The sequence below is a fragment of the Lissotriton vulgaris genome, chromosome 8 (assembly GCF_964263255.1).
Source record: "Lissotriton vulgaris chromosome 8, aLisVul1.2, whole genome shotgun sequence".
Taxonomy (NCBI): Eukaryota; Metazoa; Chordata; class Amphibia; order Caudata; family Salamandridae; genus Lissotriton; species Lissotriton vulgaris.
The window spans coordinates 1,534,615,645-1,534,904,002 of NC_141696.1; the positions used below are offsets into that span (position 1 = coordinate 1,534,615,645).

Below are 288,358 nucleotides of genomic sequence, written 5' to 3' on the forward strand. Positions count from 1 at the left end.
TGTGCTCTGTGTGTGCGCGTGTGGCTCTGTGCTGTGTGTGTCTGGCTCTGTGTCTGTGGCTCTGTGTGTGTGTGGCTCTGTGTGTGTGTGGGTGGCCGTGTGTGTGTGTGTGGCTCTGTGTGTATGCGTGTGTGTGTTGCTCTGTGTGTGCGTGTGGCTGTGTGTGGGGGTGGGTGGCTCTGTGTGTGGCTCTGTGTGTGTGTGGCTTTGTATGTGTGTGTGGCTCTGTGTTTGCGTGTGGCTCTGTGTGTGTGTGTGGCTCTGTGTGTGTGTGGCTCTGTGTGTGTGTGTGTGTGGCTCTGTGTGTGTGTGTGTGGCTCTGTGTGTGTGGCTCTGTGTGTTTGTGGCTCTGTGTGTCTGTGTGTGGGGGGGCTCTCTGTGTGTGTGTGGCTCTGTGTGTGTGGCTCTGTGTGTGTGTGGCTCTGTGTGTGTGTGGCTCTGTGTGTGTGTGGCTCTGTGCAAAAGCAATAAGTCTCGCACTTGCGAGAGATTAAGCTATTGGCATTGTAAATGACAATCCCATTTATCTGTTTTCAAAAAAGTTTGTCATTTACAATGCCAATAGCTCTAACTTTTGCAAAGGCGAGACTGTTGCATTGTAAATGCTTGTTCTCCTTCTTTTCTGTCGGAGTCAAACCATGCCCTCTGTATACAAGCATTTGCAATGCAATAGGTCTCGCAGTTGTGAGAGTTTGAGCTATTGGCATTATAAATGGCAATGCCTTTTATTTACGTGTTGGTTTTTAAAACATAAATGGAAGGCATTGTCATTTACAATGCCAATAGCTTAAACTCTCGCAAATGTGAGACCTATTGCATTGCAAATGCCTGTTTTTACTGATGAGGGACCTAACAATAAAGTTTAGCAAAACCATGACAAAGCAGAACAAGAATTGTCATAAGACTGGCAGACAACGCCAGACCTAATATGCAGTGCTTGTTTACAGCTGAGCTGACCTATTATGGGCTGAAGAGTGAATAGGCAGCAGTGGTTGACGAGCCAACATATTCATAGGGAAACCCAAGCTAAGGGTCTGCTTTGCTCTGAGAGTCCAAAAGACACACAGATGATGGACGGAGTGTGGAACAAATCAAATATTCACCCCCAGCCAAGATATCTGGGTTAAATCTATTGTTCTTTTGCTCACCATGACACCCCAGTTCAGACCCAGCCATATGCAAATCAGTCTGACCCTGTGCCTCATGGGAACAGTCCAGCCCGAACTGCCAAGCCAGGTCCGCACTGGACCAGAAACAAGCATCCTGGGGCTGGTTTCGAGATAACACACCTCATCAGCCAGAATAGCTTGAATCCAGTGGCACAGTGAACCCGGGACCCGCGTCTGGGCATGAAACCCCGGCTAGCTTTGGGTGCAAGAGCTCCTCGGGCTGAGTCAGAGGCAGGCATCTGGCTTGAGCTTTCAGTAGCTCCCCCACCTCTAATTTACAGGCATCTGTTGTTCCAGATTATATCTCCCTACCCCACTCAGTTCTGGGTAGCCAAGATGAACTGACCAGATAACTTCAGTCTGTATTGAAGGCAAGCAATCGCTACCAGAAGCACTGGAAGACTGACATTTTGAGTAGGACGCTTGTTGGAGGGCAGTTCTACCAGAGCTATAACTCTTTCAACTGATATAAAATAAGGAATCTAGGGAAACGATTTTAGGAAAATGCTGGTTTATGTTGTTTGTTTAGTGAGCTGCTGAGGTGGTCACACATATCCATTTCTATGGCATGCTTCTGTGATGACTTATTCCACTGTTCCTAGTAACACATTATATTGAAATAACCAAGGCCCTGCTGACATCTAGACATGAATATTGTAACATTGCCTTTTGTGGAGCCCCTAAGAAAGATACTGCAATTTGCAGACAGTGGAAAATCATGTGGCCAGACTATCTCACCATTAAACAAAAACTGGATTGAATCCAATAATTCTCTTCAAGATCTCATCAAGATCTACACAGGTTCCCCTTGGCAGAGACCTTAAAGCTCACGCTAATCGGTGCCCTTTCCAAGGTTTGTGAGGGTCCCACATAGGAGGGAAGACAGTATTGATCCAGACTGACAATACCACGACAATATTTTGCCTCAACAAGCAGGGAGGAACAAAATCATTTACCCTAAGCAAACTATCTCAGGAAATATGGAATTGGGCCAATTCCAGGAAAATCAGCCACCAGCCAATTCACCTGCCTGGAAAGGACAACGCTGAAGCGGATCAACGCAGCAGACAGAACAGCAGCGCTCATGAATGGGAGATAATGCAAAAGAGCCTGCAACAGGTCTTCAACCTCCGGGGGACTCCAGAAATTGACCTAATCGCTACAAAAGAGAACAAAAAATGCCCCAGATTGCAGTGAGCAGAGTCCAGGAATTGGTAAGGAGACAGACTAGTGCTGTATCTTCCCCAAAACAAAAGTTGTTGAAAAACGATTTTCCTTTTCTTTGCCTGTGGTTGTTACAGTTTAAAATAGTAGTTTTAACCTGCCTGTGATTGTATATTTTATCACCTGTTTTGTGTTTTAAACTTGTGGTTTTCCCTGCCCATGATTGCTTCCATTTAACGTGTTGAATTGTGGGATTTGCAGTCCAAAGTTTATCCCTCTCATTCCTGTTGACAATTCAGTTTTCCCTCCAAATCTCTCCTCTGCTCTGTGCTGAGACCTGTATGTTAAAACAGTGCACCCCCAGCCACCATTTTGTGTTCACAAGCCAGTGAAACCAGCCCCCCCCCCCCCAACAACAGGGATATTCTGCATCAGAGGGTGCTTCTGTGAGCTGTTTAAACTGTGTTTACTAGGGACTGTGCACTTCGTTTTTTGCCCAGGAGAGGGAGTAAAGTTTTATTCAAACAGTATTGTTAGATTTCAAGTAAGTGAGGCCTTTATCTGCTGAAGTCCAAAGTGTGGATTGAGCCGTCTGTCTCCTAGGAGATTCTGAACAGGAGAAGCAGCTTCCAACTCCCTGGCCAGCAAACCTTGTCTGAGGTCGCTAGGACCTTATATGGTCTGCTAGTGGTTGGTACATGTGTACACTGATCGGTGGTTGTATCTGGTGTTTCTATTGGATTAGGGTTAGTGTCCTCATTGGTTGGGTATTTGAGGGTTCTGATTGGTTTCTGGGTCTGTGATTCAATCAATGTAGGGTTGGGACTAGGGTTAGGATTTCTATTGGAAGTAGGGACTAGGGTTTCCTATATTATTGGTTGTTGGGAGTAGGCTGGGACTAGGGCTAGGGTTAGACCTTTAATTAGAAGTAGCGATTAGGGCTTCTGGTTTGATTGGTTGCTGGACTATTTGTGGGACTAAGAGTAGGGTTAAGCTTATTATTGGAAGTAGGGACTAGGGCTTCCTGTACCATTGGTTGCTTGGACTTGGGTTGGGACTACAGGTAGGGTAGGGCCTCTATTGGACATAGAGATCAGGGTTTTTTTAACTGATTGGGTGCTTGGACGAGGGCTAAGATTGGCTGTAAGTTCCTAGTCTCCTATTGGTTCTAGATTTTAGGGCTAGTGTTAGGGTTATGGGTTCCCATTGGCTGAAGGGGTCACCTAATTACTAGGGCTTTAAAAGGCCAGGGTTAGGGCGTCTAGGCTAATGGTGGAGAGGACAAGGGCTGCTGCATATTTGAGCCTTTTCGAGACTGACCAGGGCCAGGAATGCTGCTCATTTTCCCATTTAGCAATACCCAGCCCACACCATCCACAGCCAGAAACATAAGGTCCAAATTTACCATTTCCATGGCAGTGCCCTATTTCTCATCCGATACATCTATCAATATATCCTCTAGATCCACTCTCATTTATCCCAAACCCCATTGCCACTAGTATGACCCCCAAAATAACCCTTTGACTCTCTCCTACTCTACCCCTCCTTGTATCATCTGACACCTCTTTCTACCATACCTATCCCGCAAAACAAACCTTTCTAAACTCTTTCCTCTGACTCCTCCCCTCCAAAACTCCATTTTACTCATCGAAAAGCCTCCGCCTACTGCTAAAACCTAAAAACCTCAAAAAATCCTTCACTCTTTTATCCCTCCACTATCCTTTTCAATCAAAATTAGCTGACTAACATGTTCACTTCTAAAATTCCATATTCAAATATACTAATTCACCACTAATCCTTTAGGGGTTCTGGAGTGGCGTGCTTCAACACCCCATCAGGGGTAACAAGTGTTATATGAATGCAAACCTTTCTTCCCCTTTTATCCTCCGCTATCCTTCTCACACCAAATAACTGACTAATATCCACCACTGAGATTACTTTCATATTTCACCATACTAATTTACCACTAATCCTTTATGGGCTTCCGGAGTAGCGTGCTTCAACACCCCATCAGGGGTAACACGCGCTATATAAATACAAACCTTTTTTCCTCCTCGATCCTTCTGCTATCATTCCAAAGCCAAATAACTGACTAACCTATCCACCACTTAAAATGTACTTCCGTGTTTCACTATACTAATTCAACACTAATCCTCTATGGGTCCCGGAATAGCGTGCTACTCGCCGAAAAAGCGCTTCGACGCCTGGTCAGGGGTAGTATGCGCTATATAAATGCAATTACAATACAATAAAATACAATCCTGGTGCTGGGTGCACAAATGTGTAACTTGCTGCAAACCAGGCCTCACAAGACTTCCAAGTGTGGGAGAGTTCAGGAAGAACTAAAAACATGTCAGTTCATGTCAGCTTTCTCATCCTAGGTCAAAGCGAACAGGACAATCCCTTATCTGAAAGGAACAGGGCCTGCTTGAGCGTATAATTATATTGAATACGTCCAGACCTCAAAAACCACAAGGAGCTCTCTGACCCACCATAGATTTGTATCCTACCACCCTCTGGAAGAGGAATGGCTTAGATTTTGACATACGGCATCATCTGCAGAAGTGCTACCAAGTGGCACCCGTCGTAAACAAGCACTTTTAAAAGAAATAAAGATGTATGTGTAGGTGGTATTCGTATAGTGTCAACCATCAACAATGAATAAAGGTGAATACTTATGCATGCTGTAGTGTTCACTGAAGAGGCGAGTTTTCAGCTCTTTCCTGTATTGGAGCAGGGTTGAGGTGGGACTCATACAGCAATTTTATTGTTGATTCTGAGAGTAGAGATGGGAAAGGCAGATGCCGTATCTTTTAGGTCTGGCATTACCCAAGAACGTTTGGGTTTACTAACAATAAATATAGATTTCTCTTTTTATGCGAGGTCCTGGGAGGTCTGATTAACAATAACGAAGCCGTATCCATGCATACCTCGAGTACGTGCCTCTTCTTCGTTGGAGCAGGATTGTTTGTCTTTGATATATATATATATATATATATATATATATCACCACAAAGTTAAAAAATGATGGCACTCCACTCGGGAAACTATTCAACAGCATTTATTTTTTGGCTGCGATGACCTACGCGTTTCGAACGTTACGTTCTTGATCACGGTAACATTTTCAACAATAAGTCCCTTTTCACTTTTGCTTTAAATACACATTTCTCACCCAATGCATTGTGGGCATTGTAGTTAAATTAACGGAGGGTACTGGCAACCCTAATTGTATAATTGCAATCCAGCAGAACGAAACTGGATAGACCCACCCGACTCGGGAACAAAATAAAGGCTGCGCTTGTACGAGGATTCAAAAGGAAAATACTAATCCTCGGAATTTTGAACAATCGGTCCCGTTTCACTGCAACAAACAATAGCCACTTGGAGGAGCGCAGACAAAGGGGGAAACATTGTCATTCAAGAGAGAACTGACTATATTAACGAGGCAATGAGACAACTTGAGGATAATTCGAAATACACTGTGCTTGAAAGAAATCCAACAAAAGAACTAACAACTGATCTGAGAAACAAACTAGATGGATGGAAAAAGACTGGTTTACTTACGGAACAAGAAAAGAAATATCTAATGGTGGAAAATCCAATTGTACCAACCATATACTTTCTCCCGAAAGTACATAAAACACTTAACAAACCGCCAGCGAGACCAATAATTTACAGTTGTGGGAGTTTATATGAGAAAGTGTCAGTGTATGTGGACAGTTTCCTTGCCCCAATAGTACCCACTTTAACATCTTTCATTAAAGACACGGGAGACTTCTTGCGAATTTTGTCCAATACGGAATGGCAACCTAACTATTTTCTGGTAACGATTGACGTTGTATCGTTATACACCTCCATAGACCATGAAATTGGTCTGAAGACAATTCAGTATTTCCTACAACAGAGACCAGTTAACCTCTATGAACACTCAAAGATGCTTGTACAAATGATATCAATCTGTTTGTACAACAATGTCTTTGTCTTCAACAAGAAAACATATGAACAGCGCTGTGGAACTGCCATGGGAGTTTCCTTCTCCCCAAGCTACGCTAATCTCATGATGGGGTGGTGGGAGAGGTGTGTAGCTTGGGGAGAAGAAAACAACCTACATATGGCCAACGTGGCATTATGGCTCCGTTTCATAGACGACCTTTTCCTGCTCTGGAAAGGCACTGAACAGGAACAAATGCCACTGCGTCAAGCTTGGAGCACTCTCTGGGCATCACATGCGCGCCACCACCAAGACTTGACGGCACAGCGACCATCGCCTCTCTCTTATCCGAGAACCTCAGAAAAAGAATCCCGGTCCCTCTTCTGCAAGGCGCTTCAGCCCCCCCCCCTTATCCAGTATTATGGGTGTCTTTCACAGATTCAGATGCCTGAATCAGAGTAGCAAGCAATGCAGAGTGCACAGTTCTGATGGTACAGCATATGCAAGTCATTAGATAATACATATCATGCGACAATAAACCACCAATAAATGTCAACAGTAAGCATCAACATAGAAGTGTGCATATCAGAGAAGGATGGAGGGCCGGAGAAAGGCTCACCTTACTGAAATAGATGGCCTAACACTGCTTGTCCCACTGCCGCATCCCTCATCAGCTCTGTGTCCAGGCAGTAATGCCTAGTGAAGGTATGCGGCGACTTCCATGTTGCCGCCCTGCAAATGTCCACCACTGGCACTCCAGCAAAGAGTGCCATAGATGTAGACATAGCTCTTGTAGAATGAGCTCTGACCTTAGACCGTAATGGCTGTCCAGCTTGGTCAATACAGAAAGTAATCGCTGAAGAGATCCATCTAGAGATACCCTGTTTAGTAAGCGGTAGACCCTTCCTAGGTCTACTGAAAGCTATGAAGAGTTGATTAGACTTCCTGAATGTTTTGGTCTTATCAATGTAAAATGTCAGGCATCTTTTAAGGTCTAACAAATGCAGCGACCTCTCAGCTGCAATGCTGGCGTTTGGAAAGAATGACCTTAGGATTACAGATTCGTTCAAGTGGAAGTCCGACAGGACTATAGGAATAAATTTAGGATTGGTCCTTAAAATCACCCTGTCGTCTTTAAACTGTAGAAATGGATCCTGGATGGAAAATGCCTGCATTTCACTGACCCTCCATGCAGATGTAAGCTCTAGTAGGAAAGCTGTTTTCCACGAGATGTACTTTAAGTCAGCCTTGTGTATGGGTTCGAACGGATGTCTCATAAGTTGGTTAAGAACCACATTTAGACGCCATGTCGGTGGAGCCATCCGTACTGGTGGGAAAGATCTGTATAGTCCTTTCCGGAACTGTTTAACCATAGAGAGGGACCCTTTGAAGTCCTTGCAAAATGTGATATTGCTGCAAAGTGCACCTTAATGGAGGAGTGGGCAGACTGTGCCAGATGTAGTAAATAGGGCAAGATTTGCTCTGGAGAGGAAGAAAAAGGTCGAATTCCTCTGTCTGCACACCATACACAAAAGCGCTTCCACTTCAGGGAATACGTCTTGTTACTGCTATCCGCTCTTGCCTTGACTAGAATATCCAGACAGTCCTGTGGTATGTTTAGACTGCTGAATTCTTGGTACTCAGGAGCCAAGCGGCTAACCTGAGAGACTTCAGATCCGGATGTTGAACCTGCTTGTTGTTCATGGTGAGCAGGGATGGATACTGGTGCAGATGAATCGGTGTCTCTAGAGATAGACGATGGAGCTCCGTGAACCAGTGTTGTCTTGGCCAGAATGGGGCTACCAGAATTAGAGTGCAAGGCTCCGGTTTCATCTTTCTGAGGACCCTGGGAAGCATCGGGAATGGCGGAAATGCGTACGCAAAGACGTTGCGCCATGAGATGGAAAATGCATTCCCTAGAGACTCTGACTGGGGATGCAAGCTTGCGAAGTTTGGGCATTTTGCGTTCTTTCTGGTCGCAAATAGATCGATTTGGGGCAATCCTCACTTGGAAAAGATCTGGTCGATGATTGCCTGGTCCAGTTCCCATTTGTGCGACAATGTCCTCTGCCTGCTTAACGCGTCTGCAATTACATTGTCCTTGCCTGGGACATACTCTGCCCTTAGTGTTACATTGTGGAGAATGAGCCAATTCCAGATCTTTTGCGATTCGCGCGAGAGTGTCTGCAAACGCGTCCCTCCCGGTTTGTTTAGATAGTGCATCGTCGTAGGGTTGTCGGTCCTGACGAGCACTAGGGAGTTCTTGATCCTTGGCAAGAAAGACTGTAGAGCCAGGAACACTGCCCTCAGCTCGAGCAGGTTGATGTGGAGATGTTTTTCCAGCTCTGACCATTTGTCAGGCTCTGCTTTCTGGCCTCTTCGGTCCTGTGCTGAATTACCTATAACCTCCCGTTGTGAACGTCCTCAGAGTCTGAAGTATAGACACAGACTGCTAAGTTAGTCCAACCGGGGAGGGAAAGGAAGAGGACAGCAGGGAGGGAGATCTGCAATGACAAATGACAGGTATTTAGAAAACACCCCCGTGACTTTCAGTACTGACCAACCCACTTGTGTCCCTTAAATAAAACACTTCAAATGAGCTCCCTCGTCCCTCGTACCTGTAAAGGAAAATACAATGGACTAATTCCTAGGAGACAAGGAGCGAGGTGGTACCAGGGACTCTACCCAACTGCAGAGAAAAAAACAGAAAAACATGCAATTAAACATGAAACCTAGTGTGGGTTGTGCTGTTGCTAACGAGGATCTCCTCACATACCAGAGTTATGAATGAACACGCTTCAATGGGTTAGATATAATCCCTCTGATTGGGTACCCCTCATATGTCTCCTGATTAGGATGAAAAGATAAACAACGTTGTGGAAAGAAATCAGAAGAACATAATAGCAGATGGGGTTCAATGAATTCGCAACTCTGTCTGCTTACGCGGTTTGTGCAATTTCCATGGGTGTTACAGACACACCTCTAAACCATAACACAATCAGCCGGTGACCCAGGAAACCGGCCGTCGTTTGCATGGGGAATTTAAGCAAACGCGACAGCGCCAGTGTATAGCCAAAATCAAAGAACGTCCTTCAATAGCGGGGAAGAGCCTCGCTATAAAGAACCCAAAACGTCCGCTTTCAAATGCGGCAGAACTTGTCCTCTCTCAGCCGAGAGGAATCGAAATAGCCCAGAGTGCCACGAAGGAAGCGTGGACCTCAACTCTAGTACCAGGAAGTTCCAAAACGATACTAACACAGAGTATCGATGCTTCGTAGGGGTAAGAACCCGTTCTCTTACCGCTACTCCAGGATACCAACCGACAGCCAGAGCCAGGAACAAATTATCGGCACCGCCAATCCTTTCTGTGTCTCTTTATTTTCGGGGATGCGCGCGCACCGTGCGCCACATATGTGACGTGCCTCCCAGCATGCTGGGAGTTGTAGTTTGTTGCCATCAGGATGTTTGTTTAGGAGCGCACTAGCCGGGTCAACGCACCACACTCATGCAGGTTTTGACACCATTTGCCACTTATCTGCAGTTCTTGAAGGACAGCTCCCCAACCCTCCAAGGAAGCGTCCGTTGTGATTACATGAGGAGCTGCGGGAAGTGGGAATGTTAGTCCCTGCGAGAGGTTTTTTGGTGACATCCACCATTGCAATGCCTTGATGATTCGCATAGTAATAGTTGAACGACCCTGTGCGTTGTGTCCATTGTCTGGACAATACAATAGAAGGGGGTTGAACCCATGCAGTCGCGGGGACCTGGTCGTTATGTGGTAAGTGTAAAGAGGGGTCCCCGCAAGGAGAACGTGTTGGGTAAAACACACACACTAACACAATTGTGAAACAATTAATCAAAAGTAATCAAGGATGACTTGTAAACAAATGTTGTCATTTATTCAACAACACTAAGTATAAATCAGTGAAACATTATGGTCACGTTTGAAGAGTAAATAGCCCCAAAACGGGAGAAGGAGAGGGAAGAAATTGTGCTCAAAGCGGTGTAAAGTTAAGAAAAGTACTTAGACTCAAAGGAAATAGGTAATTACAAACTTCAAATCGTAATTGGTATTATTCCAAAAACAGAAGGCCTATACAACTTATGGCATACATTGTAACGTAATTAACCTGGGGACATTCTACGGTCACAAACACAGTTTAATGTAATCAGGGGAGTGTGCCGGAGGTCCCAAAGGGAAGGTCGTCGACGTTTCGACCCCTAAACGTAGGCTACATTAAGTCCTTTACCGGGGTCTTCATCAGGACGGGTACAGTGGGGGAGGGGAAGGACGAAGTGGGGCCGTCCTATCTGTAAAATTAAAAACCAATATCAAATCAATGAATTCATAAAGATGACAGTCATCGTCCTGTCTAACATAGTACTTCATTAATAGAATAAGACTAAACCATGGGGTCCGGGCCACAAGGGGCCTCAGGACATGGACAGAGAGGCCAAGCCAGCAATTAGTCATGCTCAGACTCAATGATCTAAATCATGCTTCCAGAGGGGAAATTAACCAACTAGGAATTTTAAAAACAACATAGTGAAACACTCTATAGAGTAGAGACTTACTTCAGATTAGAAAAATCAAAATGCTGAAGTAGGAAGTCCGAATATTCATTGTTCCAATTGAAACTAGCTGCTCCAAGAAAACACCAACTGTAAGTTAAGGTGTAACAGTGATGTTAATCTATTACTGAGAAAATAAAGCGCCCGCATGGTGATATAGAATTGGTAACTCACACTAAATGCACGGGAGTGATAACACTGGAAGTCTACACGATTCAAGAGTGTAGCCTGAAGTGGTTTATCCTCATGGGTTGGTGCTGTTGAGAACCATTGGAAACCAAATTAGTAAATTGCCTGTTTGGTCAACCGGCTAAAAAGCCGCTTTATATAACCTAAAGATCGTACCTTTAAAACAATGCCGATGTAACCCCTTGGTTGTATCTGGGCGAGACCGAAGTGAATTGAAGTTGTGGCACTGGAGCGTGTTTGATCGCTGTAATACAATATGCCCTGTTAGTGACATAATCGATTGAGTGGAAAGGAACGCTCCAAGTTAAGCGCCGTAACATACCTTGTAGGAAATTAGGTCAGAGATGAACTGAATGGGGCAGCCTGTTCAGGTACATGCGAAAGAAATCCCCATGTATTAACGGTTCTGTTAAAGAGAGGAGTACCGTGATGAATCCCAAGTAGGAAACAAATCACGGGTCAGTGAAAATAATCCGGTAAATGATCGCGTCTCAACAGAGGGCGCATTATTTGAAGGCAGCGCAAAGGAGGAATACTTACAGGGGTCAAAGCGAGGTGAAGTCGCGATGGTCAAACTCGTCCGGTTCATGCGGAGGAATTCCACATATTTCAATGGTTACGTTAAAGGGAGAAGTACCGTGATGAATGAATCCTGAGTGGGAAACAAACCACGGGTCAGGGAAACTAATCAGGCAATTAATCGCGTCTCAACAGGGAACGCATTATTTAGCGGTGGCGCAGAGGATGATTACTTACAGGGATCCAAGCGAGGAGAGGTCGCGATAGTCAGACTCTTCTCAGCAAACTCCGCCGGCAACTACGCGGAGTTGGGGGCGGAGCCAATATTAGAACATATTCAAAGACATGGAAGAGTTACTCGCTCAATGTAAATGGGCCGATGTTGCAAGACCGGGTCGGGATCTTAAACGCTATTCTATCTCGATATAAGAATATCCGTGTGTTACATTAGGAGGAAGATAAAATAGTATTTTTGAAAGAGTTGGTCGGTAGTATGGACGAACAGGGGAATTTTTGGATATACAAAAATTCAATATTCACCACTAATATGTATTAGGGATGTTATACAGACACTTTAAATGAGATGAGTACACAAATTACCATGCAAGGGAAATGAATATAATTGGTTCCTGCACTACAGCTCGTGCACTTCTCCAGCATGAGAGTGTAGACGAGCACACACATTCAGACATTGACAGGTGAAATTATTGACCTTTTTAGGATCATATGCACATGAAATGACTCGTGCACCTATCAGGCATGAGGGTGTAGACGAATACAAATTACCATGCGAGGGAAATGAATACAGTTGGTTCTTGCACTACAGCTCGTGCACTTCTCCAGCATGAGAGTGTAGACGAGCACACACATTCAGATATTGGCAGGAGCAAATTACGACCTTTTTAAGACCATATGCACATGAAATGACTCGTGCACCTATCATGCATGAGGGTGTAGACGAGTACAGTTTAAGAAAGGCATACTCGCAATATTGGAATACCTCATCCCAATGCTGCCAATTGTGCCAAGCTACTGTCTTGTTCATTCAGCCCATTTTTAATGGAGTCTAAGAGAGACATCCATTTACATTCACGTAGATTACGGACAGTAGCTAAGTTACCACCTCTCCTACCCAAGGACACCTTTTCGATGACCAACCATTTTAAATCGGACACCACGTGTCCGGTGTTTTGCCAATGGTCTACCAAAGGGGAACCCAACACCTTGCATCGTAATCTGCTACAATGGGAGGAGATGCGAGATTTGATTTTTTGTTGCGTTTGTCCGACGTATACTTGATTGCATGGGCATACTATAATGTAAATAACACTACTTGTGTTGCAATTAGTGTGATGTTTTAGGGTATACACCTTGTCGCCATGGGAAAAGGTCTTTGTCTGGATGGTGGTCTCACATGCTGTGCATGTACCACATCTATAATGTCCGATCACTGGTGGTAGATTCCATAAAGTTGTAAGCGTGGGGGGACACACCGGTTCCAAATACGAGTGCACCACCATGTCTCGTATATTTTTGGCCCTTTTGAAAGAATGAAGAGGAAGGTCTGGTTGTTTAATCTCTTCTGCTATCAAAGGCCAGTTCTTATTTATGATTTGTTTCACTTCATTACTTCTTGTTGTAAAAGTGGTAACACAGATCATTCGGTTTTGCTCAGTTGGATCACGAGTTTCTGGATTCAGCAGACTATCTCGTGGGTTGTACCACGCTAGTTTCCTGGCGCGTCTTACCATACGGGCAGGATAACCACGTGATATGAGGCGCTCGTTGAGGATCTCAGATTCTATAATGTAATTGGCTCGTGTTGAGCAATTTCTCCTAATTCTGAGAAATTGGCCAATGGGTAAATTGTCTTTAAGGCCTCTGGGATGATGACTCCCATATTGTAGCAGGGAGTTCCGCTCAGTCGGTTTTCTGAAAAGTGTGGTCTGCAGATGATCGTTGTCCACATAAATGGAAATGTCTAAGAAAGGTATAGCTGTGTTGCTAGATTCCAAAGTAAATTGAATGTGGGGATTCCGTTGGTTGAGCCACTCATGAAACTCTTTTAGTTGATCAATATTGCCTTTCCAAATACATAGAACATCGTCAATATATCTGACCCATAGGGTCAGCATTGATGAAAACGGATTGTTGGGTGAGAAGACATGTTCCTGTTCGAAATGGTCCATAAAAATGATGGCCAGATTTGGGGCAAAGGTAGCACCCATGGCGACGCCCTTGGTCTGCACATAGAATTTCTCCTGAAAAATGAAAAAATTCTGTTTCATTGCAATAGATAAAAGATCAATTATGAAATCCGTTGGAACTGGAACAGGTGCTGGTCTTTTATTTAAAGCGTCTCTCATCACGTCCAAAGCATCCTGTTGGGGGATGCTGGTGTAAAGTGATATAATATCACATGTCACCAGAAGTGTTGTTTCAGGGTCAAATGGTCTTTCGTCTATCAATTGGATGACTTGGGTGGTATCACGAAGGTAGGCTCTGGTATTGAGGGCAATGGGCTTTAGAAAAAAGTCGATATATTTGCATAAAGGTTCTAGCATGGATCCACAACCGGACACAATGGGACGTCCTGGGGGGCTTTCCAGATTTTTATGTACCTTTGGTAAGGTGTAAATTGTTGCCAATCTCGGGAATCTTTGGTTTAGAAATTTAAATTCTTGTTCACTTAAGAAACCATCTTCCAAACCCTTCTGTGTAGTTGCCAAAATCTTAAGGGCTAGCTCTCTCGATGGGTCACTGGGTAGTTCTTGGTAGCTGACACCATCTGCCAGTTGTCTGTGGATTTCTTCCTTATACTTAGACAGGTCTTGTACCACAATTGCCCCGCCCTTGTCGGCGGGTTTGATGACCACATCTTTGTTGGTACACAAATTCGTCAATGCTCGTTTTTCATTCTTACTAAGGTTTAATTTAGCAAACTTCCTTTTATCCAGAGCTTGGTCCACTGATTTTGTCACGATGTCCTCAAAAGCCAGAATTCTGTGGCTCATTGCATATGTGGGTGGAAAGAAGGTAGATGGTTCTCTCAGGCCTGTGATAGATCCTTGTTGTCTAGTGGTTTGGTTACGGAAGAAATACCTTAATCTGATCTTTCTGAAGAATCTGTATAGTTCCGTTTTGAGCAAGAATTTATTGGCCGGAGCAGTAGGCACATAGGAAAGACCTTTACTTAAAACCTTGATCTCATCATCCTGTAGTTGGTATTTTGGATTGGGTACATTAGAGTCACTCGTTTCTGTTGTTTGCCCCTGTTGCCGGTGGTGGTGTGGAGTGCAAAAAAACGATGGATTTGGGCCCAGATCTTTTGACTGGGGGAATGTGTGACATTGATCCACATTCGGTCCATCACTTGTTGTTTTTGCAATTGCCGCCCTAAGTGCGCGGGGGATGCCCAGACGTGGGTCCCAGGCACTCCACACCACTTGGAGTCAAGCTAGCCGGGCTGATGAGAGGTGTTACCTCGAAACCGGTCCGGTCCTCGGATGCTTGATTCCGTTCTGGGAAGGACATGGCTTTTGTAGTTCGGACTGGACTGTTCCCATGGGGCAACAGGGTCAGGGCTGATTTGCATATCGCCATTGTCTAACCCAGGGTGGTGTGGAGTGCAAAAAAACGATGGATTTGGGCCCAGATCTTTTGACTGGGGGAATGTGTGACATTGATCCACATTCGGTCCATCACTTGTTGTTTTTGCAATTGCCGCCCTAAGTGCGCTGGGGATGCCCAGACGTGGGTCCCAGGCACTCCACACCACTTGGAGTCAAGCTAGCCGGGCTGATGAGAGGTGTTACCTCGAAACCGGTCCGGTCCTCGGATGCTTGATTCCGTTCTGGGAAGGACATGGCTTTTGTAGTTCGGACTGGACTGTTCCCATGGGGCAACAGGGTCAGGGCTGATTTGCATATCGCCATTGTCTAACCCAGGGTGGTGTGGAGTGCAAAAAAACGATGGATTTGGGCCCAGATCTTTTGACTGGGGGAATGTGTGACATTGATCCACATTCGGTCCATCACTTGTTGTTTTTGCAATTGCCGCCCTAAGTGCGCTGGGGATGCCCAGACGTGGGTCCCAGGCACTCCACACCACTTGGAGTCAAGCTAGCCGGGCTGATGAGAGGTGTTACCTCGAAACCGGTCCGGTCCTCGGATGCTTGATTCCGTTCTGGGAAGGACATGGCTTTTGTAGTTCGGACTGGACTGTTCCCATGGGGCAACAGGGTCAGGGCTGATTTGCATATCGCCATTGTCTAACCCAGGGTGGTGTGGAGTGCAAAAAAACGATGGATTTGGGCCCAGATCTTTTGACTGGGGGAATGTGTGACATTGATCCACATTCGGTCCATCACTTGTTGTTTTTGCAATTGCCGCCCTAAGTGCGCTGGGGATGCCCAGACGTGGGTCCCAGGCACTCCACACCACTTGGAGTCAAGCTAGCCGGGCTGATGAGAGGTGTTACCTCGAAACCGGTCCGGTCCTCGGATGCTTGATTCCGTTCTGGGAAGGACATGGCTTTTGTAGTTCGGACTGGACTGTTCCCATGGGGCAACAGGGTCAGGGCTGATTTGCATATCGCCATTGTCTAACCCAGGGTGGTGTGGAGTGCAAAAAAACGATGGATTTGGGCCCAGATCTTTTGACTGGGGGAATGTGTGACATTGATCCACATTCGGTCCATCACTTGTTGTTTTTGCAATTGCCGCCCTAAGTGCGCTGGGGATGCCCAGACGTGGGTCCCAGGCACTCCACACCACTTGGAGTCAAGCTAGCCGGGCTGATGAGAGGTGTTACCTCGAAACCGGTCCGGTCCTCGGATGCTTGATTCCGTTCTGGGAAGGACATGGCTTTTGTAGTTCGGACTGGACTGTTCCCATGGGGCAACAGGGTCAGGGCTGATTTGCATATCGCCATTGTCTAACCCAGGGTGGTGTGGAGTGCAAAAAAACGATGGATTTGGGCCCAGATCTTTTGACTGGGGGAATGTGTGACATTGATCCACATTCGGTCCATCACTTGTTGTTTTTGCAATTGCCGCCCTAAGTGCGCTGGGGATGCCCAGACGTGGGTCCCAGGCACTCCACACCACTTGGAGTCAAGCTAGCCGGGCTGATGAGAGGTGTTACCTCGAAACCGGTCCGGTCCTCGGATGCTTGATTCCGTTCTGGGAAGGACATGGCTTTTGTAGTTCGGACTGGACTGTTCCCATGGGGCAACAGGGTCAGGGCTGATTTGCATATCGCCATTGTCTAACCGAGGGTGGTGTGGAGTGCAAAAAAACGATGGATTTGGGCCCAGATCTTTTGACTGGGGGAATGTGTGACATTGATCCACATTCGGTCCATCACTTGTTGTTTTTGCAATTGCCGCCCTAAGTGCGCTGGGGATGCCCAGACGTGGGTCCCAGGCACTCCACACCACTTGGAGTCAAGCTAGCCGGGCTGATGAGAGGTGTTACCTCGAAACCGGTCCGGTCCTCGGATGCTTGATTCCGTTCTGGGAAGGACATGGCTTTTGTAGTTCGGACTGGACTGTTCCCATGGGGCAACAGGGTCAGGGCTGATTTGCATATCGCCATTGTCTAACCCAGGGTGGTGTGGAGTGCAAAAAAACGATGGATTTGGGCCCAGATCTTTTGACTGGGGGAATGTGTGACATTGATCCACATTCGGTCCATCACTTGTTGTTTTTGCAATTGCCGCCCTAAGTGCGCTGGGGATGCCCAGACGTGGGTCCCAGGCACTCCACACCACTTGGAGTCAAGCTAGCCGGGCTGATGAGAGGTGTTACCTCGAAACCGGTCCGGTCCTCGGATGCTTGATTCCGTTCTGGGAAGGACATGGCTTTTGTAGTTCGGACTGGACTGTTCCCATGGGGCAACAGGGTCAGGGCTGATTTGCATATCGCCATTGTCTAACCCAGGGTGGTGTGGAGTGCAAAAAAACGATGGATTTGGGCCCAGATCTTTTGACTGGGGGAATGTGTGACATTGATCCACATTCGGTCCATCACTTGTTGTTTTTGCAATTGCCGCCCTAAGTGCGCTGGGGATGCCCAGACGTGGGTCCCAGGCACTCCACACCACTTGGAGTCAAGCTAGCCGGGCTGATGAGAGGTGTTACCTCGAAACCGGTCCGGTCCTCGGATGCTTGATTCCGTTCTGGGAAGGACATGGCTTTTGTAGTTCGGACTGGACTGTTCCCATGGGGCAACAGGGTCAGGGCTGATTTGCATATCGCCATTGTCTAACCCAGGGTGGTGTGGAGTGCAAAAAAACGATGGATTTGGGCCCAGATCTTTTGACTGGGGGAATGTGTGACATTGATCCACATTCGGTCCATCACTTGTTGTTTTTGCAATTGGCACAATTGGCAGCATTGGGATGAGGTATTCCAATATTGCGATTATGCCTTTCTTAAACTGTACTCGTCTACACCCTCATGCATGATAGGTGCAAGAGTCATTTCATGTGCATATGGTCTTAAAAAGGTCGTAATTTGCTCCTGCCAATATCTGAATGTGTGTGCTCGTCTACACTCTCATGCTGGAGAAGTGCACGAGCTGTAGTGCAAGAACCAACTGTATTCATTTCCCTCGCATGGTAATTTGTATTCGTCTACACCCTCATGCCTGATAGGTGCACGAGTCATTTCATGTGCATATGATCCTAAAAAGGTCAAAAATGTCACCTGTCAATGTCTGAATGTGTGTGCTCGTCTACACTCTCATGCTGGAGAAGTGCACGAGCTGTAGTGCAGGAACCAATTATATTCATTTCCCTTGCATGGTAATTTGTGTACTCATCTCATTTAAAGTGTCTGTATAACATCCCTAATACATATTAGTGGTGATTATTGAATTTTTGTATATCCAAAAATTCCCCTGTTCGTCCATACTACCGACCAACTCTTTCAAAAATACTATTTTATCTTCCTCCTAATTTAACACACGGATATTCTTATATCGAGATAGAATAGCGTTTAAGATCCCGACCCGGTCTTGCAACATCGGCCCATTTACATTGAGCGAGTAACACTTCCATGTCTTTGAATATGTTCTAATATTGGCTCCGCCCCCAACTCCGCGTAGTTGCCGGCGGAGTTCGCTGAGAAGAGTCTGACTATCGCGACCTCGCCTCGCTTGGATCCCTGTAAGTAATCATCCTCTGCGCCACCGCTAAATAATGTGTTCCCTGTTGAGACGCGATTAATTGCCTGATTAGTTTCCCTGACCCGTGGTTTGTTTCCCACTCAGGATTCATTCATCACGGTACTTCTCCCTTCAACGTAACCATTGAAATATGTGGAATTCCTCCGCATGAACCGGACGAGTTTGACCATCGCGACTTCGCCTCGCTTTGACCCCTGTAAGTAATCCTCCTTTGCGCTGCCTTCAAATAATGCGCCCTCTGTTGAGACGCGATCATTTACCGGATTATTTTCACTGACCCGTGATTTGTTTCCTACTTAGGATTCATCACGGTACTCCTCTCTTTAACAGAACCGTTAATACATGGGGATTTCTTTCGCATGTACCTGAACAGGCTGCCCCATTCAGTTCAGCTCTGACCTAATTTCCTACAAGGTATGTTACGGCGCTTAACTTGGAGCGTTCCTTTCCACTCAATCGATTATGTCACTAACAGGGCATATTGTATTACAGCGATCAAACACACTCCAGTGCCACAACTTCAATTCACTTCGGTCTCGCCCAGATACAACCAAGGGGTTACATCGGCATTGTTTTAAAGGTACGATCTTTAGGTTATATAAAGCAGCTTTTTAGCCGGTTGACCAAACAGGCAATTTACTAATTTGGTTTCCAATGGTTCTCAACAGCACCAACCCATGAGGATAAACCACTTCAGGCTACACTCTTGAATCGCGTAGACTTCCAGTGTTATCACTCCCGTGCATTTAGTGTGAGTTACCAATTCTATATCACCATGCGGGCGCTTTATTTTCTCAGTAATAGATTAACATCACTGTTACACCTTAACTTACAGTTGGTGTTTTCTTGGAGCAGCTAGTTTCAATTGGAACAATGAATATTCGGACTTCCTACTTCAGCATTTTGATTTTTCTAATCTGAAGTAAGTCTCTACTCTATAGAGTGTTTCACTATGTTGTTTTTAAAATTCCTAGTTGGTTAATTTCCCCTCTGGAAGCATGATTTAGATCATTGAGTCTGAGCATGACTAATTGCTGGCTTGGCCTCGCTGTCCATGTCCTGAGGCCCCTTGTGGCCCGGACCCCATGGTTTAGTCTTATTCTATTAATGAAGTACTATGTTAGACAGGACGATGACTGTCATCTTTATGAATTCATTGATTTGATATTGGTTTTTAATTTTACAGATAGGACGGCCCCACTTCGTCCTTCCCCTCCCCCACTGTACCCGTCCTGATGAAGACCCCGGTAAAGGACTTAATGTAGCCTACGTTTAGGGGTCGAAACGTCGACGACCTTCCCTTTGGGACACTCCCCTGATTACATTAAACTGTGTTTGTGACCGTAGAATGTCCCCAGGTTAATTACGTTACAATGTATGCCATAAGTTGTATAGGCCTTCTGTTTTTGGAATAATACCAATTACGATTTGAAGTTTGTAATTACCTATTTCCTTTGAGTCTATGTACTTTTCTTAACTTTACACCGCTTTGAGCACAATTTCTTCCCTCTCCTTCTCCCGTTTTGGGGCTATTTACTCTTCAAACGTGACCATAATGTTTCACTGATTTATACTTAGTGTTGTTGAATAAATGACAACATTTGTTTACAAGTCATCCTTGATTACTTTTGATTAATTGTTTCACAATTGTGTTAGTGTGTGTGTTTTACCCAACACGTTCTCCTTGCGGGGACCCCTCTTTACACTTACCACATTGTCTGGACAAAGCCTCTTGTAGGGGACGCATCTGTAGCCAGCAACGTGGTATGAGTAGGATGCACGATGACATCATCCCCAAAAGGGATTTGAAGATACGAACTGTCAATGTTTTCTTCGAGGCTACTGTTGAGGCTAGAGAAAGGAGCCTGCGTTGTCGTTCCTGGGATGGAAACGCCTTTGCAAAATCTGTGTTCAGAGTTGCTCAAAGAAAGGTGATGATGCAAGAAGGTTGAAAAGTGGACTTTTCCTGGTTGATTGTAAGACCCACGTGACTGAAGAGATTGAGACAGGCGTTGGAGGATTTGGAGGCGCCTGCAAAGGATGGTGCCTTCACCAGCCAGTCGTCCAAATATGGGTAGACGTGGTGACCATGCTGCCTGAGGAAAGCTGCCACCGGGAAGAGACACTTGGTGAAGATGCGGGCGCATATTTGAGGCCAAAAGGTAGGACATGGAATTGGTAGTGCCTGCCCGCAACAGCAAATCTCAGGTATTTTTTGTGGTTTGGGTGGACTGGAACATGAAAGTATGCGTCCTGCAAGTCCAGTGACGTCATGAAATCCCCTTCCTCTAGGAGGTTCAAGATCTCCTGTATGGTGACCATGTGGAACGACTGCTTCTTTAAGAACTTGTTCAACGCTCTGAGGTCTAGAATGGTCCTCCATTTCTTTTCCTTCTTCTGAATGAGAAAGAAGCAGGAGTAAAATCCCTTCCCCTTCTGAGACAATGGTACTCTCACTATCGCTCCTTTCCTGAGCATAATCGAGAGTTCTTGCAGAAGTAATTCGTAGATTTTTGTGTTGCATCGGGCGGGGAGGAGTTGTCGGAGGGATACTTTCGAATTCCATGGCCAAATTGAATCAATTGAAGGACCCACCGGTCCGTGGTTATTCTTTTCCAATTCCTGAGAAAATGTGTCAATTTTCCTCCAATCTTTAAAGAAGTAGATGGGGGTTGGACTGGCTGGATGAATAGGTTATTTGCGTCCGCCATTGTTCCTCCTTTGATTTTTGCCTCTAAAGTTTGACTTTCCGTATGAGGATTGTCGGCCCTGTTGTTGTTGGCGATTCTGATATTGGGTTCTACCCTGAGTGGAAGAATATGTTGATCTGCTCTGAAAACCACCTCTATATGAGGGTTGTCCTCTGTTCTCTCGAAAGGACTGGTTCTTATATTGGAGCGAACCCAGCGCTCTTGCCGTGTCCGTGTCTTTTTTAATAGTTTGTAGAGTTCGTTAGCTACAAACAGATGTTGGCCATCATAAGGCATATCTAGGACTTTAGACTGTACTTCCTGTCTAGATGAAATTGCCTTGAGCCATCCTTGTCTTCGTAAAACGGCTGCCCCGGCCAGCTGCCGGAACCCCGTCATCGCTACGTCCATAGCGCAGTCTTATTTCGGATGCTGACGTCTGACCTTCCAAAAGGATAGATTGCACTTCCTCTTTTGAGACGTCTGATAACTCAGATAAATACGGTGCAATATCCGCCCAAAGCTGTCTATTGTATCGTCCTAGAGGCGCCAGTGTATTTGCTGCCTTCACCGTCATTGCTGACATTGTAGAAAAACGTTTTCCTATATTGTCTAGCTTCCTCCCCTCCTTGTCCGGTGCCGCTGTCAAAGGAGATGAGGGGTTTCTAGAATTCTTTTGTGCGGCCTGAGTGACTACCGAATCAGGTTTAGGGTGGCCTGTGAGACAGGCTGCTGCCGACGGTGGTGCCTTGTATTTCTTATCCAGTCTTGGAACTACTGGCGAGACTGAGGCTGGAGTTTGCATCAACTGCAGACCCTGTTCCCAAACATAATCAATTATTGGAATTGATCTCGCTGCTTTTTTAAGCGGTTCTTTAAATCGTATAGGAAACAGTCATGTTCCTGAGATTCCATAGTCATGTGGAAGCGTTTTGCCGCTCTCTCAACCAGATTGTGGAAACCACTGATGTCCACCGGTGGCGAGTCTGAAGTAGCGGGCACAGGAGACGCTGGAGAATCGATGACATTCGTCATAGTCATCATGATTGGATTTGCCATCCCGTACTTCACCCTCCTCTGGTTGATTTTCCTCTTCGTCTTCATCAGATGATGGAGGACAAGACATGTGCACTCTCTCCTGCCGGAGAACCAAGGGAGGTGGTCGAGGTCGTGGCGATGGCACTGTTGCCGCTGGTTGAGGGGCTGGTGATTCCGGGAATCTTTGTTTATAGTCCTCAATCAGAAATCTTAAGTCAGTCACTAGTGATGCTGGCAGACACACCATAGATGTAATGTGCGCCTGTACTGTATGCTGCTGGACTACTTCCTCGTCCGAGCTTTGACATTTCACTACTAACTCCGAAGGGCTGTTTGCCTGGAGCATATCATCCTCATCAGATTCTTCATCTTGTAGGAGATGAGCTGGCGGTAGACTTTGCACCCGGCTTGGAGATGTTAAGTCCGGAGTGATTGCCCTCTTTGAGATTTTTACCTGCGAAGTGGAATGGAAACCAGAATCAGTCATCAACACCTGGTTCATCGACGGAGAGATCGTCGACGATGTATTGCCAACATTTTGTTCATTCTGGACCTTTGCCGTTGACGGGATTATCGTTGACTGCTCCAACAGGGTCGTCGACGATGTTTTCGCCGACGGTGTCACTGTCGACAGCGCCTTTGTAGTAGTCGACGCCTTAGTCAACGGCGTTGCTGTGGACAGTATCTTCACCGTCGACGATGTCTTCGTCGACGGCGCCGCTGTCGACGGCGACTTCATCGTCGTCGACGGTGTGCCCGTCGACCATGATGTTTTCATCGACGATGTCTTCGTCGGCGTGGCTTTAGTCAGCGGAGTTGACTTAGTCGTCGATACTGTCGTCGGCGCTGCAGTCCTCGACGGCGTTTTGGCCGTCGACGATGACCTTTTAATAACAATGGTCGACGACAAGGGCTTACCCGTCGTCGACGATGGAGTAATCGTCATTGAAGAAGATAATGTCGATGATGCCATTGTCGTCGAAACTCTCGTCGTCGACTTTGAGACGTAGACAGGAGACAGGAGAACGCCGATGATGATGTCGATAAAGTCGTCGTCGACGACGGCGCAGGTTTTCTGAAGGTGTGAACCTCCTTGTCAGACACTGATGCTGACTGGACCTCTGAAGCCTTTTTAGGTGTCTTCTTTGGAGGAGCGTCTTGAGGGCTAGGGGAAGTTACCCTTGGCCTTTTGAGAGACAGTTTAGAGGAGACTGAAGAGGTCTTACCTTCTTCAGAAGATTCCAGATTGTCTCTGTCCTTGAGCCTTTGGAGCCATATCAGAAGGCGTCCTTCTCGGTCCTTGAGAGTTTTTGTGGAAAATGTTCTACATATTTTGCAGTCCTTAGATGAATGATCCGGGTATAGGCAATATAAGCACTTCTTGTGTTGGCCATCGATGTGGAGTCTTTTTTTACCACAAGAACTACAGGCTCTAAAAAGACCCTTCTTATGAGTATCAGCCATATTAATTCGTTTTTACCTAGAAAGAACCCAAATTTGAACTAAATAAAGCTCTAGAAGCAAACCTGAGCAGAACTCAGGTGGAGACTCCCTTAGTACAACGTGCGGTAGGAAATCTCCTGCCAGGAAGGTTCTAGAGGGAGGTGACAGCTGATTGGCTCTTGTCTAGAGTTTGGTCCTTTTTACAAAAGGACATGGATATGTTACTAAGGTGAGGCCTTTAGGCCTACTATTCTCTATGTATGTCTATAGGACATTACTTTTCTATGTACCGGAGACTCCCATCTCGACGACGGGGAATGATTCAGGCATGTGAATCTATGAAAGACACCCATAATACTGGATAACTGTTGTTTCCTTTATTTAAAGACAGAAATAGTGGGGAGTTGCATACATTCTTGCCTGTATAGAAAGCTAACGACTGTTAACAGCATACTATAAGCAACCAGCTGCCACCCTGAACATATCAAATGGAATATAACGAATGGGGATTTGGTCCATATAAAGAGAAACTGCTGTATGGAAGAGGGCTATGACGGGGCCAAAACTGAGCTCATGAAAAGGATGTTCACCAGGGGCTAGCCATTAAAGAACCCAAAATAGCAGAAAACAAAGCTTGGCGTTTGAAGAGTGAACATCTTATTTTCAAATCTAACCTTGAAAGCAGTGGCAGCTGCTCCAACCTCAAAGCAGTGAGGAAACACAAACATTGGGAGGGTGTGTGCGGGGGAAATAATAAATTAAAACACTTGCCTGCCCCTGTGGTCTACACCTCGGTGCTACTCTCAACGCAGTGCACAGGCTCCCAGGGGTCAATCACAGCGCTGCTCTCTCCTGCAGGTTATACCAGCAGGAGAGCACTGTCGTGATTTGTCTAAACGGGCTGACCTAGTGCTCGCTTGGGCACTGGGAGTCTGTGCCTTTTCTCCACATGTCTGGGCAAAGGCAGCCAGGGGGAGAAATCGGTTTGGCCTTGCCCAAGATGGCAAGCCAAACCGACTTGCACACTTACAGCGCACAACTTTCCTCCACCTTTAGTGACACTCCGTCAGGATGGCGCATCCCGTCGGAGGAGCCACCCCTGCTTGAAAGACCTATTGGAAAAAACAATAAGGTTGATAACCAATTGTTTGTCAGTCTGGTGCAATAAGTAAGAAAAGGTTAATTCACTGGGACATTTTGTTCAATAATACTGCTGTACAACCTTTTCCGGGGCCATGTCCTCAGATAAAATATAAGAAGGCTAGGACCAAAAAGGATAATATAATACCTAGCCATTTTGATGACACAGTAGAGGAAAAACAAAAGATCTGTGTTTTTTCCCATGTGAAGGATGCAAAACATGTAGTTACCACTCTAAAGTTGCAGACTATTAGGATCCACATAAAAAGTATAGGATTAATCAATATCTGACATGAACATCTCATTTTGCCATCTATGTGACATCATGTCCGTGTCCCATAAGGTACATAGGTAGTACCCCCTTTTCTATGAAGAAATGTATTTTAGAACATTTAAGGGCCTTTACTAATAAACATCAGAAATATCCGGTTGCAAGACATTTTGAAATGTCATAATTCAGATTGGACAAAAGCAACCCTTTTTTTCGGTAATGGCAGAATACCAAGAAATATAAAGAAAGGCGATAGGGAAGCTTCCTTTTGCCGATTGGAGTCATTGTATTTGATTTGGAAACCTGTGAACTCAAAAGTCTGAATGTTGCTGACGATGTGCATCTAGAACCAGCTTAAAGACATCTTCCATGCCTTTGTTGCAGTTTTCTGATTGTATATAATGTTTTCATTTGACAATTATAGGGTTTTGGTCACTTGTAAGGTATTTTAAAAATGTTATCCCAGATGTTTGTGTGTGTCAGATCATTAATTTGGGATTTCCCCCCTTTGTTTTCAACTTATAGAGTCCTCGCTATAGGGCTGAATCTCAAAGACAAATCTGTGACTCAGAACAGGTCCTTTGATATCCTAAAGTGGAAAGTTGAGGAATAGCAATGCTGTGTCGACCACCTACTTCAGGTTGCATCACTAATACGTCCATTTTTATTAGTTCATAGCCTACTTGGGGGATTAAACGTTTTATCATTTGTTTCGGAATATTTTGTGACTGGGTCAAAGTCAGAGTTTAGTAGATGTGGATCCCACCCACTTGGGTTATATGATACTGTAGAAGGCGACATGTTAAATCATTGGATCCCTTTCAGTGAATTTAAGGCATGAAAGGTAATGAAAAATGATCTACGATATACTCTGTGATTAAAGGATAGAAAATGGACAACAACAACATTTGATACTGGATAACACGCTGTACAAATTGGGGCACACTTATGTTATATTCTAAGAGAGTACATCTGCCACTTGGTTTTTGAAAACATTACAGTAAGTGATACATTGTGGAGGTTTCAGTGTATAAATGAAATTAATTCCGCAGTAGGGGGTATAAACGGAAAGAAGTGTGCTCTTTTTGAAACCCAAAAAAGAAGAGCTGGAGACAGCATTTTCAATATCTGGAGTGGTACACAATGGTATTTACACCTGAATTATTCGGCATCGGGGAATCGTTATCTTTGTTTTAATTAGAAAATTTGGTTTTGTAGTCTTTTTACACAGTTCATGAAATGAGTCCCTTTTCACTTTTCATGTAATCTGTAAAAACATGTCACTGTTTACAATGGAACCTACTGTGAGAAAAATTTAAGAGTCTAGTCGAAACATGTTCTTCCCTCATGCAGCGATAAAATGACTGTACAGCAGCGTATCTCGCCTCTCATGAGTGTGCCCCACTGTGGAGTTTTGGTATGTTGCGGGACCAGGGCTTGGTTGCAGGACATCTGAAATCCTACTTTGTATTGAATGACATGCTGTCAACTAAGAAAGCATCAAAGCATAACAGAGTTTTCTGTTGTGCCTTTATTGTTATCGGCTGACGAACATAGATAACGCAGGCAAGGCCCAAACAGGTCTTAATAATAACAACATTGCCACCTTTTCGCTAAATACCCGTACAGAACTCAAATCATCATTGTCAAATATTAATGTTTGTAATGAAATCCATTGTAAAAAAAATGGTCATGTAGTAAAATAGAATAGTGAAATTTTACATTACATGATTAGAATAAAAATAATTATGAGAATTATCACATCACTTGTATTAATAAAAAAAAATCCTCCTTGTACATAATTATATTATATGTTAATTTAAAGAGTGTATTACAATTATGAAGACGGTTACTTCATACATTTCTACTTGCTCACAGATTTTGCTTCTCAACAGATTTAATCTTGGGTGACAAAGTTAAAGCCTATTGAGATACTTGCCTTAAAAAGTGCTTTAGACTTATAAAAAAATTCTTTTACACATATATCAACAGACCTGTTCTTTCATTTGAAATGACTTATTGCAAAGTTGGCCAGGTCACTATTGACAAATTATTGTCACCATGTGGCATTCTTAACAATATCTTATGTCATGAACAGGATCATACGGATTAACTGTTGGCAGCTCTTCGATTAAGCCCAAGGGCGTAGGTCAAGAACAAAAATTGATACTGCATAGAATGATCACAATGGCCACTGTGCACCAAATCATGCATAATTATGTGCCAGACCACTGTGAAATGTGACGTGCTTGAAATTAATAGTACACCAATTGGTAAGCAATTTCTGGGTCTAAATTAAATTGCAATAGCAGTCTCCTTGACATTAAATTGTTAATCTGTCATTATCAATTTTCAAATCTAATCTAATAGTGGGCATCAACCTTCTTCCAAGATAATAAGAAAGGGGATCCACTTTTTCACATAATACCACACCTTAAGTGAAAAAGAAACAAATTATTGAAAAATTGATTACAACCCAAGACATATTGTGACAAAGTAGCACTGAAAACATAAGGCTTGATTTCAAGCCTGAATAATTGCATCATTACAAATGTACAAATGTTCTTCATCCTTATTTAAACTTTTCAACCATGGATGATTCCATTTATATTTTGATTCCAAGCACTTTACTTGAAAAGTATGTTACCTCCTCAGGGATTTTTGTGAATAAAGTCAATACCAAAGTATCAGAGATTCTGATATTCACCATCATTTACTTCCATAAAATGTTAAACTGTATTGTGGCGGAAATCTTGATTAGTTATTGCCCTGATATAATCCAGTATATGTTTTTTATCACACAAAAATATTCTCTCTACAAATCTGTTGTTGCATGGGCACTCATCGCCAGACTGCAAATTCTGCTTTACTGAATGGTGAGAGTGGAGGAAATAGCTCCTCCATGAGGTTTGGGCACCATCTGCTCAAACACTTGCCACTATCTCATCTGGACTCTATCTAAAATCATGGAGGTGTCCCACTAGTGGAGCACAAGCTGTATTTTATCTAATTTGGCTGCAATGTAAGATGCAGGCCTTAACTTTTAAGTAGTCTGTCAAATATAGATACGAACACAAGGACACCATAGTGCACAGATCACACTGGAGGACTTTGAGCTGATACATTGTTTCAGTGGATGCTTTATGTCCTCATGCTCAAAAAAGTATTTCTATCCAAAAGGCACAGGGACTTAGAAGGACCAGAGATAGGTGGAAGAGCCCCATTGAGACAAAATAGTACGGAGTTAGGCAAGTGGTAAAAAGCTTTGTTTGGAGTGTCTGAAACATCCCTAGAAAGGTGCAAGTGTTTATTCAGAAGCTTCTTTAGTTGGTTACTCAGTTATCTTTTATTCTAATAATAAGGTCAATACAGGTAATCTCAGATGAATTTTGAGACATGATAAATTGGATGTCCCCTGAACTGGAGTTTAAGCAGATATAGAATAATTCAAGAGTGGCCAAATCACCAGTATAAATTAGGAAACTAATATATTGACTAAAATGTGTGATATTTGTCAAAAAGGGGCTTGTGTCACTATAGATATGATGCAGATATTCAGGAGCAGAGGTTTTCCAGACCCAGAGCAAACCCGTCTCTCACAGTTATCTGTGACAGAGGCAAAAAAATCTTTGTGGATCATTACCAACCTTGTCTTTTGTTCCCCCCCAAAAATTCTATCATATAAATCGTTTTTGTTTGATATATAAAATAGTGTATACAGAGATTGTATTTTTAGTGTGACCAAGATGTGTATCACATAGTCAAAAAGAAAATCCTCTGAGCTGGTAATCAAATCCATACTATACGTTACATAAGTCCTTGTGGATGATACAAAAGTTTGGATGAATCAGTCAATAAACTTATAGAAAGACTCCAAAAGTGAACGTCTTCCACATACTAATTCTTCTTGGAGGGTTTTGCAGTTGTTTGTGAATCTCTAGTAAGGTAAAGATTGAGGGAATTCTTTGATTTGTTTTTAAGAATTCATGCTCATTTGGACTAGGTACCCCCACTGATAATGCCTCATTAGTGACAGTTCTTATCAATTCACTCGCTGGCTTCAACTCTGAGCTTGGAATATCACTCTATAACAGATAACATCAGCAGAATTTCAGCAGGGTCATGTTTAATAATACCACTCTCCTTATAAGCAGATTTGATAATGGTATTACTGTCTGAAGAATACCATTCATTTTTGGGGATGATGGACTTCACTTACTCTCTCTTCTAGCTCAACAAATCAAAGTCCCTAAAAACAATCTGTTCAAGGGTCAAACTTTCTAGACATACTGGGTGAACAGGGAGAGTGAATGTTAGGAGAGGATGTAAACCTGTGGCATGCATGCATCCCTGTTGGAAGTTATTATCGAAATAATGTATAAGCCTAACCTTACAAACAAATTGTGTACAAAAGATATACCATCGCACAAATAAGAGATCTCTAAAGAGATATGGGCATACTTTGATAAACTGAATATGGACACCATATGTAGAGGACTCTTTGGGCATTCTTCAATACTATTGTTCAACACACATAATACCGGCATTGGGTTTGTCTTTTCTTATAGTCCCATAGGCCTCCTGTTAGTAAAATCCACTACAACAGCCTCTGTCCAGCCTTTTTACTCCCTTTATCTTGTTCTGTTCTGCCTCTTCCAACAAAAAAAAGAAAAGTTGGGGCTCAAACAGTCCAGACTCATGCCACTAAGACAATGCTGGACTAGTTACACTTAATAGCTTTTGGGGAATCGCAGGAATTTCGTTTTGGTGGGGTTCAACTTCAGGACAAACGCTAGAAGCCTGATCTGGATGAAGTGCCATCAGTGTTAAAGAAATGGAAATAAAGAAATGGCAGTTGAAAGTAATTTTTTAAATTTCCAACCTAATTAAGAGTTGTAGAATGAAAAGGGCCAACTACCAACAAATACTGGATGCAGAACTAAGGGCTTTTTATGAATGTTATTTTTGAGGACCTTTCTTCAGTGCAGTTGTAGCGAGACCTTCAACAAGGTGATAACAGTCTAGTAGTTTGAAATGGTTACTGTTGTTTTGAAACAAATAAGCAGCATTTCTACATTCTGTGCCAGGTTTTGAAGCTTAATGGGCAACCATTTATTTTCCATACTCATTACTATTACTCATTTGTATTACAATTTTGGATTTCAGCTTTCTCATGTGGTGCAAAGAGACTCCGATTGTAGACTTAACATTACATTTGTATGAACACTTGGTTCATTTGTCCCTGTACGAGTTTAACCTCCAGCAGAAGTTGTGACTTTTGAGTAAATCTCTTTGAACACTTAGAGCAGCAAAAGAGTTTGATTCCTGTATCAATTCTCAGGTGTTGTTGAAGATTATTATTGCAATTAAATCTCTTCGCACACTGACTTCAGGAGAGCGGCTTCGTTCTTGTGTGGGTTTTCATGTGGTATTGCAGAGTTGTCTTTAGAGTGAAGCTCTTCGCACACACTGTGCAGTGAAAAGACTTCACTCCTGTGTGAATTCGCCTATGACGTTTAAGGTCGCAATGCTGAGTAAAACTCTTCTCGCACTCAGGGCAAGGAAATGGTTTCACCCCTGTGTGAATTAGCATATGACTTTGAAGATGTGCCTTCTGAGTAAAGCTTTTCCCACACACTGTGCAATGGAAAGGTTTCACTCCCGTGTGGATTCTCATGTGACGTTGCAGATCACAATGCTGACTAAAGCTTTTCTCACATTCGGTGCAGGGAAAGGGCTTTAATCCTGTGTGGATTCTCATGTGACGACGAAGATCATTATGTTGAGTAAACCTCTTTTCACATGCAGTGCATTGAAAGGGCTTCTCCTCTCTGTGGATCCTCATGTGACGGTGAAGATTTGACTTCAGAGTAAAGTTTTTTTCACAATTGATGCAGGGAAAGAGCTTTACCCCTGTGTGAATCCCCATATGAACTTGAAGAGACTCCTTTTCAGTAAAGCTCTGTTCACACACTGTACAGGTAAAAAGCTGCTTGTCTGTTTGAATTGTTTGATACAGCTCAGTTGTGGATTTCAGCGGTGAGACTTTCTCATATTCAGCGGATGCATGTGGTCTTCTCTCACTTGTACTGTCTTCTTTTGACCGCTCTACGGAAAATGAATAGAAGACAAAATATAACATGTCTGTTTAAAAATAATAAACACAGCATGACATGTATGAAGTCCTATTACCAAAGTGCTAGGTAACCTATAAACAGAGGATGACATGCAAAATGCATACAGTAGAAAGTTCAAGGACAGATGGGAGGCAAATAAACTGCATAATTGAGAAATGCTGATCTTGTAACTAGGCGGAATGTGACAAAAGGATTTCATGTGCACTATTATAATGGAACTTCTATAGATCTGTATACCCATTGGAACCCAAGCACCAAATAGTAGGTCAGAGAGAAACAGAATTCATCTTCACTAACGTTGTTTGATGTCCCCCTGATCGAAGCACAGCCAGTTTGTAGTAAAAGATTATTCTATAAGGACCCAGGAGTGTGCATTTAAAAGAATTAGGGAGTTTGTTTCAGGAGTGTATTCAAGAGTAAATGTGATTTGAGGGATCGTACCTAAAGTCATAAGTGTGTATGGTGTGTGCATTATGGCCACTGTGAAGTGCATATACCTGTCATGTGTGCCGGGCATCTACATTAGTATAAGTGAATACAGTCTATTCATCATGTAGGTTGATCGTGCTGATCTTGGTCTGAAGATTTCATCTAGGTGGATAATTAGAGTTTTGCTTGTTGATAGGTGGGTCTTGACCCGTGAATCATCCAATATGCAATGCAAAGGGTATTAAAGGAAATTCTTTTATACATATATAACCAATACAGTGCTTGAGTGGGAGTAAATGGTCCTACCTATTTAGGTTTAATCTTTTCTGCCTGCTGCAATCAGGATTCCTCGCAACTTCTTAAGTTATGCAATGTAGCTGGATTTGTAAAGTGCGTCTTATCACCCGGTAGGGTATCCAGGCGTTAGAGCAGGTGTATAGATGTGAATCTGTCAGAGTTGTGAGTGAGTCGGCCATGAGTAGTTAGTCGAAGAGCCAGGTCTTCAGCTTCTTGAAATCCACAAGAAGCCAGGAGGAGCCCTTAATGTGTAGAGGGAGGCCATTCCATGCTTTCGGTCTGATGTGTGAAAAAGCTAGACCTCCCGTTCTGCTTTTGAGGATAAGGGGTGTGTGTGTTAGTGAGAGTGAGGCTGAGTGTAGGTTTCTGGTGGGTTGATAGAAATTAAGGTGGCTATTAAAGTATGCTGGTCCTATGTTGTGCCGTGCCCTATATGCATGCGTGAGTTTGAATTGGCAGACTTTTTGTGTAGGCAGATAGTGGAACTCTCTGAGGTGTGAAGTAATGTGGGTGCGATGGAGGAGTCTTGCTGTGGCATTCTAGATGGTCTGAAGTCGGTGCAGGAGGTGGTTAAAGATTACGGAGTGTAGTGCATTGCTGTTGTCTAGTCGGCTTGTGATGAGGGCATGATTGACTGTATATCTGGAGCTCCTGGGAATCTATCTGAAGGTTTTTCGAGGCATGCGTAGTTAGTGAAAGCAGGAGGAGCTGACTGTGTTGACCGGCTCTGCCATGCTAAGTTTTTTGTCTAAGATGATACCCAGGTTTCTTGTGTGGTTGGTTTTTGTGGGTGTATGAAACACTCTGAAGGTCACCAGGTGGAGTCCCAGGGGCTGGTCCAGTTTCTAAAAATCAACACTTCCGTCTTGAGTATAGTTTAAGTCAGTTGGTTTTCATCCACTCACCTACGTTGATCATGCATTTGGGGAAGTTGGTCCTGTACTTTTCGGACATTGGTACATTGGTAGGATGAGTTGGGTGGAGATGCTGTATGCTCCGATGATGTCGACAAGCATTGACATGTAAATATTGAACAGGGTTGGGGTGAATGATAAACCCCGGGGGACTCCGCAAATCAGAATCTTGGGATCAGATGTGTAGGGTGTTCTCTGTGTCTTCCTCTGAGGAAGGGGCATATCCAATTGGGGGCCATTCCATGGATGCCTTTGTTATGCAGTCTTCTGATGAGGCTGGAGTCTGATACGGTATTGAATGCAGCTGAAAGGTCAAGCAGTGGTTCCACATTCCATTATGGTGCGGATGTCATCTGTGGCATTGATGAGTGCTATCTCCACGCTATGGTTAATTCAAAAGCTAGACTGGGTACGGTTGTGTAGGTTTTGGAGTTGAAGGTAGTTGGTGGGTTGTTGGTTGGTAGCTTTCTCTATCACTTTGGCTGGCGTGGGAACAGGGAGACAGGATGATAGTAACTCACCTCTCTCGGGTTGGCCGATGTATTTTTTTTTAAGAAGGTTGTGATTGCTGCATGTTTCCAGTCTTCGGGAAAGGTGGCGGATATGATGGAGGAGTTGATGATGTGGGTGACAATTTTGCTGATCAGTGGTCCTCCCATGTTGTAGATGTGATGGGGCAAGGTTCTGTTGGGGATCCGGAGTAGACAGTTTTGATGATTTTGGTGGTGGCTCGGTGAGTGTTTTCCAGTTGGTTATGAGAGTGTCTTGGCTGGCGGTGGGTGGACAGGTTATCGATGATGTTCTTAGGGTTGGGTTGATGTTCAAAGTTACTGTAGATCTTTTGGATTTTGCTGTGAAAGAAGTTGGAAAGGTTGTTGCAGAGTTCCTGGGAAGGTCTGATGGAGTTGGTTGCAGCCTCTGGGGTGGTGAACTCCTTGATGAAAGAGAAGATCTCTTTGCAATTGTTGGAGCTAGCCTCAATCCATTCAGTAAGGGCTCTTCTCTTGGTATCTCTCAAGATATGGTGCTAATGACTGAGTGCAGTTTTGTAGGTAGATCTGGCATCAGCTTCATGGTTGGATCTTCATTTTCGTTTCAGCTGGTTGCAGTGTCATTTGGAGTCCGGAACTCATCTGTGCACCTGGTGGCCAGTCTGTTAGTTCTGCAATGTTTATGAATTTTGATGGGTGCGGGTGAGCCTCCACAGGTCTTGAGCCACTATTTAAAGTTGATGACATCCTTGTCAAGGTTGTCAGTGGTGTTGGGATGGTTCATTTCAAGGGTGTTGCAGCAGTCAGCTTGTTATTTTGTTCGCTCCAGTTTCGGCTGGGTAGGTTGATACTGGTGGGTGTTTTGGCTTGCGGTGTGGAGTTTTGGAAGTGTGTGAAGGAGTGGTCGGTCCAAGTGAGCGGCGTGGCGGAGTTGTATTTAATGTTGCTGGAGGGTGTGTCCGGTGGTGTGTGGGGAGTATGATGAGCTGGGAAAGTCCAATGTTGTTCACGCTTTTGAGGTCAGTGGCGGAGGGATCAGTGGAGTCTTCCTAGTGGGAGTCAAAGTCACAGAGTAGTATGAAGTCTATGGAGTTGATAATGAGGGGTATGATGAAGTCTGAGATGAGTTTGCTGAAGTTTGGTCCTGTGGTCTTTATGCTTGGGTACCTTTCAGGGTGAAGCTGCCATTTGGAGGCTGAAATGCATGTGTTCCATTAAGGGGGTGTCTGAATCCGTGGTTGTCTTTATATAGGACTGCAAATACACCTCTCAGTTTGTGAAGACTTTCTTGGGGTGAGATTTTTTATACTGCTGGGATGCCTATGGCCATATGGTTTCAGCCAGATTTCCATTAGGAATAGGTCTGTTGCCATTGAGGTCCCAGATTTGGATAGAGTGTTTGCTGAGAGCACAGGTATTGAGGGGCATGCACGTGAGTGTCTGCTGAGAGTAAAGTGTGGAGTGTTGTGAGTTGCTGGTGGGGTGGGCGGTGTAGTGTATGAGTTCAGGGGCTGTGAATAGGAGAGAAGCTGCAAGCGAAGCAGCACTGAAAGCAGGAAAAAGGTCCTACCATGATGTGTGGAGTGGAGCGGCAGTAGTGGGCTGTTGGGCATTCTGTGTTGAACGAGCGTAGAAGGTAGCAGCTGTGTAGCATCGGCCTGAATGGACCAGGGGGCGTTGCACTGGCCATGGTCCAGGTGTGCATGGCATAGACAAGCTTAACTTTGATGCACCGGCGGCGCACCCGCTGCACAGTCGGACAGCGCCCCATATTAAGTAGGTCTTAGGATGGGGTAAGAGCACAGGGAGCGTGTGCTGGTGGTAGAATGGGCAGGAAAACAACATGGGAAGAAGCAAAAAGATACGGGAGAGCAGGTAAGGAGCGCGGGGAAGTGGGGGGCTATAGAAAAAGGTGTAAGGGGTTTTGGGGGCCTGAAAGGGAAAGCAGGACAAGAGCATAGAAGAGAAGATAGGAGAGAAGCGGCACAAAAAAAGACAGGCTTGCCTTTGGTGCGCCTTTGGTGCACTAGTGGTGCGCCCACTGCACGGTCACACAGCATCCGCCATTAAGTTGATCCTGGGAGGGGAAGAAGCGGGCGGTGGGAGGGGGAAGGAGCACAGCGGATTGGTGGGAGGGGGCTAGAATGGGCAGGAAGGCAAAAGTTTGATAATGCAAGGATAGAACACCACTTCTATGGCTAATCACGTAATCGGTCAAATCCTTTCCTGTGCAGTGATAGATTTGACTGATTTTCCGATTATTGTTTCAAAGAGGTCCGTGATTATAGGCTTGCTTTAAGTGATCTCAGAATGAGAACCTTAGGCTGAAGGACATCATTGAGTCTGGAAAAGCCTTCAGGGTTAAAAATCAGGACTCATGGATTAGAAATCAACAAGAAGGGAGAGTACAGTGTGTTTCTTTGAACAGCTTGACCACAAGGCACCATGCAGAATGAAGAGCCAGGTTTGTCTCAGTGATGGTTGCCTTAATACCTGTGGGATATTTCAAACTCTTTGTTCATTTCTTCTGACTCCCACCTTCCCTTATTGCTTCCTTTCAAACTTCCTCTGTATCAACTGCTTGGTGTGTCTTCTTATGAGTCCATATATTTCGGAACCAATAAGAACATTTTTCTTCACTAGCCTTATCGTTTAGCATTTGGGGTCTTTTTAAGGTTAGTTATCCTCTAAGCCCAAGGTTTTTACAAAAGTGAACTTGGGCATAATATTTTAGTTCTGCCTGTGCAATTCTTTGTTTATCTATCAAGCTATGTGTCTGTTTAAGGAAACATTTCAATTTATCCTGCAATACTAACCAAATATTTTACTTATTGAAGTGTCAGGTACTGAGAAGACACTGTAATACCAAAATATGTTATTCTTTCTTTACATGTAAAGAAAGATCATTAAAACACAAAATTCTGAAATGTGAAAGCTCTGCACCCATCTGCCTCCCCCACTGGGACAACTTATATTTAGGCACAGTGAACAGAAGTTGAGAATTTGCACGGACATTAAAAATAGACTGAAGATACAAAAATGTCTAAGCCAAACACAAAGGTAGGATCTCGTACATTATCTAGGGCATAATGTGCCATTATTTGATTTTATTTATAAAGTTTTATGTAGCGCAAACTTGACCCAAGAGGGTATCAGAGCGCTTTACATTTAGTGTTGTTGTGTTACAGGTTACATCAGATACAGATACAATATTCCTTGTGACAGGACTAATATAAACTGAGGCCAAATGTAACTCATCTACTTGATTCTGGTGAATAATTCCACATTTCCCCAAAAAACAGAAAGGCCACATACCTGCAGGGTTGTGAATGTTTTTAATGTTCCCTGGGTTCAGTTCAGCAACGGGAAAGGGCTCTTCCTCCTCTTTGATGCTGTCCGAGATCATCACTATGGTGAGATCTTTTTCTGTATTCATGGAGACATCAAATAATGATTTCAGATTCAGTCACAGCATCACCAAACTATTTAACATCCAGTAGAGGTAGGTTACTATCCTCAAAGCTTCTGTCCTAGACTAGGTCTCTCTTTGGGTGAGTACACAGTGTGCTTTTGCAAAATAGGTTTATGCTGTAGTTGTACAGTGCACTATTTTCTCCTGTTAATCATCTGCTTACTTTCACCTCTGTTCATCTGCAATACTAAAATTAGAAACATCCAACCAGTCGAGCAAGTTTTTTACCTTCGGTAATGAATTATCTGGTAGAGACAATATCTAGCTACAGATGCTTTACCTTTGAATTTTCCTGGCGTCAGACTGGAACCAGAAGAGTTTTGGGTGAGCAGGAACCCTACATGCCAGTAGGTGGTGTTGATGGGCTCCACGCTGTGTGGTACGCACCGGAGGTTATGTTTGTGTCACATATATAGGTGCCACCTCAGCGTGCTGATATCAGTTACTTTTCACTACTTTCCATGCCAGAATCGCAGAGCCATGAAGTGTGTTCTAACTAGGGCCCTGGAAGGGAGTATCCCGAACCCTAAACATCTGTCTGCAAAGCGGGGAGGATCGCTGGGTTGGTAAGGAATCTGCAGCTAGATAGTGTCTTTACCAGATAATTTATTACCAAAGGTAAGTAACTTGTTCATCTGATAGAGACATCTATCTGCAGATGGCTTACCTTTGAATAGATACCCAAGCACTACCAGCTTTGGTGGTGGGCAGCGGACAAATTCTAAACTAGAAAGTCCTGCAGGACCGAATTGGCGAAATGCCCATCCCTGCAGACCTGACTGTCATGGCAGTAATGTTTGGTGAACGTGTGTGCAGGGACGCCCACATTGCTGCCTGGCAGATGTCGAGGATTGGGACTCCATATGCCAACGTAGTGGTCGTAGCTTTTTCTCTGGTAGAATGAGGCCTTAACCACTCAGGGGGCAGCTTCTTGACCAGTGCGTAGCAGATTTTATTACATAGACCAACCCAGCATGAAATGGTTAATTTCTGCACTTCCTGACCCTTCTTTCCTCCAACATACCCCACAAAGAGTTGGTCGTCCACCCGGAATGCTCGTTTGCTGTCAAGGTAGAACGACAACACTCTTTTTGGGTACAGACGGTGGAATCGCTCCTCTTCTTTTGAGGGATGTGGAGTAGCATACAAAGTGGGCAAGGTGATGGATTGGCCCACATGAAATAGTGTCACCGCTTTTGACAAGAAATAAGCCTAGTGTTAAGCACCAGTGTGAGAAGTTGGCCTGATATGCAGTGCTCACTATTCTAGTGATCACTATGCATCAGTCCAAACGACCCTTATGGTGATTGGTTGTAAGTCAACCGTAGACCAGCTATCCTAGTAGCGTGGATACGAGCAGTCTTCGGGCTAAACTCTAGAGGGCGTGTTAAGCCAGCTGTTTCACCATCACATACCCCTTGAACACCAAGTGAAAGGACACCACACAAGTGTTATGAAAAATAAACAGTGTATTTATTTTAAGTCACAACAGCCCTGTACTCTTTATGAGGACAGGGTACTAAGCACACAACAAAACTCTTAGGAAAATACTTCAAGTGCACAACCTACACAAATGCCCGAGGGCACGGAAAGTTTAGTGTTCTCGGGCGAACCCGATAAGGTAAGTCGGAAGCGACAGTGACTCTGGACCCTTAGATAATGAGGCTATGCGGGCACCGAAATGCCGAAGTTACCTAGCCCAGGGGCTGCGGCTGCATAAGTCTTTACAGACGTCGGGAATCCTCGCTGACGAACCAGGAGCCGGAAGAAAGGAGTTGCTGGCCGGCGACCAGTGGAGATAGTTCGTAGAGATCCAAGCCTGGATCAGAGATGGATGACACCTGAAAGCAGAGGGGACCAAGTTCGTAACTACTAGCCAGTAGTCAGAGGCTACCAGGAGGGCACCGGATGATCGTCACCTCGACTAGGTGAGTGGGCGACGCTTGGCTCTGCAGTCTCACAGACCAGGAGGCGTTATCGGCAACCAGGATGGAGGTGCGAGCTGTCCCACGAAGATTGATGCTGTCGGCGTCGCTGGGCCCAGGATTGGGGCAACAAGCCTTGGCAAATTCAGGGCCACGTGGTGGACCTAAAATGGCGTCTTGAGTGGACCAGGAGGGTCCGGGGTGCTCCTCTTTCAGAAGGGAGCAAAGGCCAGTCTGTAGCAACCAGACCAGCAGCGTTGTTGTCGGGCGTCGTCGAGAAGGCCACAAGCCAGCGGGCTAGTAACCAGACAACGTGATGAGCAGCAAAAAGCAGAAGGGCCCCACGCAGATCGTGGAGATGCTGGGAGGCTGAACTTCGGTGCTGGAGCTGCTCAGGGTCGGGGCTTCTCGGACCCCAAAGCACTCACCAGAGGATCCCTCGGCGGTCGTGCTGGTTTAGAAGTCGTGCAGGTTCTGATGATGGCCGGTCCCTCGAGGTCTCGTCGCACCCACGGATCTCAGCTGAGCTGACGATGTGGGTAGAGGTCAGAGGTGCCAGGGAAGCCGGTTCTCGTCGAGCTGGGCAGTCGGATTCCTGAGGAAGGACGTGCAGCAAACCGCAGAGTTCTTAGATGGTGGCTGCGGATGCAGGGTGACTACTCCTTAGCCACAAGGGAGAAATCTTGAGAAGAGTTGAGAGTTCCTTTCGTAGAAAGTAGTTTCTTGATTCAAAGATGATCTAATTTGGAAGGGTCCCCGCTCCTGCCTTTATCCTAAAGAAAGGGTTGGGTACGCGACTAGGTCCTGCCCTAGGGGTGGGACCAGGAAGGGCGGTGGTTACACCCCTCTCCCATGCCGGACTTTCCCCAGGTCAGGGGCTGGTGTGCCCCTGGAACTGGTTCTAGCCGGCAGATGCGTAGTGAGCACCGGGGTGCCACTCCGCAGTCACCTTCCTGTAAAGCCCTGCCTACCCAGGATACACAAAACCCTGTCTGGGATGGTGCGAGCACCGCCCCGGACAGGAAACCCTTTGTCCAAGCTCTCCTCGCTGGAAGGACTCCCAGCAGCAGGAGGTCAGACTCGTGTCTGTGGTGGGAGCATCCATTTTGTGGAGCTGAGGCTTCAGTTAACTTTAACCGGGGTTCACAGTTACGTACATGTCGTGTCCCTCTAGAAGGGTGGAATGCTAACCCCGTCGCCAGCATTGGTGAGGGGTCAGTATCCCAATTCGTATGACACCTTACTCGACATGTTTTGATAACGCGATACCGAAGTTAGCATTAAAGAGTATATGGTACGCGTTATCATGGAACCGCCATTGGGACTTTATTCCGCAAGCTGCAACCGGGCTCGGCTCGTGCCAGAGCGCCAATTCACACGATTCCACGCACTCTGCCTTCAGGATTGTCAAGGCCTGCCATAGGAGTGACTGATAGGAATCCGGGTGTCCATTTTAGGGTTAGATATAGGTATACTATATCTAAAGCAAAGGGGTGATTACACCACCTTGCCCCAGCTTTCGTGCAGCCAGTTGTGTCAGATTTAGATGGCCATCCAGGGGTGGCATAATACATGCTTCAGCCCCTGGTAGGCCCTGGGTACGCCGATGCCCTGAGTTACGGGGTCTGACAAGGTGGCCCAGTTCCAATTGGGTAATGCACCTAAGGTACACAGAATTTATTTTAGAGAGAGAGCAGTAGGCCTGGGGTCCTGATTGGCAGGGTCCCAAGCCAACTAAGTCGGAAAACCAGCAAAACACCAGGCAAAAAGTCGGGGGTAACCATAGTCAGGTATCTACCTTCCTACAACCAGTTTGTCTGGAAAAAAAGACAAGAATGGAGGCATGTATAATAAAGCCTGAGGTTCATTCAAACTCTAGGCAGGTCTTATTGCCACAAGAAAGGCTGTCTTGATGGAGAGCAGCCGGAGGGGACAATTATGAAAAGGCTCGAAAGGAGCACCATTAAGAAAGTGAGAACTAAATGAAGGGAGGCATAACGAAAGGAGAAGAAAGAAACATATTTGCAAGACCTTTAAGAAACCTATTTACAATAGGGGACTCAAATAAAGAGGTTCGGTCATGCATCTACAAAAAAGGCAGACAGAGCAGAAACGTAACCCTTCAGAGTGCCCAGAGAAGAGCCCTGCTGGGCAAGGGTAAGAATAACAAGCATTGGCAATGCTAATAGGTCTCACCGATGGGAGAACTATTGGCTTTGTCATTGGGGGGCAGCTATGTTAGATCAAATAATTCGAAAAGTAAATAAAATGTGCACAATGTAAATAAATGAAGTGATCAGTCCAGCAGAAAGAAAGATGTGTGGGGGGATTAAATATAAAAAAAAAAAGACAAAAAGGCTAGACGGGATAGGGAGTGGGAGGGGGAGGGGAAACAGCATAAGAGTTTAGTGGGGGCTAGCATGGAGAGTGTGGGGACAACAGGGACGTTACAGGAATTAGGTAGCAAGCATAAAAGGGAAACAAAGTGGCTCCCTGAGTGTCAGTAGAATGAAACAAATTTACAATTACAATTGTCACAATTGACCATCACTCTGCTCGCCCTGCAGAGAGGCCAAGAATTGGATGTGCTTGTGGTTTAACGCCCTTTATGTCTCACTGTTAGAAATATGAGAGCCTTCAACCTTCGCTCCATGGCTCTGAAACGCGCCCCTTCATAACACCCACCCACAACCTGAACTCACCCAGACAGCGGAGACTGAGTTCACAGTAAGCCCTACACAGATTGTGTGGGTAGAACACAAAATCTGGACAAAGCAATAATCGTAGGAAATGCAAATGTATTAAAAACATGAAATGTAAACAGGGATTGCATGGCGTGTCACGCGGCAGCCAGGAAAACGTTTTTTTAATACAACATTAATGCCTGTGGTAGAAATGTAACCAAAAACATCTCGTCTTTAGAGCACCCGCCCTTTAAATCATACAGAATCGGATTTTCCACTAATAATACAGCTGCCAGCTTCCACGCCGCTACTTGCAACTCGCCTAACATAAAAACAGCACCCCAGAAGTGGTGCGCGCCTGCTGTAAGGAAACAGAGGAATGCAGCTGCCACTGCTCACTCCCGCAAGCAAAACGCAGTGGGAGTGAACATTTGCAAAGGAGGCAGGACAAGTGCCCGCCTTTAGCCATTTGCAGGCTACGGTAACAAAATGACACAGGGAACAGCCAACCCAATGCTTGGGGGGAGTCAGACCCACACAGAGAAGTTTAGAGTGCTTACAAGAAGCCTCACATAGAATCGCATGCGCGCTGGCTCAGACTTGACCTAAAAAGGACATCAGAAAAAGAAGCAGAAAGAGGGTCAATAGACGTTTCTGTACAATATACACATTTCTTCCACCAGCAGGCGTAGTCCGTTTTGGTGGAGGGATGCCTGGCTGCCAGATTAACATTGCAGACTTTGGGAGGATGGTCGAACGCTGTCAACTGTCACCGCTCCATCCCCATGTAAGAAGGAGCAGAGTTGACACGTTCGAGTGGTGAACACTCCCCTGCTGCTGTGACAGAAGATCCTCCTGAAGCCGCAGCCTGATTGGAGGATCGATGCTCATGCTGAGAAGCTTGGGATACCACACTCCCTGTGCCCAGTCTGGACGCACAAGGATAACGGGCCCCGCCATTCCTGATCTTCCTGAGAACTCTGTCCAGAAGTGGTATGGGTGGAAAGGCGTACAGGAGGCCTGAGCTCCACTCGAGACCAAAAGCATCTTTGAGCAAAAGCCGCCTTAGAAAATACAGCACGCCAAACTGCTGACATTGCATGTTCTCGGCCAAGGTGAACAGATCTAAGCAAGGCTCTCCACACTGCTGAAGGAGTCCTTGCACCACCTACGAATGGAAACACCATTCGTGCTGCGTTAAGCATTGAGAGCCGAGTTTGACCGCTCTGGCGTTCAGGGGACCTGCTAGGTGTTGAACCACCAGGGATATGCCCTGCTGTTCAAGTCATTTCCAGAAACACAGGTCCTCTTGACAATGGGTCCACAACCCCACCCCGCCCTCTTTGTTGCAGTACGACATGGCGGTGGTGTTGTCTGTGAATACCTGCAACAGCCTTCTCTTGATGGAGGGTAGAAAGACTATCAATGTCAGCCGGATTGCACATCTGTCCCTACTGAGAGATCTGGTTGGGGAAGGGTTATGCCTCGGACCCAATTGTGGTTCGGTAGCCAAACTGCAGGTCTTTTGCAGTTCCCTCAGAGATCTGGACCATATTGGAAAGATTCCACTGGTGATGAACCCACTGAAACTTCAGGCCCCAATGCAGAGCCTGCATATGCCATATGGCATGTGTCACCAGCAGGTTGCAGGAAGCCATGAGGCTCAGCAGCCTCAGTGTCATTCTCACGGACGTTCAAGATAGAGGCTGAAACATCGGCATCATAGTCTGAATATTCCGCACTCTCTGCTCGAAGCCTGACACTGCTTTGAGTTCAGAACAGCTCCGATGAAAGGGAGCCTCTGAGAGGAAGTCAGGTGTGACTTCAGCAAGTTGATAGTGAACCCCTGCGAATGCAGGAGATTTGGCGTAGTCTGGAGGTGGGAGACGAGAACCTGGGACAAGCTTGTCTTCAACAGCAAGTCGTCGCGATAGGGAAAGACTGCCACCTCTGATTTTCGCAGATGAGCTGCAACTACCGCCATTACCTTGGTGAATACCCTAGGGAATCTGGTAAGGCCAAAAGGGAGCACGATGAATTGAAAGTACTCGTGGCCTACCGTAAACCGCCGGTAACACAGATGGGCAGGCAGGACGTGTAAAAAGGCATCCTGCAAGCCCAGTGCTACCATCCAGTCTCCTGGGTGCAGGGCAGAAAAAACCTGAGCCAATGTAAGCATCCCAAACTACTCCTTTTTGAGCAAGAGAATGAGGGAAATCAGATCGAAGATATGGCGAAGCTATTTGTTATTTTTGGGGATCAGAAAGTAGTGGGAATAGCAACCCCTGCCTACTTCTAACACCAGAACCCTTTCTATGGCTCCCTTGCCAAAGAAAACTGTGACTTCCGGCACAAGGAAAAATGATCCTCCGTCACAAGGTCATGAGATGGAGGCATCGGGGAGGGGAGGATTTGAAGGTAAGGGAGTAGCCCCTCCAAATAATCTGTAAAACCCAGCTATCCGATGTTATGGAATGCCAGTGGTGGATTTGATGGCTGATTCTGTCACCAACTGGATGGCCATAATCTTGTAGGGCAAGATTAGGAGGGCTTTGAGGCTGTGGCTGTAGGGGAATCTGTGGTTGTGTCAGAGCTCTGGCTAGCTGACCCACGGGGTTGGTCTCAACTGAGCCCTCGCTCCCGCACAGTCTGGGAAGGTTGCGCAAGGCGATGACTGGAATAGCGGTGGGGCATTTGCACACCATTCCATAGCCACGAAAGGGGCGAAAGGCAGCCTGGGGATGACATGGAGCAACTGCGAGGCCCAAAGACTTAGCTGTAGCCCCAGAGTCCTTAAAGCGCTCCAGTATGGGGGTCCATTGGAGCCACGGCCAAAGCCACCAGTGTGGAACTAGATGAGGCCACCTTTGACTTTGCAGGGCCCGACAGCACCCCGATGGACGAGGAGAATTCAAAGCATGCTTCGACTTCTTATGCTTCTTATGCCTCAGCCCGAATGTCCTAATGACTTGGAATGTGAAGAAGAGAACTTGGGGCTTCTGAAGCAGTCCCGGGTCCTCCCTCTGGAACGGGACTGAGATATCCCAGGCGTCGCCTGCTGGGCCTCTAGCAGCTTCAGGGAACGCTCCTGCAAAGCCTTCAGTCCGAGCACAACGTGAAGTTGTAATCATGCTCTATACACCACAAACACACAAGGTGTGGGTCTGTAATGGACAATGTGCGATGCCAGGTGCCACACGGTTTAAACCCGGTCTTCCTTGAAGACATCCTCGACACAACATGGAGGGATAATGCCTCAAAAAAAGTCCTTGACCAAACGTCAAAAACATTCTGTCAAAAACCAACTGAGAGGTAGCTCTTTCTCCAGATCAGCGCTAACCGGCACGGAAAGAAAAGAATGGATGCCAGCTTGTCGAGGTGGTTCCTATATAGGTAATGCGAACATCACTTTTGGCGTGGATGATGCAGAGACGAGCCGATCAACGCTCATGCAAAAATCTTCCATATCCTGCAGCTAGATGTCTCTATCAGATTATTATAATTTTCTTGTTTCTAATGAAGGATGGGTACAAAAGAGAGGTAAACTTGTAAATTTAATTTTAACCTCTGATGTTTTTAGATGGCGATCTCAAATATGGTAGAGGGATCACATGGCCTCTTGCTAAGAGTCTATATCGAGAATAGGCTCAATGTATTTATTCATTTTAAAAGTTTTAAATAACGCGGATATGACCCATGGAGGTATCAGAATTGTATTAGCCCAGGAGTGTTGGTCTGTATCGAAGGCTTGCATCATCTCAACCACCTCTGTCTCACAAATATACAAAAATATCAGATGATTTGCGTTGACGGAAGACGACTGTTTGCTAGATAATGAGAGGTGGCCCAAAGAGGTCTGTTACTGATTTCTTGCATGGAGAGCCTCATTACAAGTCCTACTGTAATCATGACGGAGCTGGATGTAGGTTTTCAAGGAGTTCTGGAATTGAGTAGAGACTACTTCTATAGCTGTCAGGGGACATCAGCGGACAGGGAGGATTACTTATTGCCTCTGGTGGTGGCCAGTTGTACCACAATACCTTTTGTCTTCTGTGATACCGGTTGACACTTAAAGCTTTAGTTATCATTAGGTCCAACAGAAAATGGCAGTGTCATACTAGAACTATTCTTAAGACGTTGGCTGTAGTAGAATGCAATATTTTATTAAAATAATGGAAATTATGTAGGAAATTTTCTGTACAGATGAAATTTATAATGAGCATTGTAATTCATATCAGTTTTGAAGAAATGTGTTCATTACATTTTACAACTTTAGATGGTGGTTAAATCAACACTTGTTAAGTTTCTAGTGAGTTTCCTACAGCGCATAATGTTGACAGAAAATATGAAACCAGGTTACTAGAAATGCCAGGGTACAGAAACAGAGCACTGTACTATCAGATGTAATATGGAAGGAAATTATAACCTCATTGCATTGCTGGCTTCGGCTGAATCTAAAAAAGGATTTTTTTGGTGGAAAGGAAAGCGAGCCACTGGGCTTACACTAATCCCAGATAGTATTTGTGGGGCATTTCTGGCATTGGTGCTTCTTCTGATCACACAGTCCTTCGGTTTGGCTACACCCCACACTGACACGTGGTAGATGGGGCGGGAGTGTCAACAGCGGTCAATGGGGCCGGAAGTAGGGAGATGATTAATGGGCAGGTGCTGCTTCAGAGAATCTCACACAAGCAGTCAGTCAGGAGGAACTACATGGTACCGTGGAAAAGGATCAACATATTTTAGCCTCCTAGGTGAGGTCGATTTTTGTGCCCCATTTGTAGCAACATGTCTGTTAAAGGTGCCACTCAAGGATTAATTTTGCAGGTGAGTGACTGAGCTCCCATTGCTGAACAAATTGACTTTAGACACCAATAATTACTGGCCCATCACTCACCTAATCTTTATCTTCAAGAATATTAAAAAAGAAGTCTACACAAGGCTCCCAAAACACATCAAAACCAATCCCCTTCATGGCTACCAATCAATCTTCCGATCACACTGCATTATGGAACCACCACCATGCAAGGGGTAGATTGACAGCAGACAATCTACAAAGATGGCTCCTGCCTCCCAACACTTACGGACCCATCAGCTCCCTTGGCATATTTTGCTGTTAACGTCCTCTGCTGGTTCAACTCTAACCTATCCAACTGACACCAGTTTGTCCACATAGGTACATCATGATCCCAAACATTTCTATAACTTACAGAATAACCCACACCCCTGGACTCTATCCTGTCTCCCACCATCTTCAAGCTCTATGTAGAGCCCTTTAAAAGAGTTCCAACAACAGAATGAAATTCCGCCAATACACTGCAGCTACCTGAAGCTCAACCCCACCAAGACTAAATGTTTCCTGGTGGCCACTAACAGCAAACAGTAACTATTTGAAACCGGGCTCAACAACATGAACCTGGAGGGATTCAACCCTCAACTACCATCCTCCACGTCACTCAGTTTCACAGACGACACTGTCCTCTCCCTAAAGGAACATATTGCTAAGGCCAAGACAGTATAGAAAAAGTCGACTTTATATGAGAAAGTGAAATTGTTTCACCCGGAAAGCAACTTCAAAACTGCTAACCAATCTATTGCACTCTCACATTGGGATGGAGGAAATAACGAGCTCAACGATCTGATGGATACCATACGGGGCCCCTGAAATCCATTCTAGAAACTATAGCAAGCCTCATCAAGGGCATGAAGAAATGTTATTTTGACCACAACTCCCATATCCTGGTGGACCTCCACTAGTTCTGCTTACATGCCCCAACATCTTCAATACCAGCTGTATCATCTACAAAGTTATCATGAACAGAGACACACACACACACACACACAAACACACACAACACACACGCCAGATCTTTGCCTTGAAATTACCCTGGCTGGTCAAGGGTGCACATGCAGTATTCTGGTTATTGTGACATTGCTGATAAGTTGCGTACAGGGCCGGTATGTGTTTAACAAGGCAGTGCGAGTCCACTAATAAGATGAGACCCATGATCACCACTCAGACATGAAAGGTATATGTAACAACAAGTAAGGCATATGTAAGGACCATTAATTTGAGTGATTACTGATGGGTCCAAAGGGAAAATGAATCTTCTCCTTGAACAGAGTTGACAAAGTGAATAAGGTATGTGTGCCATTTTCATCTACGCAGGTACCTGAAAGGCGCTGAAGAAAGCAAGAGGGGCATCGCAAGTCTCTTCCAGCACCCTAAAGGGTATGGGCAGGTTTTCACTGCACATGGTCCCACGCTGGCTACTGGCCTGCTGGATGGAACCCACCTCTTTTCAACTTAAGTATTCAACTAGGCCTGGTGAGAGCACTACACTGCAGAATAGTGGTGTCATTCCATGGGCATCCAGAAACCCAGATTACAAGGTCAATGAGAGAAGGAGGACCATTTCCGAAACGGACGATTGCGTGCTTAGAAGAGAGGGCAGAGCAGTATCTGGGTGAATATGAATTGGTGGGGGGTGGATAAAGCATCTGTGGTTTGATGCACCAAAGAGTATTTCTGTAACTGGCTCACACCAATGACTGCTGGGTTTACCAGGGTGGTGAAGGAAGAGAACCATAGCAACAGACGTAATAAAGCATCTTTGCACCACGAAAAGGCCATATCATCTCATGGACTATGTGCTGTCCATTCAAGACTATGGTAACACGCGGGTGCTGGGCTATAGGGAGCTCATTTTATATTTTTTGTTTAGCAGGGTTAGAAGGTGTCATAGAATAGATCGGGTTGAAAGATTTTACGGTTTAAGGTTGTAGGTTTGTGTGGCTGAATAAGTCAAAGAGGTTGTGTGTTCTCTTTTCTGTGTATGGCGTTTACTTAGGAAGTAATGTATGATCAGCTGTGAACAGGAATAAACTTCTATGGCCGTGTACGTTTATCTGTCAATGGCATAAAGCAAAATCCTAGGGGCCCCTGCACAATTGGTGTTCAGTCTCTAGGCTTTCACTTAGACTTGTAGCCTAACAGACATACTAGGATTTTAATTTAAACGGGGGCACCAAACTGGGTGGACTCCTGGAACCTAAGTGTTCTACATGGCACACATTATACCTGCCACTTCAAAAGATTTGTATCATAAAGTGTTGTGTTTAATTCTAATGCAAGAAGCAACAGATCTGTAGAACCTCCTGAGCCCAAAAAAACCAACACATCATTTTAAACACATAATTGATTTAGTGAAACACCAGCAAGGTAGTAATGTGGATTCTATGGGAACCAAAGACTCTCTTTCTCTTAAAGTGAAACGCCTAAAGCTGTGGGGATGAAGGAGCCTGTTATTCGCCAAGAGTGGCTGAGTGTGCTTAGTAACCAGTTTCTACACATGCCCTAAACCTGGACAGCCTTTGGAGGCAGTCTCTGAGTGGAAGTCTTATAATCAATCACTGGACTGCAAGCACTTTGTGAGTGTGCTCTCCTGAAGATCTGCACTGATTTAGCCTGCACCAATAGGAACCTGTCTTAGTGTAAGGCAAGGTACAAAGGTAGCTCAGGGCGATACATACCAGCTCGTGTACGGCTGGATTTTAGTGCCTCAATTATAGCCCAGAGGAGGCTGGAAAGGCCTCTAAATATAACATGAAGCTTCACGGCTCTTGCTCTTTATTTAGCTGCATTCAGATCTTTCAGCCTCAATTATAAAAAGCAAATATTAATTTTTTACTCTTAGCATCTTGGGAATCCTTTGTTAGCGAATATAAAAAACTTCACCTTCACACCAGTTAATTTGACTTGTGCTGAGCATATCGTGACTTTTCCTTCTGTCTGTTTCGAGCGGATAAGGACTCTCCTTTCGATCTGTACCAAGCGGATCATGCCTCTGTCTTCTGTCTGCGTCAAGATGATCAGGGCTCTCGATTCTGCCTCTGCTGAGCAGATCAGGATTCCCCCACCTCTCTGTGCAGAGCAATTTAGGATCCTCCATTCTTTCAGTCTTCAGAGGATCCTTCAGACGCGGGACAACTTCTCTGCTTGCGGTACACACGTCCAACTTGGAAATTGTAGCACCTATAAAAAGCAGAAGCGTCTTCATTTAAATATTGCATTATCCACTTTCACTGAGATTTTATTTGTATAGTGAGTGTACCTATCCCACCCGACCTATGGAATTGAAGGAAATTCTTTGTTTTATGCCAAACTGAATGTTCAACTTGCTTATAAATATACGTTTGAGCAAAATGAAGGTTTCCAGACAAAATGCAGAGGCGATTCATTGATTAGTATGTATAATGTTATTCTTCACTTCAGAGGATAATAAAGCACAGTGTATACACACATGCACACGAACAGACACACAAACGTAGTCTTCTATTCACTTGACAGACTTTCATTTGCACTGCAGAGGGTGCACATTTTTAGCACACAAGGTACCACAAAAATCCTTCTGTAATATGCAGTGCCGATCAGTGGATCCGCTAGAAATGATGGATGCTCTGCGATTCATTCACAAGCCAGCAAATCTTCATAGATGTCGTAAAGTAGTCAAACCTGATTAATTCCACACTAGTGACTTATGCAGCATCTGCCACTCACTCCTCAGTGCCAAGAAGCTTTGAAGAATCCAGTACAATTCAAAAACCTTAATCAGCACTACCCCTGGTTGGATGTCTTCACATCTCCACAATCCATCTCTTAATTACATCCAACTTAGTCTGGGGTCAAAAAATCAGAAAATATCAGATCATGAAGTAAACAGACGGTGATCATTCCAACTGCTTTTTGTGTAAGAATTAAGGATTGTCCAGGTGTGTCTTTGCGCGCGTGTGTTCTTGTGTCCTTGAACAAGCATCAATTCACAAGCTATTTCTGTCCCCTTCTCTGCTAACTAATACACATTTAAATGTTCTTACTCACTTTGGGAAAGGCGTTCATTGTTGCTTCTATCAGGGTCTACATCGTCTAGAGGGCGCAGGCCTTCATTTTCTTTGGATCTTAATGAAAAGACAGAGTTTGCAATCACAGGGCCTAGTTAAAAATAAAAGGGAATGTGTAAGTGATCAAACGCTACATGGGTCCTTAGCAAAGAGGAAAGGATTGTACATAGCGGGGTTTGCAAAGAGCATGATTAGTGAAATGAAGATCTATTGAACTTCTTGTGCAATGGCAGTCCTCACCACAGTTTATCTTATTTATTTATTTTAAACGTTTTATATATCGTGAACATGACCAATGAGGGTATCGGAGCGCATAACAAATGATCAGAAAGAAGAAACATGTAGAGCAACAACATAATTGAAACCGGTACAGGATGTAGTAGCTCCCCAGCTGAGGGAGGACAAGCTTAAGGTCTAATCCGACAAATCAAAAACATGATCGTAACAAGTGGGTAATACAAATGGGTGTAGCCAATGTGCTATTTCGGGCACGGAGGAAAACGAGTTACTTACCTGTAACTTAAGTTATCCAGTATTGGTATCTTTCATAGATTTACATGCCTGATTCACATGCCTGAATCATTCCCGCCGTCGAGGTGGGAGTTTCACGGTACAAATAAAATATATGCACAATAGTAGTAAAATATCATACAATAAGCTATAATGGACCATAAAGTCACTACACAAGCCTATCCATGTCCTTTTGTAAAAAGAACCAAATTTGGAAGCCAGCCAATCAGGCTCCAGCACCCACTAGAACATTCCACAGAGTGACAAGTACCTCAAGTGACAGTAAGTATAACACTGTAATAAGGGAAGCCTCTCAAGGGAGGAGGGTGGGTTGCTTGTGAATCCATGAAAGATAGCAATATTGGATAACTGAAGTTACAGGTAAGCAACTCGTTTTCTTATACAGCATTGGGGTATCTTTCATAGATTCACATGCCTAAATCAGAATAGCTAGCAGTAAAAATCCTAGTCCCTTAGCGGATGGTGCGTACTATATAGACCACGTTAGACACTTTGTGCAATATATTTGTAAACATTCTTATAACATATGCCACATCATATGAGAGAGACATTAGAAACATTAACAATTAAAAGAGACAGTATTTAAAAGCATGAAAGAAGATAGTCACCTCCCGAAAGAGGCTTACCTTATTTGAAAAGGTTGCGTAACACTTCTTGACCAATTGCTGACTCAGCTTCTGTAGCCAGATCTAGACAGTAATGCTGTGTGAATGTGTGCACGTTCTTCCAGGTTGCAGCACGGCAAATCTTTTTCAAAGGCACTCCGGCAAAGAGCGCTGCCGATGATTACACAGCCCTTGTGGAATGAGCTTTAGGCTTCATAGACAAAGGACTTCAACCTTTAAAGTGGGAAAATTGAATCGCCGATGCAATCCATCTTGCAATTGTAGACTTCGTCACAGCTGTACCTGGTTTTTGAACACCATAAGATACAAACAATTGATCCGACTTCTGAATGGATACAGTTTGTGATAGGTAGAATTTAAGGCACCTCTTAATGTCCAAAGTGTGCAGGGCCTTCTCAGCTGGGGTAGACGGACTGGGAAAGAAAGTACGTAAAATAATGGGCTCATTAAGATGGAAAGAATATTGAACCTTTGGAATGAATGTAGGATTCGTTCTTAAGAGTACATAGTCATTGGTGAACTTTAGGTATGGTTGTTTGATACTGAATTGTTGAATTTCGCGGACTCTCCTAGCAGAGGTAAGCGCTAACAAAAGAGCAGTTTTCCAGGCGAGATATTTAAGTTCAGCTTTGTGCACAGGTTCGAATGGATGCTCCATGAGCTGAGACAGAACCAGATAAAGGCTCCATTCAGGGGGAGGAGCTCTGATGGGCGAAAAAGCCCTGAAAAGACCTTTCAAAAACTGCTTGACCAAACGGTTGGAGCAGAGAGATGGGCCGCCAGTAGAACGTCTGTAGGATGAGATTGCGGCCAGATGCAGCTTAACAGATGCGAACATGAGTCTGGACTTGTAGTGTATTTCCTATTTTCCCTATAGGCCCTGCGCATTGGAATAACAAACAGCAGTGTAGACGTAGGACTGAGGTCTTCTAGGTCTCTACTGACTATGTTAGACTTAATTTAGTTTCGCGCCAGCTAGCTCAGAGGTCACTGGAAACTTTCTTGACTGAATAGGAAGTGATCAGCTTCCCTGGCTCAGACAAGAAGGGATTCAGTTTCCGACAACTGCATAAACATGATAACTTTGCTCCCCAGAATAAGAGTCAATCTCTAGAGTCGTGTGAAACAATAGACAGCTATTTCACTCAGTCAGTTGTGCAGATTAAATTTCACCAGGGTGCAGAGAATAGAGAGACGGGCGTTTTCAATAAAAGATATTATTTATTGAGCAGTCTTCCTTCTCATGCAAGAGAAATGAATTGCCACAATTGCAAGACTTGTTATAACGAAAAGTGCCTACAGTAAAAGGAGTATTACAAAATAATACTGTAAAAGCATTGATATGGTTTCATAGCCATAAGATAGTTAAAATGAATAAAATATATACATTCATATATACATTGGCTAACGACCTCAACTGGTGCTTCTAACTACGCCTACCCCGGTGTACCTGACCTAAGCCTAATACGTGGGAGGGAGTAAGTAGCAGTTTAAGTTAAGTTGGTTTTGCCAAGAGTTTGATTCAAGAATTCTCTCTAAGGGTTTAGTCAGCACCGTACCTCTGGAATAGAGTGTAGGAGGTCTGGTATCTCCCGCTCAGGACCCGATTCCCCAGTCACCCGCAAGGGTAGGCTGGAAACGCCGGAGCTGGATTTTCTCGGCAGGAGAAAAGACAGCGTCTTTCGCAGCGCGTCAAAGAGGAGGGGCAGCAACCGTGGGCTTCTCGCATCTGCTGGGCTCTCTGCAAGGGGACAGCTGTTCTGCTCCAGTATTCACCACCGTGTGTTTGCTTAAGGCAACGTTGGTATATTTATACCTGAAAGGTGCTGAGTTTGACATAGGTTTTTGGACATAAGACGTCAATAAAGATGTCACTAAAACTGGCCGTTCTTACAGTGCTCGCAGGAGTTCTATTACTAATCAAAACAAAGCAAGTGGGGCTTTCCCAGGTTGCTGGGGGTTTGGGGTGTCGAAAGAACTCAGTGTGCTCTCTAGGAATCTAAGGAAGTAGCTTCTGCTGTGTCATGGACTGCAGAGGCGAGTTACCGAAATATGGCTCTGATTATTATGCCATTATAGGGATATTTATTGATTATAGCCATATAGGGGCATAAGGTCACAATATTGATCGGGTTCTAACACATCACCCACTCCACAATTTTATGTCTTTCAATTACTAAAAACTTAAGCAATAAAGATGCATGTGTATTCCAACCCACCCCAAAACACATTTTGCATTTAAAATGGTGTATACGAAATACATGAAAATGATAATAGGTACTGTACGTTTTAAGCAGTATAGTCATTCAGAAAAATTGCTTATGTATATCAACTGAACGATTTGCGAAAAATTACACATGAAATGTCTCTCAATACAGAAAAGAAGGGTGAGACTATTTCATCACATACAAATACAATTGCTGTAAAATGTGCTAGAGGCCGAGGTAATATTTTGTCTCTAGATCTACTAAAAATAGAAGCTCTGTTCTTTATGAATAGTTCTACTTTAAGCAAAGTACGTGTGCCAGAAAAAGGTAAATATTTTGGAATTTTGAAAAAAATAATTTCATGATGAGCGGGGGAAAAAATAGTTCCAAACGTTTTTCAGTAGCTCTTGTTTATCAAAGCCGAAGGCCGAATTCAGAGTTCATGAGAACGCAGTGTGCCGGATTGTTTTCCAAAAAGTTATTGTTTCTGTTCAGGGGAGAACATCATTTCAGACAGACTCGCAAAAAATTGGTCTACATATTCAGGTGACAGTTCGACCAAGTTTGATAATGCTGTAACTTGGCAGTTGTGAGAATGATTGCTATCATCGATTTCAGGATCAGCAATGCTCATAGAGGGTCGTACCTGGGTGATGTTGCTTTCATTTCTTGCTTCACTGCCACCACCTAATCGTAGCGCAGGAGTCTCAACGAATGCCGTCATCAGGATTGGCAACCGCTGGGGACAACACGATGCATGAGCCGTTACTGGACTTAGCAAAGTATCGAAATCCATTGGTACTGCTGATTGTAGTGCAAGACAGGTGTCTAACACGCATTCCTCTCCGCATAGCATACATCGAAGCACAGGTAAGATGCAGGTCTGCCATATAGGTCTGAATGAAAGAAACCAGGGCATATTCAGATCTCTTAGCCGGGCTAGTCCAAGGAATTTAGTTATGCGGTCCCGGTAGCGTATTACTAAGATCGTTTCTTCCATCCTTGCCGGAGTCATGTCTGTGTTTTGGCTTGCCATATCGGAGCAGAAGGGTCAAAAAGAAAATCCCTGCTACGAGTACCAAAAGTAGTGGTAGGCCGCCAAAGACCGAATGGACAAAATTGGGAAAGATGCCCAGGACTGCTTCGAAGGGTGTTAACAGTCCCGAAAAAATTGTTTTAAATACATACGAGATACCACTGGCATTCGACATATTTAGGATTTGGCTTAACATTTCTACGAAATGCACGGGGCAATTTGTTGATAAAAGTGTATGTATCTCTGCAGTTGTCCTTGCAACTTGGAGATCATACGTCTCTTTTGATGACGTGATGGGCACTGTTGTCTGTAAAAGCACAGACTTCATTCTGCTTAAAGTATCAATTCGTATAGAAGAGATATTCAACGGAGGCCAAATCGGAGCCACTGAGTCTCCAGGGCCATTTGGATACAATGCTTGCATACAGCAAGTGTCCATGGAACTGACGCTTAAGAGATATGCTTTCTCTGGCACCAAGCCACAACAGCTGTGATCCGTTATTAGAACGTAACTCCTGTTAGAAAGTTGTCTAAAGAATGGCTCTATCTGTGTTGCAGGTGTGCCGTGCTGGTGGCATGAAAGGTTATTTGAAGTCCCCTCACAGGCCCCGTGCAAGTTAATACCTTGGCACAAAAGTATACCGCTTAGTGATTGTTTACACTCATTACCACTAAGAAATACATTTTTGTTATTGTCACTATAACATGTATGTGTATAAGGTAATTTCCATGATGACTTAATGTATCCTTTAGCCAACCTTTCATACTGGCCTGCTGGTATATACTTTAGGCAATTTTTAAATTGGAAAGTTGTTATCGGAATTGTGATTATTCCGTGTATTATCCATTCAATGACAGGTCTTTCTAACATTGTCAATGGTAATCTCTCAAGTTTTTCAATGCTCAGGATTGTATAGTCTGCTCCTTTCTGTGCCAAACTGATTTGTTTATCAGTAAGGTTAAAGATAAAAAACAATGACGTTGTGTTGATTATACGCCATGGCACATAGCCTGAACGCAGGTTTTGCAACGTCCAGCCTAGCTGTACAATAGAACGTAATTGGGACTGGCCATGTTGTAACATTAGCAAGTCCTGGTCTACTATATCGATAGCAGATGATACAATACTGTCCAGTGAATATATTCTGGAGGACAGAGTCATTAACCCATTGTCCACAACAGAAAGTAATTTTTCCAAATTAATACGATCAATTTCTCGTATTTTCTCTGCTGTCTCAATTGGAGTCACTTTCCATGCCTCGTTGTAAGCAGCGTATATACTGGCCGCTATGAAACGTTTTTGACGCTGTTTGGTGGTCCCATTATGAAATCGTGCAAGTCAGCACCATCTTTAAGTAAAGATAAGTGTTGCTTAATTTGTGCCAGTGTGGATGTTTGTAGCCATTCAAGGCATAGTTTCCCTACACTGTATGTTGTTACTATCCCTGGATGTTGTCTCTGGGAGTATCTAGGGTCTGGTCTGGTCATTTTTAACCCCTGTATTTTGATCAGGAAGCTGCTTTGACAGTTATTCGTGTCTGTAGGCCAGATTAACCACTTTTTCCAATCAGGATGTGTTCTGTTTTCATGTAAAATTTGGGATACGTCTCCCTCAATATCTGTGGTTGCATTATCAGGTATTGGCTTTGGAATAGACGGTTTGTTAAGGTCTTTAATCTTGGCTAGGCCAAGACAGGTCGTTTGTTGAATTGTGTCATTCAAGAACATTATTTGTTCTGGGATCATGCAGGCTCGAAATAATGCTTCTAGGCCTTGTACCTGCCAATCTTTTGTACCCCAGATCGTTTTTGTTTCAATGTTGTTTTTCCAGAAATCAAAACCAAATGTAATCATTTTTTCATAAAATGCTTTTGAATATATCAATTTAGTATTTGTCAGCATGGTTTTTGTCCGTGTTTTATCTAATACTTTATAATAAAATGTTTCCTCATCACTTGTGTTAAACCCTGAGAAGTATTGGAATTTCTCATAGAATGTTTTTGAACTGCTTTTAGGTGGAGTAGCACAATGTTCCCATTGGTTATATTTAAAAACATTTCTAGGTTGAGCAGATTTATGCAAATAGTGGTCTGCATAATGAGTAAAACAGTACATCTGTTCATAATTCGATGAACCTTGCAAATAATCATTTCTGTAAATTTTGCTGACAAAACTAAATCCGACATCATATTATTTATACTTTCAAAGTCCCAATCATCAGAGAATGTACTTGGTTTTACGAAGTCACTTAATGAAACCTTAAACTGATGAGGATATTTCAAGAGTTCGACCGGGCCATATATTTCGTAATCTGTTTTGTCCCAAACTACCCCGCCGGGTATTGGAATGGCTGTGACATTCACTGATGATAGTTCTCTTTTCTCGATGTGAGATGACTTGTGAGGCTTTAGAACTAAGTTGATGTTCTGACTTGCTGTGTCCATTGTACTGTAATAAATTTTCCTAAAATTAAAACTAAAATTAGGCATAGTAGGAGTATAAGTACCCCTGATACAATCGAATGTTCAATCAATGGTGCATTTAGATATACTTTGAGTTGATGAAAGAGTTCTGTTGCTTTTTCTTTAAAAGTCTTTGTTGCTGGCGTCACTTCAGGGTCGCTTTGATCTTCAGAAAAGTTATCGAAATTGATGAAGTAGCCACATGCAGTTCTGTCAATTGTTGGAATAGATTTTTCAATTTGCCTTTCATTAGCACATTCTGATGCTACATCATTGTAGACTGGTGTTTCATGACGAACTGTTTCAATTTGGGTTTCAAGAGGCACAAGTTCCATAGCATTTCTGCATAGTCCTTTTTTATTCACTGCAGGTTTATCAAATGTGATTAGTCTTTCAGTTTGAACCTCTTGGATATTAGCAAATTTGGGTATTCTGTTACTTCTTGGGAGTCCACTGGGCCTACTATTTATCATAGGCCACATGATTGTGGTTTTATCAGGTCGATGGATACAACTCGGTTCTCCTTTTTACCAGCAAGGGGCGGTAGTACTACTGATCTTGTTCCGTTGATTGCTAAGACAGGTACTGCTTTTCTGTAAGAAGGCCCAAATTCCTTCTTTACCGCTATTTTCTCTCTGACCGGATCCCCAATCTTTGGAATCCAGACAGGTCTTGCTGGGACAGGTGGTGTGTCTTCAGTGGTTGTTGGCTGTTGCTTTAACTTTATGTTGCTCAGGGCTTTTCTTGTTTCATTTACGTCCTGTAAAACAGCCAAACGATCTTTGATGTCAAAGCATTTTTTCTTATCTTCTACCACTGAAGCATGACTATCTAAGTCCTGAGCATTCATTCTAGTTCCGAACAATAGTTCGTACGGGCTGAAACCTTTTAGAGAATTTCTTGGCAAGTTGTTAAGACTACGTTGGACACTTGTTAAATGCTGGACCCATTCATCACCCGAACCTAATACCTTTGCCGTTATAGATTGCTTTATGTCTCGTTTTTTTCTTTCCACAACCCCGTTTCCCTCAGGATGGAAGGGACAAGAGAACCGCAACCCAATGCCCATGCTGGTCATGGCCTCCTTAAAAGCTCGAGAGCTAAAAGCAGGACCCTGGTCAGAATGAAGCATGGCAATTGCGTATGTGCCGATAAAGACTCGCAAATCTTTTATAACAGTTCAGGCGTCAGCCGAGCGCTGGGGCCACATTTTTAAGTGAATATAGTCTTAAAAAAGAAATTAATAGGGCGCTGGATTTCATGGCCATGGCATTACTCCGGTTGACTCGTTACTGCGGTCTCTGTTGCAGTCTGGACAGCTTTTTGCAAATTTATAATGTTGCAGGCTCATCCCCGGCCACCAGTATTCTGATTGTAATTCTGTCAGAGATTCCTTCATCTGTTTGTGCCTTGGACCTTCACCCATGTGTGCGTCTGCTATTAATAAGAATCTCCGGTTCGTGTTTGGAATTACCCTATACCTCACTCCAGGGATTCGAGCAAAAGGAACGGAGTTTGCATCAATTACGTATGTATAATTGAGTGGATAGTTCACAGATAGTGCTGCACAGTTGCCTTTTGAAGACGTTTTTACCGCCAGCATGGTTTCTGTATTTTTCTGAACGCTTTTTTGCGGCTACGGAAGCCGGTTTAGTTGCTTCCGCTGTGGCTGTATTAGCCAATGAATTCCCTGCAACGTGAACGCCATCACGTTGATGACTCAGAGTATGTATCACGTGAGTCTTTTGTAGTTCTTTCTGTAAAAGAACTACTTGTTTCCAAAGCATTTTATGCTTGATTGTGGCGTCTGTGTCATCTTTGTAATCATTTTGAACCCAGTTCTGCAAATCATTATTGTAAGAATTGACGCAAAAATGCGAATCGCACATGATTAGTGTCGGGAATTCACGTTTGGCATTTTCAAGCGCCATCTTTAAAGATCTGATTGCAGCTCGTTGAGCCGAACATTTTCTCAGTGATTCAGTTTTTGTTATTTTCGGTCTGAATTTACCGCAGAGCCAGCGACCTTTAACAATCGTGCAGGCTGCATCGTAGGATTTATCATCTACATTGTAATGCTGTACAAATCTGTCTGTATAGATTATACAAGAGTACTGTTCTAGAGGCATAATTTCGATTGGCAGAGGATATTCTTTGTCATATTTTAAATCATTCAGTTTTTTCATGTTCGGGACAAAATAGTATGTCACGTCTTCTGCAGCAAGAGAATTTTCCCACTGTATCCATTTCGGATCTAGTGCCACTGTTTTTAGATTTACTGGGCTGAATATCGCCTCGAAGGCTCATTCTGCTGTGAAAACAGTTATTCTTTTGCCTTGGGTTAGGGATCGTTCTCTTGCTACAGCAGTCTGAACTGCTTTTACAGTGTGCTCTGTAAGACTGAATGTTTTTTCTGTTTGTGTGTACAAATGTGATTTGTAAGATATTGGTACCGTTTCTCCCTCATTAGAGGTCAGGTACGTGAATCCGCATCTTCCTGGGATGACCCGGATTACAAGGTTGCGTGTATTGTCACGTGTTTCTAATTTTGTTTTAGCTAACATGTCTGTTTGCAGTGATCTCACAATTTCTGTGTGTTTTTGAGTCCAGTTGATTGGTTTAAAATCAGGTTTTATTAATTCGTAGAGAGGTTTAACCCTCTCTGCATAGTTTAGAATGTACGTTCTTCCGAAATTCAGAAAGCCTAGAATCGATTGTAAGTTCTTCAGCGTTTTCGGTGCTTGGAGTACAGCGCACTTCTCTAAGAAGTTGTCTGCTAGGATTTTGCCTTCACTTGATAATTCGTATCCTAAAAATAGGACAGTTAGATGGGCAATTCGTGACTTTTTAAAGTTGAACTTGTAACCCTCTGCTGCGAACCCAAGTATTATGGTGTTCACTCTTTTCGAATGAGTATCCAAGTCGTCGTCTGGGAGACAGATGTCATCGACATAAGATAATGCCTCCTCATCATACATTTGTAGTAACTCTGTTACTCTTGCTGAGAATAGTCCTGGGCTGTTCTTGAATCCCTGTGGGAGCCTACAGAAATTTTTCTGTGACCCCATTATTGAGAAAGCGGTCAAGTACCTGCTTTCTGGTGCAATATTTTGACAAAAGAACCCATTAGATATGTCTAATATTGTTTTGTATTTTTTGCGAACTATGTTATTCATTAGTGCCGCAGTGCGCGTATTTTGTACCGCAAATGTTTTGCAACATGAGTTAAGGTGTCTGTAGTCCAAGACTAGACGATACAAATCGTCTTGTTTGGAGACAGGAAACAAAGGATTGTTCATTTGAGAGGTGCATGTTTCAATCACCCCTTGGTATTCAAGTTGATATAAAATCTCCCTGACCTGTTTTTTAGCTTCTTGCTTAATTGGGTACTGCATTTGTGCAGTTGGTTGACATTTTAACTGGATTTTGTGAGGAGGAGAGTCCTCATCCCATCCTACATGATTCTTATATAGTGCAGGTGCTTGGGCTACTGCCCATTTCCTTGCATATATATATTTAGTGTGAATTGGAATATGATTTGAGAAGGCAGGCATAATTATTTCTTCGCCATGAGAGCACTCCCTGACAAACTCTGGGGGCCAATCTTTCTCGGCTAACAGGATGTCATAGCCTTTTGAGAGGTTATCCCAAAATAGACCCCTTATTTTCCTAGTCTTATCTCCCTCTATACGCAGTGTTATTTCATATATCTTATGAGGTTCGCAAACTCTGGTATCTGCAGTTTCTACTTGAATGTATTCATTCGTGTCCACTGTCTCCAGATGACTCATCAGGATCTTGCGAGCTATGCTGATTTCTGCTCCGCTGTCTAGCATTGTCTGTGCCCACTATCCGTTTTTCAGCTGTGTCCTCAGTATTCTCGGCATGTTCGATTACTCTAATACTGGCTACCTTTTTTCTTGGAAATTGTAATTTTTACTTTGAGCGGGTTCCTTGTCTTTGGACTTGGTGTGCTCTTCCCTTGGTTCTGAGCGTCCTCTTCTTTCCGATTTCTGCGAAAAAGATCGAGAGGGACGTGTATCATTACTTTGATATCTAACAGGCTTTTTCAAGTTATCCCTATTTCTAAGGTTATATCTTTTCTCAGAGGGCTCCCTCTGGGGAGACTGGTGTTCTCGGTTCGGAGTTCTTTCCCTCCGCCGAGGAGACCTTCCTCTGGACTGGAAAACGTTATCTTTGGGAATGGATTGTCTATTTCCATCCCAGCTCTTTTTAGGAGTGTTTAGATTATTTTTAATAAATAATTTTTCAGGATTTTCAAGTAGTTGGGGTTTTACTGGTTTCCCACCCAAACTATCTCTACCTAATTCTTCATAGCATTTTTCTATGATTCTGGCAAGCTCAATTGGTTGATCTGTTATATCTGTTTCTTTCAATTTCTGGCGGATCGCCACAGATGCTGCTTCTCCTTTTATGTTGGCTAATAATATAGCCGAGACCTGCTTGAAGCCTTTCAGTAATTTCATACCAAGAGTTAAAGCAGGTTCTGGACCGTATTCATTCTGAATTTGTTTTAGCACATCTGGTATTACTGCCATGGACGGAACACCATGTGTTATTGTGTAAATGGAAGCAAAGACTGTGCCCCAAGTTTCACAGTCCTCCACATGTGGTGCGACCTCCATTGGAAGGCAGATAGTCAGAATTCTGTGTTTCTCAATAGGGGTAGTATTCGGGAATACTGCCTCTATTTGAGTTATTTTCTGTGCTAGCCAGAAAGGAATTTGTTCCCGTTTTGCGGGTGTTTTTCCAAGACATGATTGTATGTTCTGTGGTGTGATTTTATTTGTGTTCCCCTGATGAGGGGTTAGCTGTGGAATATTAACAGCTGTTTGGACTGTTGCAGTCCGCATTACATATTGGACTAACTGTCTGTGTATTTTAATTAATAATTTTAGCTGTGCTAAAAGTTCTTCTCTTGACATTTTATCAATGTCTGGATGTGGTGTGTAGCTGGCTAAAACCGGCCACTTTGCTCCTGGTCTACCTAGTGGACCGAGCCTGGTAATGTGATCATTATGTTTTAGGGTGCCTTTAAACCAGAGCAGGTGCTCTTGGTATTTTAATGGATTTCTATCTCCTCGAAAGGAGCGTATTCTTCCGGTGGTTCCTCTATTTTGTAATAGTGGAACTCGTGTGTTGTAGCGTTTGCCGCTGAAAAGTTTATCCATGAATAGAATACCTCAGTCTGCCGATATTCGTGTGCCTCTATCACGAAAATGACTGTACCACCTCGTGCTGTCAGTCCGTTTTCTATAAGTTTTAAAGTTATAGTTTTTCTTATGTTGACCGGAATGAGGATAGCATTCTGGTCATTCTGTAGGAGACTCGTGTCATCCTCCGTTTGTTGAATTGCTAATATAGCAGCATCCGTTTCCTCATCACTGTCTGGCATTTTACTGTCAGAAACGTTTTCTATAAGTTGCAGATCAGGTTTCAAGGAAACAAATAATTAGGTGCACAATATTTTGGAACACTGTATCCTTCAACATTGACTAAACCAGAAACTCTACATAGGAATCTCTTCCTACTAGGTTCCGGCGGATTTTAACCTTTCACCCACTCCAGATGTCTATTGGAGTATTTACGGGAGAAAGGGTTTGTGAGAAAAAGCACGACTGAGTTACTCTAACGTCTTGCGTTAGTTTTATCGCCTTACCAAATGTTGGGCGCCATGTAGTGTAGTTCCTATTTTCCCTATAGGCCCTGCGCATTGGAATAACATAAACAGCAGTGTAGACGTAGGACTGAGGTCTTCTAGGTCTCTACTGACTATGTTAGACTTAATTTCGGTTTGCGCCAGCTAGCTCAGAGGTCACTGGAAACTTTCTTGACTGAATAGGAAGTGATCAGCTTCCCTGGCTCAGACAAGAAGGGATTCAGCTTCCGACAACCGCATAAACATGACAACTTTGCTTCCCAGAATAAGAGTCATTCTCTAGAGTCGTGTGAAAAAATAGACAGCTATTTCACTCAGTCAGTTGTGAAGATTTAATTTCACCAGGGTGCAGAGAATAGAGAGACGGTCGTTTTCAATAAAAGATATTATTTATTGAACAGTCTTCCTTATCATGCAAGAGAAATGAATTGCCACAATTGCAAGACTTGTTATAACGAAAAGTGCGTACAGTAAAAGGAGTATTACGAAATAATACTGTAAAAGCATTGATATGGTTTCTTAGCCATAAGATAGTTAAAATGAATAAAATATATACATTCATATATACATTGGCTAACGACCTCAACTGGTGCTTCTAACTACGCCTACCCCGGTGTACCTGACCTAAGCCTAATACGTGGGAGGGAGTAAGTAAGTAGCAATTTAAGTTAAGTTGGTTTTGCCAAGAGTTTGATTCAAGAATTCTCTCTAAGGGTTTAGTCAGCACCGTACCTCTGGAATAGAATGTAGGAGGTCTGGTATCTCCCTCTCTGGACCCGATATCCCAGTCACCCGCAAGGGTAGGCTGGAAACGCCGGAGCTGGATTTTCTGGGCAGGAGAAAAGACAGCGTCTTTCTCAGCACGTCAAAGAGGGGCAGCGTCCGTGGGCTTCTCGCATCTGCTGGGCTCTCTGCAAGGGGACAGCTGTTCTGCTCCAGTATTCACCACCGTGTGTTTGCTTAAGGCAACATTGGTATATTTATACCTGAAAGGTGCAGAGTTTGACGTAAGTTTTTGGACATAAGACGTCAATAAAGATGTCACTAAGAACTGGTCGTTCTTACAGTGCTCGCAGGAGTTCTATTACTAATCAAAACAAAGCAAGCGGGGCTTTCCCAGGTTGCTGGGGGTTTGGTGTGTCGAAAGAACTCGGTGTGCTCTCTAGGAATCTAAGGAAGTAGCTTCTGCTGTGTCATGGACTGCAGAGGCGAGTTACTGAAATATGGCTCCGATTATTATGCCATTATAGGGATATTTATTGATAATAGCCGTATAGGGGCATAAGGTCACAATATTGATCGGGTTCCTAGATAAAACACATCAGACTTAGCTAATGAGAGGAGACAGGGGAGAACCTTCTACAGAGAACTGTCCAGGGAATGTGTATCATTATCCTGAAACCAAGAACAGAAAAGTTTCCATTTCAGAGAATTGTTTTTTAGAGTAGAAGGAGCTCTTGCTTTTGCAAGTATATCCCTACAGTCTTGCGGTAAGTCTGGTTCCTTGAATTCAGTGAGCTCAGAAGCCAGGCATAAAGCTGCAGAGGGGCTGGCACGGGTGGAGAATCTGGCCCTTGCTCATTGTCAATAGAATTGGAGACACTGGGAGACGAAATGTAATGCATTCTGTGTGTAGGAGAAGCTCTGTGAACCAGTGCTGACGAGGCCACGGTGGGGCAATGAGAATCATTCGTCATGGTTCCAGTTTCAGTTTTCTTAGAAGCCTCAGGAGCAACAGAAAAGGAGGGAAAGCGTAAGCGAAAATCCCCATCCATCTCATCATGGAGGCGTTTCCCCAAGAGCCCTTCTCTGGATCCAACTGGCATAGAATGGGCATTTACGATTTGTCTTGGAGGCAAGGAGATCCAAGTTGGGTGTGCTCCACATCTGGAAATTGTGTTCCACTACTGACTGTTCCAGTTCCCATTTGTGGCAAGAATTTGATTTTCTGCTCATAGTGTAAGCCAGAGTGTTTACTCCTGGCAGATGCTCCACCTTTATGGTAATGTGATGAGAAAGGAGCCATTAAGCATAAGATCCAGCCCTTCCTCCGGCCATTACTTAGATGGGAGCCTGACTGCTTGCAATACCTAGGAGTACATATCTACCACGGAGAGGCAGACATGCTAGGAGGAAATGTCGGACGCTCTATCCGTGCTTTAAAAGGCAATATGGCCTTCTGGGCCACTCTACCGTTATCAGTAACGGGCCGCATATCTCTGCTCAAGATGATAGCCTTACCCCGATTGCTGTATTACTTTTGGATCTTGCCTGTTTGGGTCCCAGCTGCGATTTTTCGACAGCTGCGATCAATGATTATCTCCTTTTTGTGGAGCACAGGCAGGCGAAGAGTCGCACTGTCCATGCTGATCCGCCCGAAGGACGAGGGAGGTCTGGCTGCCCCAGATTTTGAACTCTACTACCTGGCGGCCCAGCTCCAGACCCTAACACCAGAAATTGCGAGAGTGTACCGCGGGCCAGAGCAAGACCCAGACAGCGGCATCCCCCCCGACATGTGCTAGCCTTTATAGCCCTGCGACAGAGATTGCCACTCAGAGACCTGACCTTGGAGGAGAGAACTCTCTGCCTGTGCTGGAACCGCTCGTCGAGGCGTGCGAGGATTAAACACCCATACGCGCCCGAGATCCCTCTGGGCATTGTGACGGCACTCCCGCACGGGGGAGATTGGTCGCACCTGCAGGGCTGAGAGGAGGCAGGATTGCAGGTGGTGGGAGACTGGTTCGAAGATGGAGCGTTGGTCCCATATCAGACGATGCAGGAGCGTTTTGACCTCCCACGAGGCGACTACTTACTGCATGCAGCAGTAATGCGAGCCATACAGAGGCACTGGGGTACGGGTCTCGAGGAGCCGCCGACAGCCCAGGCCTGCCAGTACACTATGATGTCGGCAGGCACCTTTAAGGCGGTCACGTGCCTATATTCGAGAATGCTGAGGGAAACACTGCACCCGCTGGCTACTCTGAAGGCCAAATGGGAATTAGACCTACAGTTGGATATCCCTGACACCACGTGGATGCAACTGGTAGGACGGGCTAGGAAGAGTACGAGGAATGCACGATTCCAGCTAATCCACTTTTATATTCTCCACAGGGCCTATCTTACTCCGAGTAAAATACAGAAATACTTTGGGGCGGAGGAGGCCGCTTGCCCACGCTGTAATACATTAGGAGCGGATCTGACACACATGCTCAGAGAGTGCCCCCACCTACAGGAATACTGGAGGGACATTGGCAACACCTTGAACGAAGCTGCAGACAGGGACCTTCAATATACTACGGCTGTCAGCATTTTACACTGGTTTCCGCACACACCCAAAAATAAGAGCAGGTTCATCGATATGGGCCTCCTCTTGGCCAAACGGGAATTGACGAAGGGGTGGAAATCGAAAACAGGTCAGACACATCGGAGATGGCTAGCTGAGTTCTTGAAATGGGCGGCGAGCGAGGGCACGATTAGGTACTAGTTAGCACGTACAAGAGAGACGAGCGGGCCTTGGAGGCGGCTATGGAATGGGAACTCTTGGTGCAAGCACTGCGAGATAGTACATTAGATGGGGAGGAGGATGAAAGAGACTCGACAACGGATGCTACCAGCGAACGCGGGGTGACAGCACCAGCACCAGTCACACTCACACAGTAGACAATTAAAACCTCCTGCTTGCAGTCAAGCAGTCCCATATTTCTGACCGGGAGCGATTGGTGACACTTGGGGGGGGGGAGGGGGGAGGATTTGAAGGGTGCGGGGGGAATCTTTTACCAGTAGTGTAGTTGCGATGTTCATTTATAGACACTACAGGGAGGGGACAGGGGTAAAAATTAAAAGCAGACAGTGGATCCCCCCACATGCACCGTACAGTGACTGCCGATTGTGAGGATGCACCGATTTGCGATTTTTGCCGCCCGACCTCCGGGTTGTGGGCTGAAAGGCTGTGTGCAATAGAAGGGGCCATGATAACGAGAAGGGGGATCACACACTAATGATTCTTCTCCTGATTGTCATATTATGTGATTGGATCTGCAATAAAAACGGTTTCATAAAAATAAAATGAGAAAGGAGCCATTTCCATATGTTCTGCGCTTCCTGAGATAGGATGTGAGAACGAGTACCCCCTTGCTTGTTTAGGTAATGCATGCAAGTGGTGTTGTCGTTTCTTATGAGAACTGAGGACCCTTGAAGTCTTGGGAGAAAAGACTGCAAAGCCAGAAATATAGCTCAAAGCTCCAGGAAGATGAAGTGCATTTTTGACAATGCTCTGGGCCATTTCCCTCTTATGCAGAGATCTTGGAGGTGTACACCACATCCTTCGAGAGAAGCAATTGTAGTAAAGATGAATTCCGGTGTGGGAGAAAGAAAGGTAAGTCCGGTCGAGACATTGCTGGAGCGCTGCCACCAAAGCAGATCTACCTGCAAAGCCGGGGTTATCCTCACCAGGTCGTCGTACGACCCTGGTATTTTAAGCCATTGACTGTCTAGTTCTTCTTGGATAGGTCTCATTCTGAGACGGGAGTGAGGAACCAAAAGGATTACAGAGGACAACATCCAGAAAAAAGATTTTATCTTACTCATAGAAGCAAACTTTCTTTTTCGTAGGTCTGACACTAGAGAAACCAGATGCGATTAGCTTTCTGTGGACAAGGATGCTTTGTCCTGGATAGTGTCCAAAACTGCCCCCAGAAACTGAATCCTTTGAGACAGAAGAAGAACTGATTTTTGGGAGTTAAGGGACAGCCCCAGAGATTGAAACATGCGAAGGCAGGTGTGCTTTGCTTCTAAAGCCTGCCGAAATAAGGAGCTTTTATTAGCCAATCATCCAGATATGGGAAAAGCTGTAGCCCCTGCAGCCTGAGATGAGCCACAACTGGAGCAAGGCATTTTGTAGAAACTCTTGGAGCTGAACACAGGCCAAAAGGTAGAACCCTGAACTGGAAATGCGCACCTGCCACAGTAAAACGGATGAACTTTCAATGTTTGAGATGGATCGGGATGTGGAAGTATGAATCCTGCAGATCTAGTGTTGTCATGAAGTCTGCAAGGCCTAGGAGCTGTAGAATCTCTTGAATAGTAACCATGCGAAAGGATTTCTTTTGCAGCTATTTGTTCAGCTTCCTCAGATCTAGGATTGGTCTCCATTCTCCTGACTTTTTCTTCACTAAAAAGTAACAGGAGTAAAAACCTCTTCCCACTTTGGAGCAAGGCACTATAGCTCCTTTTAGTAGCATACTCCTTGCCTCTTTCCTGAGAAGAGCTAGATGTGGTGGGTGCTTCTTTAAAGATGGATGGGGAGGAGGGAATTTTTCAAATTCTAAGGTGTGTCCGAATTTGATTATTTCCAAGACCCACTTGTTCAAGGTCAGCTTTTCCCATTGGTTGAAATGGCGAGAAATGTACGGCGTCCTGGTGTTGAAGTGTGGCCGAACTGTTGCAGGTGTTGGGGAAACGTCACTGTTTCCTACCATTATCTCTGCCCTGTTGGGTCGTTTTTCTCCTGTTCTGTTTGTAAGCAGGAGTAGGGGGCACTCTGTAAGATTGTTGTTGAAATCCATATCTGCCCTGATTATTCTGGGGTTGGTACTTTCAGTAACCACAAAAGGAAAAAGACGCTCTGCCACGGGCGCCTCGAAAAGGAATCCTCCTGTATTGCAGGGTACCCAGATCGTTGGCAGTGTCTGAGGCTTTATTAATGGCTTGGAGGGCATCATCAATATGCTTGCCAAAGAGCGCATCCCTATCAAAAGACATGTCGAGAATTTTGCCTTGTATCTCCGGGCAGATAGTGGTAGATTTTCGTCAACCCTGGCGACGTAGAACCGCCGCTCCAGCCAGTTGTCGGAAAACTATGGAGGCTATATCCATGGAAATTTCGATTGTTTCCGATGCTGCTCTTTCCCCCTCCAGGAGAATTTTTTTTGCCTCCTGTTTCTTATCCTCTGGTAAAAGCTCAATCTCAAAGAGCAATATCTGACCACATTTGGCAGTCATACCTCCCAAGGATTGCCAATGAGTTAGCGGCACGAACGGAAGCACCTGCCATGGTGGTAAACCTATTCCCTATATTGTTGAGCTTCCTACCATCCTTGTCAGGAGGCGCAGTGATCGGAGCCGATGGATTTCTCAACCTGCGCTGAGCGGCCTAAGAGATGGCAGAGTCAGGCCTAGGATGACCGGACAGGCAAGCAGGGGCATCATCCTGGGAAGAATTGCCGGTACAGATAGAGGATTCCTCACAATCTTGATGCCCTCTTCCCAGATATGGCAGATTATGGGATTGGCGCAGACCGATTTCCTGCTCTGATCCTTAAAATCATAGAGGAAGCAGTCGGATTGGTTAACAGGCATAGTTAGTTGAAATCCTGTCGCTGCTCTCTCCATGAATGCATGAAAACCTCCGATGTCCTCCGGAGGGGAATCAATTGCCTGAGGAACTGGTAAAGATGGTGTAGAGATTACGTAATCCTCCCTTTTATCCGCTTTGTTGGCGTTTTAGGGAGTTCGCCCTCTTCAGCGAGCGTTTCCTCATCATCATCTTGTACCACTTGTTCTTGTGGTATAGGTACAATATTTTGAGACCCAGCAGCCGGGGCAGATGAACTTGAAACATTCAAGACAGATGGAGTTGAAAACTTTGAACAGGGTCAGCCGCTGCGGAAAACTAGTATGGTAATCTTTCAGCATAGCTGCTAATTCCTCTACCAACGCTACGGAATAGTCTGCCTGGGTATGGAATAGTCTGCCTGGGTATCTTAGAAACACACCAGAGCTTCTCCCATGTGAAGTAGTGTGGCTCACTGGTTAGAGGCGGCAGACCCGAGAGCAGAGGGCAGCCCGGGACCAGGGTTCGATTCCCGGCGCGGCAGGTTTCTGGACCAGGGTCAGCGGACTCAATAATTCTCTCGCCTCAGTGCCCACTCTGATCAGCGATCACACTCGGCAACTCTGGGCATTAGCTTGCCTCATCTTCACTAACGGCCCCACCAGACCGCCGGGGATGCCTGGTCTCACCCTGGAGATACCCATTAAGGGACCATCTCTCAGGGAAGCCAGGAAGGGTTTCGCAGCGGTCGAAGCGCCTTGGGACCCTCCGGGTAAGTAGTGCGCTATATAAATGCCTATACATTTACATTTACATCCCATTCCGAAAGGGGCTCAAGACCTAGCTATTCATGGATTAACTCCCCGTTCAGCTCCGGAGTTAGTACGTAGCGCGCTTTATAAGCTCATAAATAAATACATACGGGCGTCTGCACCACAGGTTATTGATGAGGCAATAAAACTGGAGGCCTTTGCACTGTTTGATAAGGCTCATAATACTCTTCTTCCTCATCATCCTCCTTGTATTCAACATGAAGCTGAGAGGGGCTGCGTGCAGGGCTGAACAGCCCATCATCCTCTAACTCCTCCAGAAAACGGCTTGCAGGCAATGGAGAAATATATGAAGGGTCGTGGTAGTAGCCTCTCACAGACGGGAGCGTAGACGCTAATTTTGATCTCAAAATAGGAGTTACTTGCAGTGAAGTATGCCTTTTCTGCGTGATGCCGACGAGATGACCATGGAAGACGACACAGGGACAGCGGAAGCTGCCATTACTGATGTCAATGTCGACCGTGTCGTCGTCGATGGAAGACCCGTCGTCGACGATGATGTTGTCAACGAAGGGGAGGCCGAGCATAGAACCATCGACGAGAGTGGAACCGTCGTCAACGGTGGGAGCGTCGACGAGAATGGGGCCCCCGTTGATGGTGCTGTTGATGGAGGCGAGACTGTGATCGTCGGCAGGATCGTCAACGGAGAATTAGTCTTCGTAGGAATAGATCATACCTGCCCTTCCGTCGACGGAGACAGCGTAGTTGAACTCTTAGGTGGCTTCGCCGTCGATGGGGTCTTTTTTGACGATGATCTAAGAGACTCTGACGGAGTCTTGGACTGTTTCAAGGCTGTTTTCAATGGCATTTTTAATGTTTCCACAGTTTGTCCCTCAGAAGAGAGAGAAAGCTTCTCTGTTTTTAGAGGAAGAGTGCCCTGTCTCTTGATGAGACTTATTAGGTGATTTGCCAGCTCTTTGCGGTGGATCTTCAGATCTATCTCTCTTCTTCGACGTTGGAAGGCTCTCAATATCATCCTCTTCAGACACCACTTCAGATCTCACCTTCAATTTCTCCAGCCAGATCAATAACTTGCCCTCTCTATCCTTTAGGGTCTTTGAGGAAAAGGTTCTTAACATCCTGCAGTCCTTGACCTTAGGAGAATGATACAAACAGTATGCACATTCCTTGTGGGGATCCTCAAAATGCAGTCTCTTTTTTCCGCAGGAACCACAAGGCAAAAATAATCCTGTCTTTGAAGATTCCTGTACTCAGTATTCAGCAAACTTTGAGAAAAAACTGACCAGAGTTCAGGGAGACTCCCGTCACACGACGTGCGGTAGAAAATCTGAGGGACTTGCCTCTCTGAGGAGTGTTCTAGAGGGTTCTGGAGCCTGATTGGCTGGGTTCAAAATTTGGTGTTTTTTTACAAAAGGACAAGGATATTATTATTATTATTATTATTTAACGACTTGTAGAGCGCCTGGTGACCCAAAGGCATCCCCGCGCTATAATGATTTTGTTATCCAGATGAGAGGGAAGAAAAAGGGAGGGAACGTTATTTAGGGAATAGAAGTGTTTTCAATTTTTTTCTGAAGATCAGATAACTGGGTTCCAATCTGAGGGTACGGGGGAGGGAGTTCCATCCGGTGGAAGCCTTCACGGAGAAGCGTCGGCCTCCAGTACGTGTCTTTTTAAATTTGGGGATGTTGGCTAGATGTTCATTCTCAGACCGAAGGGATCTGGGGGCTTTATAAGGAGTTACCAGGTCACGGAGGATCGAAGGGCCAGCTCCATTGATCAGTTTGTATGCCGTGCACGTGGCTTTGAATTCCACCCTTTGGCGCACTGGAAGCCAGTGCAAGGCCTTGATGGCGGGTTTAGCTGACACTCTGGAGGGAAGGTTCATAAGTAGTCGGGCTGCTGCATTCTGTGTTCGTTGCAGTTTAGCCAAGGTGGCCTCTGGGGCTCCCAGGTAAACCATGTTACTGTAGTCCAACCGTGACAGTATTAGCCCTTGGACTAGGAGTTTTCTGGATGCGGGCGGGAGTAAGGGAAGAATCCTGCGGGTGGTGCGCATAAGCCCAAAACAGGTTCCTGCTGTTTTGGCCGCTTGCGTTTTCATTGAAAGCTCGGGTTCTAGCCAAACTCCTAGGGTCTTAATTTCTTGTTTCGGGGTGGGAATTTCCCCAAACACGTCTGGCCAGACCGATGGGGGGATGGTCACCCATTGCTTTCCCATGAGCATAACTTCGGTCTTTGACCCGTTTAATTTGAGTGATGATTCACACATCCAGCTGTGAATTTCCGTAAGGCAGTTTGCCAGATTGTCTGGGTGGTCGTCTAGTTGGGATAGGGAGACGACCAGCTGTGTGTCATCAGCATAGCTCACTATTTTGATCCCGAAGGGTGTCACCACATCTTCAAGGGGGGCCATATAAGCATTAAAAAGCGTAGGGCTTAGAGATGATCCCTGGGGAACCCAGCTCGTGAGGGGGAGGGTGGATGAGTGGTGATTGCCGTCCCATGCCTGGAACGTGCGTCCGGTAAGGAAGGACTATCCACCTGAGCGCCGTCCCGGTGAGCCCTGCTGCCGCCAACCGATGGAGAAGGACACGATGGTTGACTGTGTCGAAGGCTGCACTTAGATCCAGGAGGATCACTGCCACTGACCCTCCTGAATCCAAAATGCGCCTTGCCTCCTCGATGGCGGCAAGAAGGGCGGTATCTGTGCCATGGCCCGGGCGAAACCCAGTTTGGGATTGCCGTAAGATGTTATTTACCTCGAGAAACTGAGACAGTTGTCCGTTGACCAATTTCCCGGCTACCTTGCTGATGCCAGGGAGGAGTGAGATTGGCCGGTAGTTTGCCATATCTGCTGGGTCCAGCTGGGGTTTTTTAAGGAGTGCTTTTACCACTGCGCTCTTCCAGCTAGCGGGAACAGATCCTTGGGCAAGCGAGCTGTTGATAAGCTCTGTGATCGTAGGAACGATGACGGATGAAGGATAGGCTAGTGTAATGACTTTATGGTCCATTATAGCCTATTGTGTAATATTTTACTACTATTGTGGATATATTTTATTTGTAACGTGAGACTACCACCTCGACGGCGGGGTGATTCAGGCATGTGAATCTATGAAAGATACCCAATACTGGATAAAGTAGAGTTCCTTGTTGCTATTGCAGAAATGTGTTCATCAATAGTATTTTAACTTCCTTTTTGAATGATGCAGGTGAGAGATTCAGTCTGATTTCAGGGGCATAGAGATCCGAATTCTCAGGGTGATACCCGAGAAGGCTCAGTTGTAATTTTCTTCTTATAGAATTTCTGTGATTTAGACAGTTAAGTGCTGGCACTTCTAGGGGCTCTGCATCTACAGATAGCTCCAGTTTGTGTGCGAGGTATCTTGGAGTGTTGAAGTGTAGGGCTTTATGGGTCATGCCGGCAATTTTTAACTGTATTCTTGCATCATATGGAAGCCAGTTTAGAGATTTCAGATTGGGAGTGATGTGGTTGATTCTTTTAGTTCCTGTGATGAGCCTTGCAACAGAGTTAAGAGAGGCCCTAAGTGGAGACATCTTCGGTCAAGGTAGGCCACAATGGTTGCACTGTTGCAGGGATTCTGCTCAGACACAGAACTGTGCACAGAGACTCAGGACCTCAGTGAATTAGGGTGTGCCAAAAACTCACCTTAGTACCCAAAATCCCCTACCAGACTAGCAATCAGTGTCACATTAGCTCCTCGTCCTATAGCAAAGAAACCAATGATTAGACAACCTAGAACATGCAACTTAGGACCCTCTCAGGAATGGTGGGATGTGAGAACACTCTTTTGTTATACTCTCAGAACAGTCCACAACAGGAGTAAAAAAAAAGGGACACAATAAGGTTAAAATATTTATTTTAACGACGTGATCTCAAGCGTAGTATTTTAGCCAACATAAGCATACATATGATTAACAATAATGGTCAGCATGATTACAACTCCATAAAATACAAAAGGAGGAATCATATTACAATGATAGTGCAAACAGGTGATAAAAGAGCCTAGTTTAAACACCCCCCCAATTTAGGAACTATGTATTATAAAACTATAGATGGTCTCTTGAGCTTTGTTAGGGGGACCCCATTTACCTGTCCACTCAATAAGAGTAAATTACATCAGGACCGGTTAGTCTCTCTGCATGCCCGGAATCTTCCAAGTGTGTGAAATTATGATAAGTGTTCTATGGTAAAATGAGTGGATTTGGAAGGGCAACTGCACTCTTTTAACTAGGTGTAGTAGAACGTTAGTTCGGTATGTGTGCTGTGCTGGTATGTAGCCTGCAAACTATGGAGTATAAGGTAAATTTGGCCTGGTTAAGAACCAGGACACCAGTACGCACTACTTAATTGAATTTAGACGTTAGTACATTTATTTAATTTTCATCAGCAAATTATCTTAGATCAGCATAACATTCATATTCATGTTACATTTGTTAAAGCGCATGTTCATTTGCCAACATATACATTGCTATCTTCAAACATATATCATACATCGTGATATCAATACATTTAGTGTCCACCCAATGCATTTCGGGGCGCGAGCCCCTTCGTCAGGGGTCTGTGTGTAGAGAAAAGAAAGAAAAAAGAAAGAATAAGGAATCTTATTACTATTGATGCACTGTCGTAAATGAAGCAGAATCTCTATATAATGTATTCATCTTACCGCAAACTAGGTGAAGTGTATTGAAAAATTCTCCTGATTGGATAATGGTATAAATCTGCATGACAAAGAGAACTGAGTCTAAGCATGTGGGGTTTATTAAGCCGGTGTCATGTAAAAAGAAACTTGCATGAGACATAAGGTTACCTGTGCACTTGTATTGATAAAGTCTGTGGGGACAGAGAAGGGAAGAAAGAGCAAAGTGAGGGACGGAGAGGATTTAGCATATTAATATTGCATGATACTGAATTGAATACAAGGTTAGCGTATATATGTAAGCCCTCACCTTGTATATGCCGACTTAAAAACAAGGAGCCTGTGTGAAAATAAATGAAATAATGATCAATGCTGCGAAATAGCAGTGATCTCGGTAAATAAACGTGCCAAAAGTAGCAGAGTTTACCTGAGAGTCCTACTTAGTGAACATCGGACTCAGCAAGTACTCGAGGAGTAGGTGAAAAGGATCTGCCAAGGGAATAAAAACGATGTTTTAAAAGGGTGCTGGCTAGCGTGTAATTCATTCAAATCTCGAAGCTGCTGAAATGCTTGGTTGGTGGTTGAGGGAAAAATCTTACCGGAGCAAAGTGCTTGGTATTCCCGTATCGGCGTCTTTTCGAGTAATAGCGCGAGGGCAACTAGTCCTTCCTTTATTCAGAGGGTTGTTTTGCGCGTAGCCATCAATGACGGACTCAAGTGGTCCCGACTCAGCGTTTTAATGAGTATTGCAATGGAGGCGACTAGTCCTTCCTTTGCTAAAATGATAGACTTCCGTGTTGATGTCAAATGCTGACTCCCGATGGGTCTTAAGCTAAATATAACGTTAAAGATTTTAAGGATAAGGGAGAATACCAAAAACACGCTATGGAGTGAGCTGCTTGTGAAAGTCCTTGTCTAGCAAGTCTACTATTTGTGCAGGGGTGTAGATGGCGATAGTCGCCATCTTGGAGTGGTGTTTTAGCGCTGAAAGTACCATATGTGAAATGAATGGGATGATTTAAAGCTCAACAAGTGCGAGATTTATATAATATGATGAATGAAGATAAGGAAAACATAAAAAGTGGAAGATAGAAGAAAAGTTAGGTTGTAGAACGTATGGGGAGGTTCTAGTTATTCCAGAATATCAAATCTTTTCACCTCTAGCGTGTAGACATCATATATCTCGCTGTGAACAATGTTATTATTCCAAATATATGAAAGCATTCCTGCCTATTTACATTCTACGAATAGGATGCATTCCACATCCTTTATGGCTTAATTTTGTAACAAGGAATTGCTGTGTAGAGTGTGATAGAGAGGATATGAAGGATCAGATGTATTCAAGTGTATATTAATGCGGGACTAGGGATGGGGTAGTGAATCTTATTCGATGAGTAGTGTGATGTGTGCCATGGGTTCCCTTTCAGAATACCCACTCTTCAACCAAATATTGGAACCCATGGCACACATCACACTACTCATCGAATAAGATTCACTACCCCATCCCTAGTCCCGCATTAATATACACTTGAATACATCTGATCCTTCATATCCTCTCTATCACACTCTACACAGCAATTCCTTGTTACAAAATTAAGCCATAAAGGATGTGGAATGCATCCTATTCGTAGAATGTAAATAGGCAGGAATGCTTTCATATATTTGGAATAATAACATTGTTCACAGCAAGATATATGATGTCTACACGCTAGAGGTGAAAAGATTTGATATTCTGGAATAACTAGAACCTCCCCATACGTTCTACAACCTAACTTTTCTTCTATCTTCCACTTTTTATGTTTTCCTTATCTTCATTCATCATATTATATAAATCTCGCACTTGTTGAGCTTTAAATCATCCCATTCATTTCACATATGGTACTTTCAGCGCTAAAACACCACTCCAAGATGGCGACTATCGCCATCTACACCCCTGCACAAATAGTAGACTTGCTAGACAAGGACTTTCACAAGCAGCTCACTCCATAGCGTGTTTTTGGTATTCTCCCTTATCCTTAAAATCTTTAACGTTATATTTAGCTTAAGACCCATCGGGAGTCAGCATTTGACATCGACACGGAAGTCTATCATTTTAGCAAAGGAAGGACTAGTCGCCTCCATTGCAATACTCATTAAAACGCTGAGTCGGGACCACTTGAGTCCGTCATTGATGGCTACGCGCAAAACAACCCTCTGAATAAAGGAAGGACTAGTTGCCCTCGCGCTATTACTCGAAAAGACACCGATACGGGAATACCAAGCACTTTGCTCCGGTAAGATTTTTCCCTCAACCACCAACCAAGCATTTCAGCAGCTTCGAGATTTGAATGAATTACACGCTAGCCAGCACCCTTTTAAAACATCGTTTTTATTCCCTTGGCAGATCCTTTTCACCTACTCCTCGAGTACTTGCTGAGTCCGATGTTCACTAAGTAGGACTCTCAGGTAAACTCTGCTACTTTTGGCACGTTTATTTACCGAGATCACTGCTATTTCGCAGCATTGATCATTATTTCATTTATTTTCACACAGGCTCCTTGTTTTTAAGTCGGCATATACAAGGTGAGGGCTTACATATATACGCTAACCTTGTATTCAATTCAGTATCATGCAATATTAATATGCTAAATCCTCTCCGTCCCTCACTTTGCTCTTTCTTCCCTTCTCTGTCCCCACAGACTTTATCAATACAAGTGCACAGGTAACTTTATGCTTCATGCAAAGTTTCTTTTTACATGACACCGGCTTAATAAACCCCACATGCTTAGACTCAGTTCTCTTTGTCATGCAGATTTATACCATTATCCAATCAGGAGAATTTTTCAATACACTTCACCTAGTTTGCGGTAAGATGAATACATTATATAGAGATTCTGCTTCATTTACGACAGTGCATCAATAGTAATAAGATTCCTTATTCTTTCTTTTTTCTTTCTTTTTTCTACACACAGACCCCTGACGAAGGGGCTCGCGCCCCGAAATGCATTGGGTGGACACTAAATGTATTGATATCACGATGTATGACATATGTTTGAAGATAGCAATGTATATGTTGGCAAATGAACATGCGCTTTAACAAATGTAACATGAATATGAATGTTATGCTGATCTAAGATAATTTGCTGATGAAAATTAAATAAATGTACTAACGTCTAAATTCAATTAAGTAGTGCGTACTGGTGTCCTGGTTCTTAACCAGGCCAAATTTACCTTATACTCCATAGTTTGCAGGCTACATACCAGCACAGCACACATACCGAACTAACGTTCTACTACACCTAGTTAAAAGAGTGCAGTTGCCCTTCCAAATCCACTGTTAATTCTACTGCAACCACAGGGTACTAGCACCAAGCAGTGAAAAATGTCGTTTGAATCAATAGCGGCCATCACAGACAACAGAGCCAATACCAAAGTTTATACTGTTGAAGATGCCAATCAGATCTACAAATTGATTAAGGAATCCAAAACCTTTGATGCACAAGGAGGAACAATTACACAACAACTGAAGCAACTAGAATATTTAACTCGACGTGAGCTAAACCAGCGATTACACGCAACAACACTCATTCAGTACCATCGAGTTAAGCGTATACCTAGAGGGCTCAGACTAGCAATAAGACCTATGCTGTACAGATTGAACAACAACCAAAAGTTCATGGAAAAATGGTTCGAAATCCTAAACAAGTGTTCCCTGGATTTAATAATTTTACTAGTCGAGGAACTTGCCAAGACTATAGCTGACCTAGAAGAGGAAATACATAACCTTAAACGTGACTTATCAGAAAGAATCGAAGATGACGTATGGGGCAGGACCCTTGAAGATATAAACACACGATTAGATAAATATGGCAAAGAACTTGAAGAGACAAAGTTACGTAAATTCAAACGTGACACCATTGACTATAAATTAAATGAGGCCTACACTTGGGCGGAGGTGTACGCGAAACGACAATTCAACAGCAAGACAAGACAACAACCCACCTCTTCAGATGAAAGTGTAGTCTCAGACAGCGACATAAGCTCAAGAAGGCAACCGGTGATAACCACACAAACACAAAAACCCACAACACAATCCTCTGATTCAGCAAGTGCTGCTATTGGACCACCATCGACTCCTTTTTTAGCAATGGATCCTCCACCAAGCAAACCACCAGAAGCCTCCACAACAACAACTGGAGAAAAAAATCGCGAAGAGGACAGGGAAAGGGAAAAACAACGGGAGAAGGACAGAGATTTACTGAAGAAAACCGGACTGAGAAGCCAGACCAAGATCTCATAATTAACATCTCACGCTATACTCTTTCCGACTTTGAAAAAAAGATATTAAACAAAGGCACATCTTTTGTAACCACGTATCACACGAATGCTCTGGAAATGGAGGTAGCACTCTTCAAATTTATGAGAATCTTAAGGCTCAAATATTTTTTCTTAGTTCTGAATCCAGTAACAGACAGCACGGAAACAGACAAACGGTTCAGACCAAAGAGTAACTTCATGCCTCCAACATCCCACAAAACTCTCGACACATTCGAAACTCTAGTGAAAGCGGATATGAACAGGATTCAACTCAAAAGGAAAAGCAGAAACCTCACTAGAGCAGAATACAGTGCCCTCCAAAGACTGGCGAACAACAGGGACTTAATATTCCAAAGAGCTGATAAAGGAGGCGCGCTAGTTCTAATGGATACAACTTTTTACACACAAAAAGGAGATGAACATGTTAATGATATTGAAACATACACCAGACTGGAGCAAGACCCCACCACGAACATGTCTCAGAATCTAGATAACATTCTAGACAAAGCGGAGGAATATAACTGGATTGACAATTCAACGAAACGATACCTTCAGCAACCTTTTCCACGCAGACCAAAAATATACTTTCTACCGAAAGTTCACAAGAGCCTAGAAAACCCCCCCTTTAGGCCAATCGTATCAGGTTGCTCCTCGATCTTCGAAAATCTTGGCATCTTCATAGATGCACACATGCAACCGTTCATGCAAAAATGGACCACATACATAGAGGACACGTCAGACTTCTTGAGAAGCTTAACTGAAATCACAAAAGTGAACAACGAAAATTGGACATTATGCTCCATTGATGTAACCTCGCTTTATACATCAATTCCCCACAAGCAAGGGTTAGAAGCGATGGAATGGGCACTACTAAGATCAGAAATACCGGATGAATTGAAATATTTCATACTGCAACTACTTGAATTCTGCCTTTTAAACAGCTACTTTGTATGGAAAGAAAATTTCTATATTCAACAAACAGGCACGGCTATGGGATTCCCAGGAGCCTGCGTCTACGCAAATATCTTTATGGCGAAATTCGAGCTGGACTTCATACTAGAAGATCCCACATGGCAAGCTGGACTAGTCTACTATAAGCGCTATATTGATGATATTTTCATCGTATGGAGACACACATCTACAGAACTATTACGGAATATCAAGAGCCTAAATCTGGCCAACCCACGAATACAATTCACCCACAGTATCAGTGACACGGCACTCCCTTTCTTGGACGTTCTTGTTGAACTCCAAAATGGATCGATCCAAACCAAACTATTTAAGAAAGAAACGGACAGAAATACGGCACTGCTTTATGAGAGCTTTCATCCAACCAACCTCATAAATAATCTCCCAATTTCTCAATTTATGAGAATCAAAAGAATATCATCCAATGAGAAGGAATGCGAGAAAAGTCTTGAACAGCAAAGACAGAGATATTTGGACAGGGGTTACCCTGAAAAGCTGCTAGAAGGCCATTTGGAGAAAGTCAAAAGTATGCCCAGAAAGAATTTACTGCAAAAAAAGATTAAAACAGACAACCAAAGAACGGTATTCGTGTCTAAATACTCATCTGTGTCAAAAGACATACAAAGGATTATCTCCAAAAGATGGGAAATCATAACAGCCGAAAAAGATTTCGCAACACTTTTCCACGACAAACCACTGTTCGCATACAAAAGATCGCAGAACTTAAAAGAACTATTGAACAAGGCCACCAACGACGACATGACATCAAAAAGAATACATAAAGGAACCCAGAAATGTTACAATTGTAAAAATTGTAACAATGTAATTCCAGGAGATATTTTGCTGCATCCACGCACGGGCGAAAAGATAAAACTGAGACACACAACCAACTGTAACTCAGAGCATGTGGTTTATTCTATAAAATGTCCATGTGGACTGTTATATGTTGGTAAAACAGACAGAAAATTAAAGATCAGATTGACGGAACATAAAAGCCGTATCCGTAACAAGAATCTGACTGCTCCCCTGGCTAAACATTGGAACGAAGCTGGACACTCCATCGCCCAACTAAGATTCCAAATTATTGAAATGGTTCCCCAAAAGTTGGGTACTGACAACGCTAAAGCTCTAATTCAAAGAGAAACATTCTGGATCCGTAGGCTTCAAACCCTCATCCCAAACGGACTGAATGACAAGTTAGATCTTATATGTTTCCTATAGGTATTCTAAACCGCAAACTATCTCAATCCCTTTCAGAATACCCACTCTTCAACCAAATATTGGAACCCATGGCACACATCACACTACTCATCGAATAAGATTCACTACCCCATCCCTAGTCCCGCATTAATATACACTTGAATACATCTGATCCTTCATATCCTCTCTATCACACTCTACACAGCAATTCCTTGTTACAAAATTAAGCCATAAAGGATGTGGAATGCATCCTATTCGTAGAATGTAAATAGGCAGGAATGCTTTCATATATTTGGAATAATAACATTGTTCACAGCGAGATATATGATGTCTACACACTAGAGGTGAAAAGATTTGATATTCTGGAATAACTAGAACCTCCCCATACGTTCTACAACCTAACTTTTCTTCTATCTTCCACTTTTTATGTTTTCCTTATCTTCATTCATCATATTATATAAATCTCGCACTTATTGAGCTTTAAATCATCCCATTCATTTCACATATGGTACTTTCAGCGCTAAAACACCACTCCAAGATGGCGACTATCGCCATCTACACCCCTGCACAAATAGTAGACTTGCTAGACAAGGACTTTCACAAGCAGCTCACTCCATAGCGTGTTTTTGGTATTCTCCCTTATCCTTAAAATCTTTAACGTTATATTTAGCTTAAGACCCATCGGGAGTCAGCATTTGACATCGACACGGAAGTCTATCATTTTAGCAAAGGAAGGACTAGTCGCCTCCATTGCAATACTCATTAAAACGCTGAGTCGGGACCACTTGAGACCGTCATTGATGGCTACGCGCAAAACAACCCTCTGAATAAAGGAAGGACTAGTTGCCCTCGCGCTATTACTCGAAAAGACGCCGATACGGGAATACCAAGCACTTTGCTCCGGTAAGATTTTTCCCTCAACCACCAACCAAGCATTTCAGCAGCTTCGAGATTTGAATGAATTACACGCTAGCCAGCACCCTTTTAAAACATCGTTTTTATTCCCTTGGCAGATCCTTTTCACCTACTCCTCGAGTACTTGCTGAGTCCGATGTTCACTAAGTAGGACTCTCAGGTAAACTCTGCTACTTTTGGCACGTTTATTTACCGAGATCACTGCTATTTCGCAGCATTGATCATTATTTCATTTATTTTCACACAGGCTCCTTGTTTTTAAGTCGGCATATACAAGGTGAGGGCTTACATATATACGCTAACCTTGTATTCAATTCAGTATCATGCAATATTAATATGCTAAATCCTCTCCGTCCCTCACTTTGCTCTTTCTTCCCTTCTCTGTCCCCACAGACTTTATCAATACAAGTGCACAGGTAACTTTATGTCTCATGCAAGTTTCTTTTTACATGACACCGGCTTAATAAACCCCACATGCTTAGACTCAGTTCTCTTTGTCATGCAGATTTATACCATTATCCAATCAGGAGAATTTTTCAATACACTTCACCTAGTTTGCGGTAAGATGAATACATTATATAGAGATTCTGCTTCATTTACGACAGTGCATCAATAGTAATAAGATTCCTTATTCTTTCTTTTTTCTTTCTTTTCTCTACACACAGACCCCTGACGAAGGGGCTCGCGCCCCGAAATGCATTGGGTGGACACTAAATGTATTGATATCACGATGTATGATATATGTTTGAAGATAGCAATGTATATGTTGGCAAATGAACATGCGCTTTAACAAATGTAACATGAATATGAATGTTATGCTGATCTAAGATAATTTGCTGATGAAAATTAAATAAATGTACTAACGTCTAAATTCAATTAAGTAGTGCGTACTGGTGTCCTGGTTCTTAACCAGGCCAAATTTACCTATGGTAAAATGAGCCAGAATCTTACTCGGCTTGCAGATGCCAGAATGTTGTGTCTAGAATGTGATACACGGACACGCCGATAAACAGGCTCGCACGTTATGATAACCTTGGCGGCTCAGCACTCGCTGTACAGACTGGGGGCACAATGTATGTCTAGAGATGCCGAAAAACAAACCTTTACCCATGTATAGACCTTCGTGAAAGCTAACTCTGGAAAAACAGCTAAGCAGTGTCATGTGCAAAAGCAGCAAAAGGTAAAATGGTGTTTAAACTCCTAATAAGCCATGCTGACTTAACATGCACGCAAAAAGAGGCCCATAAACCACAATACACCCCCCCATGTTCGGGGAACACACAGCACTCTGGGCAAACTACACAGAACGCAGGGTTCAAGTACGAATGAGACAGAACCAAAGTTCTGAGATTTTGCCAAACTTGATAACAGGGAACGAGAATTGAAATAACCAAAGCAGTGAAAAACAAACACACGTGGCCATGGTGTGAAAACCGACCTCAAACATGTAAAGAAAAAAATTAGGACTTTAAAAAGAAAAATATTCACAAGTACAATACGAGTCTATGAAGCAGAAAAAAAATCTGTACTTCAGTCCAACAGCGTGTAAGCACCATATGTCGCAATCGCCTCCAATAGGAAGTCGTTATCATCCATGAACATTTCAGCCGCCTAATTAAGTAAAGGGAAAGAACATACATGTTCCTTGATTGCCGGAGCCTCTAGCACCATCAGAGGACAACTCGGGCTTAGTTCAAGATAACTGCGATCCAGAAAGTCATTGGCCGCAGTCAAATGTCCCAATTGCCTAGAACCCTATGTGCCGCTGCGCAGGCCATAATCCCGGTACTAGAACAATCTATTTCATGAGCAACTAAGGGACTCATTAGTAGATTAAAGTCCAGGTCAGGAGACACCATGTTGCAGAGACACAAATCCAGGGCCCATTCAAAACCACAATCCGGCAATGGAAAACAGGCTGCACGCAAGTGAAAAAAGAGAACCGGAAAGTCAACCTATTTGCCACACTTCGTGTCACCAAAGGCAGCGATCCATAGTATTCTAGCATCCGGTTATGAAGTTGAAGAAGCCGGGACAGAACGTCGTTGGGCACAAACTGTGCATACATTTTGTAATAAACAACACAGTAGGAGAATGCCAGCTCCTAAAGCCAGGAGCAAGGGGAACCCTTCAAAGACACTCAAAAGAAAATCGAATGAAAAAATGCAGGGAACACACCGAATATAGTCTGAAACGAGGTCACAAGGCCAGAGCATAGTACTTTAAAAAAGTGTGCCAGGCCAGTAGTCGACGAGGCATTCACGATAGTGTGAATCAAAGCACCAAAATGCAGGGGCAGGTATGTATTTAATAAGGCATTCACCTCAGTACGAGTATTTGCAACGTGAAGGACGAATGTCTCACGCGCAGCTGTAAGGGGGACTTCCTTCTGGGACAATAGAGCTCTTATTCAGCTCATCTTGTTGAACTCTGCTTTCAAGGTGGGAATCGAGGGCAAGATGGTAACATCAAGCCTGCCATGCGGAGGAGGAAACAACACATTCTTGAAGCAAGTTACATGCTGGGAAACGGTAAAGATATAAGCAATACCAGTGTGCATCCCACAACACTCTTCATTATTTAATAACAAATAACTACCATTGGCAAGCAATGTAAATGTAGGTGTAGTGGCCGGAACTGGAGTACCATTCAGGACACACGCAAAATTTGGTGCAAGCACATTACAAGAGCTGTGCAACTGAAGATTTCTGCATGTTAATGAATGATCTGGTGTCGTAGTGCAATCTTCGCCATTTAAAAAAACTTCTTTACCATCCCGCAAACATCTATAGGTGAATGGGAGATTCCATACTTCATGAAGATAAGCACCACCCAGGGGTTCAAATCTGCCTATGGCATAATGTTTCATGCAGGACTCGAATTTGAAAAGTGAAAACAGCAGAGTTATTAACCCATGGATGAACCAAACTGCCGAATTTGCTTCTGCTACAGAGAAAGGCAAAGGTTCCAACTTTTCAATATGTAAAAGTGAAAACGTGGCATCTTTCATCGACATGAATTGCTGCTTAACAGTCAAATTGAAAGGCAGAAATAATAAACTCGTGTTTATGTAATCCCATGGAACACAGCCATTTTTTAACGTTTGCAAAGTCCAGGCAAACTGCATAACAGAACGCAATTCATTTTGCCCATGATACAATACTGCAACATCTTCTTGCACTATATCAACCACAGATGACACAATATTATCCAGAGTGTAAATTCGGAAAAAAGGGTGTTAATGCTATTATCTACAATGGCCAGCACTTTTTCTAATTTGGCCTGATCTAAAGCTGTAAGACTAGAAGCAGCTTCAAATTGTGACAGTTTCCAAACCTCATTGTAAGCAGCATATATCCATCTTTTCGATCTACCACCCGCAGGACCTTTTACAAAATCATTTAGATCAACATTGACCGTGAGTTTGGACAGATGTAGCTTAACAGACGCCAAGGATGAATGTCTGAGCCAACTCAGGCACAATTTGCCTACAGAATAGGTGGTGACTGAATGTTGAGTCTGAAAGCAGGGATCAACTCTAACCTCCGTATAGCCAGGAGCCAGAATGCTAGAAACATTAAAAGAGGAATTTCTAAACAGAGCTTGTAAGTCACTCAGGGAAGTACTGGTATAGTTATTCCAATGGGGAAATTCACCCAAATCAGGAAATGAAGGAGCATTTAATTTTTTAGAAGTAGCCAATCCAAAGCAGGTGGTTTGTTAAATAGTGTCATTCAGAAACAACATATGGTTTGGGATGAGATATGCACAATGCAAAGCCTCAGTGCCTTGCACTTGCCAACTTTTAGAACCCCAAACAGATTTAAGATCAATAATATCTCTCTATAGTTCATAGCCCCCAACAGCCAACTGGTCAATGAAGGACTTTGAATACAGTAATTTTGTGTGGGCCAGTCAAACCTTGGAAAACGATTTCTCAGTCAACTTAAAATAAAATGCATTAGGGTTTGATTGATCAAAAGGAGTAGAATAGGAAAACTTTTTCAAAAACGTTTTTGAGCTGCCTTCCACAGGTGTAGGACAGTGCTCCCACTGGGTGTAATTAACCATATTTCTAAATGAAAAGGGGAGACAAAAAAGAGGGAAATGAACAGTGATAAATTAAGTCTGTGTGGAACTTATCATGCCGGGGTTCAAAGATAGACGTCAGGAGCTGGCTCAGGACCTTTTTGCTACAAATCAGAAATCAGGTACTAAGACTGTGCCGAATACAGAGGGCCTCAAAGTCAAATTTCAAAAATTAGAAAAACTCAAAAAACATGAAATGTCAAGGTAGTGGGATGGCACCACCTTGGAGAAATATATTGAAAACGAAAAAGTACCACGGGCCTCAAAATTTTTCTTTTTCCTACGTTTGAGGACATTGACCCGGAACAACTAGAGGATTGGGAGGGCAACCTCCGCAATGCCTCCTATACCATGATGAGAATTCTCATAAAAAATGCTGAGAAAAAGGGAGAAAAACTAAAACGGGAGATTGAAGAACTTGAAGAGGAAATTGAACTGTCTGTACTCAAGGAAACAGTTCAGAAAAACTATGGCATCCTAGATGGCATCCTTGAAAGTTATCAGTTATATTTAAGGGACAAAAAGATTTAAAAAATAAAGAGAGACGACAAAGACTACAAAGATGGGAGAATTTACACCTTCTCTGACAAATATGATAACATCAAAATTGCTGGGGAGGGGAAAAGATCAAGAGAGGACAAGTCTGAACTGACCTCCGCCAGCAGTTTAACGTAGCTCTCATCAGTAGCTGGTTCAATTTCAACAGAGGTTACAGTTGAAACAGTGGAAGGTGAGAACAGACCCAATACCAATAACTTTTTATTGGAGATGGAGAGACTAATGCTGGGCGCAAGACCAAAGGATCAAAAACAAGAAGGGGGGGGGTGATGGCAGGAACGCAAACAAAGGCAGGAATCCAAATGTGGAAACGGTTGCAAAACAGTAAATTAACCAATCGAAATGATAGTGACACAACAGGGAGAAAGAAATCAATCATAGTTAACCTTTCTGATAGACTGTTATCTACAGATGAAATTTGTGTGCTAGATAAAGGTTTGGGTTTTTGCCCCAATCAATCAGGGGGTGACGTCGACCTTTTTGTTGATCTGTCTAAATTTACTCGTTCATTAAAATTGAAAGATCATTTTGCAAGAAATCCATTTACCAATGTTAATCCCGCTAATGAAAATATTGTTCCTGCTTACACAATAAATGAAATAAATCTGATTTAACCAATGATGTCTGTGGAATTGGAAACATCTGTTGACACTGATTTGATCTGTGAGGAACTAGATATTGTGGAAAACGTGTCTATTGACAGTGGTCTCAAACCCCTAAATTCATTCCTGTGGGTACGCATCCAACATAGATATTTTTAGAAATAGAGTTGCACAAGGTTTTCACCAACTACTGGACCATCCTATTCGTCGGAACCAACGTAGCAATAACCTCACCTCAAAAAAAAAAATGGCACTAAAAAACTTGAAAGCAGACAACACTATTGTTGTCTGTGAGGCCGATAAGGGGGGGAATGTGGTCTTAATGAGAAAAGCAAACTACATGAGGGAAATTGATCGCCAGTTATCTGTTACATCTTGCAATACCAAGCTATCAGACAACCCCATCAAAACATTAGGTATCCACATAAACATGAGACTGACGGATTGGCGTAAGGTTGGATTGCTGAGTGAGGAAGAATGTAGATATTTGATGGTATTTGAGCCGACCTACCCCTGTATGTACATATTACCCAAAAAACATAAGGGCGGCCTTTTTCCACCTGGCCGCCCTATCATCTCTGGGGTAAATTCACCGACTGAAAGGCTATCGGAATACGTTGATCTGCATATACAAACTTTTGTACAAAATTTGCCAGCGTATATCAAAGATACGAAAGATATACTGGCCAAATTTGAGGGTTTTTTGTGGGCTGACAATTTGATCTTCGTCACTCAGGATGTTGCCAACCTCTACAAGTGTATAAAGAAAGAGTTCGGAATAAAGGCCCTGGAATTTTACTTGGGTCAGAGAACGGCTGACCATCTATCTCATAATGAGGTTCTGATGGAAATGACGGATATTATCCTATCGAATAATTTTTTCCTCCATGACTCTGTCTGGTTTCAAAAGATCCAGGGTACGGCAATAGGCTCCAGATTTGCTCCTGTTTATGCCGGGCTCTTTATGGGCTGGTTTGAGCGGGAGCATGCCTGGGGTCGCCATGCAGCGAGATGGTCGTAACATGTCATCTTCTGGGGTAGGTACATTGACGATGTCATTATACTTTGGAATGGACCTGTCCCAGAATTGATGTCTTATCATGACTACCTTAATGATAACCCCTATAATGTGCGATTTACCATGGAATATAACAAAAACGAGATTGACTTTCTAGATGTGACTTTTTTCATTGAAAACAATAAAATAAACAGCAGAACACATAGAAAAGCAACTGCTTGCAATAGCACTTTGCATTTCCAAAGTTGGCCTCCTCGCCATGTAATTAACAACATTCCCTATTGGGAAATGCTTCGAATGCAGCGTAATTGCGGCACGGAGGAAACCTTTCTAAGTAACATCAGGGAAACTGAGGAACGTTTCCGGTAGAGAGGTTATTCAGCGAAAAGCCTCCATAAAGCACAGGAAAGGGTTATGAAGGTGACAAGAGAAGCTACCCTCACTTCTGTGCCACTAAGAAAACAAAAGAAAGCTCCTATTGCCTTCACTACACAATATACGGATGAAAGTAGTAGGGTCTACAAACTCTTAAAAAACACTGGCATTTACTCACAGATATACCAAGTTTTAGGGAAAAATGAGTGTGTACTCCAAAGAAGATCTCAAGAGTTTTTCAGAATTAATATCCGTTCTTAGGAATTGTAGTACAAAGGACAGAGCTGTTTTTCATTGCGGCCGGGATTCAACCCGAGGACCGCCCTGACGCTGAAGGACTCGGAGCAGGACTGAAGAGGGCATTAGCCAAACTATAGAACCTTGTTCCTGAAAAACTGTATTTTTGATATTTTGGACATTGACACTATTTGGATATTTAAATACTCTACGTCAGAAAAGAAAAACTAGCCTTGAGAAAGCCCCGGCGCAAATCGCCATGAGGGGGCGAAACACGTGTCGGCTGTCCATGTTCTATGCAAAACAATAAAGTTACCTTTCTGCAATGAAAAACAGCTCTGTCCTTTGTACTACAATTCCTAAGAACGGATATTAATTCTGAAAAACTCTCGAGATCTTCTTTGGAGTACACACTCATTTTTCCCTAAAACTTGCTTTGCTACATGAAGCCCAAGAGGTCCAGAGCTTCGAGTGTGTCTCCATTCAACAAAAATCACAGCTTATTCAAGCGTTGTTAAAGCCTTGGAATTCTTGGACCTTTGTTACTCTATCCACAATCACAGATATACCAAGTCTGCAAAACATCTTACCACCCCATCCCAAGGTGACATGCAGACGTGGACAGAACCTCAGGAATATTTTGTGTCCAAGTTATGTCATAACAGAGAGAAAATCGTGTTGGTTGACATCCAAGACTGTAGGATTCCACACGTGCAGAGGATGTAACATGTGCAAACTGGGCAGGGATAAAACAAAAGACTTTAGTTTCAACACCACACACAGATATCAGATCAAACATCTGATTAACTGTAATACTAAATATGCAGTATACATTCTAGGATGTCCCTGTGAAAAAATCTACGTGGGCAGCACAAAAAGAGCTCTTAAATTGAGAATAGAAGAGCATGTACGAGCGAGTCGAAATGGTGACCTTAAGTACCCCCTTACATTTCATATGCAAGACAAGCACTCACCGGAAGATGACCTTTGGTTTATGAGCATTGACCATGTACCTTCACACCCGAGGGGTGGAAATAGGGTACTAGCATTAAGAAGGAAGGAAGCTGGGTGGATTTGTAGATTAAGAAGTGTGGAACTTGGCCACAATATTGGACTGGACTCACTCCTCGATGGTCGCTCCCTCTCGCTCCCTGCCTCACTTCTCCGACTACCTGGAAACACTCCTGCTAATCACTGCCAGACATCGCCTGCAGTTCTAGCGCCTCGACGCCGGACTAGCGCTCATTGCCTGTGTGGTATCGTTATTTAGGGCATATCACATTTTATTTTATTCTATTTTAAAAGCGCTGCATTGCCTGCCCTGTGTAATTTCGATTTACTTTACAGCATATTTTATTTATATAGCGCCGCATTTACTGGGTTTTAGCTGTCCCCTTCTGTGTGTCCGTGCCCCAGTTTCACTTTCCCTCCCTCCATTTGTTGTGCTCGTGGCCCGTGTCTCCTCCCAGCCTCCCAGCTGCCCCTCCCACGCTCCGCCCCCTCCACTATCCATTTAAGTCAGAGGGTCCTACGCGCAGCGGCCGCGCCGAAGGTGCGCCAAAGGTAAGCCCGTCTACGCCCGTCCGCGCCAAGACCGCGCGCCCAGCGCCAGACCCCCTGGTCCCCGCAAACCCCACCCCTCCCGCATCACATACAATGCAGCTACCCTCTCAGCCCTTAATCCCGGCCGATCACCAAACTGCTACCAAGCCAAATCTGGACGCACCCATGGACCATTCGCCTGCCACTCCTGCAAGTACAACTGCACTAAGAAATCCACCACACCCTCAGATTCCAAACCGCGATTCGACCCCAACCATCTGAAGTGCATCCTGCTCAACACTCGCTCGGTCCACAGTAACGCCATCGAACTATGGAACCTACTTGACACCACAGCGCCGGACATCGCCTTTCTCACAGAAACCTGGATGAACACATCTTCAGCACCCGACATCGCCATAGCCATTCCGGACGGCTACAAGATCATCTGAAAAGATCGCACCACCAAACAAACAGGAGGAGGCATCGCCATCGTCCATAAGAACACCATCCGCATCTCTACCAGCTCCGACGATAACCTCGCTACCGCCGAACACCTCCACTTCCAGATCCACACCGACCCGAAGTACACATTCAGAGGCACCCTCATCTATAGACCACCAGCAGCGGTGCGTCCATTAGGGCGTAGGGGCGTAGCCCCACTAAGCCATGGACGCACCGTGGTGGCATTGCTAAGCTTAATAAATATAGCTGCACTAATTCGCCGATGCCATCAAAACATAAACACTTGAGGCATACAGAACGGGCTGGTAAAACGCAGCGCGGGAGTGACACGGATCTCGGCCGGAGTGCGCAGGGGGTGGGCGGGGCTGCTGGCCTGCTGCAGCTGCTTGAGTGACAGTCTGCAGCAGGCCAGCACTGTGCGCACGAGTGTGCCGGGCTGTTACTTGCCCGCGCATGCGCCGATGCCAGATTCAAAACACTTCAGGCCTAGAGACGGGGCCGGGGGTGCGGATTCAGCCGTCCGGGTTTCAAAGGCTGCCCAGGGCGAGCAGCAAATGTGCCCCCCCTAGCGCCAGGATTGGCTGGTCCACCACGTAACATCCTTATTGGATGCCGGGCGTGGGTGGGGGCAGAGTGGCGCGAGGAGAAGCTGGCAAGCAGGCCGGAGACCCTGGCATAGAAACTTCCCTTGGCCAATGCCGGCCCATGCGTGAAACTAGTGGGGCACTTTCATTTCAAACTGTCTTCCTGTGACCGTCACGTGCAAGAAGTGTTCCAGACTGCAGTCAAAGAGCTGGGTGAAGGCCGGGCACGCTGTGAGCAACAGAGGCCCTCTCAGCACCTTCAGATGCGTAACACGATGGGAAACATGCTGCTCGTCGCCCGGTAGGGACCCAGCGCTTTCCCCATATTCTCTTTCAAGTTTTAATTCTTGTATGCATGATGCAGCAGCCAGAGGAAACTGTTGGCAAATAGGCCCCTGCTCCCGACCTGGTGGTTTTAATTACACTGAACTCTTAACTTAAGGTGACGGGTGATGATGGTGCGGAGCCCTGGGGCTAACGTGTCACCCAAGCTATGTAAATATCAAAAGGGCGGGCTAGGGGGCTTATGGGGCCCACATGGGGGCAAGGGGGGGGGGCAGAGAGAAGCTGGCGTAGGTGTGTGGGTGCTCCGCTATCCCGGGCAACATGGAAATGTACATTTAAAAAATCTGTATTTCATGTGTTATTTAGAAATCTGGCTTTATAAACTCTGATGTGTTTTTATTATTGGTGTTGTGTAAAGCGCCAGCATCTCCCTCGTAGCGCTGGGAAGTCTTGGGCCCTATGGTCCCCAGTGCAGGGTAGCCTGCTGCCATGGCAGCAGATGTGGGGAGAGAGTTGGCGGTTCTGCGGACGTTGTTAGGGGTCCGTTACATCCTTATAAGAATAGATGACTCGGGTATTGATTTAGTAGCGTGGATAGCTCCTTCTTGAAGAAGCGGGTCCTCGCGGAGCTAGCCGCATTAGATTCCACCCAATAAAATACATCCACAGAAACCCTCTAGAGCACGCCCCTTCAGGCCCTTCACCCTCTGTGGGATAGAAGAGGGCTGTAGCTCAGCTGGTGGTACGGGTGACACTGCACATAGAGGAACACAGGGGCAACCCTGTGACGATGGGGCCCTGTACCGTACCAAGGTAATTTGCAATGAAGTAGCCAATGGATGCATGAACACACCAAGTACGGGCCGACTCAGCCTTCCATCCTTCGGAGTCTGGTTCGCATAATCTTTGATGGGGGAGGTGCCGAGGGGCAGTTGGCCTCATCTAGAGAAGCTTTAGCTTGTCATTGAAACTCATTTATTGGGCAGTAACTGCGGTAGGGGGGGCATTGCGCAGCAACACACACAAATGTGCACTCGCACAACGAGAAGCGGCGCAAACCTAGGAAGGTTAGGATTATAAAAGTCTATACATGATAACAACGAGGGTCAGTGAATTGCAAGGTCGCTGCTACCAGGTCAATTGCTGTGCAAAGTATGGCAGAGCAGAGGTACATTTTCTCTCAACACTGCCCTGCTTTGTGGGCGGGCAACCACTTGCAGTGACGCCACACCCACAAATAATTATTTTTTTAGGCTGTCAGCCATTAACACATGCGGATCAAGGTGCCCGCTTTGAATTCTGCCCGTTTTACCTATTTTTTCATCCTTTTTCCCAGGTTTATTTTGGCAAGTATGACTTGCCGAAATCTGTTCGAGTTAAAAACAGCGGGGATGCGATGACTGATAGACAGTTCGAAATATCGAGGATCGAAATTCAATCCCAGCTTGTAGTCAGTGCCTGTGTCTCGGTGACAGTCGTGATATTTTGTGAATCAAATGTTGGTAATTGATCATAATCTCTCCTAAATACTGTACCACTAGGGTGACCAGACGTCCCCGTTTTCCCAGGACGGTCCTCGTTTTTGGAGAAGTGTCCCAGTGTCCCGACACTTGTCTCCAAGTGACTCAAATGTCCCTGTTTCCAAACAGTGTCCCCGTTAAACACAGAAATGTCCCTGTTTTTCATTGGCTGCCCTTTGGCAATGTAGCATTTTGCAGTTTACCTCCCATGCTTTTCTGTCATGAGCAACTAAGCAACATTAGTGAGCTGTACTTTACGTGGTGCTGACACGCAGCTATAGAAAAGAGCATTAATAAAGCTAATAAAACTGATGTTTGCTAGCCTGTGATGTTTTATTGATTTTTGGCAAATATATGCTATAGTCCTTAAAAGTGTAAAGTAATAAAAAGTACTAATGCTGCTGCGTAAAGGAGAGGGGTGCCAATAAAAGACCTAGGATTTGTTGTCTGTAATGCTTCATCTCGGTCTGTGGAGGGAGCTGTCATTGTAGTCCTTTTTCTGTCGATGACAGCTGTCAAATAATCCTACTTTTATGTTGATGGTTACTGCAAACCGTAGTCCTACTTCTATGTCAATGACCTGTCCCCGTTTGTTTTTTTGAGAATCTGGTCACCCTATGTACCACTCACAGTGCTCAACTAATGTCACCGAAAAGCTAAGTACTGCATCCCAGGAAGAACCGTTGTTTAAACTACAAAAAAACGACGGATTGCAATGGGCGCTTAATTTGAGAAAAGCTAACTTTTTGAGTAAGTTTGTCAACATTACTGTCGACTGCTGCATTACATTTCATGAAAAGCATCACAATTACTAATGTGCGAAAAGATGGATGGTTTGCAGGGGGGAGGGGAAGGGGTTCTGGATGCATGGAGTGTTCTTTAGATAAACTTTCTTAAAACATTACTGAGCAATGGAGAGAAAGGAGCTGCTGGCCTCTCCATCAGCATCAGTGTGAGAAGCTGCCGCGCACTTTGAGCAGGTGACTGCGAGAGTGTAATCACGGGCCTCTACCCTCTGGAGCCCATATGCCTGTGTATTATAATGAGTATGCGTAACGGCGTGATCACAATCTTTGGAATTACTGGCTTTCATAATAAATTCACTCCAGTGTCTGCAATCCCAGACACATTAGTCTTGATTTCCTGTATTGTTCTTTCAAGCATGCTCATTATATGTCGGTGGTCCGGATCTTTTTAAACAGGGACAGGCTGGGAAATTAGATGTTATCTTCTTTTATTGCGGCGTGTCCTAAACAAAAAAACAAATTACAGATGATGGGAAAGTCATCTATCATGTTTTATAATTGGACCAGAGAATAAATGCTTGAAACGTCGTGCCTCTGGTCATAGCTATATAACTCACTCGAGGTAAATATGTATCCAAGACAGTGGTCGAAGTGGAGAAAAAAAAGTAGGGGAACTGTGGGTGGAGAATCAGGGGGCGGGAATAACCGAAGATTGAATCAGTGGGCGGAGTCAGGGGCGTGGCTAGAAATAGCAAAACATACCAATTTTTAGCACGTTTAGCATTTCACGGACCAGTTACAGCTTATAACGTTATTTAATTAAAACAATGGATAAACATGTTTGAGGTTTAATTCAGGAAAAAGCAAACACTCATAGGGAATACAGGTTTATGTAAAGCGTGTGAAATATAAGCAGGAACAACATGTTACCTTAATGCTTTTACTCAATGTTCAGAAATCCATGATTATTTTTTGTCTCAAACATTGAGGTCATGAATACAGGGCTCCTCCTGTACACATGTGTTAAGCAGGGCTCAGAAGAGAAAGGGACTCTTCAGGAGAATCTAGACTCACGGAAACCCACAAAGGCTCCTTCATATTCATGTCGCCAGCTAGCTGCTCATTCATAATATAGCAAAAAGAACAACTGAATGTAGAACAATATCATACATTCACCCCAGTACAGAGATCTGGGCCTAAATCCATTATTTCTTTGCTCACCATGCCATTCCAGTTTGGAGCCAGCCATATGCAAATCAGTCTAGATTCTGCGCCCAATGGGAACAGTCCTGCCCCCTCCCTTCTCCTGCCCCTGTCACCGCTCCTGCCCCCGTCACCGCTCCTGCCCCCGTCACCGCTTATGCCCCGTCACTTCTCCTGCCCCCGTCACTTCTCCTGACCCGTCACTTCTCCTGTCCCCGTCACTTCTCCTGTCCCCGTCACTTCTCCTGTCCCCGTCACTTCTCCTGTCCCCGTCACTTCTCCTGTCCCCTTCACTTCTCCTGTCCCTTCACTTCTCCTGTCCCTTCACTTCTCCTGTCCCTTCACTTCTCCTGTCCCTTCACTTCTCCTGTCCCGTCACTTCTCCTGTCCCGTCACTTCTCCTTCTCCTGTCCCGTCACTTCTCCTGTCCCGTCACTTCTCCTGTCCCGTCACTTCTCCTGTCCCCGTCACTTCTCCTGTCCCCGTCACTTCTCCTGTCCCTTCACTTCTCCTGTCCCTTCACTTCTCCTGTCCCTTCACTTCTCCTGTCCCTTCACTTCTCCTGTCCCTTCACTTCTCCTGTCCCTTCACTTCTCCTGTCCCGTCACTTCTCCTTCTCCTGTCCCGTCACTTCTCCTGTCCCGTCACTTCTCCTGTCCCGTCACTTCTCCTGTCCCGTCACTTCTCCTGTCCTGTCACTTCTCCTGTCCCGTCACTTCTACTTCTCCTGTCCCGTCACTTCTCCTTCTCCTGTCCCGTCACTTCTCCTTCTCCTGTCCCGTCACTTCTCCTTCTCCTGTCCCGTCACTTCTCCTGTCCCTTCACTTCTCCTGTCCCGTCACTTCTCCTGTCCCCGTCACTTCTCCTGTCCCCGTCACTTCTCCTGTCCCCGTCACTTCTCCTGTCCCCGTCACTTCTCCTGTCCCCGTCACTTCTCCTGTCCCCGTCACTTCTCCTGTCCCCGTCACTTCTCCTGCCCCCGTCACTTCTCCTGCCCCCGTCACTTCTCCTGTCCCGTCACTTCTCCCGCCCCATCACTTCCCCTGTCCCGTCACTTCTCCTTCTCCTGACCCTTCACTTTTACTGTCCCTTCACTTCTCCTGTCCCTTCACTTCTGCCCCGTTCACTGCTCCTGTCCCCGTCACATCTCCTCCTGTCCCTGTCACTTCTCCTTCTCCTGTCCCTTCACTTCACTTCTCCTTCTCCTGTCCCTTCACTTCACTTCTCCTTCTCCTGTCCCTTCACTTCATTTCTCCTTCTCCAGTCCCGTCACTTCTCCTGTCCCCGTCACTTCTTCGAGTGGGGGATGGGCACATTTACTTATTTTGCTTGGTGTGCATCAGAGGTTTACTGCAAAATGGGGGGCATTCTAATTTTTTGACTACTCCCTTGGTTGGAAGGAGCAGTGAAGGCCGCTCTTTTAGGGAGTGCAAAGCACACTCTCGTCACGTGCTGCTTGCCATTATAAGTGTAGTTCAAAGTTCGGGGCATTTTGATTTTCTGGCTTCTCCCCTGAGCAGAGCCTCACACCTTAAAGGCCACAGGATCACAGAGGAGGGCTTAAGATCACGTTGTCCTCCAGTTAAAGGGATCTGGCAGTTTAAAGGAAAACCCCGTTCTCTTTATCAAGACCTGTATTTCGCAGAATCCCCAACAATTGGCATCCCACGATGTTCCCTTGTTCAATTACGTCTGCTGGGTGTGAGACTAATTTAATATTCGCCGGATTTCCCCTTTAATACATCACGTACCGAGCAGCAAAACACACTTATAAAAACCCCGCTTAGAGCACTCAGCAAAATATATATTCCATAAAATGCATTAGAAGAAGCAAGCACCCTCGGGCACGCCTTTGACAGCCACAAGTGTTTTTACAAGTATACTGTCTATAAACATAGTTTGATCGAATATAATGCTTTTCCTCGCCTCCTCCGCGTCGTCGACGTCAGGGTTGTGTTTTCCAAACAGCAGATTACACTGCCCACAGCGCACCTCTCACGCCCCAGCGGGATTGTTTTAAAGTTCTGACTACACATTTGCGGACCCATCTGGTATATTTGTTGCACAATGAGCCATGGCCTGCACCCAGATACCAGAGACACCTCATGCAGATCTCACTGGCATATGTTAAAGGCAGGCAGCAGGCGGGCGCATTGTCATTCCAAAGGGGATAATCAGCCTCAATTGGAATGACAATGGGCCTGCCCCCAGTCTGTGCGAGGTCAGGGAGGGGCTGCTGCAGCCTCTGGAGTTCAACAGAGAAGTGCGAGCAGCCCCTGGAAGCTGAAAAAAAAGTTATGGTTTTTAGTAGGACTATTCTCTCCGTCCCGGGATGCTTTTTTCAAAGAAAGAAGTAGGGGAACGGGCTGAAATTATTTTTAGAAGTAGGGGCACGCCGTGCCCTTCCGTCCCCGCCCACTTCTACCGCTGATCCAAGACAGCTTGGTGATATCATTTGAAGGAAGCTGGCGATCTCTTACGCTGATGATTATATGCACTTCTGTGAATCACTCGGCAGGACACTTGTTTACGTTTTCTCGTATGTAGGCCGAACTAATTGAAGCATCTTCAAGGAAGGAAGAACATTTCTTCTCGCATTCAAATGTGTTTGGTTGCTAATTGGGGCGAACCTAAGCGAGTAACAGGGTCCGTATAGTGAACTGTTCTAACAGATTCTGTACCAAAATTTCAAGGTAAAAAATATTGCGTTACAAAAATATTGCGGAAAAAATACTGAGGCCATAAATATAGAGTGTTGAAACTGGCCCATTCTGTAGGGTCATCCTCAAACTTTTTGCCTCCTATTTGTCTGTCCTTGTTTCGTTGGCTAAAGGATTCTGGGCACTTTACCACTGCTGATCAGTGCTAAATGACATATGCTGTCTGTATAATTTATGATATTGATTGGTTATCCATGACTGGTCTATTTGATTTGCTGGTAAGTCCCTTGCAAAGTGCACACTGTGTGTCTGGGTCTATAAGTCGGATCCTACTAATGGACTTGCAAAAAGAACAATTGATGGACAGAATGTTGAACAATGTCAAATATTCACCCCAGTACAAAGATCTGGGCCGAAATCCGTTGTTTTTTGTTCCCTATGCCATTCCAGTTTAAACCCAGCCATATGCAAATCAGTCTTGACTGTGCTCCCAATGGAAACAGTCCAGCCTGAACTGCCAGGCTAGGATCTTGCAACACTGGTTGTGCCACCCACATGAGTAGCCCTTTAAATGTGTCTCAGACCTACCACTGTAGTGTCTGCATGTGCAGTTGTAAACTGCCATGTTGTCCTGGCAAGTGCACCCACTTGCCAGGCCCAAACCTTCCCTTTCCTTACATGTAAGGCACCCCTAAGGTAGGCACCAGGTAACCACCATGGGCACGGTGCAGTGTATGTGAAAGGTAGGACATGTAATGGTCTGTGTAACATGTCCTGATAGTGAAATAATGGGTATTTTGTTTTTCACTATTGAAAATATATCTGTAGGGACAAAATAGGAAAATGGAGTTTAGGCTCTCTGAACTTAGAATTTATTAACACACCTTTTGGTGAATGTTGTTTTTAAATTCTGTGTTTGAAAATGCCCCTTTTATAAAGTGGGCATTTTCTTACCTTACTATTCTGTGTGCCTCCGACTGTTTGTGTATTTAGCAGCTGGTGTTTGAGTGACAGGGGCTGAGAAGTACATTCATTCTAGACAGTCACTGGGGGGGTTGATATGTTTCCTGCCTTGCCTGGGTGACTTATCGCAGGGCTGAATAGAACTGGTCCGCATTTAGAGTGGTGGGAGGAGTTTCGCTTGCATCTGAATAGGCTTTGCCTTCCTTTTCACAATGTTAACTCGCCCCCTGTGGTTATGCTGCAGTAGGCAGAACAGGACTGGTTTGGACTGGGTTCAGAGACCCTTACACAAAGAGAACAATGATGTTTTGGGGTATAACTACTACACCTAAAACCCAGGACTTTAGATTACATCAAGAAACAAGAAGACCCTGCCAAGAATAAGAGTTATGTTATGTTATGTTATGTTAACAAAAGCTTATAAAGCACACGGTCACCAACGGTTTCATGGCGCTAATCCTATGTAATAGCGTTGCGTACGGACTATTAGTAGGCTTGCTTAAACAATCATGTTTTCAAGGCCATTCTAAAGCCCAGAAGGTTGTCACAGCTCCTAATTGTCAGCTGGAGAGAGTTCCAAAGTTTGGGGGCAAGGTAGGAGAACCTACAGCCTCCCTGCTGCTTCAGTTTGATGGCTGGGATGGTCAGTAGATGTAGGTGGGCTGATCGTAAGTTGCGCCTAGGGACATGCTTTGTGACCATGTCGTTGATGAACTTAGGGCTCTTACAATGCAGCGCCTTGAAGGAAAGACAAGCCGTCATAAATGGCGCCTGTTGCGCCATTATTATTTTAGCAATCGTATGAATGGTCTCCTTGCCAGGTAGGTCACTCCCCCACCACACAGCTCCGCCTGTGCTGCCCTGCTGCTGCTGGTTAGTGCTCTTGCCTCTGTCCCCCACTGCCTCCAGTTTTTCCTGTTGTTGCCCTTTTGCCCTCTGCCTTCTGTTCCTTCTGTTCCCCTCTGTGCCTGATTCTGTGCCCATTTTGCCTTCTGTTTCCCCTTGTGTGCCCCCTTTCACTGCACCCCATTGTTTTGCCTTCTGTTTTCCCTTGTATGCCCCTGATTCTGTGCCTGGTTCTGTGTCCCTCGCCACTCCCGTTCTCCTCCACTGCGTCCCCTGCAGCCCCGCCCCCTGACTGACCATTCGCTGCCCCTGCGTCCCGCCTCCCAGCTGCTCCTCCCTCCCACCTCCCCATATAGGACGGCCTTTCCCGAGTTGAATATCCCAGAGTATGCTCCCAAAAAGTTTTAATTTAGTTGCCAAACTATTTCCATTGATGTGCTGAATTTCTTAGGCAGGACCCGCACAGCGCAGTGTTAATGTGTTCACAGTTTCTCCTTTGCTGTCTAGGCATTTCAAACAAATGTGAGTAGGCAGTGTGCACGTTAAGGAATTGAAACTGTTCTCCTTTACTGTTTGAATGAAGTAAGATCTTTCCCAAAATGAAGGTAGCCTACGTGGTTTCCCCCTTTCTCTGCTTTGTGTGATCAATTGCACCTTTTTCCATTAAAACAGCTACTTCTTAGTACCTCGTGCAAACAGGTTGTATTTTTGTAAAAATAATTATACAGGTTAAAATATCCTGGCTAGCTGGTGTGGGTGCTTGTGCAGGTGATCATGGGAAATTCCTTTTCTATTTTATGAACTTTAAAGTATTATTAGGGTTTGGTGTTCCATAAGGACGCACCAGATCGTGATGCAGAATCGTGGAAACTCCTCCAGTGTCATTGGAGTGTTTTTTCGACTTTTCCAAAGACAACTACGAGAGTCCTCCTCCTCATTGGAAGTTGATTGTTTACCGAAGGTTTAGCTTATCCAAATGCTCTGCCATCATGCTCTGCCATCATACATGGGTTTGAACAAGTTCTGGAAGGTTCTGAGCAGCATTCCTGTTCATTTCAGGTACATCATGGAGCTGGTTACCAGTGTCCAATGGAGGTTTTTGGAGTTATCTAGCATTTCTAACTATTAGCTACATTTATATACAATTACACATAAAATGTGTATACAGAAACCTAACAGATGCAGTTGAAATTGTTATCCTGGATTTCACCAGGGTTACAAATTGCCTTAACGTCTCTACTTTGGAGACCCGGAAATGGGTTTGTCTCTTAAGTGTAAGAATGGTGCTTGTTTCAGTGAACCAGGGCTTTCATTGCGATATGTACCAAATAATGTGCCATATGGACTGAATCATTGGTGGTATGAGGTGTGAAGCAGGAGGAATACTAATGCCCAAGCAGTCATTTCACACTTCTCAGAGGTGCTTTATTAACCTTCCTGCTTTCTCAAATTTGCTTGAAAATGCACGATTTTTCTTCTTTTTTTCAAAAATTTCTTGGGGGGGGTTATCCCCCCAAGCCCCCCTTTGGGGGTTCGGGCTCACTCACTTCGCTCGCTCGCTGGCGTGCTGTTTGCAAATCACTTTGCGCCCCACCACTTTCAAATGTCACCCACCGCCCCTGTAGACCACCAGGACCCCGCGCACAATTCTGCGAAGACATCACTGAATTCGTCACCCCTCACGCCCTCCCCTTCGAGGACTACATCCTGCTAGGAGACATCAACTTCCACCTAGAAAAGAACAATGACAGCAACACCACCATCCTTCTGGACAACCTCGCCAATCTCGGACTCAAACAACTTGTCAACACCCCCACTCACAACGCAGGGCACACGCTCGACCCAATCTTCACCTCCAGCAAGCATATCTCCTTCGACCACACCACAGCCCACAAATGGACAGACCACAGCTGCGTTCACTTCAGCTACAAAAAGACTACAACCCACAACCTCCCTCAACCAATCCCGCGCAGAAACTGGAACAAAATTACAACCGACCAACTCTTCACATCACTGCAACAAAACCTCCCTACAAAATCATCGGACCCAAACCTTGCAGCAACCAACCTCACACAATGGATCACCCACAGCGCTGATGAATTAGCACCCTTGAAAAAACAGCAATCCAAACAAATCAACAATAAAGCCCCTTGGTTTAATGAGGACCTCAAAAACTCCAAGAAGACCTGCCGCACCCTCGAGAAAGCCTGGAAAAAAGACCGAACCTCTGACAACCAGGCAGCCTTCAAGAACGCCATCCGCAAACACCACCAACTGATCCGATCCACCAAGAAATCAGCACTCAAAGACCGACTCGACAACAACCCCCAAAACAGCAAGGAACTATTCAACATTGTCAAAGAATTCACCAACCCCCCCGCAGGCACGAACGATATCACCCCCTCCCAAGACCTCTGCGACTCCTTAGCCTCATTCTTCCACAACAAAAATCGCAGACATACATAACAGCTTCGCAAATGAGACCGGAATCCAAGCCCCACCACCCCCACCTGAACTTAAACACCCCTCTAACAACCTCTGCGCCTGGAACCCAATCTCCACTGAAGAAACCATCCGTCTGATGAACTCCATCCACTCAGGATCACCAACCGACCCATGTCCCCACTACATTTTCAACAAAGCAGACTCCGTTATCCCACCCGATCTCCGAGATGTTATCAACTGCTCCCTAAACGCTGCCACCTTCCCAGAAAGCTGGAAACACGCCGAACTCAGCGCCCTCCTGAAGAAACCCACAGCAGACCCCACCGAACTCAAGAATTACCGCCCCATCTCACTCCTTCCTTTCCCTGACAAAGTCATCGAGAAAGCCATCAACAATCAGCTCGCCGCCTTCCTCGAATCCAACAAATCCCTCGACCCTTCACAATCCGGCTTCCGAGCCAAACACAGCACGGAGACCGCCCTCATCGCAGCAACTGACGACATTCGGACACTTCTGGACAATGGAGAAACAATCGCACTCATCCTACTTGACCTCTCCGCAGCATTCGACACAGTCTGCCATACCACCCTTATCAAACGCCTTAGCAACGTCGGGATACAAGGTAAAGCACTAGACTGGATAGTCTCGTTCCTCGCCGGTAGAACTCAGAGAGTCCGCCTCCCCCCCTTCAGATCAGAGGCCACCAAAGTCATCTGTGGTGTACCACAAGGATCTTCACTCAGCCCCACCCTCTTCAACGTATACATGAGTCCCCTCGCATCCATCGCACACAAACACAACCTCAACATCATCTCCTATGCAGACGACACACAGCTCATCCTCTCCCTCACCAACGATCCCAGTACCGCCAAAACCAACCTACACGAAGGAATGAAAGAAGTAGCCGAATGGATGAAAGACAGCCGTCTAAAACTGAACTCGGACAAAACTGAAGTCCTCATCTTAGGCTCATCCCCCTCCGCCTGGGACGATTCTTGGTGGCCACCGGCCCTGGGAATTGCACCCACACCTGCTGACCACGCACGCAACCTGGGTTTCATCCTAGACTCCTCCCTCTCAATGACCAGACAAGTCAACGCCGTCACCTCATCTTGCTTCAACATCCTACGCATGCTTAAAAAAATCTTCCGCTGGATCCCCACCGAAACAAGAAAAACGGTCACCCACGCACTGGTTACCAGCCGACTGGACTACGGAAACACCCTCTACGCCGGAACAACCACCAAACACCAGAAAAAACTCCAACGCATCCAAAACGCCTCAGCCAGACTTATACTGGACCTCCCCCGCCGAGCTCACATCTCCGGGCACCTGAAAGACCTCCACTGGCTTCCCGTCAACAAGAGAATAACGTTCCGCCTCCTTACCCACGGACACAAAGCCCTCTACGACCTAGGACCCGACTGCCTCAACACACGCCTGTCCTTTTACACCCCCCCGCCAACTACGATCATCCACACAAGCCCTCGCCGCAATCCCACGCATCCATAAATCCACCATGGGAGGAGGATCCTTCTCCTACTTAGCGGCCAAAACCTGGAACTCTCTCCCCACCCATCTCCGCCTTACCCAGAACCACCTCACCTTCAGAAAACAACTAAAAACTTGGATATTCGACAAATAAACTTCCCCTTCCCCCAAGCGCCTTGAGACCCTCTGGGTATATAGGGCGCTATACAAATTCCAAACTTGAACTTGAACTATGATGAAATGCATTATTTCCTGTCATGATAAATTTATCCTGAGACATATCCTCCCGAGACCTTCCCGTAGGAAATTACTTTAACCTTTGTCAATTAGGAATACTCAGTTCACTACCTGTGGGTAAATTCTAAAAAATCTAAAAATGGGGCGTGTCCAAGATGGCGGCGTGATCGAACGCAGATATCCGAGGCTCCCTGCCCGATCCCGCCTAAAAGCACCTAACTGTGTCGCCTGATTTCCCTAAAGCACGGGACATCACGAGAACCAAGAGCGGAACACAGCTGTAGCCCTGGAGATCCGCCGCTAAGCCTGCACATCCCGGGGGAAGCTTCGGACAACGAGGGAGCCTCAGCCACGGCCCCCTGTAATAGCGGCCGCCCCGGAGCGCTGACAGGCTTGAGTGCTCACTGCCCCTGTCCTTCTTAGCGGCAGGGCCTGTCGGCTACCTGCGGAGCCTGCCGGGATAGCCCCCTGCCGCTGGCCTTGGAGGCGAGACCCCTGATCGGCGTGTACTGCCGTCACCGCGACCCGGCCGGTGGTGGGAGCGGACCGGCCGGGAGCCGCGAAAATTGAGGCCCCAGCTTCGGGCCTTCTGCTCGAGCACTTGCGGCCTTCTGTGCGACCTTGACAACTTGCCCCTGCGGGGGTGGCTTCTGCCAGCTGATGATCACACCAGACCCCCCGCAACAGACCGAGCCTGAGAAAGGACCCCAGAATCGACCGGCACGACCGCAGGGAGAACAGTGCCGGTGTTCCCCCGTGGATCTCCCCGGGACCGGGGGTCGACCTGAGAGAGGGGTGAGAGAGGCCGGAGGGCTGGAACAGCAGCAGAAGGTAGCCTAAGCGCCAGCCAACGAGTGGAGGTGAGGAGAGGGAGGTGGGTGTAGCGATCGCTACCATCGACACGGCCAAATGTAAAAGATTCCGTATTGACAGTCCCTTGCGGAAATACTACAAGTCCCAGAAGGCCATCCGGCGCTGGGGGTTGACTCAATGGGAGGACCTTATATAAACTCCACCGCCGGAACACAACGGGGCTTGTCAATCGTGTTCCGTATTCTCTCGTAGCAGTTGAGAATTCTCTTGTCGAGTGGATTTCTTGTGGACTACGCTGATGAAAAGCCTGCGTGGTCATTGGTCCTGTTCAGCACGACGCCGAGGAAGAGCCAGCGTGGTCATTCATCTGATCTGCACTACGCCGACGAAGAGCCAGCGTGGTCAGTCGACGTTGGAGCAATCAACGCCGACGAAGAGCCAGCGTGGTCAGGAATCCAGGAGAGTCCTTGTTGCAAGCCATATTCTGTCGTGCAAGTATACCTGAGGAGTGCGGGCTCGCCTCCTGTTCTTTCGTTTATTTCTACTGTTTGAAATAGTACGAGGGCTTCCGCCATTCTTGTTTATATTCTGGGAATTCCTGTGTTCTCTGTCAGGGTTATACTGTCTCTACCTGATACTTGGGATACACCGTTCCACAAGGTGTATTGTGGTTCTTACAAGCGTGGCTCCTAAACGCTTGGTACTAGTAGTCCTCCAGATCTATTTTGTTACCTACAACTGTTGTAGGTAGAGAAGTGAAGTTAACTTCTCCGTACTTCTGGCAATCTTTTCACTAGTGCGCTGTGCGTATTCTTGGATTCTTTCTTGGATACATGGGGTGGATAAACTGGTGAGTTTGGCATCCAAGGGGGGGATTCAAAGTTCACACAGTTACCTTTGTGGCATTAATCTCTTGCTCTCTGCCCCCTCCTCTACCTGCAGTGTCCCAGTACCAGTAACCTTGTGGTGTAACGACCAGACGATACCAGAAGTACCATTCCCCCGATGCCAATCTACCTCCCGGCCTCTATCCGTACAGGCTCGAATAGTGGGTATATTCCATTGTTGGGGTTTGTGCGGTGCGGAGTTGGAAGGACTATCGTCTATCGTCTCTGCTGGCCATCAGAGTAAGGTTAGTGGCGCTTGCGTATTCTTGCGCTGCTCTCAATCCCGACAGATTGACAAGCCCAAGAGTACAGCCCAGCCTAGACGATGGATACTAATGCTATTCTCGCTTCCTTGTTGGAGAGCTTTACAGAACTTCAACAAGAGGTTCAAAACTCCAGTGCTGAGAACCAGGCTTTATATAAGGAGGTCTCTGATTTACGCAAAGACATGTCGGACCTTGCCCAGAAAGAGCCGGTGGTTAAACCATTGATTAGGCCGGCCACCTTGAGCCGCCTCCTTCCTTCCAAACTGGGGGTTCGTTTGCAGCCCCATCCACTTCTACCGAGACCACTCCCACGGTCCATATAATCCAAAATCATGGAATACCTCTAGCTCCCCCCGAAAGGTTTTATGGAGACCCTCGAAAATTTGAGACATTTTTGAATCAATGCCGTCTACATTTCCTATGTAAGCCTATGGTCTTTCAGGATGAGGCTTCCAAAACAGCATTCATGATGTCCTATATGGGAGGGAATGCGTCCAGCTGGACTATTCCTTTGCTGGAAAGGAATGACCCTGTTTTGCATAATTTTTCCACTTTTTGCCTAGAACTCCGTAAATTGTTTGATAGAAAGTCCCACATGTTGTCCCTAGATCATGAATTAATGACCTTAAGACAAGGGTCCCAAGATCTGTTGTCCTATATCACCACATTTAATCGCCTTATCGTGGAAACGGATTGGCCGGCTCAGAAATGGATCTCCTTGTTTTATCAAGGACTCCGGGGAGAACTGAAGGATGTATTAGCACAGGTGGTGCAATTGCCTTCTACATGTGAGAAATTAATAGATTTGACCGTCCAACTAGATCACCGTTTGCTGGAACGGAAAGGGGATAGAAACAGGGGGGATAATAGATACTCTTACCCCCTGGGTAAACCTCGGCAGGGGGGTGAAGAAAAAGGTAAAGACACCAGAAGGACCGGAACCCATGCAAATTGGGGGAATACGTTGTCCTCTCACCAGGGAAGAAAGGGACAGGCGACGGAGGCTCAAACTCTGTCTGTATTGTGGCAAAGGTGGGCACTTCATCAATGACTGCAGAGCTAGGAATTACGTTCCAGGGAAGAATCCCCTTCCTCGAGGCAGGCTGCTCTTAGTTCCAGTGAGCCGGCGGAAAACTGAAGGTCTCGGATCAGATAGAGACCTCTGATTTGAGACGACCTCATGATACGGTCTCCCCTTATGTCGCAAATACCCTACACCCTGCAGTCGCCCATATGAACGTGAGTGTTTCATTATGGGTAACTAATCAGGACCCTTTAAGACTCGATGCCTTGTTAGACTCCGGGGCAACCGGGAACTATATCGATCAGAACTATGCCTTCCGCATGGGTATCCCCTGTGAAAAGAAATCTATACCTGAAACCGTTAAAACAGTGGATGGTACGGTACTGACTTCAGGCCCTGTCACATACCATACGCTTGCCTTATTAATGAGATTCGGTGAAGATCACTGTGAGTACATCCAGTTCAACCTTATCGATGCCCCTCAGTTCCGTCTCATTCTAGGTATGCCCTGGTTGACGATGCATAATCCTCCGGTGAGCTGGGCGTCCCGTACAGTATGTATGACGACCGAGTATTGCAAGGAACATTGTCAGGAAGGGATAAACCATGACTTCCCACTTGTTCCCTCACCCGCTACTTTCTTAGCAAGTGAATGTACAGTTGATTCCTTTTGTTGTGCCACAGCATTACCCGATGAGTACAGTGCTTTTCACGCCTTGTTCGATAAGCAAAAAGCTACCCAATTGCCTCCTCATCGCACCTACGATTGTAGGATTGACCTCATTCCGGGTGCGGATATCCCTTGCAGCAGGGTGTATGCCCTGACAGAAAAGGAGACGCTGTATCTAAAAACCTATATAGAGGACAATTTGGCGTCTGGGTTCATAAGACACTCCACCTCCCCTGCCTCGTCCCCCATGTTCTTTATACCTAAGAAGGATTGTGAGGAGTTGCGACCTTGTATTGACTATCAAGCCATTAACAAGGTGACAATCAAGAACCGTTATCCTCTGCCCCTAATTCCAGTGTTGATGGATCAGTTGAAGGGAGCTCGCTATTTTACCAAACTCGATCTCCGCGGGGCCTACCATCTTGTACGCGTAATGAAAGGGAACGAGTGGAAGACTGCGTTCAGAACTAAGTTTGGTCTCTACGAATATCGAGTGATGCCTTTTGGCCTATGCAACGCCCCAGCCGCCTTCCAGTTCTTTATGGACGAGGTGTTAAGGGGGTGTTTGGAGTCATTTTGTGTGGTTTACATTGATGATATTTTAATCTATTCTGCATCTCTGTTAGACCACATCACCCATGTAAAAACTGTGTTAGAACGGCTACAACAAAACTCACTGTATGCCAAATTGGAAAAATGCCTTTTTCATGTTCAGCAAGTTGCCTTCTTGGGTTATATTATAGATGCTCAAGGGTTTCGAATGGACATGAGTAAGGTTAAGGCCATCCTAACCTGGAAAACGCCACGAAACGTCAAGTCTGTGCAGAGCTTTCTCGGTTTTGCCAACTATTATCGGCGTTTCATTCAAGATTTCTCTAAAGTCATTCATCCCATCACTGCCCTTTTGAGGAAAAATGTCCCTTTCAAATGGGGAGAGGCAGCCGAGACCTCATTTAAACTTCTAAAAGAGAGGTTTACACAAGCTCCCATTCTTCGACATCCGGACCCTAAGATGCCATTTGTGTTGGAAACTGACGCATCACAGTATGCGCTTGGGGAGTCCTGTCCCAACGCCACCCTACCACAGGTCAGCTTCACCCTGTGGCATATTACTCTAAGAAGCTCACCCCGTGTGAGGTTAACTATACCATCACTGACAAAGAGCTCTTAGCTATCAAAAGAGCGTGTGAAGAATGGAGGCACTACCTCCTAGGGGCGTTACATACTGTCGAAATCATTACAGTCCATCGTAATCTGTTATTCTTAAAAACAGCAAAGGCTTTGACTCCTCGCCAACTGAGGTGGACCCTCTTCTTCTAAGACTTTGAATTTGTAATCAAATATAGACCTGGGACCCGTAACGGAAAAGCAGATGCGCTCTCCAGGTTGGGTGAGGACGAAGCGGGAGTTCCTACAGAACCCGCTTTCATTCTTAAGGGGACCGAATATTCGGAAATGTCTATCGCCTTAATCACCTCTGAAGATTTTCTAGACGACGTTAGAGTCGCCCTAACTGACCAGGATATAACTGCTTGGGTACGAGAAGAGCCTGACAATCGATGTGAAAAGGATCAGCTAGCCTATCATTTCCATGCCTTGTATGTACCCTCATCTGCGTTGCAACGCAAAGTCCTGGAATGGGCACATGATTCTGCTTTAGGGGGGACACATGGGCATTCACAAGACAACCGCTAACGTGGAACGATCCTTTTGGTGGCCTGGTGTCAGAGCTGATACTAAGGAATATGTAAAGAACTGTGCGATCTGTGCCCAAGGAAAAGCCAGTCATATCAAACCACCGGGACTGTTGCAGCCATTACCGATTCCACCCAAGCCATGGCATACCCTGTCCATGGACTTTATTGTGGAAATGCCCCCTTGTGAGAAACAAACAGTCGTTTTGGTGGTAGTTGACCATCTTACAAAAATGGGACATTTTATCTCTTTACCTGGTCTACCTTCCTCCAGTGAATTAGCCAAAGTCTTCTTGCAACATATAGTCCGACCACACGGATTGCCGAGTGTGTTGATCACGGATCGGGGAACACAATTCACCTCTCGTTTTTGGAAGGCTCTATGTACCATTCTGCAGATAGATGCTCGTCTCTCGTCCAGCTACCACCCACAAACGGATGGTAAAACGGAACGTCTAAATCAGACGCTTGAACAATACCTGCGATGTTTTTCGTTACAGAACGCCACTGATTGGACCATCCTTTTGTGGTTGGCGGAATTCGCCTACAATAACGCTGTACATACCACCTTGGGCTGTTCTCCGTTCTTTTGCCTTTATGGATTCCATCCGAACATGCTTCCCTTTGAATGGCGGGCTGAATCCTTGGTTCCTGCCATCCATGAACATCATGCTCATCTTCGGGCTATTCTGATCGAGGCTCGGAACAATTTGGAAAATGCCCAAACAGCCCAGAAGCATTTCGCTGATAAGAGACGTACCCCTGAACCTGAGTATAAGGTGGGTGACAAGGTTTGGCTTTCTACACGCAACCTGCATATTAAGGGACTTACGAAGTTGAAGCCTAAATATGTTGGTCCCTATGGCATTTGTGAGGTAATAAATGCTGTAGCCATGAAACTCTTGTTGCCAGTGTCATGGACGATTCATCTTGTGTTTCATGTATCGCTCCTACGTCCTTGTCCTCCGAGCGTGAGGTTGCCTGATCGCCCTCGTCCTGTGGAAATCGAAGGACACGAGGAATATGAGGTACTGTCCATTCTGGACTCTCGCATGGTCCGTGGCAGGATCCAATACCTGGTGGATTGGAAAGGGTTTGGCCCCGAAGACAGAACCTGGGAGCCTGTGGACCATCTCCATTGTCCCGAATTGGTTGAACGATTCCATGAGCGGTATCCTGGGAAGCCAGGACGTCCGCCGGGACGGCGGTCCACGAGAGGGAGTTCTGTAGCGATCGCTAGCATCGACACGGCCAAATGTAAAAGATTCCGTATTGACAGTCCCTTCGGAAATACTACAAGTCCCAGAAGGCCATCCAGCGCTGGGGGTTGACTCAATGGGAGGACCTTATATAAACTCCACCTCCGGAACACAACGGGGCTTGTCAATCGTGTTCCGTATTCTCTCGTAGCAGTTGAGAATTCTCTTGTCGAGTGGATTTCTTGTGGACTACGCTGATGAAAAGCCTGCGTGGTCATTGGTCCCGTTCAGCACGACGCCGAGGAAGAGCCAGCGTGGTCATTCATCTGATCTGCACTACGCCGACGAAGAGCCAGCGTGGTCAGTCGACGTTGGAGCAATCAACGCCGACGAAGAGCCAGCGTGGTCAGGAATCCAGGAGAGTCCTTGTTGCAAGCCATATTCTGTCGTGCAAGTATACCTGAGGAGTGCGGGCTCGCCTCCTGTTCTTTCGTTTATTTCTACTGTTTGAAGTAGTACGAGGGCTTCCGCCATTCTTGTTTATATTCTGGGAATTCCCGTGTTCTCTGTCAGGGTTATACTGTCTCTACCTGATACTTGGGCTACACCGTTCCACAAGGTGTATTGTGGTTCTTACAAGCGTGGCTCCTAAACGCTTGGTACTAGTAGTCCTCCAGATCTATTTTGTTACCAACAACTGTTGTAGGTAGAGAAGTGAAGTTAACTTCTCCGTACTTCTGGCAATCTTTTCACTAGTGCGCTGTGCGTATTCTTGGATTCTTTCTTGGATACATGGGGTGGATAAACTGGTGAGTGTGGCATCCAAGGGGGGGATTCAAAGTTCACACAGTTACCTTTGTGGCATTAATCTCTTGCTCTCTGTCCCCTCCTCTACCTGCAGTGTCCCAGTACCAGTAACCTCGTGGTGTAACGACCAGACGATACCAGAAGTACCATTCCCCCGATGCCAATCTACCTCCCGGCCCCTATCCGTACAGGCTCGAATAGTGGGTATATTCCATTGTTGGGGTTTGTGCGGTGCGGAGTTGGAAGGACTATCGTCTATCGTCTCTGCTGGCCATCAGAGTAAGGTTAGTGGCGCTTGCGTATTCTTGCGCTGCTCTCAATCCCGACAGTGGGCAGTGCAGAGAGGGCTCGGGGGGCACAATCGAACTCCCGGCGTGGGGACTGACCGGTTGGGCCTACTGGCCAAGCTGCATCAACATATAGGGGGCTGCCGAGGGCCTGGGCCCATTTGCTTTTGCTGAATAACGCGGGCGGCCGCGAGGACTCGCCTGTGGGGGTGTGCGGTTGCTTGGAGGGGGAAGCCCATCCCGCTAAACGCTTGACCTGCTGCGGCTGTCTGCCCCCTGGGGATACACAAGGGACCCCTGAGAAATCGCCTGCCGTCTGGTTGCCCCTGGTGCCGCTAAGTCCGCTGCCATACTGCTGGCCGCTAAGCCATAAATGGCCCACGAACACTGGCCTAGATAAAGCCGGGAGGGACGACGCACGCACCCGCCTCATCCCCCATTGGGATTCCAAACGTAGAGGCGGATGGGCCAACTCTTTTGAAGCACGATCCGCCTTCAACCTTAAACCGCCGGACCTCTGCACTTGCCTCCAACCCCTGAAGTTCGTCGTCCAAGCCATCTCGGTGGCTAGTCAAGACATGGCAGGTCTCAGAGGGAAAAAGGGGCCCCAGACACTCCCCGAAATGCTGGCCAAGACCCAACCTAAGCCCAGCAAGGATCCACCCTCCCCAGTGATCACGAAAACTCCGCCGACACTGTCCGATGACCAGGTACCCATCACCAGATCCTTCCTAGAGACACTGTTTAATTCCCTCAGGGACGACTTCAAGTCCCTGAAGCAGGAAGTGGCGGGTGAGGTCCGAGAGCTTCGTCGAGACGTGGAGGGTCTTGGAGAACGTGTGGTTTCCATCGAAGAAGCTGACCAAACCAGGAGCGACGAAATCGAGCAGCTCCAACAAGAGGTCCTGCGACTCACAGACCAGCAGATGGACCTTCAGGCCCACGCAGAGGACCTTGAAAACCGTTCCCGTCGCAACAACATACGGACGGGGGGTCCCTCAGAAAGCAGAAGGGACTGATGTCGCGGGATACCTGCAAACCCTATTCAGGAACATCTTGGGGGAGCCAGCAGACTTTGCCATCCGTATTGATAGAGCGCACAGGGTTGGGCTGCCCTGACGCGCCTCTGCCCCGCCACCAGACATCTTGGCCTTTCTCCCTGACTTCCCGCTAAAAGAGCGGATTCTCCAGGAGGCCCGATGAGCACAGCCTCTTCAATTTCAGGGAAACCCCATCGCCCTATATCAGGACCTGTCAGCCATCACATTGCAAAAACGAAAAGAATTTAAAATAGCGACGGACTTCCTGCGGCGACAAGAAATCCCTTACTCATGGGGTCACCCATTCAGACTGATATTTAAATGGAATGGAACTCTACATCAAATGCGATCGCTAAAAAACACCTGTACCCTTCTGGGACTTGACCAGGAAGACGATGTGCCAACAGTGAAAGCATCGCAAGGACCCTCCAGGGGGGGCTGGCAGACAGTGGGCCGAAGACTGTCCCCTTCACACCGCTTGAAACCCGACGCCTCCATCATCACGCAAGAGCGGGCGACAGCGGTGGCAGAGGTGGCCAAAGAGACCTCCTCTTCTGAATGATCGGTATTCTTGTTAGGGAGATTGCTCAAAGCACACACCTTGCCCGTGCAGTGGGGGGTATCGGGTGGGGAGCCGGGATGGCCGCCATCGGAGATGACCCTTGTAAGAAACTTTGCCACGGCCCTGTGTGGACTGACAGGACTGGAACTATAACTTTTCTTGGTTTGGGGGTTGGGGGGAGGGAGTTGGCAGGGGGGAGATGACCATTCAGGTCTGAGACAATGGGGTTTGGCTTTGAACAGATGGTTTGACAGTTGGGTTGTTTGGGGGGGGGGGGGGATTTGGGGTTGGTTGTTGGGTGGGAACCAGTGTGCCGAAAGGGAACCGTCAGCGATGGAATTGCTGTGTTTCATACTTGTCCCTCATCACTTCGCTTAGCCCTCCGCACATTTCCGAATATGTGCCTACTTGCACAAAACACTTTATACACACCTACCCTGACAGCCGGGATACCAGAGATCCACCTCATACTGATTAGCCCGTCACACTTTTGTTTGTCAGGGGCACACTCCTTCACTCTGCGCTACCCTGCTTACTCTCCTTATTATGGCTGATCCTTCTTTGAAAGTACTGACCCTTAACGTGAAAGGGTTGAACAATCCTATCAAGAGGAGAGCAATAATTTCCTACTTAGAGAACTCCGGGGCCAACATCTGTTTACTACAGGAAACCCACCTTCTGCCCAAAGACTGGCATAGAATGCGCTCTTGTGCCTTCCCCCAACAATTCTTTTCCTCCCATCCAACGAAAAAGGCTGGGGTGGCCATCTTAGTTTCTAAACGCTTCCGGGGAAGGGTAGGGGATAAGGCAGGGGAGGTCAGGGGTCGCCTTTTGGCCTACACCATCCTCGTAGGCGACAGATGTCTGACGATAGGCTCATCTATGATCCGAACACAGGACAAGAGGATTTTTTGAAAAGCGCAGTTTCGGAGTTCCTTCAGCCATCCAACGCGCTCTTGCTCATCGGGGGAGACCTCAACTTAGTTATGGACACGAACAAGGATAGGTCAGGGCATCGTTATGGGGACGCGGGCGCCATCACGGCGACCGGAATAGAATGGTTGCGAGAGAGAGGCCTGGTGGACCTCTAGAGGGCCACACACCCTAACGCAACACACTTTACCTTCTACTCTCACGTACACCGTACCTACGCCAGGCTAGATCACTACTTAGGTTCCTCCGAACTGCTCACTACTCTAAACGAGGTTTGCATAGTACCTGCGGCACTCTCAGATCATGATGCAAATCATGATGCAGTGGAGTTATCGCTCAACATCCCTGCGTCGTCCCGCCCCCGGGGGATAAAACCTGATGTCAGTTCTGTCCCATCTATGGCTCTCACTGGCTCCGGCTGTTTTTTATAGTGACAGGGAATCAGTAGTTTATCCGCCAAAGAAATATCAATAAAGTTTCCGGTAGCACCGGAATCCAGCAAAACTGACACAGGTACTAGACTGTGCACAGAAAGCAAAAGATGGGCGGTGATAATGAAATGCCTAGGTGCCTGATCTATTGCCCCCAGTACATCATACTTTCCCTTCGATTCCTCGTCCTTCTCTGAGCGTCCATCCACCTGGATAAACGCTACCTTCTTACCATACCCAACACCTGACGGCTTCACAGGACATTCCTTGGCAAAATGGCCTCCCTGACCACAATACAAACATAAATTCAACTCTCTTCTACTTTTCTTCTCTTCCGGAGTCAACGGCCCTCTTACCCCTCCTATTTCCATAGGTTCAGGTGCTGTCTTATGCTCCCCAATGGGCTCTGCTTCAGGTTTAATATAACTTCCCCGGGATACCTGGAAACAATTACGTTCCCCACGCCTCTCTGACAAATCGATGGTTTAATTTTACTACGAGGTCAATGAACGCAGCACAGTCATCTGGTGGATCCACCACCTGTGATGCCACGTCCTTGAGGTCCTCACAAAGACCCTGGTAGAACAAGGAAGTCCGCTTCTCCATCGACCAATGAGTCTCGGACACCAACGGGTTAAACGAGGCTATGTAGGTTAAAAGTCCTGCCTGCCCTGCCGTAGCTTTAAAAGCTCTGCATCGCTCGCTTGCATGAAAGCATGCTTAGCGAATAATCCCCGCATCAACTCCTTAAAAGCCAAATAATTGTACAGCACACGGTCATCGCTGTCTACTAAGGGATTAGACCACTGAGCAGCGGTGGCAGCCAAATATGATATAGTGAAAGCAACTTTGGCAGAGTCATCGGGAAAGGCACCGGGCTTGCACATAAAGTGTAATTGGAACTGGTTCATAAACGTACCAAACTTATCACTGTCCCCAGTAAACCTCTCAGGGGGAGCCAAAGGTACAGCAACAGGGGATGTCACGGTAACCGCTATAGGAACCCCACCTCTGTCCCGACCCACCTCCATACTGGAATGTTGCAGGCCTTAACATCTGATTAGAAGCCAGGAAGCCCTCGCAATCACAGCTACTCTGTCACTAGCTGCACTGTTTAATTCGTTTTTAAATTCCCCCCGTTTTTTCTGATAGCGTTTGATTTTATTTTTTCCCTTGTCCCTTGTTTTAAATTGAGGCCACTCGCAGACTTGCATCACTGCCACCTTACCCCCACTAATTTGGAGAGATCACCGCGTTTTTCGCGGGTCCCTGCCCACTGTCTCGTGGTAGCGGCCATCTTGGGAGGGGGGACATTGTCGGCGGCGCGGTTAGCGCTCTAGCTGGTAGGTGCTCGGCGTGCATAAAGTCAGCCATACTGACGCGCAGCGTCATGACGCAGTGTCATCGCCGGAATGTCGCCGGAGTTTCGCCAGAGTTAAGCCCGTCTGTGCCCGTCCGGGCCCAGACGGGCTCACGGTACCCTGCTTAACTCTGTTGCGCAAAGGGAACCCTCTCAGAGATATTCTAGGGAGTCTCTGCTGTCATTACGTGTGTCCAAACATTCCAGCTGTAGCTACTGCTGGGTGGAAGGTACCCTGTTTGCACATTGTCATGTGTGTTGTTCTGCTAGTAACTGCAAGGACCGGACTCTGCTCTCTATGGCCCTGCTCAATTGCAGGTCACTACCTTGCCATGCCATGGAAATGAACTCCCTTCTTTTAGACCACAGTTTGGATGCCTTGTTCCTTACGGAAACTTGGCTGACCTCTTGTTCTGGTCCCGACATTGTTAAAGCCCTCCCTTCGGGATACCTCATGTTCCATTTGGATAGGCCGGACGGGAGGGGGGGGAGGAGTGGCTATTGTATACAGAGACAAATACGTATGCAAAGCGGTAGATTGCGGCATTAACAACTCTGAAGGCTGTCATTTTTCCCTATGCATATCTTCTACTGTCTCCATTTCTGGGCTTCTTGTGTATCGGCCTCCTGTAAAGCTGGGTAATTTTGTAGACTCCTTCATCGAGGCAGTGATTCCATTGGCTGCCGCTTCCTCCAACTTTGTAATCCTCGGGGACCTCAATTTACATTTCGATGACCCCGACGATGTAGTAGCGAGAGACCTACAAGCCACGCTTGGTGCACTTGATTTACATCTTGCCAATGTTGGTGTCACCCATAATAGGGGTCATCAGCTCGATGTTGCTTTTGCCAATTCAAAGAACCTGCAAGCGTTCCAGCCGTTGGCTCTCCCCTGGACGGACCACTATCTAGTGCCGCTTAGATGGCAGCTGGAGAAGTGGAAAGATCCTGTACCTAGACAGTACACAGTAGAACGACTTTGGTCGAAGCTGCCAGCGGACAGTTGGGCGGCAGAGTTAGCAAGAACCTGTCCTCCCCCTGTCGCTGATCCCATTATTGCTGACCAACATATGGGAATTTGGTTGACTAATGCTTTGGACTCGTTGATTCCAAAAAAACGGAGACCTGTCAGGGAAAGAAGAATTGGCTCCGCTCCTTGGTATACCCCCGAACTTAGGGGTCTCAGAACCTCATGCAAAAGATTAGAACGCGCATGGAGGAGAGAGCTGACGAAAGAAAGTCGAGAAAATTACAAGAGAGAGATGAGGAAGTATAAAAACGCGTTGAAGGATGCCAAAAGGAACTTCTTCAGCGATAGGATCGAGAGGGCAAGTAATTCACCAGGGGAATCCTTTAAAATCTTTAAGGAACTTCTGAAGGCCCCGGTCCCGCCAGTTGTATATGATAACCCCAAAGAAAAATGTGAAGAACTGTCTCACTTCTTTCATTCTAAAATAGAGAAGATCCTGTCCTCTCTGCCTGCAACACCTCAGATCCCGGAGTTAGATGTTAGCCCAATAATTTGCCCTGATGAGCTCTCCTCCTTCGGCCCTTTTTCTGAGGAAGAGGTCATTAAAGTTTTGAAAGAGATGAAGAGTGGATCTCCTAGTGACCCAGTCCCCATGAAATACCTTAAACTAGTTGCAAACACTCTGTCCACTCCGCTTACTGACCTTATTAACCTTTCACTCTCTCAGGGCATAGTGCCCCAGAGATGGAAAAAGGCAGTGGTGAAAGCACTATTGAAAAAACCAGGATTAGATTCCTCTAATCTGGTCAACTTCAGGCCTATTTCACTTTTGCCCGGCTTCTCAAAAGTCGCAGAGAAGTTGGTCAACCGCCAGCTCTCCTGTCATCTAGAGTCACATCACCTGTTGGGAGACTCCCAGACTGGCTTCCGTCCCGGTCAGGGGACAGACACAGCCCTACTGGCAGTAGTGGAGGAAGCAAGCAGCATTCTTGATACAGGAGGGTCAGTGGCAGTGATCCTCCTGGACTTGAGTGCTGCCTTTGACACCGTAAGTCATCAGGTGCTCCTCCAACGCCTGTCAGAGGTGGGTGTGTCAGGGACGGCCCTAAAATGGCTGGAATCCTTCCTTTCCGATCGCTTCTACCAAATTTGGGAAGGGGCAGAGCAGTCGACCCTGTTCCCTCTTCAATGTGGAGTCCCGCAGGGCTCATCCTTGAGCCCTACCTTATTTAATATATACATGACTCCGCTTGAAAGAGTGGTCGCCCCTTCAGGAGTAAAGATTATCAGCTACGCTGATGATACTCAGCTGGTGGTAGGCCTCACCCAGCTGGTGGAACAAACTGAAGTTCTGCATGACTGCCTTGCAAATGTCCATCGTTGGATGTCCCACTCTGCCCTAAAGCTCAATGGGGAAAAAACTGAGTTGATGCTCCTAGGCAAATCCAGTCCCTCCATTATTGCTAGCTGTTGGCCCCGGTCTCTGGGTGATCCATCATCTCCCAAGAAGGAGATCAAGACCTTGGGAGTTTGGTTGGAGGAAGATCTGTCCTTTAGGACCCACGCCAGGAAGACCGCGGGGGTCTGTTTTGGGCTGCTGCGGTCAGCTCGCAAGGTGTTGCCACTGCTCCCTGATCCAGCAAGGAAGCTGCTGATTTGCGGTTTAATCTTGTCGAGGCTCGAATATGGGAACGCGATGTTTCTCGGTGCTCCCGAAGCGACTTTTAAAACTCTCCAACAAGTACAAAATGCAGCCGCCAGATTGTTGTTGGATGTTCCCAGAAGACATTCAGCTGCCCCGGCCCTGAAAACGCTGCAATGGCTCCCCGTTAAGGAGCGGTTGAAATTTAAAGCGTTATGTACGGCCCACAAAATTCTACATGGTAAGGGCCCCCCATTCTCTCCACTATGGCATGCCCTTACAAGCCCACACGTCCTTTGCGTTCGGATCAAGAACATCGTCTGCAGTCAGCTAGAGTAAGGAAGGCTCGCTCTGGGGGCAGGCGTTTCTCAGTGCAAGTGGCGACTTTATGGAATTCCCTGCCCCTTAAGATCCGTTCAGAGCCCAAGATCTTACTCTTTAGGAAACTTCTGAAGACTCATTTGTTTCCAGTGTAGCGATTGAGCTGAGGTTTCCTCCCTGTTCTGTCTCGTGCCGGGATGCTCCTGGGTAACTGAGCGCGCTATAAATTTTGTATAAATATAACAGGTCCTTGCCCCCTATGTTGTGACTGTTCCCTAGCCCTCACAGCCCCTAGTTCTTGTTTTAGGCCCACATTCTCCTGTCGTAGATCCTGCACCTGAGCCTGTAAAGCCGCTGGAGCCCCCATTACATCTTGCATGGTAGGAACACTAGTGCCCCCACCCGGGGGATCCCTTGAATCCTCATCCATACCCGTCCGGGCAGTGTGATAATTCGTGGGCTTGTTATTCTGTTGGATTCCGTCCACTCAGCCCACACACTGCAGGAACGAAGTATGATCCAATCTACTTCCCCTGCCCATATGCCACTCACAAGGTTTTAACTATGAGTGTACCGATGGACCAGGAAAGAGGGTGGAATATGAGGAGACACCAAGCCTTCCACCCATATTAGAACGAAGAGATCACTACTCCCTCCTCCACGCTTCTGCACCTGAACAAACAAAAAGAATACACTTCACAGTTCCTGTACCTTTCCAATTACTCCAGAACCAGTGACCATGTCCTGTCAAAACAATCCCGTTTCTCTTACCAGTCGAAGATGCAGGCTTTGTTTCGTGGAGACTTCGGACAGCAGACAATTCTGATCCAAGATAACTTCTCTCGGATTCAGGAATGTACTAGTGCGAGTAAGGTGTCCCTCGTGTCATTAGGGCATTAGGGGAAAAACATGCCTCATTACCTGCATGGACAAAAAAACCCTATCCGTTTTCGTTCATAAAGGAAAGGGACAGGAAGAGTCGCAGTAGGAAAGCCGGCTATCCCAGCGCTCGGATCCTAAACCAACTCGCGGAATGACCTAAAACGTCATATCCGCACATAACGACATGGAGCGGTGCAAGAAAATACAATGCGCAAAAGGAAACGAAACAGGTTGTTTCGATTAACACTGCGTCACCTCTGCACCACTCTGCTCCGAGACGATGTACAGCATATAACAAGGGCTTTACAAAGGGGGGGGGGGGGAACAGAAGCCCCTACAAACCCCCAAGTACAACGAATGACGGGTACTGACAAAAACCGGAAGGGAAATAGGCAAAGGGAAACTAACTAACTGACTACACCAGGAAACAGGGAATTGGGAAGGATTTCAGGAATAGAAGGCAAGAAATCCAAAGGGGTTCTAAAAGTCCTCACGAGCCCGTGAGAAACACGTAAACGAATCCCAGGAAACACAGGAACCAGCAACCAGGAAACCACACAATAGCAATAACAAGCAATGAAAGAAAGGTAGGAGTGACCTATAACCCTGAGCTGGTAGGTCATGTGATAACAGTCCATGGTCACTGAAAGGGGACTAGACCCAATTCCTAACACCATCGTTCAGTATGCCGTCATATTTGGCAATTAATACTGTCTACAGTTAGAGAAGTACAGATGAGTTATTATGCACATTATGGTGTTTTTCTTTTGATTTATACTTTTGTTCTTTCTGTCATTGTTGATAGAGTTACTACATTTGGCTGTGCATTTTCTTTTTTGCTGGTGCCTATTCCCCTTCTATACATCTCCAGTAAACGACGTTGGCCATTGTGCCACAATTCCTGACTTGGAATGTAAGTTTATTTACCTACGTTCTCTGACATGTTTTAGAGGCAGTTTGTCCTATAAGAGGGTGCTCTAAATTTTAATACATAGACGTTTGTGACTCTCTGATCTTTTCCTTCACAGTTTGGGATGAATATACCCCATCTTACATGAAGGATTGGCGCAGCTTATATTTTCGAAACTGACAGATCTCTGCCTTCACCAATTATTTAATGGTCTTCCCTACGAGACTCTTGGATACTTGCATTACATGTAAGAGTTTCTCAGTGCTTACACGGATATATTATGCACACATAAGAGCTGTAGTCATTCTTGAATGAATGAATGAATGAAGTCCATCTTATAATGCGCTACTTAGCCCGAAGGGTGTCAAGGTGCCTAATCCAAAAAAGATATCCACATAGTAAGCTTATTGGTAAGCCTTAATAAAGCACCATGTTTTTAATGCTTTCCTAAAAAGAAGCAACGAAGGTTGCATCTTTATGTCAGAGGGGAGGGCATTCCACAGGTGGGGGGCCACGGTGGCAAAGGCCCTGCCTCCCCATCTGACTTTTTTGCTACGAAGGGATGCAGAAAAGATTCTTGTTGGAAGAACGAAGGCTCCTACTAGGAGAGTAGGAGGTTAACAAAGATACTAGGGCATCTGATGGTCCTGCCAAAAGCGCTCCAAAAACCAGACAGAGAATTTTGAACACAATTCTTTGCTGGATCGGGAGCCAATGGAGGTTTTTCCTGGCTAGAGTAGCAGAGAAGGACTTGAGGGCGTCCAACACAAATCTCGCCGCAGCATTCTGCACGCTCTGGAGGATATGGATATGGCCCTTGTTAATATCTGCATACAGAGCGTTGCAGTAGTCTAATCGAGAAGACACCAACACGACTACAGTCTGTTTTCGTGCCTGAGGGGAGAGATAGTGGGCAATTCTCCTCAGCATCCTGATGACTCCCCAATAGGTAGCCACCGTTCGATTTACCTACAGATTCATAGCCAGCGAGGTATCAAAGATGACTTCAAGGTTCCTGGCAGAAGGCGATGGTATAGGACAAGCTCCCAATGATGGTGGCCACCACTCACTGGACCAGACATCCTGGTCCTTACCAAAGATCAGCACCTCGGTTTTTTCGCCATTCAGCTTCAGGGAGGTGCGGATCATCCATTCTGAAACTACTTGCATGCAATTCCTGAAACTGGACGCGGTGGTGCTGACCGAGTGGGTCAAGGACACCATAATCTGTGTATCATCTGCATATGATACAACCTCCATCCCCTGCAATTTAACTAACCTAGCAAGGGGGGCCACATAGATATTGAACAGGGTCGGACTTAACACAGACCCTTGAGGGACCCCACATTGCAACGGTTTAGCAGAGGAGAGGAACTGTCCAAGTTTAACCCTCTGCTCCCTGAATTCTAGAAAGGAAGACAGCAAGCTCAACGCTGGGCCCTGCAACCCTACCTCCCTCAGACGAGATGTTAAAGTCGAGGGGAACAGGGCTTCTTCGAAGTCATTGTTTGTTCATTTAATTATTTGCCTATCTTATCCTCTCAAGATCCACATTCAAGTCCCAAGATTGTGGTCCAGCAGCACTAACCTATGCTGAGTATATACCAACACGTCTGTTTGAATCAGAATTCGGTAGGTTGGCTCTTCCTCTTAGGGGTTTTATGGCTATATTGATCGTTGAAATTATATCAGGCATTGAAGAAGTCGTTAAATAAAGAGGTCACTGATTTCTTATCTTTTATTTACCGTTTGGTATTGCAGGCCCTTCTGATCAACTAAATAGTGCAGATCATGTAACTAAAACCATGAGCATATCAAAAGGAATTTTTGATATGCACACTAGGATCTTTTTTGTCTCTTGGGTTTTCTATGGCACATGACTTAATTTATCACTGTTCACTTCCCTCTTTTTTGTCTCCCTTTTTCTTCTACCTTTTATCTATGGGTCTTGTTACCTTTGAATCTTTTCTCTCAAAAGAGAAGTAAGGCGGACGAGGGTCATACGGCTGCACTGGTCCTATTGGACTTAAGTGCGGCGTTTGATACCGTATCACACCCCGTATTACTGGATCGCCTAAATGAAAAGGGAATAACCGGTCCTGCACATGAGTGGCTGGTCTCCTTCCTCAACAACAGGAGATTTCAAGCGCACTGCCCACCATATAAATCCAGTGTAAGATGTCTCAGGCAAGGGGTTCCTCAGGGCTCGATCCTGAGCCCCACTCTATTTAATCTGTACATGGAACCCCTTGCCAAGTTGGTGGAGTCATATGGTGTTGCAATAGTCTCTTATGCAGACGACACACAACTGGTGATCAATCTATCCCGTGATCCAGTTGTGGATGCTGAGAATTTCTCGGCCTGCTTGGTAGCACTTGACGGCTGGATGAAACAGAACTGTCTCCGCCTCAATGGCAACAAGACGGAAGTTCTTATCGTAGGCCCCTGCCCTTCCATTTGGACCTCTGCCTGGTGGCCCACGAAACTAGGCTTGGTCCCGGCCCCAGTAGACACAGTCAAAAACCTTGGCTTCCTTCTCGACTCTAAGCTAGCATACACCAACCATGTTGGGAAGGTTGCCGGAAAATGCTATGGACTCCTGAAGGTCCTGAGGAAAGTCCTGGACCTTTTGCCCCCCAGCTCCAGAAAAACTATGGTACATGCCTTGGTCACCTCCCACTTAGACTATGGGAATTCCCTTCTATGCGGACTTAGCAAAAAAGGCCTAGCACAGTTACAACGCGTCCAGAACGCAGCTGCTAGGCTGGTCCTTAACCTCCCTAGGAGAGCCTCTGGGAAACATGCATTACGCTCCCTCCACTGGCTCCCAATAAAGGAACGAATCAAATTTAAAACTATGTGTATAACCCACCGTATAGCTCACAAAAAAGCACCTCAATATCTCCAGGACCTGCTTCCTGTCTATCGTCCCTCACGTCCCCTGAGGTCGATGGGCAGCATGCTTTTAGTGGCGCCTCGGATACATAGAGCTAGGATGGGAGGTCGTTCCTTTAGACACCATGCCAGCAATGACTGGAATAACCTACCCATCGATTTGAGGATGGAACTGTCTGAATCCAGGTTCAGACAGAAGCTGAAAACCCACCTTTTCCCCAAGCTAACTTCAGCATAGGAGGCTAGGCTCTCCTTCTGTGATCCAGCTGATGAGATGTAGATAGGGCTGTCAGCGCGGGGACGCACTGTTCTTTGTGCAACCATGCGCTTAACAAATGTCATTAACCTAACCTAACCTAACCTCTCCTTTCACTTCTCATAAAAATGTTACCATTAAACAAATCCTAGAAATACATGAAATGTTAAAATGTATTGGACTTTTTGCTCCTAGTTAAAAACAATGGAGCAAACTTCAGCTCCTGACCCCCCTTTTTTTGTACCTAGCTCTTGAATGTATTTTAAGATGAATCTATGCATAGACATTGTACATCTCTGTTATGTTACTGTTGTCTAGTAGATGCATGTTTTAATGCTCGGCTGAGTATTGTTCATGTTTTTAATTGTATGTTTATATGTTTCTGTTTAATGCAGCCCTGAAGAAGTCCCTAGTTGGGAAGAAACGCTTCAGCTGTACTATCTTATCTATCAACATTTGGGAATAAAAGAAATCAAAATTGAGGAACTTTACTCCTGTGATTCTTATCGCTTGAACTTTGTATATTGGTTGATTTTGTGTTGTGCAACTGTGATTCTTTGTATATTGTTAAAGTTCTTTTCTGAACTAGCATTGTGATGGTGGGTGCCAATCAGTGTGCACACAAATCCCTAAGTAAATAGAAAGGGAATGATATGATAAAGAGTGACTCAGGTTAGGTGCTCTCATTAAGAAGGTTCCACTCTTTTTGTTTCAAGTAAAAAAACATATTTCTAAATGAATTAGTTTTATGCAAAAAATGATTGCCAAAATGTTGATAACAGTACAAATCACCATAATTTGCAGATTCCAAATATAAAGCATCGAAAGCAGCCTAATATTTCAAATTAGTAAATAAAGCCTCAACAGCTTTAACATTCCAATCATCAGAGCGAATATTTGGTTTAACTACATCCCCCATAGAAACATGGAGTACATTGGGAACATTAACCTCTGTGGGACCATGTATCTGGAACTTTACAGCATCCCATACAATCCATCTAAAACGGGTCAAGCAGTTACATTCACAAATGTCTGGTCCCTCTTCATGATGTGCGAAGAGGAGTGGGGAGCCAAAGTTCAATCAATCACTCGAATTGAGGTTCGTTCCTCAACATAGTGTCCATTGATAAAACGGAAAAATATACCACATATCCTATGGACATGAACAAAAATTTAGCAATCAGCACCAGCCAAATGTAAATTCAAGGAGGAATCAAAAAAAGTTTTTTAAACCAGGTAGAAAAAATCGAAAGTTTCGAAGGGGACTTAGATGTGGAAGAGCCAGTGTTAAATGAAAAACGGGATTGATTAGCCACACAGGTCTCCAAATCAGGCATACACAAGTCAGTGGGGTAAGTATATTCTGTGTCATTAGGAGGATCACCAGCAGGTTGATTCAATAAAGGATTCGTAAGTGGACTCAATTCAATTGTTCAATTAAAGTCTTTATTCAGCACTTAAAAAAACACCATAAAAGTACATAAGCAAATACATTTTTAAAAATATTTAAAACAGAGGCACGTTTAAAAATTATTTAAAAAGGCCACAAAGTATTACAATCATTTAAAAAGGGCTCTAAAAAGTAAGACTCTAATTACAGGGCAATACAGTCTCTTGCTTATCTAGTGTTCCTGAACCTTGATCTACCATCAACCTAGAGATCAGCATGTCCAACCTCTCCTAAAAAGTCTCCACTGGCTCCCGGTCTCTGCCCCGCTGTAAATTTAAGCTCGGTTGCATCATTTTCAAATCTCTCACTGGTCTTGGCCCCTCCTTCATTTCTTCCTTGCTTCATCCTTATGTCCCTTCCCGTACCCTTCGGTCTTCCCAATTGGCTTTACTTTCTGTCCCCAGATTCAAGCGGAAGAAACACGGTGGTCTTAGGTTTTCTTTCTTAGCCCCGTCTTTTTGGAATTCCTTACCTCTTTCTCTTAGGTTGCTCTCCCCCTACTCCACGTTCAGATCCTCCCTCAAAACGCATCTGTTTACGGTAGCCTACCACTAGTCTCTTCCTCTGTTATGTTATTTTCTGTCTCTCCTCCCGACTCCCTCTGTACAGCGCCAAGAAACCTAATGGTGTTAGCGCGCTTAACAAATTGATTTAACATAACATAACATATCATTAATGCCACCTTGATAAAAGCTTACTGTGCAGAACAGTGTGTGAGCATCCGGGGCTTCCTGTAAAAACATTAATGCTGCTTTCGCTCGTCTAAATTTAGCTTCCTTCAGGATCCCCACTAAAAACTTATGTCTAGGGACAGAATAAAAACGGCATAACAAAACAAAGTGAAGGGTATCCTGCGGAGACCTATCGTCGCATCCGCAGGTACCCTTCAACTCCAATGATGGGGTGAAACCAGAGGGGACAGAGAGTAGATGGTGTAACACATTAAGTCTGAAACGAGTCATGTAAAATCTATCCTGAGCATTATATTGCACGGTGAGATATGGTTCCATTCCCTGGGTCTGTTTCAATGAGCAATAGGTCAAGACTGTAGATTTGCTTTTTTCAACAACAGCCTTATTAGTAACTGTCTTATCCTTGAAGAGGTTTTTGACCATTAACTTGTTGTGAGTGCTTAAGGTATCCGGTGCAGTAGAAAAGTTTTTACAGACAATTGCATCCAAGGAGACCTTTACATAGTGTATCCAGGGAATTTGACCCCCTCTGTCATGTTTCAGGCAGTCTTTAATGATTTGCTTAGTAAGGCCTGCCTCTGGGTTAGTCCAGATTTTAATCCAAGATAAAAGCGGTGTGATCTTAATTCGGTCCTCAATGTAGGGCTCTCCCAACTCATTGTGTATTATATAGGCTGGAGTACTCTGTGGCACTTTCAAGATTCTTTTGAAAAACTTGTTTTCCTCCAACTGAATCTGGTGCATATGTTTATTTGAGAAACCCCATACTTCTGAGCCGTAGGTTACTTTAGCGCAGCAGATTGACCTATACAAGTTTAGCACTTGTTCTGGTAATCATCTGCCAAGTCTTCTCCCATAACCCATTATAGCCCCCGATGAGGCCACCAGTTTCGCTGCATGCTTTTCCGTGAAGGGTTGGAAATTTAGGTGTTCATCAAATAACACACCTAAATAGGAGAATGACTTGACCTGGTCTAGTTTGTGAGAGCCTATCTTGTATACGAATTTCCTATTTGCTCTATCTCCCGCTATCATAACATAGGATTTTTCCAGGTTAGCTGAAAGGTCGAATGTAGCCATAAAGTTAACGAATCTGTTAATCAGCTTCTGGAGCCCCAATGGTGTTCTTGCTAGCAGCACCGCGTCGTCCGCGTAAAGCAGCACGGGCACTGCACGGTGTCCTATTTGGGGGGAATCCACACTCAGTTTAGATAGTTCTTTGTCCAGATTATTAATATATAACGAAAATAAAAAAAGTGCTAAAATGCAGCCCTGCCGCACTCCACTAGTGCATAAAAATTGATCCGTCTTGCTGCCCTCTTGATTATATCGGACTGTTGCTGAAGTGTTCCAGTGTAGGGCCTTGAGGATGTCCACTAATTTCTGTTCCACTCCTATATTTATCATCAAATCCCATAATTTTTCTCTATTTACACGATCGAAGGCCGCAGAAAGGTCCATAAACCCCATGTAAATGGCCCCCTTGCTAGCGATGGTATACTTGGCAGTCAAAAGATATCAATTCAGACACTGGTCGGTCGTAGATCTGCCCTCCCTAAACCCATATTGTATGTCTGAGAGAATTTGATTATCCTCGGCCCATTCTTGTAGACGGTTTAAAATAACACGACCCAGTACCTTGGCCGTCACGTCACTTAGAGATATAGGGCGATAGCATTGTGGGTCATCCCGATTCCCTTTTTTGTAGATTGGAACAATAGTTGCCAGGAGCGTGGCAGCCCTGCCACCACTGCCTCGTTCAAGACCCTCGTAAGAATGGGCGCCCACAACTCTATATTGCTCCGATAGAGGTCAGGGGGTATACCATCGGGGCCTGGGGCTTTGTTTTTAGTCAACCCTAAAATGGACGATTCCACTTCTGCCATAAAAAAGTCTAATCGTGTGGTCAATTTTGGCCTTTGTTCTTCATCGTGAGTGGATTTCCCTGTGTAGTTATAGAGACTTTGAAAGTGATTGTACCATTTTTCTGGTAAGATGGTGTTTAGTAATTGGGGTTTGTCGGGTTCATGGATCAAGGTGTATTAATGACTTTACAGAAGCCCAACATGTCTCCTCTTTCAGCCGCCTCTCTTAGGTCCTCCCAGGCTTGTTTGTGTAGGCTTAGTTTGCGAGATTTCAAAGCCTTTTTGTATTTTGATCTACAGTGAGCTATTTTGGCATTATCTCTAGGGCACTGCTTCAGGCTATGTTTGAGGTCATTATGTGCCTTAATACAATCTTGGTCAAACCAGCGCGAGACAGGTGCTGTATTACTTCCTTTGGAGGTTTTCAATAAACAATCTACGAGGTGTGCTATTTCCTCAAATGCACTAACCACCATCCCTCCCTCAATGCTTAAATCAAGGCATATATTTATTGCGTTTTGCCCTGCGGTTATTAAATTTCTATAAAATTTGTCCCCATCTGTCTTGGCCCACTTAAGCCTCCTGCCCTGGTCCACCGCCTTTTCTATTGTGTCTATTTTGCGTGCTGGTTTCTTGCAATTTAGACCTTTTAATTCAATGACCAGGGGGTTGTGGTCACTGAATATACTAATTTCTATTGCCATACTGCTAATACTGTTTTTGAGTATGGGCGAGACCATAACAAAGTATATATATGAGTGGCAGCCTCTGCCCTTAAATGTTGGATTCGGGTCTCCATTGCTGTCTAAGTCTATCAGGTCCATAGTGTGGACCAGATTGTGTCTTTTGGTTACCTTATCCATTTCCCAGCCCTCAGGGGTATGAGCAAAATGTGGTCCATTTAACACAGTGCACCGGGACCAATCCTTGTTCAGTGGCCTCAGGTTCTCACAGAGGTGACAGTTAAAATCTCCCGTGAGTATTATACTAGGGATACTTGTTAACTTATTTAGTGATGTTAATGCATCTAATCTGGTGTCTAATTCTTTTGTTACATTTCCTCTGCCGTTTAATCCCACCGCATTATACCAGTTTAACACTAAAATATTAGTCCCTTTAGCGCAGTAGCCTATCGCCTGCATATTTTGTGAGTCCCAGTTATAATTTGACCAAACCCCTTGTATATGGGAGGTCTACATATATTAGTAATCCTCCAATTGCTCTACCTGATGACGATCTTACAGCGGGGACAGAGAAGCATTTATACCCCTCCATGCTGTACTGGTTAGGGTCGACCGCCCAAGTCTCTTGCAGGAAACTGATTTAAAACTTGCTTATGTATTGTCACCATTCCTGGCAATCATATTTGGCTGCCAGACCTGCAACGTTCCAAGAGACAATTCTGATGCTATCCTGATTCACCAGTATTCTTGGTCCTTCCATTTCTTTTACTGGACAATCTGTATTCGACATAGCTAATTTAGCTGACGCCTTAGGTTCTTTGTGGTTTATCTCCCCCTGTTGTTCAAGGATGTTCCCTCTACTGCCCCTCCCACTACCCCTTTCGTTTGGGGTGGTGGGAGTGATGTTGCCTATCCCTAAAGGCCATTCTCCAAATGGTCTCATGTCCATCTGTGTTATGCTAATTTCTGCATATTCGAGTCAGTCCACCTCGTCCAATACGCAAAACCTGTTCCAATGGGCATATTGTGAGATACTAGGGTCATAGATGGGTGTACCCTGCCATTGTTGCACTCTGTGATGGGGGTCAAAGTGATAGTCTCGAGTCACGGGGGCCCTATTTATCTGCATACATCTTTGGGGGTTAATTGGGTAAAAGTATGATAGATGCAGCGGGTAAATTTGTGTATTTGTTCCACTCAGCGGGGCGTTACATATATACTTCACTCAGCGGTGTCTCTGAAGTTCGGGGCGTTACATATATACTTCACTCAGCGGTGTCTCTGAAGTTAATCGTTATGATGTCCCCTGCTAGAGCTTTTATACCTTTCCCTATTTCCCTATCCACTCCCCTCTTCTGACAGCGAGTATCTCACCAGAGATATTTGGAGGTAAAGGCCTATTCGCGCTTAGCCACTGTACACATTTGTTTTTTAGTTCAAAGTGTGTTTCTCTTTTCCCCTCCTTAAGGGGGGGGGGGGGGGGGGGGGACGACTCCTGTCAGTACTACGACAAAGGGCAAAGCTTCCGGGGGAAGATGGATTGTGTGGAAGCGAACCGTTTTAGTTTTTTCAGGTATATCTTTTGGTAGAGGAGTTTTGTTTGTAGTATCGCTCACCGTCTTGTTAGGGCCCGTTGCGCTACTTGAAACTGTGGGGTTTCCCTTTCCCTGGTTTGCGTGGACTTGGGGCGTGGTGGTGGTAATAGGGGTCAGGGGTGTGGAAGCTTTATTGTTTTTTGGGGTAGTAGTTTGAATGCCTTTCTTAGGTTTGTTTGTCGAAGAATTGACGACTGATACTGCCTTGTCCTTGTGAGTGTTATTAGGGATTCCCCTTACCTGCCCAGCCTGGGCTGGTAATCCCTCTTGTAACACGGGCCTGGATGTTCCTACCCCCCAATTATTTATTGTAGATATTAGTCTATCAATCTTTGATATCAGGGGTTTAATATGGGAAGTGGTGGATTCTTCTAGGTCTGCCTTTATATCGGCTACCATGTTTGCCACCCAACAAGGTATCCAAGGTGTGGTATTAGCTTTTGGAGCCACTAAGTTATGATTCGCCGTATGACTTTTCCCTTTTCTTTTATTGTTTCCTCGAGTTTCTTTAGTCTTTTTCTGGTTAGTATTGCTTGGTCTTTCCTTTTCAATAACGTGCGCGGGACTTGGGTTTATCGGGGTGTTGTCAGATCCTCTGGGGGTCTCCGCGGGTGCCTGTGCGCAGGGAAGTTCCGCATAGGAGAAGGTAAGACATAAGCTTGTATCCAGGACATCCGTTACTATTATTGAGAGGTCCTCTCCTGACTCTTGAATGGTTATGGTCGGTGGCTACTACCCCTATAGTTTGTTTTAGCATCTTATCAATCGCTGTCAGCGTTGGTAAGCGGTGGGGTGTATCTGCCTTCTGCCTGGTGTTAGAGCGTAGGGTAGGCATCCTAGTAGTTTTAATGGTCTTCCTCATGCTCTAACGATAAATGGATATCAGATTAGCAATGTTCTCTCACCCGTTAAAGAATTTATCTTATTGTATACAAAAAGTTAAGGTGGTGGCCCAGCCCAGCCTCCTAGGGCCGTAGAGGGCCTGCCCTTTGCCCGGGCTTCGCCCGGCGCTCCCGCGACGCTGGGGGTGACGTGCTATTTAAATCGCCTCCTGGCGCTTCTTCTCCCTCAGCAGGGCCGCAAGGGAGCTTGGGTGATGTAGTTCCCAGCTCCCCTCGGTCCCCCCCCCCCCCACAGTGGCTGCGCTCTAGTTGAAAGGCTGTGGCGGCGGGGAAGGACTGGTAGCGGTGACACTTGCCTCTGGGAGCCTTGGATCGTGGCGATTTCGGATCCTCCCCCTTCTCGCTTCAGCCGGGGAACCACAGGGTAGGTTGCAGCAGAAAAAACGTCAACAGTTTAAATCCCCCGCTCCGCCAGGGGTGACGTGTTATTTAAAGCGCCTCCTGGCGCGTCTCCTCCCTCAGCAGGGCCGCAAGGGAGCTTGGGTGATGTAGTTCCCAGCTCCCCTCGGTCCCCCCCCCCCACAGCGGCCGCCCTCCGGTTGAAAGGCTGCGGCGGCGGGGAAGGACCGGTAGCGGTGACACTTGCCTCTTGGAGCGTGGCGATTTCGGATCCTCCCGCTTATCGCTTCAGCCGGGAACCACAGGGTAGGTTGCAGCAGAAAAAACGTGAACAGTTTAAATGGACCCATTTCAACAGCAACATCAGGCCCGACGGCAGGATCAGAGGCCAAAACAGAGGGTTGCACCATTGCTGGACACGAAACCGCAGGCATCATACTAATAGAGAATCGGCCACCCTGTGTGGTTTGACATTGTCAATGGAAATGTACCAGTTCCCCTTTCACCAAGGAAGAGGAGGTAAAATGACTGTTCTTGTACCCTGCACGCCAAGCACGGCAATTGGAGCTCGATAGAAAGGACCAAATTCTTTTTTGTTGTCGATCGTCTCCCGGACCAGGTCGCCAACTTGGGGTAGCCAGAAGACTACCGGAATCTGCAACTCAGCTTCAGATGTGGAGGGCAAATGTTCCTTTGCAAGACTGTCTCTGGTCTTATGTAGGTTCTGCAAAACACTAGAATGTACATCTACGTCAAAGGATGCGGCTCCCCCCGCCATGTCTAGACCATCAAGGTCCGGAACAAACATCTTGATGCCAAAGAGCATTTTGTATGGGGTCCGTCCACCCAGAGACCTTCTAGGGAGATTATTTAGTGCAGGTTGTACGCGATTGAGGTGGGTGAGCCAGTCTCTGCCAGCACCTAAAACCTTTGCTGTCAATGATTGCTTTAAATCACGGTTCATCCGCTCCACAACACTATTACCCTCAGCTCGGTATGTGGACGAAAATTTGACCTGGACCCCAATGAAGCCATGGCATCTTTGTACGCCTTAGAGGCGAACGCTGGACCCTGGTCCGAATGGAAGGTACCACACGCAAAAATTCCCACAAAGACAAGCAAATCCCTTATGACAGTTCTAGCATCAGTGCTCCTTTGAAGCTACACCCAGACAAAGTGCATGCAAGAGTCAACTGCTACTAAGATGTACTTATACGCAGTATCAGAGGAGAAAGGACCGCAGTGATCCAAATAAACACACCCAAGTGGTTTATTAGATATGTACAACTGAGTTTGGGGTGGGTGTGCAGCAGAAGAAGGTTTAATTTGCTGACAAATGCCACATTGAAGGACAAAATCACGCGTCTGTTTGTACAAACCCCGCCATCAATATCGATGCTGGAGGAGAGATACAGTAGTGGACACACCGGCATGCGCCAAAACCATCCCAGCGTGGGCTGCTGCAATCAAAGCCTGTCTGCGGTCCGCGTTGGGAATCAACCAGTCACCAACGTCGTTAATTCTCACATAAGGAATTTATAAGGACTTAAATGATGAGAGTACTTCGAAGGGAAACCCTTAGGATAATTAGCTCCCTTCTCAGTTGCGGCAATAGCTGCCAAGATTTCATCATCAATCTTACTTTTGGAACGTGTAACGGCTGCCACTGCTAATGTTGCTACTGCTGCCTTCGCAGCCTCGTTCGCGAGACAGTTGCCAACAGCGTGAACCTCAATGCGCTGATGACTCAGAGTATGAATTACAAAAACGAGTGGGAGCTGGTCCTTGAGCTAAGCCACTCGCACCCAGATCATTTTATGTTTTATTGTGCGACCCTTGGAGTCACGATAATCATTTTGAATCCAAAAGGGTAGATGGTTATTGTAAGACTGTACACATTAGAAGGAAATCGCTCACAACTAGAGTAGTCACACTGGGGTCAGCGAACTCCAACGCAAGCCTCAGAGCATGTAGTTCTGCCAACTTGTCAGTACAGTCCCCTAATGTCTGTGTATGCACAACATCAGACTTGAAATCTCCATCCACCTTAGTACCAACCACAATTGTGCAAGCGGCGGAATACGAGTGTCTAGAACCCGTAGCCGCTTGCGCACTTCTGTCAGTGTAAATGATACAATGAAAATCCTCAAGTGGGCGCATAGTCAGAGGAGCAGAATGAAAAAACTCATACTGCAAGAACTCCTGAGTCTGCAAAGACGAATCGAAAATGAACGTCACATCCGGGGATGTCAAGGACGAAGCCCATTGTATCCACCGAGGGTGCAAAGCCTTGGAATTTGGTACACTGGCCTTCGTCACTGCCTCCAAGGCAGGATACGGAGTAACAACCACAATGCGCTTTCCCTGTGACAGTGCACGTTGCAAGATGGCTGAATGTTCTGGCAGCTAACACGACTTGGAAAAAGTAGGTTGTATCGACGCATAGAGCCGCTTGTTACGCTGGGCATATTCCGGAATGTATGTACGTCCGAAATTCAAAAAGCCCAACAAGGATTATAGTTTCTTCAGTGTTGTGGGAGAGCGCAGAAGTGCGCATTTCTCCAAGAAGTGAGGAGCCAAGCTTCTACCCTCATTGTTGAGCTCGTATCCCAAGAACAACACTGTGTACTCTGCAATTTGTTATTTCGCAAAGTTAAATTTACAGCCAAAGTCCGCAAAACGGCAAATTATGCGGTCAACACGGCACAATTAGTCGTCTGTGAGATAAATGTCATCCACATACGAACATGCATCTGCGTCGAGCCTCTCCAAAGGAGAGACTATCCGGGCGGTCTATTCTTGTAGCCCATAGCCAATCAAAGGAATTGGTGTTGTTTGCCACCCCAGGTAAAACTCGTCCACTGACCCACTGACTACTAAGGGAGGACAAAGTATGGGCAAAAAAGCCATTGGATATGTCAAGCGTCGTTTGGACCTTTTTACGCACATGACTATCCACAAGAGCAGAACTGTGAGTATTCTAAACCGCACACGTACGACAATGTGAGTTTAGGTGGAGGTAATCCAATATCAAATGGTACGAACCATCCGGCTTGGTCAAAGTAAAAAGTGGGTTATTCATCGGAGACACAGACGTTTCAATTACACCTTTATATTCCAACTGTTCAAGGATTTCGGCAACAGAGGTTTTCGCCTCACGCCGAATGGGGTATTGGGGCTGAGGCTGTGGCATCGATCACAATGGAATCTCATGTAATTTGTCCCATCCACAATGAGTACAATACAATGCCGGTGCAAGTGCCTTAGCCCAATCTTTTGCAAACTGCAGCACCTGCTCCTTCGGCACTGTGTGCGCGAAAGTGGGGAGGATTACCTCCTCCCCTTGCGGAGCGGCCAAGACAAAAGGTGGGGGCCAGTCGACCTCTGCCAACAAAATATCATAGGTAGTAGTTAGATATTCCCCCCCCAAAAACTTTTATGGCACGTTCTATGTCTCCTTCAATCACAAGGACAATTTCATAAAGTCTTTCAGGGGGAGCCACTCTAGTGTCAGCTGTTTCCACTACAACGAAGGTGTCAGTCGCGGTCACCCTCAGTAGTGGACGCAGCGCCTCTCGAACAATGGTAATTTCCGCTGCGCCGTCCAGCAGCATCAGCGCCCATGTCAGATTCCGAAGCTGCATTCTCACTATCTGTGGCATATCTCGCTTTTACAGCAGCAACCTTCTTCTGAAATTGGGGTCTTTGACATGGCGTCTCGTCCTGCTTGCCTCTTCCATCAGCCTTACAAGGCTGATTACCGCTTTGTTGGGTACCTTGACCTCTGCTGCCGCCTCCTCCACCGGTGGCTGTGACTGATGTTTTCTGCAAAGAGCGAGGAGAACGTTGTTCAGGAACCTGAAACCTATCATGCGACTTAATAGTACTGCGGTCGCGCAAATCATATTTACGCTCAACAGGGGCAGGTGTAGGTGGAGCCGGATGGGAACCCTGTTTCTGCTGCTGCTGCTTACCCTGCTTTTTGTTCTTACTGCAATTTTGTTTCTGAACTTTCGAGCAGTCATCTTTATCAGAGGATCCTTGTTGCGTTTGCTGCTGTTTTTCTTTCTTAGCAAAAGGCTTAACACCTAAACTATTACAGCCAACGGTCTTATAAGCCTCCGTAATAATTTTCGGTAATTGACGGGGTTTGTTGGCGTCAGGAACATCGCGCAGAGCAGTAGAGACCTGGAAACTTACCGCATCCCCCTTGACATTAGCAAGGACGAGATCGCATACCATGTCAAACGTTCCCTAGAGCCGCATTCCTAACTCCACAGCCGCCTCTGGTCCATGTTCATCCTGAACACGCTTGATCACAGAGTGCAGTACAGTCGTCGACAGGTGCCATAGCACCTAGTGTAGACTGCGGCAAAAATCAACCCCCAAGTTGTACACTCATTTACGTCAGGCACTAAGTCTTTCTGCAAACTAACTGTGAGGATCCTGTGTTTCTCAACAGGACTTGTATTAGTGAATACTGCTTCCAGTTGGTCGAATTTCTCGGCAAGCCAAAAAGGCATTTCTTCCTTATCTTGGGGACGCTTGCCCATGACCGCATTAACCATGAGAGGACGAAGTTTAAGTCCGCCACCTCCAACTTGATGCGCTGCACCACCCGGGCCCCACCCGGGAGGTTGCGTGTAACGTAATGAACCAGACCCCTAATAACTGCAATTGCAGAGGCATATAGGGGCCGCAGATGCTGAGCTGTTAACTGCCCCGTCAAAGGATGCGGGTGTAAGCAGCCAAAACAGGCCAAGAAGCGCCCGGAATGGACAACGATCCTTGTCTAACCGCTGTACCAACATGTGGGAGGGCACCATTAATCCAAACGGCATGCTGCCAAGCAGAAATAGAAATTTCCACTGTCCGATATGGAGCGTACGCTGCGGGAACATCAGCAGAGGTGTAAGTGTGAAAAACACCAGAATTAGCATCAACCGCAGGAAACGTGACCCATGAGTAATACAACTCAAACGGGTACGCCACGTCAGCAGAGACTACAAAAACCACTGCCTGTCCCTCCATAGAAACAAGGTATTCCTGCAAATGATTACACACAGCTACACAACTGTGTGCTGGGATATCAACCGCAGCCATATCGAAACAGTAATAGTGAAGTACAAAGCAATACAAAAAGGCACAACTGGGTAGTGATTCAAACAGTAAACCGTTTTAAATTTTATCAAGCTTGAAGAAACCTATGTAACTATAGGTAGTTTTTTTATCCGGAAACAATAGTGAGGGGGTCGTAGACTGATATAAGCACTACTCAAGTGTCTCACAATTAGACCACACTCGTTGGCGGCGCCATGTTACAGGGATTCTGCTCAGACACAGAACTGTGCACAGAGACTCAGGTCCTCAGTGAATTAGGGTGTGCCAAAAACTCACCTTAGTACCCAAAATCCCCTACCAGACTAGCAATCATTGTCACATTAGCTCCTCGTCCTTTAGAAAAGAAACCAATGATTAGACAACCTAGAACATGCAACTTAAGACCATCTCAGGAATGGTGGGAAGTGAGAACACTCTTGTTATACTCTCATGACAGTCCACAACAGGAGTAAAAAAGAGACACGATAAGGTTAAAATATTTATTTGAACGACGTGATCTCAAGCGCAGTATTTTAGCCAACATAAGCATACATATGATTAACAATAATATGGTCAGCATGGTTACAACTCCATAAAATGCAAAAGAAGGAATCATATTACAATGATAGTGCAAACAGGTGATAAAAGCGCCTAGTTTAAACACCCTCCCTATTTAGGAACTATGTATTATAAAACTATGGAAGGTCTCTTGAGCTATGTTAGGGGGACCCCATTCACCTGTCCGTTCAGTAGGTGTAAATTACATCAGGACAGGTTAGTCTCTCTGCATGCCTGGAATCTTCCAAGTGTGTGAAATTATGGCAAGTGTGCTATGATAAAAGGCGCCAGAATCTTACCCGGCTTGCAGAGGCCAAAATGTTGTGTTTATAATGTGTTACACGGACACGCCGATAAACAGGCTTGTACGTTATGATAACCTTGGCGGCTCAGCACTCACTGTACAGACTGGGGGCACGATGTATTTCTAGAGATGTCGAAAAACAAACCTCTTCCCATGTATAGACCTTCATGAAAGCTTACTGCAACAAGCATTTACAATGCAACGGTTTCGCCTTTGGAAAAGTTAGAGCTATTGGCAATGTAAATGACAATGCCATTTATTTATCTGTTTTCAAAACCAACACATAAATACAAATGTTGTCATTTACAATGCCAATAGCTCAAACTTTTCCAAAGGCGAAACCGTTGCATTGTAAATGCTTGTTATTCAAAGTGCCCACTATCAGAGGAAAACCAATGAGTGACCTTTTTTTTCTCTCATCTGGCTTATAGAAACTTGTATTCCAGAAATCTCCTATCATGAATTCCAGTCCTCTCAGAGGAGTTGTAACCTTTGCAATACCAATAAAATTAAAATTGTTAAACCGGGTAATATAATTGCGCATATGTACAGGTTTGCAGCACTGAAAGAAAAAGGATACTAAGACACTGAGTTATAGAAAAATAGATGTTTTCCCAAATAAAATTCTCTGAAATGACACCTGTTAGTAAGATTGTGTGTAGTCTTCTGAATATTGGTTACCTATGCTTTTGGTAATCGGGTTCAATTTTCATTCACGGCTGAATTTCACTGAGTAGAATCACCTTGTTGAGAAGGGCAGCGGCAGTATGCACGTATGCAGAATTCAGTGCTTGTGGAAGTTGGTCTTGTGGTAGCAAGTACCATATCCTTTACTCCTATATGAGACACCTCGTACATAGTGTTGGGTACCTTACCCTCCAAAACGTGTTCTCTACTTTATTGATATACACTTTTGAACATATTTTACTCCAGTGTTTTTCCTCTTGTAGCATTTTCGAGCTGTTCCACATTTATCTCTCCACGTGCCACTTTCCCAATTAACTAGTTAAGACATATTTGCATGTGATGTTTTTGCGAATTTATTTTACCAGGAAATAACTGTGGACGTCACCAGGAATACAGAAATGTATTTAATGTTCCTGAAAAGTTATACTTATTGAAATTGAAAAAGTGCTTAGTCACATTTTAGTTTGAAACTAAAGAATAAACAAAGTTCCCAGCCTTAAATACACACCTCCATTTATTTAGGAAGAGCTACAAATTTCACAAAGATAATAACGCTTTTCAATTAAAGGATCCAAAGAAATGCAATGCATGTGTTTATTTTCTACAGCCCTCATTATGAGTATTGGGATTTTACCCGTCGCAATACTCCTGGGTGGAATTTTTCCTCAGTCCATTCTGAGTGTGCATTGGCCTGGAATTATGGGGTCCACAACTCTAGATCCGATAATTCCAGGCCCGGGAACACATTAGAGCTGTTGTTGCAAGGGCAGCAGGCAACAGCACAGCCAGTCCCCGTCGGACCATTTCAACAGTATGGGGAGAACAGACAATACACCCCCGGACAGGCAAAAGCCATCCCTCACCCAGTTACTCTGCCACCCACGCCTCAGTGCATTGTAGGCAGAATCTGAGAAAACTACACCGAAAAGGATCCAGTTTTACTATTGCCATGCAGTGAATTTCCCATTGCAGGGACAAAACTCATATTTCTGAAATTTAGTGTGGTGGTACCAGCCAGAATCAGAGATTCTGCACTAAATTCCAGCATACTTGACACAGGGTCCTTTGGGTAATTTTTGTATTAATGTGCACACTTATGCCCTCATAAACTGGTAGAGCAGTAAAAATGTGAAGTTTTTAGGATGACCACATTTTTACAATAGTTTTGCATTTAATCATTGTCTGCTATTATTTCTAAGAAACGGTTTGTTAGAGTTTGATACCACATCCGAATGACCTAGTAATAATGGTGGAATACCAACTTGCGGTGACCAGCCTAGTCAATGTGGTTGCCTCCTCCGGCTTCTACAAGCTCAAGATTACCAGAAAAGTAAAATGACTCCCAATCAAAGCCCAGGCCCTCATCACCCGCAGACTGGACTAATACAACACATTCTATGTCAGCATCAACACCTAACTGACCAGAAAACTTCTGACCAACAAAACTCAGCAGCCAGACACACTCAGGCTCCCACCCTGCACACACAGATCACCCCTCACCTTATTTATTTATTTTGAAAGTTTTATATAGCGCAGAGATCTCCACTGGCTTCCTGTTCACAAACACACACTCTTCAAACTACTCACACACACAAAGCCCTACTCAATCTAGGACCCTAAAAATTCAACAGCTGCATCGATTTCCACACCTCAACACAAACCTCTGCTCGTCCGGCCTCTTATTCGCACACATCCCCCGTCGGCACAAGGCTGCTGCCTTTGGTCGAGAAATCTCATACCTCACTCTTAAAGCCTAGAACGACATATTCCCATACATCAGAGCTGCTTCCTCAGTCCTTAAATCCCACAAGACTCTGAAGCTCTTTACCTAGACCTATGACACGACCAATGCAGGCACTCACATCAGACCAGGGATACCCTCCCGAGTGAGTTGTTGCTCTACAAGCACTCTTAACATGAGAACATGTAACCTTAAATAGGGCCACTGGAAATAAGTGGCATGGGAGAACCAAATTATGTGGCAGGTTTGACTAAATTATGCAGCAAGAAAAGCCAACTTAAGTCGTGTAATGCAGCACATTTTGTGATAGTGTTACTTCTCTATTTTGTCACAAGTTAACACTTTCTGGGCAAAGGTTTCACCCCACGAGTACCAGGTTAGCACCCAAATACAGCAATAAGCAACATAAAGGGGACTATTCAAACTTAGCAAATGGCATTGCACGGCACAGCAACACGTGCAGCCAACTTTTTAGGTACTTTTGATCCCTTTGAACTAAATTACACATTTTTTTTGGTTTCACTCTGCAGAAGACGAAGTATTATGTGGTAAAGGCGGAAATTCCATAATTATACGGAAACGATTGCAGCCATAACATCACATCATTTCAGTAGTTCAGCCTAAAATTAATAGGCCTTATTTTCATTAACGCCACGAAGGAAAAGGCTCCATTTTCTGGAGCAAATATTAAAATCGGGGGAGAATTTACCCGTGAATTTTCTGCACCATTAAGACAGAATGGTGGAAGGCATTCAAAAATTAAATTGTTCTCCGATTATTTCGTCCATCATAAGGACAGGATTAGGAAAGATATTCCATCACTGGATTCTCTTCTATTTTTAACATTCTAGAAATGTGAGGGCTTTCCATTCTGACCTAACTCTAAATAAACTCTTCACTCGAATTAACACTTCATTGCAATGAGGTCGAAAAAACTGATCAGCACTGTAACAAAAACCCTTAATTCTTAACGCGATTTATAGAGCTAAAAATGACAAAATAAACAACAGCAAGCGCTATACAACGCATATTACCTTTCAACCCTATGGACAAAATATATGTCCACTACTACGTCGACCGTGTTCACCCTCCCTCCTGTTCGCTGAGAGAAAAAGTTAAAGAGTAAATGGGCGGAAAAAAAGAGCAGCTTCCTTCAAAAGGAAGGAGCGCATTAGAGGTATTTAGCAGCAACAGATGACCTGGTCAGCAGCAGAACTAATCTGGCTGCCTTTGTTTTCACAGCTTTGCCATGAAGACCAGTGCTTCTGGCCCGCGCTCCCTGCAGAGCCTGAGAGCATGTGGCATGCCGAGATACCAGCCTCCCAACCCCTTTCACCTGTGAGCCCCGATGCTGCGAGAGGAGGGGCGGGGCGAGGGGGGAAAGAGTCTGCAAAAACATTAACTGATGAGGCAGGCCTTTTTCTTTTTTTAGGTCTGCTCTCCGTGGGAGGCGCAGCTTTTTCTTACGCTGCCTGGCCTGCTAATGGTATGCTTTTGAACTCAGGGTGGGGTGCTGGTGTTGTGACAGATGAAGGGAATCTGAGACGGCTCTGGGGAGCGGCGTCCCCACTTGTGCCAGGGGGCTCGGCCTGGCCTATCCGTGCGCGTTCTCGGCGATGGGTCGTTCCGTGCCACTGGGAGCCCGGACCTTCCGTTCACAGGCAATTGTAATTTTGTATTTTAGTCAAACGGAAGAAAACCAAGACCACAAATCCCAGAATGCACTGGATTGTTTAATAAATGCCGGAGCCTTACGTCTCTACAGAGCGGTGTCCGATAGTAGCAGGTGTCGGGCAGCCGTTCTTATATTTTTGGGATATAATCATGTGCTTGTGTTTTCGTCATCAGCCTTTGACCCATAGCGAGAAAAGGTGGTAAATCGTGAGAATGGTAAAGATCAAAAAAACATTGACAAACGGGAGATAGAAGGGATGAAAACTAACCTGCAGACAAGGTTTTTGTTTTAACCCTGGAACTTATAGTTTTGATATTCCAGTACAAAAGCAGGAACACAAGTCACGGAATTCAAAGAACAAAAAACAACGGCACAAACAGGGGGGGCAGAGGCTTACCTCATGGCATGGCCTCGGTAGACGCTGCTCGGAAAGCACAGCGTCACAGCGTCCTGTAGGGATTCGGGGGCGTGCTCTCCCCTTCCCATTGGAAGGTAAAATTCCAGCCAATGGGAAGAGGAGAGGGCGGGACTTAAAAAAAGACCCAGAAACGCCCCCGAATCGCGTCAAGGCGGGCCCGGAACTCAGTGACGCTCCTCTCCTCCAATGGCTGGCCAGCATTTACGAGGCCAGCCAATGGAGAAGAGGGGCGTGTTCAGGCCCCCATACTACTAACAAAAGATTTCGGCTCCACCCACCCACTGCTTACGCAGTGTGACGGTAGCTGAAACCTAAAAACAGCTAAGCAATGTCATGTGCAAAAGCAAGAAAAGGTAAAATGGCGATTAAACTCCTAATAAGCGGGGGGCGCTAGAGGGCGCACAGCAAGAAGGCCGCACCTGAGTAAGGCTCTGCCTGGCCGAGCACCTATCCTGATAATATCTGCAATAAATCCTTGCAATCTGGGGCCCAGGTGTGGCGGATCGGACGGGGGACAGTACCCTGAGCTACATGCAGTGATTGTGTTGGAAAAAAAACGCTGGTAACCATTATTCCGGTACAAAAGGGGGTGGTGATGGACGGAGCATCTGAATCAATCAAACACTCACACCCAGTCAAAAGATCTGGGTTTAATCCATCACCGTTCTTTAGCCCACTCTGCCACCCCAGTTCAGACATGGCTATATGCAAATCAGTCTGACCCTGTGCCTCATGGGAACAGTCCAGCCCGAACTGCCAAGCCATGTCTACTCTGGACCGGAAACAAGCTTCCGAGGACCGGTTTCTGGCATTCCAGCCGTCTTCAGCCCGGCTTGCTTGAATCCAGTGGCAAAGTGAGCAAGGGACTCACGTCTGAGCATACCCTGCCACACTTATGGCGGCCAAAAGCGGTACAAAAGGGGGTGGTGATGGACGGAGCATCTGAATCAATCAAACACTCACACCCAGTCAAAAGATCTGGGTTTAATCCATCACCGTTCTTTAGCCCACTCTGCCACCCCAGTTCAGACATGGCTATATGCAAATCAGTCTGACCCTGTGCCTCATGGGAACAGTCCAGCCCGAACTGCCAAGCCATGTCTACCCTGGACCGGAAACAAGCTTCCATGGACCGGTTTCTGCCAATCCAGCCGTCTTCAGCCCGGCTTGCTTGAATCCAGTGGCAAAGTGAGCAAGGGACTCACGTTTGAGCATACCCTGCCACACTTATGGCGGCCAAAAGCAGTACAAAAGGCGGTGGTGATGGACGGAGCATCTGAACCAATCAAACACTCACACCCAGTCAAAAGATTTGGGTTTGATCCATCACCGTTCTTTAGCCCACTCTGCCACCCCATTTCAGACATGCTATATGCAAATCAGTCTGACCCTGTGCCTCATGGGAACAGTCCAGCCCGAACTGCCAAGCCATGCCTTCCCTGGACCGGAAACAAGCTTCCGAGGACCGGTTTCTGGCATTCTAGCCGTCTTCAGCCTGGGTGGCGTGAATGTCCTATTGGTAAATGTATATGGTCCGAATGTGGACAACCCTTTCTTTTACTCTGATGTATGGGTTAGAGTAGCTGTGTACCCCTCTGCTGCGCTAATATGGGGTGGCGATTTTAATGTGCGCCTGGATGCCATGTTGGATAAAACGGCTCGTGGCGAGGTTCGTTCGAAGGAGGAGGCGGAGGCATTACGTGGTATATGGGATGCTGGTAATCTGTATGATGTATGGAGGTGTCTGAATCCGGGTGGTCGGGAGGGGACGTTCATCTCTACGGTGCATGGGTCATGGTCCCGACATGATTTTTGGTTACTCTCTGAGTCTGCTTGCTCATGGGTGACAGGGGTGAGGCAAGAGGCTTGTACGTTGTCAGATCATTCCCCGGTGCCCTTGGATCTGAGGGTTCCCACATGCGAGCGTCTGCCGTACTCATGGCGCCTACAACCAACGGAATTAGCAGACCCAATTTTTAAGCAGACGGTCACTGACGCAATAGGGATTTTTTTCAGAGAAAATGAGTGTACGGTTGATATTGCGGGGGTGCTTTGGGAAGCCTTTAAAGCTACCATCAGAGGGGTGTGCACTGGGGCCCAGGGGGGAGTACTGCGTGATATCCGGCATCGTATCGCAAAGCCTGCCTCTGATATATCTGCACTTGAACGTGAGTATGAGTTGCATCCCTCACCAGTTACGCTAGCAGATATAAGATCCCTTATCACTGAGTACAATGAGACGGTTGACCAAGAATTGCTTCATTCGGGGAGAAGCTACGACACCAACCAAGATGGCCGCATAGTCTCTCGGCTCCGTTGACCTCCGTCCTACGCTCTACTATCCTGATCTCCTGCCCCGGATCCGTGTGTGTGACCTGATTTGCACTCCGATGATGTGATCCCGGAGTTTCTCGGACATCATGGAGCGGAGTAATGTCGAGGACCGTTTTGAGGCCTAACCCAGCCGAGAAGCCGGGGTCTCGAGTGCTGACCTAGCCGGGTCCGAGTTGAACAACAACGGACTGTTGAATGCGGTTGGGTCCGGTCTCTGGAACATTCGGAATTTCGGGATTGCTCTGCTACCATCTGCTGCCTGGTGTTCTATATGAGGTGAGGTGACGAGTGACGCACGGCACTGTGTTGCGGGGGTCCCGGACCGGGGGTCCGGCATTCATATTTCCGGTGCCCCTTGGGTTGGAAGCTCACTACGCGCTACTGCATGCTACCAGTCTGTCCCTAATGGCTCATTCCTGCTCCGCCTAATCTTCCCCCGGAGAAGGCGCCTCTCTGTGGGGAACACCATGCCTGAGGAACAATGGAGGCTGACGGAGCAGGCTCAAAGTGGCCTGTCATTGCGGACGGTGCTGGAGGCCCTTGTGGCACTTCAGGAGACTGTTAAATCCCAGACCTGCAGCCTGCTGTTGGTGGCGGGTGGAATCAAAGGATTGAGACCGGATCCTGACTTGACGCCCGAGACCCGGCGGCCAGCTCGCCTTTCGATTGACGCCCCGGTGGCGTACTTAGACCCGGCGCTGGAAGCTGTATTTGCCCCTATCGCAGTAGAACTACCCGAAAGTACTGTGCTTGGTGACTCAATTACTGCGTTGGAATCCCCGGTTTTGCAACTGTCGGAACATTTGCATCCCGTCCCCACTTCGGATCCTTTCATTTTGTACTGTATCCTGTTTTGGACTGTGTCGACCCCCCTCCCCAGTCGGTCTATCAAGATGGCGGATGTGATAAAGCCTGGCTTCGGAGACGGGGAGGGGCATCGTTGGTGCCAGCCGACTAATTTGGGACCTGCCGTTCTTTTTTCATCTGTGGACCTGTGTTCTGCCAACTTCTGTGTACCTTTTGACATTTTGAGGACGGGGCTTTCTTCCCCGGACGGACTCAGCGAATTTAATCGACGGGGCCAAGGCTGAGATTGTTGTCTGGGTTGTTCATTGTGGTATTATGGTTAACGGGATTGTTTTATTGCATTAACGGAGTCCGGGGCGGGGTTGGTTAGGACGGGGGCGAGAGACCGGGAGTGCGTTGAATAAAGCCCTCCTCCATTTCCCCTCTTCGGGTGGGGTTTAATTTCTTTTCCTTTTTTCCCTGTTTCTTCTATATTTCGGGTTTCGGTTCTTGGGCGACAGGCACGCTGCTAGGGGGGTAGGCCGTAGTCATCTGCAGGGGTGCAGGGTGGGGGGCTGGGGGGTGGGAGTTTTGTTTTTTCTTTGTTTCTATGGCCTTTTTTCCTCTTCTTATCTTTCTTTGGCCTTTTCTTTTCTCTTTTTCCGGGTCAGTGTAGTGGGTTCATTGTTCGGTCCATCTCTGCTTTCACATCCGTGCCTCAACTCTCGCAATGTTTCGGGGCCACGGGGCGGGCATAAATGTTGGCGCGACCCGTAATCGTATGCTTGTTTATCTGGGTGTCGTCTACTTTAACGCCACTGACCTACATGAACACGAATTAACTGTGGACACACTGCTATTTCGCCCGCCCCCTCTTCATAGCTTGAGATATTGTATGGCACCTGATCCTTCTATTTTTATATTATAAAATGAAACCTTTTGTATCCTGTTCCCAATTTGATATGTCTTCCAACCAGTGCGCATTGTGGATGTAGTGACTATGTTCCCCGGGAGGCTGGGTCTGAAGTTTTGATCGTAGTATTGTGTTGCAATTGCTTAGCGACCAGCCCTGGGGGTTGTAGGCCCGTGTTTGTATCTGGTTGCAAATGTCAAATAAAGGTTTTATAAAAAAAAAAAGAATTGCTTCATCGCACTTGCCGAAAGGTGGTGCACTATTATGGAGAAGGGGGATGTCCTAGCAGATCACTAGCGCAGAGAGTGGCAGCACCTCGGTCACAGGATTTTATTACGGAATTGTGAGACTCTGAGGGGACTGCTCATTATTCCGTCTCTGACATCAGTTATACCTTTGTTCAGTTTTATACCCAGCTGTATGCCACCAAGCATGATCTGTGATCTGAAGAGATCGGTGAGTATTTGGATGACGTGGCTTTGGGCTGGCTCTCCAACACACATCGGGAGTATCTGGTGTTACTATTTGATGAGGAGTATGTTAAGATGGCCATAATTGCATTGCCCACCTGCAGGGCAGCGGGCTTGGATGGGCTTCCTAGCGAGTTTTATAAGGGGTATGCATCTGAATTGGCCCTGCGCTTACTGGCAGTTTTTGCTGAGGCATATGATACTGGTAGGTTACCACCATCGCTTCGCGAGGCTCTCTTAGTGACACTGCTAAAACCTGATAAAATCCAGACCAATTGTGAGGCATATAGGCCACTCTCCATAATCAATATTGATACTAAAATCCTTGCAAAAATGATCACCACCCGGATGCAGCCGTTGGTCCCTTTGCTGGTATTACCTGACCAGTCTGGCTTTGTCACAGCGCGCTCCACTGCGCACAATCTTCGAACTATTTTTTCCACTCTACATTATTTTGATCCCGAAATGCAAGCAGTTGCTGTGTTGCTAGATGCGGCAAAAGCTTTTGATTCCCTCCAATGGTCTTATATGTTCACGGTCTTGCTTCTGATGGGCTTTCCTCCCTTTTAAAAAAAATTGATTTGGGTGCTCTATGATGAACCAGTTGCGAGAGTGCGCGTCAATGAGTGGGTGTCCTCGGTGATCCCAATAGGGGGCAACACGCGACAGGGGTGCCCATTGTCCCCTATATTGTTCACGCCCTTGAACCTCTCGCCTGCAAGATTCGGCAGCTGCATGCAGAGGATGTGCTGCGGTTCCATCAACGACCATTGATAGTCTCGCTATACGCGGATGATATGCTTTTGGATGTCCATGACCCTGAGGTGCATTTGCCGGCGTTGCTGCAGGAGTATATTAAATTTGAACATTTTTCCGGGCTAGGGATCAACTGGTCGAAGTCAGTAGTTTTCCCTCTTACGGCACACACGAAGGAGATTGCACTGGAATTCCCGATGCTTTGGACATCTGACCCTGTAAAATACCTGGGGGTCTGGATCCACAGGGATCCGGAAATTGTAATTTCTGAGAACTACGGGTGGGCGATCACTGGCATCACAGATAAAGCGGAGAGATGGCTCATTTGCCCCTCTCGCTGGTGGATAGACTTGCAGTTGTGAAAATGACCTTTTTCCCCAAATTATTATATCTCTTCATCAACATCCCGATCAAATTAAATGTGGCTTTTTAAAAAAATCTTCAGTCTGTTCTGACGGCATTTGTCTGGGGTGGGAAACAGTCAAGGGTTAAATGGGACCTACCGGTGCAGCCATTTGAGCATGGTGGTTTTGAGGCTCCGGATTTCCGGCTATATTATCTCTGCGCTCAAGCTCAGTTTGCCCATTACTGGCAATCCCGCAGCGGTATCAACCCCATGTGGCCATAGAGGCTGATGCGGTGCTTCCATTACCGGTTCAGGCGATAACTTTGTCCGTGGTGCGGGTGGTCCTCGGTCGGAGAACAATCCTGTACTTTGTACTGCGTGGGCCTGGCGGCAATTGTCAGAATAAGCGCAGCTGCCATATCTCTATGCCCCATTGCTACCTCTGGCCTCCCATCCGAAAATATCGGCTGCACGGGAACCACAGGCCCTGGGAGCCTTGGCTAAGGTGGGGGTTACACGGATTGGTGATCTATATGAGAAGGGCAGGTTTAAATCACTGCAGGAGGTACAAAAAGTGTGAATAGGGGCTTGTTGTTTGAGTTTACATATGTATGTGTGCACCAGGCCATTAGAGCTGTGTATCCCGATTTCCCGGCTGAGTCCACTACTCTACGTGCTCTACAGAAAATGCTCACGGATTCTGAGCGACAAGGTCTCATCACTAGGCTTTATAATGCATCACTGCGTGAACGTGACCAATATGAGTTCCCCTCCTTTGTGAAATGGCAGGCTGTTTTAGGTGGTGCCCTCACCCCTGATGTGTGGAATGTTTGTTGCGCCTCTCACTGGGTGTCTGACGGCTAATTGCAATCTTAGAATAATCCATTTTAAGTACTTGCACCAATTATATTATACTCCCCTGCAGCTTTTTAGGTTTCGCCTGGCGTCCACTGCGCAGCAGTGTTCGCGCAGGCGAAATCTTATGTTAGAACAGTATGGGGCTTTGTCCCGCCTCTCTCTTCCATTGGCTAGCTCCATAAATGGAGGCTAGCCATTAGAAGAGAGATCTGTCCGTCATTGTCAAAGCAGATTCGTGGGCGTTCGAGATTTTTTTGCTCTCCGCCCCTTTAAGAACGTCATTGCGGTGGTGGGCTGTGGTATATATTTTTTTTTCTTTGAAGGTTTTTTTTGGTCATTTCTCCAGGCCGACCGCCGTCGGAAGAAGTCCAGGTGAGTGCTCCCCTCCCCGCCCGCTGTCCGTGTGCCCGTTTCCGCCCCCCCTCCTGCTGTCCGTGTGCCCGTTCCAACCCCCCCTCCTGTGTCTCCAGCACCACTTGTAAATGCTTGTTTTTTTTTGTTTTTGACTATGCCAAACCTCTCGCACCCTGCACGCTGCTGGCTACTCAATGTTTCCCGGAACAGCCTCCCCTGACATCAGAGTAGCTTGGACTCCCTGCCGAAAGTCGAGTAGCGTGGCAGATCGTCAGACTTGGGCCCGAAGACAGACCAGCCGAGCGGCAGGGGTTTAATAGATCAGCAGAGTTGTAGAGCGAGTGATTGATTGATTGTGATCGATGCCTCGGAGGTAGAAGAAGAGAAAATGGCTGTGGTACAGTGCTGGCGAGCAGAGCAGAGGAGGGCAGAGGGCAGAGCTTTTTCCAGTAGCTGAGTAAGTGTTTGTTGTAATTTATCGTTTTCCGAATACACCCCCCACACGATGTTGAGGTAATTGAAATTATTACAGCGCTACAATGTTACTGTTTGCAAGCTGAGCCGATGTTACACTCAGGATGACTCATCGACCCCACTGATCCAGCCACGGCCACAAGACTTGCGCTACGACCATCAGAAACCATCTATATCGGTTTCTTGAACGGAGCAGAGCTAACCTTAAGTCACAACCAGGGCAAGTCCCGTAAATGTTTGTTTCCACTTGAGGGCGCCAAATAGCCTTAAATAACTTTGCATGAGCTTAGTCAGTACTTTCAAGGCTTTTACGGTTTTTTCGCACCCATTAGTCAACTCCCACACTCATCGTGCACTTCATCCCGCCACAGTGCCAATCCTGCAGGCCGCTCTGTCCGGTGAGTCTTTCATGCTTTCATGCCTTCATGCCTTCTCCCGCAGCAGCAACAGAAGCAGAAATAGCAGCAATAGCAGAAATAGCAGCGGCGGGTTTAGAAGGTGAAAGCGAGTTCATACGGTGATAGAGGATTGGAGACTGCACCCCTTCACGTACCTCGCTGTGTACCTCACCTTACGTCGGCGCTGCCTGGCCGATCGAAGGTCATCGGTTTGTAGTTGTAGGTTAAATCTATAGGCTATAGGCTGTCAGCCCCCCTCATCTTCCACAGCGTTCTCTCTATACGATGCAGAAGCCGGCTGGGCTGGCGCAGTTCATCACACGGGTTTGGAGTCCACGGAGCGATTACTTCAGGGACCACTCACACTGACGCCATCTTGCCTCTGTCTTTTCTAAAGGCCTGATAGTGTAGCGAGCCCACTGCTAGCTCACTGCTACTCCCCTCCGGGCTCTACCCCTCGACCCATAAGTGCTCCTCTCTTGAAATACAATGACAGTGATGCTATCCTCCGAATGACACTGGAAAAGCGAGATCTAAACTACGACGGTCACTACATTTCCATTTTCCCAGATTTTACGCAAGACGTTCGTAACCTATAAAACGAAAGTTGCAGCAGACCAGTATTCCTTATGTCTTGCTATAGCCGGCCAATCTGCGGGTCACACACCGGGGAAAACATTATGTCTTTACCACTTCTCAGCAGGCCCAGGATTTTCATAAGAAGACACTCACTTGTTGCCCCGCATCGTAAGGGGGAGCAGATCCAGATCAGCTTCCTCATTCTCAGACAATGATTAATCTCTTGTGGCGCCGGTCGTGGTCGGTCTGGCTTGCTTCACTGTATTCGAAGGGTGGTCTCGCCTGATCTCACTTGCTGGTCGCATTCCTCAACCAGGAAGGGTGAAGTGCAGAGCAGGTGAAACATTAACTCTGTACCTTCCACCTAGGGAGGCGGAGACGGGTGTGACGTCTCTTGCACTTACACAATGTGATAAACATCTGGTGATCTGATTGCGGTCATGGCGTCAGTGCTATGGAGGTTTGAAATGGTGCAATAGAGTTTTGCACAACACACGTCATGAGTGTATTTTTCGCACCGGAAGGTCAGTGTGAATATCATTCGCTACTAATGTCTGTGCACAATTACCCAGCACCGGAACCATTTACCAGATTTGACCCCTGCTAAGCATACTGTGAAGGACGAGCAAATTCCACCTGTGCAATATGAGTTATAAAGTATTCAGATAAGATAATTTAGTAAATATGAGCGCAGGTAAAGGTGCTTTACTGCGTTGCTCTCTGCCCTCAGTTCTAAATCCTCTGCCATGGGGGGCGTGGCCAAGATGGCGGGGTGAGCGGACGCTTCTTCCAGTAGCTCCTCCGGCCCGGCTCAGCTCGAGCCCCGATTTCAGCGCTTCTCTCCCCCCGCGGCTGCTTTGCGGGTGAGAGGAATGTGTCGGAGTTCCTGGCGCACCTATTGATACTACTTTGACTCCTATCGCCCCGGGGGAAGTACCCCGAAAGCTTGCTTAAAGTTCGGAGCACGGAGAAGAGCCTGGGAGGCGGAGCGTATTGCAGTGCTGTCCAGACGCCTCGGCTGGGCCTGGTGCTGAAAGCTGGTGATCCCGAGTGTTCGGTCCCGACGTGCTCCGGAGACTAACAGCCCTCCCCGGCCGAGGCCTACGTGACCGGTATCACCGACGCGCAGCAGGCCCTGGACCTTAGCTGGCACTTTGGCACTCTGGCCCCTCGCTACCGACAACGGTGCATGGCGACGCGTGGGCCTCGGACCTGGCGGAGAGAGACGGAGGCATCTAAACGACGGCTGACCTGGGTGAGCCCACTGGCGGAACTGTGAGACATTGGCTGTGGACTTTCCTTGCTTATAGTGCCCCGGAGGTCGCCGACGGTCTCGCCAGCACGGGCCGCTCTGTGGGGCCCCGCCCTGCCGCCATCTTCTCCCTGAGGAGCTGGAGCTGGCGACCTCCACCCGTGCCTTTGGCGGGCAGGTGCCCACTTTCGCATTGGCTCATGTCCTGATCGCCCAAGGGGTGCGCTTCTGAAAGGCCCTGACTTTGGCCCCCCTGATTGCCACCTTGGTCGGTACAACGATTGTCTCGCCCCGGCCAGAGCCGCCATTTTGTCGCTTGTGACGCAGCACCCCTGTCCTCGGCGGAGCCTCACATCTGGTGCCCGCAGGCGACTGAAAGCATCTACAGCGGCCGGCCCTGCCCTTGCCCATTGCAGCGGCCACGATGACTGGGAGAGGAGGCTCGAGAAGGGGAGATCGTACTCTGCCGGACATGCTCAGCAGGGCCCAGCAGTTAAGGGACAGGACGCAGCCGTCGCCGGGGTCCTCCCGGGCCTCGGCAGACGCAACTGGAGGCGAACCACCGGTCACGAGGTCCTTTATGGAGGACTTATTTAGCTACCTCAAGGACGACTTCCAAACGCTAAAGCAGGAGGTGGCCAGCGAGGTGCGAGAAGTGCGCAAGGAGGTGGAGGGCCTTGGTGAGCGTGTTGACACAGTGGAAACGGCGGCCCAGCGCCGCGACGAGGAAATAGTCCATCTCCAGCAGGATGTTCTCCGTCTCCGAGAGCAGTGTGTCGAGCTCCAGGCCCACTCTGAAGACCTCGAGAACAGGTCCAGACGGAACAACATCCGGGTGCGGGGTGTTCCATCAGCGGACGAGGGGACGGACCTGGTGGCCTATCTACAGGACTTGTTCCGGGAGATTCTGGGAGAGGACGCAGAATTCCCGATCCGCATAGACAGAGCGCACAGAGTGGGCCGACAGCGCCAGTCTTCAGCACCCCCACCGGACATCCTGGCGTTCCTGCCTGATTTCCCCTTGAAGGAGCGCATCATGGCGGAGGCCCGCAGGAAGCAGCCTTTCACTTTCAGAGAGCGGCCTGTGGCGCTCTATCAGGACCTGTCCGCCATCACGCTGCAGAAGCGCAGGTCCTTCCGGATTGCTACAGACTTTCTGCGGGAGCACGAGACGCCCTACTCCTGGGGTCACCCCTTCCGCCTCATCTTTCGATGGAACGGAGTGCTACACCAGCTGCGCTCCCTCCAGGACATCTGTGGGGTGTTGGGACTCACGGCCACGGAGGAGGACGGAGCGACGCCCTCGTGGAGGCGCTCGGAGAGACGGAATCGGAGGAGATCGTCGAGGAGAAGATCGTCAGCGACTGTGAGTCGCCCTGATTCCCCTACCATCAGGGCAGATATGGAGGAAGCCCTGAGAACGGCGGCCAGGACCCTGCCTGACTCCAACAGCGTGGCCTTGACGGCCTGATTTCACTCCGGGGGGAGAGATGCTTAGCTTCTACGATGCTGGGTTGGGGCTGGGGGTTGGGAGGGAACGGTTGGAGGTGAGTGGCTGAACGTCCACTTGATTGTTTTCTACAGACTTGCCCGGCTGGGCTGGACTGAGACAATGGGGTGTTTTTATTTGTTTTTGGTTTTGGCTAGTTGCCATGGGTTGGTTTTGGGAGGGCGTAAGAGTTGTTTTGTTGTTGGTGGGGTCCCGTCTGATAATGCCCAAACACAAGTGAGGCCGGTCCTGGCCTTCCCTGCGCTTCAGCCCCGCGCGCCCCCTCCACTGATCCCTCGCTTGCTGCATAGCGCTTCGATCCCCTGGGAGCGATGCCGTCCTTGAAGGTGGTGACCCTTAATGTTAAGGGTCTGAACAACCCTGTGAAGCGTAGGGCGATCCTTTCCCTGCTAGAGGGGACGCAAGCGGACATTTGCCTTTTGCAGGAAACTCATTTACTTTCCAAAGACTGTCACAGGTTGCGCTCCGCCAAGTTCCCCACCCAATTCTTCTCTTCGGCGGCGACCAAGACTGCAGGTGTAGCCATTCTTTTGGCCAGCTCCTTCAGGGGCGAGGTATTGTACAAATATGCCGAGCAGAAGGGGAGGCTCTTAGTGTATCGCATGCGGCTTGGGGGTATCGCCTTCACGGTTGGCTCCGTTTACAGCCCGAATGACCACCAGGATCGTTTCCTGGAATCAGTGTTGGTGGACGTCACTGCCTCGCCCGATCGCCATGTTGTCCTGGGGGGAGACCTAAATATGGTCTTCGACTCAGCTATGGATAGGTCTGCCCAACGCTTCCCGCAGACGGGGGAGCTTTCCCGAGCGGTGCAAGACTGGATTGCAGAGACGGATCTGCATGACCTCTGGCGCGCTATGCACCCCACCGATCGGGACTATTCATACTTCTCCCATGCGCACTGCACTTATTCGCGGTTGGACTATCTCTTGGTGAGCGGACCGCTTCGCTCGGCCGCCACGGCAGCAGATATCGGGGTTTTGTCCCTGTCCGATCATGCACCAGTGTCCGGAGTCTTTGCTTGGCCGGCAGCCCCCCCCTCCAGAGGGATGTGGCGGCTTCGGGATACTCTTCTACATAAGAAGTCGGTGGTGAAGCGAGTGGGGGAGGTCATTCAGGAGTATCTGGTCCACAATAGCAACTCCGACACGTCTCTAGCGACGCAATGGGCAGCCTTGAAGGCGGTCCTCAGGGGGGAATTTATCTCCATTTCCTCGGCGGAGAACAGAGAGCGGCAATGTAAGAGAGACGAACTGACGGCGCAAGTCAGGGAACTTGAGCAGGTTCACCGCCGAACGGGAGCTCCTCGAGTTTGGAGGCAGCTGAAAGCGGCAAGGAAACTCCTCTCTGCGCTAGATCTAGATCGGGCGGAATACGCAGCGTTGCGTCTGAAGCATGCCTTTTATACGGGCGGGGACAGATGCGATAAGCTCCTGGCCCATCGGCTCAGAGCTGCGCAGCAACGCAATGTGGTGAAGGAGCTAGTGGGTGCAGATGGGGTTCCAGTTACCGGTGACGCGGACGTGGCGGATTCCTTCCGTAGCTTCTACGAGGCGCTATACGCCGCGGAACCCTCCCCACCGGGAGAAGCTGAGGCCTATCTGGAGTCTATGACCCTCCCGGCTCTGGAGCCCGCCCAGGCGGACCACCTAGAGAGGGACATCCATGTGGAGGAAGTCATCTCCGCTATTGCACGATTGAAGCATGGTAAGGCCCCAGGCCCGGATGGCTATACGGCCTTGTTCTACAAGACCTTCTGCTCCACTGTGGCGCCTATCCTGGCTCGCCTGTTCAACTCCTTCTCTGAGCCGGGGGCTATCCCGCCGGACCTCCTCTCCGCGACGGTGTCGGTTATTCCGAAGCCCGGGAAGGATCGGACCCTGTGCGGTTCATATCGGCCTATTTTGCTTCTGAATGTGGACCTTAAGCTCTACACGGGGATCCTGGCGGCCAGACTTGGCCTGCACCTACCGGGCCTGGTGGAGGCGGACCAGGCTGGTTTTGTGCCCGGTAGGCAGACAGTCGACAACACCAAGAGGGTGACGCACGTGTTAGAAAAGGCCTCACGCGTCCCGGGGGAACGGATGTTACTGTCGGTCGATGCGGAGAAGGCCTTTGATAGGGTTCATTGGCCGTACCTTGAGCTGGTTCTCGGGAAACTGGGGATCGGCGAGAAGTTCCGCACTATGGTCTTCAATTGTTATAAGAGACCGTCAGCATCGGTGCGAGTCAACGGACACAGCTCTAGTAGTTTTGCCATTGAGCGTGGTACGAGACAGGGCTGCCCCCTCTCACCGCTCTTGTTCGCCCTCTATATGGAGCCGTTCGCCCAGAGGATTCGCGACAATCCGGACGCTATTGGGGTTAAGATGGGTCAGTACACCCATACTGTTAGCCTATATGCGGACGATGTCCTGCTGACCCTGGATGACCCCAGGCGGTCGCTCCCTGCTTGTGTCCAGGAACTGAACGCCTTTGCACCCGTGGCCGGCTTTAAAATGAACATGTCCAAATCGGCTGCCCTGGATGTGTCGCTCTCCGCGGACACCAGGCGAGACCTCCAGCGTCTTTTCCCTATGCAGTGGTCCTCTTCCACGGTGCCGTACCTGGGGATTCTGCTTGCACCTTCGCTGCCTGAAATAGTCAAAGCCAACTATTCTTCCCTTGGCAAGAAGATTAAGGAGGAACTCGGCCAATAGGGCAAGGGCCTGCTCTCGTGGCTGGGTCGTATCGCAGCGGTGAAGATGACGGTACTGCCTCAGATCTTGTATCTTTTTCGCGCTCTACCTCTCCAGCCCCCTGTGGGTTGGATACAACAAGTGCAGGCTGACATCTCCCGTTTCGTGTGGCAGGGCCGCAAGCCTCGGATGAAGCGGGTTCTTTCCACGCTTGCCCCGGAGGCGGGGGGTCTCGGTGTTCCGGACCTCCGGAAGTATTTTCAAGCGGCGCAACTCCGGTTTTTGGTGGAATGGAGCAGGTGGGAGTCGGACAAGCACTGGCTCTTTCAAGACCAGGCGGTTGCAGGTCGCACCCTTCAAGAGGTTCCATTCCTGAGGCGCGCACATCGCCCGACTAATCTCTACGCCTCCTTTGTCACCCAGGTCCCACTGCGAGTGTGGGATGCGGTTTGTGAGCTCCGCGAGCTAACCACTTTCCCATCACCGTTTACACCCATAGTTGGTAACCCAGACTTTACTCCGGGCCTAGAACCGGGAGCTTTTTCTCACTGGGTGAGTGCGGGTTGCAGGGTGCTCTTTCAGATTTACGGGCCAGAGGGCGTGCTCCCTTTCCAACAGCTCCGACAGGAATTTGGTCTGACGGAGGCGGACAGACTGCGTTATATGCAAGTCCGTCACTGGGCTCTCCAGCCCCAAGTGCGCGACGTCGCAGCCCGTCAAATCACACCTTACGAGCGGTGGCTGGTGACTCGGACCTCGGATGCCAAGCTTATCAACGATCTGTATAAATTTCTCCAACCCCCGCCGTTTCATTACCACAACCCGGGGAGGGAGCGCTGGCACAGGGAGCTGGGCAGAACCCTGAGCCACAAGGAGTGGGACAAGATTGCATATCGGGCGAGGCACTCTGCGTATCACACTGGGCTGACGGAGACCTTCACCAAGGTGTCCACCTACTGGTATTACACCCCGGAGAGGCTCTATGAGATGCACAAACTTACCGACAAGGGTTGCTGGCGAGGCTGCGGACAGGAGGGTACTCTATCGCACATTCTCTGGGGGTGCCCAGTGCTGTCTGCTTATTGGAAGGAGGTCTTAGATGAGGTGGACAGGCACTTTGAGGTTGAGCTCCCGCGCTTCCCAGCATACGTCCTGCTAGGCCTTCCCAACGACTTGATGTACCCGCTGAAGTCCCGCAGGGGTAGGCAGATCGCTATTGCGCTAGGCTCAGCGGTTCAAAATATCCTTGTACACTGGCGCACCCCCACTGCCCCCTCTATCACTGGCTGGTTACATAGACTCTGGCAAGTACTGGGTATGGAGAAGATGTCGCTCACTGTGGCTGGAAATGTAGACCAGTTCGAGGAGCTCTGGCACCCTTTCTTGGCACTGCTGTCCACGGAATTTCGCGAGCTCACATGTCCGAGGTACCTACGCCTTCTTAGGCTAACGCCGCCGGAGGCTCCAGCGGATTAAGTGGGATGGGATCGGGGGGACTGGGGGTTGGGGGTAGGCGGCTTGGGGTGAATGTTTCTACAACGGGCTATTGGACGGGGATGTTGGGGCATTGTTTTCTTCTTTTTCCTTTTCTGGGGACGGGGGGCTTAGAGGGACTGTGTTGTTTTCGCTGTGTTGCGGGGAGCTGCTCGTGCTTAGCTTTGATTGGGAGGTTGGGGACTTTGGAGGGTTTTTCGCACTACCTTATTGCCTTATAGCATATACCTCTTTTCCCCTCCGGGACTACCGACCTCCCCACTTTCCACCAGAATTGCTGCAACATGTTTCTTTTTGCACTGTATGTAAACTTGACCTCCTACTTCCCTTCCCCATGTTTTTTATGTTTTAATAAAATGCTTTAAACCTAAATCCTCTGCCATCTGATCTCACCCCAGGCCCTCACTCACTTCTTACCACTGTACTCTCAGCTCTTACCTGTGCCCTCAGCTCTTACCCCTGTGCCCTCAGCTCTTACCCCTGTGCCCTCCGCTCTTACTCCTGTGCCCTCAGCTCTTACCCCTCTGCCCTCAGCTCTTACCCTTCCATGTGCCCTCAGCTCTTCCTAGGCCCTCGCTTCTGACTCCTGTACCCTCAGCTCTTACCTGTGCCCTCAGCTCTTACCCCTCTGCCCTCAGCTCTTACCCCTGTGCCTTCTGCCCTCACTGGTGCCCTCAGCTCTGACACCTGTGCCCTGTGACCCTTGCCGGTGACCATGTCCAGCATGGCGGGGGAGATCGTGGCCTTCCTGCTGGCCCTGTCGGGCTGGGTGCTGGTCTGCTCCACGCTGCCCACTGACTACTGGAAGGTGTCGAGCATCGACGGCACGGTCATCACCACGGCCCCCTTCTGGTCCAACTTGTGGAAGACCTGCATCACCGACTCCACCGGCATCTCAAACTGCAAGGACTTCCCGTCCATGCTGGCCCTGGAGGGTGCGTCCCGACAGGGAGGGGGGGGGGGGGGGGGGGCTGTGTGTGTGTCTGTGTATGTGGCTCTGTGTATGTGTGTGTGTGGCTCTGTAGGTATGTATGTGTGTGGGACTCTGTGTGGGTCTGTGTGTTTGTGTGTGGCATTTGTGAGAGATTAAGCTATTGGCATTGTAAATGACAGTGCCATTTATTTATCTGTTTTCAAAACCAACACATACATAAAAATGTTGTCATTTACAATGCCAATAGCTCTAACTTTTTCAAAGGCGAAACCGTTGCATTGTAAATGCTTCCTAAATATGGTCTTCGTGAGAATGCTAACTGTGTGCGGTGTGGAATGGCAGATGCAGATTTTATGCATGTGGCCTGGCAGTATGGACGATCTGGGGGGAAGTGATGGAGATGCTGACTGAGGTCGCACAGGAGCCAGTTTCATGTACCCCTGTTATTTGTCTGTTAGGCTATGTCAAAAGTTTTAAACCAAATCAACGGGGGAACCACCTCTGGTTCCACCAAGCTGCACAGCCCATCTGCAGTATGAATCCAATGAATTAAATTCAATTTATTTTAAACTTGCTTATCTCCATATTTTTCTCAAAGGGTTTCTCATCCTTTTTAACAGTAATCTTCAATTTGTTTTATCCATACCATTGAGTCTACGAAGATATTAAACCAAACTCCAAAGCACAGGTAGGTTCCACATGTCATGATGTTTATTCAAACAACCCAATGCATTTCGGGATAAATAATCCCTTCAATTAAAGTTTTAAACCAGCCAATAGGCGCCTGATTGCACTGTCTACCCTATTTGCAAAAAGAGCTGTGGCGCAATGTTGGGGGGGGGGGGGGGGGCGAAAGGGTCTCCTTCTAAGAAGAAGTGGCTCCGGAATCTGTTATATTGGAAAACTCAACTTCAAACATATGAGGAAGAGCTTCCTGAAGCATCATGTCCAAAGGACTTCTGGGCCCCTCATACGGCCTATTTGCTCACTTGTCCAGACTCGGACTGATCTCCAAGGTGTGGGTGGGCGCTGGCTCCTGAAGGGGCGGAACTGGCTCTTTATGGGTGCTGCTCCATGTTGAGGTTATGTCATTGGTCATTTGTACTGCTTGTGACTTTGGTTTAGCCCTGCTCTATGTCCGCCTCCAGGCCTTTGTGGTATCTGAGGTTTATTACTAATATATGGTGAATCTATGCATACTGTTATATCCCATCACAGTCGACATTATATCTCTCTCAGTTGGGGCGGGTGGGGTGGGAGTGGGGGTGGGCAGGGTTGACTCTTGTTTGGTATCTATCGTACTATTGATATGTCTATTGTAGATTCAGTTCCTGCTGAAAATCAATAAAGAAAGTTTTTTTTTTTAAAAGGTGGCAAACATACACACATGGCGCTTGTACCGTATAGTTCAGGATGGAGTACTTAGTCCATGCGAAGTAAGAACACTTAGGCAATATAGTACACTACATAAGAAGAATGTCCACAAATGCAAGTCCAAGGCTCGAAAAATTCACTCGACCGCTCGCATTTGCGAGTGAGATTAATTAAGGACGAGCTATTTTTAGATCCTACTCACCCTTTCTGGCGAGTAGAAAGACAAACTGACACTTGACCTCTGCCTCTGAAAGCAGAGGAAATGTGACAAGATAGCAAGATTTAAAGGCATCTTTATTGCTCACAAAGTAAATGAGCAAAATAAAAATGCTTTTAAATCTCGTTAACTTGTCACATTTGCTCAGTTTTCAGAGTTTGAGGTCAAGTTCATTTCAGTTAGGTCACGGAGATTTTGTAGTTTACTAAACCTGCAGGTCTAGAGCATTTTTAATGATTTGTCGAGCCCTGAAGGCCATGACAAGTTACGTAAGCTGATCCCAACCATTTGCCCCACACCTGTTAATGCTTCTACGGGCACCTACAGAGCTTCAAAAACTACACGCTCCTGTTGCGTACACCAATCCACACCCCTTCTCGATCCCGCCAATGTAGGCGACATACATTGCAAAGCGATGTCTCGTTTTGCCACCAGGAGAGCTGTGCTCAGGAATGCCTTCTCTGCCCTTGTGCCTCCAGATCCTTCAAACACAGGAGGAAAGGGGAATTTCCCATTCGAGAACATCGGACAGGTCTTGGGTCGCTATTGTCCAATTATAGTGTATCGATGCACAAGTCCGTACTATATGAAATAAATTGGCTGGATGAACGCCACAGTGAGGACAGGCTGTGGTGGGATGCAGGCCTGCACGATATAGGTGGGTTGGCGAAGGATACGCTGAGTAGAGGTAATAGATTTGGATAAGTCTTAATTGGGAAGAGGTAGTGTTGGTTGGCAAGGAGCGAGTGTGAAGAGCATGACTGAATTGGAAATATTTATAAAATAGAGTATGGGTAAGGTGATATGTCTGGTTTATGGCTTGATCTAGTTGATTTGTGTCGTCATTTTTTATTGGATATCAGAATCACAGTAGTCAAGTGCACAGTATGATACAAAATGGAAGTTATAACATAGTGAATACATCAATGGGAGGAGGAAGGGAACCGGGGGAGGTGTATTGATGTAGAACACTTGGCTCAGTACAATGAGCTTATGATCAATCAGGGGAGAGAAGCTGAGATCCATTCGGCTTCCATCCAATCGGCTGGATGAACGCCACAGTGAGGACAGGCTGCGGTGGGATGCAGGCCTGCACGATATAGGTGGGTTGGCGAGAGATACGCTGAGTAGAGGTAATAGATTTGGAGAAGTCTTAATTGGGAAGAGGTAGTACGTTCACGGGACGCCAACAGGGCATCCCGCCAGTCCTCATCTTCCACAGTGCCCATTCAGCTCTCCCAGCGGGTTCGAAGGTGATCCAATGAGCTGGGGCAATTAATAATCAGCGATAGATCTGGGAGATCCCCCCTGGCCCATATTTCCCATGAGTAACTTAGCTTCTACAGGTTTGAATTCGGGGAGAGTGCTGGTTGGCAAGGAGTGAGTGTGAAGAGCATGACTGAATTGGAAATATTTATAAAATTGAGTATGGGTAAGGTGATATGTCTGCTAAAGATCTTGGCAGGATCGGATTTGTGTCCCTGACCATACATCTCCTGGTCACATGATGCAAATAAGATCCCAGGATCGAAAACCGCCACCTCTCTCAACCAGGTGAGGTGCAAAGCGGGGTTTGCTACGTAAGCCTATTCTCCCATTGTACGTGCTAATTAAATTTTTATACGTCATATTGCAGATACCCCTAACAGATCCACTGTCCTTGAATTGCAAATATAGGTGGTCCTGAAGAAGGTGGATTCAAATTATAAGTTCCACAGAAACGTACATTGACTTGATGTCCCAAGATCCCAACCCACAACACAACAACGGCTGAAACTGAAGCTATCGCCCATTGTGCCAATTAATGTATGTAATACGTGGTTGGAATAGGTATGAATGGCGTATGTGTGTGAATGTATGCTACAGTGTGCAGGGAGAGAGTGGGTAGTGTGGGTTTGAGGGTCAGATTATACAAATAATTTCTTTTGTACAGTTGTACATGAAGTTTTAAAGACTCTAGTTTGATATAAAAAGAATGTGTTTATAACAAGGATATTATATAAACAAAGTAAAAACATACATGGTAGTAGAATTGTATTTGTGTAGATGGTTTTTCATATCAAAGATGATTTAAAAATGTTTGCACAAAAATGAAGAAACATGAATGCAAAAATGTTTTTTTTTTTTTTAAACTCCTAATAAGCCATACTAACTTAACATGCACGGAAAAAGAGGCCCATAAACCACACTACAGCACTTCCATTGTTTAACCTGGAAATCACTACGGCTTACATGACGGTCTTGAAGGTTTTATTTTTCTTAAGATGTTTATTTGGAAGTTCGCTCCTCTGGTGGCAGCACTGCATGCTCAATTTCTTGCCTAGAGTTTTTCCCAGTGATCTCGTGGAATCTATGACGCGTGGTAAGCAGTTAAGAGTTGTTAGTTGCTTCATCCATTCTTCAAAACCGGGTGATTGTTTGTGAGGGGCGATTATGAGGAATTCGGATTTGAGAGTGTATAGTTGGAGGTGGTTCAGGGTGAGCTAGTTTTGGTGTTTTTGTAGAGTTAAGTTGTTGTGCGGTTTTTTAAAATAGGGGTAAGCTGCCCATACTTTAGGCAGTCAGGAATAGTGCCTTGAAGTAGTGAGGCATTTACTATCTTAGTCCAAAGTGAGAGTATAGACGATTTGATCAAACTGAAGAAATGCAATGGCAGAGGGCCACTGAATCAGTTTGAAAGTTTCAGTGCTGCTAGAATTTTGAAAATGGCACTTTCCTCAAAGGTTTTGAATAAGTTCCACGAAGTGTTGTTTTGGGGGTGGGGTTGCCCAGGGGGGCATGGGGGCACGGCTATCTGGGAATGGGGGAGGCCGATACATGATATGGGTGTAAGGTTTTCTAATACAGTCCGCAAATTATTTTCAATTTTTTTCATCTTTTCAAGGAAGAAGGAGGCAAATTCTACACAGTCTGACTGCGGACTAGACCCAAATGGGGAAGGGTTAGGATGGCTATTCGATTGTAGATTATTGGTCGGTTTATGGCTTGATCTAGTCTATTTGTTTTTTGTGTCGTCATTTTTTATTGGATATCAGAATCACAGTAGTGTGACAAGTGCACAGTATGATACAAAATGGAAGTTATAACATACTGAATACATCAATGGGAGGAGGAAGGGGAAAAGGGGAGGTGTATTGATGTAGAAAACTTGGCTCAGTACAATGAGCTTATGATCAATCAGGGGAGAGAGAAGCTGAGATCCATTTGGCTTCCATCCAATAAGCAAATAATCACAGGGGAATGGATCACTTGTCCTGTTTGTAACCAAGGTCTTGGGTAGTAATCGTCTAAAAAAACCCTCATTCATGTGAAAGTCGTAAGAGTGGTATATCTTGGTTTTCCACTTAGATTGTAAAGTGAAAAGAATCATCATTGGGTCTTAGTTATGCCTTCCTCCACCTGGAGTTGGTGTATTTGCAGTAGTGATCAGAGATAGTGAGTGCCTCCATCCTTCAAGGTTGATTTTATTATGTGGAGGATGGGGCAAGGCTAAAAGGAGGTTGGTGCGTAAATAGAAGGGCTACTGTTCTACAGCACCTACTTAAAAACGTGAGTGGTCGACATGTTTCAGCTCTTTCGGTGCCGAATCGGGTCGGAGGGCTTTCTTCAGGACCAAAAGGAGGGAGGCTGAACTGCCCAGCATTCTCCGCAATCTGGATAGGTGGGCAATTGACATCCATATAGGACATTAGTGTGGGGCATCCTAAAGAAAGGGAGCCCATGTCTGTGCAACAACTCTGCCTGGTCCTGTATGCAGTAGATAACACGTTCATGGGACAATGTTTGAATCATCGCCATCATCCAGTCTTCTTGTGAGGGGGGATTGGGTGACCTCCATTTCCCAAGGTTGCAAAGCTTGGCTGTGGATAGCGCCATGTGTAGGAGGCGGCGTTGTGGGCGAGTGATGTCGGGGGAGTCTCTGATATTGTGCAGAAGGATGATGGGAGGGTTAGGCATAGGGGCATGGACCCTCCCAGGGTGTCCCGAAAGGTTGGATAGAAGGGCATTCGCTGAGGGTGTGGGGAAGTTCGCAGAGTGCATCTGGACATTTCCAAAACCTCATATGAAGCCGGCCCTCTGCAGCTTCATGGAAGCCCACGACCACTTATGAAGGGTCTTAAAAAAGACAGAATTTCAGCAGGGACTCACAGGTTCCCTTGTTCAAGGCCTCTATAACCTCCATCCTCTTCTTCGACGGTGAGTTGTAAGCAGGCCTGCCACTATGTGCGGAGGTCATGCAAGAGAGGTTGTGGGAAAAGGTGGTTTGTATGTGTGCCATAGATTTCAACATCACCCCCTTTTGTCGGCCCCACACCGACAGGTAGTCTACTATCGGCGAGGATTGCAGGGCCCAGGGGCGAGGACCAAGACATTGCCTCAGGCAGGGGTTGTAGCTGCAGGCACTGCCAGGCCTGCTGCGAGTGTAACCCAAATTCCTCCCGTAATTAAGCAAAAGGTTTCAAGTCACCGCCCAGTAGCACCTGATCCAGGGTCTGCATACTTTCCTTTGGGACTAATGGAGTTTCTGGCTGTTTATGCAGATGCTGTTGTTGCCCCATATCAGTGGCTAATTGTATAAACGGTGGGCTATGCCTAGAAGGCGGCGCACGCGGTGCCTTGCCTTATGTGTAGGCTGTATCACAGGATGTGGCGGAGGTAGTTGGGCCATGTGAGCCCCATATAGGGTGCCAAGGCCATCGCCACCAGTGAGGAGTGAGCATTCAGTGGTGACCCACTGCGGGGTCCGGCGTTTTCGGGAGCAGATAGGACCGCTGGGAGAGAAGACGGGCTAAAGAGTAGTGTTCTACAGATGGTAGGCCCAGGCCACCAAAGTTGCGATGGACCATAAGTTTGGACGCAGGTAAGCGGGAGCGGATGGAACCCCAAATGAAGGCCTGTATTAGGGAGCCAATGAGGCGTAGAGTAGTTAGAGGCACTACAATGGGCAACATTCCCTAGGTCTAGGTAAAGTGCGGCAGTGTAACCATTCTTACCACCTGTACTCTGCCCTACAAGGAAACTCCCAGGAGGGACCATTTGTCGAAGTCCGATTTCATCTGCACGATCAGGGGTGTCAGGTTATCCACAATCATTCCTTTCAGGCCTCTGTTAACCAAGACCCCCAGGTATTTAAGCCGTGAGGATTTCCATCGGAGAGGATAACCATGGATTGCTCCCTTCGTGGTGCCTAAGGACAGTGGAAGGGCCTCGCTTTTGTCCCAATTCTCTTTGTAGCCTGATAGGGCCTGAAAGTCTTCAATGACTTCTAGTAATGCCAGTAAGGGGCGTGAAAGGTCTTTACGGGTGAACAGAATATCATCGGCATATAGATATATTTTAAGAGAGGCCACCCGCGATGGGTATGCCCGCTATGAACGGAAAGTCGGCCCGCTTTTCCCCCCTGCTCATAATGCCTCCCTTTCAGGTGTTGGAGGGTGTATTCGGCTTTGGAGGTGAAAAGGCCATTGAGGGTCATGCAAGCTTGCTTTAGACAGCCGCGGTTGGGCAATGAGGGGGTAGGTGGAGTAAAGGCGGGGCAGGAAGACAATCTGACCCTCCAGCTCAGTCCGACCGAGAGACGCTGGTTTGTTGGCCATGGGTGTATCCCTCATCAGCTGCCCGTGAATAGTTGCCCTCACGGCTGCCCACTAGATCCTGCGGGAGTCTACTGAGGTCTTGTTGTCTGCCAAGTAGGCGGACAAGTGAGTCCGTAATTGGGTCTTGCCCTGTGGCGAGTGGTATCTCTGCCATGGTTTGCGGCCAGGGGAGGCTAGGCCCACATCGAGGGACAGCAGGAAGAGTGAGTGGTCAGAGAGGGCGGCCTCCAAGATGCGAGAATCACCGACGAGCGCCACCACAGTGTGAGAGACTAGGAAGTAGTCCAGTGTGGACTGGGTACCATGGACAGGAAAGCGTATTACCTGTTTGTCGGACGGCAGAGGCACCAATGATCCATGAAGCCGTTGTCCGAGGCGATATCTCCCAGCAGGGCTCTGCGCCGTCATTCCCCCTTTCCAGGGGTCCGTCTTGTCTAGTACCGCATCACGGGTAAGATTTCAGTTGATCCTATGACGTATTGAGACGCTCCAATCTCGACAAGCAGGCAGTTCAGGTGAAGGAAGAAGGAGCGCTTAGCCCACGCACAGGGATAGGTCTCCCAGTTTCAGTTTGGCAAATGTAGGTCTCCCATCCTTTTGCACCACTTTTTTACAACTGTGACAGGCAATGATTTACGGAGAAGTATCGCTACTCCGCATTTTTGCAGTTGACCACCCTCAGCAGTGGCCGGTGCCGCTACGCTGCTGTGGATCACTCTGCCCACCCAGACGTGGCATAGTTAGTCAGCTTTTAGGGCATCCAGATGAGTCTCCTGTAGGATGGTAACATCCGTTTTCTTTGCTTGGAGGTAGGAGAGTACTTTTTTTAGTTTAATGTAGTGCGTGAGGCCATTGACGTTCCACAAGAGGGCGCATAGGGGCTTTGAGGTGTGAGGAACATGTACCAACATGTGCGATCTGAGTGACCGTAGAGGTGTCTGGCTGCTCGTAGGGGGAAAGGGGGCAGAGGGTAGGCCCCAGGTTATGCGAGCAAGTGAAATTGAGGGGGCACACCAGTTTGGAGAAACTGTATAGGCAGGAGGATGGTGTGAGCAGCAACCACAGCACCGAGACTGCGCTCATCGCTGCCACTGACGACATCAGGACCCTGCTGGACAACGGTCAGACCGCAGTACTCATCCTCCTACACCTCTCCGCCGCCTTCGACACACCGTCTGCCACCACACTCTACGCACACGCCTCCACGCCGCAGGGATCCGAGACAAGGCTCTGGAATGGACCACCTCCTTCCTCTCCGGCAGAACCCAGAGCGTCCACCTCCCCCATTCCATTCCAAAGCCTCAGAGATAATCTGCGGCGTACCCCAGGGATCCTCCCTCAGCCCGACACTGTTCAACATTTACATGGCCCCGCTCGCACACGTCGTCCAACAGCACAACCTCAACATAATCTCCAACGCCAACGACACTCAACTGATCCTCTCCCTCACCAAGGACCCCATCACCGCCAAAGCCAACCTCCACGAAGGAATGAAGGCCGTCGCCGACTGGATGAAGACCAGATGCCTGAAGCTGAACTCGGACAAGACGGAGGTCCGCATCCTCGGCTCCAACCCTTCAGCCTGGGACGACTCCTGGTGGCCGACGGCATTGGGGGCAGCCCCGACACCCACCGACCATGCACGCAACCTGGGAATCATCCTCGACTCAACACTCTCAATGACCAAGCAAGTCAACGCCATCTCCTCCTCCTGCTTCAACACCCTTTGCATGCTCCGCAAGATCTACAGATAGATCCCAACAGATACAAGAAAGACAGTCACTGAGGTCCTCGTCAGCAGCAGACTAGACTACGGAAACACCCTCTACGCTGGAGCCCGACAGAGCTCAAATGACTACAACACATCCAAAACGCCTCGGCACGACTTATCCTCGACGTACCACGACACGGCCACATCACTCCCCACTTGAGAAACCTGCACTGGCTCTCTGTCAACAAGTCATATCCTTCAAGCTCCTCATCCACAAACACAAAGTACTCCACAAGACCGGCCCAGCCTACCTCAACAGACGACTCTCCTTCTACATCCCCAACCGCCAGCTACGTTCCGCCAGCTACGTTCCGCCGGCCTCTCACTCGCCACCGTCCCGCGCATCTGAAGTACCACCACCGGGGGGACATCCTTCTCCCACCTTGCCACCAAGACATGGAACACCCTCCCACTGAGCCTACGACAGACCCAAGACCTGCTGACCTTCAGGAGGATACTCAAGACCAGGCTGTTTAATCAGTAGCCCCCCCCCCTTCTCCCCAGCGCCTGGAGACCCTTGCGGGTATGTAGTGCGCTTAACAAATGATTGATTGATTGAGTAGGCACGGGCGGGGTAAGGGCAGCTAAGGAATGGATGGGAAAGGAGGGTGAGGATAGGTATGGGGCCAGACAGAGGGCCAGTATGGGTCAAGCGGGGAAGGGAGAAGGGGGAAGGAGGTGAGGGAGGGAAGAAAAGAGGAGAGGATATAAAGTGGGGGTAGAAGGGCGAAGGAAAGAAAAAGGAGAGGGGTAGCGAGGGGTGGATGGGTAAAGGGAGCGGTCACATATGTAGATGTAACGGGGTCGGGGCGGGAAGTCTCGAGGACTGGTGGACCCATGACCCTAACTCACCTCCAACCCCGCAGACTGACTCATCGAGGGCAGAGTGGGAAAGCGTTGACGATAAAACTGACCCGGGCGCCTTTAACTGGGCGTATGACTACTGTGACGAGACTCCGCCCCCAGCTGACGTCGGAAGGTCCAGATTGGTGAAAGGGCAGGAAATCCTGTTTGCAGAGTGTGACATCACCCCGGAGGTTGGAGAAGGAAGCGGAGGAGTCGAACCGAAGGAAAAGCGTGGAGAAGACGGAGAGGACGGAAGAAACGAGAGAGGAGGAGAGCCAGGAGGCCAACGACCCCGTGAACCGCCGTGCCACACTCCAGAGGGAGGAGTGTGGCTTTCTCAGGTACGGCGGCGTTGGGCAGCCTGGGTGGGAAAAAAGAGCGCCCCTTGTACATAGTGTAAAAACCCCTGTTTGTACCTTTCCCGTGTATTTACCCATATTCGTCCCTCCTTATCCCTCCCTCGTTCCTCACGCCCTTCCTCCTCCCTGAGAACGAACACGTTTTGTCTTGTTTAAAACACTGGTGCTCCCTCACAATCACTTGGTCCCTATTAAGGTAACCCGGTACCAGCCTGCAACCTAACGGCTTCCCTCTGTTGGTCTCTTTCCTCTCACGATCCGGAGGTGGCGTACCAGACCAAGAGGAGAAGACGTCTGCCAGGAGCCACGTCGAACATACGACCCCGCCATCACGGACAACCTGGAGTTTGCAAGAGAGAGACTCACCTTTCGAACCCGGCGAACCTTAAAAATAAAGCCCAGTTTGAGGGAATACACTGGTCTCCAGCCTGTTACTATTGCCGAGCCCATCGCGCCCATCTCCTCCCCTCCCACGACCACAGTAGAACAACTACCGGTTGGCACCAGGCATTGCGGAGGGCGAGTGAGCAGGAATCACCAAAGGACTTGTAAGAAGGAGATCCGAGGGGGGAGAGGATAGCAGGGAACGAGAGGGGTAAGCAGCGCTCAAGGGATGCGGCTCTAGGGATGTTGGGCTGTACGCTGCAGGTCTAAGCTTGAGGGCTGTAACACACTGAGCGGGGCACTTTGGGCGGCAGGGCTGGCTGGGAGGCGGTCAAGCACAACAGCGTGATTTTAGCCACACAGGGGGACGAAGACAAGCTCTAGGGACCTGTGGGGGGGGAGAGGTGGTGAGGCACCACCAACTGTGCATCAAAGAGGGGGGGTAGAAGGTCAAGTGAATGGCCAGTAATACGTGGTGTTGTCCGTGAGTTTGGGGGGCCCCAATGTCCCCTTTTGCGGGTAGCCGGCTCCTGTGCTGATACAAAGCAATTGGCGAGGGAGGGTCAGAGTGAGAATGAGGGAGGATAGAGTCGAAGCCTCGCATAGGGCTGGAGGCGCGGGGGTAAGCGGCCCACGGCTGGGTCCCGGCAGCCCCTCTAGTATGGAACTGAACATGGGTGTGGGTATGGGTGCGTCATAGAGCGAGGGCGAGCCCAGCCAGGAAGTAAGAAGAGGCATGCCGTCCGGTTCTACGAAGTCGAAGGAGCGTGTCAGCAATTTTGCATGCGATCTCAACCACTGCTAGTTCGTGGAGGGTGCGGGACCGTGATGGGTAGAGGGATAGGTCAGGGAGCGCTCTCTGTGACAGAGGCGGGTTTCAGGGGAGCAACACTTGTCCCTGATGTGAGTGCGACAACCTCTTGGAGAGCCTTGGTCCTGTCACCCAGGGAGCCAGCAGGTCTAACAGGGCCCCTGCCTCCAGAGTTCTGCCAGAGCGCACTGGAGGGGGTAGAGAGAGAGAGGATGATGGCAGGGTGGAGATACCTCCAGAAGCAGAGGCGACATTGTCCATATCCTGAGGGTTGAGACCTTATAGGAATTATCGAAGACCCTCTGGGTTGAGAAAATTCCTTGGAGACGTCGTCCTTGGTGATCCGGAGGCATGCGGGTTTGAAGAGGCCACATGGAATGTCCAGTTGTCGGAGGAGGCACCTAAGGGAAAGGAAGGCCTTGCGACGTTCGTTTTTCTTGGAGAAGACCGCTGCTATTCGGATATCATGTCCCTCGAATGTGTACTGGCCATAGGTACGGGCTGTAGTTATCAATTGCTGGGCCTTTTCGTGGCATAGAAAGTAGGCAATAAGCAATTGTGGGCGCGCGAATGCGCCCTGTCGGGCGGTCCAACACGGTGGGTCCTCTGCAGCTCCAAGAGGGGGGGTCAAAGGTCAGATCTGCGAGTTTTGAGAGTGTGGCCCTGAGGAAAGAACTGACGTCAGGGCTTTCCACGTTTTCTGGAAATCTGAAAAAGCGTCTGTTGTCTCAGAAGCTCCTGACTTCTACGTCTGCGTAGGAATAGGAGTTCTTGGTTTCATTCCGGTACTGTGTTGAGAGAATCCTCCAGCACAGAAACACGCTGGGTCAGGCAGTCCATGCGGTTCTGGAAACCGGCTATATCCGTATGGATGGATTTGGTCTCAGTGGCCTGGGTAGAGATGGTTGCCTCCAGCTGACAGCCCAAGGATGATTTCCTACAGCAGTGATTCCCAAACTGTGCGCCGCGGCACCCCGATGCGTCTTTACAACTAGCATGGGGTGCCGTGCACATGTTCGGAACGTGGGGAAGGCATTTCTGCTTAAGAAGAATTTTGTACTGTGCAGAGTTTAGAAATTAAGAATTGTTTGTGGCCCGAGTAACCCCTAAAACTGCCACTGTTGGGTGAGCAGATAGCCTGTCTTTTTACCCTTTCCCTTCCCCCCCGGTTCCACTCACGAACGACAATCGACAATGATGCCTGCCGTGAGAACCAGTTCTGACAAGCCCAGACAGCATTTAATCGTCCCTCGCTGTCATCACATACAGATAGAGGCTTTAGAGGCGACGCTAGCAGCTGCACGCGTCTGCTGCCGATTGAATGGGAAGGTACGCCTCAAGCGCTATAAACTTTCTTCAATGGCTGGCCTACACTTTGTTATACTCCACACCATTCGCATACAGTTTTAATCTGTTCTCCAAGGTCTGGAGCCCGCTCAGGCATTACAGGTCAAGAAGAGGGTTTTGCCCTTAAAGTTTACACGACTAACAAGCAACTAATTGACCTGTTTATGCACGCATGAATATTTCGCGCATATTATTTTGATCATTTGAATGAAGTGCTACACACTGTGGTACGGAAGCACAACGAAGCGAGTTAATGCACTTTTAGAGCGCGTTTTACCACCTCGCGTACATCACCATGATATTTATTACAGCGCATTCACACATCACAGTTCTTCAGCAACATGAAGCGAATCAATGCGCGATGACTGCACACTTCATTTAATCACACATAATATCTTGCACTCTGGAACTGATGGGCACGTGCATCTTTCAGATATCCCAGGACGGAACGTATCCAGTTACCGTGCCGATATCATTGCTACCTGTGACTTGGCCTACATTGAATGGAGGCCTAAAACGGGTAAGAATTCTATGTTTTTACATGCCGTTCGAATTTGAGGTTCTTACACATGATGAACTCATTACTTTCATATACCACGCCTCCCTTTCAGATAATACCTCTCAGGCTCTGATCCATAGACAGCTGCTCCTGCCCTGTCTCATCGTCAACGCCAGCCTTCCCTCCGCGTCTTCCCTGTTAATCCACTCATGGACCTCTCGGCTGGCACTGTTAACATTGAGCGTCTTTCCTGTATTTCTCTATAGGTAACTCAGGACCTCCAGGCACAGGTTTCGGGCAGGAGAGCTACACCTCAGGTCAAGAACTTACAACCAACAGGCGTAGGTCGCAAATAGCAAACCCATACAGACAAATAAAAATTTTTTATTAAACGACTGCTATATTTTTCTTTTGTTACACAATTGGTTATAATTATAGAATACCTTTATCTGCTTCATCCCAATTAATTTCAGGGAGAAAAATGAGAATACTCTTGAGGTCGGATTTACATAACCCCATCCCAAAAAAAAGTGACATGATGGGGAGCCACGGCCAAAAGCCAATTGGGTCAAGGGGGCCGCTGGTCGAAAAAGTTTGGGAACCACTGTCCTACAGGATTCGCTTCATGGTGGCGTCCGGTGCGGCGGCCATAGTGGGCGGAAAAGGACCGAGCTCTGATGAGGTTGCGTTCTGGGTGCTGTTCGTGGAACGGACCTGATTAAGTGCTTCTGTGAAGAGAAGCGGCTGCACAAGCTTTCTCGAAGTCTTGCCAGGAGACATCCCCGGACCACACGCAGGGTCCGCAAGTCAGGTAGGCACGCCTCAACTGCCTCTGTTGCACTGAATATGAAAAATATTTACCACCTATTATAATAGCCTTAACCAGCCAACAGTTTAGTTAGGTACATACTGCACAAATGTTATTGTACTTTACCCAACAACAGGAAGATTTGGTGAATTTCCTTCATCACATTTGTATAAAGATCCTTCTGCCATTTGTGTAAAAGCTCCTGCTCCACCTGTGAGAAACAGGCAACAACATCCTGAAACGTAAGCAGCGCCTGGAAGAAATGGAATTACAAACATTTATATCTTACTCAGAAACTGCACAAAGTCAGATATGATGTAGACAAAATGTGTTCAGCATCACAAACAGTCTTGGGTGCACGGGTCATCTATTACAATTTTATTGATGTTACGACAGGAGAGTGATGGTCTCAGACGAGAAACACTTGGTACCTATGACAGATGACGCACAGTATGCCCATTTCACACCAATAAAGCATGGATTGTTTTACGCAGGATTAAGCTCCTATTGACTGCACAAAAGACCAACTGGCGTTCCTGTCCACCCCGGTCTATTTATGGGGAATTACTGGATGTCGAGAGCCCCATGATGCCTGGTGAGTGTCCAGCAATTAGAGACAGAACCAAACATGCAGAAACAGAGGTGGTCGAGACACATTCCAGGGGCATCAGTAACAAACGTTGCAGGTACATTAGTGCTCTTCCCTCATGACAGGTGTAGGATGTGTCCGACCTTGACCTTCCTACTCTCGTTGACAGAGAAAGCTTTGAATTTTCAGAATTTCTTTTTATTTTTAAAACTTCATTACTTTTTCGGATTATATTATAATCCACACTGTACACATTAATTTTGAATCTCTTAACGTGAAGCGGTTACATCATTATTCAACATGTGCATCATCTACATATAGAGTATGGGTCATACACAGTATTTGCTATCAATTATTTAATTAGTAGCAATATCGAATGGTGCAACTCAAAGAGCTTCGACTGGCCTAGGGTTTTATGGGGTCACACATCTACTTCCCACAGGGCAGTTCCTCCTCCCTGCTATTGAAACCAGGCGCCAACCCCATGTGAGTGGTGTCTGAATCAGGGCAGGGTGTCACAGACATTTTCCAGTTCCTTGGATTAAGGGGGGAGGGTGCAGCATCTAGCAGGTAAATTACGCATCTCTGGCAGCAAAAATATCCGCCAAGTCAATCCAGAGGTCAGCTACAGGATGCTTGAGTAGCCCCCTGAGATTTTACTAAGTAGGGTGGTCCCCTTCGCTGCTACCCATTTTATGACCTCTGCTTTCCATCTGCACCGGAGGTCCCTCTGGGGATCACCAGTGCATTGCTATGGCACAGTGGATAGGTGTGGTGCAGCGGCCAGGGCAGCTGACTTTGGAGCACAGGGCGCACGGTTCGATCCCCGGCTCCGGCGGCAGCTCAGCTCAGCACCATTTGACTCTGGGCAATAGCTCACTTAATTTCCACAACTGCCCCCAGCGCCTTGAGACCCGTAAGGGTGAGTCGTTTGCGCTTTACAAATACAGATTTGCATTTAAATTTACATTACAGTGGGCCAACACCAGGGCCCGGTCCGTGAACCTGATGCATGCACTCCAGTACCACAGAAGCCCAGCAGACAGGCCTCCGTGGAAGGCAGTCAGTTTTCACCCAGTGCTCCCCGAGCCTCTTGATGACCTCCTTCCAGAAACCTGCGATACCCTTACATGTCCAAGTCATGTGTAAGAAGTCTGCGTTAACGGTGGCACTGCTTGTCTGTGGTACGGCTGATGACATTGAATCTGTGTGGTGTGAAGTTAGTGGTGTGTTATTAGTTAAACTGAGTATACCAGAGCTGGGTGTTCCTGGTCACTGTACGGGTTGAGTCACAGCAGATCACCATTCCTTATCTATGAGGTCCCACCCAAGCTGAATTTTCAGCTTTGAAAGCTTTGCTCCTGGCAGAGGGAATTCCCGCTTTTGGGACATTTACCTTGCAGACGGCCCTACACCAGACTGGAGCAGCTGCACATCCCGGCTCATTTTCTCTCAACTTGGGCACAGCTTGTATATACTGGGAAGAGCTTGAGGAAGAAGGCCAGGCCTGATACTAGATATGTTATTGGAGTGAGAAGCGAGTCCGAAATGTTGCAAGATGAACAACAGATTAAGGAGCTCTGAGTCTCTGTTTGACCGTCAAAGCCTAGAGATAGCTTGAACATGATGTTCAATATTTTTTTTTCTGAGGACCTAAAAATCTTAGTGCTGTTGTTGGCTACCTACTGTAAAATAATAACAGCTCATCCTTCAACCCTTCATTTGCTGAACTTTAGGATAGAGACAGCTCATCCCATCCCCTTACCCAGGCCATCTTTACAACATCCACAGTTCATGCCCATTCCCTTACATAGGCCAACTTTACAATATCCACAGTTCATCCCCATCCCCATCCCCTTACCCAGGCCTACTTTACAATATCCACAACTCATCCCCTTCCCTGAGCCAACTTTACAATATCCACAGTTCATCCCCATCCCCAGTCCAACTTTACAATATCCACAGTTCATCCCCATCCCCAGTCCAACTTTACAATATCCACAGCTCTCCCCCTCACCCAGGCCAACTTTACAATATCCACAGCTCTCCCCCTTACCCAGGCCATCTTTACAATATCCACAGTTCATCCCCATCCCCTTCCCTAGACCAACTTTACAATATCCACAGTTCATCCCCATCCCCTTCCCTAGACCAACTTTACAATATCCACAGTTCATCCCCATCCCCTTCCCTAGGGCAACTTTACAAAATCCACAGTTCATCCCCATCCCCTTCCCTAGACCAACTTTACAATATCCACAGTTTATCCCCATCCCCTTCCCTAGGCCAACTTTACAATATCCACAGCTCATCCCCTTCCCTAGGCCCACTTTACAATATCCACAGCTCATCCCCATCCCCTTCCCTAGACCAACTTTACAATATCCACAGCTCATCCCCATCCCCTTCCCTAGGCCCACTTTACAATATCCACAGCTCATCCCCATCCCCTTCCCTAGACCAACTTTACAATATCCACAGTTCATCCCCATCCCCTTCCCTAGGCCAACTGTACAATATCCACAGCTCATCCCCATCCCCTTACCCAGGCCATCTTTACAATATCCACTGCTAATCCCCATCCCCAGGCCCACTTTAGAATATCTACAGCTCAACCTCGTCCCCTGGCCTAATGTAGAATATCTGTAGCTCATCCCCATCCCCTTACCCAGGCCAACTTTACAATATCCACAGTTCATCCCCATCCCCTTCCCAAGGCCAACAGTACAATAGCCACAGCTTATCCCCATCCCCTTACCCAGGCCAACTTTACAATATCCACTGCTAATCCCCATCCCCAGGCCCACTTTAGAATATCTACAGCTCAACCTCGTCCCCTTCCCCTGGCCTAATGTAGAATATCTGTAGCTCATCCCCATCTCATTCCCCTTGCCTTCACCTGGTCTACTGTAGAATTTCTACAGCTCACCCCCATCTCTATCACCGGGCCTACTGATTAATATCCACAGCTCAACCTTATCCCCTTCCCCAGGCCTAATGTAAAATATCTACAGCTCAGCCCCATTTCCTTCAACTGGCCTACTGTAGAAGATCTACAGCTCATCCCCATCTCCTTCACATGGCCTACTGTAGAAGATCTACAGCTCATCCCATTTCCTTCACCAGGCCTGCTGCATAACATCTACAGCTCATCTTCATTTCGGTCACCGGGCCTACTGTAGAATATCTACAGCTCATCCTCACCCACTTCCGATAGACTACAGTAGAATATCTACTTAACCGCTTCACAGGGATTACCCCCTGATGAAGGGCTGGGCCCGAAATGCATTGGGGCTATGTGAAATTTCTGTGAAGCAACAGTTGTCATATATATGCCTCAAGATGCTTTAGGATGGAATAATGACATAATGAAGATTAAGATGAAGTAACAAAAATGGATACTTTATGACTCGATTATCAGCTGAATAAATTAATTGTGGACATTTTAAACTGGTTTGACAAGTCTATAAATAACGACTGGCTCGCTTAGGAGGGCTTTAGATTCGACTCTTCCCAGGTGAAGGGCAGGCTTTTCAGTTATTCAGTTAATCACCTCAAGGAAAGGAGGTGACAATCTTCAGCACCCAAACCTGGGGATTAACTTTCTCAAAGAAGTTTTACTTTTTAGAAATATCACTTTTCACTAACAAAGGATTGTGACTGTTCTATCGACCAAGTCGCTACTGTAGAATATCTCACCCCCATCTCCGTCACCTGGCCCACGGTAGAATATCTACAGCTCATCCTCTTCATTTTCCACACTATCGAACATCTGCAGCTCATCATGAGTTACACTGAACACCCGGCACTTAATCATTCAAACTTGTTTGATTTTCAGCGGACCTAACAAATCGGTGTTGCAACTATACCATCTGCCGAACACCAGGCCTCAGAATCAGTTTCTTTGTCTGTGGTTATCCAGTACTGTCTCCAATTTAAGTGGAAACCCAGACAAAAGACGATGGTGCCTAAAGTAAGTTACAAACCCAGAATGGTAGGCAAGATGGAAGGGGGTGAGGGTGAGCGGCAGAGCTTTTACAGCAGGCCAGGTGAATGGGAGGAGTGAGAGGGTGAGCAGTAGATTTCTCACAGCTCGACATGTGAAGGTGAGGCAGATGAACTCTAGTTATTCTGCAGAAGGCCAGATGAAGGACAGGAGGACGAGCGGCAGGGTTTCTATAGTAGACGAAACGATGGGGATGAAGACGAGCGGTATGTACTCAACAGCAGGGCAGGTGAAAGGGACGAGGGTGAGCTGTAGACCTCCTACAGTAGGCCAGGTAATAGGGAAGAAAATTAGCTGTAGATATTCTATATTATGCCAGGTGAAGGGGATGAGGTGCAGATTTGTCTTCACTGTGTTATTGAGTTTTTGCACAGATGACATGATCTTATTCAGTCATCATCTATTGCAACAATCATCTACTTAGTACTACAGGTCTTCTAAAATCGGTTTACAAAACCTGCAGTTTCATACTCCGTTCTCTAATCAATAATCTTCTGATCAGCCCCACTTATAATGTAACATTGTATAATTAATCTATCAGGGTGGAAGCGCTTATATGCACTGACGTGCGTTGGTGTGTAGGATGCTAAACGCATACAGTTTCGTGGTGCTGTTCCCTCCCAGGTCCAACTGCTAGGACCCCTCTAGTGTTCCGTATCCTTTAAAGCGTAGTATCTGCATTTTATGGTCTGGAGTAAAATCGTAGAAGCTCATTAAGGTACCAGCCCCAGTACAGCTCATCCAGTATCTGGATTCCATAACCCCCCAAGTGGGGCAAGTCTTTTCCAGATCCGGTGGTCAGTGCCACTATTGGGACCTGAGAGGGATACACTGTCTCGCACTGTCTTTTACTGAGGCATCACGTCCAGTAAAGCTCATAGTCTGGGGCACCAAGTTCTCCATCTAAGCAGGGGCTCTAGAGTATCTTTACCGCCACCAGATGTCTTGTCATACAATAGAGTAGTGGTCTTCATACTCTTTAATGCAGCAACACCCCAGTAAAAAAAGAAAAATCACCAGGCCCCCCACTCAACATTTTTCACAATTATTCTAATAAACAGGCAATGTTTAAATAGGTTATAGTCTTATTTAAACATTACAGTTAAGTTCTGTTGCCGTTTTAAAAATGCATTCAAATACATGATTGCCAGACATACTATTCTGGCCGGGCAGGCCTTGCTAAAATGTAAAAGTATCCACCGTGTGATTATTAGAAATGGGGGTGGAGGTTTTGAAGGATATCTGGAGTCCTTTCCCTTTTTATAGCTACTCCCAGCCAGGATATAAATGACAAAAGATGTTAGTGACGGCCCATTACATTTTTTTCTGCTGAAAACAAAGCACTGTTATCAGCATAACGCTTCCTTTGGCCAGAGTCTGGCGTCCCCCCCACCCCCACGGATCACTTGAGGCCCCCCAGTTTGAAGACCCCTGCAGAAGAGAATAGGCACGAGGGGCCAGATACCCACCAATGTGATTAATCCCAAAGCATTCATGTCAATTACTGTGTAACCAACAGTGAGATATGACATCTTCTTTGTATATTTACAGAATATTTTAAATCAAAATTCACCCAGAAAGGAGGTGCTTAAAAACCATTGTTCATATCAGCAACACTGTGACTTCCCTGGGTGTGAAAATGCGTAATCACATCATTGTATTTAGTCCAACTAAAGCCATAGTGAAGATATCTACTGATTGATTAATATCCTGAGCAAAAAAGGTGAGACGCCTTCCGATCGAGAGGAGCACTCTTTTCGGGACAGGAGCTGCTTGTCTGGATTACGCCTATGTATAAGGCTACATCCAAATACCAATAACGAACTTTCTACTTACGTTGCTACTTGATTTCTACACTTCGTGGCCTCATCACACAGTTTACCCGGAATCAGGAATTAACATCTATGGGATCACAATTGGCTCGTGAGCCCATGCCTCAATTATTTTGGACAATAAATTAAAAATTTTGCCCTGAAGAAGTCTGTGGATATTTTCATACAGATGAAACACGTGTTGGCTAGAAGTTCGCCTCACCAATTGTGTATTACAATTTTGAAGGTCTGGATTGAATACCTATGAAAATCCTTAAACGAATAAAGAATGGAAGAAGAATACTATGAAGAACACTTTGTAGACTTTTTGATTATATTGGACTTTTTTGCTCAGGATATTATTCAACGTGTACTAATTTACAGTGTGGTCGTTATTGCCCACTCAGCTGATGACTGTGGGTGGTCATCCTCTAATACCCTTGAGCATTCTTACAGGCGCACACTTACTTCACATTACTTAGCACAGTCATTACCCTTCCACTCCTTTTTTGCGTAAAGATATCTACTGAACCATCAGAACAATACTTTTAAAGAACAATACTTTTTAAACATCTTTTGATAATATTGCATTAATTCCCTCAATTATGACATCAACTGAATATGTATCACATTGGTTAGATACATAACGATTCTGAGCAATGTCTTAAATACAGATGTTTCTACAATCAATTGACACATTGAATGACTGTACACAGAAGTAGTTTATAGAACAACCTAAGGACATGCATGTTATTTTGCATTCACGTTTACTTGGTTCTCTGTGCGATTCATTTTAGGTTGTTTTACTTTTGTAAAATAATCATATCACTCTATTTTTATTAGTAGATCTGCCTGTTTTGTATACTTGACTTTCGGCTTTTGATTGAATTCCTTTTACGGCCTTGAATAAGTGGGGTGTCTCTGTGAACCAAATTGGCGTAAGTAACAAGGACCCCCTGTTAGTGCAACAGAATATGTTTTACAGGGAAAAAGGACAATGTGAAAAAAAGGGGGAGCATCAGATATAATATCACCAGGGAGAGAACGGTAAGTATGAAGCACACAATAAATTAAAAAGTACAAAATGTTATGTTTATTAAGTATATATACTCAAGCTAAAAGCATTAAAATTCTTAACACATAATAAAATCAAAATGCAACATATAGCCAATTCTAAACAATCAATGTAATACAAACAATGACACCATTAATTCATAAATTCTAAATATTCAATCTAATATAAACAATGACACCATTAATTCATAAAACAGTGGCGGACAATATTAGTCCTCTTCGACGCGCGTTTCGGCGTTTTCACAAGAACGCCTTCTTCAGGAGCCACATACACAATCAAGTATCTGGATGATCTGGATAATTCCAAACGATAACTGGAACATGCAAGGGAAAACTGTCCTCAGTAGGGATGGCGGAGGGTGCTCAAATTATTGTAATTGGGCTCAACCATCAGGTCAAAGTGCTAGTATGGTTAACCAGGTGATTCTTGGTACCAGACCGGAATGGCTGCTTTAAAGTATAGCACTCGCTATTCTCGATATTTAATTATGCAATGAATAGCGTTCTATGGGGGGGTCGGTTGACGAGGGTGCCTCTGAGGGTGGAATTAGGGTCTGTCTGGATCTGGAAATTCATATGTTCGGCGGTGCTGAGCGCGTTGTCGGTGTTAGTCGAGACCCTGATGCTGTTCTTGTGGACTATGGCGATTCCTCCTCCAACTACGTTGGTGCGACCGGTCTCTGTGGGTGATGTTGTAGCCGTCTGGGATGGCTATGGCGATGTCGGGTACGGAGGAGTCGGTAAACCAGGTCTCTGTCAGGAAGGAGACGTCCGGGGATGTTGTGTCGAGCAGGTCCCAGAGCTCGACGGCATGCTTGTGTGTGGAGCAGGTGTTCAGTAGTACGCATTGGAGGTGGTTGGGGTGGGTGGTTCGTCGGCTCTGAGGCTGGTGTAGCTGCAGTTCCGGCAGTTGAAGGGGCTGTGTGTGCGTTTCGGGGCGGCCTTGAAGCAGGTGTGGCTCCATCCGGAGTTGAGAGCGTGCAGAGTGTTGGCGTCGTAGTGGTGGCGGTCGTCGTGGTGGGTGCGGGGGCCAGGGGTTCTGGCAAGGGCGCAGATGGGTGCAGACGGGCTTGCCTTAGGCTTGCCTTCGGCGCGCCAGCGGCACGGCCGTGCTGCGGCTGGCATATATGGGGAGGTGGGTCGGAGGAGCAGCTGGGAGGCGGGGGCAGCGAATGGGCATTGGGCAGTCAGGGGGACGGGGCCGCAGGGGACGCAGCGGCGAGGGCGGTGAAGGACAACTAAGGTAACAGAAGGAAAAGGGGCACAAAATCGAGGGAAAAACGAGTGGCACAGAAGGCAAAAGGGCACAAAAAACGAGTGGAACAGAAGGCAAAAGGGGCACAGAAACGAGGAAAAAACGAGTGGCACAGAGGTCACAAAAAAACAAGTGGAACGGAGGGCAGAAGAGCACAAAAAACGAGTGGAACAGAAGGCAAAAGGGGCACAAAAATGAGGGAAAAACGAGTGGCACAGAGGGCAGGAGGGCACAAAAAAACGAGTGGAACAGAGGGCAGAAGGGCACAAAAACGACTGGAACAGAAGGTAAAAGGGGCCCAAAAACGAGGGTAAAATGAGTGGCACAGACGGCCACAAAAAACGAGTGGAACAGAGGCAAAAGGGGCACAAAAACGAGGGAAAAACGAGTGGCACAGAGGGCAGAAAGGCAAAAAAAAAAACGATTGGAACAGAGGGCAGAAGGGCACAAAAACGAGTGGAACAGAAGCAAGAGGGGCACAAAAACGAGGGAAAAACGAGTGGCACAGAGGGCAGAAGGGCACAAAAAACGAGTGGAACAGAAGGCAAAAGGAGCACAAAAACAAAGGAAAAACAAGTGGCACAGAAGGCAGACGGGCACAAAAACGAGGGGAAAACGAGTGGCACAGAAGGCAAAAAGTGCACAGAAATATCGGAAAAATGAGTGGCACAGAGGCAGAATACAGAAATACAGGAGCAGCTAAGAACAGAAGGCAGAACGGGCAGAGAGGCACGGGGACAGCGAGGGGTACAGAAGGAAAGACTGGGCAGAGAGAGCACGGGGACAGCGAGTGGAACAGAGGGAAGAAAAATGGGCACGGACCACGTACAGGCAGCGGGGGAAGACAGACAACAGCAGTCACAGACACAACAATGAAAATACAGGCAATACAATAAAAGCAATAAAGTGGAGGATGAACAAACCTACCTACGGCCTACCACCGGCCACCAGGGATGAGGCGCAGGTGGTAGCCTGAGGGTGGTGGAGGGACTCGAACTTCCTCAGCAGCAGCAGCTGGGGCAGGGAGGCACAGGCGGTGCAGGGCTGAGGGGGAGCGACCTAACTGGTGGGGTCAAGGTGAGCTGGGGAAAAGGATTACTTTGGCGTCATACGCCAGGTAGTGCCTGGCTTTCCTCCCTTCTTTACGATGTTGCCTCTGTCCCTAAAATTCATATGTCTCTAAACTACCAGTCTTGTGGGAGCACCAGGTGGAGGAGGGGAGGAGAAAGTTTGCTGACACTTTGCACCCGTTTCATGGCAAGTATTCCAGACAATCCCTGTTAGGTGCAGGGTTCCCTGCAATCATCGCTCTAGGATTGCCCATAATGAGTGATCCCAAGGGCCCCAATAAGAGGAGGAGAGGGTGTGTGGTGTTTGAGTGGGTGCCGCACCAAGTTGCTGCCAGCCTATTGTGCAGGGAACGGCCGAGAATTCACTGCATAATTTGCATCTTCCCTATATTGAGATCTTTTATGTTGTGGGAGGATCCAGCCATGATGCTAGTAGTGTTGACTGTCTCAATGACTGTATGGCTGCTCAGGGCAGGCCCCGTGTCCTTCTTGCAATCAGTGCATTTCAAGCTGGGGCGTCGCTGCTCTCCCCCCTCCTTTTGGGGTGATACCTTAAGCGCCTGCCCCCTCAATCCCATCTGAACCACTATGGAGCCATGGACACCCACATTCCTCCTCTGACTAGGGACCAGGCTTCCATTAAGGCATGCAGTTATTCCTGACACAATGGAGGGAGGCGCAGTTTGTTGTGTGCCACATCAATAGGATCATGCAGATTAAGCTCCCGCCTGTGTCATGCTCATGGTCCCTGTCTTTGAGCAGGCTATTCCCTGTTTTTTCTTCCCCTCTTCCCGGGTCAGTGGTGCAGTCTGTCAGCTCAGACTCACTTGCCTCAACAAGCTATAGGCAGCTCTGTTAAAGGTCACCACATTACCTCCATTGAGCAACACATCAAATGGGTTCACCAGTCACTGGTGCAACATGGCCTCCAGCAATTGAGCCTCCTCACACACCAGCCCACAGCGGCACCACGCAGAGCGGCAGTTCTTGCCTCAAACGCCTCGAACCTTCTATGTGTGGGCTCAGGCACCCTCAGGCCCAGCTCCACTTTCAGGCTGCCATCTTGCCAGCAAGTCTGCTCAAACCAGCATAGCTTATTCTGCTTCTTCTTGCACTTTACCACCCCTATGAATAAACTCCAGGTTGTTCAGAATGCGGCCGCACGGCTTCTTCGTAATGTTCCTCGGGAGAACATCTGCCTTTCAAGCCCTACGAGACCTTCATTGGCTTAGAATTTCGAGCAGAATTAAATTCAAGGCCTTATGCCACATTTTTAAGATGAAACAGAGCACAGCCCGAAGTACCTATAGGGTCTCATTCAGGCTCATAAGCCCAGCCGCTGCTTGAGATCCTCAGGAAAAGGCGATTTTATTGTTCCTATATTTAAGCTGATGAAGATGGGCGGACGCTCTTTCTCTCATCTAGGTCCTAAGTCTTGGAATGCCTTGCCCGCGACCCTGAAGTTGGAGACTGATCTTTTCCGCTTCCGCAGGGGACTAAAAACCTGGCTTTTCCAGCAGTGATCAGAACAGTTCTTTCTAGTGGTTTGCTTGGCAGTTCTTTTCTTCTTTAGTCTATCCCTTGGCGCCGGGAAACCCACTGCGGGTAGCTGTGCGCCTTATAAGTTTAAATAAAAAAATAAATAAATAAATAAATAAATAAAATATGTCCCAGCTCCTGCAGGACCAGAGAGAGCAAACATGCTGGCATATCACGGAGGTAGTGCAAGCGTTAACCAGTAAATATAGCTACAGTTGGTAAACTCCAGTAATTTAAAGTCCATTATCATTCTTGTAGAAGTTATTTCCTGTCTGTCGTCAACAACAGCAGCAGCACTGGCTAGCCTGGCCATGTTTCTACTGGCCATTATTGTTTAAATTTGGGGTTTTCTTCCACAAAAATGAAGCAATTCAAGCCCTGGTTTGACAGTTTATAAGCCCAGGGCCTAGTTTGACATTAGCTGGGCTTAATATTCAGTATTTCAGTTCAGATGAGAGGAGCATGAACATTCGGGTAGCAACCTGTTATGCAACCAGAAGACACCATGAACCAGTAGACTGCAAAAAGGCATGGGTGGGAAACCTTGGTAGGTAGGCGGCGGGGGGGGAGGGTTTTGATCAGCTGGTGTGGCATCACTGAATGACCCATTAGCTGGCCCTCAATAGGAGCTGGGCGTTAAGTTTCGATATGCTCAGTAACCCCTGTTACCGTACACATCGGACTTAGGAGCATTGTGATTAAACCCACACCCCTTTGATATTTGCTTTATGAGGGTGTAAGGAAATTCTTCCTTTTGTATGGTCACTCCCTAGTTTTTTTGACTGCTAAGAGTGCCCTGGGGCCTGCTACCCAGACCTCAGTGCCAGTGCCCTGGCCCTAAAGTGTATGTCAAATTGGCTATACCCAACTGGAAATGGCTAACTTACCTGTAAGTCACTAGTAAATGGCAGCCTGATACCCAGTGAGGTAGCCACACCCAGAGAGCTAGTGAAGTCTGTATAGTAGGCCAGGGGTTTCGCCATCTTGGAAGTGAACAGAATGGTGCAGTCTGGTATATCCAGATGCCACATTCCACAGAAGTGGTCACCAGTGGTAAAGAACCTGTAGCCCGTTGGGTACCAACCGTATACTGCCCTGAAATATCTTTCAGAGCATAAAGACGGCAACCCTGGCATCTATACCTCAGCTGACTCGGAAGAAGGACCGAAGCACAGAGAGTCCCTAAAGCTAACAGGAGGGGCAGGAAGGTTCCACAGGCCCAAACGTAGCTCAACCCTCAGGGGAAGGTCTGGTATCTGAAAAAGAACTGACTCCTGGAAACTTGACAGATCTGGCAGAACACCAAGGAGCAGGGGCTCTCTCTAGGGAGGACCTGTCCAATGTACAAAGGACCTGTCCCACTCTAGAAGACCTACAACAGTTAGCTCAACAGGCAGAAGGGGATAACAGTGGTACCCATAAGATATACTGGGAGGAGGGGATCTTGGCAGTGAGCCAAGGGACCCCAAACCAAGGGCATCCGGGAGAATGGTGGTTCTACAATAGGACAAGGAGTTCCTCCTTAACCTGGCCCATGATATTTACTTGGCTGGGCACATGGAGCAGACCAATACCTGGGAGAGGCTGGTCAAACACTTCTACTGGCCCAAAATGACAGAAGGTCAAGGAGCCAGACACCATGCCCCTCCCGCCACCTCCACTCACGCGCCCCGTCTCCCTCCAACCCGCCTTCAACACTGAAGTGCCTTCCATGTTTCCTCCGTTGCGTCACCCCCGGAGTACGGGACAAATACCCTCTGTGCTGTACTATTGGAGCACATCGGCCCAGGCTCACAGGATGTTGAGCCATTCTGAGACCCACACTTCACTCCCCAACTCCAACATCGGCAGGTCCAAGCTTCTTTTTTGTACAGCGCTTCATACCTCTCGCCCACTTCTTCGAAGCACTGTGAATAACCTGTTACTATTGCCCAAATTATATTACTCACTTTACCAACCTCGGAAGGGCGCAAGGCTGTATCAGGAATTCTGGGATTTGAACTCTTTACTTTCAATCACAGTATGTGTAAACAGCAAACTTTCAATCAATCAATCAGTACATTTGTAGAGCGCACAACTCGCCCGTGAGGGTCTCAAGGCGCAGGGGGGCGGGGCTGCTACTACTGCTCAAACAGCCAGGTCTTGAGAAGTCTCCTGAAGGACAGCAGGTCCTGGGTTTGTCGCAGGCAGATGGGGAAGGTGTTCCAGGTCTTGGAGGCGAGGTGAGAGAATGATCTGCCGCCGGCGGTCGTTCGTCGAATGTGGGGGATGGTGGCGAGGGCGAGGTCGACGGTCCGGTGTTGTGGAGTGCTCTGTGAGCGTGGGTGAGGAATTTGAAGGTGATTTTCTTGTTGATGGGGAGCCAGTGCAGGTCTTTTAGGTGGGCTGTGATGTTGCTGTGGCGGGGGATGTCGAGGACGAGGCGTGCAGAGGCGTCCTGTATGCGTTTTAGTCGTTTCTGGAGTTTGGCTGAGGTTCCCGTGTAGATAGCGCTGCCGTAGTCCAGCCTACTGATGACGAGGGCCTGTGTGACCATGCTTCTGGTTCCAGTGGGGATCTATCTGTAGCTCTTGCAGAGCATGCAGTGGGTGTTGAAGCAGGAGGAGGAGGCGGAATTACTTGCTGGGTCATTGAAAACGCTGAGTCCAGGATGACCCCGAGGTTGCGTGCGTGGTTAGTGGGTGTCGGTGCAGCTCCCAGTGCGGCCGGCCACCATGAGTCGTCCCAGGCGGAGGGGGTGGATCCGATGAAGAGGACCTCCATCTTGTCTGAGTTCGGTTTCAGGCGGCTGTTCATCATCCAATCGGCGATGACCTTCATTCCTTTGTGGAGGTTGGATTTGATGGTGGTGGGGGGGGCCTTGGCGTGGGAGAGGATCAGCTGGCTGTCGTCGGCATATGAGATGATGTGTAGGTTGTGTGATCGGACGATGTTGGTGAGCAGTGCCATGTAGACGTTGAAGAGTGTCGGGCTGAGGGATGATCCTTGGGGTTCGCTGTAGATGGTCTTGGTGTCTTTAGAACAGAATGGGGGAGGCGGACACTCTGGGTTCTGCCGGTGATGAAGGTGGTGGTCCAGTCCAGGGCTTTGTCGCGGATCCCTGAGTTGTGGAGGCGTGTGCGAAGGGGGTGGTGGCAGACGTTGTCGAAGGCAGCCGAAAGGTCCAGGAGGATGAGGGTCGCGGTTTCTCCGTTGTCCATCATGGCCCTGATGTCGTCGGTGGCGGCGATGAGGGCTGTTTCGGTGCTGTGGTTGCTGCGGAATGCGGATTGGGATGGGTCAGGGATGTTGTTCTCTTCGAAGAAGGAGGTCAGTTGCTTGTTGACAATCTTCTCGATTACTTTCACTGGGAACGGGAGTAGGGAGATGGGCCAAAAGTTCTTGGGGTCACTTTATCAACCTCGGAAGGGCACAAGGCTATATCAGGCACTCTGGAATTTTAACTCTTTACTTTTCATCACCTTATGTGTAAACAGCAAACTTTAAGCTCGCAATTCAGTTCAAGGTTCATCTGTGTGTTTATTTTAATTTAAAAAAAATTTATTAACATAGCTCATAGTACCATAAAACGATAGACAATGTCCAAGAGGCAGATTAGGAATTAGCGTTTGTGGTGAACAAAGTCGGACACATTAGTACACAAGTGGGATATCCAATTACATAATTACTCCCCAGACTCCCTCTGTGACCCTCTGTATTTCCGCCATGGCCCCCAGATCTTCTTCCATTTCTTAATGCAGCCCCTGCTCCTGTATATGGTTTCCTCAGCTCTTTGGCACCAATCCAGGTCCCTCCTCCACTGTTCCCATTGCGGAGGCGTCTGGGATCCCCACCCCCTGGCGATGTTTCTTTTCGCTACCCCGCCGCCAACGCTAGCCAGTTCAACATGCCTCGACCAGTCGAATTCCCCCCGAATCATCAGTAACAGCCACTTTGGCTCCATCAGAACCTTGTCGCCCACAACCGCAGACATAGTGTCTGTGACCTTGGTCCAGAAAGGAACTATCTCTGGGCACCCCCATAATATGTGGTAGAAGGTGCCCTCCCCTTGGCAACCTCTCACGCAGAGGGCCGATTGGCTCCTACCCCAAGCGTATAGATGTGTGCGAGGGTGGTATATGCGATGTAGGATTTTCAATTGGACCAACGTAAACCTGGGACGGATTGCTATTTCATGCGGGCTCTGTATGGCGTCTTGCCAATCATCATCATCTAGGGGACCAATATCACGGGCCCACGCAGCCCGGAGCGTCACCAAGGGGTCTGGCATATTGTTTATGAGCTTACAGTAAATGGTGGATGTGGGCTTCTCCAATATGGGGTCCAGCAACAGTCTATCTGCCAAAGGGGAGTATTCCGGGATAGAGGCATCTCTACGAATGTGTGAGCATAGGGTGTGTATGAGACGTATGTAATGGTATTGTTGAGAGTCGTGAAGGTCATATTCCTTCTTGAGGTAAGCAAAGGAGCGGGGGGCAGGTCCCTTCCACACGTCACCCAAGTATTCAATGCCAATTAGCTTCCACCTCCTGAAGCCGGTCAAATGCGTCACCTCTCTCAGTTGATCTCCGAGGTATAAAGGGGGTCTACCTGTCATTGTATCCGACCACCCCAGGAACTTGCTCTCCTCCCTCCAACATTGAACTATCACTCTTGTGTGTGAATGCCACTCCCTTTACGGCCTCTGGGCATAAAGCAAGTGCCCGCTGCTACCTTCTGGCATGACCATCCTGTCTTCTCTGTAGGCTGGTTCGGTGATGTCTGTAAATACCCAATCGTTAACTACCTGGAGCTGCGAGGCCCAGTGATATAATCTGACATCAGGAAGCACCAGACCCCCATCATATACCCCTCTGGTGACCTTGTGGAGCTTTATCCTAGGGTTCCCACCATTCCACAGCAGCGCCTGCACCGCCTGAGAGATGCGTGCAAATATCCCCTGGGGGACAGGATACGGTGTATTTTGTAGGATGTATAGGAGCCTTGGCAGAACGAGCATCTTAAATAATGCCGTTCGGCCCATGAGGGCAGCTGTGTATATATTAAGCTCTTGATCAAAAAAGGCTAAAAGCACTAGGATAATAAGTGTTACTTGTACTTACTCGTTAGCACTCATTCATACATCCTTGGAAAGCTGAAGACTGCATAGACAGGATAAAACTGGGGACATTCGGGTTATTTACACATATCTGCAGTGGGTGCATTTACCCACTGATCTGCCCAGTGGGGTAACGCAAAATGGCGGGGCCGGACTCAGAGTCCTTTGCAAAATGTGATGAGGGGCCCGTAAGTTGCTCATATACCACAGAAATGCATTTGTATGGGGAAGTTTGGGGGGTTGGCGGTCTCTGTGGACTTCACCATGACGCAGGCTTTTGGAAAGTGCTTGCACGCGGCAAATCATCACAACTACGAGAACATTTTCTAACTCCGATAAAGGATCAGGAACATGCTCAGAAGTTAATTACTGCAATGGCTGGATATGAAAAACATGAAAGTCAGCAGTGCTTCTGCAGATGTGTATCAATTATTGCCTCATCTCTCTTTCCATACTCCGTATCTCCTTCGATTATGACGTCATTTTATTCTTCTACAACTATCCACCTGTCCCACATAACGTCTGCCCAGACGAGAAGCAACCATGCTGTCACATCATAGATCACTAAAATATCTTACAGTTATTTTAAACAGAACTCAGACTCATCTGCTTCCAAGGACCACTAAGAAAACATGGCTACATTTTCCAAAAAGCATTTGCAATGCAATAGGTCTCGCATTTATGCTACTTTGAGCTATTGGCATTGTAATTGACAATGCCTTTTATATATGTTTTTAAAACCAAAACATAAATAAAAGGCATTGTCATTTAAAATGCCAATAGCTCAAACGCGAGACCTATTGCATTGCAGGTGCTTGTTAATTCTGCGAAGGCTGTGAATCGAATCTTTCTCCCTCCCACTCCTGTTAAGTCCCAAAACAGGTATGGACACAGAAGACTTAGAAACTGAAAGAGATTACACACAGATCAGTGGAAAATATGTTGTTGCAAAACTGCATTCCCAGACTGCTACTAGATGTAGAGCAACAGCCAATAGAGGTCCAACACAATCAGACACACTTCTGAGTTAATAGTAGCAAACCAACTATTTATGCTACACCTGAATAGAGTTTCCCTGTCTGGCAACAGTGGCTGCTGTGACTCTTCACGTATTGGTATAGTTGGCACCATGCTTTTATGACCCTTCACCTTTCTCCCTAGTAGAGTTCCCTTCAGTCCTAGTTTACGTACTGTACTCTCGGTTTGTGATTCCTGCCTTATTGCCTTCTTGACAGTGTGTCTCCTTGTCCAGGCCTCTTACCTCCCGGTGTAGCATGGGTATTCCATCTTTCGATCATGTACTTTCAGGAATTTTGCATAACAAGAGTAACACAGAATTCCTGAAATTAGCCAAATTAAGCTGGCATAATTTACATTTCACCCAGGCCTAGTCTTATCGCTATTCCAAATTGTAGTGCCCTTAGTAATTGTGCGCTCTCACCCTATGGAGTTCCTGTGTTCCTGTGCTTCCAAAAATTCATTCAGGGTATTCCAAACACCAGTCTACAGGACTATGTATCTCCCCATTCCTCCTTATCTCATTTTCATCTTAGCCTTGGTCTTCATTATTTACTTATTTATTTATTTACTTGAGTTTTATATAGCGCTGGCTAGATCCGGAGGTATCAGAGCGCTTTACATGAGGAGAGTTATATAGGTTACAAGTTACACATTGTTACAGAAAGGTACATCAATTACAAGTTATATCCGTTGGTTTATGGCATGTAGAAGGGTAAGGGGGTAATGTTAAAGGGTGACGGGAGGGAGATTAAATGGAACAAGGCAAGCAGGGGGAGAGAGATTCTGGGGAGAGAGGAAAGGAATAAGGGAGGCAAGCAAAGAATGAAGGCGGGAAGAGGTGGGTGGGTAGGAGACACAGAGAGGAGACGAGGAAGTAACTGTGTCTGCAAGCAAGCCGGGCTGAAGACGGCTGGAATGCCTGAAACCGGTCCTCGGAAGCTTGTTTCCGGTCCAGGGAAGACATGGCTTGGCAGTTCGGCCTGGACTGTTCCCATGAGGCACAGGGTCAGACTGATTTGCATATAGCCATGTCTGAACTGGGGTGGCAGAGTGGGCTAAAGAACGGTGATGGATTAAACCCAGATCTTTTGACTGGGTGTGAGTGTTTAATTGATTCAGATGCTCCGTCCATCACCACCCCCTTTTGTACCACTTTTGGCCGCCATAAGTGTGGCAGGGTATACTCAGACGTGAGTCCCTTGCTCACTTTGCCACTGGATTCAAGCAAGCCGGGCTGAAGACGGCTGGAATGCCAGAAACCGGTCCTCGGAAGCTGGTTTCCGGTCCAGGGAAGACATGGCTTGGCAGTTCGGCCTGGACTGTTCCCATGAGGCACAGGGTCAGACTGATTTGCATATAGCCATGTCTGAACTCGGGTGGCAGAGTGGGCTAAAGAACGGTGATGGATTAAACCCAGATCTTTTGATTTGATTTGATTTGATTGACCCAGCTTATTTCTCAGCCTACACACGTGGCCGGCCACACCCTTGATCCGTTTTTTACCACTCTCTCTGATGTTCGGATTGTGGCGGTTGATCCTGTGATATGGTCTGACCACTATCTGGTGTCTGCTTGGCTTCCCCTCCCTGCTAATCCCACTATACCGCCTCCTTTGCGGATACCCCGGCGTCACTGGAACAAACTTAGGTTAGAGGACCTTCACCGCATTTTGGGTGCTAAGCCATTAGGTCCCCTGCTGAATGCCACCTCGGGCTATGACCGGTTCTGTAACTGGATTACCAGGGCGCTGGACGTCCTGGTACCCATCATCTCCAGCAAGTCCAGTCCCCGGCAGGCTAGCCCTTGGTATGACAGCGCGCTGCGTGCAATGAAGTCCTCTTGCAGACGGGCGGAAAGGGTGTGGCGTAAGTCGTACGATGCCGACAAGAAATCCATCTACCTGGCCTTAGTTAAGCTTTACCATCGAGCTATATGCAGGGCCCGGGCGGCGTTTTACGCAGCCGAATTTCGAAATAGCCTTAACCCGACTAAAACCATCTTTAAAACCATAAAAGACTTAATGGCAAAGAGAGTTCCCCCACAGTTGGACAGTTCCACTGCCCACTGTGAAGCCCTAGCCACCTTCTTTTTGGATAAAGTCAGGAAGATCTATCTGGCGTTTCCAAGCACACTGTCTCCTGTGATTCCCTGGAGCGGCTCTAGCAGCTGTCCATCGCTGCACTCCCTTCCTACCATCTCCAATGAGGAGTTCGCAAAGTGGGCCCTGCGAGTCAAGTCTGGATCGCCTGCAGACCCGGTAAGATCTGCTCTTTTCAGGGACGTTGCTTTTCAGGGCCGCACAGCAGTGTGCTCCCTGATTAACCTCTCCCTAACCTCTGGCCTGGTCCCTGCCAAATGGAAGCAAGCGGTGGTTTCCCCGATCCTAAAAAAACCATCTTTGGATCCATCGAGACCTGAAAACTACCGCCCTATATCTTTGCTCCCTTGGCCGGCCAAGGTTATGGAGGCCCATGTAAATCGGGCCCTCACGGAGCATATGACCCTTGTGAATGTCCTGGATCCCACGCAGAATGGGTTTCGTGCTGGCCACAGCACTGAGACGGCCCTTCTGGCAATGGTTGAGCATTTGCGAAGTGTGCTCGATGCAGGTCAAACGGCAGCGCTTATTTTACTAGACCTGAGCGCTGCCTTTGACACTGTCTCCCATCGCATCTTGCTACACCGCCTGCAGGACATTGGCATCTGTGGTTCAGCTCTGCAGTGGTTCCGCTCCTTCCTCAGTGATCGCTCCTTCTGCGTTGCCACCCCTCCTTTTCAGTCCAAGTACCATCCTTTGGACCTGGGGGTCCCTCAGGGCTCCTCGCTGAGTCCCACGCTTTTTAATCTGTACGTGCAGCCGCTGGCTGAGGTCGTCAGGCAATGGGGCCTTACCATGGTCTCCTATGCTGACGACACTCAGTTGGCGGTTACGATCAGCGGGGATGCCAAGCAGGATGCCCTCAGGTTCCGAAGTGGACTGAGAGAGGTGGCCAGCTGGATGAATAACAACTGTCTCCAGCTGAACGCGTCAAAAACAGAGGTGATGATCGTTGGAAGGGAAGCGGACCACTGGGGGGACGAATGGTGGCCTCCAGAGCTGGGATCAGCGCCGGCCCCTGTCCTGGAACTCAGGAATCTCGGAGTATGGCTTGACCACATGCTAAGCTTTGTGACTCATACAAAGAGAGTGGCGGCCTGCTGTTTTGGAGTACTACGCGGGCTAAGACCCCTGCTGCGATTCTTCGATGCTCCTACAAGACAGCTGGTCATTCAAGCAATGATCATCTCGCGGTTGGATTACGCCAGTTCTCTCCTTTTAGGAGCGAACCAAGCCGAGATTCTCCGTTTACAACGAGTCCAGAACGCGGCGGCTAGGGCGGTGGTTGGTCTGCCTCGAACCTGCCCTACCTCTAACACCCTGCGGTCCTTGCACTGGCTCCCGATATGCAAGCGTATCCAATTCAAGGCTCTCTGCCTGGTTTTTAAAATTCTGAGAGAGTTGGCACCCGGAATACTGAATACACTGATCTCTCCCTATGTTCCTACCCGCTCATTACGATCCCTTGGACAGTCCTTGGTGGTCGTCCCCCGCTTCAGACTTAGTCGGATGGGGGGTCGCTCCTTCCGCGTGAAAGCCGCAACCCTCTGGAATGCGCTCCCCTTGGAAATCCGCCTTTCGAATGACCTAATGTCTTTCCGTAGGGCCCTGAAAACCTTCCTGTTTTAATTGTTTCTAGCTTTTACTGTTTGCTTTTTGTTACCGGACCTAGTGTTGTGTTTACCTTTCCCTGCGCCAGGACGCTCCTTCGCTGGAGCAGCTGTGCGCATTAAAATGTAACTAACATAACATAACATAACATTTGATTTGTAAATTTATAGAGCGCAACGATTGCCCATGGGCGTCTTGGCACTAAGATAAATCCTTTCCATCTATATGGCAGTGTCTGATGTTTATTCGGAGAAAAGCCATGTTTTTACTGCTTTTCTAAAGGTTTCTAAGGATGGACAGGGTTTTATGCTCAGAGGCAGTTGGTTCCATGTACGTGCTGCATGTATCAGGAAACTTCTCCCTCCCCAGTTAGCTCTTTTAAATCGGGGAACAGCAATTAGTTTCTTCTGGCCCGATCTCAAAGGTCTCATGGGTTCCTACTGTTTCAAGTGGTCCCTCAGAAATTGTGAACCTTTTCCCTGAAGTGCCTTGTAGGTTAGACAGAGTGATTTAAATTTCACCCTCTTTTCGATTGGCAGCCAGTGTAAATTTTTCAGTCTATGTCTGATTGGCTCAAACCTGGGTATATCTAGAACCAGTCTAGCTGCTGTATTTTGTAGGCGTTGTAGTTTATCTATGACCTTTTTCCGGGCTCCTGCATATAGACCATTTCCATAGTCCAGTCTTGCTAGTGCTAATGCTGTAACTACCGTTTTACGAGAATCTTGTGGTAGATATGGAAATAGTTTTTTTTATCATTTTTAAGATGTACCAGAGTGTTGATGACAGCTTGTTGGCTTGAGCTTCAAATGATAAATTCATATCAATGGTGAAACCCAGATTCTTCACTTTTTCTGATGATCCAGGGCATCTGCCCATGTCCTTGGGCCACCAGGCGGGGGACCAGATGTTTGTGTCACCCCCTATTATCATCACTTCACTCTTGTCTCCATTGAGCTTCAGGCAATTCCTTTCCATCCATTGGCTGACCTGTATCATACAATGTTGGAATTTTTCTGCTGTTTCGTCTATGTCTTTGTTGATGGTCACTACAATCTGAGTGTCATCATCGTATGATATTGGGGTGAAACCACAGTTTCTTATCTCTGCAAGTGGGGCTACATAAAGGTTAAAAAGGGTGGGACGTAATGATGATCCCTGCGGAACTCCACATGGTAGAGAAAAGGCTTTAGATTTTGATCCTTCTACTTCTACTGTAAAAGTTCTGTTAGCAAGATAGGATTCAATGAGGGTACACGTTGAGTCATGTATTTCTGCTGTTTTTAATCGTTGTAAAAGAGTTTCATGACTGACCGTGTCGAAGGCCGCCGATAAGTCAAGTAATATCAAGGCGGCCTTCGCTCCATTGTCCATCACTTTTCGGAGTTCTTCTACTGCTGTGATTAGAGCAGTTTCTGTTCCGTGTGCTTCCCGGAAGCCAAACTGAGAGTCATCCAGCCAGTTGCCGTCAATCAGGTAGCGGGATAGTTGTTTATTCAGGAGTTTTTCCAAAATGTTGGCAGCAAAAGGAATTCTGGCTATGGGTCTATAACTGCTTGGTTCGTCTCTATCCATATTGGGATTTTTTAGTAGTGGTCTAATGGAAATCTTTTTCCAGTCATCCGGAAAGGTGTTGGTATCAATTATTTGGCCAAATAATCTTTCTAGTACAATGCTCATTTGTTCTGAACAAATGTGCATTATTTTGGGCGGACATGGGTCTGTTGGACTGCCTGAATTAATGTTAAGTAATTCTTTTTGAATTTGGTCTTTTGTTGGAATAGTGAATTGGAACATTGTAGGTTCGACTGGTTGTTCCTCTAAATTTATTGTTTGAACTATGACTTCATCTGTTTGATTAGTTTTATCTGATTTGTATTTTTTTAAAGAATCGTAGACTGACGAAACTTTATTTACAAAGAAATTACCCAAAGTATTACATAAATCAGGTGATATTTCTTCTGGCCTGTTATTTTCTATTTTTGAAAGTTTTTTAACAGTGGAGAAAAGAGTTTTGCTAGAATTTTTTGATTCATTAATTTTTTGGACAAAGTATCTACTTTTCTCTGATGTTATTAATTTTTTATAGCTGGCGAGTATTGTTTTGTATTCTAGTCTTTGCTGTACCTCATAGTTAGTTCTCCATTTCTTTTCTGCTCTTCTACATTCTTGTTTTTTTTCCTTCAGAGCTTCTGAGAACCATGGCTGTGAAGGGGTTTTTCTTTTGAGAGTGATTTGCTTCATTGGAGTAGTTAGTTGGACTGCGTTCTCTAGCCATGTATTAATTTGTTTACATGCTTTGTTGCAGTCTTCATCTAAAGTTGGGTACGAGGAACATAAAGTATCTATGAGTCTTTGGTGCTGGATTTTGGACCATTCATGATATGTGTTTTTTTTAGCTTTGACCGGTTTTCCCATATCTTGCGTATTTTCTAACTGGAAAGAGACCATCTTGTGGTCTGACCACGGGATCGAGAGCGTGTCAGTTATATTTAACTTCTGATATGAGGTAAAAATTCCATCCAGAGTGTGGCCGGCACAATGCGTATCTGTATATACTTTCTGCTCTAAATCAAAATTTGTCATTTCATCTTTAAATGACTTTACCTTAGGGTCTGATGTTTTTTCTAGGTGTAAATTAAAATCTCCTAGAATTGTGTAGTCACAGTATGTCACACTAGATTCTAGAAATGGGCTTAATAGATCAATTAGAGGTGTTTTAGCATTTGGTGGTCTGTAAATTAGTAGACCACTAAAAGTATAATTATTGGTGATTTTTATTTGGAAAGATAGCGTTTCACAGTCTGGGTTACTTCCTTTGTCTGAACTTTTAATCTGTAGTCCCTCCTTCGCTAAGATTGCTAAACCTCCTCCTCGTTTTATTTTTCTGTCTGCTCTATAAATGAAGAAGCCCTCTGGGATTGCTAGAGTCAGATCTGTATCTGAGGCTTCATCTGCCCATGTTTCGGTTACGAACAGAAGGTCCAAATGTTGGCTTTCAATTAGCTCGGCTGTCTGAACATTATGTTTGACCATAGATCTAACATTTAAGAAACCAGCTTTAATAGATGTTTTTCTGTAAGTTGTTTTTTCAGGTTTGTTATAGTTTATGCTAGGATCTCTGATCTGTGAAAAGGCGAATGTTCGTAAGCAGGTTGGACATGTCTTACCTTCCTTATGTAGATCAATCGGATTACATCTGGCATGAGGTCTTAATGCTAGAATCTCCTGGCTGGAGTAGACATGTCTTTTGCTATCTACGTCTGTTTGGTCAGGGGGCATGGCCCTGGGCCCGGTCTTGGCGCGGACGGGCGCAGACGGGCGCAGACGGGCGCAGACGGGCGCAGACGGGCGCAGACGGGCTTGCCTTAGGCGTGCCTTCGGCGCGCAAACGGCAACCCCGCTGCGCTCGTCCGCAGCGCGTCCTAGGAATACACATGTTTTATAGGCGTAGGGCGGTGCCCGCAGGGGGCGTGGCCTCCGGATAGTGGGCGTGGCCTAATTTCCTCAGTGATGGCGGCAATGTTTGTTTTCAGCCCGTAACAGCGCTAATATCCGCTGTGCGGGTCTCTTTAAGCACAATGGCTCTTGTGATCTGGTGCCCAGGGGGGAGAACGTGCAAATTAAGAACAGGTAAATTATTTAGCAAAGTTTTTAAAAAATGGCAGGTTTCCTCCCGGCTTCCGCCTCAGGAGATGGTGTGATCGTATCTAAAAAATGCTTGTATTCAGCGCTTTTTATGTAGTAGGCTGGGGGCGTGGCCTCCTGATAGTGGGCGTGGCCTAATTTCCTCAGTGATGGCGGCAATGTTTGTTTTCAGCCCGTAACAGCGCTAATATCCGCTGTGCAGGTCTCTTTAAGCACAATGGCTCTTGTGATCTGGTGCCCAGGGGGGAGAATGTGCAAATTAAGAACAGGTAAATTATTTAGCAAAGTTTTTTTAAAAAATGGCAGGTTTCCTCCCGGCTTCCGCCTCAGGAGATGGTGTGATCGTATCTAAAAAACGCTTGTATTCAGCGCTTTTTATGTCATAGGTTGGGGGCGGGACCTCCTGATAGTGGGCGTGGCCTAATTTCCTCAGTGATGAAATTAAATGAAATGAAAAAGATATTTAATAAAGCGCACTGCAGCCGAGCGGCTTCCTGGCGCTGGGGACCTGGTCAGGGCACACTGAGGGGATCTGGGGAACCTAAGAAGGAAAAGCCTGGGTGAAAAGGAAGGTTTTGAGGGCCTTTCGGAAATGGGTGTAGATGGGGATGGAGCGAATGTGAAGTGGAAGACTGTTCCAGAATTGGGGGGCCAAAACAGAGAGACGAGTGCCACCAGTTCTGGATTTGCGGAAACGGGGAATGTGCAAAAGAGAGAGAGAAGAAGAGCGAAGGGTGCGGCTGGGGGCGTGGGATGAGATTAGGGAGGAGATATAAACAGGGGCAGAGCAGGATTGAGCTCGAAAGGCAAAGCAGGCTAATTTGGGGGGAGAACGTGCAAATTAAGAACAGGTAAATTATTTAGCAAAGTTTTTTTTAAAATGGCAGGTTTCCTCCCGGCTTCCGCCTCAGGAGATGGTGTGATCGTTTGATTGATTCAGATGCTCCGTCCATCACCACCCCCTTTTGTACCACTTTTGGCCGCCATAAGTGTGGCAGGGTATACTCAGACGTGAGACCCTTGCTCACTTTGCCACTGGATTCAAGCAAGCCGGGCTGAAGACGGCTGGAATGCCAGAAACCGGTCCTCGGAAGCTTGTTTCCTGTCCGGGGAAGACATGGCTTGGCAGTTCGGCTTGGACTGTTCCCATGAGGCACAGGGTCAGACTGATTTGCATATAGCCATGTCTGAACTGGGGTGGCAGAGTGGGCTAAAGAACGGTGATGGATTAAACCCAGATCTTTTGACTGGGTGTGAGTGTTTGATTGATTCAGATACTCCGTCCATCACCACCCCCTTTTGTACCCCTGGCCTTCAAGTCCAGCTCCTTGAGACTCAGTTCATGAGCCAGCAAGATCTTTCTCTCCTCCAAAGCCCTCCCGGCCTCAGCTTTTCTCACCTCTACAGCCTTCTGGACCAGCTGCAGCTCCAGGTCCCTCTCAGCCTGACTGTCCTTGAGCTCCTCAGGTGACAGGCTTTTGGATGTGACACTCCACACAGTTTTGCAAAAATAGACAGTAATTTTATAAATAAATCAAGAACAAAATGATAAATATCCAATGAGTAGAAGTCGAGATATGAATATTTAAAGAATAAAAAGGAGTTCTAGTGCTTAGAAGCAATAAGGGCCAATGGGAGTTATCTGGTCACGCTGGACCGGTACAAAGTCAAGAGTTACAGTATTCTTCGAATAAGCACAGGCTGGCTGCAGGACCCATGTAGGGCCTGCTGAGCAAAAGTACCTTAATCATTGTCGCAGCATGAGATGAAGTGTACAGAGGCCCTTTCTTACCAGCCCTGGTTCCAGACTACCTGTGGGGGGTAATCAGGCCTTTGTGTGGGGATAGAGCACTGCCTAATCAGGTGTGTCAGCCCTCCCTCCCTTCCTGCCCAGGAAGGGTCATTAGAATGAAGATGAGTACTCATACACCTAACCCTCTTGTATTTGTGGCTGTCTAGAGGGAAGGAACAAAGTGTAGCAATCACCCACCCCAGACGTGTACTGGAGACAGGCAGCAAGCACACAGAGTTGTAAGTACAGAGAAATGTCCATGTTCTAAAAGTAGTATTTCTAAAATAGTAATGTTAAACCAGTAAAGACGATTTATCATTACCATTCTAAAGATATAAAAAATTATACAGCCACTCCTTTCTAATCAGGAATTACAGTTTAAAGGTATATTAAGGAAAGCCCAATGTTAACCTATGAGAGGATTAGACCTCATAGTAGTGAAAAACTAACAGAGGTGTTTGTGACTACCAGGACACACAAAACTTTGACAGTACATGTCCTACCTTTTACTTACACAGTACCCTCGCTCCCTACAGCCCCTGCTCTCCTCTGCCTACTCTGCCTGGGCATCGTTAGCGCTGCTCTGCTGCTTATGATAGCGCTTGACTGTGCCTGCATTATTTACTTAATTTAAAGTGCCTGTATTGCTTGCTTGCATTGTTTATGCAAAGGGCCTCATTGCCTGAATACTCAGCATTACCGGATCGTTTGTTATTGTGGCCCATTCCTTCTGTGCCCCACTCCTTAAGCGCCTCGCTGCCCACAGCGTAATTAATTATTTATTTTCCCCCAACCCGGTTTGCGCTTCCGTTTCTGCCGCCATTGTTGTTGTGCCCGGAGCCCGCCCTCTCCACCACGCACCCGCCTCCCAGCTGCTCCTCCCTCGCCCCTCCCCCCTCCACTACCCACATATGACAGATGCTTTTGCGCGCAGCGGTCGCGCCCCATGCGCGCCGAAGGTGCGTCAAAGGTAAGCCCGTCTTCGCCCGTCCGCGCCTGGACCGCGCCCAGCGCCAGACCCCCTGGCCCCCGCAAACCGCACTCTGGCCGCATTAAGTATGACGCAGCCACCCTCCTAGCCCTTAACCCCGGACTCACACCCCAATGCTTCGAAGCTGCCCCGGGACGTACCCACAGGCCCTTCGCCTGCCACTCCTGCAAATTTACCAGCGTCAAGACCCTTACCACAACCACTAACCCCAAACACAGCTCCGAGCCTAACCACCTGAAGTGCATCCTGCTGAACACCCGCTCGGTCCACAGACACGCCACTGAACTCTAGGATCTACTCGACGCTATATCACCAGATGTCGCCTTCCTCACTGAAACATGGATGAATGCATCATCAACACCCGACGTCGCCATAGCCATCCCGGACAATTACAAGATCATCCGTAAAGACCGCACCGTCCAAACAGGAGGAGGCATCGCCATCGTCCATAAAAACACCATCAAAATCACGACCAGCTACGACGTTAACCTTAACACCGCCGAACACCTCCACTTCCAGGTCCACACTGACACCAGAACCACACTCAGAGGCACCCTCATCTACAGGCCTCCAGGAACACGTAAACAATTCAGCGAGGACATCACTGACTTCATCAGTCCACATGCCCTCGCCTCCGAGAACTACATCCTACTAGGAGACCTCATCTTCCACCTGGAAAAGAAAAACGACAGCAACACCACCACCCTTCTGGACAACCTGGCCAATCTCGGACTCAAACAACTTGTTAACACCCCCACCCATGTAGCCGGACATAAGCTAGACCCAATCTTAACCTGCATCAAACACATCTCCTTCGATCGCACCACAGCTCTCCATTGGACGGACCACAGTTGTGTTCACTTCAGCTACAAAACCACCTCGACCCACAACCCCCCACAACCTATTCCCCGAAGAAAATGGAACAAAATCACCACCGACCAACTCCTCACATCGCTCAACCAAAACCCACCGCCCTCTCACCGGACCCAAACCAAGCTGCCATCAAATTCAAACAATGGATCACTCACAGCGCTGACGAATTAGCACCCTTGAAAAACCATCACACCAAACAAGACAGCAAAAAGGCCCCCTGGTTCAACGATGACCTTAAGAAATCCAAGAAACTATGCCGTACTCTCGAGAAAACATGGAGAAAAAACCCAACCACCGACAACATGACCACCTTCAAGGCAGCCACCCGCAAACACCACCAGCTGATTCGATCAACCAAGAAATCAGCATTCAAGAATCGACTCGACAACAATGCACACAACAGCAAGGAATTATTCAACATCGTCAAAGAATTTACCAACCCCACCGCAGCCTCAAACGACATCACTCCTTCCCAAGACCTCTGCGATTCGTTATCCTCCTTCTTCTACAACAAAATTGCCGACATACATAACAGCTTCGAAAACAGTCCCAACAAACAATCCTCCCCACCCCCCTCAGAACATATACCGCCCTCTAACAATCTCAACGCCTGGAACCCAATCACCACCGAAGACACCATCTGCCTAATGAATTCCATCCACTCTGGCTCGCCAACCGACCCATGTCCCCACCACATCTTCAACAAAGCAGACTCCATCAAAAAAAAAAAAAAAAGCAGACTCCATCATCGCACCCCATCTCCGTGATGTTATCAACTGCTCCTTCAACTCTGCTACCTTCCCAGAAAGCTGGAAACATGCCGAAGTCAGCGCCCTCCTGAAGAAACCCACAGCAGACCCCTCTGAACTCAAAAACTACCGCCCAATATCCCTCCTCCCTTTCCCGGCAAAAGTCATCGAGAAAGCCGTCAATAGCCAACTCGCCGCCTTCCTCGAATCCAACAACTCCCTCGATCCCTCACAGAACGGCTTTCGAGCCAAACACAGGACCGAAACCGTCCTCATCGCAGCCACAGACGACATCCGAACAGTACTGGAAGACGGAGAAACAGGGGCCCTCATTCTACTCGACCTCTCCACCGCCTTCGACACAGTCTGTCATAGCACCCTCATACAACGCCTCAACAACATCGGAATACAAGGAAAAGCATTGGACTGGATCGTCTCGTTCCTCGCCGGAAGAACCTAGAGAGTACGACTTCCCCCATTCAAATCTGAGGCTACCGAAGTCATTTGCGGTGTACCACAAGGATCATCACTCAGTCCCACCCTCTTCAACGTTTACATGAGTCCACTCGCATCCATCGCGCGTCAACACAACCTTAACATCATCTCCTACGCTGACGACACCCAGCTGATCCTTTCCCTCACCAAAGACCCTAACTCCGCCAAAACCAATCTTCACGAAGGCATGAAAGAAGTAGCCGAATGGATGAAAAACAGCCGTCTAAAACTTAACTCAGACAAAACGGAGGTGCTCATCCTAGGATCATCCCCCTCTGCCTGGGACGACTCATGGTGGCCTTCGGCTCTGGGCACAGCACCCATACCCACAGATCACGCACGCAACCTGGGCTTCATCCTAGATTCCTCACTCTCGATGACCAGACAAGTCTCATCCTCCTGCTTCAACGTACTTCGTATGCTCAAAAAAATCTTCCGTTGGATCCCCTCTGAGACAAGAAAGACTGTCACCCACGCACTAGTCACGAGTCGGCTGGACTACGGAAACACCCTCTACGCCGGAATTACAGCCAAATTACAGAAAAAACTCCAACGCATCCAAAACGCATCAGCGAGACTCATTTTGGACATCCCTCGCCAAAATCACATTACCGGCCACCTGAAAGACCTCCACTGGCTCCCCGTCAACAAGAGAATAACATTCCGTCTCCTCACCCACGCACACAAGGCCCTCTACAAACTAGGGCCCGAATGCCTCAACACTCGACTATCCTTCTACACACCCACCCGCCAACTAAGATCCTCCAATCAAGGCCTCGCCGCAGTTCCGCGTATCCAAAGTTCCACCATGGAAGGTAGATCCTTCTCCTACTTGGCGGCCAAGACCTGGAACTCACTCCCCACCCACCTCCGCCTTACACAGAACCACATCTCCTTCAGAAAAGAACTTAAAACCTGGCTATTCGATAAATAATGAACCCCATCCCCAAGCGCCTTGAGACCCTCTGGGTGAGTAGTGCGCTATATAAATTCTTGAACTTGAACTTGTCCTATGGTCTAGCCAGGGCCTATCTTAGGAGTGATGTGTAATAAAAGGGGAGTTTAAGATTTGGCAAAGGGTTCTAAATGCCAAGTTGAAGTGGCAGGAAAACTGTACACAAGCTCTGAAGTGGCAGGCCTGAGACATGGTGAAAAGAATACTTGTGTGGGAGGCACAAGCAGGGCTGTAGGCCCACTAGTAGCATTCAATTTACAGGCACTGGGTGCAGGTAGTGCACTCTACTAGGGACTTACAGATAACTTAAATATATAAACTGTGGATATACCCAATTTAACCATGTTTAGGGGAGAAGCACATGCACTTTAACACTGATAAGCAGCTGTAAAGTCCCAGAGTCCTAAAACCAACAAAAACAGGGTCAGGGGGAGAAGGAAGGCAAATTGTTTGGGGTACCCCTTCAGACAAGGCTATTTTCCAACACCCTTATTTACATAGACCACTCCTCTTGGAAAGGATTCCTAGATGTGCTTCTTAGGCAACCCCCTTTTAGAGACACAACCTGTGTTCTTAGATTTCGAAAATCAATTTATGCTTGAAATGTAAGCAACCTATTGTTTATCGTGTTATGGTTGTGTTTTATATATATGTATATATATATTTCCTTTTTACACTGTGACTTATTAATTGTACTTTTATGGTTGTTTTCTTGTATAATAACCGAATAAAGTTATTAAAGTAAAAAGTAAAAGAGACACAACCCCTCCCTTTTTCATCCCACTTAAAGCCTTGTATGCCATCAAATACTTGAGGCAGCAATCTACGCAATTTTTTGAACAGGCCCAGGGGAAAACATTATGGTGCCTATTTTGTACAAAGATGAGGTGTGAGGAATAAATCTCACGAGTCCCAGAGCTTTCTAAGAACTTAAATTGCAGTTAACCTGTTTAATGTATATTTCATCTCATGGGCTGGGAGGTATAATAAGACCCCCAAAGTGTCACAGCAGGCAATAAATGTTGTTGTGGAAACTTCTGGGAAATTTCTGTCCCTGTGTTGGGTGAGGGTGACCAGATATTCAAATGAAAACACTGGGACAACCATAAGGCTTTTCCGAGATATATATATGTATACAGCCATATGGAACACACCACAGCATGGCTGAGTAAGTCTTTCATGTTCATGCTACAGAGGTGTGTGTGTGTGTGTGTGTGTGTGTGTGTGTGTGTGTGTGTGTGTGTGTGTGTGTGTGTGTGATTCTGGCCTCGGGTGTCTGCAGGGGTGGATCCATGATGCAAATACTGGTCGGACTGATCGGATGAGATCTGGAGTTTGGAAGCCTCATATGTCCAGATTCCATACAACGGCAGTTCGCCCAGGCTTCGAGTTATGTGAAGACGTAATTAGTTGTTGTCCAAATAAACTCACCTTTGAAAAACATCCTTGAGCGTGACACCTGCTTATGGGAAAGAGAATGTTACAATTCACCCCACATGTAAAACAACAGCCCACGCCTCGCAATTGTATGAACAATTGTCGAATTTTAAAACATATTTTTTTAACCCCTTCGTTATTAAAAGAAAAAAAGCGGACTCACTTTTTCCGATCCCTGGTTGTACATTTCTCTCCCGCGCCGCCAGATAAACTCAAAGGTCAAAACGCAGCCTGGCCTGAAGCCGGGCCGAGGGTGGAGGGTAAATAACACCGCTGTCCAGGCCCCTCGATCCTCTCGGTAAATACTCCAGTACGGAAGAGAGGTCAAAGTTCAAGTTCAATACATGGCTCCTCATCAAAGCGCCTACATGTAAACAGCGACCAGAAACAGACCAGGTGAAAGCCGCAGTCACAGCGCGTTCTGCTGCAACTGGGCATGCGTATAAAGGAGATACTTAGCCACAGCGCACGCGCAGACAGAAGATACATGTCTCTAGCGCATGCGCCCAGAAAAAGACCAGGTAAGTTGCCCAACCACAGCACGTTCTGCTGCGACTGGGCATGAGCACAGAGGAGATACTTATCTCCAGCGCATGCGCAAAGAAGACAGCTTCTTGTATGAGTAAAGTGAAATTCGGTTCTGACCCAAGTTAAATGGGCACGACTGGCCGCTCGTGTGAGCTGCTTTACTGTGGAGTTGTGCTCTCTCCTATTAATCGGGCAGCTTCTAAATAAAAAAAAAATATTCTATGTAAATGCAGCTGCATCCTGAAAACGTGGCTGGTGACGTGCCTGTAGTGTCCTGCCAGGACACAGTCTAGTTGTTCTCCAGTGTAACCATACACTGTGCATCCACCCACCACAGACGTCACTGGGTCAGGTGACGCTGATAATAAAAGAACCTGAGCGCACGTGCTCGTGGCCAGAATTACCATCCATAAGCTTGTGTCCGTGTAACACTTTTTTCTATCATGCGGGCCTAGGGCCCCATCCTTACAATGGCGACGAGGCGGTAACACGATGCCACGCGTGCCACAGCTGAAAGAAAAACAAGGGGAAGAAGGAGGGGAACGCTGCCCGAGTGCCCCTGCCATGAGCACTCCCCCTGCAGCAAGCGACAAGTAGCAGAGGCCCGCGGGGCGTGTGCCGAGCCCCGGGCGGAGAACACGAAGCAGGAGGAGACCGGGAGCTCACCCCGCACCTCCAGTGCCCAGCGTGTGTGCCCCCCCTGCCTGGGGCGAAGAGAGAGCCATGTGGAGCTCACCCGCATCGGCTGCCACCGAGCCGGACCTGAATACCCCCACCGAGAAAGCGGGCCGACCGGAGCCCACCCGCGTCGGCCGCAACACAATGACTCCACACAGTGACCCACCGGTGCAGAGCGGACCGACCGGAGCCCACCCGCGTCGGCCGCCAGGGACGTGAAGCCCGAGTGGCCTAAGGTGAGCCTGGCCGCAACCAAGGGTCCACGAGAATAGCAAGGCCAGCGGAGCCCACCCGCGGCCTGCCTGCAGCGTCTCCAGCCCCTCCCCCCCCGCAGCGCAGCATGTGTGGAGCGCGGCTGCCGCTGCGAGGGTGAGAGAGCGTGAAAGAAAAGCCAAGCGGAGCCCACCCGATATAAATATAAACTGTGCCCCCAAACAGGGTGAGCGGCGCCAGACGTTGTCCCCGTGTCAAACCAGGACCAGCGGAGCCCACCCGCGGCCTGCCAGCCTTGTCCCCCGCCGCGCAGCGCGTGTGAAGTGCGGCGGCGGGGTGACTAAACATTAAGTGAGAGCCGCCAGGCGCTGTGTATTACTGCGGAGCCCGCCCGCACACACAGCGGCCCAGTGCACACCCCCCCACCCCCGCGAGGACTGCGTGAAGCCGCAGCGGGCAGGAAGGGCAAAGAACAGTGCTAACACCCCCCCCCCCCCCCCCCGGCAGCGCGTAAATGAAGGAGCTGCTGCGGGGAGGGGAGGAGTGCACAGAAACACGGAGCAGGCATGCCCCAGCTGCAGCGCCGACCCTCCCATCCCCCCCGCGGAGAGTATGAAGTTGAAGATTTCTGCGGGCGGGGAGAGCAACAAGAGACGACGACTGAATGCGGCCAGTGCCGCTGAGGCAGAGTAAACAGTGGCACCAGTGAAGCACCCCAGCCGCTTGGCGCACAACGCGGAGCTCACCCGCAGTCTAGAGGAGCAGTGCCCCACCCCATCCACACGCACACGGAGACCTGCTGCCGCAATCAATTGGTTCCCCAGCAAGAGCCCAGAAGGAAGGAAGGAAAGCTGGCCTACCTTCCCTGTGCTGCTAGCACCGTGGACAAGTTCGCAGGCGCCTGCCTGCCTGCCCGATAGCCCCAAGACAGCACGGCCGGCAGAAAGTGGAAGCCGTCAAGCTGAACCCTGCAGCGCTACACTGCCACCTAGTGGCCAGCAAGCCATATCGCGCCCACCGGTTAAAGAAGTAGTAGGAAGGCTGCATTCATGTGAAGGACACTGGGGCACAAAGCGAGGCAGATTCAGACTGCTAAAGTGAAAGAATAATGGACAACACGAACTACAGTAAGACACAAGAAAGCAACAGTGTTGTCTACAAGCTAACCCTGAAGGAAGGTCAAGGGGACAGGCAGCGTAGGATTGGCACAGCAACGCCACGCAGCAGCACAAGACTGTAGCAGCAAGTGAGTGCAGCAAAAGCAAGGGTCAACGCTAAGGGCAAACTGCAACTCATCGCCCTCCAGCAAAACAGGGACAGTGGTCAAGCGCAAGAGAGCACAAGGAGTGCCCAAAGCACTCAAAGAACAAAGCGAGAAACAAAGGTCAGCACTGCGACACCAGAAACGCAGGCACGCTCCAGACAGCGCAAGGAGCACATCACAATACAGCGCAGGGACGCGCCAGAAGCACAGAACCGTACCACAAAGCGCAAGAATGCGACAGGAGTGCAAGAACTCCACACCCGCACGACAGGACCGCGCAGTACTGCGCCGGAACGTGCCAGGAGCGCCAGGAATCAGGAGCGCCAGAGTGACGCTGCACAGCGACACGCCATTGCCACGGGACAGAGCACAAAGGTCCCCAAGAGAGACAGCGACGTCTCACAGCAACCAGAGCGCCATCGTCAGCACGCATGGCCGCATGCACCAGAGATGCACCAGGAGCGGTGACGCAACCCTCCTCCGCGCAGACAAAGCGCGCCAACGCCAAAACACCGTGACGGTGAATAGCGACCACGAAGAACATAGCACAGCATGACGACTCATGCCGAAGATGAAAGCCGACCACCCAGTCTGGTCGCCAAGGAAAGAAAAGAAGCAACAGAGAAGATCGCAACAAACGGTCCAGTCAAAGAAGAGAAGAACACCATGCCGGAGAGCTATGCCCAGACCAGAGAGAAACAGGTGGAGTGCACGCTGTCTGGGGAAGACTGGTCGGGAAGGCCAATGACAGCAAGAGGACCAGACCACGTCGTAAGAAGGACCATGGAAAGGAAGGGCACAACGCCATAAAGAAAAGGAAGAATGAACAGTAGAGCCAAAGGAACCCGACGAGACAGGAGAGTCACAATGGAATTGACCAAGGAAGGGTATCCTGATTGAAGGCAACAGAAGTGATCAAGTAACAGGAAGATACAACAACAGGTCTAGTCAACAAGCCAGGGGAAGACAGTGTCCTACCACATGGACAAGACCAAGGGGACGACATGTAGAGGGCCTGCTACATGGAGAAGCTTGGTTAGCATGAGCAAACAAGAAAGAAGACCTGACCGCGTCGAGGAAGAGAACGAAGAGGAAGAATGGAGTAACACAACATCACTCCACAGAGGAAGAGAGAGAACCACAGTCAGCATACAGGAACATCGGTGCTGTCCAAGGAGCATCGCAACAGTCAGCATACAGGAACATCGGTGCTGTCCAAGGAACATCGCAACATCCAGGTGGATCCCAGTAACCCCGACAACTCGCACCTGAGGAGACCAACCACTGAAGAACCGTATGGGTGCCCCATGAACCTGAAGCTTGCCGAAGCAGAGCATACCCGAGCACTAGACAATCCACCCTTGTGGACTACACAAGACTCGACTGTGGCCCTGTCCGAAGTTCTGCAGCGACCCGCACAGCCCACGCGATCAAGTGGCAGTCCAGGGAACAAGGGCCTCGGCCGCATGTCCAGTGAGAGAGGAATCCAGATGGGAGAGGTGCAGTAGCGGCAGCTCCACGACAGGCAACAGGAAGCACGAAGGCCCCAGGTAAACACCTGGCAACGAGAAACGGTCTGATGAAGACACTGAACCCATGTCCTAACGGCAAGACGATCCTGGCGGATGACATCAACACCCCCGAGGACATCATGAGAGACTTGGCGGTGAGTCCGTTGGCAGTTCCTCAGCGATGCTTTTGTGCGGCTCATGCGAAGCCCCGCACGGTCCACCCGGTCCCATCGTGTCCTGCAAGAGGGTCCTCCCAGCGTCTCTAGTGAGAGAAGAGTCCAAGCAGGAGAGGCCAGTCTTCGAGACTCCAGTGAGAGAGGAGTCCGGCAAGAAAGGCAAGTTGGAAGTTACTTGGCCGGACGGAGGTGTGAAGGCATCAAGATCAGCAAATCCAAAGAAAGACCTCTCGTGCCGCAGTCGTCTCCAACAACCAACAAGCGTTGTCATCCACTGGACTAGGAACACCTACGAGACCCCTCAAGGGTCACTCCCATTCTGCTCCCGATGCTCCAAGTGATGAACACTGTAGATAAGCGTCCACGCATCAAGACAAGGATGATCTGAAGTACACCGCTGAGGTGAAGCTCATCTGACTGACTTGGAAGTCCTGGAACTTTCAACATTCTCCCAGCTGATCGCATGAAGAAGTTCTGTTGGGGCTATCAAATGTTATTGTTCTGTTTTCTTGCAGGTTGGACATTCGCTTTTCCTTTCATTAAATTTTGGGAGGGATGTAGTGTCCTGCCAGGACACAGTCTAGTTGTTCTCCAGTGTAAACATACACTGTGCACCCACCCACCACAGACGTCACTGGGTCAGGTGACGCTGATAATAAAAGAACCCGAGCGCACGTGCTCGTGGCCAGAATTACCATCCATAAGCTGGTGTCCGTGTCACACTTATTTCTATCATGCGGGCCTAGGGCCCCATCCTTACAGTGCCCTAGCAGCTAAGATGATGTTTTAAGATTGTTAGGCAATTTTATTTGCAAAGTTTTATATAGAGCTGGCTAGACCCGGAGGTATCAGAGCGCTTTATACGAGGATCAGCGAGTTACAGGTTACATAGTTATATCAGTTGGATCAGCGAGTTACCGGTTACAAAGTTACAACAATTTGAATCAAAGAAACAGAGGGAGGAGGTGGGGGAGGGAAGGAGACACAAACGGGAAGATGAGGAAGACAATGCCAGATGACCGGCAGGGTAGGAGACGGCCAAGGGGCCAGACTCCTCTATAGCTGCATAGGACAGCTCCTCGGGCATCGGCAAAGGTTGCTCAGGCTCCGCAGTAGGCATCAGTTGAATCGGTGAGTTACAGGATACATAGATACATCAGTTAGAATTTAAACAATCGCAGAGGAGGGAGGAGGGGGAGGGTGTGTAGAGGAGGGTGCACTAGTAGTATACTCACACACCATAGAAAGTATAACGTAGAGATATTTTTTAAGTCTTTCATCAAACAGCACCAGACGAACCAACTATGAAATTGGAGGAAGGTTTAAAAAATGGTTTGACCACTGAAGGAGCCGGGTTCCACGTTCTAGATTTACTCTGGAACCCTAGGCCGATGTCTCTTTGTCTGCATGAAAGTGTGGAGGGGAGGAAAGTTATTAGCCAGTCAATCATTACTGTTCCAATGAGCTATGACTCAGAAGAATCACAGACTCCCAATCAAGTTTAGTTAGTTCATTACAAAAGCCAAGAACAATTGGACATACAAGCACCTAAAGGTGAGGGTGTAGAAATACATTGGAACTAATTCAAAGCCAAATCTATAAGGGAAGTTGAAACGGTGCAACATACACAGAATAATCAGTTCCAGAATCAGGATACAGAAAAGAATGGCTCCGACGTCCAAATGTCCCTTCATTGGAGGTTTGTACGTGAAAAGCATTAGTCTATCCCTACTCTGCCACTAACGTGACATTCCTACTTAGCATTCCCCAGGCAAGTTCGGTAAAGGTGTCAGCATGTGAGGGCTTCCTAAGAAGTCTATTCACGTTGGAATAGGTCAAGTGGCATAAAGCTACAGAGCTCATTCTAAGATCCTCCCTCTCTCATGGAAGTCCCATGACTCTGTCCCTAACTTAAACACAAAAACATCAGGTAGCATCGTTGAATTCATTGCAGCTGTTGCAGCGGTACTCCAAAAATTAATTCTAAACCAGCAACACTGTTTCCCTGAAATGTCCAATCACACATTCATTCACCAGTGGCACCCATAACACTGCTAACTTTTCTCTGATCTCTTTAACTCTACTTCAGGGATTGGTGAAACACAAAGGAGTAATGCTGTAACATTGGCGGAGTGTCTAAACCTATTTCAACTATTTATTATTTACACCTGCAGTTTTAAACAATTTACCATGGTTTCTCACTAAATGTCAATTTATTCAGACACATCACCATCACGGTGATGGATCAGCTAGTAAAAAATAGGCGTAGGAAAATACAAGACCAGCTTTAATTTTCCATTTATCTAATCTTTATTAAAAGCAACATTTTAGCATGTTTAGCATGTCTGACATTTTGGCATTTATTAATTCTTTATTCAAGAAAAATCTTAAACTTTATTTAAAAAAATTATCATTTATTTTAAAGCTAGGAAAATAGACATTTATTTCAAGATTCAGTGAAAAGTTTAGCAAAGAGGCAAGATGGCTGTAGAAGCACAGTCGCACTTTACTCCCTGTCCCGACTAGGAGAATAAAGAAGCTGCCCTGATACGGGTTCTGAGCTGGATATACGGGCATTTTTGTGGATTGCAGGAAGACATCAAAAGGCAATCAGCACCGCAGAAACCCGTCTTCAACAGCGAGCTCTGACAGCGATTAAAACTGTTAGAGAGCATTGGAAAATTTTGTACAGCAGCCTGATTAAAATGTCGCAAAGAGGAAGAAGTGAAAAGGATAAGGATAAAACGGTACCAACAGCAATTAGCTCGTTTAAGGCGCTAGGAACCAGGACTATCCGCAAAATACTACCACCAAGCAAATGGGTAACCCCTGCAGTGAGCGCGGCTCAAAACGCACAGCAAAAGAAAGCCGAGAAAGAGAGAAAGCTCAAAACGAAATCAACACAACCCATGGCAGCTCAAAATGAATTGCCGCTCGCAATACAGGGGCAAAACAAAGACATACCCACATCCATATGGAATAACAGGTCAACAATAGTCAAAGACGCCAAGGATTCCAATTTTAGACAGCCCACCTTGACAGAGTCGTTCAGTGCGAGGTCAGCGGCAGGAACGGCAGCCAGAACCCCGGCAAGGCACTCTCCGGTGGGAAACGCCGCTGACGACGCCTACAGAGACGCCGGAGCAGAGAGAGCCGTCCTCGAGGACGCAAGCGTCTCGGTTGCTGAGCAACCTGAAAGATCAGCCACAGACTGCACGCTTCCTGCGGGCACATCTGTGATGGGGGAGACGGAGGATCTGAGCAGCAAGCAGCTGCAGCGGGCGAGCAGGGGGCCTGAGCTAATCGTAAGCGATGCAGCAGAGGGGGCAGGAAGCACTAACAATGCCCAGATGCTGGACGCACTATTACAAGTGGAGGAAGAGATGACTAATAACATGAAGCAGGTTCAGTGCGTGAAATGGGGGAGCTTGGCTAGTCTTGATTCACAAAAAGAGCGTGAAGGAGATACATTTTTCTCAGTTAATGAGGGCTCGGACTCCACCTCGAGCGAGGAAGAAGGCAAAATCTCCACAGAAATTAGCTCAGATACAGAGGGGAGTGGCGGATCTGATGATAAAAATACACAGAAAAGGAGGAAAACGACAGCAAGACGAGGAGGGGGAGGTGGAAGTTCCCCAGAGAAAACAAATAAAAGACTCTTTTGGGACTACTCGGCAACCTCTAGTGTGTATCAGGAGGGCGCGCAAGGAGAAGGTGGAGCAACAGGAGGGGCAGAAAGCGGAACTCCACAGCATGCCACACTGGATATGATGTTTAATACGTTAAAACAAATGTAGGCTTAAGCCAGGGCAGAGAGTCGGAGAGCCAGGCACAACACCAAGAAAATACAGGCATCAATTAGAAGAATGAATAAAAAGTACGAGGAGGTCAAGGAGCGAGTGGTGCAGGTAGAGGAACGGACGGGCAGGCTTGAGGATGAGGTAACGGACTGGCAGGCTTTCAAGATGGAGCAGTCTAAAACAGTGGAGGATCTTCAATGGAAAATTGAGGATTTTGAAAATCACCAGAGGCGTAATAACGTGAGACTTCTTGGACTAGAGGAAGGGGTGGAGGGGCAGGACGCAAGAGGCTTTGTTATCAAGCTGTTGAAAGATGCCTTCCCGGATGCCCAATGGCAATGGGAGTTAGAGGTGCAAAGGGCACATCGGTTCCCACTGTCAAATAAAAAGAAACGAGATGGGAGACAGGATAACCTGCCTAGATCTATGCTAGTATTTTGTGGAAATTTCTTGGCAAGACAGGAAATCATTGAGAAAGCCAGACCAGACTCTAAAAAAACAGCCCAGGGAGTTACGTTTTTCGCAAGACCTGATTTCTGCCACGTAACTGTGGAGAGACGGTGGTCGCTCAGGCAACTAATTGCTCCTTTTCAGCTACAAGGTGCAGAGGCCTACTTAATGTTTCTGGCAAAGTTAAAGATCATCACGGGTGGGGGTACCAGGATGCTCTTTTCAGAAGTAAAGGCAGGGGAATACTTAACAGAACTCACTGAGCTAAATAAAGGGAGAGGAAAGAAACAATAGGGTAGAGCGAAATGGATAAAGTCATCAACAGCAGGCTAGGGGCGCAGCTTAGGATTCAGGACAGCGGGGGGGGGGGAAGGTTGAGCAATGGGGAGGAGAGGGAGGCGACTCTACAACACACAGCAGTCACACATAGGTCATGAGTGACCTATTTGCCTGTGGAAGGGGGGGTGGGAGTCGAGGGGGAGTCGCAGGGAGGAAGGTGGGGTAGGGGGGGGCACAGCAGGGGTGATGGGTGTTTGGAAAAAACAGCACAAAATGACAAAAATCACAGAGAGGTGGATGTGTCGCTAACTGTATATAAAGATGGGAATATCAGGATGCTTGAGAAGGAAAACTCCAGGAAACATAAATGGCATTAAGGATTGTCTCTTTGAACATATGTGGTCTGAATAATTGAGTAAAAAGACAGAAAGTTTCTGCCATGTTAAGAATGTTTAAGTCCGAAATAATATGCCTGCAGGAGACACATATCGCAGGAAAAGAAACATTTATGTTGGAGCAGTTGGGGTTCGATGTCCTTGCTCATACAAAACAAGAAACTAGAACAAGAGGGGTTGCCATACTAGCTAAGAAAGGGACTGTTAAACTTAAAAGGAAAAAGGAGGATAAAGAGGGAAGATGGGTTATGATGGAGGTGGAAACACACGCTGGATGTTTTACAATTGTATCATTTTATGGCTCTAATGACGACGAACCCGAGATGTTTGAATATTTAGACATAGAACTCTCTCTGTGGCCAGAGCCTATTATATGCTGTGGAGATTTTAATAATAATGGTCTTGATGGGTCGGGCTTGATGGGTGGAGGAGGCTATGTCGGACGGAAGAGGAAAACATGTAAGGCTATACATAATTTGGCACTACATAATGCTTTGGTGGATGTGTGGGCGAAAAATAATCCAATAGGGACAGGGAGTACTTATTACTCATCACCCCATAGAATGGTAGCCAGGTTAGACTACTTTTTCATTTCAAGTTCAATAATGAGCGGTTCCCAGCTAGAAAGGTTGCCAAGGTTAGTTTCGGACCATAACCCGCTGGTGCTAAGTCTCCCGTTGGTTAATAGGGTTGAGAGCAAAGCAACACATGGACATTTGAGAGAGGTTTATTGAGGGAGGCAGGATATATTAGCCATATGCAGGAATGGATCCCACAATTTTGGGAGGTCAATAGGAACTCAGCTGCTGTTAACATGATTTGGGACGCTTTCAAGGCTGGAGTTAGGGGGGAGACTCTGAGCTACACATTGCAGAGGAGCAAGAAGGAGAAGATCAGGATGGATAAAAGTTTGAGGGACCTGGAGAGCTTAGAAGAGCGACTAATCATGGCCATAACCAAGCAAGAACCAATAGAGGGGATATTGCTGGAAATAGAATTGAATAAAGCAGAGGCAGGGGAAAGTCTGGCGCAGAAGGCGGCGGGAAATTATCTGGCCAAAAAGAGTAGGCCACCTTCTAGCAATACGGACTCGGCAAAACTTAGCAGCAGGGGAAATAAAGGAAATGAGAGATAATCTAGGAAATGTAGTTAACAAAGTGGAAGAGGTGCAGGAGGTTTTTAGGAGGTTCTATGGCAACCTCTATGATCAGAGTTTAAGTAACACAGATTTGGAGATCACGGATTACTTGGCAGAGATACCGCATGATACATTAAGTACAGAGGGGAAAGAGAAATTAGACCTCCCTTTAACGCTACAAGAAGTAAGTGAGGCTGTGAACAAGGGCCGCAGGGCCGGACCAAATACCGGCAGAATTTTATAAGACCTTTTGGGATATAGTGGGGGAAGATATGCTGGAAATCTTTAGGCAGGCACAGTTAGGCAGAGCAGTACCACACTCCTGGGCAGGGGCAGATATCATAGTGATTTTAAAGCAGGATAAGCCACTACTAGAACCAGTGTCTTACAGGCCAATCACTCTTTTAAACACGGACGCAAAAATTTTCTCCAAATCACTCGCACAAAGATTGAGCAAGGTTACTGAGGGGCTAGTCATCACCTCACAACGCGGATTCATCCCGGGGAAAGGAACGACCCAGCATACCAGGCAAATGATTACCATTTTGGATGCCGCAGAGGTCGCAGGAGACCCTGTCGCTGCCATATTTCTCGATGCGGAGAAGGCCTTCGACAGGGTCTCCTGGGACTATCTGTGGAGGGCCATGGAGTGGTTCGGGATAGGTGGGGGCTACATTAAAGCAATTCAGGCCCTAAATGAACAGCCAACGGCAAGGGTAAGAATAAATAGGAGCTATACAAAGGCAGTGCAGATAAAACGTGGGACTAGGCAGGGCTGCCCAGCCTCGCCTTTGTTGTTCGCTTTATATTTGGATCCTTTTTTAAGAAAACTAGCAAGCAACAAAAATATCTATCCGGTTAGACTGCAAGGAAATGAGTATAAGCTATTCGCATATGCGGACGACGTAGCTATCATAACACCGAAGCCAGGGAGGGCGATAGCTGAAATAGAGCAAGAGGCTTTGAATTTCGGAGCAATAGCTGGATATTTGATTAACAAAGGGAAGACTCAGATAGTGCAGAATAGGTTCACAACATATCAGGATATTAGAGTGGTGCCCGAAGCTACATACCTCAGGATAAAAGTGACTACCAACTTGGACAGTCTTGTAGGGCTTAATATGGAACCGCTATTAGATAAAGTAAAAAGAAATACAGAAAGGATCCATAACCTACATCTGACACTAATGGGCAGGATAAACATGATTAAAATGATCACGTTCCCAACATTTTTGTATATTTTCAGAGCGATACCACTCTTTTTTGACCAGGCATGGTTCAGAAAACTGGAAGCAATACTTAATAGACTGATACGGGCTCAAGGGAAGACCAGAAGAGCTTATCGTTATATGGTACTTCCTAGGGAGAAGGGGGGCCCCAGATTTCAGATTTTATTACTGGGCAGCGGCCTTGCAGTACTCTCATGGGCTTCTGGGTGGAGGGGGAACTGAGCAACAAGCCAGCAGCTCAGGTTTCATGAATGTATATAGAGCACTAGTGGGGGTTGGGGGGGGGGGGAGGCCGAGAACGGCCTGCTGAATATGGTTGATTATAGCTATTTTAAACATACTAGGTTTAAGACTCTTCGAGCGGCATATAATGTTTGGAAGGTGGTGGCAAAAAAGCTTGGATTAGGCAGATACAACTACTATACCCGACTGTACACAAATCATTCACTTCCAGGGGATATTTTCAGGGACGCAATTATGAAGGATTGGGACAATAAGGGGATTAAGAAGATAGGGGATTTACTGGATACGGAGGAGGCGGTTTTGCAATTTCAGGAATTACAAAGGAAACATGAGATAACGGGTAACAGCTTCTTTAAGTATCTGCAGATAAGAAGTTACCTCGCAAATAAAAGAGGAGGACTGATAGGGTTTAATCACTGCAGAATAATGGACTATATTGAAAGGAGTAACCACTGTACAATTCGACAGCTGTACGCAGAACTGTATGTGTTAAAAAACGATGATAGGGAAAATACGCTAGCAAATGGTTGGAGAAGGTGGGATCGGCCTCGGAGGGATTACAGACATCTTTAGACTTAGGGCGAACAGTTTTATGTTCTGCGACATTACAAGCGCAGCATTACAAGACATTGTACTCTCTTTATCATACTCCGGCCAGAATTGCACAGTGGGGGGGGGACACAGGAATCACTTGCCCACGGTGTGATTCAAGAGATGCGGATATTGTCCATATGTTCGCGCAATGTCCACAACTGCATACATTAAAAGGGGCAATCGAGGAATTTCTGGAGAACTCACTGGTGATTAAGATTAAACTGACAGATGAACTATTAATACTAGGAGTGTCGGCAGGGACAGTGGGCCTCCCTATAGAATTCTTGTTCATGGTAGCGGCGGTATATCGGATTGGAATTGCAAGGGCGTGGCTTGACAGGGTGCCCCCGACATTTCAAACATGGTTATCAAGGCTACTTTCCACGTATAACTTGGAGAAAGCTATATACGAAAGGAAGGGTAGAAGGGCGAGAGCACTGGGAGGAAGGATCTGGCAACCAGTAGACCAGTGGAAAAATAGGGCAGAATAGAGGAGGGATCTCCACTGACGGGGTGGGAGAAGAAATTTATAAAAATTATAAAATTATATGTATTACATGCTTTACATCAAAATATGTTTTCATTGTTGGAAAAGTATTTGTGTTTGTATGATTCTTCTTTTGAACTTTTTGTGCTGTAATATGTATTGGAAAACATGGTAAAAGGGGGGAAAAAACTTTAATAAAAAGAATTTTAAAAAAATGTAAAAAAGTTTAGCAAAGAACAGATAGTTCCAAGTTCATTCTCTCCTAACATCCCTAACTAACGCCCTCATCTTATCCTTCATTCCTGCAAAGAAAACAAAAATAAAGCAAAGAGGCTTACATCCAGAAATCGATCTGCAATCCGACAGCACTTCGAGATGAAATCGAAAGGAGCGAAACTTCGAAGCAAAATCAGGGGTTTTTATACACTAATTTCCTAACTTAATCTATCTAAAAAGTATCTAACATCACCAATTTGAGTTCTGATTGGACAAATTTAGGGTGGGTGAGCATATCCTCACCATTACAGCATCATATTCACGGTGAATCAGCACATTATTAAAAGAGTATTTTTACGAAAGTCTTTGGCCTAGTCACGTCCTCGACTGGCAACTCTGCCACTTCTTCCCACGTTCAGAACACTCGAGTGTCCATCTTTTGGCAACCATCCTGGCTTCTAGGGCGTAGTAGCCTTGAACTTCCCATCCGAGCACAGGCAGCTCACTCTCACTTGCAGGCTTTGAGCGCACATGAGCAGTCCAGCACTCGCTCGCAGTTTACCAGAGCAGCCATGTTTTCACTAGGCCTCAGAGGCCACTTTTTGGAACTATCGTAGAAACAAACACAAATTCATGTTAAATATGGAACTAAAGCCCTTCTGTTTACCTCCCACCGTACTAATGTTTCCCCATTAGTTATTACCTAGCAGATAAGCCACATAAATGCGTTTTATACTTACATATCCGACGACTTTCTAGCACAAAAACGTGTACAATAAGCATATTCACGCTGCGTTTGTTTACATTTAAGCTGTGCATTAGTTCACATCCCAATAACGGTACAAATTAGTTAATTATATTGCTTCCTGCAGGCAAAATTAGTATTCCCACGTGAGCACATGTGTGCAACTTATACTATTGTTGATTATTTCATCACAACACACGATTAGCAAATATTAACATTATGGAACATCGACTTCAAGAGGGGTACACAAAATTTTGCTTTGCCACCTTGCTCCATCACAGCTTCACCCCATCCAAGCAAAAGCCTCATAGGTAATTATCCACGCTGCAGCGATGCTCCCCGGTCTCAGCTCGATGACCTTGATTCCCAGGCTCTCTCCGTTGTGAAAATAGACTGTCCCTCATTATCAGTATCACAGATCAATGTATATTCTCCTCCCTAAGCCTAACTCCTAAAACAAGTGTGGGGGTGAGCCTTTTCAGGGGCCCACCTGGTGCAGGGGTTCGCTCTTTTGCGCACTGGTCCTTTAGACTGACAAAGTAGAGATTTTCACAGAAGCAGTAATATCAAGGAAATAATTTATTAGGACTCATGAGTGGAACTACATCGATACAGAACCCCCAGGCAGTGTGTGAGGCAGCACATGGAGTACAGAAACCATGGTTCGTATATACGCCTTTTACTGCAGAGTAAGCATGGAGGCCCAAAAGAGGCCGTACAATGGTACACACAAATAGTCAGTTACATATAAGGATACATGAGAATCACTTAGTCAACAGAGTGGGAGGAGTTGCAAAACTGCCGGCATTAGTAAAAATAGCCTGGCAGTTAAATATATAACAGGTGCACCCTAGCAGCTACAGGCCTCACTGAGCATGCACAGTGCTCGGGCTCAGTGCTGAAGGAGTTAACTATAGATGATGACTCAGACGGAAATAGAGAAGCAGGCAACAGCGAAGACGGGGAAGCACATGGCAAACACGTGGCTAACTAAAATGGATGCCACCAACAAAATGGCTTCAGCTCATGATAACAGTGATCTCTGCCAAGTTTCCACACAAGGACATTATTCTAACTAACAAGGATACATTCCTCCACCTGCAACAGAAACGTGAGAAAGTACAAATTCCACATGCACATGAAATTCACTAGCAAATCTAATATGGGATCTTCCAGGGTGAAATACAGCAGGCTGGGACTATTGACAACACAGCTGTGTAGAGGAGGGTGCATTAGTAATATACTCACACACCATAGAAAAGTATAACATTGTAATCTTCTTGGAAACTCGCACATGGTGTAGTAACATGCATTTGTCTAGCTTTCACCTTTCAGCTTTGCTGCCACCCGTAAAAGAAACATTGTGAGTCTTGCAGTCCTTGGTGAACGAGAAATCTCTTTTCACTCCCTTGCGAGGCAAGACTCACAATGTTTCTTGTACGGGTGGCTGCAAAGCTGAAAAGGGAAAGCTAGACAAATGCATGTTACTACAACATATGATGAGTCAGTACATGTATGCGTGACTATATAGAACTGTTGGTCAATTAGTGGATGTGTATGTAGATTTTGGGATTACTCAATAGGTTGTTCTAACTGGAATTAGTATCTAGTTTCTATTTTTGATCGTGTGTATCAAAGGTTATATTACAGTAAGAGTAGGTGTGCCACAAGGATGATGTCATCAGTGATGTCATCAGGGATGTCATTCGAGATGTCAACAGTGATGTCATGAGTGATACCACTGACCATGTCATGAGTGATGTAATATGTGACGTCATCAGCAGTGCATTGCGGGCGTGCAAGTTATAGTTAGCTGAGCTAAATATAACGGAGGAATTTCAAAGGTTTTGTATGAGAGAAATGTTCAGCTAACTATAACATGTGAAACCTATGGTTTTTTCAATGAATTTGCAAGGTTTTTTAAATGCTAATTCCTAACTATAACATGTGTGAAACCTATGGTTTTTTCAGTGAATTTCATAGGTTTTGTAAATGATAATTTATAAATGTATTAATTATTATGTCTTTCTTTTTATACTAATTTCTTATATTTTTAATATATATATTTATATTTATTTTATTGTTTAGATTAGAATTCATATTCTTATTATAAAATAATAACAAAAATAAATTGCAAAGTAATTTTTTAATGAATTATTGCTTGACGTTGGTTGCAAGTATAACACGGCTCCAGCAATTCTCTTGCGGCCCTATGCTCACAATGCTGTATCAATCTTTACACCTGCTTCAAGCATGTGCAAGGTTTTGACGCAGCATAACTTGAAAAGTCACTGAATAAAATGTTATACATTTCACTCAGTCACTTTTAGGAGGCCTTGCTGCACCCCCTTCTGCACAAGAAAGCCTCTTCTGGCGCAGTGCTTTACAATGTAATACATTGAGTCACATTGTAAATAGCACACACCATGGCACATCTTTTGCACCACCGCTGTGTCACAAAAGTGACGCAACGGCTGTGTAAAAGAGGCACAAGGGGATTGTAAATCCGCCCCTAACACATACAAATTCACCAAGGCACTTTCACCAGCAGGGCAAATTGAAACATAGACTAGTAACATATTTATGTACATATGATACATTCAAGTGCTTCGGACATACTACAGTATACTATAGATAAACACCTCATAGATTCATGCTGTAGCAGTTCCTTATAGTTCTGCACTTTCACATTCTCCATCCACTAGTAACATATTCATTCATTCCTTTATGAACTACACATTCACTCTGACAAACTTTTACACACTAACATAGAAATATAGTTCTTTCTTTGACCAGTGAAGGTAGTTTTTTGTGTTTTCTCAACAAATTCCAAGCGGAACAAAAGAATGAAAAAAGAACAACTAATGTAGAGGATAGCAATGATCCTGCATCCTGCATTTCATCAAGTCTATAGACCGCTCCCCATAACACAAAAGTTTATCTAAATAAATGCATAGAATTTTAACTTTAGCAAAGTCAGAATCCATATGTGGGTGTGGACTGCTTGCTGAATATGCTGCTGCCGCAGTTGATGTGCTTGGTGCAGAAGCAGGTGGGTTCTCGTGCAACCTCCGTCTTGCAGCTCGAGCAAAGTTCTTGGGGTGCAAGTTCTTCACGTGTCGTACCATATTTTGTGTGCCAAAGGAGTATTTTTTACATGGATCACCCCTTGAAAGAGTTGTTTCGCAAATTTTACAGGTTACTTTTGGAGCATTAACCTTTTTTTGACCTTCTGGAAAAGTGAAAAACTTCCAAATTAGAGCTTCTTTCCTCTTCTTTGGACGTTCTTCAGGAATAAAATCTCCCTCTGAAGAACTGCTGGAAGATGACTCCATTGCTCTTATTATGGTGATCTTCCTTCTATTTGATAAGATTCTCAGAACAAATGCTTCTTCTTAGAAAGTCAAAGTCGAATAATTATTATGGGACGTAACTTTTAACAGTCGCAGTAGGAAAAGTTATGAACCAATCATATCTCTCCTTTTAAAGTCACATGGCTTTGCGTATGCTTATGATGCGCTTGCTCAGCTCTTTCAATACGAGTACGCATGATGTTCTACCGCGATTTGTGTAATTCTTTTTAAAAGTAATATATGATTATTACAAGTATTTAAAAAAATCATAGCTATCCCAAATGTCTACCCTTAGTATGTACATTAAATACATACATGTTTTAAACCAAGTAGAAACATTGCTCCCTTTCGCATACAGAACGCCGTACATGACGTCACACCGAAGCTTTAATGCGACGCGTAACGTCAAAGCACATTCGTACCATATGCGCGGGGACACGCTGAGTATGATTAGCAGTACAAACTATCGTGCGATCACCCTCTCAGTGACAAATCAGAGCTCAGGGCGCGCTAAGGAGAATGATTAGAAGTGCTGACTCATTGCAGATCCGATTCTGGGCATGCCTCTGCGTACATTATAACACCGCCCCCATCTCTCTCTGTTGTTAATTGTTAGTGCACACACTCATATTTGCACATGCGCGGTGCACGTCCGCCCACACTACCCACATGCCACCACCTAGCATGCTTGCTATCATTTAGCCTGCAAACCAATACATTACCCAATAGCATGTCCCCCAGGGCCATCATTCTTGCAGACCGCGAAAACGCTACTAATGACGGCCCTGGGCTTGGTTTGGTCAGCCCCCGCCGTTCCAATCTAATGCGGGCACTGACATGAGCACGCTCTCTTTTGCCTGCCAATCCTGCGGTGACAGACAGACTGTCGAAAACACCCCAGACCCAGCGAAACCACAGCCTTTCAAGACACGACAAAAGACGACAGAAGCAAAGGTAAGAGAAGACATCACAACATCAGCCTCCACTGTAAATTGTATATGCATAATGCTATTTTTTTTATCCTTCATATGGCTTTCCTACCCCTCAATGGTTTTAAATTGTACTTACATAATTGAAATATTTCTTTATAAGTCACGAGGTCCTATACACCTCTAATCTTAAAAATTATTCGTGCATAAATTTCTGTGTCGTATTTCTGTACTACGCCACGTGCTTAGGCCTCTACTATTATTAATTGGGCGTCCATGATAGTATTTTTTTTTCTGCGTCACGAGGCCGTCCCACTTATTGATCTTCCTTTGTTTGCTGGAGCTGCAACAGTCTTAACTATGGATTATTAGGACCCACATTAAAATTCACTTTTGATAGTTACGCAACTCAGTTTACGATGACTAATCAAAATGTCCTTTTCTTTCCTTCAGCAAACATCGTTCAGAAGCAACCACGGCCTATCGAGCAACAGCAATGGAATTCTCTGCAACTTATTGAATATACTTTGACGTACATAAGCAGAGTTCAAGTCGAATAGTTAACTCCGGTGGCCGCACTGTTTATACAAGGTAAGCACAGGAGCCTAGATCTACAAAGCCTTCATAGGAATGCATTAGAAATAAGTCGCCATAATGGCGTCACTAACGCAGTAGACACTTCCATATGGACACCACTTGAACGCGGCACTATAACAACTGAAATATACCAGGTACACTGCACTCGTAAAACTTTAGTGTTAGCATTATTTGTGAAACGAGAGAGGGCCATATTATCAAGCCTGGACGACTAAATTATCGCCACTTTATCGGCTAAAGTGGCGATAATAGGTTTGATAATATGCTCTATGGAATTCCAATCGAAGCTCATGTTACATGTAAAGTGGCGATAATTTTGTCGCCCAGGCTTGATATCATGGCCCAGAGTGCGTAGTGTACAGCACCTTCTCTATAAAATCTATAATTACCTCCGACCAGTGACAACAGATAGGTTACAACAGTCTGACAAACAGATCCACAACCTTATTACGCCACTTTTGAGTCACTTTTTTTTTTTTTTTTAAACTTTATTGATAGGAAGGAATAATGGTTAATTAGTTGCATACATCATGTCAGTAATCGTTACAGTTCACAAAAAGTATCATATCAGTAGGTAATGAGCGACAATTTCGTAACAATGACTGAGTCGTTGGTGGCTCCCTGGGCCTTGCATATATCTCAATTACAGGTTTACAGTACGTAGTTTGTGGTCCCTAATTAACCCTTCCCTCAAACATCAGTGATGGCTACATCTCTTTTTTATGAAAACTATAGTAACAAACATCCCAACGTATCCCCCCAACCATGTGTCATCGCAACCCTTCTGCGCCACCCTTAGCATTTAGCAGCCTGCGCCACCTCTTACATCGCGTTGCACGGCCAGGTCCGTGTCGCCAGTGCAACAATGTTCCGTGCCTGTGGCCACTGACCTTGTATGCTACATTCACTCCTCCTCCTCATCAGAGTCTAGGTCCTCTCCTTCAGGTAAGGGCTCACAGATTTCCCCTCTGTATACGTTCCACGCCGCCCAGACCTTGTTCCACTTCCGGGGCGCTGCCCTGAGTACATAAACCGCCCTCTCTGTCACCATTAGGATGTCCATATTTTTAGCCCACCTACTGGAGGTAGGGACGTCCGGCGCCCCCCATTACTGTGCTATATCCCGCTTTGCCACCGTCAGTGCCAGTGATGCCCAGATCAGCTCATACCTGCCCAGATCGTTGGGGTCCCAGATATTTAGGAGGCATTTGCGTGGTTCAGGCAAGATGGAGAGTTTAAGGGCCTGGGAGATGGATCGGAGCATCTGCCTCCAGAATTCGCGTATTTGTGGGCATTCCCATAGTGTGTGAATTAGTGTTCCTTCCTCCCCGCAGCCCCTCAGACAGAAGGGGTGTTGCGCTCTCTGTATTGTGTGTAACAGTGTCCTGGTGTAGTAGATGCGGTGGAGGATTTTGAGTTGCACCAGTCGTAGCTTACTAGAGATTCCCACCTATCTCGGGGAGGCCAACGCCTCATTCCATTCAAATTCGTCTGTCTCGCCTAGTTCCCTTTCCCATTTTTAGGTCTCGCCCTGGAACAGGGACAGAGACTCTATAGCTGTCTGATGCCGGGGAATGAGGCACAAGAAACTGGCACGATTTTTAGCATTCGGATTTGGCTGCGCGAACGCGCACGTTCCGTCCTGCGCCGCCCTCCCAGCCTACTGCGCATGCGCCGCCCTCCCAGCCTACCGCGCATGCATGCATGCACACAGACACAGACACACACACACACACACACATCGCAGACAGACACTCGCTCACACACACACCCCCTCCCCCACAGTCACACACACGCACTCCAAGACACATACACACACGCACGCACACACATACACACACATACACAGGCCGCCGCCCCCCCCCCCCGCGCCTACATGCTCCTCTCCCTCCGCCCGCCCGCCGCTCAGCAACGCACTCACCGGCTTCCTCTCCTCAGCTGCAAGGCCCGGCAGCAGGACTCTTCTTCCCTCCTTCGGCACCGGGGCGCAGGGTAGGCTCCTGCCTGCTCCGGTGCTCCCTGCTCCCAACACGGCTCCAATCGCGGCTCTTCCGTGGGAGGCGGGGTAGGCTCCCGCCCTCCTACTTCCTGTTTCCGGGTGTCGCGCCGGCCTGCCTGACTTCCTGGTCGCAGGCCGGCAGAGTAACGAGGATGTTTTGCGGTATGTATTTATTTATTTAATTATGCATTTTTATATAGCGCAGACTTTACCCGAAGGCGGTATTTATTTATTTATGTATTTATGCATTTTTATATAGCGCGGACTTTACCCGAAGGCGGTATTTCTTTATTCATGTATTTATGCATTTTTATATAGCGCGGACTTTACCCGAAGGCGGTAATGCTTGCCTTAGCGTAATGGTGTTCCTTCTTAATTTATTGGTGGTGTCCCTGTTAGAATTATTCCCACTTTTAGTCTAGCAATGCTTGGCATGATGTTGGCATCTTTGGCATTATTGAGCCCATCCCTGGTATAATGGGACCACAACGTATTGTGGGCATTCTTGACACAATTGTGCTTCTCTTCACCAGCGGTGATGGTCATCCCTGGCATGCGATGGGTGTTCATGGAATTGGATGTTGATATGTAGACATGTAAAGCCAGACTCTGTCCATGGGGCAGTAATATTCATGAGTACTTGATGACATGGAGATCAAAGATACAACTAAAACTGAAAAGCCATTATTTTGAGAGACTGTCATATTTGTTTTTGGGAATCAGAAATATTTATTAAAATGAAATGCTTGTAATAACAAGCCAATGCATGATTACCAGCTGTGATCGTGTTTTCAAAATGTTTGTAAAGTTGATATTAAAGTGATAATTCATGCTAATTTCTGTAGTCTTATTTACATCTTGTTTACAATTATACTATACTACTAATGTATGTTTACTAGCCATAACTGTACTGTTATATGTTACATTTTAATTACAGTGTTTGCCTTTTACAATCATTTTCTTACAAACTACCTCATAAAACAAAAATATTTATGGCTAAAATATTTTGCACTGTTTGCACAATATATTTGTGATGTTTACACTTACCTATTTGAAATTAAAATGTACAAATGGACATTTAGTCAATTACCATTAAAAAGTTTAACTTTTTTGCTAAGATATTCTTGTAATCTTTTATGCAAACAAATTTAAATACTGCATAAATAATTTTAACAACAAATACTTTATATGTAGCTTTTTATGTACATAAGAAAACTATAGCATAAAGCAAAAAACATTGCCATTTACAATAATAATAGCTCAAACTTAAATAATGCGAGACCTATTGCATTGCAAATGCTTGTTCTTTAAGCTTTAGCGTGGGGTCTTTGAGATTGTTTATCAGTTTTTTATAGGTAAGGGAGGTGGCGCTTTGGAGCATGAAGTCTGTAAGCAGTCTGTCCTCCAATGGGGAGGAGTCCGGTAATGTGGTGCCAGCAGGGACTGCCTGTAGCAGCGCATGCCTAATCTGTACATACCGAAACGTTTCCGTAGGTCCGAGGTTGTATTGTTGTTGCAGGTGAGGGAATGGAATCACTGAGTCATTGTCCCAGTGGTCCCCTACTGTAGAGATACCTATGGAGTCCCATCGGTCAAACCCCTTGCAGCCTCTCAGATTCCCCAACGCCTTCGTGTCCCACAAGGGCGTCATTTTAGTAATTCGGCCTGCCCACCCCAGACGGGCCTGCGCCAAGTGCCACAGCGCCGCCGTGTGTTTGGTTGGACCAATGAGGGTTTTCAGCTGCGACTTGTTGTAGAGCACGGACAGCATACAGTCAGTCCCGAGTTGTGACCAATCCGCCCGATAAGCCGGGTCGTCTTTGGGGGCGTGGATCCAGTAGTTTATAATTTTGAGTTGGGCTGCCCAGTAATATAGCTGAATGTTGGGGAGCGCTATACCCCCCTCGTACCAGCTTTTTACCAGCTTGTCGTATGCTATGCGCGCCGGGCCTGTATTCCAGAGGAGTACAGTCACCAGTGCAACAATCTGTTGGAAATAGCGCGGTGGCACTAGGTGTGGAGTGTTTTCCAGGACGTAAAGGAGTCTCGGGAGGGCCATCATCTTGTACAATGCCGCCCTGCCCAGTAACGTCAGAGGGAGGGCCGCCCAGTGTTTAACATCTGCTCGCAGGCGATCTATGGGTGGTTTTAGGTTGTTAACAAAGAATTCAGCCTCTCCGCTCGTGATGATAATACCTAAGTATTTGAAGGAAGTCGACGTCGCCAGCAGTGGACAGTTTCCCTGCAGTCTTGGCTCCGGGCCTCTCAACGTGTATATGGTGGATTTCAACCAGTTGAGGGTGTAGCCCGACGCGCGCCCATGTGTGTCACAGAGGTCCAGCAGGGCTGGGATGCCGGTTTCCGGTGCGGTCATGTAGATAAGCATGTCGTCTGCATACAGTGAGATTTTGTCCTCCCATCCCCCCTCCCATTTGATGCCCGCGAACAGGGTTGTCGATCTGATCTGGATGGCCAGGGGTTCGAGTACCAAAGCGAAAAGCAGGGGGGACAGGGGGCAGCCCTGTCTAGTCCCCCTACCTAAAGGGAACCTCGGTGACGTGTGGCCATTGGCTACCACCTGTGCGACGGGTTTCGCATAAAGCAACCTTATCCATGAGATGTATTTCGGCCCAAATCCCATGCGCTCCAGCACCATGAAGAGGTATTCCCACTCTACCAGATCGAACGCCATTTTGGCGTCTAAGGAGAGGATCACCGCCGGTTCCGTGAGGAGGTGTGATCGCGCCAGCACTCCGTGGACTCTTCTAAGATTCATCGCAGTGCTCCGGTGGGGCATAAAGCCCGACTGATCAGGGTGGATTAACGTACTGAGGTGGGGTAGCAAGCGGGCGGCTAAAAGTTTAGCCAGTATCTTGGCCTCTATGTTCAACAATGATATCGGACGGTATGAGGTGCACTCCGTCGGGGGTTTCCCGGGCTTGGGTATTGTTACAATCGTGGCCGTGCGTTGATCCAGCGGCAGCTCTAGCCTGTCTCTGCTCTCTAAATACATGGCCAACAACGGGGCACTGATGTCCGAAGCCACGGACTTGTACCATTCTACCGGTATCCCATTAGGGCCCAGTGCTTTACCGGACTGTAGCGCTTGGATCGCTAGCTGGATCTCCTCCTCCGTCGGGTCTAGTTCTAGGGTGTCTCTATCCGCTTGCGCTATGGTGGGGATAGCAATATCTGTGAGTGTTGCCGTCGCTAAGTGTCGTGTGACCCTCCTTTCCGGTGTGTATATTTCCTGGAAGTGACGCGCTAGTTCGCAGACTATTTCCGCTGGGCGCATCAGTGTTCGTCCATCTTCAGTGTCAAGCCTATGAATACCTCTTGCTCCATTCCCTCTCTTATCTAGCCATGCCAGCATACGACCCGCTTTGTCGCCCACATCGTAAATCCTATGTCTAGTGTTTGCGATATACCCCTTCTCTGTTGTTTTGAGATGTGCTAGGTACTGTTGCTGCCGGACCATGAGGGTGTGTGTCGTGGATGGGGAGGGGTTCGTCATATGAGCGTTATTGGCTGTGTCGAGTGCAAGTTCCAGGTCAATGAGTTCCTTACGTGAGTCCCGTTTGTGTCCCGTAATCGCAGCGATGGCCGCCCCCCTGAGGACTGTCTTGTATGCCTCCCATAGGGTGGAGGGTGACTCCACCGTGCCGGTGTTTTCAGCAAAATACTGTGTCGTCACTAGTTTGAGCTTTTTCCGAATCTTGGGGACTTTTAGGAAATTGGGGTAGATTGGGTAGAGCCGAGCATTCCGTGTCCCCCCGGTGGTGAGTGACAGGACCATTGGAGAGTGATCTGAGATCCCCCTGGGTAGTGTGTCCACTTTGTCTATTGTGTCTAATCCCACTCCCAGTGCCATGAAGTAGTCTATGCGAGATAGGCTATTGTGTACTGCCGAGTAGTAAGTGTAGTGAGTGGTCTCAGCATGCAACATTCGCCATAGGTCAACCAGGCCCAGGGCTTCCGCGAAGTCCGACAGTGGCGTCGTGCCTCGTGATCTGGTTCTGGAGGGAAAGGTGTCATGAAGTGGATCCATTACAGCATTGAAGTCCCCCCCTATAATCGTGTTGCTATCGGGGAGATCAAGAAGGAATTTGCCCAGTGCCGGTAGTGCCACTGAGTGTAGGGCTGGGGGAATATATACTGAGACCACATTTAGCGCTCTGCCTTCCCACTGCCCATGAACCGCAGCAAAGCGACCCTGGTCGTCCGCCACACGGCGGGTCACCATGAAGGGGGAAGACTTTCTCACTAGTATGCCTGTTCCCCTGGATCCAGTAGTGAAGTCTGCGTGCACCGCCATTGTATAGCCTCGTCTATCTAGGGCTTTGCAGGTGGACCCTGTGAGGTGGGTTTCCTGTAAGAGGACCATATCAGGATTCTGGCGCTTTAAGGCCTGGAGGACCAGGCCTCTCTTGATTTTGTCACCCAGGCCCCGGACATTCCATGTCAATATGCGTAGTGGGGGGACCCCCCTGGTCGTGGAGGTGGCCCCTGCGGGCGTGTGATTAAGTGGCCTGGCCATAAGGCTGACTAGGGAGTTTTGCACACAACGTGTGCTGTGGCGTGATCCATGGGCTGACCTGTGTTATGCTGCATAGGGGATACTCAAGTGCTCGGGTGATAGAACCTTGAAGGTGTGGCACGATGACTACAAACAAAAGAAAACATTTCAACATGAAAACTTCAATCCCATCCCCCCTCCCTGCTACCCTGCTCCACGGACAAACTCCCGCCCGCTTCCCCAACTGTGCAGAGTGCTTTAACCCCCCCCTCAACATCTTACTTGCTCGTGGGGTAGGTGAGTCCCCTCCGGGCACTGCCTGTGCCCACCCTACTCAGCCGCGTCCGAGCCACGGCGCCGCGGCCCTCACAGTCTCAAAAGCAGTATAGTCCAGTGTCACCTCGGAGCCCCTTGTCCGGAGTCCAGTGGGTCTCTCTCAAGATCCGAGTCCAGGCCGTTTCCGCTCCCTTGGCGTGGTGGTTGGGAGGATTGGCTGGGTGATGTCCTGTCTGTACTGTGTCGCGGTCGGTCCCGCTGTGAGCGATGTCGCTGTCCTGCCGGTCTCCAGCCCTCCAGCCATTCTTGAGCCACCTCCGGCGTGTCAAAGAACCAAGTCTTCCCCTCGGCCACTATCCGCAATTTTGCCGGGAACATCATGGAGTATGGTAATTCTCTGTCTCGTAGCGCCTTCTTTACCTCCGTGAAGGATTTGCGTCGCCTGGCCACCTCTGCCGTGTAGTCAGGGAAAAACGCCAAGGATGCATTCTGAATCCGCACTGGCGGTGAATTCCTTGCCGCCTGCAATATTGCATCCCTATCTCTGAAATTAAAGAGCCGCGCCAGTACTGGTCTTGGAGCTGCTCCCGTCTTGGGGGGGCCCCCCGGGACTCTGTGCGCCCTCTCCACCGAAAAGAAGTGGGACAGGCCTTTGGGCTGGAGTTTGTTCTTGATGAGATCTTCAATGTAGAGGTCCATGGCCCCTTTCCCTTCCGTCTCCGGAAGCCCCAGGATACGCACGTTATTGCGTCGCGAACGCCCTTCCTGGTCGTCCAGCTTGTCATGTAGGAGCTTGGTAACTTTCTGCATCCTTTCCATGGCCATTTGTAGCTCCGAGGTGTCTTCCACGAGTGACTTCGTGACCACTTCCACTTGCGACACCCTCTCCGCCATCTTGTGAAAGTCCGCTCGCAGAAGGGAGACCTCCGAGGAGATGGCGCCCACTGTAGTTTTCACCTCCGAGAGCGTTCTCATGATGTCCTCCAACGTTATTTTTGGTGTTTTATCTGCGTCTGGAGCCTGCCCTGTGGAGGGTCGTCCCGTGGACTGCTGCTGTCCTTGGTGACCATAGGCGAACTTGTCCAGCTTAGCTTGCGTGGATCCGCTCCTGAGGCCTTTACCCGCCATGGTGTTGGGGTTAGCGAGGACCAGGGCTAAGTTATAGGCCGTCGCGACCTGCGTGGTTTCGGAAGTTTCGCAGACAGAGATTAGCCAAAGAGTAGTCTGCAGCGGGAGGCGGACAGAGCGACCCCCCTGTCGTTTAAGCAAGTCTTACTGGCTGCCTGCGTGGGATGTGTTGAGCCACTGGTATGATGTGCTTCGGCGTCCCCGATATTCTACTGCTGGGACGGAGCGGCCTTTGCGACCCCACTCCTATTCTGTTGTGCCGGTCTGCCTCTCGGTACCACCTCGGCCAGTGTAGACGTCGGACCTGGGTTTCCGCCCCCCCCCGCACACTGGTCAGGCCACCGCGTGGTGGGCCTCTGGTTCTGCTCCGGTGCCACTGGTGCGCCTGGGTGAATGTGGCTTCCGAGGTCTCCTCCTGCACTCCCGCGCTGCTGTCCTGCAATACGGCGTCCCCCTACTCCCCCGCTGACACGTGGGGTGTGATAGTGTCCTCCGCAGTGCTGTGCAGCTCGCTAGGCTTCCGTGGGGGGGGGGGGGGGGGTCCGCTGGACGCCGACTCCGCTCCGTGCGGATAAGGCTGGGGTGCACTAACCACTGTGTTGCCCAGGTCCCGCTGGGTGGGTACCGCAGTCCGCTCGCCACCGAGGGATGTCGCCAAGGTCGCCAGGCTCGATCGAAGTTCACGGCAGGTACCGGGGTGTTGTCACTTCCCTCGGCCGGCCTCACTGCACTTCCGCCGGGGCCCCGATGGTACGCTAGACCGGTGCTTCTCCGCTGGTCGTAGGCCCTCACTCGCCACACGACGTAACTCGGGCTCCGGTGTGCCGATTGTTCTGCAACTTGGACCGGGTACACCGCTTCGGCCCCGAACTCGAACGCCGCCGCTTCAGGCGTGCGTAGTATCGGATAAGTGAGACGGATTTACTGGAAGGCTGCAGTGCCCTCGGGAGCTCTCACACTAAGCGGCCGCCATGCTCGGCTGCTAGCCACGCCCCCTTTTGAGTCACTTTTAACATGGGTAAAGTGATGCAAGGACCTAGTAAATATACATCTCACTTTTCAATAAAAAATCTCAACTCCAGACTCTGCGACACAGTTTTAATCTTGTTTTCTCTCTCTTTCTCTCTCTCACTCTCTGTGACATCATTTCTCTTTCTCTCTTAAACTTAGACACTGCTGTCTTGGACGTGTAGAAGACTTGTTCAGAATAAGTTGTGACACCAACTGCCTGAAATGTTTACCCGCAAAGTTTATACAACGGTGAGCACAGAGGCCAAGATGTACAAAGCCTTCATAGGAATGCATTAGAAATAAGTCGCCATAAAGGGCGTCAGTAACGCAGTAGGCACTTCCATATAGACACCACTTGAACGCGGCACTATAACAGAACTGGAATGTACGAGTCACACTGCACACGTAAAACCGTAGAGTTACCAAAACTTGTAGGGACATAGTATCAAGAACGGCGATAAAATAATCGCAGTTTCAGCAGCAGGAAACTGCAGCTAAAGCGGCGATAATGGGCTTGATAATATGCCCTTCTGAATTCCCATGGTAGCCCAGGTTAACACCAGAACCTGGACTGCTATGGGAATTCACAACAGCATATTATCAAGCCCATTATCGCCGCTTTAGCAGCAGTTTCCTGCCGCTGAAGCAGCGATAATTTTATCGCCGTTCTTGATAATATGCCCCGTAATGCTTCAGCTCATTTACTCACATCTGCATAATTCTAAACTCAAATTTTCTTTTTTCTTTTGCAGATTACCAATCGGACACCTTTTGGAATCCATTTCACAATTTGTTTATAGCATTGTTTAAGTTATTTTTCCAGTTCTAATATAGTTATAATTGATTTTCGTTTATATTTATTGTTTAATAAAAGTTAATTAAAAAAAACTACATACTTCTTTTATTTTGTGGGGGAGGGGTATGACGGCCCACAATAAAAATAATGTTGAAATACTATAGTAAGACATTCAAGACTAGGATTGAAAACCACTGAGTTCTAACTAACAGATATAACAATAACAGTGGTGAGAAACTACGAAAATGGCGATGGACGGAGTACGTAATCAACGTTTGGTGCCTCGGCACTACCTTTCAAATAAATATATAAAAAATATGACTATTAATACTGTACAAAAGTACAGCAGCGGATGACACACACGAGCTGGGAAAAGAAAGCGACAGATTTACTAACTGATACAAAGAAAGGTTTGCTTGTTAAACTTGAAGAAAAAGAAAACGTGGGCTTCGAAACGACGCTGCGCATGCGAAGAGAGTACAACTGCTAGACAAAAAAAAAGAAAGCTTTACATACTATCATAGAAATGAAAGAGCATTTTATCAACAAAAGGCGATACATTATCGCCACTTTTATCAACAGGAAACGGCCGAAAAGCGGCAATAATAGGCTTGATAATAGGCCCTTGTAACTTCCCATAGCAGCCCAGGTTCTGGTATTAATCTGGGCTCCTATGGTTATTCAAAAGGGCAAATAATCAAGCCTATTATCGCCGCTTTATCGGCAGTTTCCTGCCGATAAAAACAAAGATAATGTATCGCCTTTTGAGGATAATATGACTCATTGCTCTTTTTTTGATCAGTAAACTTAGGTGGATATTATCAAAGACCGGTGTTACAATTATCGCCGTTTTATTGTCAAGAAACTGCCAATAAAACGGCGATAATTACTATCATAATACGGCCTTGTTATTTCTCATAGAAGCCCATGTTAACACCAGAACATAGGCTTCTATGGGAATTTACAAGGACGTATTATCAAGCCCACCCTCCCAACATTAATAAAAAAAACTCCAGACAATGCAGGTTCCCGGAGCTGGAAGGTCATTTTACATATCACTGCCCCAGAAATGTGGCATTCCCCGCGACGTGTACGGGGAGAAAGAGAGAGAGCTCAAAACATATTTTTTATAAAAAAAGACCCGAGGGGTGCCGCTCACTGAGACTGCGGGGAGTTTGAGTTTGAGTTTAAAATATTTATAGAGCGCACGTTCACCTGGCGGTTTCATGGCGCGATAGAGTACTGAACCTAAAAGGACAGGAAGAGTGAGGGGAGACAGAGAAAGGCAGTTATGAAGAAAAGGCTTGCGAAAAAAGAAACGTTTTTAGCGCCTTACGGAAGAGTGTATATTGGGTGGAAGATCTGAGGTGAGCGGGGAGAGAGTTCCAGAAAGCAGGGGCAAGTGTAGAATATTTTGTACCTCCCCACTTTTTGCACTTAAAACGGGGAACTTTCAACAGTTGTTGTGAGGATGAGCGCAGTTCCCTGGCAGGGGCGTAGGCTTTGATTTCCGAAGAGATGACGGCAGGGGCTGCGCCAACCCGGGTCTGGAAAGTAATGCAGCCCATCTTGAACTGAGCTCGTTCTCGGATAGGGAGCCAGTGTAAGGACTTGAGGAGAGGAGTGACGTGGTGGGATTTGGCCAAGTTGTAAACCAGGCGGGCAGCCTGGTTTTGGACCAGCTGCAATCATTGCATACTATAAGCGGGCGTGCACAATAAAGGGCGTTGCCGTAGTTTAGGCGAGAGATTACCATCGCCAGGACTATGAGCTTGAGGGCAGAGAGAGAAAAAAACTGAGCTCGTTCTCGGATAGGGAGCCAGTGTAAGGACTTGAGGAGAGGAGTGACGTGGTGGGATTTGGCCAAGTTGTAAACCAGCTGCAATCATTGCATACTATAAGCGGGCATGCACAATAAAGGGCGTTGCCGTACTTTAGGCGAGAGATTACCATCGCCAGGACTATGAGCTTGAGGGCAGAGAGAGAAAAAAACGAGAGACTTTGCGGATAGTGCGGAGTGAGAGAAAAGAAGAGGACACCACTAGACTGACTTGGGAGTGTAGAGTGAGTTGGTCATTCAACTTAACCCCAAGAGTTTTTACAGAGGACGATGGAGAAGGGGGGGACCTAGAGAGGGGGGCCAGAAGAGGGAGGTCCAGGGACTGGAGCAACCACCTGTCAAAACCAGCTCCGTTTTGTCTGGGTTTAACTTCAGGTGGTTGTAATTCATCCAGTCCCGGATAAAGGTCATAACAGACTGGAAGTTGGACATGGACTCAGGGGATGGGGATAAGGAAAAAATAAGCTGAAGGTCATCCGCATAGTTATAGATGGAGACCTCCATTTGTTGAAGGGCGAAAATGAGAGGGGCAATGTATAAATTAAATAAAAGAGGGGAAAGGGACGAGCCCTGGGGAATCGTTTACCGTTTTCTCCGGAAATTTGGGAATTATCTCTATCACTCCCTTGAGGAGAAGGAGAATTTCCTGTAGCAGCTTCCTCAAATGCAGGTAATTTTCCTTCTTGGGAATCCTGTCTTGCTGCTTAATTTATGGAGAGAGAGAGACGACCCAACATCCTACAACGCAGTAGGCTCTTGTTTTAAAAGACTTAAAGGCTGAGATTACTTGTTAAAAAAGGAGTTGCTTTGGATTAAGGATAACAAATTAAAGGTTTGTTTGGTATTACTACTCTGGAGACACTGAATTATTTTCACTTCAGGATAACCCCCCAAACTCCCCCAAGGAACAGGTCAATAAGTTATGTTCAACTCAATTAGTAATAGAGAAAGAACAAACTTAAGTGCTGAAGATTTTAAACATTTAATTCCTCTCTTTGCAATATCCCTACCAACTGTTCCCTCGCCCAACACACTTTTGCTCACCCGGCCACTGCCATCCTCTGTGCTAAAAAAGCAATCAGAATTGGTGGTGCCTGGAGGGGGTCCCCAAAGCTCTTCATGCAAGCTCCAAGGAAAGGACATCGCTGACACAGGTTGAGCATCTTAAATTAATTCTTCCGGAGTAAGGTGCTGAGAGAGCACAGGTAAAACAAAGGCCTTCATTTTTCTTTGGCACCAGGAACTATTGGGAGTAATAATCACTACGTACTTCTGATGTCGGTACCTTCTCGATGGCCCCTTCGGCAAAAAAGGGTCTGCACTTCCTGCCATAAAATGGTCAGATGGTCCACCGTCAGTCGTTTCAGGGATGGTGGAGAGGTCAGGAAGGGTATGGGACCCTCCTTCTGTACAATTTGCAGGACCCACTTGTCTGATCTTATAATGTGTCAACCAGGTAAGAAAAGTTGGATCCTGAAGCGACCGGTTGGCTGTGCTTCACTAAAGCACGCTAAAGGGGATTGGCAGATGGGGATGTGGGGGCAGTATGCTAACTGGTACAGTATCCCTAACCTGGGGACCGGTGGGTGGCATGGCCTCAGCCGCAATAAGGATGGGTGCCAGGCTGAGGTTGAAGCGTCTGTTTGTACGGGGCGCTTCTGCCAAAGCCATAAAATGGTAGGTGCGGTGAGCCTAGGCTCAAGGATTGTGATGTAGCCCTACTCTCTTTAAAGCACTCGAGTGCGGTATCTGCCTTGTCCCAAAAAGATGATTCCAGTCTAAGGGCATGTCCGTAAGAGACATTTGGACATCACCCTAAAAGCCTGTCGATCATAGCCAGGCATGGCGAAGAATAATTACGCTCGTGTCAGTTGTTCACCTCATGAAGTCTGGAGTAATAGAAAAATCTTCTAACTGCAGATCCCTCACCTTTTGAGTATTCCTTTGGCATCAGACTGTGTCAGGAATCTTTGCAGCAGTCCCTCTGCATACCAGTTTGTCCCATGCACACCAGGTTGTCTCATGATGCCATTCCACTTCGGAAATGATGTGAGGGGCCCATGTTGGCGCCACTCCCCCTGCTGAAGTAAGTTCCATCCTTTCTGTGTCACCAGATGCGGATCCAGAGCTATAGATTGTCTCCATTAGACCGTTTTTACCTACATTTGACAGCGTGTAAAGGTAATATCACCTCAGGATTCAAACCTTGCAAGAAATGTCTGTGACAGATCTAAATTAGTTTTGCCTCCATTTAAAGCATACATACAATTCTGCATCACGTTTGGTAAAATCAATGTAATACCTGCACATGCAATCATTTAAAAGAAATTCAATCAATATTAATAAGAGCTTAATTTAGTTAAGAACAATAAATAAACTCATAGCATGTTAAAATTTCGGACTCATCTTTTCACGTGCAAATCCCATTGCAAGCAAGTATTTACTCATCCCAATAACTATTATATATATACTAATATATATATATATATATATATATATATATATATATATATATATATATATATATATATATATATATATATATATATATATATATATATATATATCTTATTTCAGGACTCTTCGAGTTTTTAAGTACTTCCTGAACCCCATTTTATTGCAGATAGGACTAGTCCATTTCTACCAAAACTTGTCATAAGCTGTGCAAAAGAACAAACTATGTGCAATGTTTTCAATGCTGCCTAAAGTACATAAAGTGGAAATAGTGGCTTCATCAACATTGTAGTAAAAGTTTTAATTTGGAGGGTTTCATAGCGAAATTTCAAATGCAATATTTTTGCCAGGTAAGGCTGGACTGTGTCTGAAAACTCTTCAGAACTTGGATTTTGCTTGGCAACGAGGAATTATGTTGTTGCCTACCTAGTCTAGGATTTTGGGGAAGAGTTCAAAAGGTACTCCCAATAAACTTGCGTCAATCGTTTCTCGGAACTCAGTGATAGAGTTTGTGGTTTACTCCAATAGAATGTTAGGCTGATTTGCTGAACCAAGTCTGGATGTGTCAAAACCAGGGGGAAGCTACAGATCTATTGAGTTCCAACAATCCCCTAAGGCCATCTCTGTGTTGAGCTAATACATGCGTTGTCCACAGTCTTATCCAGTACAGCATGGGACTAAGGACTACTACATGGCCTATTTGTTTGATATTTAAGTGCTGGTACATGGGTGTTAATGGTGTTGATGCTGGTAGACCTAGTAGCCGTCTCATTAACTTGTTTTTGCTCTGAAGGAGCTGTTTTGGGCTTCCTATACCCCACAACTTGGCCCCATATAAGGCTACTATCGAGCCTTGTGCTTCTGAATTACAGAGGCAGGTGTAATTGTTTTGGTTGTGGATGTTTGATATTTACTAAAGATGGCCCTTGAACGATGTACATGGGCCGCTTTCGCCTTATTTATTTGTGGGGTCCACGATAATCTAGAATCCAGTGTTACACCCAAGTAACTGAAATTTGATACATGCCTCAATTTTTGCTCACCAACTGTGATATTTTTTTTTAAGCAATTGTGGGGTTTTATGGCCATGTGCTTATTCTTATTGATGGTTATTTCTAGTCCCGTTACAGCGCAGAATGCATTGAAGCCACCAAGTAGGCATTGTAGCCACCAAGTAGGCATTGAAGCCACCAAGTAGGCATTGAAGCCACCAAGTAGGCATTGAAGCCACCAAGTAGGCTTAGAAGCCCCCGTGGCATCTGTCAAAATGGAATAGTCCGCGAAAAGTAATGCAGGGAGAGGGGTCCCACAGAGCTTTGGGGAATCATGGCTACATTTCTTAAGATGGTCAAGCCATCACTGATATAGAGGAATAACATGGTGGTGAGTATGCACCCCTGCTTCACTCCTCTGTTAATAGGGATTGGTTCAGTGAGGTCGCTGTGCAAGCCCCAACGGACTTAAGCATAGTTACCTTGATGCAGCCTAACTAGCTGGGTCAAGATGCCATCAGGTACCCCTTGCTTCTTCAACGAGGCTCTTAAGGGCCCTCTTGGAACAAGATCAAACATCACCCTTAGGTCTATGAATGCAATGCACATGTGCCCGCCCCTTATTTTGGTATATTTCTACAGGATGGACAGTAGCCTGTGTTTGTACTGGTTCTCAACCCTACCTGGTAGGGTGCAAGGATGTTGTTATAGTCCATACAAAGGTTCAGTTTATTCAGGACTGGCCTGGCATAGATTTGTTGCATTACATCTATGAGACTAATGGGCCTATAGTTCTCCGGCTCGTACTTGCTCCTTTTCTTGTAAATTGGGACTATTTCGGCCCCTTTCCATCAGTGGCGTAGGAAGGGGGTGCGGTGGGTGCGGGCCACCACAGGTGTCATCACTGAGGGTGGTAAACACATATTTTTGCCACTTTGTCAAGCCGGAGGTGAGAAGAAATCTTCCGCACCGGGTACCACCTGACCTTGCTACGCCACTGCTTTCCATGTGGAAGGCGCCAGTGCTCCCAATATTACTACATCATTAATCAAATTTACATAGGGAATCCACACTTCTTTTATGTGTTCAAGCAAGAGCAAGTCTCCTGGAATTTTATCCGAACCAGGGGATTTTCTCATTCTAATGGCATCTGTATTTGTGCAGCCATTCACGACCCATCGTGGGTGTTGAGAATACTCCATCGGTTCAGAGTAGAGGTCAGTGAAATGTTGAGTCCAAGCGGCTGGATCCAAATAATGCTACGTGGAAGTAGTTGCATCTTTGCTTCCATGGGCAACTATCTTCCAAAATGTGATAGAGTCTTTGGCCTTTGCCATTTGGTGCAGGTCACTCCAATTCATCTCCTCCCTGGTCCTTTGTGCTATAAGTAGTGATTTCCTATAGTTATCCCTGGCCTCTTTTATCTGCCTTTAGGCTCTTAAGAGCTTCTTAACCTCTTTGCATTCTCTGGTGTACCATGGATTACACAAGGTTGCCTCCTGCTGCTTGTCTTTTTTTATCTGACAATTTAGTCAAATATGACCTTAAACTTGTTACTAATGATTGATGAATGTCCATAATTGGTATTTCTGGGAGAGTGAAAGCGACGTGTGGGCCTACGACTTCAGAAAAGGCATTATTGGCTAAGGTCTCCAGATTATTCAATCTACAACGCCATCTAACTGATCTGCAGTTGTTTCCAATCGTCGGTTGTATTAACCATGTATCTCTAACAGATGATCAAGTTTCTGAAAGACAGCCAAGTATTTTTATGCATAATGGAAGATGTTCACAGTCTCTATGAATTTTAAAGGTGGTTATCCTATTCCATGTTGTTACACTATGTAGAAGATGGTCTATCTTTGATCAGGCACTACCCCTTTTGACTGTATATGAGCCGGTATTATCGCTGTTATCAGAGCTAATCCTGCCATTGCATTCCCCCCAGACCGTGTGAGGTGTACCAATTGCATAGATGCTACCGTCCATGGCACTGGCGGGCCAGCCTCTAATGGGTGAATGCCGCTTTTCATATCCTCATCCTCCCTTATTGATTCTAGGCCATTTATTGGCTCATATGTACAGTTAAAATCGCCACCTCTGATAACTATATCATTGGGAGTTATATTTTTGAGAGCGCTATCTAATGTCTCTATGACCTGTGACTCGAGATTACTTCTCTTTGGTCTGATATACACGTTAAATAAATGCAAGAGTTTTACTTTTTGTATTTAGGCTTACTCTTAGGATATCTGAATAATTTACATGATACGCACTATCTTGAAAATTTAATGTAATTTTAGTCCATAGGACCATCCCCCTTGATTGCACCTTAATGAGGGAATTGTGTTCACGTGAAATATTTAATACCCTAGCTTATGTGGTGGATCTATTTGCCAAGTCTCCTAAAAGAGGCATAAAAGGAATCAGTCAATGTACTTCTGGAAATCAGGATCCACTAACATATATGTTAACCCTGCCACATTCCACGGAATCAGGCCTGTAAGTTTTGAGTGGGATGTTTTAGGGATATTTAATCCAGCATTTAGCCTTACCTCAGTACCAGTAGTGATATTTGTCTTTCCTTTTCCCAGTGCTACCTGGTGCAAGGTCAACTTTGCAGTTAGCACTCCCTCCAGTTTTTGGCCCTGGTCATATAGTTGCTATGGTACTGGTATCAACTGGTGCTGGTTGACTTGGTCAATCTACAGCCTCAGTGTCCACCATGGTTTGGCTATGGGTTGCTTCGCTGGTCAAAGCATGATGGTGTCTCAGTAAGTGGTCTGCATCAGAGGATGGTTTGTGTAACTTAAAACTCATTGTCAATTTTAATATTGAGCTAGATCTTAACTCCATGGAAACAGGCCATCCACTGTTGTTTCATCAGTAACAATAAGGGCGCGTGTGTCGTCGTTTCCATTCCCACTTTATAAACGTCGAGTCCACACTATGTCTGAACGCACAACTGACAAACATTGCCGTTTGTGCCCAATCCAGAGGTAGCTTTTGGTGTTGAGCGCATCCCCATCATCCTAGCTAGATTGACTTAACTTTGGGACAATTGTTAGATACACTCTGTGTTCCCAAATTCTGTTTGTGTGTTTGCTAGTGTGGTGCATATTTTTTAGATCAAGGTCTCCCCTGTACTGTGTCGTGCTACGTGGCATTCCTGCATTTACCACCTGGTGAGTGAGAAGCGTTTGCTGCCTTGGAACTCTAGGTGGTGGATGATGATGATTTGCCCGAGGGACTCTATGGTCCTCTATATTCATTAGTCTATTGTCTCCGCCCAACAACGTGTCATGATCATTATCGTACTTCCTTCGCCAAAGTGGCGGTTCAGTGGGCTTATGGCATTAATGGGCTATGATGGGCACTGGTCTGCTATGCATAGTTGGTTTATGATGGGCACTGGTCTACTATGCATAGTTGAGGGTCTTTGATTCCGTCAGTGAAGTTTCTTGGATAGCGTATCACTCTCTTCAACCATCTTGCTACAGGATGATTCCTCCTGGCCCTTTATTTGTGGCATCAGGGAATTGACTAACCCTAAAGGCTTCAAGTCCCACTTTTAAATACCATGCACCCAACCTTATTGACTACAATGCGTATTTAACACCTTGGCTGCGATCGATATCCCTCTCCTGTGCTGGACCACAATTAAAACGGTTGTGGTCAAGACGAGCTCAGCTCGACATGAGCACAGGAGCACTGTGCTGCAAGACGAGCTGAGGTCGTCATGAGCATGGAAGGGGTTAGGGGTGACTCACTATTTAAAAGGGAGTTCTTTACCTGCCAAAAAGGACTATTTAAACAGGTCAGGCTGCAGGTTTTACACTGCAACAGCCAGGCTACAATGGTATGCCTGGAACATAGTGCCTTTCATCGCACCAGTGGATGACGCAACAGGTGCTGCAGTCCACATGTGACGGATAACTTTTCATGCCATGGGTTTATTTTCTAACCATATACTATGGCCGTATAGAAAATGTAAACATGCCAATCAGAGATTAACCATGTTCTAATGGTCAGAGCACATGCACTGGGAATTGGACAGCACTGTCCCAGTGTGCCGAGTCTGAAAAACAGTAATAAAAAAGGGTCCAACAAAAGAAAATTGGGGTGACCACCCAGGAAAGGCAGATTTTCCTACAGGCACCTGCAACGCCCCACCATCCATGGCTGGTTGGACTCTTTCAAAATGAGTTCTGCTGCTTTCACTACCAAGTGTGTGACCTTTGTCCTTCTCAAGCACAGCTGTACTTTCACATGGTGATCTGATTCCAACCTCCACTCAGTCTTCGAAACTGTCAAGAAGGACACTTGCATGGGCGGTAATTTCTGATTTTAAACTGGGGGTCGAATCATCTTATTTATCAAGCACGTTTGCACTTTTTTGGAAGCTAAAGTGTATGGCCCTTAGGATGGGAGAACCTGCCCGAATGGCGCTGCTCCAGTACCGGTATCAATTGCAGGAAGTGTGGCTATCACTCCGAAGCTATGGTTGCGCATGTCCCGCCATGCTCATTGACAGACGGTCTTTACTGCAGGACGAATGGTATAACCTCGGAGTACGAACATGTTGACATGCTATAATCGCTGCCTTGATTTCAGACAATACGAAGCTGAACAAATTTGTTAACAGAGCGGCAAAATTGTTGGGAGATTATAGTGTTGTAAATCTCCCTCAATCTGGCTGCGCTGCAATGCCGCTTCAGGTTCAAATCATGAACTCTTGATTACTCAGTAGTGTTGAGTGGAACATTGCCTTTTGCTTAATATTAATTGTTTACAGGTCTTCAGTTGGCTTTTTGAAAATGCTAGTTTGGCTGTTTTTTTATCGAAAGCCTTTTCCCAACTGTCCCCCCGTTACTGGAATCAACTCCCCAAACAGATGCGTCAGTGCACAAACTTCTTGGTCTTCAGAAAACTTCTGAAAACAGAACTGTTCTAATCTTCCTCGGTTGGACCACAAGCAGTTTCAGCGCGGAGATACCCCTTATGGGGTGATTCAGGCGCTATATAAGGGCGACGCTTCGACCAACTGACACTCCAGTTTCTGATTGTCTGGCAATTAATTAACGCTAGGATATTTTAATTACACCTCCCTATTTTAGATAGTCCTAGTGTTAATCTGAGTCTTTTAATGCTTTGTTTCCTGTACATAAGAATTGTATGATTTTTTAAATTTCAAACAGAAAAATTGTAATGGTTTTAACTAATCACACAATAAAGTATTATCTTTGAAAGAGTACATTGCTGCCCACTAACTTGAAATGTTTGATGCTGCATATTTTTAAGTGAGATAAGTACAGAATCCTTGCTAATATCAATAATAGGCACTGTCAGGACATAGTATCAGATTTAAAGACATACGGAATGTCAGTAGACACAGGATGGGCTTGAGTAGCTAACAGAGCCCAGCAAATGATGATGTAGAGACTTCATGTACCTGGGCTCTTCTATAAGAATGTTAGCAAAGCAAGTACAGACCCAAAAGAATATTTCCAAATCAGAATTCAAAATATAAAGCTCTGGTTCATCTTAGGAAAAATATTTTAGAAAAAGTTGGGGGCCCCTGCCTTAAAGGATAAACCCTGGCAAGGAAAAACAGTTTTTTGAAAAAGAGCAAAATTAGCACCGGGTTTTGTGCATACTTTTACACATCCTATAGACTCCTATATATGTTTAATGTAATTCATCTGACACTGATTACTTCTGATTAAATTTTATTTTATTAAAAATGTTTTTTTCTTTTTTCTTTTTTTCTTATATCTTATATATTATATTTTCTATACAAGTTATCAAATCTTAGTTACATTTCAAAATTCAAAATTCATTAGATACAATACTTTTGTTCACAGTTATATACAGAAAAATGTCCTTAGGAAAAAACCTTTTTAATGAGCAATGGAGTGAAAGATTCCAGAAACTATATGACGGAGGTATTTATAATACATACCAAAAATAAGTGTAAATTTTAACTCAGCAGAGAATAATTCACCTAATATGCTGCTCTTCATATCAGTTGAAAAGGCTTGTTTACTAAATTCTAAAAGCGGCTGAAGATGTCTGGACTTATGTTAGAGTTTTTATGCATTTATAAAAATTGTGAATAATCAAGACTGCAGAACGTGGATTTACTCTCAAATTTTCAAGTTGTTATGACTTGTTAAAGTGCCTTTTTCTGGCTTATGCTAACTAGGGCTCAGTTAGGCCTCACCGCAGTCTTTTTCAAGATGTAGGTTTCCTCCTGCATGATCGCGGTTCATTATTCCTGCAGCACATGCAGTCATGTTTGTTTATTTGCATTGATGTTGTTTCTTGAAGGTCTCGAAAACAACTTTCCAAAATGCGCACAGTGTACGAAGCTGACTCTGTATATACTATACCAAAGTAAGGTATAGTGTGCACAGTCCAGTGGATCCCCAGAGGTTTAAGTAGATACTAATACAAGCTCTATTTTTGGTAGTGTGGTCGTGCAATTAGGCTTATCAGAGGGCTGTGTTAAGCATTTGTAGTACATACTCAAGCAGGAAATGATTACACACACTCAAAGACTGAATCCAAGACCAATTAGTTTGTATAAAACGTTATTACTCAGTTATTTTATTGTTAGAACCAAGAGTAGTAAAAAATGCAATAGGTATAGTTTACAGTATAAGAATTACTTTTGTATTGTCAATCAGCAATTGTAAAATGTTAGCAGTTGTAGACATTAAACACCTGAATGTAGTAGGAGAAATGCAATGCAATCCTACGGAATGAAAAGATGTATATGCATTAACATACAAGTACACAACTTACTCTTTCAGTCTTCAGGGGTTTAGAGCAACACTTGCCAAGAGTCAGTTTAAGGTAGGTACTGCACCAGCAGTGGCACTGGGGTGACCGGGTGCAGAGGTCTCTGGGCCCAATGTTAGTCAATGAAGACTCTGGGGACGCCCACCAGAGGTGCTGGTTGCAGGTAGGTACCCACGGTTTTAAGGCACAGGCCCAAGGGTTAAAACAAGCAGGCACGGGGGACACAAGGCAGCACCAAAACTACACCACCAGCAGCACAGGGGCGGCCGGGTGCAGGATGCAAATCAGCGTTGGGTGCCCAATGCTTTCCAATGGGGAATCACGGTTGCACAAAGCAGCTGCAAACTCTGACCAGGAAGGTGACCACCGGCTGCACAGGTAAATTGGGATGCAGGTGAAGGTCTGGGCACTGTCAGCTGGGCTCCCCAAGGTCAGGGGGCTAAGGATGCAGCGGTGCCTTTTGGAGCCAGATTGATCCGGTCGCGGTCAGGGGGGCTCTTAATGTAGAGGCTGCAGGCGACTTCGTGGGATCCAGGAGAGGTCAGCCACCGATGGAGTCGAGGTCTGGATCGCTGAGGAAACATCGGTGGACAGGTGAGCCAATCGGGCCCTGGGCGACTGGTAAACCTGTAAACCTGTAGACTTGTAGAGCGCGATTGCTGCCCGGAGGCGTCCAAGCGCTAGGGTAACCAGAACCTACCGAAGAGCAGATGAGGAGGAAGCTATGGATTAGTGGGAGGAATTAAACAGGAAAGTCTTTAATTGTTTACGAAACACAGTGAGGTTGGGATTGGCTCTGAGATGTAGTGGCAGAGTGTTCCAGGTTCTGGACGCATTGTAGGCGAACGTCCTTCCGCCTGACCTGGATCTTTTTATTCTTGGCGCCACTGCTAAAAAGGTCTGGCTGGAGCGAAGGCTTTGGTTGGGGATGTAGTGAGTAACTAGGTCACGTGAAATGCAGGGGCCTGTGTCCCAGAATGCTTGGTGGGTGGGCAGGGGTTGCGGATCCTTCTGGATCCGGAGTCCTTTAAGTTGGCGTTTTCTGGATAGGGCCGCTGTCCTCTGAAGATCTGGTCTTTGTTAAAGGGTTGCAGTCTTATTGAGAGTCCTTGGAAGTCGCTGGCCAAACAACAGGCATCATCTTTATCAGAGACTCTTCAAGCTGGAAATAGGCCGGTAGGGTTGGGGCCAAGTCAGTCTTCGTCAAGCTTTGCTGCACGACGCCTTCTTCGTCCTTCTTCTGTGTAGGTTGCAGGAATCTGAGGATCAAGGTTCAGGGTTGTCCCTAAATTCTGAATTTAGGAGCTTTACAGGGACTGTCAGCCAAAGAAGTCTGAGTATTCAGTAAAGCCATCATGGAGGTGTAGAGTTTGTGATGTCAAACCACCAGCCCATGTACTCAATATGGCTTCACTGCACTTACAATGTCTAAGAATGGACTTAGACACTGGCAAACGTAAGTCACCCCTCTAGCAGGCCTCGCAGCCTTAAGGCAGGGTGCACTATACCACGGGTGAGAGCATGGCTGCCTGAGCAATATGCCCCAACAGTGTCTAAGAATGGACTTAGACACTGTAGGGGCATATTGTACAGGCAGCTATGCTCTCACCCGTGGTATAGTGCACCCTGCCTTAAGGCTGCGAGGCCTGCTAGAGGGGTGACTTACGTTTGCCACAGGCAGTGGGTGTGGGCATGGCACACAGGAATGAGTGAAAGGAAACTCAAGCATTTGCTTGAAACACTGAGTGCACTACGAATTAGATATATGCAAAATTTATATTCACTTCTTTGCAATTGTTTTCAAACGAAAACCAACAATATTAATCAAAAAATACTCATACCATAATTGATTTCAAACAGTTGACATCTTTGTTGAGAAAAATTCCATGCGATTATCAACGCATATTACAATGATTAATGTAGTAAAATCATCCATATTATAGCAATGAATCCATGTTCCATATTTTACAAATACAAATAACGTGTTGTAGAAATGCAGGTCAAAGATGTTCAGCCCAATGCATTTTGGGACAAGATGTCCCTTCTTTGGGGGCCACTAAATTAAACAGCGAATGAAACAATAAGAAATTATCCTTGTGTTGCGATTCATGTTTCATTAAATATCACAAAGCTAATAAAACCAGACAACACCAACGTCTGCGTACAATGACCTTAAGGTGGAGAAAGTGACATGACATGTAAAAGATAGGAAATTGCACACAACTCAGAATACGTGAAACATGTGAATGGAAATGGAGACCACTCGATCACCCCGAACGTATGGATGGGTGCCCCGATCCCCCGGGAAGCCGTTGCAGGCGGGGGGCGTGTCCCGACCGGTATGCCCATAGCGGCGTGGTCGGAGCACGCCCCCGCTGCCTAAAGAGGTTGTCCTAAACACCCGCCCGGAAGTCCAAGCACCTATGGGCGGGATGGGGGCGCGGGAATCCAGGGAAGCGTCCTCTTGTTCCTGCGCTCTGAAGGCTGCACCACTCGTCGCTCGTGAGCCCTCAAGGGAACAAGCTGCAGTTTTTTGAACGTGTAATCGTTGTTTTTTCCGTTTCAGTCGTCAAGGCGTAGCTGGGGTCCGAGTCGCTGCTGGACAACAGGCAGAGGTAAAGCTGAACGCAGATATGCCTGGCAAGAAGAGTGGAAAGAGCTCCGAGATGGAACGAATGCTGCGCACACTGGTGACCCGAGTGTCGGCGATGGACAGAATATTCGGTAAAGTAGACCAGCTGGGTCGCGGCTTGGCGGACCTCCGGAAACAAGTGGAGGCCCAAGCGGGGCACTCAGGGCGACCTAAAAGGATTGTGGGGCCTGCTTTGCCTAACATTACCCCAGGGGGGTTTAAGGGGAAAAAGAGGAAGGGGAAAGCGGGTTCTAGCGAGGCTCCAGTCCCGATGGAGGTCCCACTGGTCCCAGTAGCACCAGCGTCCAGCCCGGTACCCACACCGGATGGGGGATTGCCAATCCCTGTGGTTATCACACCGCTGGATGACAACCAAATGCCTCCTGAACTAGCGCTTCAGTTGGCGGCTGTGTTACCCTGGTTGAAGAAGGGAGCGGGGGGATCCGCGGCTGTGGAAGACCCAGCCGAAGAAGCTAGGCTGATTATAGAGCAGCTAAGGCAGACAAGGGGTGCTGGGACAGCGAACGTGCCTTCTATTTCTCCACAGGTGGCGAAGGTGGTCGCTGTCGAAAACCAGAATAAGTCGACGGACACGGCTGGAGGTGTGGCGGAAGCCGGTAAGAGATCACTCCCAATGATGAGGGAGGGCGCGGTACCCTCAAGGCGGGAAAGCTTGGCGCAACATATTCCCATGGTTACTAAGGAGATGGTGTGGGCTAATAAATACATAAACATGTTTTCATTGTTGACTGATCATCGAGAGTTAGAATATGCAAAGACTCAGAAGGATTTATGGCACCCCAGTGTATGGCGAGCAAAAATGGCAGAATTCAGGGTCGAGGAGTCTATGATGAACTGGATTAGGGCCTTTTCTATTTTTGTAGCAATTATTGCTGAACGAACACCGGAACTGTTGAGTGACCTGGCTTGCTACCAGAGCAGGATCACGAGCTTCCATGAGAAGTATGGAGAAGAATGGAAAGGGTATGACATGGCTTTTAGAAAAGCGAAAGAGTTTAATGAAACACTGACTTGGGATTGTTTGGATACTGTATCTTGGCATGCGCAGCTCTTGCCGGGACCAGCGGGTGGTTCAGGGTCGAGCGCAAACGGCTCCAGGGCCTTTCCACAGAAACAGCCTCAGCCCTTTCGACCAAACTACGTGGGGGGGCGGGGGAGGGGGGGTGGAGTCTCAGCCTAGATTGGGCGGGAACGGAAATAAGCGAGGAATGTGTTGGGGTTTCAATAAGGGGACGTGTTGCAGGCCACAAGGAACGTGTAGGTTCAGGCACGCATGCTCTAGTTGTGGTAACACCTCACACCCCGAAACTAGCTGTCGATCCAGAGCCAATGGTACCGGAGGAAAAGGGGGTACCAAGCAGGATTGATACGGTGCCGCGGAAGTCCACACCTTCGCCCGTAGATATCCTGGCTTTGACCCTGTGGCTGAACAAATACCCTGATCATGCGTCCGCTGGGATCCTGCGAGATGGCTTCTCATATGGCTTCAGGATCCCAGCGGGTGATTTTCGGGGGGCCCCCTCATGTAAGAACCAACTGTCAGTTCAGCACAACCCGGCGGTTGCCGCCACAAAGATCGCCAAGGAGGTTAGCTTGGGGCGGGTTGCAGGACCTTTTAGTGACCCACCAACGGCCAATTTTGTGTGTTCCCCATTAGGGGTAGTGCCTAAAAAGGACCCGGGGGAGTACAGGCTCATCCATAATTTGTCGGCACCAAAGGGGGCTTCCGTCAATGAGGCGATCGATCCTGACATTTGCAGTGTGAAGTATGCATCTTTCGATGACGCAGTGGTAATGTTGAATCGCTTAGGCCCCGGTGCATTGTTAGCAAAGTCGGATATTGAATCTGCATTTAGGTTGCTTCCGGTGCATCCCCAAGATCAGCACTTGCTGGGTTTTACGTTTCAGGGGAAATACTACATGGATATGTGCATGCCAATGGGTTATTCAATTTTGTGTGCCTATTTTGAAATGTTTAGCTCGTTTCTGGAGTGGGTGTTCTCGAAGGCCACAGGGCACCAACATGTGATGCATTATCTTGATGATTTCCTGTTTCTCGGCCCAGCGGGCTCTCGGGACTGTGCACGGGCATTGCTGGATTTCTGCGTGCTCATGCGGGGTTTCGGGGTACCGTTGGCGCCAGGTAAGACGGTGGGGCCGACTACCTCCCTGGAGTTTCTGGGCATCGAACTAGACTCCGTGGAGGGTTGCTTCCGCTTGCCTGCGGAGAAGATCGCCAAATTCAGGGCTTCCTTGTTGCAGTGTCTTCGGAACGAGAAGGTGACACTGCACCGATTACAGCAAACAGTGGGTCAGCTGAACTTTGCATTAAGGGTGATACCGATGGCTCGCCCTTTCTCACGATCCATTGCCCAGGCCATGGTTGGCCTCAAGGAAGGGCACCATCGCACGAGACTGTCGGCAGAGGTTCGCCAGGACATGCTCATTTGGCTGGCATTCCTGGCGGACTTTAACGGCCGAGTAGTCTGGAGCAAAGCCCCGGACTCGTCGGCGGAACTAGACTTATGGACCGACTCGGCGGGCAGCGTAGGATTTGGCGCAATCCTCGGAAACCGTTGATCGGCCCAAAGATGGCCAGCATGGTGGGAAACAAGCGGTTTGACGAGTAACATTGGCTTTCTAGAGCTCTTCCCCATCTGGGTAGCTCTGTTGGCATGGCCGGAGGAGTTCAGAAACCGCTCGGTGGTATTTTGGTCCGATAACATGACTGTGGTTGAGTGCATTAATCAGCAGGCAGCACGCTGCAAATGGATATTGCGATTGTTGAAAGAAATTGTGTTGAAATGCTTGAGATTGAACGTACATTTCAGGGCAAAATATGTGCCGGGTGTACTGAAAAATGCAGCTGATGCGCTCTCTCATTTCAAAATGCAGGCTTTCAGGGATTGTTTACCCTCAGCGGAGCTAGTGGCAGCGCCATTTCCCGAAGCACTATGGCAAATCGGCGCCCCGGACTACAAAACCTCGTGGCAGCCAGTTTAGCGCCCAAGACAAGGAAAGCTTATGAAGGGGCGTTCCGCTCGTACTGCGCCTTTTTGGGCCCGGCATGGGAGCATGGATGGGGTCAGGAGGGGTCCTTTACCAAATTTTTAGTGGCACTTCATGAGGAAGGCCGGTCGGCGGCAACTGCAAGTCGGTATAAGGCCGCCATATCATTTATTGCTCAGCTCCATGGGATCAGGGACCCAAAGGACTCCTTTTTAACCAGGAAGGCGCTGCGCGGTTGGCGGCGCTTAGAAGGGTGCAAAAAAGATAACAGGCACCCAATAGGATTTGACAAATTGTCCTCCTTGTTGGCTAAACTGGAGGAGACATGCTCCTCACCTAGCGAGGTTGTACTATTCCGGGCAGCGTTCGCGTTGGCGTTCTATGGGGCCCTGCGGGTGAGCGAACTAGTTACTGCCAACAAAAGAGATACGGAAGGGGGTCTGCGCAGGGATCACATGCAAGTAAGGGGGGATTATCTGCTGATCACGATAGCCAGGTCAAAGACGGACCAGGAAGCCCAGGGGAATAGCATTGTGTTGCAGCGCGCTCCAGGTAGTCCCTGTTGTCCAGTGAGGCATGTTGAGGCCTACCTAAAACAAAGGTCGACAACGTGGGGGGGGGACCTTGCTGCGACATACGGACGACACCCCGTTAACAAAGTTTCAGTTTCAGAGGGTGCTGGCAATCACGATTGTAGCAGCAGGCTTGAACCCGAATGATTTTGGGACCCATTCATTCAGGATAGGGGCCGCTACAGAAGCTACGGCCCGAGGTCTGCAGGCAGACAATGTTAAACAGTTAGGCCGCTGGTCTTCAAATTTTTTCAAGAGGTACGTGCGGCTGCACATGTTGTAAGTTACTGAAAAAGTGCACTCACGCTTGTTGTCTTTTGTTTGGATTACAGTTTCACGAGCCTGTGATGCAGGGCGGAAATTGGGACCGGCCCAGTGTCAGCTAACCACCACTTCAGGAACAAGGAATGGAAGACGTGTGGTCTGGGTCGTGGGCCACTCATACGTGAGGCGAGCCGGGGACATATTCAAGACAGGTGATGCGATCCACACATCTGAGGAATATGGGTTCAGGGTGTCCTTCCATGGGAAGGGCGGCCTGTGTATTGACTGACTGCAAAGTTTTGTGGAAGAATTACTAGGGCGGCACAGGTCACCGCCATCTGTAGTCATAGTGCACATTGGGGGCAATGACTTGATAAGACTGGGCAGACAAGCTTTAGTTGAGCACATACTTTCTGCAGTTAGTTGGTTAGCAAAGACGCTCCCGGGATGTACAATAGCTTGGTCTCACATGATTCCGAGGAGGGTATGGCGGGGTGGGTTGTCCACAACAGCGTTGAACCAGTCGGTAAAGAGGGTCAACAATAAAATGGAGAAATAGTTTCGCTCTGCTCATCTTCAAAGCATATCTCATGGGTGCATCTGGGGCAATCCCTGTTATTCAGATAATGGGGTACACCTGTCCAGGGTGGGGAATGACTTATTGATAGGAGACATGATAGCTTGGCTAGTGGGATGTTATGTTATGTTATGTTATGGGTTTTATAGAGCGCACAGCTGCCCCAGCAAAAGGGCGGTTCGGCGCTGATCCTAAACAAAACACAACAGAAAAAAAACGGAATTTTAAGGAAACAGAAAAGTTTTGATGGCCTTCCTAAATTGGTACAAATCATTTATTTCTCGCATGTGGGAAGGTAGAGCATTCCATAACTTGGCTGCTAGATCCCGGAAAGAACGTCCCCCAGCTCTAGAACGATTGAACCGGGGGATTTCAACCAGATTCTGGTTGGCTGAGCGAAGGGCTCACGTAGGCACATACATCTTTAGGAGTGGTTTTAGCATTCTAGTATTAGGATGTCTTAAGATTTTAAAGGAGATGCATAGCGCTTTAAATTGTATTTGTTGGGCTACTGGGAGCCAATGAAGCTTACGAATAGCATTTGAGGTGGAACTGAAGCGGGGCAAGCCTATTACAGCTCTTGCAGCTGCGTTCTGGACGCGCTGGAGGCGAGCCGTTTCTGCTTTATTGGTCCCAAGGAGCAGAGAGGACGCATAATCCAATCTAGACAATATCATAGACTGGACAATAACTTGTCTGGTATCAGAGTCAAAAAATTTCAGAATGGTTTTTAAGCTCCGTAAAATTCGGAAACATACGGCGGCCACTTTTTTAGTTTGAGTAATAAAACTAAGGGAAGGGTCTATCCAGACTCCCAGGTTTTTAACTTCTAGTTTCGGTTTAGGAATTACTCCCAGGTTGGAGGGCCACCAACGATCTCCCCACCGTTCCGGGTTTTTTCCTACCAGTAATACCTCCGTCTTTGAGGCATTGAGCTGTAGACAGTTGGCCGTGAGCCATTCTGCTACAGCCGCCAGGCCTGAACTAAATTTGAAAGGGTCCATTTCATTTCCATCCGATAAGGCAATGGCTAGCTGCGTGTCGTCAGCGTAGGACACGATGTTAAGGTCCCATGCTTTGGCGACAGCAGCCAGCGGCTGTACATAAAGATTGAACAGGGTGGGCTCAGGGCGGAGCCCTGCGGAACCCCCTGTCCAATTGAGTGAGCCTTTGAAAGGAAAGGTGGAGTGGACACCCGAAAGGACCTGTTGGTTAAAAAAGAACAAAACCAGGCAAGGGCTATATCGGTAACCCCAGCCTCTTCAAGCCGGCGAAGCAGGATCTGGTGGGACACAGTGTCAAACCTGGCACTCAGGTCTAATAGGATGAGTGCCGCTGTTTGGCCAAGGTCGAGGGAGGCCCGAAGGTGCTCCGGCATAGCCAGGAGCGCGGTCTCTGTGCTATGGCCAGCACGGAATCCGTGCTGAGTGTCATTCAGATTGTTGTTGATGTTTAAGACACTGGTAAGAGTGGTGTTAACATGAGCCTCCGCAATCTTCGTGGCCCAGGGGAGAAATGATATGGGCCTATAGTATTCGGGCTTCTGGGGATCTAAGGTGGGCTTTTTTAGTATGGGGGAAACCCATGCTTGTTTCCATTTGTCAGGCACAATTCCGGTAGAAAAGGAGGCATTGATGATATCACGTAACGGGTCAAAACAGTGCAAGGAGGAGTCACGGAATTGAGCAGGCTTCAGAGGGTCCATCGGGGAGCCTGATTTAATAAGCTTAGTAAGTTGGTCAAATCTTTCAGTGGATATTTCATGGCTATTAGATAAACTCGACACAGAGCAAGGTATAACCTCTACGCCATCGCTGAGCTGTATTTCAGCATTAAAGGCCGAATAGATGGTCTGGATTTTTTCCACAAAGAAGGAGGCTATTTCCTCACATTGGACTGCTGAGGTAATTACATTGCATTGAGGAGACATGACCTATAGGAGGTTTGGGGGGGCCAGATAGTCGGTCATCTATCTGGCCTGTGGCGGTAAGGTCATGATCGGTGAGCAGTGATTTCAAGGTCCCTAGGGGGAGCGCCACCCATTATGGATGGGAGCGCCCAGGGGGAGGTGGCCATTGGCCCCTCCCACGGGGGGTGGCACCCATTACGGATGGGTCGCCCAGGGGGAGACGGCCATAGGCCCCTCCCAGGGGGAGACGGCTATATGCCCCTCCCCAGAATTTCCCGGGGGCCGGATATCCGCTCCGGCGGAAGAGAGTGCGGGGAAAGGGGGGAGTCCACGCTGTCCTTCTTACGGATACCCCGCACGGGAACTCAGACGACCTTAAGATGGCGTCGAGTGAAAGGGGGCCCGCACGACAAGGGAAGTTACAGTTAGCTACGAGGGTAAAGTCCTCTGCGCATGCGCCACTCACACGTGAGGGCGGGTATTTGGTGATAGGGATCTGACACCGGTTAAGACCTTGCCGTTGGCCCCTAACGTTAGGATGTACAAATTCTATGCAATGCATTTGTCATGATGTTAGACTCGGTTAGGAAATCTTTGTATTAGAGATTTGTTAAGGTTAGCCTGAATACCTGTCTTCATCAAATGTAATGGAAGTTGAATTTGTACATGATACATGAAACGTTTTTAATTTAAAGTTTTAAATTTTGTTTCATATTTTAATAAATAGGGCCGGGGGGGGTCGTGAGGCCCCCCTGCCTTCCAAAAGTTCAAACTGTGTCTGCCTCCTCCCATTGGGATTGGTGGTGGAAGGGGTGGCGGGCATCCCGGCCCATATGGAAAGGGGAGACCACTTGATCACCCCGAACGTATGGATGGGTGCCCCGATCCCCCGGGAAGCCGTTGCGGGCAGGGGGCGTGTCCCGGCCGGTATGCCCATAGCGGCGTGGTCGGAGCACGCCGCCGCTGCCTAAAGAGGTTGTCCTAAACACCCGCCCGGAAGTCCAAGCACCTATGGGCGGGATGGGGTCGCGGCCCCGCCTTCCCGCTGCTGGATAAAAGGCCCGGGAATCCAGGGAAGCGTCCTCTTGTTCCTGCGCTCTGAAGGCTGCACCACTCGTCGCTCGTGAGCCCTCAAGGGAACAAGCTGCAGTTTTTTGACCCACCCACCAGCCCCTGTTGCAAAAAATTTGGGAGTGAACAAAGTTCTATGTTGCAATTTGATTGTAATAAAACATGTCTTGTGGGAATCGTTGCTTTCATCTTAAGTCGATGACAAGAGTATGCATGTAACTGAATACTTGCTTGTAGGCCTTTTTTCCTTTGTAGAAATGTTAAGGAATGTATGCAATAAAGAATGTTCTGTGCTATAGGACCTTTTTTCCATTGTAGCAATGTTGAAGTCAGTGGATATATCGAGCTGTACTACAAGAGTAAGCATAGGTTTTTTTCTCCCTAGTAGGTAACTAACTGTCGTATTTATTTTGTCTTCGGTCGGGCGGTAAGGTCATGATCGGTGAGCAGTGATTTCAAGGTCCCTAGGGGGGGCGCCACCCATTATGGATGGGAGCGCCCGGGGGGAGGCGGCCATTGGCACCTCCCACGGGGGGCGGCACCCATTACGGATGGGTTGCCCAGGGGGAGACGGCTATAGGCCCCTCCCAGGGGGAGACGGCTATATGCCCCTCCCCAGAATTTCCCTGGGGCCGGATATCCGCTCCGGCGGAAGAGATGGCGGGGAAAGGGGGGAGTCCATGCTGCCCTTCTTACGGATACCCCGCACGGGAACTCGGACGACCTTAAGATGGCGTCGAGTGAAAGGGGGCCCCCACGACAAGGAAAGTTACAGTTGGCTACGAGGGTAAAGTCCTCTGCGCATGCGCCACTCACACGTGTGGGTGGGAATTTGGTGATAGGGATCTGACACCGGTTAAGACCTTCACGTTGGCCCCTAACGTTAGGATGTACAAATTCGTATGCAATGCATTTGTCATGATGTTAGACTCTGTTAGGAAATCTTTGTATTAGAGATTTGTTAAGGTTAGCCTGAATACCTGTCTTCATCAAATGTAATGGAAGTTGAATTTGTACATGATACATGAAATGTTTTTAATTTAAAGTTTTAAATTTTGTTTCATATTTTAATAAATACGGCCGGGGGGGTCGTGAGGCCCCCCTGCCTTCCAAAAGTTCAAACTGTGTCTCTCTCCTCCCATTGGGATTGGTGGTGGAAGGGGTGGCGTGGCGGGCATCCCGGCCCATATTGACCAAATTAACCAGATACCATCACTGCATGCCGACTAATACAACTGTGAAGAAAGAGGATGAAAGTACCCAAAAAGACACCTCAGGAACGATAAGTACAGGTGATGTACGCAAAAAGTGCGCTTTGCTCTTGATGCGAGAGTGCGAATGTTAATAAAGTTCCTTACTTAAACTGTAAATACACTTGTGTACAACACTACAGGAACAGGAAAATACCTGAGAAGAATCAGAGAGCAAACATAAACGCCCGGAATATATTGGGAAACATAAAAGATCGTCAAAAACAAGGTTGGTGGAGGGTCTAAGGGGAAAATTATTTAAAGACCAAAGGACAGACAAACCCCTTATTCACAGTATAACAATACAAAAAGGACTGTCAATGGTCTGTACAACTAATGGGGGCAAAGAAAAGAAAAATGTGACGGACTCTGTGTCTACCTGTAAGGTGTGTACAACAAAAAGGAAATGAATCCCATCAGCCCACTCATATGGCAGAGCTTCATCATCTGGGATAGAACCAAAGATGGTCCGGTTAAGGAGCCACACACCTGTTGGAATGATGTGCTTCTTCAAACCCAAGGAACCACCAGTGATGGATCGTACCAAAAATCAAAACAGTTTGAGATGGTGTGGGATATTAAATTGCAGTGAGAAAAGAATCAAAAAGTGAGATGTAAAATTGGCTACCATGATTTAAGGAAAATGTTATTAGGGAAAATCATAGTGTCAAGATTAAAATGAGTGTGAGACAGTTTGAAATAATAACTGTCTGTTAAGGATGGCATTGGGTCAACATGTTTCAGCCATTGTAGGAAAGTTTAAGCCTACCCGGCTTTCGTCAGGACCTCTTGAACACTACTGCAATAAAGCTTGACCTAAGCTTAGTGAAAAAAGCAAAAATTAACACAAAATAATGATACAAAACATCCTACCGTACAATGGATTTTCCAGATGGGGGATGTCTGTTTCATAAAGTATTTAGGATTCTTTCCCAAAAATGATCCTGAACCTCCCCCTTGGCTCAGGATCAGTCCAGGGGTACCGACGGACAGAGCGGGGCCTCCAACCCTGAGCAGTGGCCAGGAAGAGGTGAGGCTTTCTCCCAAGCATTTTTGGGAAAGAATCCTAAATACTTTATGAAACAGACTGCTTAAATGCTAGTATTCTACGAAGAAACGGGCGGCACAGGAATAAAAAAAAACTCACCAGGAAACAGATGATGAGGTGCAGTGTCTGATCGACCAGGTTTAGAAAAAGGTAATCAACGCGGCGAACAACCACGTAGGTTTAAATCGCGGAAGTCCTGTGTGAACTCAAAACCATGTGACGTCATAGCAGTGACACCAACTAAAAGAGAAAATTTTGCAATGGGTAATAGTGATAACTGAGGAACAGGACCACTGCGGGGATTAAAAATAAAGAACGGGTAAAAAAATATATAAGAGGTGGGCACAAGTACCACGAAGACAGACAGTGTGCAATACAATAAATATAAGAAAAATGCTACATCAGATCCGAACGTTGTTGGAAAAACGGAGTACCTGGTAGCGGAACAACACTAAAGAATCGGAAATAAAGAATAAGAATGTGTGGGTAAACAACAACTGAATAAAAGATATAAGAACCTAATGGTAATAAAAAAGAAATGGACCCGGACTAGGTTTGCACAAAAAATTCACGGTATGTGCTGAACTAGGTTAATGGAAATAGCGCAATGAACGGTCCACACGGAACCCATTATACATTTAAAAACCAAAATGCATTGGCTACTTGAACCATAATTTAGTTCTTACATGACGTTGTGCTAGATAAAACATGCTTAGCAAGTGCAAGAGAGAGGTAAAGAGTGATAGATAGTGGAAAGAGTGTCAGGTGCTGTGACAATCTAAAACTGGGATTTACATGCATAAGTAGCAGAGGTGTAACCTCCATGGTAAAAAAAACACATGTACAACAAGCAATACACATTCATAAAGACAGGTCATGCCTATATTCGATGTTTACAAGCATTAGCAGAGAAAACGTAATCTGCATAAAACCAACGCCTGTACAAGAACAAATCTGTGTGTGTGAAAACAGTGTGTTCCTTAACCCCTTCGATGCTCATGACGAGCTGATTTCGTCATGCAGTACACTGCTTGTGTGCTCATGACGAGCTGAGCTCGTCATGAACAATCGGAGTAAAGGATCGGCAGCACAGAGGGGGAATTGCTGCAGCACTGATGGTGTTAAACAGGAGTGCGTTCTCGAACCCTTTCTCTTTAACCTTTACACAGCAGATCTGACAACAGCACTTACTGCTTGCAATGCGCACGCCACCCGAATAGGAGGAAAAAACACTTCCAGGAAATTGTATGCGGACAATGTCGTTCTAACCCAGCCATACTCAAGTTGGTCTACAACGGTTACTCAACACACTGCATAGGTACGCGGATGTGAATTATCCTGAAGTCAACATCAACAAAACTAAAACACTGACAATAAATGGGAAACATTCCACTCTTGGTCACTAGGTAAAACTCCAATTACCAACTGTGATGTGTATAAATACCTAGGTGTTATGATCGACATGGGTGGTCATTTCACGAATCAGCTCAAAGCCCTTAAGAGGAAAGAATTGGCGATTGAGACTACGCCAAGACAACTTAAAACAGTACTGACAGGACCAACATTCGCTCTACTTCTCCGCGTTGCAGAAGCAAAAATTCCATCATCAATTACATATGGCAGCAAGATTTTGAGAGGGACTACTGGACACTACTATGACAAAAGAATACAGAGTAATGTTGAACCTACAGCTTTATACGTCGCAAGCACAGATTCAGCTCGAGCTTGGTTTGACGAAGCAACTCTTCGCAAGGCGAGGCTCGTACATCAAGTACTGGCATAAAATTAAGAACTCTGCCACAAACACACTGAATCACCAGCTCTGGCAGGAACTGTGCAGCATACCTACCTCGTCGGCCAAAGCCTACTTGGAAGAATCGCTCGCCATAACAGGATTAGCCGACCTATGGGAAATCTCAACAACGCATTTGCTCTTTAAACGCATTACTAATAAGGTTGTCAAGAAACTCTCTTTTATAGAAGACAAAGCTGCATTTGCACACAGGAGCCACGCATGGATGACTCTATCCAATTATAAATCATTTGGATCACAGGCATACTTTGAACTAGGGTACTCAAGGAAGACTAAAGAAGACATCTTAAAGCACAGGCTAGGTATCCTGCCAGCCACACCTCATCTTCCACCATGGCTGAGAAAGAACTACGGGAACTCATGTCGGCTATGTGGAGTTGGAAAGGAGGACATCGAACACATAATATGCTCCTGCATAAAGCTTAATAAGGAAAGGGTTGGCCTCTTAAAAACTTATTTTAACGAACGAGGCATACGCGCACGGAGACAAGCAGTACTCGCATGCGTCAACCCACTGGATCCACAACTGAATGGGAAGCTTGTCAAGTTCTTATTTTTAGTAGCATCCAAGCAAAAGATGCTTGTTACTGCAACTAGCGTATAATTCTTCACAGGCTTCCAGCAAAAAGACTCTGAACACTCTGTACTTTTAACTTACGCATGTGGGCACCGATACTTAAAAAACGTTTAACAGAGCTTTGATCGAAAAGTCATTTTATCAAAACGTTTTACTTGAATGTATTTTTGTAATGGTTTTAACCCCTACGCTGCTAGGCCTTTTACCCTCCTGTGCTAAGCCTTTTTTTGGTTATTTGGGATAGTGCACGCTTAGGCCCCTGTAACATTTTTTTTTTCACAACAAGTTTATTGATAAAGATGAGCATATGTAATAGGATGGACCCCCACAATCAGGATGGCACCATCAAGCATTCCGGTACAATCAGGAAAATAGAATTGAGTATTCAGTCGAAAATCATTACATCACAAGGATACAAGAAAAGATCATCTCCATCTTTATCATCAAATTACCCACTCTCCCCAACTCCCGGAGCCCTCCCCTGGATCCCACCCTAACCCTGTGCATGTGTGTATATACGGTGTCGATGAAAATTCCTAAAGTGGCAAGTGTATGTGTGGGGGAACGGGGCCGTCCGGCCACAAGGAGTTAAAGATCTTCCTCTGGTTCTGCCGGGGGGTCTAGTGACAAGCCCCTGTAGTCCGCCCATCTCTTCCATATCTTAAAGTGCTTACGGTGGCACCCCCGGGCTTCAAAGATCGGCTGTTCCAGACCCATGCAGAAGTCCATGCCAGCCTTCCACGCACTCAGGGGGGGGGGTCTCACATCCTTCCATACTCGGGCTAGGTCTCTCTTGGCCACCACCAGCCCCAGGAGGAGCAGGTGTCTCTTGTAGATATTGCCACCAACCCCCTCTAGAATATGCAGCAGACCCAGACGGTGGGTACGAGGGAGGGTCCAGCCCAGCACCTCCGACAGGCAGTCCCACACACCCCTCCAGAAGCCAACCAGCCTAGGACATGACCACATTGTGTGGAGCAACGTACCCAACTCCACTCCACATCGCAGACAGTCCGGGGACTCTATCAGTCCCGCCTTCCACAGACGCTCACGAGTATAGTAGGCCCTGTGCAGAATTTTAAATGGTATGCGTCGAAATCTGATGGCGATGGCCGCGCCCCTCGGGGATTCCAAGGCCTCTCGCCAATCATCCTCATCCAGCTGGCCAATGTCTACCTCCCAGGCCGCCTTCAGTGGGAGGAGGGTGGAGGAGCAATGGATGACCATTGTCTGGTAAATGCGTGAAACTTTTTTATCTCCAAGATCGCCCATGAAAACCTTAGCTTCAATCGGGCTGAAGTCAGGGAGTGAGTCAACGTTGGTAAGACTGGGCAGCAGCACATGCCGGAATTGCAAATATCGAAAAAATTGAGATTGGGGCATATCAAACTCGGTGCGAAGGGCCTGGAAAGATTTGAGGGTCGTGCCGGACAGTCCATGGCCTAATTGCGAGATACCAATTGCGTCCCAGCCATCGAAGCCCGATAGCTTAGACAGTTCTGGTAGCATGCCGTTACGCCACAAGGGCGTCTCCGCGGTCAGTCTGCCCCACCAGCCCATGCAACGCAGGGCCTGCCGCCACACCGCAAAAACGAGTTGTGTAACTCTCGGCAACGAGCGACGCAACCGGGGTGAGTAGAGGATGGTGTGGAGCGAATTGTCGCCCATCAAAGCACGTTCCAGGGCATAGGCTGGGTCTCCACCATTGCCATACCACCAGTCGTTCAGAATGAGGAGGTGTGCGGCTTGATAGTAGGACTGCAAGTCTGACGTGGCCAAACCCCCACAGTAAGTGGACAAAAAGCACGTACGTAGCGCAACCCTGGCGGCACCCCCGGCCCACAGGAAGCGGCCCAGCAGAGAGTTGACCTGTCTAAACCATTGAGGTGGGATAGGATATGGGTGGTTCTGCATCTGGTACAATAGGCGTGGTAGCGCCACCATCTTAAAAATAGCGGAGCGGCCAAAGATTGATAGGGGCATCCGAGACCAAGTCTTAATGTCCGACTGTACCCGCTCCCAGACTGGTATGAGATTATGGTCCCAAGCAGTGTCTGCCGAGGCCGAGAGAAAGACGCCTAGATATTTCAGCCGGGTCGTAGCCACCCGCAGCCCTGAGGCCCAGGGGTCCGCCAAGGCGCCTCCTTCTAGCACCCACAATGTGGATTTATGAAGGCCCCTGTAACATTTTGACCACATAAGTTATTCACACCAATTTTGCGTCATTTTCTTCCAACATCATGGGGATTCTAAAGGTACCCAGGGTTTGTGGATGCCCTTGGAGGGGTCCCAGATATTAAGCAAAATACAGCAACAATTCTGTTTTTTTCAGAAAAATGGGAAAAACGGGCTGCAAATGAAAGCCTCTGGGTTTTTCCCTGCAAATGTTATCAAAAAAGTGTTTGTGGGCTGAAATCACCATTTTCCCAGCTTTTAGGGAATGGCAGTCTTTTGTCAGAGAACCAACATTTTTCACACAGTTTTGGCATTTTTCTGGGACATAGCCTATTTTTGCTATTTTGAGTGCTTTCAACCTCCTTCCAGTTAATGGTAAAAATGAGTATGAAAGCAGTAAGGGATCCTGGAAAGCTATACATTTTAGAGAAGTAGACAACATTCTGAAAGGGTTCATTTGTCTAAATCCATGAATGTTTCTTTATAGAAACTAACAGTTAAATATTGAAAAAATTGAAAATTAGTTGAAAAAACCAGCCTTTTGTGTCAACGTTTTCACCTGTAACTTCTTGTAAGTATGACAGCTCTTTGAAAGCAATATACTGTTACATCTGCTGGACCTTCCTGGTTGTGGGAATATATAGGACTTGCGTCTCCCACACAAGTGAGGCATCATTTTTATCGGAAGACCTGGGGGAACGCTGGGTGGTAGGAAATTTGTGTGAGCCCGGTGATGCCACACTTTTCCACACAAAAATGTGTGAAAAAAACAGATTTTTTCAGCTAAAATTGAGGTTTACAAGGGATTCTGGATAAGGGGACATTGGGGGATCCGCGCAAGCCATACCTCTGTGGAAGCCCCCGGGTGTCTACTTTTCAGAAATGTGTGGGTTTGGTAGGTTTCCCTAGATGGCCGTCGAGCACGGGGCAAAAAACTCAGGTGACCCCCTTGCAAAAGCAGGTGGTTTTGAGATAGGCAATTTTGATGTTGTCTTACTACGTTTTGGGCCCTTGCCTGTCACGGGTACTTGCGCCTCCCACACATGTGAGGCACCATTTTTATCAGGAGACCTAGGGGAACGCTGGATGGTAGGAAATTTGTGTGAGCCCAGTGATGCCACACTTTCTCACACAAAAATGTATGAAAACACTGATTTATTCAGCTAAGATCGAGGTTTGCAAGGGATTCTGGGTAGGGAAACCCTGGGGGAGCCATGCAAGCAATACCTCACTGGAAGCCCCCGGGTATCTAGTTTTCAGAAATGTATGGGTTTGGTAGGTTTCCCTAGATGGTCGCCGAGCACGGGGCCGAAAACCCAGGTGACCCCCCTAGCAAAACCAGATCGTTTTTACAAAATTAGTTGTTTAGTTCTGCAGCGTGACAATTTTGGCACAATATGGCAAGGAAAATGTAACAGATATTGGGAGTTTTGCAGGACATTGTGGATAAAATAACTTGTTAGAATTCACCAGAGAGACATCACCATGTACTCCCATGGGTTTTCAACAATATCTATAGTTGGTAGGTTATTCTTAGGTGGAATGTACACCTGGGCAGAGAGACTAAAAAGACAAAGATTCCTGCACAGTCATATATTCCTCGCACACACACACATACTGGTTGGATCAGGCACGAGGGCGAGTGATGGTTCAGTATACAACATTTTATTAACAAGAGATTTCACAAAAATGAAATGCACTGTCAATTAAATGGACAAAAAACCCGAACCAATGACTCGCAGCTCGTGAGCTGTTAAGCCACTGCAAGGCACAAACCGCTTTACAGGCCATTCACATACCTTTCATACTTGATACACAGAAGACCATTCACACCACTAGGCACAAAAGCAACACATCACACCATTCAAAAAAAGGAACATGGGGCACCCTGCTTCAAAAATACAAAAAAGACAAATATGGGGGCGTGGCCGAGACAGCGATGTGAGCAGACGTGTCTCGAGCGAGCTCCGTCGCCCCGCTGCTTTCTCAAGCCTGTTTTAGCGTAGTTTTCGGGGGGCACCCAACCCTGGAGACCCTCTGTGTGCCGCTGACCCTGCTGGTGTCCCTTTCAGGTGGCGAACTGCGGCTGAGTGACCACACGCGGTCGCTGCACCAAGCTCCGGAGCTCCTGGGAGCGACCGTTGGCCGCCATCTTGCAACGGGGCCTGCTGCCGGGCCGCCTGGACCGGCCCCCACGGCGACGACCGACACTGTGGTTCGGGTGCGGCACCGGTACACCCCTGACCCCTCCTGCTGCTCCACCTCAGCGGATCCAGCTTGACGCCATCGGGGACGCGCCGGAGCTGTCGGGGCCGGGCTGCCGCCGGCGGGGCACACAGCAGCGGCCTGGACGCCGCGTCTACGCGAGCCCCCGGCTTGAGCTGGAGCATCAGGCCCGACCCAGAAGGATCGCCGGAGACCCCCTGCCTACGAGCCCTGGCCGCGGCTCCCTCGCCCACCATTGGACTCCTCCGGTGAGCTGCAGCGCACCGCCCCCCCCTCCCTGCCATCTCCCGGGGGCCCGGCGACGGCGAGGCCCAGCCGCGTATCTACCCGCCATTTTGCCATCTTGGTGGGGGACCGGCCCCAGCGTACGGAGGACCCCCGCCTGGGTGCTCCCGGCTGACCTGGACACGTGGGCGGCGATCTGGGGAGGAGACCCGGCACTGCATACCGGTAAGGCCTGCGCCTTGGGGGGCCCCAGCACTGCCGACCTCGCCCCCTGGCTCCCTCTTCGCTGCAGCCCACCCCTGCTGGGCCTGGTGCGCTGCTGACTTGACGACCCTGCTGCGCTCCTACGGGGGTCTCCACCGTCTCCTTCCCCTGCTCCTGGGCCTCTTGCAGCTGGGACGCCCCGGGGTGCCCTCTTTGACACGGCCAACGGGGCGCCGCGCTGGGGGTGGATCTTGACCCAGGCGGGACCGGGAGGCTGCGCCGCGTCACGAACTTTCGGAGGCCCTCCGCCTGCCGCCCCCTAGCCCGACCTACCGTGGTACACCTGCCGCCATCGCCTCCCTGACGCCTCTCCGGCCTACAAGCTACATCGCCCCCCTGGCTGCACTACCTGCCCCTGCTCCGGCGGCCCCCTCGCATCCTGGACTGCTACTGGCCCACTACTGCTTGAGTGCGCCCCGCGTACTGTCGGCGGGCGCGCCGCCATATCTCGCCTTGTGGCCTTGAGCCTCTGACCGTGGGACCCGGGCGCCTGGATCACAGAGGCACCGGCACAGCTCCCCCCCGGACTACACCCCACCACCGATCTGGGACTGTGTGCAGTGCCCGACCCAGTCTCCCACCGCCCCTTGACGCCCCGAGTGGACTATGACCCACGGCAAGGGGAACAAACCGGACCCCCCGCCTGCAACGACCAGAGGAGCCTCAGTAGCTACCATGTGGGGTAAGACGGGCTCGCCATCGTCCTCCGGGGGCCCCGCAACATCATCGGGGGGGAAACTCCCGCCGCCGGCCGACTCCCCGCCGGTGACGCAGGCCTTCATGTCCTCCTTCATGGCTGATCTAAAGACTGAGATTGGATCCCTCAGGACGGAGGTCCATACGTGCGTCAAAGAACTACGCAGGGAAGTCACCGATCTTGGCGACCGGGTCGACGGCCTGGAAAAGACGGTCGACTCCCGCACCGAGGACCTGGAGCAGATCTGGCAGAGGGTGGCGACCCTTGAAGAGCAACATATCCAGCTTCAGATCAAGCAGGAGGACCTGGAAAACAGGGGACGCCGCAACAACCTCCGCATTCGGGGCGTACCTCTCGGAGAAGAGGGGACTGATACCATGGCCTACGTAGCCCTACTCCTGCAAGAGGTGTGGGGCGAGGAGGACGCCCCCCCGCCGCGCCTCGACCGCGCACACCGAGTCTTTGGAGCGGGAGGTAAAGCGGGCCTCCTGCCCGACATCGTCACCAGACTCCATTACTTCACTGAGAAGGAGGCCATCTTGAAGGCGGCTAGAGACAACCCGGACCTGCGGTATGAAGGCCACAAGATACAGATTTTCCAGGACTTGGCCCCCACCACGCTCCACAGACGGAAGGTCTTCCGCCCAGTCACGGAGAGGCTCCGGACCCTCAACATTTCATATCAGTGGGGCCATCCTTTTGCGCTCATCTTCCGGTGGGAGGGCAAACGCAGGACCCTCAGGTCCTATCGAGAAGCGGCGCAACTGCTAGGCATGCCGGAATCCCCGGACCACAGCCCATCTCGCCCTCCTCACTCGGAGAAAGCACCTCCACGTTCAGAGTGGTCCATTGTGCGCAAACGTCGACGGTCCCCTCCGGTGGACGCACTCTCTACCTCGCAGACCAAGCAGGACATCATCGCGCACATCCGCTCCCTTGAGGGCGACCGCGAGGAGCAGGCCTCCCAGCCTATCGCCGCTGGATCTGAAGGTGGGGATCGCCCCACGACCCCGGAAGGCCGCTGACCATTGCTATTGTGACTCAAGCTGCCCTGAACACACGCTTGCCCTCTCGGCACTTTGGCCTGTCCTCATCCGATATGGTGACCTAACCCCGCTGTCCTTGGGGGTGGGGCCTCCCCCCTCCCACCAGTGGGGGCCGAAGGGAATGGACGACACCCTTTACCTCTACCAGGCCATGTGCTATACCACTGAGCTCCAGCACCCTATAGGCACCTGCATGGACCATGTAGGCCCCATGGCTCGACGCACCCCCCGGACTACCTTGAGGCAGCGGGGTGCACGGACTCTGAGACGACTTGCCTACATTTCAACTACTCAGATCTCCGCCCCCTCCCTTGTCCTGTAGGAAGTGACATTCCTGAGTTCATCCAAACCCTCGGGTAGAGGATGTCCGGTACCTGGGACAATGTACACCGGCCCTGTTGGCCTGTTTTGGTTCTGTTTCTTCTCTACGCCTCTACCCTCTTTTCTCGCTTTCCTCTTCCTACTTCTCTCTCACACTGCCCTCTCTACCTGCTCTCTTCCAGCGCTTGCGGAGGGGTGACATGGTGGGTCCTGCGAGAGTTGGCGAGCTGGAGGCGAGACGAGGCTGCCACTGTCCTCTCTGCGGGGGGGTCTGCTACGCTGGGTCCTGCGCGACTTCACTCCCCTTTAGTGCTATGACAGCGAACATTCCCACGCCCTTGAAGGTCCTCTCCCTCAACGTCAAAGGGCTCAACTCCCCCAACAAGCGGAAGCAAATATGGCGCTACCTCCTACACCACTCCCCTGACATTATCTTCCTTCAGGAGACACATCTTCTCAGGGGGGACATCAAACGCATGGCGCACCCTAGATACCCCACACAATACTGGGCATCCTCTGACACCAAGACAGCGGGGGTGGCAATTCTCTGCAGGGCTGGCATTAGGCGGGGACCCGTGAAACCCTTCAAGAGCGCTGATGGGCGGTTCCTCCGAGCCACGGTACAGATGGGCTGTGCCCGGCTCACTCTAGGATGTGTGTATGCGCCCAACCAGTCGCAGGACAAGTACCTCCAGGCGCTTCTGCGGGATCAGTTCCAACCGGGCGACACCAATGTGATCCTGGGCGGAGACTTCAATCTTGTTTGGGACCCAGAGTTGGATCGCGCGGGAGCCCCCTTTAACAGTGCGGGAGCGATGTCCTCTACCCTTAGGACGCAGCTTACCGACCTGGGACTTGTAGATGCGTGGCGCTACCATAACCCGGGGGCCCGAGACTATTCCTTCAACTCACACTCCCACCCACGTACTCCCGGATCGACTACCTCTTCACCTCCCTAGAATTGGCCCGAGACTCCCTAGCTGCCGCTATATCCGACATATCCCTGTCGGACCACGCTCACGTGGAGCTCTTGCTTCAGGATCCCCTGGCCCGCACCACTCGTGAGCGCAGGTGGGTGCTCCCGCCGAGGGTCCTTCGGGACCCGGACGACGTCGCCAGCATCCGCGACGCCATAGACTCGTATTTCGCCGTTAACGACACCCCCGACCTGCCCTTCCACACGGTCTGGGATGCCTTCAAGGCCACCATTCGAGGTCACATCACCTCTCTTGCGGCGGCACGGAGGAAGGAAGCGTTCAAGTTGGAAACCGACCTGACTACCGAGATCAAACTGGCGGAGGCCCGGGACCGGGACTCCCCTTCATGGGCGTCAAAGAGAACCCTCGCCAATCTCAGGGGGCAACTCCGCGCCCTGCGCACCAACAAGGCGGAGCACTCCCTACTAGCGCTCAAGCAGCGGTATTACGAGGGAGGGGACAAGGTTGGTCGCCTACTGGCCGGCAGGCTACGGGCACGCGCTGCTAGGGCCCACATTGCTAATGTTAAGCGACAGGATGGCACCAGTGTCACCTCTGAGAAGGCCAAGCAGGCTGCATTTGTCGATTACTACTCCTCTCTGTACGCGGAGGAGCCTACCTCTGCGGAAGCGCGAGAGGCTGTCCTTGCGGATTTCGAGGGGTCTCCACTGTTTCCGGCATGTGCAGCCTCTTTGGAGGGTCCTCTGCTGGAGGAGGAAATAACGGACGCTGTTAAGGACCTCCCTGTGGGGAAAACCCCGGGGCCGGACGGCCTGCCGTTGGCCTTCTATCGCCTGTTCCTGACCCAGCTCCGCCCGCATCTGCTGCGGCTCTACGGCTCCTTCTCTGACGCCACTGGCCCGTCTCCTGATATGGGCCTGGCGGAAATTGCCCTGATTCCCAAGCCTGGGAAGGATCCCGACCTCTGTGCCTCATATCGCCCAATCGCCCTCCTCAACACCGATCTCAAGATCTACACTAAGATCCTGGCCAAACGGCTGGACCCCCACATGCCGGGGCTAGTGAACCCGGACCAGGTGGGATTTATACGAGATCGTCAGGGAGCTGACAATGTTCGCAGGCTGGCGCACTTGATGGGAAAGGTGCACCATTGGAAGATCCCGGCCTGCCTCCTCTCACTTGACGCAGACCTTCCTGCGGGCGGTTCTCAAGAAACTAGGTCTTGGCCCCAACATGATTTCCAGGTGCATGGCCCCCTACCTCGGGCCGCAGGCCAGAATTCGGGTCAACGGCCAACTGACATCGCCGCTTTCGATTCACAGGGGAACCCGGCAGGGGTGCCCGCTCTCGCCGCTCCTGTTCGCTTTAGCGGTTGAGCCGCTGGCGGAGCTACTTAGGCAAGCTCCTGACATTCATGGTATTCCCCTTGGGGGACGCTCCAACAAGGTAGCACTATTCGCGGACGACCTGATCCTTACTCTTACGAACCCTCGGGTTTCCCTCCCAGCGGTGCACAAGGCCCTCTCGCTGTTTGAACAGGCGTCCGGCCTTAAAATTAACCATACCAAATCTTGGGCACTTAACCTCACCATCCCTGAAGAGGAGATCTCCTTTCTGAAGGGGGTTACGCCCTACCGTTGGGCGGATGACCACATTAAATACCTGGGTCTGGACATCACGCCCCACCTCGACTCGTGGTCCTCCAGAAACTGGGCCTCCTGCCGCAGGGAAGTCCTGGCGGACCTGCGGAAATGGAAACCCTTGATGGTATCCTGGCTGGGGCGACTCAATGCGGTCAAGATGTCGGTCCTCCCCCGCATTCTCTATGTCTTCCAGTGCCTCCCCACTCCGATCCCGATCCACTGCATCAGGAGCCTCCAGCGCGACCTCACGTCCTTCATATGGGGGGGCAAACGACCCCGGTTTTCTCAGAAAGTCCTCATGGAACCGAGAGACAGGGGTGGCCTAGCCTGCCCGAATCTCCTCCACTACTATTGGGCGGCGCACCTCCGGTTCGTGATTGAATGGGGAGTACGCGAAAGCGACAAACATTGGTTTCACATGGACCGAGTGGTCACAGGGCGCACCATATGGGACCTGCCTTGGTTACCGCGGGTGGCGCGTTCTAGAAGCGCATATATGGCAGTCCCCACGAGGACGGTGCTTGAGATTTGGGACCGGGTGGCAGTGTCCAAGGGTTTAACCACGTTCCCCTCTCCGCATACCCCCATTGCGGGTAACCCACACTTCCCCCCCGCTGCCCAGACCCGAGCTTTTGAGAGCTGGACACAAGGAGATTGCAGGGTTGCAGGAGATCTCTTCCTCGGTGGGTCGCCTAAATCGTGGCTGGACTGCAGGGAAGAATTTAGCCTCCCTTCAACCGCCAGCCTACAGTATGCGCAGCTGCGCCACTGGATCACGGGTGACGACATGTACCAGGCTGCGTCCAGGGAGTACACCCCGTTTGAGAAGTTGGCGCGCTCCCTCGGGGGACTGAAGCGACTCATCTCCCAAATTTATGACATCCTGCAACACCCATCCGCTCCGCCCGCTCACCCCTACCAGAGGCAGTGGCAGACGGCGACTGGCACTGAAATCACGCCATCCCAATGGTCCAGGCTCTGGACCGACATCCCCAAAACCTACCGCAGCGTCCCGCAGAGGGAAAACGCGTACAAGATGCTAACGCAATGGTACTACACCCCCCTGCGACTCAGCAAAATGTTCCCCACCACCTCACCGATGTGCTGGAGGTGTGGCAGTGCGACTGGTGACTTCATACACATCTGGTGGTCGTGCCCAGCCCTGGCTGTCTTTTGGAAGGAGGTCCTCAGTCATATCAAGAAGGTGTTGGGTTTTCCCCTCCCCGAGGAGGTTTGCACACTCCTGCTGGGCATTCGACCCCCCACACTTAGAGCACTCACGCGCAGCGACTGGATCATCACCCTTCACATGTTAGGCGCTGCCAAGCAACTCATTGCGCTGTACTGGAAGCGGGCTGAGGCTCCGCCGATAGCTTCCTGGTTCGTGCGCCTCTGGCAGGTCCTGACCATGGAGCTGCTCACGGCGCGGATTCAATTGAGGGGAGTGCGCTTCAAGGCAGTGTGGGAACCTCTCGTGCGTCACCTGTGCTCCATCAGCTATGCCCGTCACATGCCTCCCAGGCTCCGCGCTCTGCAATTGTTTGAGGACGCCCTCCTCCCTGCTGACCCGAGCAGGCTAAGCTCTTAGTCGCTTCCCCCAGTGCTGGTTTGCGCTCTACGTTTCTTATAGGCGACCGCAGATACGCCTCCCCTGGCCTCTCACCGCCTCATCACTGCTCCTCCCTTTCCGACTTTTTCTTCTTTCCTGCTTGCCACTCTGGCTTCCGCCCCCCTTTGGGGCAGTTTGGTCCCTGTTGGGCCTTTGAAAATGTGACACCACTGCTCTCCTTCCCATACGCGCCTCCCCCGCACAGCGACACACTGCCAGCATCTGGCTACCTCTTGCTACACTCTTCCCTAAGCCACGCGGCCGGCCCCTCCGGGGGTTGTAGGCAGGGCGCTGTGTTAAGGATTCCACCCCCCCTGGTACATTACACCTGCTGACTTCTTACTGCGCGGTCGGCCCCCGACAAGGGGTTGTAGGCTTATCGCTGTGTTCACAATAAAAACAGTTTTGAACAAAAAGACAAATATTACTGCACAGCCATCTATTCCTCAAACACACACACATATTGGCTGAATTTGGCACGAGGGTGAGTGGTGGTTCAGTATATACAATTGTATTAGCAAGTGATTTCACAAAAATGAAATGCACTGTTAATAATTGAAAGGACGAGAAACTGAACCATTAACTCACAGCTCGGGAGCTGTAAAGCCATGACAAGGCACCAACCTCTTTACAGGCCATTTTTACACCTTTCATACGTGTGACACATACAAAACATTCACACCGCCAGACGCGGGCCCATCACATTACAACACTTCCACCAGCAGACAGCGTCATTCAAGGGCCCATCACTTTCACACGCCCACATTCCTAACACAGCAACTACACAAACTGATGGATTGCATGGAGTGGCGCTCAGCTAGTAGTGTGTGTAGTGACCAGCATCAAGTCACTACTCACACACCGCCAGCCGAGCGCCAGTCCAGCCACACCACCAGCCAAGCACCAGTCCACGCACACTCCAAGCCAAACGCCAGTCAACGCACACCACCAGCCAAGCGCCAATCCTCGCACACCACCAGCCAAGCGCCAATCCACCCACACTGCCAGCCAAGCGCCAGTACAAACACACTGCCAGCCAAGCACCAGTACAAACACGCTGCCAGTCAAGAGTCAGTACAAACACCCCTCTAGCCAAGCACCAGTCCACACCGCCAGCCAAGCACCAGTCCAGGCACACCGCCAGCCAAGCACCATTCCAAACACACCACCAGGCAAGCGCCAGACCACGCACACCGCCAGTTAAGCACCAGTCCACACACACCGCCAGCCAAACGCCAGTCCACGCACACCACCAGCCAAACGCCAGTCCACGCACACCGCCAGCCAAACGCCAATCCACGCACACTGCCTGCTAAGCGCCAGTACAAACACACTGCCAGCTAAGCGCCAGTACAAACACACTGCCATCCAAGAGTCAGTACAAACACACCGCCAGCCAAGCGCCAGTCCACGCACACTGCCAGCCAAGCACCAGTCCAGGCACACCGCCAAACAAGGACCAATCCAAACACACCGCCAGACAATCGCCAGACCACGCAAACCGACATCACATTTAGGATTTTTTTTTAATATAAATAAGAAAACACAAACAAATTGCAAATTGATACAAATCTACTAACACAGCAATTAAAACTAAATACACTACACAAATGCCAACCTTGAAACTGAACAAAAATTATTAAACAATAGAGGCCAGGCAGTTCACTTTACCACTCATGGATGCTCCCAAAAATTATTTTGCGTGTGGTACATTCTAAAACAAGCAGGCACGCACAGCCCATTGTTAGAAGGACACTCGGGCAGTACATACGAACCTCCTTCCGCATACCTCTTCGCCAACAGACTTTGCATCTCCTACTGGGAAAGTCTTTTGAGGATGTAGGAGGAATGTGATCAGGAAAGTGGCGATCTTTCAATCTAGCAACATCCTCCACCACTCCAACTCTAGGAACACTTGCCAGTTACACTAAAACAAGGCAGCCTATTACAGACTCCTAAAACTTTACAAAAGCCATCTTTGACTAAGGACAAGATTCCTGGAACACAACAAAAGCATTAAAGGTTGCCAAGTGGAAAAGATGGATAGCCAACATCTTGTACCAAATGTAAGCCTTACGAAGAGCAGCATACGGTGCCAACCTCTGATCTACTCTGTCAACACCACCCACATGCCTATTATAGTCTAAAATGCTCCCAGGTTTGCGTGCTTCAGCAACCTCACCCCAAACAGTCACCAGTTCATTGCTTTCATCATGGATGTTAGTCAACATGTAGACATCTCTCCTGTCTGAAAACTTCACAACTAGAAGCTCCTCGCAACGCAATGCACTGCACTGTCCCCGGACAAACTTTTGACAAACAAGTTCTTTTGGGAAACTTTTACGGTTACAGCGGATTGTGCCACAAGCAACAGTGTCCACTTTGGCCAATTCCCTGAACAACCGCACACCAGTGTAGAAGTTATCTACATATAAATGATGGCCTTTGTTAAATAATCCTCTACCAAGTTCCCACACACTTTCTCAGTCACTCCAAAAGTGGACGGACAACCAGGGGGGTTAATCCTGGATTCCTTATCGTTAGACACCCTGAAATTAGAGACATATCCAGTCCGACTGTCACACAGCATATACAGCCTAATTCCATAGCGTGCCCTCTTACTAGGAATGTATTGTCTAAAAACCAAGCGGCCCTTGAACAACACCAAAGACTCATCCACTGCAATGTCTTTCTCTGGAGCATAGATCTCAGAAAATCGATCAACAAAGTGATCAATGACAGGCCGAATCTTGAAAAGATGGTCACAATCAGGGTGATCTTGTGGCAAAGCTAAACCATTATCGACAAAATGCTTCATACGATGCAGAAGCAAATACCTATCATGACTCATGACTGCAGGAAATATAGCAGTTGCCATCAAGGGACTAGTAGACCAATATGAAGCCATTGATGACCTAACCAAAGGGTCTTTTAGAGTTTTTTGCTCTTTTGTACGCAAACAAGGGTACTTCAATTTGTGGGTCAATGCTTTTAATGATATGCCAATTTTTTATGATTGAGTTTCGGATCTTGTTGGTATGGACCCCAAACGTAGTGACACCGACAATTTTTTGCATTTCCTTCTTAAGTCTGGTAACCAGTAATTCTTCCCGTGGACAATACCAGGCGCGTTTTAACGATCTTTTTACTATTTTATTTGGATAGCCTCGAATTCTCAGAAATTGCCCAAAGGGCAATCCATCCCTTAATGCTCTTGGATGTTGACTCTTATATGACAACAATGTATTTTTCTCAGTAGGTTTTCTATGAAGAGATGTAAAGAGTTTGTCATCTTCATTCTGGATATTCAAATACAAGAACGGAATGGTGTCTTTCTGTAGTGTAGATGTGAAAGTGAGGTGGGTTTGGACAGTATTCTTTGGGAAATTTCCAGAAGACCATTTGGTTAGGTCATCTACAGAAATAACCAGAAAGAAAAGCGGTACGTTAGAATCAACTTGGAATCTTCCCCCCATTCTAGGCCGTGTGGCAATTGTGTGATCTGTCCACTTACAGCAAAAACAAACACCTTCAAACATGGCAGCTATAAACAGGCACTTGAATTTTTCTCCAACTGTAACACACGCAATGTCGTGTATTGCATTGTGTTCGTGTGGCTTGCCTTACATCGGACAGACTCAACAACCGGTGAAGGCCAGGATAGGGCAACATCACAGCTGCATAAGAAAATCAGTTATGACTGCACCTCTTGTGGCTCATTTCAGAGAGAAGAGCCATTCAGCAGATGAGATGAGATGGCAAGTGTGAGAAGTTGGCCTGATATATGATGCTCACTAGTTCTAGTGATCACCTTGTATCAGTCCAAACAACCCTTATGGTGATTGGTTGTAAGTCAACCTTATAGACCAGCTATCCTAGTGGTAGCATGGACAAAGCAGTCTTAGGCTAAACTCTTTTGGCATGTGAAGCCAGCTGTTTTACCAAATATAACCCCTTGAATACCAAGTGAAAGGACACCACACAGGTTGTTATGAAAATAAACAAGTATGTATTAACTAACATACACCTCTGAACTCTTTATGAGGTCAGAGGGCTAAGCACATGACAATCTCTTAGGAAAAATACGTTCAAGTTGCACGATTTACAATGGTGCCCTAGGGGCACGACAAACCATATACTAAGTAAGTGGAATGTGAAAGTCAATAATAGGAATGGAGCTGTCCAGAGGCTGTAGGATCGTTGGGACCACGCTATACTAACTTGAGGTAGGTAATAGGAGGCCCACGGAACGCGTGTGCAGTGTGAACTCACATGCGAGATGCGTACAAGCGTCTATGGACAGTACAGTTTAAGAAAAAGGTGAGTACGGACGTTCCTGACTAGATAGGACTAAAACGACTGTGGAACTGGACACTAGGAGAGTCAAGCTATCCTTGAGCACCAAAATGTTCGTATTACCTCACCCACAGGCTGCGGGTGCATAGGTGCCAAGTCGTGTCAGGTTCCGGCGTTGAAGTCTATGGAGCCTGGAGGAAAAGATGCTGCAGGCGGTCAGGAGGAAGATGTCCGGTGTGATCCAAGGGTGGATCAGTGAAGAGAAGAACCTGAAAGCAGAGGGGACAATGTGCAAAGTCACTAGCCAGTGACTGGAGTGGAAACTGGCGTGGAACTAGGAGTGGAACCAGATGTCGTCGTCGCGATCAGGTGAAGGTGGACGCTTGTCTCTGCAGCCACGTGGACCAGGTGGTGTCTTCGACAACCAGGATGGAGGCACAAGCTGTCCCACGCAGGCTCTCGCTGTCGGCGGTGTCGGCTTCGGATTCGGAGTCAACAGGCCTTGGCAAAGGCAACCCACGCGGTGAGTTGAAACGGCGTCTGGAGTGGACCAGGAGGGTCCGGGGTGCTCCTCTTTTGGAAGGGAGCAAGGGCCAGTCTGGAGCAACCAGACCAGCAGTGAAGATTTCGCAGTTCGTCGTCTAGGAGGTCACTAGCCAGCCGGCAAGTGACCAGACAACGCGTCGAGCAGCAAACAGGCAGAAGGGCCCCACGCAGATCTCGTGGATGCTGGAGGGCTGGTCTTCAGTGCAGGAGCTGCTCGGGGTCGGGGCTTCTCAGTCCCCAAAGCACTTGGACGAGGATACCTCCGAAGTCGTGCTGGAGCGAAGTGCTGCTTCTTTCAAGATGGCCGGTCCCACGTGTCTCGTCGCACCCACGGATCTCAGCTGAGCTGCAAATGTAGGTAGAGGTCGGAGAGGTCTGGGAGGTCTGGGAATCCAGGTCTCGTCGGGCTCTGAAGTCTGGATCCGGGAAGGAAGACGACAAAGTGAAGCCGCTGGGCGCTGATGGTGCCTGCTTGTGCAGGGTGGACACTCTTTGCCCACAAGGGAGATTTCTTCAGTCTTCTGTGGAGCAGAACTCGAAGTCCAGAGTTTCTTCTTGTAAAGTTGTTCAGGATAATCTAATTTGGAATGGGACCAGCTCCTACCTTTATCCGGCTAAAGGGGGCTGCACTACGACTAGGTTCCTCATCTGGGTGGGACCAGGAAGGGGGGTGGTTACACCCCCTATCCTTTGTCCGGTCTTGCGCCAGCTCTGGGGCTGGAGTGCCCCAGGAACTGGTTTAGACTGGTGTATGCACAGGGACACCTTGTGTGCCCCAGGCATGTCTCATTCCTTTCAGCCCTGTCCTACCTAATACACAAAATCCTGTCTGGGGGTGGTGAGAGCACCTCCCAAGGCAGGAAACCCTTTGTCCAAGCCTCCATCGCTGGAAGGACTCCCAGCAGCAGGGGGTCAGACTTGTGTCTGTGGTGGCAGCATCCATTTTGTGATGCTGAGGCTCGAGTTAACTTTAACCGGGGTTCACAGTTACATACATGTCGTGTCCCTCTAGAAGGATGGAATGCTACCCCCGTCGCCAGAATTGGCGAGGGGGTAGTATTCCAATTCGTATGAAACCTTACTCGACATGTTTTGATAATGCTATACCAAAGTTAGCAATAACCGCGAGGATTATAATGCACTTAAGAGTATATGGTATAGCGTTATCATGGAAACAGCTAAAGGACTTGGTTCCAAAAGCTGCAGACAGGCTCAGCTCATGCTAGAGCACCATCTCACATAATTCCAAGCACTCTGCCTTCAGGATTGATAAGGCCTGCCAAAGGAGTGACTGATAGGAGGATATGTGTCCATTTTAGGGTTAGATATAGGGATACTATATCTAAAGCAAAGGGTGATTACACCACCTTGCCCCATCTGATTGATCAGCCAGTTGTGTCAGATTTGGATGGCCAGCCAGTGGTGGCATAATACATGCTGCAGCCCCTGGTAGGCCCTGGGTGCACCTATGCCCTGGGTACCTAAGGTACACTGTACAGGGGCTGATAAGGTGACTCAGTATCCAATTAGATATGTACCTAGAGTACATGGAATCCATTTTACAGAGAGAGCAGTGGGCCTGGGGTCCTGAATTGCAGGGCCCCAGGTCAACTAAGTCGAAAAATCAGCAAAACACCAGGCAAAAAGTTGGGGGCAACCATAGTCAGATATCCACCTTCCTACAGCAAGTCCTAGATATTGCAACAGTGCCTGAGAGAGGCGGTGATATTGCACAAATATTACAACGCCGCAAATGTCATTGGATTGATAAAATCAATTAAATCAATGAGGGGTTGAATTCCGCTGATGAATGGAGAGGATTTGTATCTACTCTCACGACCTAAATAGATACATTATATATCACATGTTGTAAACTCTAAATTTAAGTGGTAAACCTATGCTTCTGTATACATCATTTGTGGTTGTTTTAACTCTTCAATTGCAGGAGTGGCGCACTATAATGAAAATGTTTGTATGAACTATGTTGTTTCTGTATTTTGAGATCTAATTCACGATATCTAACCTTGTGTTATGATACTGCCTTTGAAAATGTATTTTTTTATTTTTGCTTGTATCTATCGTATGTTTTAATTGAACAGCAAGAGGGTCTACATATTGCCTCTATTCTGGGATTTCACAGTATGTTGAGTATTATGCTGATCACATCTAAATATCCACATCGGATAATCTCTGCAGACCAAAATTGTAAACATTACACCAGAGTGGCATTACACGAGGACGGAGCTGTCGGCTCTCCTTGTGATAGCTGCGTACGCATTACACGCTTCACGTTATAACCGTGATGACGTCTTGCCACGCCACGCCACGCAAACAAATTTCCTGACGATACAGACGTTCGGATAGATGCGATTGAGCTCAGATAATTGGCGAGCGGGTATGATATATTCTATACCTTAAATTAGTGATAGATACCAAGACAAGTACCGGTAATTAATTAAGGGGCACTTTCCTTGACAGGCATTTTCCTGGTCATTCCTCGCACTGACGGCATCGACCGCCACATTCAATTTAGGACTACCACTAATTCCTACCATGTACGGTGGTAAGTTACGTTATCTGGCTAAGTCTCATTCCGGTTTGACTGTGCATCTTTAATATCCGGACGTCTGCTTTACCATTTATTGTTCTTTTTGCTTTTCGACAGTGCCCGGCTGGGTTCACTGTAAGTAAATTAAGTTTACTTTTTGTCACGCATGGGTTGCGTTATGGAATGAAACACACTGCAAGGTATATTCTTCTAATACAAGTCCGTGAATAATTATTATTCAATGCGACTGCACACATAGTTATATACCCTCACTGACTGTCTCCTCTTTTTAGATGTCCCCCACTGTCCAGTCCTGACGAGACTCCTATCTCACGGGGCGAAACGCCGTAGACGCCATAGGAAATGAACTATATAACACAGTGCCGATGATTGTAGATAGCCACTGATTAATGACTGTTTCTATCATTGTTCATGGTCAATTTCCTTTTTTTTGTAAATATTCACAGCTGAAACTTGTATATACCACTTACTGTTATACGTTTTCTTTGTTTCGCTCACAATATCACTTGGGACACATTGCACCCCTTTTTTATACTGTGTGTATGTTGCAGATATAATTGTAGTATTACCTGTTTTTTGAAATACAAAGAAATTGTTACAAACTGGTACAAATGTGTTTCTCTCTTTGTCATCCTCCCTCTAATAATTGAATTGCTATTGAGCTTTGTACTAATTGAGTATTGTACAAGTAATATGCCACAGGAAGAAACGCGTTACTTACCTGTAACAGCAGTTATCCAGTATTGGTGTCTTTCATAGATTCTATGTCAGGACCGGAGGCTTCAGATTATGCTATATCTTCCTTCGCTTTATTAACATAAAGAAACCACAGCAGCTCAGGAAAAGATATAATAAGAACAAAAAATGCTTTAAACATAAAGCATTGACGTAATGTTCAACAAAAAATCAACAACTCCCAAGAGTCTCTTTGCTTATAATAATAGTCCATAGTCCTTTGTCTCTGTCCATCATCACTATATAACCGGACTTCCCATCATCTTCCGCCTCTTTCTTCGCTGCTCCCGCAGCCAGATAAGTGCTTTTCTGTTTCGACTTCTTTTTATTGTGATTGATTGTCTTGTGTGCGGTCTTTGGGGACTCCTTGCATGGTTTATTCCCTTTCAGAGTCCCCGGTTGCGGGAACGTTCTATCGTTCCTACGCGACTTTATTCCCACTTGTGTGCGGTGTGTACATAGACCGCAAGGGGGCGGCCTGTCGTCTCGCCGACCCTCCGGCGCGCCTCCGCAGTGCGAGGAGCCACGCCATGGGGTCTGCTTGCGCAGGGGCCGACCCTCGCGTACCCCTCTGACACCTGGTGATCCGGGTCTGTACTTTACCAATTTTGACGCCCTCTGGGGTCTGTATAGCGGTTCTGACCGCGTGAATCGCCCTCGGGCGAGATCTGTGCACCTCTTTTCCGTGTGTGGCCTAGCGCGCTTGAGGGGTACGTAGACCCGGTCCCGGCGAGGAGGGTCTGCGCGCTTGGGGGTTGGTGCAGCCCACCTGCCACGTCAGCTGGCCCAAAAACGTGATCGCAGCCGCTGGGCCTGCCCACATTCGAGAACTTTCTCGGTTGCCGCCCTCTTGGGTGCCCCGCATTTGCCCCTTGGTTCCGAGATGGAAGGGGAGTACGATGAGGAGGCCTGCCCCTATCTGCAGGATGATGAGTTTTATCAGGCGGTGGACAACTCCGTCTATCGTTGCGTGACGGAGGTGGTAGGGCCCATGGAGGACCACCTTTCTGCCCGCATCGTGGAGGAGTGTGCGAAGCTGGCAGCGGCGCAGGTGCCTCCGTCCCCCGAACTCCCGGGGACGTCCGGCGGGTTGCCACCCGCTCCGAAGAGACCCCATGGTGAGGGACCTTCATCGGAGGCCCAAGGCGTGGACAAGGGCGCTTTCGAGCGACTTCGTGACGCCTTCCTGGCCAAGGCGACGGCGGTGCCTCCGGCGCCCTTGGTGGACCCTGGCACTTCGGGCGACGTGTCTACGGCGCCCGCCTCCCCGATCTACGACTCCCCGGACACGGATGACGACGGGGAGTCGACCCGCTCTTGGCTCCCGACACCTTCAGCGAAGGAGATGCCCCGAGACGAGTCGGGCATGCTGGACCCGGACGAGATCGTCCACCCCCGATCCGCGGCCTGGGCCCCGGGGGAGACGGTGGCGAAGTTTGTCGCGGGCAGGCTGCGCAAGCCCCTGGAGAAGGAGGCGAGGGGTTGCCTGCGCGGGGAATGCCCTCGGCCTACTCTGGAAGGGAAAGTGGCCATGACACCAGAATTGGACCCCAAGATGGCCACCTTCCTGGCGAAATTCATGAAGGACCCCAGGAAGGGGATCGACCGGTCCTGGCGGGCCTGCCAGGACAAGCTGTTGGATGCGGTCGGGCCCGCCACGAAGATCCTTGATATGGCGGAGGAGGCCCGAGCGAATGGCACCGCCATTTCACCGGAGGTGCTCTCCAACTGGGCCCAGAGGGTGATCGTATTTTTGGGCAACGCCAACTGTGCCCTATCCACGGAGAGGCGGCGTTCGCTCCTTATCAAGCTGGATCCGAAGCTGGGGGACCTGGCCTCGTCGGAGGCAGGTGCCGTGGCCCAGGGTGGCCTTTTCGGTGAGCCTTTCATCCGCGAGCTGGGAAAGTTTGTGAATACGTTCACGTCGCTGGACAAGGCCCAGTCCAGCATCAAGAGGGTGTTCCACCAGCGTTTTTCTGGAGGGGCCGGTCGCGGCAGGGGCCGCGCGGTCGGCCGTGGTCAGCAGACCAACAACCGTGGACAAGGCTCCGGAAGAGGTCAGTACCAGACCTCGGCCAACTACACCAACTTCTACCCCACGAGGGGACAGCGCTATGGTGGCAGAGGGTTCAAGAAGAACTCCGGACAAGGAAATGCCCCCGGTAAGTGTACTTTGCTTGGATCATGTTCCGATTGGGGGGCGGCTGGCAAGCTTTTACGGGGAGTGGGAATTGCTCACTGCCGATGCTTGGGTTTTGCAAACTGTGAGAGGTTTCCATATAGAGTTTTACGACCAACCAACTCAGGCGAGGCCCCCGCGCCCGATGGTTTTTTCAGACTCCGACGCGCGATTGATAGACGAGGAGGTCTCAGACTTGCTGCGCAAGGGAGCCATCCGTCTATCAACGCGCCACCCACAAGGGTTCCTCAGCAACGTCTTCTTGGTAGACAAGACAGATGGGGGCAAGAGGCCTGTGATCAATCTCAAGGAGTTCAATGGGTGGTTGGTCTACCGTCACTTCAAGATGGAGGGGATCCACCTCCTTCGGGACGTGCTCCTCCCTCGGGATTGGATGGTGCGACTGGATCTCAAGGATGCCTACTTGGTCGTTCCCATCCACCCCCCTCATCGTCATTTCCTACAATTCCTGTGGGACGGCAAGGTGTTCGAATTCACCGCCCTGCCGTTCGGTCTTTCTTCGGCCCCGTGGTGCTTCACGAAGGTCCTCCACCCGGTAGTGGAGTTTCTCAGAAGTCAGGGGGTCCGTATGCTGGTATACTTAGACGACATCCTCCTCATGGGGCAGTGCCCAGAGGTGCTGGCAGGACAGCTGCGCCAAGCTGTCGGCCTGCTTCAGAGACTGGGGTTCGTCATCAACGGCTCCAAGTCGGTTTTGGTTCCCACTCAGCAGATCACCTTTTTAGGTTTCGTGGTGGACTCGGTACAGGCGGTCTTGAGCCTTCCGGGTCGGAAGGTCGCAAAGATACGTCACCTGCTTCGGCAGACGATCGCGAGGGACCGTACGTCACTGCGCCATGTCGCCAAGGTGGTGGGTCTTCTATCGTCCTCCATCCAGGCGATTTTCCCGGGCCCGCTGCACTACAGGGCTCTTCAGCGCCTGAAGGCGCAGCATTTGCGCCGTGGGATGTGTTACGATCAGTGGGTCCCCCTCACGGACGAAGTGAAGGAGGAGATGTCATGGTGGCTGTCTCACATGGAGGCATGGAATGGGCGAGCGATCTTCGGGTCGGCTCCGGACTTGATCATAGAGTCCGACGCCAGCAGGTCGGGCTGGGGCGCCCGGTGCGGGGATTTTTCCACCGGCGGCGCCTGGTCGTCAGAAGAACAACAATTGCATATCAATTGTTTGGAGCTCCTAGCGGGCTCCTTCGCTGTTCGCTGTTGGACCAAGGATTCGGTCAAGGCCTGTGTCCTGCTGCGGATGGACAATATTTCGGCGGTCCGGTATGTGAACCACCTAGGAGGTCCTCGGTCCCGCGCCTTGGCGGACTTAGCGAAGGACTTCTGGGATTATTGCCTGTCTCGTCACATTGCGGTGACGGCGGAGTATCTGCCAGGCCAGCGCAATCAGGTAGCGGATTGGCACTCTCGACATCTCAGGGATGCCAGCCAGTGGAAACTGGATCCGGGAGTCTTCCGGTGGCTACACTCCCTTTGGGGCCCCTTCTCGGTGGACCTCTTCGCGTCCCGTCTCGACCACCAGCTGCCGCGGTTCTACAGCTGGAGGCCGGACCCTCTGGCGGAGGCCACGGACGCGTTCTTGCAGGATTGGAGTCGGGAACAGCCGTTTGCGTTTCCCCCGTTCTCCATGATCATGCGAACGGCGGCTCAAATACGCCGCCAGGGTGCGGAACTGGTGTTGGTTACACCGCTGTGGAGGTCTCAAGTATGGTTTCCGGTTCTTCTGGAACTTTCTTGGGATTTTCCAATCCTACTCCCCCTGTTTCCTCTGCTCCTGACGAGCCCGGATCAGGAACCTCACCCTCTCGTCATGCAGAACACTCTCCGCCTCGTGGCGTGGAGGCTCTCAGGAGACGCTGGACGCTCCCGGGCCTTTCGGGGTCAGCTGCGCACTTGCTCTCCAAAGCATGGGCCGATAGTACGACGAAGCGTTACAGATCCGCTTGGCTTAAGTGGATGCGTTGGTGTTTACGAAGGGATTTGGATCCCATGGTCGCCGGCCTTGTTCCCGTGCTGAATTTCCTGGCTCATTTGGCCGACAAGGGTTTAGCGTATAGGACGATCAATGCTATCCGGTCGGCGATATCTGCGGGCCATGATAACATCGATGGCCATCCGGTAGGGGAACACCCTTTTGTGTGCCGGCTTCTGCGAGCGGTTCGCCTCGCACTGCCGCCGGAACCCAGGTACTCCGTCCTTTGGGACGTCAATTTGGTTCTGAATCTGTTCCTGTCGTGGCCAGCGAATTCTTATCTGTCTCTTAAGGAGCTCTCGGCGAAATTAGCCATGTTGTTATGTCTGGTCTCTTGTAGGCGCGTCTCGGACGTGCGCGCGCTGGATGTTTCTGCACGCATTTTTTCCCCGGATGGGGTTACTTTTACGGTGGGCCGACGCACTAAGACGTCGTTGCGTTCCATTTCTTATCCAGCCTTTACTGACACTCCTAAGTTGTGTGTCGTGCAATGCCTCAAAGCATATGAGGACCTGACTTTGGATCAGCGCCCTCCGGGCGAGCGTCAGTTGTTGATTGCCCTGCGGAAGCCACACAAAGCTGTCTCCTCCCCCACTATTGCTCGGTGGGTGCGTTGGGTCATGCAGGAAGCGGGCATCGATACTTCTCTCTTTGGAGCACACTCCGCCAGGGGGGCCATGGCCTCTAAGGCATTCTCGGTGGGTGCTCGTCTGGAGGACCTTATGCGAGCTGCGGACTGGTCCTCGGAGTCCACCTTCAAGAGGTTCTATTTTAAGCCGGTGGTGGATTTGGCTCAGTTGGTGGTAAGTAAGCTTTAAACTAGCATAATCTGAAGCCTCCGGTCCTGACATAGAATCGAAATTTGCCTAGCTTACGTAACGGTAAGTTTCAATTCTATTAAGGACACGGAGGCGAGGATTATCCCACCCGGACTACAGTGGTGTCTCTACCCACCCGTATGGCAGTAAGTAAAGCGTTTTCCTTTACGTTGTCAGTACTGTGTTGTTCACTGAATGCTCCTCGCCTTTTTGTCGCATTTCCTGGGCCACCTCGCTGATGCTGTTCCTTTTTTGGCAGGCAACGACGGTGCTAAACAGGACCAATGAGGCTTAAGCGTGATCTGCGCGAAGAAAGAGGAGGAAGATGATGGGAAGTCCGGTTATATAGTGATGATGGACAGAGACAAAGGACTATGGACTATTATTATAAGCAAAGAGACTCTTGGGAGTTGTTGATTTTTTGTTGAACATTACGTCAATGCTTTATGTTTAAAGCATTTTTTGTTCTTATTATATCTTTTCCTGAGCTGCTGTGGTTTCTTTATGTTAATAAAGCGAAGGAAGATATAGCATAATCCTCGCCTCCGTGTCCTTATTAGAATTGAAACTTACCGTTACGTAAGCTAGGCAAATTTCGATTCACATGCCTGAATCATTCCCCGTCGTCGAGACGGGAGCCTCCGGTACATAAAAAAGTAATGTCCTATAGACATACATAGAGAAAATAGGCCTAAGGGCCTCACCTTAGTAGCCTATCCTTGTCCTTATGTAAAAAGGACCAAACTCTCAGAGCCAGGCAATCAGCTATGACCTCCCTCTAGAACCTTCCTGGCAGGAGCCTCAGTCCCTCAGATTTTCGTACACACCCAGCTAGGTAGGCGTAAAACAGTTGGAGAGGGATGTGAGTCCTTCCAGGGGAGGCGGGAGGGTTGCATGTGAATCTATGAAAGACACCAATACTGGATAACTGCTGTTACAGGTAAGTAACGCGTTTCTTATCCAGTATTAGGGGTGTCTTTCATAGATTCACAAGCCTGAATCAGAGTAGTCAGCAATACATTATGCACATTTCTGATGCAATTTTGCTATACAGTCATTTTAGATAATACCCATATTATCATACGACATTGAAACGATAGCAGAAATCAAAATATAATAAAGACAAAAAATGTGTATACCAGGATGGCGGGATATTGGAAGGCTCACCTCACTGGAATAGATGGCGAAGCACCGCCTGGCCCACTGCTGCATCCTTCTGAAGTTCAACATCCAGGCAGTAGTGCCTGGAGAAAGTTTGCAGTGACTTCCAGGTCGCCGCTCTGCATATGTCCAAGAGCGGCACTCCAGCGAACAGTGCTGCTGATGTGGACATCGCTCTGGTGGAATGCGCTGTAACATGAGCACTCAAAGGCCGTCCGGCCTTGTCATGGCAGAATGCTATCGCTGAGGAGATCCACCTTGAGATGCTTTGTTTCGTGAGAGGCATACCCATTCTTGGTCTACTGTAGGCCACAAATAGTTGTGATGATTTTCTGAAAGTCTTAGTTTTGTCTATGTAGAACTTTAGGCACTGTTTGAGGTCCAAAGAATGTAGCGTCCTTTCTGCTGCGGTGGAAGGGTTTGCAAAGAAAGAACGTAGCACCATCGGTTCATTGAGATGAAAGTCTGAAGGCACTTTCGGTATGAACTTAGGACTTGTCCTCAGCACCACCCTGTCCTGATTGAACTGCATGAAGGGTTCCTGAATGGATAGAGCCTGTAGCTCGCTTACTCTCCTGGCAGATGTTAGAGCGAGTAGCAGAGCTGTCTTCCATGAGATGTACTTGATGGATGCTCGATGAATGGGCTCAAAAGGATGCTTCATGAGTTGGTTGAGGACTAAGTTGAGATGCCATGTCGGAGGGACCCTCCTAGGTCTCGGGAAGGATCTATAAAGTCCCTTTCGGAACTGCTTGACAAGCCTATTGGACCACAGAGATGGTCCTGTGAAAGTTCTGGTGAATCGTGAGATAGCCGCCAGATGAACCTTTATGGATGCATGCGCCAGTCCTGACTGTGCCAAATGTAGCAGATATGGCAATATCTGTTCGGGTGTGATATGGAGTGGTCGTAGGCCTTGCTCTGAACACCAAATGCAGAATCTTTTCCATTTGAGAGAGTATGTTTTGTTGGTACTGTCTGCTCTCGCTTTTGCCAGTACGTCCCTGCATTCCTGTGGGATGTTCAGGCTACAGAACTCTCTGTGCTCAGGAGCCAGGCCGATAACCTGAGCGATGGCAGGTTCGGGTGTTGTACCTGCCCGTTGGACATTGTCAGTAGGTTTGGGCGCTGCTGTAGACGAATCGGTGTCCTGATGGAGAGGCGATGAAGATCCGAGAACCAGTGCTGCCTCGGCCAGAACGGGGCAATTAGGATCAGGGTACAAGGTTCCGCCTTCATCTTCCTGAGGACTCTTGGGATCATCGGAAATGGAGGAAAAGCGTACGCAAATACGCTGAACCAACCGATGGAAAAAACATTTCTGAGTGACCCTGGTTGGGGATGCCAGCTTGCGTAGTTTGGGCATTTGGCGTTCCCCCTGGTGGCAAACAGGTCGATTCCTGGGACTCCCCATTCTGAGAATATGTGATCCAGTGTACTTTTGTCGAGTTCCCACTCGTGGGAGAGGGACCTTTGTCTGCTTAGGGCATCCGCAATGGTGTTGTCCTTGGCCGGGACATAGTCCGCCCTGAGTGTGATTCCATGGAGTACAAGCCAGTTCCAGACCTTTTGCGATTCGCGTGATAGAGTGAGCGAACGCGTTCCTCCCTGTTTGTTGAGATAGTGCATCGTCGTGGTGTTGTCCGTTCTGATGAGCACCTGGGAGTTCTGGATGCGTGGTAAAAAGGCTTGTAGTGCCAGATACACAGCCCTCAGTTCCAAAAGATTTATATGGAGTTGCTTCTCCTGAGTGGTCCATTTGCCGCTTATACGAAGGTCCTGGAGGATAGCTCCCCAGCCTTCCAGGGAGGCATCCGTGGTGATCACCAGAGGTGTTGCTGGAAGTAGAAATGGCAGTCCTATAGATAGATTCTTGCGACTCCTCCACCAGTCCAGACTCTTGGATATTTTTGGTGTTATCTTCACAATGTCCTCGAAAGAACCTGTACTCTGTGTCGATTGGTTCGTGAGGGCTTCTTGCAATGGGCGCATCCTGAGTCTGCAGTGAGGGATGAGGAGTATACAAGAAGACATCATGCCTAGGAGTGACTTGTAGGTCCGAACTTTTAGGGACTTCCTTGACGCCACAGCCGTGGCCAGAGATATAATCTTGTTTGTCCGTTCCATCGAAGGGAATGCCCTTGCGCACTCCATGTTCAAGGTTGCCCCGAGGAAGGTGATGTTTCTTGTAGGGATCATGCAGGATTTCTCGAGATTGAGAGTTAATCCCAGCCGTTGAAAAAGATTGGTGCAGGCGTTGGAGGATTCGGTCACGCCTGCAGCCGAGGGTGCCTTTACCAGCCAGTCGTCGAGGTAGGGGAAGATTTGGTGACCCATTTGACGCAGGAAAGCTGCCACCGGTGCAAGGCACTTTGTGAAAATCCGTGGAGCGGACTTGAGGCCAAACGGCAGGACCTTGAATTGGTAATGTTGTCCTGCGACTTCGAATCTCAGGAATTTTCTGTGACCCTTGAGGATTGGGATGTGGTAGTAGGCATCTTGGAGATCCAAAGATGTCATGAAATCTCCTTTTTCCAGCATGCCTAGTATTTCTTGGATCGTCACTATCCTGAACGATTGGCTCTGTAGGAAAGAGTTGAGCGCCCGGAGGTCCAGAATGGGCCTCCATTTTTTCTCCTTCTTGCGTACAAGAAAGAAGCGGGAATAGAAGCCTTTCCCTCTTAGAGATGATGGGACTCGTTCGATTGCTCCTTTCTTCAGCATCACAGATATTTCCTGGAGAAGCAGGCGCAGATGTTTGTGTGGCAGGAGTTGTAGGAGGGATAGTGGTGAATTTTAGGGAATGGACGAATCTTATTAATTGAAGGACCCACCGATCTGTGGTGATGAGATGCCAATTGTTTAGGAAATGGGTCAATTTTCCTCCAATTTTTTTATGAGGGATATAGTTGCTGGACTGGCTGGAGTAATTGGTCACTGGCGGCCACCAGTGCCCCTCTTCTGATTTTTGCCCCTGAAGCTTGACCTTCCGTAAGAAGATTGACGACTCTGTTGCTGCTTCTGTTGGTATTAAGATTTATTCTGGTAGGAATACGAGGACCTATTTTGATAGGATCCTCTGTAAGAGGACTGTCCCCTAGATCTGTTGCCTCGAAAGGACTGGTTTCGTGCCTGCAAGGTACCCAGTGCCCTGGCCGTATCAGTGTCCTTTTTTATCGTTTGGAGAGCCTCATCAATCTTGTCACCAAAAAGGTGCTGCCCGTCGAAGGGCATGTCCAGCACTTTTGTCTGCACCTCTTGTCTGAATGACGTTGCTTTA

General features: G+C 47.4%; 1 protein-coding gene across 1 annotated transcript; it reads right to left on the bottom strand.

Annotated features, from left to right (window-relative positions):
• Positions 1 to 30,053: 30,053 nt before the first annotated feature.
• LOC147700302 (uncharacterized) lies at positions 30,054 to 204,678 on the bottom strand. The gene is made up of 6 exons (XM_086935667.1): positions 204,414 to 204,678; positions 172,266 to 172,392; positions 50,544 to 50,654; positions 49,401 to 49,697; positions 36,897 to 37,007; positions 30,054 to 31,421 (listed from the first exon to the last, which is right to left on the bottom strand). Exons 1-6 carry the CDS (start codon positions 204,435 to 204,437, stop codon positions 30,703 to 30,705), a joined length of 1,389 nt encoding a protein of 462 aa, XP_086791793.1. The 5' UTR covers positions 204,438 to 204,678; the 3' UTR covers positions 30,054 to 30,702.
• Between the last annotated feature and the right edge of the window lie 83,680 nt (positions 204,679 to 288,358).

What these genes read in the sequence shown, in the direction of transcription:
- LOC147700302 (XM_086935667.1), bottom strand. Translation starts at nt 204,437, where the DNA reads ATGTACAACCAGGGATCGGAAAAA. An exon ending in TCAAATTAACTGGTGTGAAG is followed by an intron (nt 37,008 to 49,400) that starts GTGAAGTTTTTT and finishes CCATGAATACAG; the next exon opens with AAAAAGATCTCACCATAGTG. An exon ending in AAACATTCACAACCCTGCAG is followed by an intron (nt 31,422 to 36,896) that starts GTATGTGGCCTT and finishes CATTTTCCGTAG; the next exon opens with AGCGGTCAAAAGAAGACAGT.